The sequence below is a fragment of the Sminthopsis crassicaudata genome, chromosome 1, assembly GCF_048593235.1.
Source record: "Sminthopsis crassicaudata isolate SCR6 chromosome 1, ASM4859323v1, whole genome shotgun sequence".
Taxonomy (NCBI): Eukaryota; Metazoa; Chordata; class Mammalia; order Dasyuromorphia; family Dasyuridae; genus Sminthopsis; species Sminthopsis crassicaudata.
In genome coordinates this window covers 206,311,809-206,587,327 of record NC_133617.1, presented here as the reverse complement: position 1 = coordinate 206,587,327, position 275,519 = coordinate 206,311,809, and the positions used below count along the sequence as shown (strand labels likewise).

Sequence of the window (275,519 nt, the reverse complement as noted above, 5' to 3'; positions counted from 1 at the left end):
TATATATATATTTATTGATATATGTGTATATATACAGTGAATAGGACATTGGCCATGGATTAAGGAAAACCTGGATTAAAAATCTAACTTAGGCACTTCCTTACTAATTGTTTAATTAAAGCAAGTCACTTAAACTTCCCTATGTCTCAGTTTCTTCATCAGCAAGATATGGAATTGGACTTTATGGCCTCTATAATTCTTTCTAGGCTATAACCTATGATTCTATGATCCCTAAATCAAGGAGAAGGAAGATGGGACTATTAGCACAATGCCCAAAACCTAATAACCACTTGATAAATGTTAGTTGACTTTCTGATGGATCATGAAAGGAGATTGGGGAGAAAAGAAAATTGTAGACAAACTTTATCATGTCTGGTCCTGCTTTTTATATTCTGTTCCACCCAAAAATTTTACCATATTAATTTGGGAAATGGCATCAAAATACAGACTCTTCCAAAATGCCATGGAATTAAAAAGCTAATAGTACAAAATAAGATATTGTAATAATAATAATAACTCTACCACTTTGTATTTCTATAGCATAGCATTCTTTTCAAAAATAAATTTCTATTATGTCATTACTCACAATGATCCTATGAGGATTGGCCATTATGAGTATGGCAGAAAAAGTATTATTATTCCCATTATACAGACAAAGAAAACAAAGATAAAAAGAGATGCCTGTGAACCAGCAAAAATCATGACACACATTATTCCAAAAGTATACAGTATTAAAATAATTGCCTGGCTCTTTTGTTACTCTTCCCACCAGCCTCCTCTCTTGTTGGCAGAATAACTGAAAAAAAAAAAAAGAATATGAGGAGAAAAAAAAAGATTAATATTACTTATTGATACTCAGATTTATAATGCAAATAAAAATATTTATTGCACATCTGTTGTGCTTATTTCTAACTCAATATGAGAAGCAAATTCATAAAGTAAGAAACATTTCCATCAGTAACAATTAATTGATCTTTTCATTACTATATCTTCTTGGAATGAATTTTACTTCTGATTTATCCTTCTTAGAAGATGAAAAATAAGTTTTTCAACATAAATCATCTTCTCTGAATTCTCATAGCACTGTTATTCTCTCTAGATCATACCACTTAGCAATCAATTATGTTCTATATTGCTCAGTGTTATTTTTCTTACTTCATGAAGCACTCACATAAGTTTATAAGTTCTTTGAAGGTAGATATTATGTTTTATGTTTCCTCTGTATACCTCTCAAAACATAGTACAGAAAGCTGTTCAAATATATATTTGTGATCAGTTGATTAAAATCATTTTGTATAAAACATTCAGAACCATGAATTTAACATAAATAGAAAAAGGAAATAATAGTGAAGAGCTGAGAAATAGTGTAAGTTCCTAAGAAGACTGCACAAAGGTGATTGCAATAACAAGTTCTTATTTATTAAAAAAAAAAAAAAAAAAAAAAAAAAAAAGGCAGGGGAACAGCTAGATGACACAGTGGATAGAGCATTGAAATCAGAAAGACCTGAGGTCAAATCTGGTCTCAGACACTTAATACTTCCTAGTAGTGTGACCCTGGGCAAGACACTTAACCCCAATTACCTCAGGAAAAAAAAATAAAAACAGGCAAAGAAAAAGAACTCCAACCATAAAAAATTATCATGAGAATAGGGAAGATTGGGCTTTGTCTTCAGAGGAGGATACTGAAGTAAAAAATAAAAAAATAAAAAATCTCTCCTACTCCAGAGAGTAATGTTAAATGATAACCTGTCCAAAAAGAATTCAGGGAAGAATTCAAAAAGAAAAAAAGACTTTAAAATTCAAATAAGAGTGGCTGAGGGAAAACTTACACAAAAAATAAATAAGAGCAATTGAAGTTAAACAAGATTTGTCAAAAGAATCTTATGGAAGAAAATGATTCTTTGAAAACTAGAATTGGATAAAGGGAAGCCAGTAAAGATATGAGACCAAGAAATAAGAAAACAAAATATAAAGAATGAAAAAAACAATAGAAAAGAATGTAAGACATCTCATAAGAAAAACAACAAATTTGGAGAACAGGTCAAGAAGAGAAAACATAATAATTGGACTAACTGAAAAGCTATGATCAAAAACACCTTGATGCAATAATAGAAAAAATAATTAAAGATAATTGTCCTGAAGTATTAGGACAAGAAGGAAAAGTAGAAATAGAAAAAAAAATCCATAGATCACTGTCTGAAAGAGATCTTACAAGGAAACCCTATACAAACACCACTGCCAAACTCTAAAACCCCCAGATCAAGGAGAAAATTGTATAAGCAACAAGAAGAAAAAAAAATTCAAATATTGCAGAGCCCACAATTAGGATCACACAAGACCTAACAGAGGCTATGTTAAAAGAACACAGATCTTGGAACATTATATATCAAAGAGCAAAGGGAGTGGAGTTGTGGTAAAAAATAAGATAGGAAAAATAAAGGACTCAACAAGAATAAACTCCTTATGTTTTATACATAGAAATGTAAATCAAATGGAGAGTTCAGATAAGAACTATTTTCTTTTCCTTTGGTAATTGTTTAAAAAAAACTTTTTCTTTACTAAAAAACCCTACATGGATTTAGCCTGCTGTTAGCAACATTATAAAATGTCTGCCTCTTGATTTGAAAAATATCTAAGCCTACTAATTCTATTGAGACACCTTGCAATATGGACCATGACCCGCAAATTCTTTCAGGATACAAAACTTCCTCTTCCCAATTTGCTGGTGAAACTCCATCCAAAAAACCTTAAAAAGAATAAAAAGTGTCATAATAGACAATGATGTCACCTTCCTTCCCTTCTTCCCTCACTCCTTCCCATCTCCCTCTCTCTCCCCTTCTCTCTCCCATCTTCTCTACCTTTCTCAGTTCAGATAAGTGTGTTAAATAACATGTTCTGCCCCCCTCCTCCATCTATTCTTCTATTTTAATTTTTAAATGTGTTTTCTATTATTTTTTAAAATAATTTTTATTTTTTATTTACCAGATATATGCATGGGTAGAGAAGATGGGAGAGAGAGAAGGGTCTTGTCTGGATCAGACTTGAGGGAGATGGGAAGGAGTGAGGGAAGAAGGGAAGGAGGAAGAGGAAAAGAGAGAGAGAGAGAGAGAGAGAGAGAGAGAGAGAGAGAGAGAGAGAGAGAGAGAGAGAGAGAGAAAATTAGAGAAAGAGAAGCAGAGAGAGGGAGAGGGAAGCAGAGAGAGATTAAAAATAAAACCAAAGAATGTGGGATTAGGCAGAGTAGCAGGAGTGGAAGTTACAGAGATTAAATGTTGATTTATACACAAGCCTTCTGACTCCAAATTCTGTGCTCCTTTTATATTACTAAGTGAAAGGGATTTCCTTTCATGTGCCCCACAGCCATTTCAAAGGCTGTTTGGATTTTGACATTAGTGCCACTATAAATTTAATGATTTTCCTTTTCCTTCTCTAACTTGCTATTTCAACTCATTTTAGGAGTAATATGGTATCATGAATATTTCCACAAATTTCATGACCTAATAATGATGGTCTCATTCTAGATCTTTCTCTTACCCAACAGAAGTTTTCCAGTTTTTTTTCTTTTTATTGTTGTTTTGTTTCTTTCTTTCTACCTAATGGTATTTTCCCAATTGCATATAAGATAATTTTCAACATTCATTTTTGTAAGATTTTGAATTTTTCTTCTCCCTTTCTTTCTCCTTTTCCCAAGACAGCAAGCAATCTGATATAGATTATACATAAAATTATGTTAAATTTATTTCCACAGTAGTCATGTTATAAAAGAAGATCTAGGGGACAAAAAGGGAAAATCTATGAGAAAGAAAAAAATAATAAATTTTAAAAAGATGAAAATAGTACATTTTGATCCACATTCAATCTATCTAGTTCTTTCTCTAGATGTGAATGGAATTTTCTACCACAAGTCTATTGGAATACAGGTCATCATATAGCTGAGAAAAAAATTAAGTCTGTCATAGTTGATCATCACATAATGTTGCTGTTATAGTGTACTATGTTCTCCTGGTTCTATTCACTTCACTCATCATATAAGTCCAGGCTTTTTCCTTTTTTTATGATCTCTTTTGGATATAGATCTAATAGAGATGCTGCTGGATCAAAGGTTATGCAAGTTTATAGCCCTTTGGGCATAGTTCTAAATTGCTCTCCAGAATTGTATCATTTCATAACTTTATTAACAAGGTAGTATCCCAGTTTTCCCACATCCCCTCCAATATTTATCATTATCCTGTTATTTTCTCCAATGTGATGTTTTTAATTTGCATTTTTCTAATCAGTACTGATTTATAGCACTTTTCATATGACTAAAAATGGTTTTAATTTATTTGAAATCTTCCTGTTAATATGTTTTATTATAAATTTGACTTGGTTGTCTATATATTTTAGAAATCAAAACACTGGCTATAAAATTGCTTTCCATCTTTTTGCTTACCTTCTAATTTTTGTACACTGATTTTGTTTGTGCAAAATCTTTTAAATTTAATGTATTCGAGATTATGCATTTCATAATGTGCCCCATTCTTGTTTGGTCATAAATTCTTCCTTTCTCCAAAAATCTAACAGTTAATTAATTCTTACTCTCCTAATTTATTTACAGTATCAACCATAAAATCATGAATTCAACCATTTTTATCTTGGTATAAGGTGTAAAACGTTGGTCTGTGCCTAGTTTCTGCCATACTTTTTTTTTTTCCAGTTTCCCAGCAGTTTTTGTCAAATAGTGTATTCTACTACTACTATGTCTTATGTACCTAACCTATTCCACTGATTCACCTTAGTCTGTACCAAATAGTTTTTGCTGACTGCCACTTTTTATTATAGTTTTAGCTCTGGTATGGCTAGGCCACATTTCTTTTTATTTCATTAATTTCATTAATTATAGTTGTCTTAGTGGAGGAGTGAAGAAGACAGAAGAACCATGAGGCTGGTCAAAGATAGAGACTGCTTATTTCAAGTCTTCTCAACCCCTAAATACCTTAGTACGATTACATCACTACAGCACAATGAGCATGTGCAACTATAGAACTATTACATCACCATTATCACCACAGCACAAGGGCTAACTATAGTAGCATTATATCACCATAGCACACTGAGTAAGTGCTAACTATAAGCATCCTGCTATAGATATGTAAATGCTTCTCTTTACTATAAGTATCCCTTACAAGAAGAACACAGGTGGTCATACCGCCCCCCCCCCTTGACTTCTCAGGAAAGGTGAGAGCCCTTAGAGGAGATGGGGGAGCCAAACCAGACATTGTCAGCAAGTCCCAGCAGGTCCTCTCTGGGCTGAAGGGTCTTTTATCTTACCCAGAGTTCCCCCACTATTTGCAGCCCTCTACACTTATTTTGATTCTTTTTTTTTCTGATTCTTTTTTCTTTTTTTTTTGATTCTTTGTTCTCCTAGATGAATTTTTTTTCTAACTCTAAAAATAATTCTTGGTAGTTTTATCAGTATGGCACTAAGTAGTTTAATTTAGGTTGAATTGTTGTTTTTATTATATTAGCTCAGCCTACTCATGAAAAATTGATAGTTTTCCGTTGTTTCTATCTAAATTTATTTTGTGAATTATTTTTGTAATCACATTCACATAATTCCTGGGTTTGTCTTGGAAAGTATAATCCCAAATATTTTATATTGTCTATAGCCAAGCTTATAAAAAATTATTAAAAAACTTGTTTAAGACCCATATGGGGTCTCAAAACTGAATGTGAGAGTTACAAAAATATGATTTATTATCATTAAATGTTTAATTTGTATACCCATTTTATACATCTATATATCCAGTGTCACATAAAAATTTCTCAGGAGAAAAGATGTAATGAGTAGGAAAAATTTAAGAAGCCCTTTTATTTTGTTATTTTAATTTCTCATTATATTCCACTTTCTAATTAGGAACTTCGATATTTAGCTACCTGAACATAATCTACTATCATTTCAAACTTCCTTAATTATCATTCTCAACAAGCCCTCTAATTTCTCTACCCTGAAGTACTTCCTCAGCCCATTATTTGTACTCTGACTTCTCTCTTCAGTTTCAACCTATTCATTATTTCAAATCTAGACTGTCCTCAGCTCTTGAATATCTTGTCATCATTCATCTCTTTCCTATTATCAGCTCTGGATTACTCCCATCATTTAGCTACTTCACTCATACTCATAACTTACTAAATGAAGCTAGAAGTTACAAGACTGACAATACATTACAAAGATATGCTATTCAAGTTCAACTAAGCTTCACTTAGACCAATAGTCCTATTATTTTTTCCTAATTGATTCACTATTTTATTCCTTAAAGAATAACTTCATTTCTCTCCCCAAGTCTTCTATAATTAATTGACCCCAATGCTATACAGCAGAGGATCATGTGTATTACTCTCCTGAGAAAATTAAAATCATTCTACATGAGCTCTCCCTTTTTACTATCTCTATATTTCAAAATTCCTTGACACAATCTATCTTCTCATTACCAGAGTCTCTGAAAAATCAAAGATCATTCTTTTTACCACAATCATACCCTGTACATGTTTGCTTTATTCTATCCCCTACTACTTTGTTCATTTCCCCCTCTCAAGTCATCAATGTCATTTAATTGGATACATCTCTATTGCCTTTCAGACATAAACAAGTTTATTGTATCTTTAAGAAGCTTTCATGTTGTTAGATAAGACCTAGTGGTTTTCAGACTGTTATGACAATCTCCTTTTATAGGAGATTGTGGTTCATAAAATCTATATAGGGACATCATTGCTATAAAATCAGTCTATAGAAAAGTATTGATAGTAATATTTTAAGGTTAATACAGCTGTGTGTCCAGAAATAGTAACTTGCCAACTACCAGTTTGTCTTTTATTCACCCTGTGTGAACCTGTGCACCTCAAAAATTCACTGTGTCTTAAACCTTAACACGCAAATCATTCAATTTTAGGTAGTCACCAAGATCAGGGTTTAAGTATCCCAATCTCAGAAGGGTGCTTTGGAGTATATGTCCCCTCTCTGGGAGTCCATCTTTCCTCTCCAAAAGGACATCTTTCCTCCTTGTGAGCATACTACTCCTATGGGAAAATGCTCTCACTAATATTACCAATAATGTTTCAATTGCCAATTCTTATCTTTTCTCAATCTTCATCTTTCTTGGTCTATTTTCTGCATTTAATACTGCAGACTACCTTCTCCTTAATATACTCTCCCTTCTCTGGGTTTTCTTTATACCACTCTCTTCTACCTATTTTAGTACTCCTTATTCTGCTGACTCATAATCCATATTATGGCCACTAACTGCTAATGTTGTCCCAACATTCTGTTCTAGGCCATCTTTTCTTCTCTACCTACATTCCCTCTGCTCTACTTTTTTTTTTCTTACTCACTTTGAAATGCTGCGTTTCTTTTTCTTTACTTCTCTTTGTACATGTATACTTCACTGCCCTGTCCCTGCTCCCAGTAGAATATAAACTCCTCCAGGGCAAGCACTTACTAAACATTAATGAATGTTAAATAATTCATTTGGATGCCTATTCTATTCCATTAGTATTAATCAATTTGATAGAATCATATTAACAGTCTATATATAAGGCCTCAGAATTATGAACTCCAGATTCTACGATCATTTGCTTGATTATAGAAAACTAATTAAAGACCATTCATGTTTGTTTTTCCTTGTCATGGTGACCAGCGTGGCAGAAGTGACTCAATTATATGAGTATATTTTTGTTCCTCTGGACCAATTTCTTGTCCAAACAGGAGCAGATGACCATCTTATGACCACTGGAGTCACTGACTGATAGCTTATTTTTTCCTGCCTAACCTAAGGAGAAGCCTGTCCATCTTGAGTGGAGATATTCTTTACTACACCCAACTCATGACCCTACTGAAATATCATTTTGCTTATTTTAGCTTATGCATCATATATCAATCAATGGAATTAGTCTGTATATAGTATAGTTGTTCTTAAATATCTGAATATCTGGCTCTATAAAAATAAAGCCTTAGAAGGAGGAGACATCTCAGATCATGAAGAAGATCTGAGATCCATTTCATTAAAGAGAATCATGGACTCCGTAATAAAGTGCCATTAACTCAAAGTTCTGTCTCAGTCGCTTTTATTTTAGATGGGATAATTCTAATCCCCACATAAATCCTTGTTAAATTGGAAATTATAAAAATAAAACTGATACAGAATAATCACAGAAACAGTCAGCTATTCAACCTATCACTTTTAGGTAAAATTTAAATTACCATAATGAGTAGCAATCCCTATTATTAAATTTTTCTCAAGGATAGTCTTTCATGAATTGTGACAATGGTTCAAAATTTTTATTTTTTACACACAAATTCTCAAAACAGAAAATCTCAAAATACATGCCATTTCAGAAATACCTAAAGCTCTTTCTCTGAAAGACTTTGCCATCACAAGTTCAACCAATTCTTAGTCACTGATGTCTTGGGACTTGAGAACCAGGTACTCAGAGAAACTTTCCCCTCCCTCACCCCCATATATAAATTGGTTCCAATAAGTCAGATACACAGCTATATATTTCTATAAAGAAATCCAAACAATGTAGCTTTATTCTTCTAATAAATTCTCTGATCTTACTCTAGCCACAAATAAACCAACTCCTGAAAAGGCACAGAAGTGAGAAGAAAAATAAAAAAACAAACCACGAATTAAATTAAGTAGTATATCACATCCTAAAAGAAGAATGATTGCTACAATGTTGATCTTCAGAACTTTGTCCAAAGCCTCAATGCTAAATCATGCAGTTATAAGACCTGGTGATGTTTCTGACACATTGATTCAATAGTAGTGCTCTTTCTTCTTACAACCTTCCTAGCATTTTGTTCATCTCTATTCCTTATTCCATTTTACCTTATATTAAAGTAATTTGTGTCATTTTCTCTTAATAGAGACTAGAAGATCCTTAAAGGTTGGTATTTTATTCACATTTGCACATCTCTTGCCCCTTGGGGCCTAGTACATCGCTTTGCACATTGGAGATACTCAACAAATATTTGCTGGATAAATAAGAAAGATATAAATATTGCTTGAAATATCATCTTCTGTTTGGCATGAGGTAAAGCCGCTGATTGTTCAGATAAAATCAAATCACTGAAATCTTGGGAAAGATTTCCTTTCAGTCATTCATGTGGAGCTAGAGTTTATTTCCTATGATTTTTCTTTACTTCAGTAAATAAATTGAAAGTTAATATTTAAACCTAGAATAGAGCAAAACTGACATCCAGAAGTCAGGATCTGTATTTGTTTATTTGTACACATTATTTACATACATATATATGTTGATAAAGCTGAATCATTTTAAATATCTTTAAACAGCCAATATTTTTTTAAAACTATAAATTTTATTTTATTTAAAATTCATTATTGGTTGTTAGATATCTGTGACTGAAAAAAAAAAGAGATATCCTGGTCATGTTATTTGAATGTGAAAAACTAGATGAAAATTCCTAGTGTTATATTGTGCCACTGGAGTAGTCAGCAAGTTAAAGAAAAGTTTCTCAGATGGATCCTCTGTAGAAGAAAAAAATGAAAAAATATGAATGAATTGCAATTTAAGGGAGAGAAGACCCATATTTGTGAGAACATAGTTCTCTAAAAATAAGAAAATATTGGATATTTATGGATGCATTATTCAGTGTTATAATTTCATATATGTTATAATATTTGATATATAGAAAAATCAATTTTCAAAAATTTTAATGGACATAAACATTTTAATTTTTATGTAATATGGCATTGTATCTCCAATACAACATATATAACATTTAATAGTCTAATTCATACCTCCTTACCCCAATTCAAAATTTAAAATTCAATAAATGATAACTTTTTTTATAAAGAAATGGGTGCTTGTGGAGAGCCATATCTGAGAATTCTTGAGCTCAGATCAGATATAAGGAAGATGTTTCCACAGACATAAGTATTTGGACTCTCTCTCAGATATGTAGCAAATAATAATAATAACCAAAGTTCAGAACAGATGCGTACAATGTGACTGACAATACTGGGAAAGTACAGGAACCAGTCAAAATAATGATATGAAATGTTAAGATAATGTGCTATTCTTGCATTATTGCTTTTTCCATGTGAAAGAGTAAGTTTTCTCTGTATATAAGAATCTTAACTTGTTTGATTAAACTAGTCAAGTCTAACTTTGCACTTTGACTCACCTTGTCCAAGCTTTTTCTTTATTCTACTTGTTTTTTCTCACTGCCTCACCCTGTATCCTATGTCAATTGCTGGCAGTTGCTTTGAAACTTAAGTGGAAAAAAATATTCTAAAACTATCCAAAAATTTAGAAAATAAAAAAATAAAGTTAAAATTCCTCAACTAAAGGAGTATTCAAAAGCTTTAAATATGGTGTGTCACTGAGGCAACCCTAGGTTTTTAAGATCTTGCCAGAGTGAATTTCAAAAAATACAGAAGGAACACATATTCTACCTCTTTTCAGTGAATAATTTAAATTATGTTTTTTATTGCATTGATCAGAATTTAAAGTCTTTTCCATTTGTTATCTCCATAATATTAGTTTATTGCTTTAATGTTATCATTGTATGGGATATATAATTTAGTCGGGGAGGATTAAAACTTCTGACTTGAGAGCTTGTGGAGCCCTTTTCAGAGATGATCATTCAATTTTGGTGTCCCCCTGTCACCGAACTCTCACCTATAGTTCCAAGAAGCTGTCTCAAAAGATAAGGCTAAACAAGGTTAAAAGTAACCAACAGGCCTCAAAACTATGAATGAATTAAAGCAATATCTACACCAAGTATATGAAGATTTCCCCCAGAAGAATGGGCAGATAAGAACAATTTGTTCCAACAACCATAAAGGTGATTAAGTAGGAACTATATAATACTTAGAACTTGTTCAGAAATCAAAGATGCCAAGGTCATTCATTACTTCTTGGGTCATCTCCAGTTATGTTGACTTTCATCTTGCCACTGAATTTCAATAACCTTGAAAGAGAGAGTGAAGCTGACAAACTTTGCACAACTCTCCCTCACTTAAAGTCACTCACAAGTCAATACATGATCCATTAACCAGTATTTTGGTATGTGTTTTATTATTGTACTCTTTTACTATCTCAATATTCTATCTACTTTGAAGTTATGTGGTGATAGGTGACATATGTTTACTTTGTGGAGAATAGTAAATACTAAATATTTAATACTAATAATAAAATAGCAAATACTAAATACTTAATACTAAAATTAAATAGTAATTACCATTTCATTTATTAAGGAAAGATACATCAATTCCTATAATTTAGAGTTATTAATAAAAATATGGATTGGATTTTGTTTTAAAAGCATTTCAGCATTTAATGATATAACCATATTTTATTATTTGTATTTTTGCACAGTTTACTATATATACAATTTTCCTTATGTTGAATTCAGAATCACAAAGCAATAAAAAGTCTGTAAAGCCTGAGTAATATCAACCAACTTACTCTAAACTTTTAAGGTTTAAGTAAAAAAAAAGATACTAATTTTTTATGATAATACAAAATGTCAACATATTATACCTCCAGAAAAATTATTTACTTCTTCACCTTGTAAGAAAATAACTATATACTACTTAGAAGCAGTATGGCAGAGAGGATAAAGTACTGAACCTAAAGTCAAGAAGATCTTGGTTCAGATTTCAGCTCTTATATTCACTGTTGGTATGATTTTGAATAATTTATTTCATTCATCAATAAAAATAAGCACATTTTAAGTACCTACCTCATAGAATTTTTTTTAAAGAGCATATACTATAGATTATTAGAAGATAGTTGCTGAACCTGTGATTTAACTGATATTAAGAATTCCTCTGCAATTTAAAATCTTGCAAAACTGCTTAGAGTTTTGATCAGTCATGATATGCAGAAGTGGGATGTTAACCCAGCTTGTTCTATTTTTAGGGGCTTTCTGAAAGACTTTTTTGAGCATTTAAAGAGCTGATATAGGGAAGCGAGATTAGATTTGTTCTGTTTGGCTCCAGAGGGTCAAAATGGAAGTAATAGGTAGAAGTTAAAAAGGAAAAATACATTTCTGCTTCTGAGAAGTTTTCAAACTGAAGCTTGATGACCAATTTTGTTAGATATGTTATAATCAGGATTGCTTTCATATATACATTATAGTAAATAACAGTTGAGATCCTTCTCAGCTCTTAAATTCTATAATATTATGAATAAGGTACATAGTAAATCTATTTATTATAAGTTTGGAAAAGTGTAATGTTCTAGTGCCAAAATGTAGTGCTCCTAGTGGTTTTCTGGAGGTCTTGGGAACACCCTTCATTTCAATTCAGTAATCACTACAAGAATAGTCAGGTGTTAAAGTCCAAAAATCTTTTTTGTCTCCTTTGCCTGGTGCTCAGCTAGGTTTCTGGTGGCTCTCATAGGGGACTTGGTTTCAGTGGAGAAAATGCAGTAGGACAGGCCAGCCACCACAAGACTGATGAAGATGGAAATGAATCTCTCTCTCCTTGGCTCCAAAAGCTTGAGCTCCCTCCCCCAGTCCGTTTGTCCTCTCTCAATCTTAGTCCCTACTTATATGCTCCACACTGAGTATAAACCAAGCATTATATCACTAGGAAACCACTATTTGTTTTAAGATTAAATTACTCATACTGAATTTAGAGAACTATTAATCACCATGCTAAACTAGAAAACCATTGTCTCATAACAGAAAAACATTTATGTTGAATGGGTATTCTCTGCACTAGTAGAAAGTGAGTAACCCCTATTTTCTGAGCCATGTAATTCTTATTCATGTTCTTTCCTAATTCCCCCATAATAGTTCTACCCAATATGCTGGAGGCTTTTCCTGGTATCTTAGCCTCCGATACTAACAATAATTTAAAATTACAGCTTGTTATATACACTTATTATTAAGTGTATATAAGCATATATATATATATATGTATACACATATATATATATAAGTATATAAGTATATAAGAATTTAGTGATCTCCATTTTATAATTGAGGAAAGATATTACTTTCCCATATTCACATAACTAATTAGGTTCTAAACTAGGAACTGAACTCAGGTGTTCTGACTAAAAAATCTCAGTTTTTTTTCTATTGTTCTAAAGTATCTACCATCTGGTCTGTCTAGACTTTGTCATTTAGAAAAGTAGTATCTTCCAATTACTATGTCATATTGACAAGTCATTTGATATAATTTAAAAATCAAGTACAAAGTAAATGTAGGGAAGAATCACAGAATTTAATGCAAAAATTTTCTTCATCGCGCCTTTCTGTTAGGCTTATTTTGAAGCTCTCCAAGAAAGATTGGCAATAGCCAAGGGAAGTCAATACTAGGTCAGAGGAAAGCTAGTCTAATTAAAAACTAAACAAAGTCCAGACCTATTTCTTTAAGACCAATGTGCTTACTTGCTATACTCTAAATTACAGCCCCCAACAGGGAAATTACCTGTTTTTACCATTTGCCATCTTAGTGAGTAGGATAACTTGCCCAGTACAACAGGTAAAAGATACCATAAGTTATTTTTCTTGCCTTATCTAATGTCTGAGCCAACCAAATCATTAATGCCTTAGAAAGGATTGAATTAATCTGCACACATATTTCACTCACTAGTACAACAAACTCATATAGATATTAGATGCACATTAACCTTTGAGGAAGGGATATAGTATTACTGTGCATTAAAAGGAAAAGTGAAGAAAGAGGGAGAAATTTAGCAATAAATTGAATAGCAGCTTGAGAGATATTTTTCTTCAAAAAGGAAAGAACTAAGGAAACAAAATCTATATAACCTTATCAAAAATACATGAAAAGCATGAATATGGGCACCCAATGCAGAGAGTTGCATTTTTAAAAATTAATCATATAAGCTCTAAAAATGAAATACATTTTAAAAGACATTTATTATTCTTTGAAAGAAACAATAGAATAGCAAAAATAATTACTTGATTATAGCATCACGTTACCTCTCTTTTAGTTTATTCTTTTTCTATATCACTTTTACTTCCCATTACTTTCTCAAAGTTACTGTGAAAACTTCTCCTATGCAGTTGTAAAATGATTTGTTCAATGTCCTTCTCTATTTTGGCCATCTATAAAATACATCCAAAGTTCATGATTCCTTATACCATTTCTATATATCAATAAATCATAGCTACTGTTAATAAATGACAGCCCCTCAAAAATCCATTAAAAAACCTGAATTAAAAGTCTAATCATCAATTAAATGCATTTATTATCTAAGAAAAAAGGTTTGTAGGGAAAAGAAAATCCTACAAGGAAAAAAGGGAGGGAAAGAATGGTCTTCAGCTTCTCAAAAGGGAGAGAAAAGAGAAGAGATAATATAGTTTCTAGGAATTTTGGGGGTGGGGACTTAGGGTTAAGAGACAGGGTATCTGTAGAAACAATATGCCAGGCAATAAAATGTTTGGAAAGTCTTGAGCAAGATCTTGAGTCTGCAGCTTCTGCTCAAGTTTCCCTTAAACTGATCAAATCTGGCAGTGACAAGTACCTGCAAATCTGACTGGAGTTTACTTGCAAAAGATTACTGATGTGATAAGCAGCTTTGGGTTTTGGAAACCTTCTAATTGACTTGTGTAACTCCATTGTCCTGTTTCCTGATGAAGAAGGAAAGTTTTAACACATAGTTTAGTCATTACAGAGCCTATGTTAACATTACTTTGTGAATTCTTGTGTTTAAAGTATTTTTTATGTTCAATCTTAAGAAATGACTTCCGACAAATGTCTTCCTATATCTTCTGACAAATGTTGGCAAATAATATTTCAAATACTTGTTTATCATTGGAACTTAAGAAAGTTTCTTTTCCTCTAAAAGGTTTTCCTCATTCATAAAACATACATAAAATATAACAAAATAGTGGCAGGACAGTAACAGTTCTAAAACTTTCTTGATGTTTCAAGAAAGATGAGAAGACTAAAATAATAATAATACCTCTATTCAACTGGGAGCTTCATGATGACAATGTTCAAATCTTATCTAATATTGTAATTTTCCCAGAATCTAGTATAGTGCTTTGATCACAATGGATATTTAAAAGTTTGTTGAAGTATTATTTCAGTTTCAATAAATCAATAAGCATTAGGAAGTGCTTACCATGTGCCATGAACTGTGCTAGGTGATCTAGATATAAAAACAAAAATGAAATAATCTTCCCTGTCAAGAAGCTTATCTTTTATTGGGAAAAAAGCATGGGGATGTATAAGTAAACACAAAATATCTGAAAATAAATACAAAGAAATTTGAGTTTGGAGAGACATTAGTACTGTACTTTGAAGGAAACTAGAATTCTATAAATCTGAAGTGAAGAGATAATACATTTTAGATGTGAGAGGAAACCTAGACAAAGGCACAAAGATAGTAGATGAAATGTTATGTACAAAGAACAATATGTAAATCAATTTGGTAAAAATGTAATCTGTGAAGGGAAGCAATGTGTAGTAAAACTAAAAAAAAAGGTAGCATAGAATCAGTTTATGAAGAACTTTAAATGCCAACCAATTTTTTTATATTTTCTCCTTGATGTGTTAAGGAACTATGAAAACATTTTGTACAGGGAAGTTATAAAGTCAGATTGTGCTTCAGGAATATCACTGTGTGTAGCATGTATTGGAGTAGAGAGAAATTTGGCAGCGAGACTTATAAGATATCTGTTCAAAATTAAGAGATGATGAGAGTCATTCACTCCACTTCACTTAGACATAGAGCAATCATATACTTGATCTTATCATCATCCACATGTGTTGTACTTCCAAATTCATTCTGAAATTTTTTATCTGCTCATAGTTTTTTCTATCTTTCTTTCCGCCTGACTTCTCTCAAATCTCATGCTCATTTTTATCTATAGGACCCCTATCAATCAGTACTATTCCAGATTGATTTTTTTATTTTTTAGCTAAATAAAAGAGGCCATTCTTTTTCTCATTTCTTCCCCAGGTTTAATCACTGAATGGGCATCCAAAAAGGCCAACATCCCCCATTGCATCCAAGGTCATCTCTAGTCATCATTATCTATATTTTGCCACTGGAGCTAGATTTACCCAGAGGAGAGAGAAAGTTGAGTGATTTTCCTCCTTCATCTAAATTCAATTCACTTGAAAGTCATGACATCACCTTCCTAATGTCATTGTCCTCTTCGAGAATGAAGATTAAGAAAGGACTCCCAGGCCATTAGCTCTGCTCAGAATGTACTCTTCTCCCTTCTGAATATTGACCCTTTGCTAAACAATTCAACTCTACACTAGCACTTATTCTTAAATCTCTGGATCTATTGACCTATTGCCAATCACTTTTTGCCAAACCATGGCACTTCTACTACTGACATTAAACTATATATGTGCTACTGAACAAAACTGGAAGAAATCACCAAATTATGCTGACTGATATAACAAATTATGTTATTATGTTAGTCTATTCTCACTATAGCAAGGAAATTTTATCATTCCTGATTTATTCCCTTCCTCACACACCATATTAACTGTCCTAAACTTTTTTTTTTGTTTCCCATGTTATTCTTTCCCTAATTTTCTCTGTTGAGGACTTTACCTAATTTTTGTTGTTGTTGAGTTGTTTCAATTTTTTCTGACTCTCTTTAACCCAATTTGGGGTTTTCTTGGTAAAGATACTCGAGTGGTTTGACATTTCCTTCTTCAGTTTATTTTAAAGATGAGGTAACTGAAACAAACAGGGTTAAGTAATGTCCCCAGGATCACATATCTAGTAAATATCTGAAGCCAGATTTGAAATCAGATCCTCTTGATTTCAAAACTAGTGTCACCTCACTGCTCCTACCTCACCTTATACTTACCCAAAAATGCAAATAATAAATAATTCATTTATCAAGGGCTCCTTCTTTTCACTCCTTTTCTCACAACCTTCTATCATCATTCTCCTCTATCTTCTCCTTTACTTCAATCTCTCATGCTGAGGAACAAATTCTGCTATGGCTAACTCTTGATTTAATGTCCTCCTGTGTTCCCCAACATCATCCTCACACTCTCTAATCTTCATTTTTTCTTTCCCTGTTGCCTAAAAATATGTTCAAGTTTCCCCTATCCTTAAATAAATGCGGACTAGATACTAACATGGTGAGCAGCACCACATTTTTCTTTTTCTTTTTTTTTATTAATTTTTTCTGATTATACATGTATATTAACTTTTTAAGTACACATTTCTTTATGAATCATGTTGGGAGAGAAAATCAGAATAAAAGGGGAAATCATGAGAGGGAAAAAAAGCAGAAAAAAAAAAAAGATGAACATAGTATATGTTGATTTATTTTTAAACTCCATAGTTCCCTTTCTGGATGTAGATGCATTTTCTATCCAAAATTTTTTGTTATTGCTTTGGATTACTGAATTACTGGGAGCCAAGTCTTTCTTAGTTGGTCATTGCACAATCTTGCTTTACTGTCTACAATGGTTCTCCTGGTTCTCTTCATTTCACTCTTCATCAGTTTATGTAAAGTTTTCCCCTTTTTAAATCGGCTTGTTCACATGATATTCCATTACTTTCTTTACCCTAAGTTATTCAGCCATTCTCCAATTGATGGGCATCTTTTCATCTTTGCCACCACAAAAAGAGGTGTTATAAATATTTTGCACATGTGGGTCCTTTTTTCCTTCTTTATAATTTCCTTGGGATGCAGACTCTGTAATAGCACTGCTGGGTCAAAAGATATGCATAGTTTGATAGTCCTTTGGGCATAGTTCCATATTGCTCTCCAGAATGATTGGATCAGTTCACAACTCCACCAACAATGTTTTAGTCTAGTGTCACAGTTTTCCTAAATCCCCTCCAACATTCATCATTATGTTTTCTGTCATCTTAGGCAATCTGAGAGATGTACATAGTGGTACCTCAGAGTTCTCTTAATTTGCATTTCTCTGATCAATAGTTATTTAGAGCATTTTTATATCACTAGAAATAGTTTTAATCTTTTTTCCCCTGAGGCAATTGAAGTTAAATGGCTTGCCCAGGATCACACAGCTAGTTTTTAATTTCTTCATCTGAAAATTGTCTGTGCGTATCCTTTGACCATTTATCAAATGCAGAATGGCTTATATAAAATATTGTTTCTAATATACTCCAACAACACTCCTCTTCACATTATCTCTTAATTGCTAAATCTAATGGCATTATCTTAGCCATATCCTTCTAGAGATCCATCTATTTTCTGCATTTAACATTACCAACCACATTCTTTTACTTGTATGAAATCTAATTTTTAGTGTCTTTTTCTGGAATTTCATCCATATTGAAATCATGGATGTTTCTTAAGGCTCTGTTCCATGCCTAATTCTCTTTTCTGTAAATAGTTTCATTTCCATTGATTCAACTATCATCTCTATACACATGACTTTCAGATTCAAGTCTCATGTGTCTCCTAATCTACAGTACCCATTAGATATCGAAAATTAGATGGTCTGCATTTCAAACTCAACATGTTGAAAGGAGAATTTATTATTTTCTAATCTTGTAATATTTCTCTCTTGCATGTGTTCCCTTCTCTCCCATTTACATTATTATCACTCTTATATAGTCTATTTCCATAGCCTTCTAGATGATCCCCCTGCTTCAAGTCTACTTCAATCAATCCTCCTTGCAATTTCCAAAGTAATTTTTCTAAAGGGTAGGTTTGGCAATAATAACAACAATGATAATAGTAATAATAATAATGGCAATAATATTTATATAAAATTTGCTATCTGCCATGCACCATGCACCATGCTAAATTACCTCATTTGACCTTCACAATAACTCTGAAAGTTAGTTGCTATTATTATATTCATTTAATAGATGAAGGAACTGAGACAAACAATATAATTGATTTGAAAAATCACAGAAATAGTAAATACCTGTGGTCAAATTTTAGCTCAAATCTTCCCAATTGCAAGCGCAGCACTCTATCCACTGTGCCACCTCAAAGGCTTTGACATATTACTACTCATTGTTCAATGTTCCCCTTTTCTCTTAGAATGTGTTTATATAGCAGACAAAAAACTTTAGTCTTATCCTTTCTGATCTTCCTAGTCTTCTTCATTTCTCTTTTCCTTGCACTCCATAATCCAGCTCTACTGGCTTTCTTACTGTCCTTTACACATCACACTTCATCTCCATGGTTTTTTCCTCAACTATCCCTATACATGAAATGCTCTGACTCTTAGAATGCCCAACTTCACTTATGACTCAATTCAAACATCACTCCTCCAGAAGGCCTTTTCTGGGGCCTCAAGCTACTACTTCTATTCCCTCTAAACTGACCTTCTATCCTCTACGTTTACCATATTTATTCTGATATATATATATATATATATATATGTGTATATATACATATATATATATATGTATATATATACATATATTTATTTATTTATTTATAATCTCTCCTTACTTTCTTGAAAGCAAATAATATTTTTTGCTTTTTTTCTATCTCTAGTTCTTATTCAATGCCCTGCACATAGTAACATATAGTAACACATAGTAACAATAGCAATAATAATGAGAGCAATGGCTAAGAATAATAAGAAAATGCTAAGCACTTACAAATTATATCTCATCTGATCCTCACACCAATTCAGAGAGATAGCTACTATTTTTGTCCCAGTTGAGGAAACTGAGGTACAAAAGTGAAGCAATTTTTCCACATCATTCTACTAAGTAACAAAAGTTGGATTTTAACTCAAGCCTGCCTGACTATAGGCTCAATGCTCTATTCACTATACTACCTGGTTATCTCAAGTAGCAAGTACTTAATAAATACTCATTGATTGATTGAACTATGGCAGTGACCAATTTCCTAAGATGGGTAGAATGAATATTCTGGATGGATAAATAATACTATAGAAATAAAAGTTTTGAAGATAATGGAAGCAACAAAAAGAAAAAATGTTTCATGTTATTTCCTTGTGACTGACAAGTTACTAGCAAGAATCAAAGTATCATCAAATATGCTGCATTAATGTCAATTATTACCTCAGATGCTATTAACTCCTACATATAACATGCCTACTATTCATGATATGGCAAATTTTCAGATTTTTAGAATCATAACTAAAGTCATGTGAAATCAAATGGAAATAAGTCTATTGAGTCTAAGAAGATTTTAAAAAGCAAGAATATTCACTTCAAGAATAATATAAGTAAAGATAAAATGAAAGAAATAAAGCTTTTCATCCCCATCTGATAGTGGGTAGAAAAATGTTTTTATTCTTCCTGCTGTTGCCTATTCCTAGCAACTCTAGTTGTCATTTCCAAATAATGACAGAGAATTAATTGCCCCAGGTATCCATAATGATGCTCATAGTCATGAGTAACACATATGACATAATGATGTTAAGCTGAGCCCATGTAGAGAGTGAATGAATGAATTCAGGGAACCCAAAGCCACTGTTGCACTACACGTAGTTACTAATAGCAGAGCAACCACAAGCAGGGAAAGGACAAAAAATTTTAAAAGACCGCACTGAGGCACAGTTACAGAAAATACAAGACTAACTGTTGACTAGCTGGAAAACAACAAAGAATAGACAAACCTACAATACAAATCAGAACAAAGTTCTTTTCAATTATAAGCCTTGGCTTATCTTTTATAATTGAATATTGATATCTGCTATTATATCTACCTCATAGGATTGCTGTTTATAAACCTTAAAACATCACAAATTCTGTGATACACAAATACAGATTTATACTTATATAAATGAATATATGTACATATAGATATAAATTCCATATTCCTTTATTCTTAATAAGGGCCTGAATAAGAAATTAAGATTTCATATTAAGTTTATAAGCCCACTCAAATCTAACAGGCCTGAGCTTCTAAATTATAGGAACTTGACCGTTCCATGAACTCTGTATGTCCTTGGCAATAGATACCTGGAACTAGCCATTCTTGGAAATGCGTATGCTTAGGGCTGGATGGCTTCCTCCCTGTGCATATGCAATTGATAAGGAAACATGTCAAGCTTCAAGGGTTTGGAATGAGTCAACATGAATATATAGATAAGTTTTAGCCGGGAGCCTTTTTTTGTCTGAGAACATATAAAAAGCCTGTGTTCTAAACCATACTTGAGCTTTACCCACAGGAAGGACGCTTTGCCCGGGAAAATCTTTTCCCAATTCAAGCTGTTGAGGCTGCAACGGGGCTCCCAGCCACTTGAGTTTTGAGGTTCCCTTGAAGTGGTGATGTATTCTCTTCCTCTATTTGCTATAATTGTCATATTGTTAATTGTTCTTATTTCTATTTTTTTTATGCAAATCTAAACTATCTATACCTTGTCCTATTTGATTAAAACCTTACTTTCATTTTCAATTGAGTCTGAGAGCGTTATTTATAGGAGTGAATCCGAACATATAACTTTTCTTAATACAGGGCCAAATGACAATGACAATTATTTGGCTCTTTGGGCATGGAGCTAAGGTAGAAAAGAATGTAAAACACTTTGGAGAAGTAAATGCCATTTGCCATTTCTCAGAACAACAATTATTTGCAATCCTACTCCTTGAACTTTGGGATCAGTTCCTATAATTGAAAAGAACAACTTTGTTCTGATATCTTATATTCTAGGCTTGCTGTTCATTCTTATTTTTCAGGCAGTCAACAATTATTCTATATTTTCTATGACTGTGTCTCAATATGGTCTCTTAAAATTTCTTCTCCTGTGGTTACCTTACTATTGGTACAACAGTGATTTGGGTTCCCTGTGTTTATCCATTCACCCTCTATATGGACTTTAAAAGGAAACTGGCCTGGGCAAGATTTCAGATCAGCTTTCTATTCATGACATCCATGGGCCTTCTGTTATATTACATGATTCAATAACCCATCCATATGTAGTTTGTTTATATATAAACTAAATAATTAAGATTAAAATACTTACTTTGAAATTCTTAGTCTATTTATCACAGGCTAATAGCTATGAGTATATCCTCCATCCAAATCCTGTAACTCATGATAGCCATCCCCATTCAGTAACATCAGCATGGCATACATACCATCATCCACTTAATTATGAGACCTCACTGTGAACAGTTTCAAAATTTTAAGGCTTCAGGAAAATAAAAATTCGTCTTTACACTGTTTTGACCCTACCTGTTTTAGCAACATAATTATGGACTGGTGTCTTATAACCTGCTAGTTATTTGTAATCAAGGTTTAAAAAGTATCACTCCATCATGTTAGGCACCTTCCAGAACATGTCTTGGAAGAAGTATGAGGCAATGAGTTTTACTGACTGCACTGAAGAAAAATTAGCTTTTCCCTAAAGGTAACTAGAGAAAACAGATTATTTGGGTCTTCTCTGGTGGGCAGAACAGTATGCTGATGCAGTTCTCTCTTTATATCTCAGGGGGCCTGGGAGCCTCATCTCAAGCTACATCCCCAACAGAACATGGCATAGGTATTTATTTGTAACCTGAATTCAGACTTTTTGCAAAAAAAGTTTCTAACTTTTTTAAGGTAATTTTTAACATGTATTCTTAATGTGTAGAAAACAGTTTTGGTGTTTGTATTAATTTATTAAACTAAAAATTTTCTTGAAATCATTCCTTCCCTCCATCCCCTATTTGCAGTTATAGTATAATGTGAGTGTACAACATTATATATAATCTTAGACTTGGATGGAAAAAAACATTCTTATTTTTCCTTACATTTCTAAAGATACTCATACCATCATCTCTGGGGAAGGGGAAGGAATAGATATATGTAGTGAAATAAAAGTAATATATAAATAAAAAATCTCAATAAAAGATATTATGTCTATATATTTCCAAGATGCCATTAAATTCCTCTCACCTCTCTGTCAAACAAAGTCATCTCCGGCCACTCCATGGGATTTAACCCATAATATCAATCTTCATATATAATAATTCCCAAGAATTATTGGTATGGAAAGCTAGTAAGTCACATTCAAAAATCCTTTCTCCAAGTAATGTTCATAGTATCACCAAAAAGGTTTGAAAATACAAATTTTCCATAAGCTCAAAGTTTTAGCCTTGGTAACAATTAAAAACAATAGAGCAGCCAGGAAAATGCTAGTATCCTATGTCGGAATTAAACCTTAAGATTTCATTAACCTGGAAAAATGATCCTGTCACCTATCCCATTGCACTCAGAATTGATTTCATGTACCCTAATGATAGCAGACCAGGCTATTTTTCTAAAGAAATCATGGAAATAACTCTTGTAACAGGGAAATTTTGGGGTTAGGGTTAAGCAATAGCAGAATTTTGTTTCAAATTTTTATTCCTATTACCAAAAAACTTACTTTTTGTTGTTTTTAGATATGTTGTAACCTGGCTATGGAATCGTTCAGCCATCATTCAAAAAGTTAATATTTGAAAGGTGCTAATATGGGAAGTAAAAAAGTATGAGTTAGAAAACTTGTGCAATTCCAATTTCAAGTTTTGTGATTGGGCATGCAATGCAAGGTTAAATTTTATGCATTTGACTTCTGGCAGTTTTTTAAAGGAAAACTATCTCATGTAGTTTTTTTTTTTTTTTTCTCTCTCTCTCTTAAATCTTCCCTAATATTTAAACCACATTTCACTTACCTTTCCTTGTTCTATAATTTATGTAGATCGATTTCTCTGGAGACCTTTTCAATTTCTCCTTTTTGTATTGTTTCTCTTTTTCATTCTAAGCACCAGTATACTTTCTTGCTTTTAATTTCCTCTCTGAGGGGCCATTCCACCCACTTCAGTGCCCTAAATAAAAAGCTGAGATGTCCTTAAAGTTCAGAATTGCATCCTGGGTATAATTTCCCTTACAGCACAACTATGTAATCACATTTTTTTTTCTTTATAAAGACTGATCAGACTTTAGTCTGGCATGAAAAATCTGAAAACCATTTTCTTCCAATTCTCAAAATAGTTTGGGGGGGTTTTTGTTTGTTTTATTTTTTTGGTGGAAGACAGGTGAAGTCTAAAACCATGATGTCATCAATATGAGAAACGAGATAAAGAAACTTTCACCACTGGTGCAGATTTTCAATTTTAAGAGAGTTGTTTGAAATGCTGAAAATTTAATTGACTTGTCTGTGATCATACATCTGATATTTATTAGATAGGATGTGTGTATGTCTTCCTAATTTCAAGGCTGATCTTCTAATTACTATGTCAAGATTTCCTTGATATTTCCTTGATCTTCTTATGAATTCTCTACTGAGTTTTGGAGTGTATCATTTTATATGCTTCATTCTGAAGGTTGCATCACTGTTTTCCCAATATGCTCAAAACATTGTAGTCATCTTTGACTTTTTCTTCATTTCCTATACCTAGTCAGTCATCAAGCCATACTGTGTCTTGCACACTCTGTTCCCACTGTCTTTTCCTAATCCCAGTCTCCATTACCTCATCTGGATCAGTGGGACAACTTCCTACAGGGCTCCTTATGCTGCTCTTGCTAGTATAATCTTCAAGAAAAACTTTTTTCCTTATGTAATACTTCTGGTGAGGTGAATTTGGATATCCTCTGAATTCCACCTTTAAAGGTGAACAAGTGCAAGGAGATGTGAATCTTGTTTGGCTAAGAGATTTCCAAAAAGAAAGTGAAGAGAAAAAAGACAAGGGGAAAAAGTCAAAGTATTGACTTGAATAATGAACAAAACAAGAATATGAGAAAGTCAATACATCAACAAGTCTAATAATTCTCAGCATGTGAACCCCAAAGACTACGAGTCAACTTGTTGGATGAGATGGTTCTCACATTTCACTCCAGGTGAGAGTGCTATCAACTCTGGTGTTTTCAATCACTTAAACAAATCTAAGTAATGATTTCCCCATTTACTTTTTTTTTCTTATAATTACTTTTACCCTGCTTTGGTAAATGTTTGCTTACTATCTGTGACTGTCATTTTGTAAAATCAATATTTGGTAGGAAAATTAAAGTAGCTGAGATCAAACTATTACCATGCAACTCTGAGGTGAGACCATTCTCTTCCCTAGTAGCCTAGGAAATCATTCTGTGTTGAACTTCCTCAAAATTAATTTAATTACATAGGTTATAATAGATTCAATATTCCATATATATGTAAAATAGATTTAGTTTTAACTTACATGTCCCTCCTGAAGACAGAAGAGTGAATAAATAAGTGTTCATCCATCCATGGCTCTCCTAATCCTCACAAGGAAGAATTCTATACTTCCTGTGGTGTAGAGTGAAACAGTTCAATTCTAACAATGAATCCCAGTTAAACTAGTCCAGTGAAAGTCCTAGAAATATGTAAATAATTTTTTATTTCCTGCTTTATCAAGCTGAAATGGCCTGCTCAGATTTCAAGGATCTCCATAATTGGGCCTCTTCCTATCTTTAATTCATTCTTCACCATTACAAACATAATCTCTTCCTTGGTATGTTTGATCCCTTCATGATGATGTGATCATTCCCATAATGGTGGCTTTATTCATACTCTTCCAATGGCCAATCACTTCCTTTTTTACCTTCATGTGAACAAATTTTACTCTTCCTTTAAAGATACGAACAAGTCTTTAGTTCTCCATGAAACCATCCTTAGCAATCTAAAGCTTTATTAATATTTTTATTTCCTGAATTGTATTTGTATTTTCAGTGTTTGGCACATAAGAATTACTTAATAAGTGTTTGTTAATTATTGGCTAATTGAATTACCATGATATTTAGAATTTATACCACATGGTTTAATATTAAATTATTAATTAACTTTTTTATTAGTATCACTTTGTGTAGCTTGTTTATATCACCAATCACATTGTAAACTCCTTAAAGTTCAATATTACAACAACTCTTTTATTTACAGCATATAACACAATTCTGTACATATAATAGGGCCTAGATGAATAGATAGATAGAAAGATAAGCCATATGTCCCTCTTAAAGACAGAAGAGTGAATAAAAAAAGTGTTCATCCAGCCGTGGCTCTCCTAATCCTCACAGGGAAGAATTCTACACTTCCTGTAGTGTAACTGACTCAGCTCTGGGAGATCCTAGTCTCTATTGAGAGGGATCTAGGTTCTTTTATTTTTATAGTCACTGGATTATTAAACCCACACCTTAAAATCCTGGGAGTTTAGGCTCATGTATTAAGCTTACTTAGAAGGGAAGAATAAAAGTATATTTAAAATGAATTATTGATCAGGTTTGGGACATTTATATTATATACATAGTATACAAAAAAGGAATAATAAACATAAAACAAGTACAAATTTGGCAAGAAAAAAAATTTAAAAGTTTGAGTACAATCTGCTCAGAGACTGACAGGCTTACCAACAGGATGATTTCAGAGAAGCCTGGAGACTTACATGAACTGATGCTAAGTGAAATGAGCAGAACCAGGAGATGATAATACATGGCAACAACAAGACTATACGATGTTCAATTCTGATGGATGGAGCTCTCTTCCACAATGAGATGATGCAAACCAGTTCCAATTCTTCAATGAAGAAGAGAACCACCTACACCCAGAGAGAGGACTGAGGTAACTGAGTATGGAACAAAACATAGCATTTTCACACTTTCTGTTGATGTTTGCTTGCATTTTGTTTTCCTTCTCAGGTTTGTTTTATTTTTTTCTAGATTCTATTTTTCTTGTGAAGCAAGATAGGTGTATAAGTATGTATACATATATCAGATTTAACATATACTTTAACATGTTTAACATGTATTAGACTACTTGATATGTAGGGGGGTGGGGCGGAAGGAGGGAAAAATTTGGAACAGAAAGTTTTGCAAGGGTCAAAGTTGAAAAACTACCCATGTGTATGCTTTGTAAATAAAAAACTTTAATAAAAAATATTTTTTAAAATAGATTGACAGGCTTCATAAGACTATAAAAATGTTTGCAGTATCACTACTACTATTTTATATTTCTCCTTGGTATACTATCCAAACAACTCCTGGGACTTGTCTCCTGATAAAATAGTCAAACTTTGTCAATCATCTTGTCAATGAATGCCCTATTAAAAAAAAAAAAAAAAAACACTGAAATTGTTGCCCGGAGTTCCTTCCTCCCCTGCCAATATTCAGTTTAAATTCTATGGGGCCCCAAACTTGCAGATCTCCCAAATTCACTAGTTCATTTCTAAATCTGACAAGTCTAATTTGGGATTGGTATTACTCTTCTAAGGGGGGAAAAAAAACACAAAACAACTTAACTCAAAGCCTCCCTCAGGCTTCTGTAGAGAGAACATAAGTTTTAAATTACATATTCATAGCTGCATAAAGGCCTGGGTGGGTAAGAAAACAAGCAATCCCTCAACCCAATTATGTTATGATGAAGTTTGAAACAGTCTTGACAATTATCAGGAGAAAGAACTGATAATGATATTACTCCCTTTTAAAATTCCAGTGAGTCATCTGCTCTTCTAGCTCTAAAGCCAATAATTCTTTATAATGCCAAAATGCAAGCCTTTCAGCCTTGAGTCACACATGACCAGAAGCAAGATTCAAAGCTCACATGGTCAAATGCAATTCTGCCTATGCTCAATGGATATCCCATAAATGCTATTTTTTTCTTTTACACAACTGAAGCCAGTCTGTATACAGTTTTGATTCTGTTGCTTTCATTCATTGTTTCATTCATTCCTTGTGTGCTTCTTATTTATTATTTTATAGCACTATAACAATATGTCATAGTGCATAGAGCCATCTCTGGAAATGGAAAGACATAGTTTCAAATTCCACTAATAACAAATAATGATAATTTGATTATAAGCAAATCTTTTCATCTCCCACTGTTACAGGAGACTAAAACTATAAATTACAGAACAGATGATTAATAGAGGTGGTGAAAATTTGAAGTTCTCTATGCTAATGCAATCACAGATTTAGTTTTCAATATATTTACATATTATAAAGTATTTAAACATTCTCCAGTTGTTGAACATTAAAGCTCTTTTCTTCCTCTTCCTCTACCTTTTTCCCTCCTTTCTTCTCTCTCTCTCAATCTCTCCCTCTCCTTCTCCTTTTCACTCTCTCTCTCTCTCTCCCTTTTTCCCTCTCTTTTTCCACCTCTCTCCTCCATCTCTCCCTCTCTCTCTCTCTCTCTCTCTCTCTTTCTCACCTCACAGAGATTTCCAATTTAACAATAATTTGTTTGCATGGCAAGCCAAATGAACTAGGCAAAGAATTTCTGTAAAATGGATGTTGGTCAACATTTGTGTAATACCTCGTCTCACAAATCAAGGTGACTTTCATCTTTTTACCTTTAAACAAAATTTTACAAACATTGATTGACAAAAAATCCCTGATCATTTTACTTTATGACTGTTTACCACATTAACTGGGATCTTACTTGGTGTAAGTAGATTTTGATGAAGCCCGTATTTGCATAACAGGCACCACAAAAGCAAGCAAAATAATATAATCAACACAGGAAGTGATTTCATTAGTGGTTGGACAGATAACATCTTGCTATCAAGATAATTTCGTGTTATAAACCACTGTTACACAAAATAACACATCCCCAACTAAAAGGAACCACATATTTATGAAAGGGAAGTGGTTTTTAAAAGTTAAATTAAAGCAAAACCAAAAAAAAAAAAGTTAAATTTTCAAAACATACTTTTTTTTGGCATTACTTTTTTTTTTTCTTCTTTAAATTATTTATTTATTTATAAAGTATATGCATGGGTAATTTTTCCAGCATTAACCCTTGCAAAACTTTTTGTTCCAGATTTTCCCCACCTTCCCCTCATCCCCTCTCCTAACGAGCAGGTAGTCCAAAACATGTTACATATGTTGAAATACATGTTAAATCTAATATATGTTTACATATTATATAGTTCTCTTGCTGCACACACAAAAAAAAATCAGATCAAGAAGTAAGGAAAAGAAAAACTGAGAAAGAAAGCAAGGAAATAACAACAGAGAGAGTAAGAATGCTATGTTGTGTTCTACACTGTTCCCCATGGTTCTCTCTGAGTGTAGAGGGTTCTCTTCATCATTGCACAAATGGAACTGGTTTGAATCATCTCATTGTTGAAGAGAGCCAGTAGAAAGACTGCTGGACAGTGTTATTACTGGGCTTATATTTCAAAGAAATACTAAAGAAGGGAAAGGGACCTGTATGTGCCAAAATGTTTTGTGGCAGCTCTTTTTGTAGTGGCTAGAAACTGGAAAATGAATGGATGCCCATCAGTTGGAGAATAGCTGGGTAAATTGTGGTATATGAATGTTATGGAATATTACTGCTCTGTAAGAAATGACCAGCAGGATGATTTCAGAGAGGGCTGGAGAGACTTACATGAAGTGATGCTGAGTGAAATGAGCAAAACCAGTAGATCATTATACACTTCAACAATAATATTGTATGAAGATGTATTCTGATGGAAGTGGATTATCTTTGACAAAGAGAAGATCTAATTCAGTTCCAATCGATCAATGATGGACAGAATCAGCTACACCCAGAGAAGGAACGCTGGGAAATGAGTATAAAGGAACACTGGGAAATGAGTGTAAACTGTTTGCATTTTTGTTTTTCTTCTCAGGTTATTTTATCGTCTGAATCCAATTCTTCCTGTGCAACAAGATAACTGTTGTTCTGCACATATATATTGTATCTAGGATATACTATAACATATTTAACATGTATAAGACTGCCTGACATTTAGGGGTGGGAGTGGAGGAAGGGAAGGAAAAAATCAGAAGTGAGTGCAAGGGATAATGTTGTAAAAAAAAAAAAAAAAAATTACCCATGCATATGTACTGTCAATAAAAATTTATAATTATTTTAAAAAAAGAAAAAAAAAGAAAGACTGCTGGATCAAAGGGTATGCACTTTGATAACTTTTTGAGTGTAGTTCCAAACTGCTCTCCACAATGTTTGGATCTGTTCACAACTCTACCAAAAATGTATGTGTCCCAATTTTCCCACATCTCCTCTAATATTTTCCTGTCATCTTAGCTAATCTGATAGGTGTATAGTGGTATATCAGAGTGGTCTTAATTTGCATTTCTCTGATCAATAGTGATTTGGAGCACCTTTTCATATGACTACAAATAGTTTCAATTTCTTTGTCTGAAAATTGTTAATATCCTTTGATCATTTATCAACTGGAGAATGGCTTGAGCTATTATAAATGAGTCAATTCTCCATATATTCTAGAAATGAGGCCTTTATCAGATCCTTTGAATGTAAAAATGTTTTCCCAGTTTATTGCTTCCCTTCTAATCTTGTCTGCATTAGTTTTTTTTTGTCCAGAAACCTTTCAACTTAATATAATCAAATTATCTATTTTGTGATCAATAATGGTCTCTATTTCTTTTTTTGGTCACAAATTCCTTCCTCCTTCACAAATCTGAGAGGTAAACTATCCTATGTTCTTCTAATTTGTTTATAATATCATTCTTTATGTCTAGATCATGAAACCATTTTGACCTTATTTTGATATATAGTATTAGGTTTATGTCTAGTTTCTGCCATACTAGTTTCCAATTTTCCCAGCAGTTTTCGTCAAATAGTGAATTCTTATCCCAAAAGCTGGGGCCTTTAGGTTTGTCAAATACTAGATTGCTATAATCATTGACTATTTTGTTCTGTGAACCTAACCTATTTCTTAGCTAGCATCAAATAGTTTTGATGACCATTCTTAATATAGTTTTAGATCTGGTACAGCTAGGCCACTTTCATTTGCTTTTCTTTTCATTAATTCTTGACCTTTTATTCTTCCAGATGAATTTTGTTGTTATTTTTTCTAGGTCAGTAAAATAGTTTCTTGGGAATTTAACTGGTATAACACTAAATAAATAGATTAGTTTAGGGAGTATTGTCCTCTTTATTATATTCACTTGACCTATCCAAGAGCACTTGATATTTTTCCAGTTGGTTAGATCTGACTTTATTTGTGTGGAAAGTGTTTTGTAGTTTTGCTCATATAATTCCTGACTTCCCCTTGGCATATAGATTCCCAAATATTTTGTATTGTTGACAGTAATTTTAAATGAAATTTTTCTTTGTAGCTCTTGCTGTTGGATTGTGTTAGTAATATATAAAAATGCTGATGATTTATGTGCATTTATTTTGTATCCTGCAACTTTGCTAAAGTTGTGGATTATTTCTAATAGTTTTTTAGTTGATTCTCTAGGGTTCTTTATATATGCCATCATATCATCATATCTGAGTGATAATTTGATTTTCTCATTACCTACTCTAATTCCTTTAATCTCTCTCCTTTTTTCTCTTATTGCCAAAGCTAACATTTCTAATACAATATTGAATAGAAATGGTGATAGTGGGCAACTTTGTTTCACTCCTGATCTTACTAGAAATGGTTTCAGTTTATCCCCATTACATACAATACTTACTGATGGTTTTAAATAAATGCTATTGACTATTTTAAGGAAAAGTCCATTCATTCCTTTACTCTCTAGTGTTTTTTATTAGGAATGGATGTTGGATTTTATCAAATGCTTTTTCTATATCTATTGAGATAATTATATGATTTTCATTAATTTGGTTATTGATATAGTCAATTATGCTAACAGTTTTCCTAATATTGAACCAGCCCCGCATTTCTGGTCATGGTATATTATCCTGGGGATGATTTTCTATAATCTCTTTGCTAATATTTTATTTAAGAGTTTTGCATCAATACTCATTGGTCTAAAATTTTCATTCTCTGTTTTTGTCCTACCTGGTTTAGGTATCAGTACCATGATACTGTGTCATAAAAGGAATTTGGTAGGATTCCTTCATTCTCTAGTTTATTTTCAAATAGTCTATATAATATTGGAGTTACTTGTTCTTTAAATATTTGGTAGAATTCACATGTAAATCCATCTGGTCCTGGGGATTTTTTTTAGGAAGGTGATTAATAACTTGTTCCATTTTTTTTTTCTAAAATGGGACTATTTAAGTAATATATTTCCTCTTCTGTTAATCTGAGGAATCTATATTTTTGTAGGTATTCCTCCATTTCATTTAGATTGTCAAATTTATTGGCATAAAGTTGGGCAAAGTAACTCCTAATAATTGCTCTAACTTCCTCTTCATTGGTAGATAATTCTCCCTTTTCATTTTTGAAACTAACAAGTTGATTTTCCTCTTTCCTTTTTCCTATCAAATTAACTAAAGGTTTACCTATTTTATTGTTTTTTTCATAAAACAAACTCTTAGTTTTATTTATTAATTCAAATTTTTTTAGTTTCAATTTTATTGATCTCTCCTTTTTTTTTTTTTTAGAATTTCAAGTTTGGTATTTGATTGGGGAGGGAGGGAGTTAATTTGTTCTTTTTCTAGCTTTTTTAGTTTCAAGCCCAATTCATTGATCTTCTCTTTCTCTATTTTATTTAAGTAAGCATCTAAAGATATAAAATTTCCCCTTATTATCACCTTGGCTGCATCCCACACATTTTGGTATGTTGTCTCATTATTGTTATTGTCTTGGATGAAATTATTGATTATGTCTATGATTTGCTCTTTCACCCATTCATTCTTTAGGATAAGATTATTTAGTTTCCAATTACTTCTAGTTTATTTTCCCCTGGCTTTTTATTAAATGTCATTTTTATTGCACCATGATCTGGAAAAAAAAAAGTATTTACTATTTCTGCCTTTCTGCATTTAATTTTGAGGTCTTTATTTCCTAATATATGGTCAATTTTTGTATAGGTTCCATGAACTGCTGAGAAGAAAGTGTTCTCATTTCTGTTTCCATTTAATTTTCTCCAAAGATCTATCATATCTAGATTTTCTAGTATGCTATTTATCTCTTTAACTGCTTTCTTATTTATTTTGTTGTTTGATTTGTCTTAATGCACAATAAGTTTTCTGCCACAGTGCAGAAATGCCCTTGTTGAGCAAAGATCATTGATTTGTGATTGTGAGCATGAGTATGAGCAAGCTGCTGAATTGCTGGATTGATTCTCCTCCCATTGGTAGATACCATGCATATGCAATGCCCAAGAGCTGCTTCTCTGAATAGTGATTGAGGATTGCCTACTATCCACGCACTGATCAGACTTGCAAAAATATGTATCAACAAGACTATATAACATAATAATCTGGAGCTCTTTTCATATGCTATGAGTCTCCCGCCTCATTCATCTCACCTCTAAAATCAAAGGGCTCATATGCCATGAGCTCTTAAAAGCCTGTCCCAACATATGTTTAATATTGATTTTGCTTCATTATCTATGGTACCCTTTAACAAGATATAGTTTCCTTCCTTATCTCTTTTAATTAAATCAATTTTTGCTTTTGCTTGATCTGAGATCAGGATGGCTACCCCTGCTTTTTTTTACTTCACCTGAAGCATAATAGCTTCTGTTCCAGCCTTTTACTTTTACTCTGCATGTATTGCTCTGTTTTAAATGTGTTTGTTGTAAAGAACATATTGTAGGATTATGGCTTTTAATCCAGTCTGCTATCTGCTTATGTTTTATGGGAGAGTTCACCCCATTCACATTTACAGTTAAAATTATTAATTCTGTATTTCCTGCCATCTTGTTAACCCCATATTATACTTTTCTCTTTCCTTTTTCTTTTTCCCTTCTGTATTTTACTTATGAGCACTACTTGCCTCAAGCAGTCTTCCCCCTTTAGAGCCACTCGCCCTTTCTTTTACTTTTCCCCTACTATTTCTGTTTTCCTTTCTATTTAGCTTACCCCTTCCCTTTTTGCCTTTCCCCTCCCACTTTTCTTCTAAGTGAAACTAAACATAGCTAACATTCTTTTTGTTTTTTAGCCAAATCTGATGAGTAAAATTTACACAATATTTGTCACCTTTCCTTCTTTCCCTCAATTATGATAGGTTTTCTTTGTCTCTTCCTGAGATGTAATTTCCCTCATTTTACCTCCACTTTCCCCCTTTTTTTCTGTTACAATCCTCTTTCCACCTCTAGTTTTTTTTTTCATATTATAACAGTAAAATCAGATTATACATGTATTTTTTATGTGTACCAATAACAGAAATAGTTCTCAAGAAGTTTTTTTTTTTCTTTTTACCTTTTTATGCTTTTCTTGAGTTCTATATTTGGAGGTCAAATTTTTTGTTTAACTCTGGTCTTTTCATTAAAAATAAATGGAATTACCAGTTTCATGGAATGTCTATCTTCTACCCTGAAAGAAAATGCTCAATTTAGCAAGGTAATTTATTCTTGACTGCATTCCAAGTTCCTTCACCTTTCAGAATACCAGATTCCAGGCCCTTTGATCCTTTAAAATAGAAGCTGCTAGGGCCTAAATAATTGTTATTGTGGTTCCTGGGTATTTGAAGATGAGGGTAATATTCTCTTGGGGGAAAAAAAAAAAAAAAAAAAAAAGGTGTGTAATGAGGGATAGTCTGGTAGGAAAGCCCTAGTAGATTTTGGGGATGCTATTTATTGCCAAGTAATTTACATGTGAAATTTTAAATGAATAAATGTAAGGAACTACATGGCTGCCATGCAATGGATACATAGTAGGTACTTTGTAACTGTTCATGGATTTGTCTTGATTTGTAAACTGGTTCTTGCTGATAGTTTCTGATCTCCTAATCTCTTATTCATCTGAATTCAGTTCCTTCACTACTACTATTTACCCAGGTTGCCCTACTTTCTCTTGTCTCTTCATCAATAACCAAATGTTGGGGAAAAAAATAGCCGTGAATAAAAACTTGACAACAGTGGCACTCATTGGTATAGGGTATATATACTGTCATTCATCTCTGTCAGTGAACTGAGAATTTAGGGCAATGGGTGTAGATCAGAGTCCTGCCTTCATGAAATATATAGCTGTTGAATAATACAAAATAAAAATACACTATTGAGTAATACAAACATATATCCAATAAAGGTACAACTAACTAGTATATAATGTGAGTTCAGATTTTTAAGAGGTCAGTAGTAATTGTGGGAATGAAGAATGATTTCATGTATAATAAGGTCTGTCAGTTAAGGCTTTATTTCAAAGTATGAACTATCTATGAGGCACAGTGCTGAGTACTGGGGATACAAAAAAAGCCAAACAAAACCAAACTCCAATTCTTGATCTTTAGGAGCCCACAGTCAATAACATGCCAACAAATACAAAGCTACAAGATAGAGCCTAAATGGGAGATAATCTCAGGAAGAAGGTTCTTAGTTTGGATAGGAGAAGGGAGAAGCTGGGAAAGGCTCCTGCAAAGGTAGAACTTGAGCTGAGTCTGGAAGGGGCCAGAGAAGTTGAGAGTAGAAGTTTAAAAAAAAAGAACATTTTGGGAATGACAAACATGTCAAACATGACAACCTTTGAAAAGGCATAACATTAAAAATGAAAGCTGCAATTTAATTGGTGAGGAGTACAATTTACAGATGAAAAGTTGCACAAGTTATTGTGACTAATAAGTCACAGGACCTTAGTGTCAGTGAAAGCTTTGCCACTTCCAACAAGCATGACCTGTATAAATCATTTCATTTCTTCAGGCTTTGGTATTCTCATTAGAAAGAAGGAGGATTCCTTAAATTAGAGGATTCTTAATTCTCTTGTAGTTCTAAACATTAGAATCAATTCAAAAAAGAAAGGCAAATAAATGATGGCTGAGAGTAGTTAATCCAGCACAAGATACTTTTATTGTTGTCTTCAGCTTTCTTCAAAAGACATAAATTAATAACCTCTGAGACTCCTTATAGAAATATAACCCACTTTTTTATTCATCTACTACTTGCCCTTCATTCCATCTTCTTTTCATATTTTGTTAGAATCCAATTTCACAAGTCCACCAATAGGGTATTAGTGCTCCTCACTTTTCATAATCCTTCCAATATTTACTGTTTCCATATTTTTCACTTATTTTATTTAATTAATATCTGATTATCCTAATTAGATCTTATCTATCTTAATTTTCATATTATGTATATAATATTTGTAATTTTGTGCAAATTTGTATGCAATCATTTGTGTTTTACAACTTTTAAACAAAAATCTTGTATTTCCTCTGACCACTTATTTGTTGAAGAATGGTTCTTAGTGTTATATGGCTGTGTCAGTTCCCTATATATTTTGGATAGCAGATTTTTATTAGTAATATTTGATGCAAAATTTTTTTATGCTGTTTCTCTTCTAATTCTCTCTTCATTGATGTTATCAATGCAAGAGCTTTTAAATTTCATTTAAAATGATCTGATTTGTTTTTTTAACCTTCTTTATTCTTTTTTGGATTACAACTCCTTCAATTTAGCCTTCCTTTTGAAAAGTACCTTGTTCTTTTCTAATTTTTTAAGGGTGAGACTTAACTTTGATTACGTTTTATATTATCTCTTATCTTATTTTGGTGTATCATATAAGATGTTGGTCTAATTCTAATTGCCAAAGTGCTTTCCAGTCCTCCCAGTAGGTTTTCCCCCTGAAAATTTATGTTCTTGGCTTTTTTTAACATTAAATTACTGTTTTGCTTGTTTTTGTTACATGCTCATTTAGTTTGTCACTGTTTTTCTATTTTTTTTATCCAAATAATTTTGCTGTCTATTGCTTTATAACAATTGTAGTTTATAACTTTTTTGCAAGTGCTATAGACAAATATAATGAAAAGATATTGAAGAAGAGAAATCACTATCTCCTCTGCTGCTACTTACTAAAGATCATGTGACCTTTCTATCTGACTTGAATTGAAACCTTCCATTTGTATTGGCTCCTTTAACATATGAGATTCTACAGAATTTACTTTTCTATTTGTGTCCTACCACCCTTAGCCCATACTTTGCACATAATAAATGCTTAATACATGCTTTATTCATTAATTAATATAGTTTGAAGACAGGTAATTGCTTCTCTTTTTGTCTTTAGAAGTTTATACTTAATGACTTTCTATCCTTCAATTGAGTTGACTTCTTCAATCCTTGGTTGTTTTTTTTTAACTAGGCTTCCTCTAAACTCTATGAAAACTGACTATTTCCCAAACTCAGTATTCTATAATGGTAAGTGCCTTGCTGAATATTACTTGAATATTTCCTTTAAGGTTCAGTTTCCTTCCCTAGTTTCCTTCAATAATCATCTCATGTGTCATCATCTATGATTTGCTTTTTCTATGTCCTTTAGTTGTTAGTCCTTTGTCCCTTTGTAAATTATCATATACCCTACCAATTAAATGTAAATTTTTTGAGGACAAGAATAGATTTGTTTTTTGTCCTTGTCTCCCTGTGCCTTGTCAACTATAATAAAAGGGATATTATGATAAATATAAAAAGAGCTGAAAGCCATCTCTAAAATCTGCTATTTAAAAAAACTGAAAACAAAGACTGTTCCCATAGATTAGAAAATGTCTAACTAAATTGGTATATTTAAACATAATGAAATATTGTACCATAAGAGATAAGTAAGAATAATTTAGAGAAATGTGCATATAGGCTTATACATAAAACAAAACCAGGAGAGCAAATATACACCACAACAATAATTTAAATGAATACAACACTCAAAAATAGGAGGATTGAGGGCAGATGCCTTGGGTGGCCAATGTTGATTCTTGATAAATTACAATGTAATATATTAAATTTCCTTCCTTTCTGTTGAGAGATGGTGAGCTATAGTTGCATTCGGATATATTCAGTTGTGGTTGCTATATTGATCAGTTTTGCTCAATTTGATTTAATTTGTTATGGAGGAAGGTAATGCATGGTAATGGGTTATTGTAATGTAATAGTTGTAAAAATAAAACACAACACCAATTATCATCATTATCATTATTCACAATCTTAAAAAAAAAAAAAGAAAAGAAAATCTGTTCATTGAGCACCACATGGTTAATTATAATTCTTTAATCTATTTTTTGTTAGATTGAAATTTGTCAACTTAAGTTTCTGATTAAATTAAGAATTATTCCTCATATAAAAATTTCCATTTAAAATGAAACAAAAAGAAATCATCAAGCAGTCTATTTGGGGGAGTGATACTAAATCTCAAGGCCTAGAATGTGCACATGGCTATGCCAAGAGTCTGAGAATTCTTAGATTTGGCAGTCAAGCTCTTCAGCAACACTTAGTAAGATTCTATTACGGATTTTTCTCAACAGTAGTCAACATTTTTAAATGTTAATCCCCTGACCTTTCAGAAACCCACCTTAGTAGAGTGTACTGCTCACAGAATTTTAAAGATTTTTCTTAAAAGACCCATACAGTTTCAATTTCCTAAAAGATTATTTTTATATAAAAGAACTAAGAAGTTAAGAGTCAGAAGGGAAAAACAGGGAATTTTAGGGAAATATGTGTGTTTACGTGTGATTTAGAGGCTCCAAGAATTTATATTTTTAGAAATATATATATTCAGTTCTACTTTGCATACATATATAATACTATCAAATATGATCCTATTTTAATAATAATACTAGTACCTATCTTTGTATGTCAATTTGATATACAGTTAGTATTCCAGTTGGTAAAGTGCTTTCATTCCCATTATCTCATTTGAGCCTTATCACAACTCTATGAAGTAGACAAGGAAGGTATTGCCAAATCTATTTTTACCAAGTCTTTCTTAGTAACAGGGATGTAAATTGGGAAAGTATGACTCTTCAGATATCTTATTAGGATATTCTTGTTTTGGATCATAAATTGGGTAAATTTAATACAGGAAGGGGGTAGATTATAAAATGTAAAGATATTTCTTTTAATTGCTTTCTGATCCTACCCATGAGGAATAAATTACAAGAAAAAAATTTTATGTGTGGGGTTCCAAGTTTTATATTAGGTGAAAGATTTATGATTTTTTTAAACAGAAAAATAGATGGCCTAAATAGATGGAAATATATTTTCTTTCAAAATGAAAACTTTTATATACTCCAGCCATTTCACCTTGCCATACATATCAGTAAATTTGTAGTAATAAAAACAAAATGGTAAAGTAAGCTTTAAATGCAGTTTTAATGCCATCATTTTGAAGTGTCAGATCTAGAGGGACCTATGAGTCTCAGTGCCCAAGATCTCCTTATCCTGGGACAACCTACCACCACTTGATCTGCCCACTATAGAACACTCAATATGGAATATATAAGGCTGTCCTTCTCCCTTTGGTGAGTTTTTTTTTGAAGCCTATGTTTTATAGTAGATTACCTTCATTTTCTTCCTGAGCCTGTTTCTGACTCCCTCTTGATTTCAAAACTATATGTCTGTACTGGTTACCTGCACAGGTTTTGTGTATTGCCTTCTCCTATTTGAATGTAAGCAATTTGAGAGCAGGAGTTGTCTTTCTTTATGCCCATATTTATATCTGCATCATTAAGCATGATGCCTGATATATAATAAACATTTAGTAGATGCCTATTCATTTCCTTCCTTCCTTCAACTCTCTTTCCTTCTTTTCTTCCTTTTCCTAGAAACTCTTCTCCCTAGGTTTTCAAAACACTTCTCTTTTCTGATTTTCCTCCTCCATTTATGATTGCTTTTTCTCAACTTCAATTGCTGGATTTTTATCCAGATGGGTTAGGATAAGAAAGGACTATATCATGGGCTCTTCTTTCTTCATTTATACCATTTCACTTGAGGATCTCTTTATCTCCTATGGATTAGTTATCATTTCTATACTAAGGGCTCTCAAATCTAATTATTCAATTAGCCTCTCTTCTAATTTTGTCTCACATCTCCAAATGATTATGAAACATCTTAATTAAACTAGATGTTTAGTAGAGAGTTTTAAACTGAACATGTCCCAAATGAAAGTGATTGCCTTTCTTCTCCAATCTCTTTCCCCTAACAAACTTCCCTATTAATATTGAGGGTACTTTCAGGCTTACATCTTTGGTATTATCCACAACTGTTCACCATCTCTCACCTCCCTAATCAAACTGTTGCCAAAAACTATTGAATTCACCTTTGTAATATATCTCTTGAATGTGTCCCCTTCTTTCCTCTGCTATTGCTACCATCTAGTGTAGATCCTCAGCTCCTCATGACTGAATTATTGTGTAGTAATAGGCTGTTCCTTGGTCAGCCTGCCACAAGTTTCTCTCCAATCCAGTCCACCCTACACTCAAGTGCCAAATGATTTTCCTAAAATGTAGGTCTGACCATGTTAATTTTCCTATTCAATAAATGTCAGTGGTTTCTTATCTCCAGGATCAAACAAAATCCTCTGTTTATTCAAAACTTTCATAACCTGCTATTCACACACACACACACACACACACACACACACACACACCTTTCTAGTCTTTTGCATCTTATAATTCTCTATGTATTCTTTGACCCACTGGTCATCTTATTATTCCTTAAACAAGACACTTCACCTCAGACATTTTCACTGGATATCCTCCATATATAGAATGTTCTCCGTTCTTATCTCCATCTCCTGGCTTCCTTCAGATTCTAGATTTTAATCTGGGGTTTACTAAGCCTCAAATTTTTCTCAACCTGTCTTAATTCTAGTGTCTTCTATCCTTTAATTGTTTCCTATTTATTCTACATACAGCTTCTTTGTATATAATTATTTACAGGTTGTCTCCCCCATTTATATATTCCTTTCTCCTTTTGATCTGATTTTTCATGTGCAGGATGACAAATATGGAAATATGTTTAGAAGAATTGCACATGTTTAACTTATAATGAATTGCTTGCTCCCTTAGGGAGGGAAGAAGGCAAAAGAGGAGAAGAATTTGGAATTGTGAATTTCTTAAGGGCAGAAACCATCTTACAATGTCTGGTATGTAATGCTTTTTATACATGCATATTACCTAACTGACGCTCTCTATCCCTTCCTTCCTTCCTTCCTTCCTTCCTTCCTTCCTTTCTTTCTTCCTTCTTTTCTTCCTTTCTTCCAAAGCTGAGTTAACAACAACTGTCTTGTCTAGCATTGCCTTCTCTCTTTTTTTTTTTAATTCTCTAATTTAGTTTTATTCTTAATTCAATCGTTTAATCAATATTTATCAGCCACATTTGTAGGTATTTTTTGGGTAAAAGTACAAATCTAAGTCATGGACCCTAAATTTAAGAGGCTCACCGTCTTTTGGGGAAGATAAAACACATATGTGAGAAAATGTAATGAACATGAAAGGCAGCTTGGGATAGTGGTTAGATTGCTGGCCTTGGAATTAGGAATACTTTTGAATTTCATGTCAGATACTTATCAGCTTAGTGAACTTAGAAAAGTCTCTTAACTACTTTTGGTCTAGTTTCTTTTTCTGAAAAGGGGGGAATAATATCACCCTTGTTTTATGGATTTTTGTCGTTATTAAGTGAGAAAATATATATAAAGCATTTTGCAAATCTTAAAGTTATATATACTCATTATTATTTTTCTTATTTTAAGCAAAGGACCGCAAATAGTAATCTCCATTCTTCTATACATTTGAAGTATGATTTTTTTGTACCTTTTAATGCCCAGAGAAGTCCCAGATTTAATATTTGGCTTCAATGCATCTTGGGCTTCCATTCTGATTATGCAGCTTCTAGATCATATGATCAGCAAGATGGAAGATTGCATATTTTTTTCTTGATGCCCATAATCTCTCAGACCTCTTCTAAAACAGAAATTGTGCACAAAATACAAAGCAATTTCAGCTGTCTTGTTGGTATGAGAAACTAAGAAATTTAATGATAATAACCCAATGAAATAACAACAGATAAAGTTAATCCCTAATCCCTAACACATTCACTTATCTCTCCTCCCCAACCAGTCATAATACAATGTGGGAGAATTGCACAGGCAGAATTATAGATTTGCAATAAAATTCTATTTTTCCCCTTTTTCTTAAATCTAAAGCCAGAAAGCTATTCTCACTTACACAGCAATGTTGCAGCATTGTGCTATGGGAAGTCAGCATGTGGTCCTGAAGGAAACCCGACTTGCATCTAGCTGGGACCAGTTCTGATCTGCAGAAGAAACTTAGGGAAAAGAACAAGGCTGGTGAAATGTGAATTATACAGGTTGGGAGGAATTTGAGACAGCTTTGAGGCTGGGGTAACTGCCATCAGAGGGAAAGTAGTCAGAAATTGTGCAGATAGAATTTATTACCATGTAGATTAAAAAAATAAACATTGTTATATTGCATCAGATTTCACTAAAGAAACAAAAAAAAGAACAAATGACTGGAAATGCAAATCTATAGAAAAGAAAGACAAGATGGAAGAAAGAAAGTAAAAAGTAAATTAGAAGGAAATACCATCTTAACACCAGTGAAATATTGATCTTGAAGAAAAGATGTCTAGAAACTACACTTCTCAAAGAACAAGTAAAAAAACAAACAAAAAACCTTAATTCCACAATGAAAGAAATAATACAAGAAAATAATTTAGAACTTGTGAAAACAGAAAATAGTAACAATCAATGCTGTTTATTAAGACATAAAAGTGTTAAATGTAACTATTATAATAAGGAGTAAGATATTTTCTGCAAATGAAAAAAAGACCCTAAAACATAAACAAAAGGAATTTTGAATAATATGTGACTATTCTGAACTAATAAGAAAAAACAGGAAATGAAATAAAATGTTGTAAAAGGAAATTAAGATGAAATCTGAGGAGACAACTCTAGCAATTCTTCTCCTGTTAATGAAAAGAAAAAAAAAAAAAAAAAGATAAACTTTCAATTAAAAAAGAGAGTGGTATCTGAAGCATTCCTACAAAGAAAACCAGACTCAAACTTTTTTTTTTTTTTTTTTTTTTTTTGGTAACTATCCATATAAAAGAAATATAAGAAAAGTAAACCACTGAGCAATCATGGAAGGAACAGGTAATGGAATAAAATACTCCAGAAAAAAAAAAAAAGTGGGATAAAGAAAGTAGATATTTTTAGAGTTAACACCATTTTCACCCTCTTCCCTGAAACAAAACAAAACAAAAAGAGATAGAGAGAAAGAAATGAACACACACACACACACACACAGAAAGAGAGGAAGTGAGAAGGGAAGAAGGGAGGAAAGGAGGAAGGGAGAGAGAGAGGGTAGAAGAAGAGAGAAAGGGAAGGAAAGAAAAAGAGAAGGCATTAAGAGATTTCTTTTTAAAAAGAGACAAAGGCCAAAAATAGAAATCCCCTCTATTTGGGATTTCTGTTTGTCTTCCACTTTCATTAATTGACCTAAAACATCATGAACTAAACCTTACAGAACCTCACTTACATGTAAATCAAGGGTTTTTTTGTTTGTTTGTTGTTTATTTGTTTGTTTTCAACAAAATTGTTTGATGAGAAGGCACATAAAAGGGAGAGGGAAGAAGAAGATAGAGGGTAATATATAAAGTACCATAATCTAGTCAAAGGTTAACTAGGAAAAAGAAATAACTCTTGTAGACTCTCAAAAATAAGGGCCTAAATTCCAACAGACTTGTGATGGAAAAGTGCCACTTGAATCCAGAGAGAACTATTGAAACTGAATGTGAATCAAAGCACAGTATTTTCACCTTTTTGTGATTGTTGTTTGTTTGCTTGGATTCTTTTTTCTTTCTTGTGTTTTTTTTTCTCCTTTTGATCTGATTTTTCATGTGCAGGATGACAAATATGGAAATATGTTTAGAAGAATTGCACATGTTTAACTTATAAATGAATTGCTTGCTCTCTTAGGGAGGGAGGAAAGCAGAAGAGGAGAAGAATTTGGAATATAAGATTCCAGACATAGAAATGTTTAGAAGATAGATCTCATAGTAGGTACTTAGAAACTTTAATTCCATCAAGGATAAAGAAAGTGAAGAAAGAATAAACTAAATATGAGGAATATGAATCAAAGAGTAGAAGTCTAGGCTAGATATAAAGGAAGAGAAATAATAAAGAAAACCTTTCTAGAAAAAGGGACAAAAAATGAAAATTTAAAACTACTAAACAAAAGAGAAACAGGAAGGGGTGTTTTATTTGATTTCTTACCTGAGAAAAGAAAGGAAAAGAGAAAAAGGATTTGTTAAGTAAAACTTCAAAACTAGGAAAAGAGATAACAAATAAAAAAATGCCTTGAGAGCAAATGGAACAATTCTAATGGGAAGAAATATGCCTTAAAGTGGGTTAAACTTAAATAACTAAGAAGAAAAATGACTGCTTTTACAGATTGTTTTTTTAAAAGGGGAGGGGATCCATATTTGAAAGAAAACCAACATAGAGATAAGTGAAATAAAATATAAACTTAATTCTCACAAATTTAAAAGTGAATGGATTAAAAAATCCATTTTAATTGTGCCTTAATTAAGAATCACCAAATGATATAGGAACATTAGCAATTAAGGATACAAGATCACAGATGGAAGTGGCTCCCCATGCCTACCTATTTTACTCACAGAGGCAAGTCCTTGATCCTGATGGCTACAGCTTATATGAAAACAAAGGTCTTAAAAAGCAGAAAAGTTCTTACTTCTCCTTCCTTTCCCTCCTGCTTTATAATTTACTTTTGTAACTCCTCAATGTTTAAAAACTGCATTAAGCCTGAGATCACTTAGAAAACTATCCAAAAGGGAATCACATGAGCAATTGATCAGATTTGGTCACAGAAGCAACAGTGTAACTGTTTTGCCCCAAACAAAACTGTTATAGTTCCCTACCCTTTTTCCTTGCCATAAAGACTGGGAGAACTGAGTCAGAAAAAACCTTGAAGCTCTGGCCACTTTACATTCCATTGTCTTGCTGGGATAATTCCCCCTAGATTTGAGTATTGCCCCTTGCCTTGTTGTCTTTTGCCCCCTAATCCCTTGACCTTGTGATCCTTTCCTGCAATTATGGCTTGTCTACTCACCCAGTGTCCTCCCCCCACCCCGCCCCCTTATCTGCCTTTATTTCCCCTATAAGCTGTTTGCAAACGCTAGGGTTCCTGGCTTCAGTTGGGGCCAGAATGATTTTTGGACATAAATCCCATCCTGGTCAGCAAACCTAAACTCTCCACAATTAAAAGTTTAAAAACTAATCTGTCTTGCCTCAGTTTCTCTGGCATTACATAACAAGCATCTTTCAAGCCTTGCAATGTTCTAAGATGTTATATTTCTTTCTTATTATTTTTGTAAACTTCTTTGCTATGATAGTGTGAAGATTGGCCCATTGCTTAATTCTAGCTGATAGCAATGATTCCATGTCTAGCCAGTGATTGACTCACCTATATTTGGGAACTTCCTATGTATCCAATATCAATTTAACCAACTTAATTTAGCAATGGAATGCAAAGCTCACCTGATTTTAGCAAATTGTATCCAATCCAAGTGTACAAGGTTAGCAAACTTTTCCAATCACAATGCTTTTGTCATTCATTGATTAGGAGAAATCATCTGCTGATTGAGTGAACTTTTACCTTCTCCTTCCACTTAGTCCTGGTGATATGTGCCAGGCAACAAAAATCAAATAAAAAACCTGAGAGGCAAAGATTAGAGATCTTAATTAGCAAACAGATCTCAATATATGCCAGAATCATGTACAAAAATTTGGACTTAGGAACCACATGTCTATGAGGAATCAAATGCCCAACCCAAGATCATTGAGCACTTCCCTTCCAACCACAGTCTCTTCAGATATAATTACATTTCTATTCTATTGTCTTTATAATGCTTTCTCTGTGCAGTCAGTGTTGAGAAAATTTTCATTTCTTCTATTCTAGCTTCCCATTACATACATTACATTCCCATTCCCGTACATACATACTTTGCTCTTTAACATATAAGCTCTTTGATGGCAGACATTGCATCACATTCTAGTTTTTGTAGTCTCCTGAATATAATAAGCACTTAACAAATGTTTTATTATTCACTCAGTCACTCTTTATTCTAGTCAGCCAGGTGTTCATGGAATTTTAATTTTTTTATTCTTTATTTCCTCTTGCCTCTGAAAAATTTAAATCCAATCCTCCAAATCAAATACTACTCTTCTTTTAAAACTGAGTTCAAAAGTTATTTTTCCATTAATTCTTTTTCTTTTTTTTTTTTCCTTTGCTGAGGCAATTGGAGTTAAGTGACTTCTCCAGGGTCCGGGAAAGTGTTAAGTGTCTGAGACCAGATTTGAACTCCTGACTTCAGGGCTGGTGTTCTACCCATTATGCCAACCAGCTGCCCCTCCATAAATTCTTTTTAACTATATACCTTACTAATCTTTACCTCTCATGAATTTTTCTAGTACAAGATATTACTTCATTTTATCTCCTTTGCTTAGAATTTTCTTTTTGTTTCCAAACTTAGCTAGTCTTCCTAACTCAATTTGCAAATGTGAGAGGGAAGAAACCAAATCTCCTTCTTTATTGGTTATTTTCCATGAATCCAATTAGTATTGGGAAAACAATAGTCATTTAATAAATACCTATTGGTCAATTACACAAATCTCATAGCTGACAAGATCCTAGCCAATCATTTTAGATTAATCACTACAAAACATTGAAAAATTATGTTTTTATCATAACTGGAGGCTAAAAAAATAAAATAAAGATAGCTGGTAGATAGAGGATAATTGCTGGGAATGTAATCAAGATCTCTCCTCTGTATTTTTTCCAGTCAGTATCTCTACTCTGAATTTATCAAATGCAATTACATTTGTTGTAATCTATAGACTCAACTCCTAAGCAAATTTGAGTGATCCATAAAGTTCACCAGGTTCCTGAGGCTACCTAATAATTATATGAAGGAGATGATATTGCATCCATTGTTAATGGTAGAAAGCAGAACTCTCACTGCTAAATCTTTTATGAAGTTTTGCTGAGGGGTAAAATAAACAGAGACTGAAAAGACAACTGAATTTAGAATTAGAGGACTAGAGTTTAACTCTTGGTCCTGTTTTTATTATCTCTTTGATACTAAAGGAGTTACTCATAACTCTCTAGGTTCAGTTTCCTCAAATGAGGAGGTTTGGAGCTAATTAATATTTAAAGACCCTTCTAGGTCTGAGTCTGAATCTGTGATCCAATAAAACAAGGACTAAGACCTAAGTAAATCAAAGGAGCAAAATTATACAACACAGTACTATCCACAACAATCTGGTTAGTATTTATTAATATTTATTTACTTTGTGAGCTTGTTTTTTTTTTTTTTGTGAGAATTGGATAGAGGTTTAGATTCCACAGAATTATGAAAATTAAAGAAAACAAAGAAATGAAATTTCAATTAGAAAAATAAAATTGAAACCCAAGAAATGGAGGTTATGATGCAGAACAAGGAAATAAAAGAATGCAGTCGGAAATGAAAGTGAAAGAAAGATATAATTTGAGGTAGAGAAATACTTGAGGAGGGAGGGGTACAGATATTATCGACATGACCAGAGGAAAAGACTTAGACTCACTTGAGGAAATTAGCAGCCAAAAGGGAATCAGGAGAAGAATTGAACTATTTACAAATAAGGTGACAGCCAAGGAAGGAGTAATAATGTAATATGGGGTCAATATTCACATTCACAGGGTTGTGGGGGGAGGAAGCAATTGGGACACAGTTTATGTACTCATGATGTTGAGAATTCTGGTATTCAGCCTGTGGGGCATCAAGGGAGAAACTTGTCTTTCAGGTATAAATAAGGATAAGTATTGATTCTAAGCATTCCATTTCAATAGGGTATCCATACTTTTAACTTCACTCCTTCCAAATCTAGTGGAGTTATTTCATACATATATGACACTATACTAAGTTCTGAGATACAAAGCACCCTACATGGTGAGATATGTGTTCTGGCCATTTGCTTAGGCACATGTGACTAGAGGCTTCTGATTGATTATTTGGGTCCTGGGATAGGGAAGGGGGATGACAGTTGAAGAGTTGTAATAATCAATAAATATCCACTGGTCACACATTTTAAATATTTTTATTAAAGCTTTTGATTTTCAAAATATATACTAGATAATTTTTGACATTTACCCCTATGTGTTCTAATTTTTTCCTTCCCTTTTCCCACTCCTTCCCCAGTCAGCAAGTGATCAAATATATGTTAAATATGTGTGATTCCTTTACACATATTTCCACAAATAACATGCTGCACAGAAAAAATCACATCAAAAAGGAGAAAAAAAATGATAACAAAATGTAAGCAAACAACAACAAAGAGTGAAAATACTATGTTGTGATCTACACTCAGTTCCCACATTCCTCTCTCTGGGAGCAGATAACTTTCTTTATAAGACCACTGGAATTGCTTTGAATCATCTCATTGTTGGAAAGACCCATGTCCATGAGAATTGATCATTGTATAATTTTGCTATTTCCATGTACAATGATCATCTGGTTCTACTCATTTCACTTAGCATCAGTTCACGAGGGTTTCTCAAGGTCTCTCTGAAATCATCCTGATGATCATTTCTTACAGAACAATAACATTCTATAATATTCATGTTATATTATTATTATATTATTATTATTCATGTTATATTATTTTTCAGCCACTCTCCAATAGATGGGCTTAGTTTCCAGTTTCTTGCCATTACAAAAAGGGCTGCCACAAACATTTTTTGCACACACACACATATGCTTTAATAAAGAGCCAGAGCATATATCTCCCTGGAAAGAGCTTGAGGAAATGACCATTTTCAAGGAAAAGTTACATATAGATCAACCCCATCTCCCCACCTTCACCTTTCCCACTCCCCAAAGTATTTTCAGCTGAGTGTGATTATTGTGATGAAATAGACAAAAGTGGGCACAGTAGGTGGGAACAGGCAAAAAACTGTCAAACAATCTTGAAGAATAATTTTAAATGGTGTTAATGATCTAAATTGCTAAGAAATCAACAAATACATAAAGTGGCGTTTTAGGAGGTAATAAAAGTTGGTGTACACCTTTCTGAGCTGAGAAACTGGAAAGTTCTTAAGTTTAAAAAACTAAGTCACAAATAAGAGCCAGATATTGGTGAATATTCTATTTGCGTGTGTGTATATAGAGCATAGTATTAATTGTATGATAATTTTTATAGACACTCTTACAAACCTAGACAGTAATCACCTGCAATACTATTATCCTAGAACAAACAAGAGCAAAGATCTTTAAATCTGTTTCAAAATGATGATCATGCTGAAATCTCTTGATCTGCCAAGTGCTATTTTTCTAGAATAATTTTCTTAAATTCTGGAAATGATAAATTACAATTCTTTAGTTATAGTCCCTAAAGTCCTGCTCTGCCCTACAAAAAGCTTTAGATGCCTAGATTTTAATATTTTAATTTATCTTAAGTTAGGAGAGGGGAAGAAAAAAACCTCACCCTTTTATCTATATCAGAATGTAATTAGCACTGACAATAAACAGGAGAGTGAATGTAGGCTCTTAGGATCCAATCTTAGATTCTCGCCTGGGATGTTCCTTTTTGGGGGCTATCAGCTTTTTAAAAATAGAAGAGCATATTCTGCAAATTACACAGGCTGCACCTCCAGAAGTGTGGAAATAACAGAAGCCTCTTTTTATCACCCATGCTGTGTGAAAGCTGAGACTCAACAGATAACCTATGAAGCTTCTTTCCTTCCTCTTAGCTCTTGCTCAGGAGCTCTTTGGCAGAGGGAGGCATGCCATCCCAAGAACGTCAGGCTTCGGCAGAAATAAATTGGGAGTGCTTTTCTCCCAGGTCTAGTATTGTGGAAGGGAGAGGTAAGAACTGAAAGGTAATTCTTTAATAAACTGGCTTAATGAGAGATAGTGGAAATTCAGATTCTACTGGAACCATTGCAAACGAATAGCAAACTATGGGGAATTGAGTCTTAATTGTATTATTTTAAATATTTCATGTTCATTTCTCATTATGGTTGAAAATAAGAAGCAGGGCATGTTTGTTTACTGCCCAGTAGATAAAAATTTGAATCCATCCAAGAAACCAGTATGTAATGTTTAGGGTCTTACAGAAGACTGATGGGATCAGCATCTATTTTGCAGAACTCTCATTTGTTATGTGTTAGGATTACTAGGTGAGAACTCAGGTTGTCTGGACAGTGACAAGGTGAGAATTTAGGTTGTCTGGACAATTACAAGGTGAGAACTCAGGTTGACTTGATAGAAGGAGCAAGCTCATTGGCTGAAGTGGTTCTTCCCAGAAGCCCTTGCATTATCCCACGCCCATTCTCTGGGAGGATAAAAGAGACAACAGTGGGCCTGGAAAGTCAGAGTGCCTGGAGAAGGATAAGAGCTAGAGGAGATTCAGAGCCAGGATTCAAGGAGAAGACTCTGCACTACATCTGGCTTGACGCAGCTCTCTGCAGGAAGGGAAGTCACTTCTCTGGACAAGAGTTAACAGCAACTGCCTGGAGACAACAGTTCGTTACAGGAAGAAGAATCTGTCTGAGAGATTTGAGTAGACACAGCAGATCTCTTCCCAGAGAGCGATCCAGCAGCTTCTGGAGACGATAGCTCACTACAATTGAGCCTGGCTAGCTCAGTCGGTAGAGCATGAGAGACTCTTAATCTCAGGGTCGTGGGTTCGAGCCCCACGTTGGGCGCCAATTGTAGCAAGCTGTGGTCTCCAGAAGCTGCCGGATCACTCTCTGGGAAGAGATCTGCTGTGTCTACTCAAATCTCTCAGACAGATTCTTCTTCCTGTAACGAACCGTTGTCTCCAGGCAGTTGCTGTTAACTCTTGTCCAGAGAAGTGACTTCCCTTCCTGCAGAGAGCTGCGTCAAGCCAGATGTAGTGCAGAGTCTTCTCCTTGAATCTCCTCCAGCTCTTATCCTTCTCCAGGCAGACTGACTTTCCAGGCCCACTGTTGTTTTTTTTATCCTCCCAGAGAATGGGCGTGGGATAATGCAAGGGCTTCTGGGAAGAACCACTTCAGCCAATGAGCTTGCTCCTTCTATCAAGTCAACCTGAGTTCTCACCTTGTAATTGTCCAGACAACCTGAATTCTCACCTTGTCACTGTCCAGACAACCTGAGTTCTCACCTAGTAATCCTAACAGTTATGAATTAGAGATTTGAATGTGGTTAGGAATGGAGGAGGTCAGTGATGATCCTAGCAATTTTCTCTGTATTGTGAGATTTTGTTATTGGAGATCCAGTGTGTAGTAACTTCCTGTCAATTACTTAATCAAAAAGTGTTAAGTCCTATCATGTATACTAGGAACTGGGCATACAAAGCCATGCTTCCTTATAGAAAGATAGATGTATACATGTAAAACCAATAGAAAGCAGTTTTGAAGGGAGAATCTGGAGACATTGGGAAGACCAGAAAAGGACCCATGTAAGATTTGGCATATTAACTGAGCTTTGAAGGAAACTAGGAATTCTATGAAATAGAAGTGATAAGAGAATATTATTCCAAACATGAGGATGTCCTCTGCAAATATTATCAAATATCATTGTGAGGGACTTCAAGTAGTCCATTTGGTTAGACCCTTAGATTGGGAGCAACTTCAGGACAATTATTTTTTACTTTTGATTCTCCAGTACTTAGGTCAGTGCTTGGCATAGTGTGGGCACTTTAGTGTTAGTTGACTGGTAAAGAACATATAAATGGAATTAGCGTATAATAAGCCTTGAAAGGTAGCTTGGAGTCATATTATTTTGTTTGTTTTTTTTTTAACTAGATCTGTGATTTAATGAGTATAAGAAGCTGCAAGTGAGGAAACTCTCTCTTACCAATGTATATCAGTATCTCATTGTATTTCATCTCTTAGCTAGTAACATTACTTTGGAATTTCTCTGGTTGATTTCTCCACCATGATCCAGGAAGTTCATCATCAGGATAACTTCTCCATCCTGAAAGATCTCATCAGTCTAAATACTCTACCTCATCATTACTCTCTGCATCTTTGGGACCATGAATTCCAAACATCCATTTCAGGAAATACCCAGATACTAAAACAGCAATAGAAAAGATACTTATTTGTGGACACCAAGCCATCAAGGACTTGCAAGAATATGATACCCACCAAATAGTTAGCCCAACAAGATAGCTATCCAACTTTCTCCCAGACATTAGCTGAGGACAGTGGCTAAGGAGTAAGTCAAGTTTGTGTTAAGTGAAAACCTTACAATGAAGAATGACATGGGATTTCATCACTTGGAAATGGGAATCAATTTTTTAAAATGGGTTTGGAATTGAGCCTAGCTGTAACAAATCTCCAACTATCCTACAAAGTTGTAATCATTAAAAATTTTGAAACTGGATAAAAAATAGAGTGATCGGTGGAACAGATTTAAGAACATAATATAAAGAAATGAGCACAATAATCCATTGTTTGATAAGCCCAAAGATACTGTCTCTTTGAGTCAAAAAGTCAGTGTTTCATGTATTGTACCTAGACTATATTGTAACACATGTAAAATGTATGGGATTGCCTGTCGTCGGGGGGAGGGAAGAGAGAGAGGGGGGGTAAATTGGAAAAATGAATACAAGGGATAATATTATAAAATATATATATATATATATATAAAAAAAAAAAAAGTCAGTGTTTGATAAAAATTGCTGAAAATTGGAAAGTATCATGGCAGAAACTGAGTATAGACCACTATCTCACACCATATTCCAAGATTAGCTCAAAATGGACAAATGATTTATACATAATAATTGATAAAATAAATTAAGAAAACATGTAAGAAATTGCCTGTCAGATCTATTGATAGAAGAGTTCATGACCAGATGAGAGATAGAGAGGTTTACAGGAAATAAAAATGGATAATTTTGATTATGTGGAATTTAAAAGGTTTTACACACAAAAAAACCAATGCAGCTAAAAGAGCAAAAATCTTTGCAGCAAATGTCTCTAATAAAATTCTCATTTCTTAAACATCTAGAAAACTTAGCCTAATTTATAAAAATAAAAGCCATTCCCAATTGTTAAGTAATTAAACAATATGAACAATTCATTTTAAGACAATATGGAAATTATCAATAATCATATAAAAAATATTTAACATTGCCTGCCATCTAGGGGAGGGGCTGGAGGGAAAGAAGGGAAAAGTTGGAACAGAAGTGAGTGCAAATGATAGTGTGTTGTAAAAAATTACCCTTGCATATGTACTGTCAATAAAAAATTATTTTAAAAAATACTCAAAATCCTTAATAGAGGAATACAAATGAAAACAACTGATGAACCACTTCACAATTATCAGACTGGTTAAAATGACAGAAAAGATAAATGACAAATTCTGGAGGGCATGTGGACAAGACCCTAACACCCTATTGGTGAATCAGTGAATTAACCCAACTATTCTAAAAAGCAATTTGGAATTACTTTTAAAAAGCTATGGAATTGAATTCCCTTTGACTATACTGCCACTAGGTCTATATCCCAAAGTGACAAAAGAAAAAAAAGGAAAGGCTTCCTATATACAAAATATTTATAGTAGCTCTGTTTTTGTGGTGACAAAGAAATGAAAACTATGGGGATTCCCATTAAATGAACAAGTTATAATATATGAATGTGATAGGATACTATTGTGCTATAATAAATGATGAGTAGGATGATTATAGAAAAACCTCTGAAGATTTATTTGAGCTGATGCAAAAGGAAATGAACAGAATCAGGAGAATAATACACAGTGTTATTGTAAAGATAGTCTCGACAGTAAAAGACATAATAACTCTGATCATTCTAACTACTCCATAAAGTTCCAAAGGAATCATCATGAAAAATGCTATCTCCAGATAAAGATCTGATGAATAAAGTATAGATTGAAGAATATTTTGTATCTTTTCTTTTTCTTGGAGCATGACTGTTATGGGTCAGAACTCTGTACTTGAAACAAGGATTCTTATAAGGTGCTAACTCAGTGGAATTGATAAGACAATGGTTATCTAATTTAGCATGGTGATTAATAGTTCTCTAGTTCAGTACATGTACTTAGTACTTAGTTCTACAAGATTGATACCTATTCTACAAGATTCGTATCTATGAAAATGTAATTATAATACAGCATATAAGCTAGGACAAACTTCAGATTCATTCATTTTATCTCACACCACTGTGGTGGCAGGTCTGTTCTCCTATATTTTTCCACTGAGACCAAGGCCCGTCTGAGCCGGAGACAAACTCAGAAGGGCTCAGGGACAGACTCGGAGAAGACAGAAGGCTGGAGGCTGGAGCACAAGCTTTCAAACTGAGACAGACTTCAAGATAAAGACCATCGCAGTGGTCTGCCTGCCTTCCCCACAGAAACCAAGACACATTCCAGAGGACTGCCAGAAAGCTGGCCCAGGTCCCAGGCAAAGAAACTAGACTGTGAAGGAAATAATAACTTGGGCTTTATCCCTGGCTATTCTCATAGTGATTACTTAGCTGAAGTGAAGGCTGGTCCAGAGATCTCCAGAAACTAGAACACTATACATGACTAATATAAAAAATTTTTTTTTCTGTATAACCATGTTTATAACATATTTCTTTCCTTCCCAATGCATAAAGGGGAAATGGAGTAAGAGTGTGGGTAAGAGAGAATCAGGAACTGAAAAGAAACTAAAATGGAAAGGGATTGTAAGGAGAGAAAGGAATTTTTTTCCTCTAAACAATTCTATATTAAATCCATGTGAGCTTGTATTTGTCTTTATGAGTACTATGATTTTTTCTATAATATTTTTGTTGTAATTAGCATTCTTAGCATAATTCCTTTCATTTGTATACTAGATAGCTTTGAAGTAAACCTAATCCTGTTATTTTCTTCATTTAGGCTTCATTAGGCTCTCTAAGTCACCTGGGAAGAGCAAAATTTTTGATCCTCAAAGGGGATCGTCTAGGTATTGTCATAGGAAGACTTTGGGAACACATTAAATCCAGATTTATTACCTATTTTTCCTCAGTACACATCTTCTGATCTTCAACTTCATAGCAACCAATTTTTTTTTTTTTTTTAATTTTCCTAGCTATTCCCTGTAACTGGTCAGGTTGATTGGGCCTATCCCATTGAGGGGTGGGGAAGAATCCTGCCAAGACAGACCATGTAGAAATACTTTGAAGCTTGACTTCTCTCAAATACTAGTCACCTCCATAACAATCTTTCATCCTTCTTGAGCCTTGGGAGATGACATCATTCAGTCTGCTTTGAGATGAGGCTCTCCTAGGAGACCAGCACTCCAAAAGTTGGTGCCAAAAACTGCCACTGTCATGAGGGACAACACTCATCCTGAGCCAATGCAATTTAGAACAAGGGGTACAATTACCTATGGAAGTGGTCAGATGGTCTGCTGTTTTTTTGAGAATTACCTTTGTAGTGACTTTTTATTTCTTTATTGACTGCCATCTTTTTTTTTTTTTTTTTTTAATTGAATTGTTGGGTACTTTTATCGTTTATTTGAAGGGCAGAGCATGGAAAAGTTGTGCCAGAGAGTGCTCTTATAGTCCATCATCTTCCTTGGATATACTCTCCAAAATTTTTCAGAGATCATTATCACTAATTCATTAATAATTCTCTTTGCTCCTTATACATGACACATTTTATCTCCCATAATGATGCCTTTGCAGAATTCCTGGAATGCACTCCCCATCACATCTTAGAATTCCTAGTCTTCTTCTAAGCATATCTCAAACACCACTTCTTAAATAAAAACTTTCTTAATTCCCTAATTTCTAATACCCCTAATTGCTACTCAGAGATCTTGCTTTCTCTTCTAAATCTACATCTGCCAAAGTACATTGTATTGTTTTTATGTGTATATTATGTGTAAATGTGTTTGTATGTATTGTCTCTCCTGTTAGAAAACACCTTTTTAAAACTAAAGATTATTGTATTTTTGTGTTTATATTTCTTATACTTAAGAGTTCCTGGAATGTATGAGGTAGTTAACAAATGTGATTCTGGTGATTTGAATTTGAGAGCACTTAGGGGTATGAAAGATTTCAATTCCCTTTTAATTATTTTCATTCTTTCTTCACCAATCTGAAGTTTGCTCTCCTTTGGCAAATAAATCTTGAATTCAAAAATTCAAAAAGATCACTCCTCTTTTCTTTCCAGGATTAATCTAGATTCTATGTAAATTTCTAGAATGGCCTCTACTTTGTTATAAATTCTGTGCTCTTAAATTATTTGCAAACTAGACCATGTCTTCATTATTATAGTTAAACTCCCTCTAAAAGCAACACTAATAAACTCATGATTTTAGACTTAAACTAGACCCTCACTGTTGTTTAGTACAAGTGCTTCACATAATGCCTAGCAGACAGAAGGCACTGAATCAATGCTTAATGACTTGTTTGGCAATAGTTTTATTAATTTCTTATCATTATCCATCTCTGTTAATAAGATATATTAATCTTATTGCATTTACCAACGTTAGGATTCTTACAAGGTACTTATGCACTTAGTTCACACCTTTAAAGGAGTTCAAACCTTTAAGGAGTTTACACCTTTAAAGGAGCTCACTCATTGGTCCTTTAAGGAGCTCCCCCAAGCCCAGGGAGTACCCACAAGCCCATTCTCTGGGAGGATATAAAAGCCCACTCTCTGGGAGTCAATCTGGAGTGAGTCAAGGTAAGGATTTCCTGGGAGAACTTCAGGGAAGCTTGAGGAGATTCAGAGCCATGATTCATCAGATTCACAAGTCTAAAGGAAAAGCCTGCTCATGGACTTCCCGGAGATTCACAACTAGGATTGACTTCTGGGAAAGCCACAATTGCACACTTTTGGAGGCAGAGTCAAGATTTCATTCCCATGTCTACCATCATGCTAGCTGGAGGCTTTGGATCAGAGGGAGCTAGAGGCTGAAGCTGGCTGGAGACATTTGGACAAGAGCTTATTGGGGAAACAAGGAAAGAAATAGGCCTCTATTAAAGCTAGCCAGACCTCAGGAAAAGATTCAAGACTTTGAAGGACACAATAAAGGATTGGGACTTTAACTCCTGGCTTCATTTTGGGATTACTGAACTGAAAGGAAGGCTGCCTCCAGAAGCTCCCCAAGAAATCTGCCCCCAGAGAATGATTACGATTTTAGAGACAACAGAACATCACATACCAAGATAAATATTCCAAATCTTCAGAATTTTCAGGCCTCCAATCCCACAACTCACAAATAATCTTACTTCTGATTTAGAAAATAGACATCAACCAACATAAGTTCATTCAACTCTTGTCCTCAAGAATGAGCTATTTTTCTGTATTTCCACACTTTTTCTTTCTTCTCTCTGTTTTAGAGAAACAAGTCCTTAACCTTTTTACTTCATTCCCCTATTTGTGTCACTGGCCCTATTCCTTGAACATACTCAGTGATAATGCTCTCCTTGTTCTGGCATCTTCAAACCACTTCCTCTCCACCCTTTTCATCCTATCACATATAAATAGGAATAGATATAATGTTCTATAATACTCTTCCCATATTCTTGAGCACTCTCCTTAGCTAATTCTTTTTCTCCTTGATTTCACTATCAAACTTCTAGAAAGAGGGAAGTTTTTTACACACACACACACACACACACACACACACACACACACAACCTCTGTGCTCATAAGTTCTATGCTCTTTAACTCCTTGAACACTAGATTCCATTCCTATCACTACACTAAAACTGCTTAGACTATTTGTGGAATATTGCCTTGGACAGCTTCAGACAAACAAATTATCTTCTCCCCACAAACTAGTTAGCTACTTCTCTATCAATTGCATTTTCATTCTAGAAGTCATTCACTCTAGGATGAAACCTCAGTCCACTACTCCTTTCAATGACTGCTGTTATAATTCTAATTCAGATCCTCATCACCATATTTATGGATTATTCATTAGCTATATCAAACTACCAGAAACACTTTCTATGATTTTCTATTTCCAAGTCTTTTCCCAAAGAGTTTGCTGTACCTTTAATACCCTGAGCTCACACCAGGAGCTTTTCCTTTTGAATTTCTAACCATTCTTCAGAGTTCAACTCTAATGCTAATTTTTCCATAAAGCTTAAACTACCCAATCAGAAAATCTACTTCTTCATTGAACTCTCATATATTTTGTTTTTTTATCTCTCAAATCAAGTATATATGTTTGTTTGTATAGTATTTCTCTACCTTTATTGTTATACATATAACTACATATACATGTATGCACATATATCTAATTTCTACCACTAGATTATAGATCCTAATGGGTAGAAGCAACTAACTCTCACTACTTAGCATAAGGCCAGGCACAGGATCTAAAATGCCATAAATAAAATAGATATAAAATATTTAATTACTGTGAATTGACAGATAAAATGACTAATGGCCAAGTCAAGGAAAATAGATTACAAAATTATTTCATTTCTTATCATTTACAAGTGAGAAGTCTAACAAAAAACAAATATATTATTACTTTGATCAGTTTAGAATTTCCCCAATATTTTATTTTGATAAATAGATAATAAATATGATTTTAATATAGCAATTTTACATAAAAAAATAAAAAAATATTATAGGGTTTTTTTACATTTTTATTTTCTATCATCTTGTCAGGTGCTATTTGTGAGCCCACTGTATTATAATATAGTTCTGACAGTCATCAGTTCTGCTTTTTGGTTGACTTCAGTATCTTCCAAAAGGCTTTGTTTTGGGTAAAATGTGTACAGGAACCTGAAAGTGCACAGTATTTCTTTGAACCAAGCTTTTCTAATCATGTAAGTAATCAAATCAAAATGGAACAATGCAGGAAATTCACGTGCAGAGAAGGAGTTGCATTAGATTCTCCAGACATTTTAAATAATAGACATTCAATGAGTCTGCATCATGGTCTGAGATAGCTGTAAAAGACAAATGAGAAAAATAATCTGTTGAAATTAATAATATATATGAAACTTTTAAAAGTATAACAACATCTATTTGGAATTTAAAGTAAAATAACAATAAAGGAAATAAATGTTTTGACTATAAATACTGTAATCTGTATTTATACATATATTCTTTAATTTTATATATCTTAAAGGAAGACCTGTGAAGGTTTTGATACACTTTGCCTACTTAGGAAAATAGAATAAAACAACTAATTACCCCTTTTGAACAAATCACAAAATATAACCTCAAATGCATACATTTCCTCCAAGAACACTCTCTTCAACATTATGTATTGTATATCTTTAACCAATTCTAGAATGTATGCTCATTGTTTGAATGATGCTTTTGAGTTCAACAAAATAACAACAACAACAAAAAACAAATAAATGGGGTTCTAGAAAAGCTAAATTTAGGGTCCATGACTTAGCATAGAAAGTTGAACTAAAGATCTCAGAAAAATTACGATTCTAGAAAAAATTTTAAAAGGCTAAGTCATGGTTAGCCCATATCTCAGAGCATGATCACACTGACAAGATGACATAATAGATACAGGAATAATGGTCTCTTTTTGTCATACTATAATTTAATAAACTGATGTCAGATCAGAGTTTGCTATTCAAGGTCAATCTTAATTGGGAAGTAGTTCTTATCACACAAATATATCTCCTTAGCACATTTGCAAAAGAAAGAGAATAAGGAAAAATCGACAGAAGAATCATAGCCAAATTTTAAGAAATGATGACATTGTAAACATTTGCCAGCAGATTTTATTACTAAAGGCTTAATGTTTAAAAGGATGGACAACCAATAAATACCTATACATTTACAAAACATCGTTTTAGCAAACTGACATTTTGCTGTGCCCTGCACAAAGGCAAATTTACTCAGATGTCAGCATCAATGCTTACCATCTTTCAAACTATAGATAGAAATTTTTTAAGAGAGAAACTTACTTTTTTTTGCTGAAGCATAGGCTTTATCTACTTTTCTTATTATTGATGGAATTTTCAAAGTTGCTTTTGCCTGTAAAAAATACAGAGTACTCCAATAACTACATTTATTCCCATATTATAAGGTTCAAAGTATCAAGATATACTTTCTGTCAATAATGACATGTTATCAAATAAACAGATTATAATACTGCAATTAGAGATTTATGTACCATAATTACTATAGTGTCATATTCTCTTGTTCACTCTTTACTTTATCTCTCTACATTATCTCATTCCTACATTTCATAATAGTCATTTAATAAATACTAATTACCCTCTCTCTTCTTCCTCTGCTACTCTGCATTGGTTTCAGATGTTTCCAACCTATCATCATCATTATTTCATCAGAAAATCTTAAGAAGTTTTTCAACCAACTGTCTAGGTCTATTGCTATGTAATTTAAGCCACAGTAGGATTACACATAAATGCATGTAGAAATATAGGAATTTCTACATGCAAAAATTAGGATGGAGACAATGAAATGCAAAAACTTCAATACTATTTTATAAAACATAACAAAAATAAGTTGATAATAATTTCAGAATTCTTGTAGCAAAAATCACTGGGATGTTATACTATAATCATTCTGCTTCATAATCAATCCCTTTAAAAACTGCATTGTTAAGAGATGTGTGTCTCTCTCCTCTGTCTGTCTGTCTGTTTGTCTCTGTCTCTGTCTCTCTCTCTCTCTCACACACACACAGAGTGCAAAATTATCCCAATCCTGCATATTTCAGCATCTTATAGTAGACTAAGGAGAATATATGAAAATCTGCAAATAAAAAATTATGCAAGATGAAAATCTAAACCACAGGGTCTAAAGAGGTTGTGGCTGTGGCTTAAAAACATAGGTCAAGGCAAGGTAACAGAGATACAGGGTTGAAAGACAAACCAAACTATAATCTATCTTCTGTCACAGTGAAATAAGACAAAGATAAAATTAGTGCAAAATGAGACTAGATCTTGGACAACCCTTGGCTGAATCAATCAGTATAAAAGTGGACTACTTCCATATTCATTTGTGAGAAGAAAGTTTTACGTGATTCACAGACTTGAAAGGTCTGTGATCATACCATTTTACAGTTTGTGAAATATAAGGAGAGAAGAAAGGGTCTAGAAATAGATTTTTAAAAGTAGAACCCAAAGAATTGAAACTCCTATAGGTTAAAATTTGTGGGGCAAATTGAGTCAAGAATGATAAGATTCTTTCAATTGTTTATGACAAAAATTATTCTGATAAGGAAGAATTATTCAAGAGAATGATGTCCCTCTAAATGTAATCCAATAACCAACAAAACAAGTAGGAGATGCACATGAAGGAATATGACTGAGGAAGAATACAAATACCAAGAGGGAAAAGCTGAAAAATACAATGATCTAATGTTTTCTATGAAGACAGAAAGACAAAAAGCATTGACTATTTTGTTTAGTTTATTCAAAACAATACTTGGAGGAAGAAAAAGATCAAAAAGAGAAAAAGATTATGGCCTAGGCAGAACTAGTGGATAAGATAAGATGATAAAACACTGGTGAGAGATCTGAAATGCAAAATGAGCCGAAGTACTGAAGTCAAGCAAATGTGTCCCAACTTATGAAAATTAAAGGAGATAATTTCTTCAAATTATCAATTAGTGATTTCTATTTTGAATTCTAGCAAAAAAAAAAAAAAAGGCAGTATACTATTAAAGAATAATTTGAAAACATTTAAAAAGAAAAACAATGATTGTGAAGAACCAAAGTACATTCATTAAAAACAATCTTGCCAACTAATTTTATTTTTATTTCTGATTACATAGATTAACATAGACTGGTAAATCAGGGAATGACAAAGACAAAGCAAACATGAATTTCATGGAAGCATTTGGCAAAGCCTTTCTGGATACTTTTTTTGGAGATATTGAAGAAATGTGAGCATGAACTAGCCTTAAAGAGTGGTCATTAATTATAACAACCTAGATGAAAGACGCTACTAGAATGCCTCAAAGAGATATATATCTTTAACTATGTTTTCTTCAGTATCTTATGAATACTTTGAATGAAGTCATATATAGCATATTTATCAAACCAAAGGGTTAAAAAAAAATAACATGATGGAGGAATTCTGGGAAAATTGTGACATAAATGCATTGTTGGTGGAGTTGTGAATTGATCCAACCAGTTTGGAGAGCAGTTTAGAACTATGCCCAAAAGATTTTAAACTGTACATACCTCTTTGTCCCAGGAAAATCACTTTGTAGCCCAAAGAAATCAAAGAAAAAGTAAAAAGATCTATATGTACAAAAATATTTATAGCAGCTCTTTTTGTGATGACAAAGAACTGCAAATTGAGGGAATTACCTATTAATCAGGAAATGGCTAAACAAGTTGTGACAAATGATTTTGATGGAATACTATTTTGCTGTAAAAAATGACAAGCATGATGGTTTCAGAAAAACCTGGGAAGACTTATTTGAACTGCTGCACAGTAAAGTGAACAGAGCCAAGAGAATAGTGTACATAGTAGCAGCAATATAGTAAGGCTGCTCACTTGTAAATGGCTAATCTTTTCTGAGCAATATAATGATCCAAGACAATTCCAAAGGATTTATGATGAAAAATGCTATCCACCTCCATAAAACAATCTGATGGACTGAATGCAGATTGAAGCACACTTTTTAAACTTTATTTTTTCTTGGTTTTAAAAAATTTTTACATATGTCTTGTATAACTTCACATATATAATTTATATCAAATTGTTTGCTTTCTCAAAACTGAGGTTGAGAAAGGCAGGGATGGAGAGAAATTGGAATTAAAATTTTTTTACATATGATTTAGAAAATAAAATTTTAAAAATTAAGAGTTACATGAAACTTGGAGGAACAACTAACAAGATGAACAATGGAATAAGTATCCAAGAAAATAAAAATATATAGTTAGCAAATTGAGCTAAAAGTAATAAAGTAGCATTTAAAAAGAATGAATGTAAAGTCCGGTAGTTGGTTTTAAAAATCAATTACACTGCTACATGACAGAGAAGGAAGGGCTAGCCAATAAGTGATATTGGTTAGCTGGGACACAGAGTTCTAAAACTATAGATGGGAAGATCTGAGTTCAAATCTGGCCTCAGACATTAGCTATATAAACCTAAATAAGTCACTTAACCTGTTTGATTCAGTTTTAAGTGCAGTTTAAGGATAATTATAATATCTGCTTCATAGGATTGTGAAGATCCAGTGAGATGATATTTGCAAAACAAGGGTCTGGCACATAGTAGGGGCTATATAATATATGATAATAATATCTGATAATATGATAATATTATTATGTATATTATATAAATATGATATAAATCATATAAATATATGATACTAATTTGATAATAAATGATCAGAAGAAGACATGGTACTTCAGTTAAGGCTGAAAGTTCAATGAATTAAGGATGTGACAATGCACTCAAAAGATACTGTGATCCATCTCTTGGCTTCACTCAAGTACTGGCTAAAATCTCACCTTTTACAGGAAGCCTTTCCAAATTCCCCTTAAATCTAGGGTTTTACCTCTATTGGTATTTTCTAGATATAGCTTGTTTGTATATAGTTGTTTTTACTTGTTTGAGAAATCCTTACCTTTCTTTTTGTATCCCTAGCACTCAGCATGGTGCCCATATTAGACATATAAAATGCTAGGAATGGGAGATGGAATATATAGGCTAGATGAGATAATAATAGAATTTTATGGATAATAATATAACAACCTATATAAATGTTTGTTGACTACTGAAGTCCCTTCCAAATATAAGATTCAATAATTCTACAAAAACACAATAACTATCTGCCTAATTCCTTAAAATAGAATCTTTAACTTCCTTTAATAACTCCCAAATCATTACCATCCATATGATTCTGTAATTATCTTACATGGCCTTCATAAATACATTATGTCTCCCAATTTCAGGTACTTTAACTGGCTATCCTTCAATGAATGGAATACTTTCCTCATCTTCATCTTCTGCATTCCCTAGCTTCATTTTCATTCAAGAATCAGCTAAAATCTCACCTTCTTTAGGAAAGTACCTTCTAATAATTACTTTGTAGTTAACCAGTATATAGCTTACTTTGATTATATTTGTTTTCATGTTGTCTCTCCCATTAAATTATAGGTTCCTTGAGGGCAAGGATTATCTTTTTTGTCTCTTTTTGTATTCCTAGAGTTTAACACAGGGCCAGGCACATAGTTAGTGATTCATAAATGTTCACTGATTTACTACAATGAAAGATTAAATATAAAGGAAACAACTTACATTAGGTACCCAATACCTTAAAAATGGAATATAGGATTTAGTAATAAATTTGGATATGAAACTTAATATTTCCCTAAATTGGATCAACTTCTACTAATATGCTTTGTTTTATATTCTCAAAAAAACTTTTAGAAAACACACTAATGTGAAACTATTTGCAAATAGTTGTTACTTAAATGTTTGAATTGAATAGCATTGTAACAATATTGCCTATAATTTATACTTACTAAGTAAACAAACTAAAAAAAGCATTTTTCTAGAATAAAACACTTATCAAATTTTGTTGATTTCATTTGATGTGTCTGCAGTATATTAACTTTATGATCATACACAAATGATATGACTAACTTATTTCCAGGTCTTGTATGCACTTTAGGAGCCTTGACTTCCTTTTTTTTTTTTTTTTAATACCCTGGTTAAATGGTTAAAAGTCATCAAAAACTGACCTTATGATTATTGTAAATAAGAGCCCAAAGTGCAGCTGCTCCAATTCTCTGAACATTTCGATTGTCACTTTCCAGACAAGAAGACAGCAATGAAATAACTTTATCTAATGAGGAAATAAGATTTTGTTACTAAAAATACTTCATGTACATCCCATTTTATCTTTTCTGTGATTTTTGGATTATATTATGGTTAACACAAAAATAACAGTATTAAGACATATAATAATCTTTACATGGTCTATTGGAAGAAACTTCAAGAAAAAAGATCATTAAAAAGTACATGTTCTAGCCTGGAAAGACATACAGGAACTGATGCTAAGTGAAGTGAGTAGACCAAGAATGTACACAGTAACAAAAAAATTATGTGATGATCAATTGTGATGGATTTGGCTCTTTTAAACAATGAGATGATTCAAGGCAATTCCAACAGACTTTTGATGGAAAGTGCTATCCATATCTAGAGAGAGATTATGGAGACTGAATGTGGATCGAAGCACAGTATTTTCATTTTTTTCCTTTCTTATGTTTTTTCCTATTTAATCTGATTTTTTTTTTGTTTTTTTTTTGCATAGCATGAAAAATATGGAAATCTGTTTAGAAGAATTGCACATGTTTAACCTATATTGGATTGCCTGCTGTCTTGGTAAGGGAGAAAAGGGAGAGAAAGGGAGAAAACTCGAACACAAAGTTTTGCAAAAGTCAGTGTTGAAAACTGTCTTTGCTTGTATCTGGAAAAATAAAATATTATTTATGAAAAGATTCACATTCACATCAAGGTCTTTACAAGACCTCTTTGCTTTAGATTTCAGGACGCTTCAAAAGGGAGTCATCTATGTAAGAACAGTTAGAGACACTGACCACAGGTCTGTTTCCAAGATTCCTTCCAACCACCAGATTCCTGTTAACTCTGAAGTCTTTTACCCTGCATACATTCACTCTCAGCTTTGTTCTTATTTACATTCCATTTAATCATGTTTTTTCCAAACATTGGTCACACTTTTCTTTTTTTACACCTGGCTTAAAGAAATCTCAAATGATCTTCTTCTTCCCCTCCCATCCCATCCCCATCAAAATTGACTTTTTTTTACACTTCAGCATCTCCATCTTCACTAAGTTTCTTCCTTTTATTAATCCTACAAAAAAGGTTTAAAATGCTTTACATATATTTTTCCATTTGATAATTGCTCAATATAGGTACAATTGATTTAAAGAAAATCTATTGTACATAAATGAGCAGAGATGATAAGTTATCTGATAACCACTACTTCCAATGTATTTTACATTTCACTTTATGTGAATTCTAAGGAAAGTATATTCGTGAATTCTGAATTTTTTCAGATACTGTACTATATATATATATATATATATATATATATATATATAACTATATAACTATATAACTATATAACTATATATATATATATATATATAACTATATAACTATATAACTATATAACTATATATATATATATATATATATACTGATACTACACTGGTACTATAATGGATATCCACTTGAAAGATTAAGAAAATATCGATGAAGTGTTTGTTTTTTACATGAATTGAAAATAGTAAAAAATTTAAGTTTCATATATAACAGACTTAGAAAAAGTATGGCATAAACGTGACCCTAAAAGGTAATTTCATTAAAGCACTTCTACATGTTGTAGGGAAGGATATTATTGGAAATTATTCATATGCTAATAAAATAAATCTCTAAATATTTAAAAATAAGATAATGAAAACAGAAAAATTTAATTACTAGTTTTTTCAATTCTTTCCAAACTATTATTATATTCTTGAATTTTTTAAATTGTGGTAATTTTAAAGATTCTCCTTAGTATATGTTTCCAAAACAATTCACTTACAACAAAACTGAATTGATTTTTTTCTGGTTATATTTTCAATACTGAAGTCAAATTTCATCATAATCAATCTCAGATCATCTAATACAGGGTTCTCTAATCAGAAGATGAAGCTTTGCTCTACTGGAAGATATAGATTTGTTGGCAGATCTTCAAAGAAACTGTTTTAGTCAAATTCCATCTTTTAAAGTTAACTATAATTCCCAATGAAAAAATGTTATATTTTTGAAATGCTAGCTTCTCTGCCCCAACAAAATTGCCTCTATTTAGGAAAATAGGTGCAGGAGAACAGGTCTCACCAATATAACAGACTACTCTATGACAAGCAGCTTAAGTTTGAATAAGTTCATCACTGGAAAGTTGACCATCATGTCTTAATGGTATTTTTGTTTTTCTTTTATTTTTCTGACACAACTCATAACACTCTTCATTAAGGAGTGATCAGAAACTGTATTGATAGAAGTATGCAAACTGGGGGAATCATAAATTATTTTTATTGAAATATGATTAAAACCATCTCATACAGATGTGCACATTGTAAAACATGAAATATTATCTCAATGATGTTCTATATGCATATTACATGTTAACTTGTATTTTAATTCTCTTGTTTTCCTTGACTAGATTGTATAATTATGAGGACAAAAATTGTATTATATTTCATCTTTGTATCAAAGGTCATTAATATAGAGCATTGCAGACAACAATCTTTTATAATATTGGTTGAGTTTAATTAAAAAAAAGGGTGGAAAAAAATATTGTGAGACATACCTCGCCCATCCTCCCACATTTCATACTTGCCAAGGATAACATATTTCTCCACTTGTTTCAAAAAATAAGTTACAAAATTCTTTATAAATATCTGGTCAATAGGTAGATTATTTTAAATGATACCCAGATAACAATATTTAACAATACCCATTTGACATATACATACTTACTTGAATACTTACCATGAGCTAAGATCTTGGGTTTATTTGAAGGACTAAAGCAGATATTATGAAGAATAAGAAGAGGTAAATGGGGACTGCTTTTGTGTTTATATTTGCTCATTTCAACAAGTAAATCTGAACAGCCACTGAGTTTCAGAATCATTTGTTGCCCATCTTCATCAGAGGAAATATTCAAAAGGAACTTCAACCAAAGAATAACAAGATCAGGAAGATGCTTATTTTCTCCTTTCGGCAATGTCAGAGATAAAAAGTTCTGTAAGAACTTACTCTGGGGGGAGATAAAGAGAACATTATTTTCTTCTTGAGACTTAACATTTTCTTGATTATCTCACAAGTCCCTTGATGGTTAATTAGCTAGTCTTCTTATATTCTATTCTCCAATATTATTTTTCCCTTTCCACTAATATCCTCCAAGACACAAATCTGCAATATTTCCTAGTAGAAACTACAAAAGAAAATGGGAAAACAAACAAACAAACTTTTAAGATCTTACTTTTTACTAATTCTTTTTATAATAAGGGACGAGATGAACTTATTTAAGACTGATTTTTTCATTTGTGATGTGTGGTTTCAGGTCCCTTGATTGCTCTTCATTTATCTACTTTCTGTATATTTGGCTACTCACTAATAATCACACAATGGAAAGGATAGGAAAAGGAAATAAAATTTTTATCTAATATCTTGATTATTGGTTAGCTGTCCTGGTTTGGTCGGGGAGCAATCTGATGAATTTATCTATGAATGTACTGCAAAGGTAATGTGCAAATATTATATATCTATTCTATCTCTATTTCCTAGCTGAAATCAATCAGTCAATAAAATAAGCATTTGTAAAAAATCTATTATGTGCAAGGCACTAAAGATACCAATCAAAAGTGAAATAATCACTCAAGTAGTTTGCAATCTTGTGGGATTGGGGAACATATTCACATATTGTGAAGAGCTTTAAATGCAAAACAAGAATTTTTATTTTATCTTAAGGGGAATGAGAAGTCACTGAAATTATTTGAGCAGAGGAACAACAGAGTAACATATATGCTTTGAGAATATCAATTTGGCATGGTATGGAAGATGGATTAGAGAGGGGAATGAGTCACATATAATTTATAGCTGAATATAGTTTTTTTTTCATTATTCTTAGACTACTTAAATTATCTCTATTCAGGCTTCTTTATCTAAGAAAGAAAACTAGATAGCAATTCTTTTCTCTACTTTTCCATTAATGATAATAACAAGGTAAACTTAATACCGTGGAACTTCTTAGTATATAAATGAAAGAAAAGTACAAAAGTCTCCTGATACAATTTATGGATAGAAATAGACATTATAGAATACCCAAGAATCAATTTTCAAAATCAGGAATCTAACACAGCCTGAAATTGTATTTTTCTAAATAGTCAGTGCAAGTGGTCAATTCTTTGAATATAAACAGGGTCTAGGATGATACTGTACTAATTTACAGCCTGAAGAGTTTATATTTTCATGCATTATGCAATATTAAATTTGTTTGGTTATCAATTTATAAACTAAATGAAGCCAAAATAAAATGAAAACAGCATATTGGCAATATAGCTGCAGCTACTACATTAATAAGAGGGGGTGATAGGCTTTAAAAGAGGGTGTTGAGGATTCCTCTAATTTTAGAAAGCAGTTTGTTAATCTAAACTTGCTAACCACTTGGTGAGTTACCAGTTCTGGGATAGAATGGATTATTTTTATGATCCTAAAATATTATAAGAAACTTGCCTTGGAACTTCACTTTTGAAAGCACAAAATAATGACAGCTCACATCAAAAAAAAGTATGAAACTTTAAAGTTATGATTTCTGTAGTCCCAGTTCCCAATAATTTCTATATGCTAACTGGCTTTCAAGAAAGTATACCTTGTTCATTTTATGAATTTCTAAAAATAGAACCCCAAAATCATAATTTTGTGCCATATACTCAATCATTGGCTATTTTTGTTTATGAAGCTTAGTAGAGTTTTAAGTGCTTACCTTTTGAATAACTCCTTTACAATCATGAGATAAGGCCACATTTGCAAGGAGTGTAAAAGCCAACTGCTGAATTGTGGGATTCTCAGAAGTCAAATGGGAAACCCATTTTAAGATACAAAGCAACAAAGAGTTACTTGGTGTTCCTCTAAATGCAGGCTGACCAGGATATTGTACATAACTTGCCCCACAAAGAGAACTGCAACCTTAAAGAATGACAGTTTATTACAATTTATTCATAGTTTTACAATCTGGTTATAAACTACTATCCATTAGCCAAAAAACAATAAGCAGCAGATTACCACTATGTTTGTGTGCATTTTTCTGTTCTGGGTCTAATGGTTTATTACATTATCTTCATTAGTGGTTCTACCACATTCTAATCCACATATATTAAAAAGAAATTCCTTTCTCCTGCTGTCTCTCTCACACTTTTATCCAATTTACCTCTATTCTTTTCTGGGTTTATTTTGCCCTTACTATCCCTGAATCAAACATTATCCATTGATTCCAGCAGAACCTGATCTACAATGAGCAAATCTAATTAGAAGCTCTGCATCTTTTCTTCCCTAAGTTCTGCTTATATTTTCTTTTCAACTAAAATTTGACTTAATCCATAATATGCCTTCCTCATGAAATTTTCAGTGGAGACTATTTCCTTTATACCCATCCTGATATATTAGAAGGAATAGGTTTCTCTTTGTAGGTTCATATCACATATGTACTTAAGGGCATCTAGATGGCACAGTGAATGGAGTTCTGCATCTAAATGGGAGTTCAAATTGGCCTCAGAGATATATTAGCTGTGTGACCCTGGAGTTTGCTGAGTAAAAAGAACAAAAGTGACATGGTCAAACTTAATCTTTAGGAAACTACCTCAACAGCTGAGGATAAATTGACTTAGAATGCAGAGACTTGAGGCAGGAAATCCAATCAAAAGACAATGAATTAGCTCTAGTAAAAGATGATGAAACTTAAACTAGGTGGCAGTTGTTGAGTACAGAGAAATACACTATTTAGAAAGAGATTGGATTGTGGGGAGAATAACAACAGCAATGCTGCAAATCCAGGTGAGTAAAAGGGTCATTAATTTGAAAAGTGGAGGACATGATGGATCAGAGGAAGACAATGAATTCTGTTTTAGCCATGTTGGGTTTAAAATGCCCTAAGACATCAAGTTCCAAAAGGTTTTTGGCTATGTGGAATCAGAACTCTGTAAACTGACTAAGACTATATGTGGAGATTTGGGAATCATCTGAATAGAGATGAAAATTGAATTTATATGAGTTAATGAAATCAACAAGTGAAAGAATCAATAGTGGTGAAGTAGATACATAGGTCACTCACTTTTAATTGAGTATTTAATAAATACAAAGATTTTCCCCTGCTTTTAGTATCTTCTTTGGATGTGTTGTGAAATGATCCCTATCTTCATAGCTTTGTTTTCTCTAGCACAGAATTCCCTTTATATATATATTTTCTTAATTTCAGTTGCTTTCCCTACTATTTTTATTCTCTTTAGTGACAGTTTTATTTACTCTGTAGGCAAATCTGGGACTAAAGCCTAGGTATGGACTTTAATGTTTTCAATAGTTAAGAGAAAAAAGCTATAATTTTTTATGTGTTCTTTTCACTTTCATATTTTATAAGACTAGATGGAACAGTAGATAGATTAGTAGGTCTGGAATCAAGAAGACCTGAGTTCAAATATGACACTAGACATTTATTAGCTCTATGATCTTCACATTGCTGCTGTGAGAATGAAATGAGACAATATTTTTTAAAAGTATTTAGCATAGTACTGACACATAGTAGGAGTTCTATTAATGCTTATTTCCTTTCCCTTCCTCTTCCCTAAAAGCTGTTAGGGTAACTTTTTTTTTTTTTTTTTTTTTTTTTTTTTTTTAAATAAAAGTCTCTTACCAAGTTTTCTTGAAACTGATTTTATCTTCCATTATTTTCTTTAAGAAAATATTGCCCAGAATCTATCATCTTTCTCCATAAAACATCTATCAAATGAGTTCATATTCCAAATAATTATTGCTCTTATCTGTCATATCTCAGCATTGTACAAGTAAATAAAATATTTGCTGACTAAGGGACTTTGGGGGTTCTTTTTTGCCTCCTTGTTACTTCAATTGATTTACATCAGCCAAATTGCCTAAGGGAATGATCAGTCTGTATCTATGTCCCTTTTTTCTATCCATATACCATTTATTGTTATTAAAACTTGTTTACAAATATCAGGCGGGAGTCATTTTAATTATATACTATACCATTTTCTTTTTTTATATTATTTCTCCTAGTTTTGCACTAATATTGATTTTTCTCCAATAAGTCAGTGGTGTACCCATATCTCCCAGGGTTATAGTTAGGATAAAGTGAGATAATATTTGTAAAGAATTTTTCCATTCTTAAAGTATGATATAATTGTGAATGTTATTCATAACAATGAAATGTTATTATTAAAGTAGAATCTATATAATTTTGTGGTGTCATTTGGCACTACATAATGTTTTCTGATTCATTTGTCAAAGAAAATATCTAAGGCATGACATGTGTAGTCTTTGCCCTCTCATTTCTTATTTTTGATCCATACTTTCAAATACATGCATTGTAACTTTTACCTATTTCCACCTGTGCACTGAAATCAAGTATTAAAGTAAAAACTAACTTAATTTGGAGGGTCTTATCAAGTTCTTTGTAGAATTTCTCAATTCTCCATTCTCTATAACAGATGTTGGCACATGGAAATACAATTATTTTTACAGTCATCTTTTTGTTTATTCTTATCTTGAGCACTGCAATATGAGAAATCAACATGACCAAGAAAATGCCAGATATAACCCATGTAGACTCAGCAAAATGTCCGAGTCTGTCATATAATTCTTACAGAAAAAAATGAGAAGACATGGGTTAGACAACATCAAAAACTTGTTGATTGACCAGACTGTTAGCAGTCATTACTGATTTAATGACAACTTTATTATTATTTAACATTTTTTATCACTGACTTAGAAGAAAATATAGATGGCATCTGATTTAATTTGTACATAACACAAAGGGAGAAAGACATTAATAGTTAATAGTCAGGATTCAAGATGGCCTTAAAAAGCTAGAACTTTTTTTTTTTTTAAAAGAAAAAACTTAATAGGAATAAACATTTTATATTTCTTGAATGGGACATGATTCTTTCAGAAATGTGTTAAATTAGGTGGTCTCTGGTATTTTTTTTAACTCTTTTTTTGTGAAAAACAGATATGCTATAAACCCTTTTTTAAAGGTGTTATAGTGTAATGGGAAGAAAAAGTATTAAAATAAATAACTGACATGAAATGATATCAAAAATAGAAAGGAGAAATCATGACAAATTTGAATAGTTCCTTTGCTACCCAAACTACAGGAAGGAACTCAGCTGGGCAGAGATTAAGAAAGGCTTCATGAAAGAAATGGCTTCTGCCTCAAATGATGGGAATTCAAGATAGGGAAATGAGGGATAGAGTCCATTTCAGATACAGAGGCAGTATGACTGATCAATGATATAGGTACAGGAGAAGATAGAAAAAAAAAAAAAAAAAAAAAAAGGTAAAATTACACTAAAACTTAGAATACACAAAAATGAATATGACAAGAACAAGGATTTATTTTCAATAAAATAATGAGGAACTAGTTTAAATAACGAAATTATATTTTGTGACAGCAGTACATTTGGAAGAGTATTTAAGAAAAGATATGAAGAAAAAGTTGAAGAAAGGATAGACTGTAAGGGATAAGTAGGGGATAAGTATAACAGTTAACAGATTATTACAATATTCTGGGTGATGGACAATAAAAGCTTGAACTAAGGTGAATGTGGTGAGAATAGCAAAGAAAGGCCAGAAATAACAGATATAGCTGAGATAAAATTGATGGGAATAAGAGAAGACAAAAGACTAAAATGACTCCATGGTAATAAATTAGTGTGATTAAGAAGATAGTAATACCATCAATAGAAATAGAGAAGTTAAAATAAGTAGCAATTTGGGGATGAGAATTACAATTTTTAATTTAATATATTATTAGAACAATTCAGAGAAGCACTTCAATATTCAAAGTGCTGAATTTGGGTTAAATTATCTGTTTTTCCATTTACTCCTAGTGTGTTCTTGACAAGATACTTAATCATTCTGAGTTCTATTTATAATATTTATTCCTTCTGTTGTCAAATACAGATCCTCTCCTCTGATGAGACTGGTATCTACCCATATACATACTCATTCTAATTCCCTAGCTTTATTCACGTTTATTTCTATTGCTGGAATTTATCCCTTTCCTTCCTTCCATCTTAACCATTCTTCTTTTAATGCCCAGTTGAAGTCCCAACTCCTCCAAGAAAGCTTCTTTTACTAATCTAGTGTGCTGTGATTCCTCTCTTCTTGAACTTCTATCACACCTACAGTCACTCTCATACTTCAGTACTTGATTTTTCTCCAACTATTTTGTGTGTTAATTTTCTATCCTAAAGAGATGGCATGATGAGGGGAAGGAACCATGCATTCTTCTCCTCTGTTATCCTCACAGTACTCAGCACAGTCTTGAACCCACATAAAACACATAGGAAATGCCTTCTGATTTGATAGGTGGAGGAAAACATGATTGCTAATTTATAACTTTTACCATTGTACCTCAAAAAGCATGTCAGTAGGCACCAACACAAGAAGCCAGGTGAAAGCATTTGGGAACAAATTAGAGAGGATTCATGATACTTTGAAAAACATTGAACCCCTTGTTTCTTAAAACTGGAATCATTCATTCTCCTGTTGCTAAATGGTTAAAGAACATGAACAAGTAATTCTCAATAACAGAAATCAAAGCTATCAATAATATGAAAAAAAATTCTCTAAATCACTACTGATTATAATATAAATGCTAATTAAATATAAATATAATATAAATGCTAATTAAAATAACTGAGGTACCATCTCATGTCTCATATGTCTATGTATGTCTGTATATATTTATTATATATGTATATATATTCTATCCTTTTTCCCTCTGATTAGAAGATAGAACCATGAACTCCAAAACCTTCATTTAAGGAAGGAGTTAAACTCACACATCCCCTCATTTCTTACCTGGCTTCACTACTTTGCATTTTCCCCGCCATGTTCCCAACACCACCCTGAAATGAGTGTTTTCTTTTCTTCCTACTTTGCCTTTTAGCCTTTTTCTTACTGTGTTGTCTTCCTCCATCCAATTGTAAGATTCTTGAAGGTGAGGACTCTGTAATCTCTAACACTAAATAGAGTGACTGGCATATAGTGCGAGTTTAATAACTGTTTAAAGAATATATTTACCAGCTGGATAATTTGCAGTATAGACACAAAGCAACTGCAGAGCCACCTTCATCAGTGAATCATCCAACAGAAACCAAGGCCAAAAAGAATGTATTAGAGGAACAAGATGTGCTTGAAGTGCTGTTGCCTTTTGAAGAAAATAAAGAATGATTTGTGAGATAAATTAATATTATGTTATTAGGTTAATGACTAATTATTGATCCCTCTTTTCCCTTTGATTTTTGTTAAGATCCCACTTCTGAAAAGATCAGTCAGGCTCTGATGATTACCTCTGATGAAGGTAATCTTCTCCCAATCCTAAGACATCTACCTGTGCAGAGACAGGGGAGGTACCTTAATTTTTTGTTTATTCTGTAAACAAATGCCAGCTTCAGCCCAGGAACATATTGCCTGGTCCTAGATCCCCTCCTTTAGAGTTCAAGGCAATCTAGCCAATTAATGAGAAAACTCTAGAGAGGTCTAGATTGTAGGGGACCTAGAACCGATCTTCCCTGTGCGGAAGGGAGCCGCCCTAATGTCAGTCATCTCCAGGATGTGGTTCCGGGTGGACTAATAGAGCTACGTGTCAGTAGATGCGTGGAACTATGAGTTGCCTGGCCTTATAAGGAGAAAAACGGCTAGGCATTGCTAAAGGAGCTGGCTCCGCCCACGATGGGAGGAATCGGGGAGGGTCCAAGAAGATTCTGTATAAAGTAGGGAATAGCAACGGCTCGGGGAGACATTTTGGGGAGCAGACAATAAAGAACAGCTCTGCTACACATTGGCTCTCTGTTTGCTTATTCCCTGCTCCATCTCTGGAGCGGGGCCGGAGACGTCCGAAGGCTGGTGATAGCGTGAAGCACGCAGTAAGAAACTTTCAGTTTCCAGTGAAGCTGCAGGGAAGCAGACCCACAACACTAGATAGATAGAAATGGCTTGCCCTGCCCAATTTGCTGGAGGCTGCTAATATTCATGATCAAATATTTTTAAAAGAATAAAAATTTTACTTAGTGATGTTCTGATTTTCACACACAATTCATTTCACTACTATGCAAATATACTTAAGAAATCAATACATTTATGATAAAACTAATGATGTTACTGTCACACATTTAGTAGGTGCATAGTATAAACAAGTTGCAAATGAATAGTTTTAGAGAGTGACAACAGTGAAAATATTCCTCATCAGCTGACAAGTGGTTTTGAAAAGGATTAAGCAACAGACTAATACACAAGCACATTTTCTGGTAAAACTACAATATGGGACTAGATGTTGCAGTGGATAGAATGTAGGCCCTAAAGTCAGGAAGATCTTATTTCAACTCCGGCTTCAGATACTTAATACTTCTTAGCTGTGTGACCCTGAGCAAGTCACTTAACCACAACTGTCAGCAAAAAAAACAAAAACAAAAACAAAACTAATGAGATGCCTTACCTTTTCCAGTGTTAAGATTTTTCTAAAGTAAGACTGCTATTTAAGGTATTTTAAGTCTAAGATATATGATCAGAAATACAGATGAATATTTCTTGGTTCTTGGGAGTTTCAAGTGTTAGATTTTAATCTACTTCAGACTTATCATATATCCTTAAAGCAGCCATTATAGTTCAAGCAAACTTGAATGTTTGCTCTTCTATCCAAATTGAATATAATGTAATTATATCATGTACTACAATTCCAATGGTATTATCACATTTCCATGACAAAGTTTGAGGGTGATATATGCAAGAAATGTTTATGAAATTATCACTCAAATTACTGCTTTTAATATTCAAATTAGACGTCTTTTTGAAATACTCCATATAAAATCGATACTCAAATAGACATCAATGGCCCAAAACACTAAATCAATTTCATAATTATTTTCTTGTCAAAATAAAGGTATCACTACTTTATGTTACTTCATTTTACAGATATTGAAAATAGAGAAACTGAATCAAGTAGCTAAGGCATCAGAATTAAAATTCAAAAACTCTTGACTTTTACTACTTAAATTTAAAGAAATAATACTTCTCAAAAGGCTTTATATATGCTCTTATATGGTATTTGAGGGGAAGTTATGTGGCACTAGGTAGTACAGCTAAGCCTGGAGTTAGGAAGACCTGAGGTAAAATCTAGCCTTGGATACTTACTGCCTGTATGACTCTGGGCAAGTCAATTAACCCTGTTTGCCTCAGTTTCCTCATCCACAAAACGAGCTGGAGAAGGAAAAACCACGCCAGTATTTTTGCTAAGAAAACTCCAAAAGAGATCCCAAAAAATCAAACAACTGTTTTTGAACAAATTTTCTTTACCGACAAAAATGCAATTAAAATATGCTCTGATTTAAAAATCTCATATCTTGTTAATATTTAACCTTTCATTCTATCTTACTAATTGTAAAATTTAAATTCCCAGAAAAAAATCAGGTGTACACGAATAAGAAGTAGAAGTCTGCTTCAGCTGTATGATGCCAACATTTAAATGACAAACTTAAAGAAATGATATAGGCAAGAACAGTATATACAGTTTTGATGGATGAGAATATTTCTGATGAGGTGGATTCATTTATTAGTACTAGGTTTATAATTATTCAAATTTGCCATCTAAAACCAATAAAGTTCAAGGAACTTTTTTACTTACACCCTTTATAATAATTAAATTGCTTAGGATCATTCCTACTATCAGAAGTCTGATGGTAGCTTTACTTACTTTATATTCATTATTTTGAAAAAGGCAGTTTCTTAGCATTTGCATGGCAATGTGTAGTTCCTTCCTAAAACCATTTTCCTGTTTAAATAAAAACAAATGAAAAATACCATAAGAACAGAACATGCATATTTTTATGTAGAGAGCCCATTTTTGGTTCATATTATAAAATAAAAAAACTTCAGTCATGCCTGACCACCGTTATCTTTGAAGATGCTGACAAGCGAACTATCTTTGAAAGATGACCATATCTCAGCAAATTCATTCAACACAAAAAAAGCTATTTCTGTTCCATCAAGCACAGAGGAATTGAGACATATAATAGGCTCCATGTTTCATTTCAATAAAGTGATACAGGTACTGTATGGTTTTCAATCACATCAGTATTACCTAACATTCTCCATGATGAAGTAAGGAGTCTTACTTCAAAGAGGCACAAGAAAAGAGAGCAAGAAGGACTATCATAAATATGTGTTTCATTATTACAAATTACTTTTTAAACTAGTTTTAATCTCAATTTATAAAAAAATTAAAATATAACTGGCCTTAGTTTGAATGTAGCTTATTATTATGATGTACTATCTACTATATCACAGTATTAATAATCACTTGCAAAATATACCAGCTTTGTAGAGTAAAAGTTTGAAGAAACAGAATGTTTAGTTTCCCAAAATTCTGGAATATATTTTATTCTAGGAGATATAAAAATGTTTCACTTGTCTATGTGACTAATGAATTATTAATGAACTTATCATTTGTCAGAAATACTGCATCAGAAATATGACTAGTCTACTAGAGACATGGTAAAGAAGGGACAGTATGGAAAAGTTGTTACTCCAGTGATACTGTTTGGCTATAAATCATAGAATCCTCTATCTTTAAAGAATCCATGGCTTATCCAAAGGGCAAAAAAGAGGTTCTTTTTGGATGTACATAGGCTGAAAACAATGAAATATGGTGCAAGAGTGATATCAGACATATGACTCAGAAAGAAGATGGTTCAATCAGTTGGAAAAAGTAAGGAATTATTTGAACTGATTGACTCTTCTACTAGTGACAGTGTAAGTTTAAGTAATGTAGGGAATGGTTTCCAGAACAATAAAAGTCTTCTTTCACTTATAGCCATAGAGGATTTATCATTATAATATGATATACACAACAGTTGATATTCACCAGACCATATGTTCAGATGGGTTGCAATAACTGGAAGAAGTACTGATATCACAGAAATGCAGAATCCATCTTGAATAACAAATATGAAACTAGACATATTTAATAACTAATGTGCATACTGAAGATAATGGAATGCTGATACACACACACACATATATATGTATGTATATGTATATATGTGAATTTTATGTATTTGTTGGATTAAAAACTCAAGATTCATACCAATTTTTTGTGACTGATTAGATTGATAATTTGCACAGTACCACTCACAAGATGAAACATAAACGTCTTTAAACAACAGATATAATCTAAATTCCAATTAAGGGATTCTAAAATTATTATATTAAAATATAATCCCAAATCCTTAAGGCTTTGATAATATCATTTACAAATATGTAAGGCAATCTATTACTACATTTGTCTTATTTCATATATAACCAGCAAATTAATATTCAATTTATAAGCTTGTATTTTGTCCTTTCCTAGAAAAAGAAATTAATCACTATATTTGAAAATGGACTCCAACTAAACTCATTCTTTATTATAACAAACTTGTAAATTTTATAGTTACCTTTTTTTTTGGCCCCTTTTTCCTAGGCTTCAAGGAATCTAAGTTCAGTTGTGCATGAATGTGTTTCATCTGTTCTATGCAGCTGTCTATGAGGCCAGCTGAAAGGCAAAATCTCTAAGATTTTAGAACTAAATTTCCATGATAATAGTTAGAACTTTCATTTGACACTAAGAACACAGAAAAGAGTGTTTAGATTTTTCACCACAGGACTTATTATGATTATGAAGAAGAGAAATGGGAGAGAACTTATATGAAAAACCCACTTTTTTTAAAAATAAGGTACTTAATTAGATACCTCAAAAATATAAGTATTATGTGTTTCTAGGAGATCACAAATTAAAAGCTGAGAGGAACTTTAAAGGTCAACCAGTCTAATCCTATGATTTTATAGATAAGAAATAATAACTATAGCACTTGTATAATGTTTGAGAAGTATCTCACTTTATAGACACAATAACCCTGGGTGGCAGGACCACAGAGGTTGTGATATATCCAAGATTACAGCATTTTAAAAATGACAGAGCTAGGATTTAAACCCAAGTCCTCTTATTTCAAATCTAGCACTGTGTATATTATACCATTATGCCTCTATTATTTTACAACAATGTGTTTGTGTATCTGATTATAGCTAAAGTTAGCCCAAGTGTAGAGTGAGATGGATCCAATACTTTCATTACTGATGATAACATAAGAATTGAAAGTTCAGTCAAACAAGTGAAATATTTATGAAAATAGAAAAAGTTAGAAGAAAAGGTCATAAAACCTTTGTTTGATATTTATCATTAAGTGGCTAAATTGGCTGAATTATTTCATTTAAGCTCAATACAATCGTGAGTACATATTATAGATATTATCTTCACTTCAAAGAAATTTGTCTAGAATCAATCACACAATAAATCTCAGAGGTGGGATTTGAATTTAGAGTCCTTGATTTCCAAAGCCAGCCTTTTACTCACTGCATTATGGTTTTTCTCATAGTTTACTTAGGGGAGTTTAAAAAGAATGATTGTGTAGTGTAAACATCAGAAATGAATGAAATTTAGGCATAAAAAATGTTTGTCATAAAGTGGTTAAAAGATACTTAGAAGTTTAACTTTAGGAAAAAAGCTCTCAAATGTATTTCTTATCTGGTATTTGTGAAGCAAAACAAAAGAGGCAAACTGGTAGAACCTTTAAAATGAACCTGCAGAGGTCAATTAAAAAAAAAAAAAAGTCTAGTTAACTAATGGATATTATGTTCATCCTCTCTCCTTAAATGGGTTCTCTCCATAGTTTTTGCCATTTGTTTGTAGGAGTCAAATCTGAAGCTAATATTTACTCACACAGTTTTCTTTATTGCATATGTTTCACCTCAAAATTGGGACCCAAATTAATTTTCAAAAGGAAATATGTGCTGCTTTTCTTTGCAACATTCTTTCTCCAACAATAGTCAGCTTTGGTTTTTAGAAGTAACATAATGCTCTGAAGACTGACTAAAGAAACATGAATGAGGCCTGCTTAATGAAAAGACCATGTTTACTGACTAAAAGTACTCTTTTTAATATATCATTTTTAGATTTGGTATATATATATATACACACATACACACATACATATATATATATATATATATATATATCTGTTAAGATCCTTCTTTTAAAAAAAAAGGAAGTTAAAGATAATGATAAAATGTTTAATTATTCATTTTCCTCCATTTTCATATATTTCTCCCTCAGACTATATATTGTGTTGAAAGAATGATGAAAAAGAATCGACAGAAATGAAAATATACTAAGGGGAATTTTTTTTAACTAGTAGAGAGATGAACCTAATGACTTTGTAAAGTTGTTTCTCTTCATTTCTTTAATTTAAATCGTTTAAATCATTAAACAATACATAATACTAGGTTATCATACAGCAGATATTAAATGGAACATTAAATATTGGCGTTAGGTCATGTCAAAGTACATAAAGTTGTCAGAGAATCACTAATCAAAATTTTATAGACAAGAATTATCCCAGTAAATAATTTCCATTTATCTCTACATACATTGTTAAAGAGCAGAATTTTGGTATTTAGTAAATATTTGTTGAATTGAATTGAGAGATAGCTACAGATTTTTTGGCAGAAAGTCAAATGATTTGGGTTTATTTATCCTAAAGAAGAAAAGACAAAGAAATGATGACTCTTTGCTAGTGTATAAATGGTTACTGTTAGGGCAGCTAAGTGGCACAGTGGATAGAGTACCAGCCCTAGAAACTGAATTCAAATCTGATCTCATACTCTATACACTACTCCTGCCTGAACACCTAATTGTGTGAGTCTGAGCAAGGCACTTAACCCCAAATGCCTTGCCTTGTACCCCCAAAAAAGTTAGTATTCTAACCATGGTACTAATATGATATTTTCCAATTTTTATTTAAAGAAAAAAAAAAAACTAAAGAAAATAAATTTGATTAGGAAAAAATTGGAATAATCCTTAAAGCTTATCTAGTCAAACCTCTTCATTTTGTAGATGAGGTCCAGACACAGGTATGTCATAAATCCATATCCAGTGGCCTCAAAACTGAGTATTTTTCTAAAATATATTTCAGTGAGAATGAAAGACTACACATGGATAGCTTCAGTATACTGCTCACAATGAAATATTACAATATTAAAACAAAAATAAGAAGTTCTTGAGCACACTGAACTGGTCTTCTATTCAGGACCTGCATTAAGATATGGAAAAGAAGCACACAGGATGAGGAAGCAAGGAAGGCTTCCAAACTGCAATAAAGGGAGTTACCAAAAATCCACTAAAATAATTAAATACTAGAATTTTGCTTTCAGATATCTTTAAAAAAAGAACAGAAAACAATCTTGGAAGATTAACAGGCAATTCTACTTCAAGGTATAAGATAGACAACATGACATCAATATATCATTTTCCATAAATTTCTACACAATGAATGATGTTTCAGTGTCAAATAAACAATATAAGGAGAATTCTCTAAATACTAGTATAGTATAACTTAATGTCACTAATTACATAGGACAAAGCTCGTTTATTTCAGTCAGGCACTATGTTCTGATAAATATTTAGGAATGTATAGATGCTCATAATAAACACTTTAGAATTTATCTGAATTACAAATTTAAATTATATGTATTACTTTCAGTCTTCCAATTACACTAAGATATATATTCTCTCAAAATAACTCCCATAAAACTTTGATTTGCAGTTTTCATGTATTTTAAGCTTACCATTCCAGGCATATTTCTGAGCTCTTTTGCTGACAGCAATAAGTGACACCAAAACGCTTATGGAAAACCTTTTCAATACATCCTTGGAGGATTGTTTTTCATAGCTCTACAAAAAATAAAAAATAAATACATACTAATACAATATATAATACACCACATATACACAATTACCTGTCTTAGAAGGCTACAAATTCTGAAGAAAAATGATTTTTGCAATAGAGTTAAAACAATTGAAGTTTTAACATGGCAGTAAAATATCAACTAATTACTGAAATCAAATAGCATCATACTGATTGAATATAAAAGTAATCTCTATGGATGGCATTACATAAAGAATTTAGAAAGTTGAAAAACATAATACCTATATTCAAGAAGTTCTTCATCTAAAGGAGACAAGATAAATATTCAGAACTAATAAATAATACAGTACTCAAGTTACTCATGTTTCCCCACTGTGGAATTCCTTGTTGGCTGTGATTTATGTCCTAGATCTTACTCTTTCCTTTTTGGGATCAAAACTTACAAAATCTGTGTGAAATTCCCTCACAACTTTGGTAAGTGACTGACTAGTTAATTTGATGAATTAATTTTTGCTTAGGTATTAGTGGTAAATAATTGATTCAATATATTAACTCAGAGAAAATGATAATGAAGCCTTTCTAAGCCAGGCAGAACCAATTAGGGAGTTATTTTCATAGGGGGGATATTTTGGATGTGTCAAATCATATCACATATATTTCCACTTTCTCCACATGCATGATAAAAGGAAATAATATTTGTGAAAATGCTTTGAAATCAATAAAATTAATAAGATTATGAAACATATAAATTACGACTATGGAAAAATGACACTTCTTTAAATGTCTAGTTGGAAGAATTAAAAAAAAATTAATGAAGATAACACCTAAAATGAAACTTTAAAGGAATGAAAAAAAGTGTTAGAAATAGGAAAGAATTAGTTAAGAACCCAACTAGAATGAAAACTGCATAAAGGGGAATAACAGGGTAGGATGAACCAATTAATAGTCTTAAAAGTCTAGGGGTATAACTGATAGAGACTGAAGTCACTAATTTTAGGTCTTCAATTAGCTTTAATTCAAGGATTCTTTCAAAAATAACTATTATATGCAAGGTAATGTACCAAGTGTTAGAGATATGAAGAAAAAACTTAAATAGTGTTTTCCAAAAGAAACTTTCTCAAGTATAGGGACCATGTCTTACAGTTCTTTCCCAAATTACCTATGATAGTACTTTAGAATATTATAGTACATGTTCAAAGAGCACTTTTTGATTTGACTAACAATGATGGCTTTTGTTGTCTCAAAGAACGGAGGCTAAATAAATGCTTCAACAGTGGGAATTATATGGATGCCTTTGTTTTCTGTAATGTTACAGAAAAAGAGAAAAGTGACTTAAGTTTGTTGATGATAATAAGTAGAAAACAAAGAATAAGTAAGGTTATATATGCCATTGACTTAAATCTTCCAAATATGGTACAAGGAAATAAATACCTAAGAATCTATACTTAATTCCTAGGTTTGCCTCTTGGGACTGTAGGGTATAGTGGAATCAGGAGATAACATGGGTTGGATGATTAAATGAAGGATGGATTGGAGCTTAGAGAGACCTGAGGCAGGTAGTCCTATCAGCTGGGTGTTGTAAATAGTCCAATTGTGAATTGATAAGGTCTTAGATTAGGATGGTGGCAATATCAGATGAGAGAAGTAAGTATATTTGAGAGATATTGCAAAAGCAAAATCAATAATGATGGCAACAGACTCAATATGGGGAGTTTGAAATAGGTATAAGTGATCTGCTTAAGGTCATAAAAGTTCTAGTGTCAGATGAAAGATTTGGACACAAATCTTCCTAATCTGAATACCCTCAGATCTCTATCCAATACACAATGTGCGCTCTCTCTCTCTCTCTCTCTCTCTCTCTCTCTCTCTCTCTCTCTCTCTCTCTCTCTCTCTCTCTCTCTCCCCCCACACACACACACACATACACACCATAGAGTTATCTTTATTTTATCTCTAGATAAAATTAGATTTTATTTAGATAAATTTAGATTTTATCTTTATCTTTTAGATAGAATAGCAGATAGTGTTGGACTTGGATTTGAAAAAAATCTGAGTTTAAATTTTGCATCAGATGTAATAACTATGTGATCATGACACAATCTCTCTGTCTCACTTTCTCAAAAATGGTATAATAAAAATAGTACCTACCTCACTGGGTATTCCTCCAGTCTGCCTCAACTGCAAACAAAATTAGTCATACGCCTTAAAATTGCCATCACTCACCAATGTACCACTTTCATGTTCAAAAACTCTAAAATCTTTTCTGACCATAACCTATTGATGTTTCACCTCTCCCTCTGCATTTTCTTATAAGCCACCTCAAATTTCTTGATCTTTCAACTCTGTCTTGAGCCATCTCCCTTATACTAACCACTTTTCCTCCTCTCATCTTGATCCCTTGAACAAATTTACATTGACCTTTCTTGAGTTCCTGGCCTCATCCTTGGATCATTCCCTGTCATTGGCTGCCTTTTTTTCTTACACATGGTGTATCACTACCAAGATTCCTACACATGATGGAAAAAATCATGTATGTTCTGACTGGATCCACTACAATGATCTCTCATCATTACATCTTTATCAATCACTATACCACTCTCAAAGGCAACTCTTCCAACCTATGTCATCTCTCCTCAGACCTTCCATGATTCTTCCCTACCCCACCCCCATCTCTTAACTGAGAACCTGGCCTCATATTTTACAGGAAAAAAAATGAGGCTATTTGCCATGAGTTCCATCTTCCTCGTTTCTTATCACTCAGGACTCTTCCGCCATTATCTCTACTTTCTCTTGTGTTTAAATGATAAAAGATCTTTGTTTCTTACCAAGTCTAACCTTTCTACATGTTCAAGTGATCCAATTCCATCCTCTTTCCCCCAAGGGACTATCTCTTCCGTCATCTCTACTCTATTATTAACCTCCCTATCTACTAGCTTGTTCCCTTTTGCCTATAAACATGTCCATGTCTCCCCATTCTCAAAATTTTATTTTTTGACTCTTTTATCCCTATTAATCATCCTATATTTCTTCTGCCTTTTGTAGCTAAACTGTTTGAAAAGTCCATCTCTAATAATTACCTCCATTTCCTCTCTTCTCACTATCTTCTTAAGCCATCATAATCTAGCTTCTGACCTTTTTACTAGAGCCTTACTACTGCTATTACCAACTGATGAATATGTCTGCCTCAAATCTCTCCCCATTCCAATCTATCCTCTATTTGTCTCCAAAGTATGCTAATGGGTTACAAGAAAAGGCCAAAAAAAAAAAAAAAAAAAAAAATCCCTACTCTCAAGGAGTTCATAGTCTAATGGGGGAGAAAATATGCGAACAACTATATATAAACAAGATATGTAGAGGAGAAACTGGCATTGTGTCAAGAAGGAAAGCATTAATATGAAGTTGGGTGAGGAAAAATTTCATGAGCAAGTTAGAACTTTAGATGAGACCTGAAAGAAGAGAGTAGAAGGTAGAGATGTGGAAGAATTAAGTATAGAAAGAGGCCTTACTCAAAAAAGAGTAAGGAGGATCCAACAAAGGAGACAGAGATGTAGTGAAATAGGGAGAAAACAGGATAGGATAGTGTCACAAAATATAGAGAAGATAACATTAATTGAGAGGAGGATCATTAACATCAAAGCTTGTAGAAAAATCAAGAAGGATGAGAACTGAGAAAACATTCATTAGATTTGGCAATTAAGAGGTTGTTAGTAACTTTAGAAAGTGCAGTTTCAGTTGAGGGATGAAGTCATAAACCAGAACACAGACAGTTAAAAAGGATGTATAAGTATTGATGATGGTGGGATTTTTGTTTTTTTGTGAGGCAATGGGATTAAGTGATTTGACCAGGGTTACATAAGTAGTAAGTGTCAAGTAACTGAGGCCAAACCTGAACTCAGGTCCTCCTGACTGCAGGGCCAGTGCTCTATGCATTGTACCACCCAGCTGCCCCTATAGGAATTGATTGTAAATAATTTTCTCAAGTTTAGCCATAATTTGGAAAAGAGATTTGGGCTTATGGCAGGAATGGATAGATCAAGTGAGTTTTTTGAGGATGGGGAAGATATGGACATGTTTATAGATATATAACAGGGAAGCAATCAGCGGACAGGGTGATATTGAAGGAGAAATAATTCATTTGGATCCCTACTCTATTCCAATCAATATTAATCAATTTGATAGAATCATATCAAAGTTCTATATATAAAACCCCAGAGCTTTAAGCTGCAGATTATAAATTCACTTGTGTAACTAGACCCTCCACCCTTGTTTTGCCTTGTGATGGTGACCAAGTTCAGCAGGGCAAAGATGGAAAGTACCTCCACACCAATCACTTGTCCAATAAGAGCACATAATCTTATGACCACTTAGGTCATTGACTGTGATAGCTTGAACCATTTCCTCCTTCCAAAATTAAGGATAAGCCTATCCACCTTATGTGAAGATACTCCTTCACCTAATTTGTGACCCTGCTGACAAACTGATTATTTTAGCTTACGTATCGCATATCAACCAATGGATTTTTCTGTATAGCTGTTCTAGAATGACTAGACATTTAGCCCTGTAAAAATATGGTCTTGAAAGAGGAACCATCTCAGATCATGACAAAAATATCAATTTCACATGGATCTTTAATACCACGTCATTGGCTCTAACTTCTGCCTCAGTCTCTCTTATTGTAGATAGGACAATTTTAATCTTCACATTAGACTAGGGATGATAAAGAAAACAATTCACTAGAGGAAAAGATATATAAGAGGATGATTTATATATGTAGAGAATTTTTCCTTGACAAGGAAAAGAAATTCTTTCACGTGCACCTGGGGAGGAAGGAGGGAAATAATAATTAAAGATATCTGAACTGGAAGGAAGATTCTGGGAAGACATTGAAGTAGGCCAGACAATTTTAAGCTCTACAGATTTCCCCCACAGACAAAATTGCTTTACAGGATGAACATAGACCAGTAAAAATTACATAAAACTTGGGGCACAACAGGGGTCCTATTGGGACAAACCAAGAAGACCCAAAGAAAGATCCCATGACTAGGGTTTAAGGGATGTGAAATAAAACTTCTTCAGGCTAACTCCTCAAAAACAATAAAGGGATGAGGGAAGTCCTGAGGCTAGCTGAGTTCTGAGGTAGCTTCAGCCATAATCACAGAAACTTTCACCTCCTAAAAAGCAAGAGAACAGGGTCTGAGTCTTGGAAGAGTGAGGGAATCAAGGGAACTTGATTGGAACATCAGGCCCAGCTGTGTTGCTGACACTAACCCTGGGAGAGAAGGAACCAGAAAACTGCTTCTGAGTGAAGAAACAATGAGGCAGGGACACAGCTGGCTGCAGGCACTTGCAAGAAGGTAGAGTTCCAGGTCAGAGGGGAGAGCTAAAGTGAAGCACCATCTTCCCCCAACCCCAGGCTTAAAGATGCTTACACTAATAGTTCTCATAAAAAAAATAATAATAAAAATAAAAATAAATGAAGAGGTAAAGAAGAAAGAATCCAACTACAGAAACTTGTTAGTTTCTTATTCTTCAAGAAATAGGTAAGATCAGGATTCATCTTCAGAGGACAACGAAGTTTTTAAAAAATAGCCTCTTCTTGCTTAGAAAGAATTTAAAGAGAAATGCAAAACAAACCTGAAAAAAAATCAAATGAGAATTGAGGAAAACAAAAATAAGAACTACTGAAGACAAACAAGAAGATGAAGAAAAAAATAATCAATTATAAAAGGAGATACAAAGTCTTAAAGAAGAAAAGAATTCTTTGAAAAGTAGATTTGGCAAGGGGAAGCCAGTGAAATTTAAAAAGACCAAGAATTGACAAAAAATTTAAAGAATGAATACACAGAAGAGAATGTGAAACCTCTTATAAGAAAAATAATAAATATAGAGAATAGATGAATAAGAGAAAATATAAGAATAAGACAACTACCTGAAAGCTGTGACCAAAAACCAAAACAAAACCTTGACACAACAATGCAAAAAACAATAAAAAAAAAATTGTCCTGTAGTGATAGAACAAGAGGGGAAAGTAGAAATAGAAACAATCTACTGATCACCGCCTCAAAAAGATCCTGGGAAAGGGACAAAGAGAAGAGAAAAGGGTGGCACAGGATATGCTGAGGTACAGAAGAGTGCTTAGATTAATGGGAGTGGGATAAAGTATGTAGATTAATCAGAATGGGATAAAGAGGGAAGAAAATGGTAGAGGTGAAGATAAGGGAAGGATCCATGGGGGGAGGTTAAGAAAAGGCAAATTAAGATGTGGAATTAAAGTAGAAGATAGTAGGGATTAGTAGGGATAGAAGATTAGTAGGGATAGGAAATAATAGATATGCACAAGTACAATAAGGATAAGGAGTAAAATGTATTAGAAAAAAAAGTAGGACTAGTTATCATGGATCTCAGACAAAGTCAACTTAAAGATTAAAGCAAGAGAGAAATCTACATCACATGTCAACCATATTAATACTGTATGTATGTATATGTATGTGTATATATAGCTATATTTATATGTAGATGAATATACATAGATAGATAGAGAGACAGATACAGATTAACCATAGCCTGCTTGGAGGAGATGGGGGGATGAAAAGGGGAAAAAATGAATAAAGTAAAAAGTACACACACACAACCAAAAAATAACCTACAAGGAAGCAAAGATATGAGTCCTCCATGATGTTCTGCAGGGCACATGACATTTTTAAAAATTTTAAATTATAAATTAGTAATATTTATTAATATGTTAATAATAATAAATATTTTTAAAATAAGACATTTGAACTATTTGAGAAAAGTCAAGGGGCAAGACAGATCTCTGTGAATGGCTTAAATTTCTTAGAAATATGAGGCAAGGTTCTCAGCTTAAAGGATAAAAAGAGACATAGCTGTGAGAGATTTGATGTAGAATGAAAGGGAAAAACTGCTTTGGTGAGCAGGATAAATAACTGATTAGGTAGATATAAAGGGATTGTCTTGCTTCATTTAGAGGCCAATTGACATTACATAATGTAAACTTATGATAGTACCAATTAACACAGTTTCATCATTTTGCTCAGCTTTATTTATAGTAAGATGGTGGAAATAATCCAAGGCTTGTATTTAGAAGAGCAATCTACAGAGAAAAAAAGACAAGGGATTGAAGAGAAGAGTTTAGTGTAAAGATAAACTAGTTCACCAAAGAGAAGGAAGAGAATATAGCCAGTGCAGTAGTGAATGCCTGAGAAAGAATTGAAGGGTATTGGGACTGGAAGGTGGGGATGGGCTAGGATTCACAGTAAGGATAAAGAACAAGTTTGGAGTTACAAGGCAGAGGAGAATTGGAAAAACAACAGATTATGATCAGATAAAGGAATTTCATAGTTTGAAAACATCAATATAGAACATCTGTGGGTAATATTAAAGGCGTAACTATTTTTATGGTAGAGTAGAAGAGCAGATTATGGAAATGAGTAAGTTAAAGTTATTTGAGGTTTTATTTGAAAAAGTTTGTCCATCTATATGTGTATGTGTGTTTGTATGCAAATATTAAAATCTTCTAGTGTGAATGTAAGAGTTGGAGAAGAAAGATTGAGTTAGGCACTGAACTTATTGAGGAACTAAGGAAAATATCCTGGATGTCCATAGACACAATTACTAGAATCTTAAGTGAGTACTAAATATGGATTGAAGGAACTTCAGTGAAGGAGAAGTTAATTACTGAACAATAAGAGAACCTTCTGAAAACGGCAGTAGGAAGCAAGGAGTAATTCAATTCTAAGACTAGAATTCCATGACTAGAAAATCTGGGTGGATGAATTAAAAAGCACAACCAATGTTGGAAAGGGCAATTAGAAAAACTGTTTCATGAGGAAGATTCAATGAGTGCCAGAAAAGAAAAAGTTTTAAGATGAAATTCAGTCTGTTTCTCTATGAGAAGGCATTTCAGTGAGAAGAATAAAGGGTTTGGATAACTTTAGAAGATTGGTGACATTGGGTTAAATGGGATAGAAATAAAGAAGTTGTCAGTGGGAAGAGGGGTTGAATAGAGTTTGAATAGTAACTGGATACTTAAATTTCTCAGTTGAGATGTGTTTCACAGAGTAGGAATGTGTTAATCACTGAGTAATAAATCTGGGAAAATTATCAATGTGCATAGGAATTCATCCTTCAATAGGGAGGTCCCCAAGGCTTTTTTTTGGCTGGGGAAGAGCTTTGTGTGGAACAAGTCTGAGCACAGACAAGGTAAATCCTGGAGAAATATAAGCGGCTACAGATAGTACATGCCAGGAGATAGATGAAAGGAAGGCTAATTTTTCTTCAAAAAATTATCATTGCATAGATCACTCTCCTAGTTCTGTTCATTCACTCTGTATCAGTTCTCAGTAATCTTTTCAATTTCCTCTGAAATTATACATACATTCTTTATGCCACAATAGTATTCCATTACATATATTCATTATCCTTTCAAGTTCTCTAAAATCATATTTTGATAGTCTGATTGGTAAGACACTTATAAAATAAATTATATAGCCAATATTTTAATTTTTATTACATTGACTCAGCCTTCCATTAAGCTTTAATATTTCTCAAATTATTTAGGTCTGTCTCATTTTCTCCAAAAAGCATTTTATATTTGGATTCATATGGCTCCTGAATATGTTTTGGTAGGTATGCTACTAGTTACTTGGAGCATTTATATTGGATTATTCTTCTTTTGAAAAGAATTATGTCATATCCTCTGACAACTTCTATATTGGAGAATGGCTTAAATTTCTCTATTAATCATGTAATGCAAATATTATTTGCCACAGGAACTGGAAAATTGAGTATCTGATGCCTATCAGTTGGAGAATAGCTGAATAAGATATGGTATATGAATGTTATGGAATATTATTGTTCTATAAGAAATGATCAGCAGGATGATTTCAGAAAGGCCTAAAGAGACTTAAATGAACTGATGATGAGTAGAAACAAGAGAATATTATACACAGTAACAAGAAGATTATAAAATGATCTATTCTGATGGATGTGGTTCTTTTCAACAGCAAGGTGGTTTAAGCCAATGCCAATGGTCTTGTGATGGACAGAACCACCTATAGTACAGACGAGGACTGTAGGGACTGTGTGTGGATCACAGGACAGTATTTTCATTTTTTTGTTGTTGTTTGCATTTTGTTTTCTTTCTCATATTTCCCCTTTTTGATCTGATTTTTCTTGAGCAGTGTGATAATTGTGGAAATATTTATAGGAGAATTAATTGTACATATTTAACATATATTGAATTACTTGTCATCTAGGAAGGGAGTAAAAAATTTGGAACACAAGGTTTTGCAAGAGTGAATGTTGAAAACTATGCATACATATTGAAAATAAAAAGCTTTTAAAAATGATTATTTTCTACTCTACAATTCCTCTCATATATTCATTGATTTTATTCAAGCAGATTCATTTAAATTTTGTAGTAGAAATCACCTACTTTTTTTTTTTTTTGCATTCTTCCTTATCACTTATTTGATTAAGAATTCCCCTCCCTTTACTCATAGTTGAGAAAGATATCTGATCTCATTCACTTCTAATTTTTTTAAAATGTATGACTTTTTAGATTTAGGCAGTATATCCACTTTAATTTTATTGTAGTATATTGTATAAGATGTTGATCTAAATCTATTTCCTAACAAAAAATTTCCTGGCAGGTTTTTCTAAAAGAAAGTGCTTTTCCCTCTAATTTATGTTCTTATTTTATCAAATGCTCAATTACCCTTCTTATGTTTTTTTTTTCTTATTTATCTAGTATAATTAATAATTAATTAAGCCCATGAGAGCTCATGAGATCACTAAAACTAATTGAATATATAGAGAAAAGGGCCTATGAGAAATAGACCAATGAGGCAAGACATGCACAATTATTCTTCAAAGGAAACAGAGGGAGGAAGGGGCCTACAATAAAGTTGTGTCATGGAAACCTATAGAAGAAACAATAAGCAGTAAAAAGGGATGATTAGAAGTATCAAAAGCTGCAAAAAAAAAAAAAAAAAAAAAAAAAAAAAAAAAAGGAAGGAAGAAAGAAAGATGAAAACTGAAAAAAGACCATTAGATTTGGCACTTATGATTGTTAGTAATTTTAGAATATAGTTTCAGTGGAATGATGAAGTTGGAAGCCATATAGAAAGGAATTAAATGAGTAGGCTGAGCTATTATAACCCAGTAATCTTAAGCCTTCGGTCCCATAATACCACCCCATAGAGACAATTAGCATTACATATCACTTGCTTTTTTTATCTTATGGGGAGCAAACTCCTACCATCTGTTATTTTCTCCACACATGCATTATATAAACTCTGATTACTTAGGTATACGCAATCTCCAACATTCCTTCTTTCATTCTCATCTTATTCAACCTAACTCCACCTATGTGTCACTCCAATCCTGTCTACCTCTTCCACTATTCTCTCTGAAATTTCTATTTCATAATATACAAGTTTCCCTTTATTCTGAAGACACCCTAGAGACAGGAGATGGTATTATATGCAAAGATAATTAATCAAATAACTTAAACAAACACCAACTCAAACACCTCCCTGTGGAATCCAGTGGGGGCATATCAAGACTATCCAAAAGCCACTAGGGAAACAGGTCATCTTCCCTGCTTCCTGGCCCCCAAAGTCATCATCTAAAGGTAACAACTTTGGCAGAGAATGAAAATTCATCACCATGATAATTAAAGATAGGCAGGTAAATTCAAAAGATCCAGGAATAGCACTCCACTACAATTACCACCAAAATGGCCCTGCTTCACTTCTCATCGTACAGCTATAGCCTAGGAAAGCAATCCTGCAACAAATGTGACCTGGCAATTACCTCTGCATTGCCTCCCCCATCTCCTCAGCAGCCACAGCAACAGAACCCAGAAAATTAATAGCTTGTTACTAAAGTCTTTGGTACTACAGAATGGTTCTACTTAGGAAAAAGAGCATTACCATCTGCCTTGCTGTTATACCCTAAAGACCACTAGACTTTGCCATCTGACTTATAGTTGAAATCTATATGTATGTATTGCCTTATAACACTGTTTATTTCTAATAAAAACAATGATCACTCCTGTCATACATTTCAGTGATGCTGAATGCACTTCAAAAATTATATATGATGAATAAAATTTGACCTTAATGGTTTAAGGGTGCAAAGTGCACAGGTAAGATCAAAACAGCAAGCTGGTCTTAGGATCATTTATACACAGAAGTACCAAACCCATGTCTCTATGAACATGTACATATACATTTGTGAATTACATGCCAAGTTCAAAGATAAAAAAGTGATATTTCTGTATTTTTCTTATACTAACAACACTTAAAACATAAAGGCAGTAAAGATAACTGTTTCATGGAATAATTAAAAACAATTAAAATAGATACCTCAAGAATAACTTTAAAAAGTCGTTCTACAGATTCCTTATTTCCATCATCTGCATCAAGAAGTGAAGCCAATGTTGTACTATGGCTTGAATTTTGTTTCTCTGAAAGACATCTCTTCCCTTCTTCAGTCAGGAAAATGGAAAGGAATTGCATGCAGGCAGTATAGAGGTTAGGATATGTGGTAGAAAAACCCACACATTTGCAAACCGTAGCTAAAAGGTAAAGGAGTTAAGTTATAAATTATTGAAACAGTAAAATGAGCAAATTGATTAGGGAATTAAAAATAGTACAATGTAATATTTCTAAGGAGAGAAAAAATTTTTATAGTACATATGTTACATATCTAACTTTTAGTGATAGGAAAAATATTCATTATTAAATCAAATTTATAAAAATAAATAACAAAATCATCAAATCTTTAAAACCTATAGAATTCTCTTTAGGTGCCTATATATGTATTTATATTAAACAGTGCCTGGCAAATTAATAAACACATAATATAATGGATATTCAATTTTTAAAAAAAATTTACACAAATAGTTATATCTGCCTTGTTATTTATAATGAATTAGAATAAATAAAAACTAATCATACTAGTATTAATGATAATAGCTTACAAATTCTATTTAAAAATTTACAAAGTAGCTTTCTCATAAAAATCCTGTTAAGTAGCAGTGAAGAATTATGCCTATTATTTATTACTATCCCTATTTATTTAAGAAGTTAAGCAACTTGTCTAGATTCACACAGCTAAGTTAAAAATCAAAGGTCATCTGATTCTATATATTGTGATTTCTCAACTGTATCACACTGCTTCTAAAATATGTATTTCAGAAAATGGTTTGATATTTGCAAATCATTAATCTACAGGACTTGCCCAGCTTGCCTAATTCCATCACCCTCCAGATACTAACTACAGACTCTACAAATCCTAACTGCCCTTCCCTATTATATACTGCTCAAAGTATTCTCACTGGTTACCTCCAGATCTCCAGGGCTTGCTTTGCCCCTGCACATGGAACCTGACCCTCCATCTCCCATCTCTCCCTCTTTCTAGACACAAACAATTGCCTGACAAAATAGGACAAACACCTGTAAATGAAAGAACCTTTGTAGGCAATGAAAATCTATGAGAAAAAAGGACCCACAAAAGCAAAAATGTTTGAGTAATTGTTTTTGTGGTGGCAAAGAATTGGAAATTGGGGGATGCCCATCAAGTGGAGAATGGCTAAACAAATTGTGGCATATGAATGTAATGTAATACTATTCTTTATAAGAAATGATTAGATTTCAGAAAAAACATGGAAAGACTTACATAAACTGATGCTGAATGAAGTAAGCAAGATCAGGAGAAGACTGTATACCAGTAACAGCAACATTATATAATGATCAGCTATGATAGACTTAACTTCTCAGCAATACAGTGACCCAAAACAATTCCAATAGATTTGTGATTTTTAAAAATGCCATCCACATTCAGAAAAAGAATTATGAAGATTGAATTCTGGTCAAAGCATACTATTTTCACTTTTCTTTCACATGATATTTCCCTTTTGTTCTGATTTTTCTTTCACATGACCAATATGGTAATATGTAAAATGATTATATATGTGCATATCTATATATCTACATATGACCTATATCAGGATTCTTGCTATCTTGGAAAGGAAAAGAAGGGAAAAAATTTGGAACTTAAAATTTTACAACAATGAATACTGAAAACTATCTTTACATGTATTTGGAAAAAATAAAATAATATTAAAAATTTAAAAGAAAAGAAAATCTATGTGAACTCAGTCTTCAATGACCAACATACCTCTTTTCAGTTCATCCTATATATATATATATATATATATATATATATATATATATATATCTTATTTCTATGTGATTATTTACCCATTGCTTTTCCTATTAGACTGTGAGCTCTTTAAGAGGAGAGAAAGTTTTTTGCCTTTCTTTGTATTTCCAGTACTTAGTATAGTAACTAGCACATAAAAGGTACTTAATAAATGCTAGCTGACCTGACTTAAATATCTACAAGCTATATAATATCTATGTATACAAACTATGATTTAGAGAGGCAGAAAGGTGCCAGAGTAGACAATATGATGAGGTTGAGATCTGGAAGATCCAAGTTCAAATTTTGCTTCAGAACTAGCTGTCTAATTCTAGGTCAGTCATTTAATCTCCCTTAGTCACAGTTTCCTCACATGTAAAATGGGCATAATAATAATATCTTATAGGGCTGCTCTGAAGACCAAATGATATAACACATGCAAAGCATTTCATTCACTTTAAAATGCTAAAGAAATGCTATTATTGTTTTTATTATTGTTAATAAACACCAGTTAATATTATATACATCAAGGAAGATGAGAGATGGAACAGAGCATAGATCACTGGAATAGGAATAAAAAAGAATTGAGTTCAAACTTGATTGCACACAATTATTAACTATATGACCTTGGGCAAGTCAGTCTATCATTATCTGCCTCAGATTCTTCATTTTTAAATGGGATAACAATAGCACCTACTCTACTGAGTTGTTGTGAGAACCAAATGAAATAATATTTATAAAGCACTTTGTAAACCTTACAATACTATATTAAAGCTATTTATTATCATATTACTATTAAGGAATAGCAATCAGCATATACATGATTCTGTTTTTATTTGTAAGTGTATTATTAAAATTACTTATTTAAGAAGTTCTGCTACATTACCACCAATAACAATGGAAAGTTGGGGTTTCACAAATATATTGTAAATTTCATACAGTTTGCATATGACTATAGGCAACCATCTCAGCCAATATTTCATATGACATTGCTAATAAAGTCAAACATAAAGCTTTAAGCAAATCAATTCATTCTTTTTTAAAAAAAAAAGTATAGGTTACGATTTAGTCATTTATTTTTGAGCATTTCATATTCAAATATGTTTTATGCTCTGCCTAATTCAAAAAAGAACTTAGTATTATTATCTTATTTTAAAATAACTCATAAACTATTCAAACAATAAGCATTTATGAATTACTATGTGTGCTTAAGCACAGGAGATACAGAGACATAAATGAAAGTGTCTGTTTGTACTTTTATTGTCCATTCTAATCATCTGTTGAAGTAATTTCTCATTTACTCATCATATACAAAGTTCCATCTTTCACCTTTGTGCATTTGTATCAGTTGTCCTCCATGCCTGGAACATTTTTCCTGCTAACCTACTGACTTCAAGACTCAGTTCAAATTTTACTTTCTATAAGAGGTCTTTCTCCATCATCCAGCTGCTATTACCTCCCCCTTTCAAAACTACCTTCCATCTATTCTATATTTATTGTCTATGTATTGATACAAACACACACACACACACACGTTATCTTCCCCTTTAGAATGCAAGCTCCTGGGGCAGCTAGGTGGCACAGTGGATAGAGCACCAGCCTTGAATTCAGGAGGACCTGAGTTCAAATCTAGTCTCAGACACTTAACACTTCCTAGCTGTGTGACTCTGGGCAAGTCACTTAACCCCAGCCTCAGAAAAAAAAAAAAAAGAGAGAGAAAAAAAAAGAAGGCAAGCTTCTTGAGGGAGCTGATTTTTCTTTGGATTTCCCTTAGTCTCAGTTTCCTCATCTGCAAAATGGATATAATAATAACATCTACAGTCTGTAGCAAATAGTAAATATTTCATAAATGTCTGATTGACTGCTCAATATTTTTACATAGTAATTCTTTTCATTATGGTACAGAGGTTTCTTTAGGTTATATTCTATAAGAGAATTAGTATAAACAAAATTCTAATTAATGAATCTGCCTATTGTTCTAAATAGACTATTTAGATAAATACCTAAATGTAATTTTAAAAAACTCAAAGTCTACATCAATTACAATAAGTTATAAAATGTATTAAAGAAATTATTGTGATCTGGTCAGATGCCACACAGTAATTTAAAGTTCCACATTTTAACAGGAACATTGACAAAGTGGAGTACATCCATCATGTCATAATCTTGATGGTAAGGAGTCTTTGAAATTATGCCATCTAAACATCAGTTGAGAAATGTGAATATTGAGCCTAGAGAAAAGACCATATAATATTTATCTATAATAATAAGAAGAAGCATTGACATTTGTAGAGTGCTTTATGGTTCATGAAACACTTCACAAACATTATCTCAACTGATTTTCAACAGAATCTCATGAGGTAGAAAGTGTAGAAATTATTATCCTCCTTTGAAAAAAAGGCAAAAAGAGACAAACTGACTTGCCTAAGATCACTAAGTCCTATAATTGTTGCTCCAAATCCAAGGTCTTTTCATTAAACCATTTGATATTGTTGTTTAATTGTTAATCATGTTAGACTTCTTGTGATCTTATGGACCAAAGCATGCCAGATCTTCTGTCTTCCACTTTGTTCCAAAGTCTGTCTAGACTAATGTCTATTGTTTCCATGACACTCTCTTTATCTCATCCTCTACATTTGCCAAGAAGTAATAGGACTATGTGCCATCATCAGTAAATTATAAATATCTTTAAATATTTCAAGGATTATCATGTAGAACATGAGTTAAACTTATTCTATTTGTCTGATCCCCTTTAATGTCAGTGCCTTCCCTGTAAGATATTTCTGGTTAATCAAGTATAAATCTTGTTAGAATATAGTTGTTTGCAATTCCCCCTTTCAAAGGTAAGTTCCTTGAATCAGGGCCTGTTTTTGCTTTTCTTTGAATCCCAGAACTAAACACAATACTTGATATATGGTAAGACTTGAACTTGTCGCATAGGACAGAATTAAGAATAATGGGCAGGCATTATAGAAGAGAGATTTCTATTAAAAATAAAGAAACTTCCTAAGAATTAGAGCTGTCCAAAACTAAACTGTGTTATCTTAACACAAGAGTTTTTAACATTTTTTGCATCATGGATTCATTTGGCATTCTAGTGAAGATTTAGAAGCCTTTATCAATTTAATGTTTTTAAATGCATAACAAATAAAATCATAAAGGAAATCAACTTCCTGAAATAGAGTTATAAAAGGTTAGAAACCATAAGTTAGAAGGCACTAAATCTCTTTCCTCCCACTATCAATGAAAGTGTTTAAACAAAAATTAAATAACTATCTGTCCAAGAAGTTGTAGATGAGGATCACATTTTGAATAGAGGTTAGTAGGTTAGATAACCTATGCATTTTTTCCAGCACTTTAATTCTCTGATTTTGCTTTTATGTATAAATAAATTAAACTTAGGCGAAAGATAAATTAACTAGGAAACTAGTTATATATATATAGTATATATAGGCCAGTTATACAGATTAGTTTTAGTTATTAAAATTGATTCTGTATTAAATTGTATGTTTGGAAGATTTATAAATTTCCAAACATACAATTTTCTAACAGAAGCAACAGAGTAAGACACCTTTTAGTAGACCAATAGGCAATTTAGCAGCTCCTATTATCATCTACCTGAAATGACTAAAGAAAGAGAAGTTTGTTTTTCTTATATGAATAGAGGGAATACTGGTCTACATTAGAAGCTGCAACTTAATATCACTGTTGTTATAGGAAGCATACTAGATTTTTCTAATATATACAAGAAAGTTAAATATTTTCAAAGGCATAACTATCAAACAACAGGAATCCCATATGGAGGTTCAATTATAAATATATCAATAACAAGAATGTCGATAATTTTATTTCTTGTTCTCTTCCTTAATTCTGGCTCTAAGTAACACTACACTATAATCAGCAGATGTACAAAAGCTGTCTTGAGAACAACAAAATAACTGATTGAAATGCTAAAACAAATAATTAGTCAAAAGGATCACTTGTTATCAGAGAAATAAAAAAGCTGTTATTTTTTAAATGATTTAATATATTTTTCTTGAATAATCATTCCATTTTAATAATTTACATTAACATACTTATTGTATTAAAATCTACTCAAAAGTTAAAAGCAAATATTACTAATTAAAGATGAAAATTATAAAAGAGTCAAATTCAGTATTCATTTTACTTTGTCATCTAAGTACTTTTGCACTCAGGTATTATTTATTATAAGAGAATTCTAATAAAATTCCAGCAACATGGAACAGGAATACCTAAATTTGCCATTATTGATGTCTTACAAGTTCATGTGGTTATGTCTGTCTCATTAAGTTAGACTGCAAACCCCTCTAGAAAGGTATACTTTCTCAGCTATGTTTTTATACCTATAATTAAAGTTTAAAATGCATATTGTGAACTCAATATGTGTGCGTGTGTGTGATTGTGTATGTGTAAACTGTTTGATAGTGGATTACTTCCTCTCAAGTATTCAATAGAAAATATCCTTATCTATTGTTAGAAAAGTTCTAAATCATTTAAAAGTTGGAATTACCAATGATAACTGGCCAATCCTTTGTCAGAGCTTCTGTTACAGATGGAAGAGAGGATTGACTGGTTTTCCTCAGTAAAGTAGTCAGGAAGTTAAACATATTAGTCCATGACAGATAAAATGCAAGTCTTAATTCAGTATCTGTAAAATCAAATTCAAAAATTTCAATCAAGTTGTATTCTGAATATGCCACATGATCATAAAAACCTCATTAAACTTTAAATAAAAAGTTATGCACTTGTCAATTGGAGAAAAATGTAAATCAGTTCAATTTCAAAGACATTTCAATTAGCTTTTCCTTTGTATTTCTGCTTTGAAAAAGGAAAGCAAAAGAATACTTTTCAGGAATTTTGAAAACACTTTTGAAATACATTGTTGCTGTACATAAATTAGTGAAAATAAAGATCAGCCTGAAAATATAAATAAGACAAATATGCCTTAGCTATTAGAGAAAAAAAATTGCAATCGAGAATTTCCTCTGTACAATATATTACAAAGATCTACCTTAGTTCTTTATTGTGCTATTAATGTGCTAAAAAAATATAAATTATGAAAAATATAAAGACAGGCAGAAGATGAGAAATAAGGCTAACTCTGAAGAGACAAGTTTCCTTCCTTACCTCTCAGATAATTCTAATTCTGGAGTGTGGTGACAGTAATCTATACTTTCCATCAACAAACAGGGAAGCCCTTTTATTAAGTATTTAAGTATGCTAAGTAGCAACAATTATACCCCTGGCAAGAAGAGAGAAAATTATGACCTCTCACTGTCTTTCTCCAAGTATTTATTTTTAAATTTATTTTTGATATCACCCACATTTGGGATTTCACTGATAAAGGCAATTCCAGGCAAGAAAATTTTCACCCAATAATGATAGCTATTCTTCTATAATTTATGGTTTTCCAGAGTTTTCTGGGGGTACTGAAAGATTATGTGACTTGCTTAGGATAACAGAGCCAACATGGGTACTAGGTCTTTCAGATTAAGTTTTTTTCTATACTCTCAGACACTTTCCTCTCTTCCTAAAAGACTTAAAAAAAATTGAACATCATATAAATTCCAAAGAAACAGAGAGGGAATCAACACAAAGGTTTTATTTGTATAACATTACAATCAACTATCTTCACAAAATAAATATATTTCTGTTATTCAGCATGTTTAAATTTTTTAAATCATGGCTTCTCTAATCTCAAAGAACATAGATGTTGTTAATAAAGTCATGAACAATTTCAATTAGATCACTTGTCTCCAGCATATCAAAAGTTTCTTTGCCTGATGACTGTTCCAGGCTCTGGGAAAACATATCCCTATAAACTGTAGAAATCATGATATATTCTAGAAGTCAATAGTACTTGTTTGTTCCTATTGACACTATGTTTACTTACTTCCCTTCTTCAACTATATCATTGACTTCCTTTGAATTCTCAATTTCCTAGATCCCCTTAATTTCATCAAGATGACTAAGCAAGTTAGCAAGAAACAAATTAAATAAATAAATAGAGAACTATTAGTTAATTTTCCCTCTCAAGATGATTTCTCTTTCTAGAGTAAAAAACAAAAATATGGTGTTACCAAAGTCATCTTTAGGGCACATGGTAAGGACTGTGAAGATCTTTTCCAGCAGAGGTTTTAGTAGCTCATCCTGGTTTATAGGACTGGGATCTATTAGTAAACATGACATGAGAAGTCTAGACAGAGAACAGAAATACTCCAGTAGGAATGAAACCTGTTAAATGAAATAAGCAAGAAACGAAATCAATCATTGAATTTAATTGGAAAGGACATCAGAGATTTCCTACCTCAACTCTTTCTTTTTTATAGTTGAGTAAACTGAGACTAAGATTAGCTAAGTGACATTATATACTCAAAAAGTAAAAAACCCAGAATTCAAACCTAGGTCTTCTGATTAAAATACCAATGTTTCTACTCAAAGTAGTACATTTTAAAGCACATCTACATGAAAGGTATTGTGTTTCCCTCCCACTAAGTAAGACCATATCATCTCTTAGTAAAGTGAGATGCATGGAACTATCCTAAATTATAAAAATAAAGGAACCCAGGCAATCATTATCCTTGAATACATGAAAGGCAGATCTGATATATTGTTAGAATGACATCAATAGCAATATTAATATAATGGTTAATTTATTTGTGACAGAAAGTACTCAAATCTGTTTTCAATGCTATCATTTAATGAAAACATATATGTGTGTATATAGACCTTTCTGAGATATCAGCACTTTAACAAAAAAGGAACTCTAGGTTATAGGGCTAAATTCAAATCAACTAATATTATCAATTAATAAGTTTGCATTCTTCCAATATTATAAATTACATGAATGACATATTATGGCATTGTCACAATTTGGCCTACTCTTTGGTATTGCAATTCTTAAACTTAATAATTTGCTTTTCTTCCTCATGAGTTTATTTACATTAACATTCACATCTTCCATTTATATTTCATGAGATTCACATTTTGAAGATTCATTGTGCTATGCAAGCTATTATTCTGAAATTGGTATTAGGCTCAGAGTTATAGGGAACACAAGTTATGATACGTCCTAGTAAACTAGAAAGGCTTTGGGTACAGACTTAGCAGTGGACTAGATGTATAATGTCTTAGGATGAGTATAGTTAAGTTTGGACAGAGTCATTACCAGAGAAATGTCTATCAGATGTTGAACTTTTAAAGTTAGTCAAATATATAAAGATTACTACTACATTGTTGAGAGAAAGCCTTGCTATCTGTACTGTTAAAGATGAAATAAAAGATCCCTAAAATGTTGAAATAAAGTAATACTTATCCAAAAGTCAGATTTTTGATTACCTTAACCATCTACAACATAGATATGTAAATGAAAAAAGTATCTCAAGGATAATTATTTTTACCAAATTCAGAACTTTTTTTCTTTTCATTTTTTATTAAAGTTTTTTTTATTTATAAAACATATGCATGGGTAATTTTTCAACATAGATCCTTGCAAAACCTTCTATTCCAAATTTTCCCTTCCTCCCTCCAGCCCCCTCCCTTAGAGGGCAGTTAGTCTAATACCTATTACTCAGGAAAATTATTCTTAAGTTCTAGAACAAGAAGGCAAATCAGAAATAGAAAGTATTCACTAATCACCACCTGAAAGAGAACCCAGGAAGAAAACTTATAGGAAAAATACAGTCAAGTTTTAAAGCTCCCATGTTAAGCATAAAATACTGGAAACAATAAGAAAAAAAATTTAAATACTGCAGAGCTACAATAAGGATTACACAGGACCTAGCAGCTACCATGTCAAAGGAAATAATACTGTATTTCTTAAAGCAAAAGATCTGGGGTTAGATTCAAGGTGAATAACTTACCCATCAAAGTTAAGTATAATATTGAATGGGGGAAAAAATGAACATTTAAGAAACTGAAAGACTTACAGGTATTTATGACAAAACCAACAGAACTTAAGGGAAAATTCAACATATAACATCTAGGAGAAATGTATATATTAAGAACCAATAGATAAGGAAGGGCATTATATCCTGGTAAAGGGTAGCATCAATAATGAAGCAGTATCAATATTAAACATATATGCAACAAGTAGTGCACCATCTAAATTCTTAAAAGAGAAATTAAGAGAGCTGCAAGAAGAAATAGACAGCAAAACTATAATAGTGGGAGATCTCAACCTTGCACTCTCAGAATTAGATAAATCAAACCACAAAATAAGTAAGAAAGAAGTCAAAGAGGTAAATAGAATACTAGAAAAGTTTGATATGACAGATCTTTGGCGAAAGCTAAATGGAGACAGAAAGGAGTATACTTTCTTCTCAGCAGTTCATGGAACCTATACAAAAATTGATCATATACTAGGGCATAAAAACCTCAAAATCAAATGCAGTAAGGCAGAAATAGTAAATGCATCCTTTTCAGACCACAATGAAATCAAAATTACATTTGATAAAAAGCCAGGGGAAAATAGACCAAAAAATAAGTGGAAACTAAATAATCTTATACTAAAGAATGATTGGGTAAAACAGCAAATCATAGACATTAATAACTTCACCCAAGAAAATGACAATAATGAGACATCATACCAAAATGGGTGGGATACAGCCAAAGCAGTAATAAGGGGAAGTTTTATATCTCTACAGGCCTATTTGCATAAAATAGAGAAAGAGAGGGCCAACGAATTGGGCTTACAACTAAAATTGCTAGAAAAGGAACAAATTAAAAACCCCCAGACAAACACAAAACTTGAAATTCAAAAAATAAAAGGTGAGATTAATAAAATTGAAAGTAAAAAAACTATTGAATTAATTAATAAAACTAAGAGTTGGTTCTATGAAAAAACCAACAAAATAGACAAACACTTAGTAAACCTGATTTTAAAAAGGAAAGAGAAAAAGCAAATTGTTAGTCTCGAAAATGAAAAGGGTGAACTCACCACTAATGAAGAGGAAATTAGAACAATAGTTAGGAGCTACTTTGTTCAACTTTATGCCAATAAATTCGATAACTTAAATGAAATGGAAGAATACCTTCAAAAATATAGCTTGCCCAGATTAACAGAAGAAGAAGTAAGTAGTATAAATAGTTCCATCTCAGAAAAAGAAATAGAACAAGCTATTAACCAACTTCCTAAGAAAAAGTCCCCAGGACCAGATGGATTTACATGTGAATTCTACCAAACATTTAAAGAACAACTAACTCCAATGCTATGTAAACTATTTGAAAAAATAGGGATTGAAGGAGTCCTACCAAATTCCTTCTATGACACAGACATGGTACTGATACCTAAACCAGGTAGATCGAAAACTGAGAAAGAAAACTATAGACCAATTTCCTTAATGAATATTGATGCTAAAATCTTAAATAAGATATTAGCAAATAGACTTCAGAAAATCATCCCCAGGATAATACACTATGACCAAGTAGGACTTATACCAGGAATGCAGGGCTGGTTTAATATTAGGAAAACTATTAGTATAATTGGCCATATTAATAATCACATTAATAAAAACCATATGTTCATCTCAATAGATGCAGAAAAAGCATTTGATAAAATCCAACATCCATTCCTACTAAAAACGCTTGAGAGTATAGGAATAAATGGACTATTCCTTAAAATAATAAGGAACATATATTTAAAACCTTCAGTAAACATCATATGTAATGGCGATAAACTAGAACCTTTCCCTGTAAGATCAGGAGTGAAACAAGGTTGCCCACTATCACCATTACTATTCAATATAGTACTAGAAACTCTAGCCTCAGCAATAAGAGCCAAGAAAGAGATTCAAGGAATTAGAGTAGGAAATGAGGAAATCAAATTATCACTTTTCGCAGATGACATGATGGTATACTTAGAGAACCCCAAAGACTCTGCTAAAAAGCTATTAGAAATAATTCAGAATTTTAGCAAAGTTGCAGGATACAAAATAAATCCACATAAATCCTCAGCATTTTTATATATTACCAACACAATCCAACAGCAAGAGATACAAAGAGAAATTCCAATCAAAATAACGGTCGATTGTATAAAGTATTTGGGAATATATCTACCAAAGGAGAGTCAGGAATTATGAGCAAAATTACAAAACACTTGCCACAAAAATAAAGTCAGATTTAAATAATTGGAAAGACATTCAGTGCTCTTGGATAGGCCAAGCAAATATAATTAAGATGACAATACTCCCTAAACTAATCTACTTATTTAGTGCTATACCAATCAGACTTCCAAGAAATTATTTTAATAACCTGGAAAAAATAACAACAGAATTCATATGGAACAACAAAAGGTCGAGAATTTCAAGGGAAGTAATGAAAAAAAAATTAAGTGAAGGTGGTCTAGCTGTACCTGATCTAGAACTGTATTATAAAGCAACAGTCACCAAAACCATTTGGTATTGGCTAAAAAATAGACAAGTTGATCAGTGGCATAGATTAGGTTCACAGGACAAGATAGTGAATAAAAATAGCAATCTAGTGTTTGACAAACACAAAGATCCCAAATTTTGGGATAAGAATTCATTATTTGACAAAAACTGCTGGGAAAACTGGAAATTAGTATGGCAGAAACTAGGCATGTACCCACATTTAACACCACATATTAAGATTAGATCAAAATGGCTCCAAGATTTAGGCATAAAGAACAAAATCATAAATTGGAGGAACATGGGATGGTTTACCTCTCAGAGTTGTGGAGGAGGAAGGAGTTTGTGTCCAAGGGAGAACTAGAGACCATTATTGATCACAAAATAGAACATTTTGATTACACCAAATTAAAAAGTTTCTGCACAAACAAAACTAATGCAAACAAGATTAGAAGGGAAGTAACAAATTGGGAAAACATTTTTTACAGTTAAAGGTTCTGATAAAGGCCTCATCTCCAAAATATACAGAGAATTGAATTTAATTTATAAGAAATCAAGCCATTCTCCAATTGATAAATGGTCAAAGGATATGAACAGACAATTTTCCGATGATGAAATTAAAACTATTTCCACTCATATAAAAGAGTGTTCCAAATCACTATTGATCAGAGAAATGCAAATTAAGACAACTCTGAGATATCATTACACACCTGTCAGATTGGCTAAGATAACAGGAACAAATAACGATGAATGTTGGAGGGGCTGTGGGAAAACTGGGACACTGATGCATTGTTGGTGGAGTTGTGAAAGAATCCAACCATTCTGGAGAGCAATGTGGAATTATGCCCCAAAAGTTATCAAACTGTGCATACCCTTTGACCCAGCCATACTACTACTGGGCTTATATCCCAAGGAAATACTAAAAAAGGGAAAGGGACCTGTATGTGCCAAAATGTTTGTGGCAGCCCTTTTCATAGTGGCTAGAAGCTGGAAGATGAATGGATGTCCATCAATTGGAGAATGGTTAGATAAATTATGGTATATGAATGTTATGGAATATTATTGTTCTGTAAGAAATGACCAACAGGAGGAATACAGAGAGGCTTGGAGAGACTTACATCAACTGATGCTAAGTGAAACGAGCAGAACCAGAAGATCATTATACACTTCAACAATGATACTGTATGAGGATGTATTCTAATGGAAGTGGATATCTTCAACAGAGAGAAGAGCTAATCCAATTCCAATTGATCAATGATGGACAGAATCAGCTACATCCAGAAAAGGAACACTGGAAAATGAGTATAAACTGTTAATTTTACCTTCTGAATCCAATTTTTCTTGTGAAACAAGAGAACTGTACGGATCTGCACACACATATATTGTATCTAGGAAATACTTTAACATGTTTAACATGTATATGACTACCTGTCATCTAGGGGAGGGGGTGGAGGGAGGGATGGGAAAAGTTGTAACAGAAGTGAGTACAAGGAACAATGGTGTAAAAATTACCCATGATTTTGTTCTGTCAATAAAAAGCTATAATTAAAATAAAAAAAAAAATTTAAAAATAAAATAAAAAAAAGAACCAATTACAAGGGTCTCAATAAGGACAAATCATTTGCTTCTTATACATGAAAATTGTACCAGTTCTTTTATGACTATCATTTTATTTGGTTAGTTTGAAAAAAAAAATAATAAACTGTCCTGAGTATGATGAGGTGCTTCTAAAAAAACAAAATAAAATTGTGTAGATAGAGACAAAAAGGAGTAGTTATACAAATGAGGCAACAAAGGAAAAATGAATACAGAAGATGTTAGTAGAGAAGAGGCCAGATTGTGCTGAAACCTTACTCTCATAGGGAATGGGTTAAAGAGGGAACAACATATATATCCAGAAGGATGTAAAACTCTTCTAAATTCAAAAAGAAATGAAAGTGCAAGGGGATAGCAATAGGGAGGTGATAATGGTTTGATTTTTGAAGGGATGAGTAGATTAAGAAAAAAGAAGGCAAGGTAGTGAGTAAAAATAAAGCAGAAAAATGAAGAGGAATGTAGTAAATAGAGAGAGAAGGATAGTGAAGAAAAAACAAGGAGTATATTATATATTTTATATATAGAATGTGAATGGGATGAATTTGCCCATAAAATGGAAACTAAAAGCAGATTAAAAATTTGAATTCAACAATATGTTGTTTTGAGAGATACACACAAACATTAAAAAAAAGGTCAAAGTAGAATTTATCATAGGTTGTAATTATAATTTCAGAAAAGTTAAAACTAAAATAAATTTAATCAAGAGAAGAAAATAGGGAAACTATACTATGTGTCAGCCATACTATTCAATATGATGAGACCACTTAAAATAACTACACAATTAAAATATCTGAGAATATAACTGTCAAAACAAACAGCAAATATATGAACATAAAAATAAAATATTTTTATACAAATAATCTTAGATCTAAATAATTGAAGTTATATTGTTCATGAGTAGATAAAGCTCATGTTAAAAAAAAAAAAAAAAAGAATTTTACCTAACTAATCTATTTATATAATTCTATCCCAATTAAATTACTAGAAAATTACCTTACTGAGTTAGAAAAAAAATAATAACAAAGTTCATTTAGAAGAAGAGGTCAGGAATGTCAAAGAAACCAGGGGAAAGCAGATTCAGAATTATTAGACTTTAATAATGTTATAAGGCGAGAGCATTGTGGAAGTGTAAAATGGATAATATTGATTATTTTAAATAAGCAAAAAAAAGAAGGAACAGTAGAAAATTAGGGGAAAACTTTCATAGAAATCTCTCAAATAGAATATTGCTGTGGTATAGGAAATGATGAGCTGGTTAATTAAAAAAAAAAAACTTGGAAAGATTTGAACTTATCAAAAAAGATCTTATCCATTTTCAGAGAATCAAATGACAAATGGAAATAAGCAGAGTACAGTCTTACATATATTGTTTCAAGGAAATTGCAGTTAAGTGACTAGCACAGTATCATATAACTGGTGTTGGGTATCTATGACTGGATTTGAAAGTCCTCCTGACTCCAGGATTGGTATGCTATTCATTGCACCATCTACTTGCCCTAGTCTTACGTATATGAATGAGTGTATATGTATGTTTATAGATATTTATGTGTGTGTGTGTGTGTGTGTGTGTGTGTGTGTGTATGTATGTGTATTTAACAAAACACAAAGTACAGAACAGAGAACAACAGAAAATCTACCAGGAAACAAAGAGTTGGACAGCTTTGAAAATGTGTAGTATTTATTACATAGATTTTCTTCAAATGGAAATTTATTGCTTTACATTGAATCCTCTCTTATGTTCTGCTATGTACCATGTCAATTTTTTTCTTTTCTTATTTTATACTTAAATTTAAAATAAATTTCTTTCTTTCTTTCTTTCTTTATTTTATTTTATTTTTTGCTGAGGCAATTGGGGTTAAGTGACTTATCCAGGGTCATGCAGTTAGGAAATGTTAAGTGTCTGAGACCAGATCTGAACTCAGGTCCTCCTGAATTCAGGACTGGTGCTCTATCCACTGTGCCATCTAGCTGTCCCTAAATTTAAATATTTTTTAAAAAGCAAGAGTAATAATCTCAGGCAAACTTAAAATAGACTTAATCAAAAGAGAAAAATTAGGAAACTACTATACAATATATCAGATATTAATCAATATTGTTTGGATTATTTAAAATAACTATACCATATAAGGTTAGAATATTGTTGTGGGATATGAGCTGGTGGATTTAGAAAATATGGAAAGACTTGTACTTATAAAGAAAGGTGCGCTCCATCTTCAGAGAACAGAGGACAACATAAGCATAATGTATTAAATATATGCATGTGAATGTCTATATGTATATTATATGTATGTATGTATGTATGTATTGTATAAATGTACATATACACCATACATATTTATGCTTAATTGTAACCTACTTAGGGGGAGGGAGAGTTGAATAAAGGGAGAAAAAAATAAAGTTAAAAAGTAAATAGTAGAAAGCAAAAGAAAATCTACAACAAGCAAAGAAAAGATGGGCAACTGTGAACACAATGTATAGTATTCTGAATTGGAAATTTATTGTTTTATATCATGAATTCTCTTTTATGTTCTGCTGTGTACATGTTAATGTGATTTTTTTTCCTGTTCTTATTTTATATTTGTTTACTTTTTTTTTTTTAAAGAAACCATTGTTATCTATAAACAGTGATCAAATTATGTTCATAAAATAACTTGAAACAGCATAAGAACCTCTGGAAAATATCAGGATTTCATAAAATGTATATTCCATAATATATCTGAAATGATTAGTATATATAGTAGAATTTGGAAACAAATTTCAAAATGTGTTTAAGCTTCTATTTCCCAAGTTTTGATTTACAAACCCTTACTCAAGTGTAAATGGCCTTTTATTAAAATCCTAGATTAAAGAGGTGTGGAAAGGATCTTCTATTCCTAAAGATAAATCATGACAACTCTGATAAATATTTCTAAGCAGAAAAGATTTTGAGTGTTGGGCTGGTTTTGGATTTATATGGCCTCAATGAGAATTGTCTGGGAGAGAGGACTGCCAGGGATGGAGCCAAAATGGAGAAGTAAAGTAAGAAAGTTGTTCAAATTCTAGTTTCCCTCAAAAATCACATGACACCAAGCTTCTGAATAATCTGCCAGAATGAAACCACTTTCCACCTCAAGACAGACTAGAAAATGTTCAAGAAAGGTCAGTCTCATTGCAGTGAAAAGGCTTTTCAGCCAGCTCAGAAATACTCAGAAAGCTGGTGAAAGGGTCTTAACCACAGCAAATCAGCAACTAAGATGCTCAGATGCTCAGTCCTGACTAAGGAAAGGGCAGCACTCCAGTCCCAAATCAGAAGGTAAACTCTGGGAAACCAGGCTGTTTCTGGGAAAGACCAAGGAAAGGCTACCCCCACAAATACAAGGGGTCCATGTGTTCAAAGCCAAAGCTCAAAGCTGCACAGGAAGCATGGGACATCATCCCCCTTTACACTAGGAACAGAGCTTGACCATAAAAGTAGAAAAAGAAGAAATACCAAAAGAAAAGGAAAGAAAAAGAATAAGAAACAGAAAAGAACTTTGACCATAGAAACCTACTATAGTGATAGGGCAGATCAAAACACAAACTCAGAGTAGGACAGAATGTCCACAGAAGAAATCTCAAAGAATCAAATAGATTAATCTCAAGCTGAAAGAGGCTTCTTGGAAATGCTCATAAAATACTTCAAAAGGCAAAGGAGAGAGTTAGAAGAAAAAATGGGAAAAGAAATGAGAAGTATGCAAGAGAGTCAACAGCTTGGAAAAGGAAAGAAAAAAAAAATGACTTAAGAAAACAACTTCTTAAAAAATACAACTAGCCAAATGCAAAAAAAAAAAAAAAAATCTACTAAAGAAAACACTTTTATAAGCAGAATTAATCAAATGGGAAAAGAGATACAAAAGTTAACTGAAGAAAATCATTCATTAAAAACTAGAATGGAACAAATGGAAACTAATGACTCTTATGAAACAGCAAGACAAACAAACTAGAAAGAATGAAAAAATGGAAGAAATTGTGAAATAACTTCATTGGAAAAACAGCCAACCAGGGAAATAGATGCAAAAAAGAAAAATTTTTAAATATTGGTCTACTTTGAAGGCCATGACCAAAAAAAAAAAAAAATATATATATATATATATATATACACATATATATCCTAGATTAGATAAATGGATCCTAAATCAATTCTTCAAGAAATCATTAAGGAAAACTGCCTTGATATTCTAGAAGCAGAGGAGGAAATATTCATTGAAAGAATATATCCATCATCCTCAGAAAGAGATCCCTAAAAGAAAACCCCAATGAACAGTGTAGAGAAATTCCAGAACTACAATCTCAAGGAAAAAAATACTTCAAGCTACCAGACAAAAACAATTCAAATATCAAAGAACAACAATCAGGATTATGGAGGATCTGGCAGCTTCTATGCTAAAGGATCAGAGGGCCTGGAATGCTATATTCCTAGAAGGCAAAGGCCCTGGGATTACAACCATGAGTTAACTGCCTAGAGAAACTAAGCATCAACTTTCAGGAGAGGTGATGAAACCAGTAAAGTAAGGAACTTTTAATCATTTCTACTGAAAAAATCAGAACTAAACAGAAAATTTACTCTACAAAAACAGCATTCAAGAAAAGCACTGAAAGGTAAACAAGGTAAATATATATATTATTTAAAGACTAAACTATTTACATCCCTAAATGGGAAAATGTTATCAGTAGGGCAGACAGGCAGAGGGGTATCAAATGGACTCAGGGTGTCATTGTGAATGGACTATGATGTTATTATATTTAAAAAAAAAAAAAAAAGACATGAATGAGTGGGAAAGATGTGTACTGGAAAAAAGAGGAACAGGGAGGTATAATAGGATAAATTAGATCACATGAAGAGGTGCAAAAGAAGGAAGGGCAATGGGCATTGTCTGAAGTTTGATCTCATTATTTTGGGTTCTCAAAGCTATCTTAATTATTCTATATAGAAATTTATCCAACCTTATAAAGAAGTAGGAAGAGAAAAAGAAAAGAAAAGGGAGAAGCAGGATAGACGACAGGGCAGAAACACTAAGGGAAAAGGTAAGAGAAGGGAGGAAGGAGTAATAAAAGGTAAGGTAGGTTAAAAAAAAACACTACTAAGGACAGGAAGAAAAGTGTAAACAAAAATATATACAGGGGATAAAATAGGATGGAAGGAAATACAGAGCTGGTAATCATGACTGAATGTATATGAACTATCCCATAAAATGAAAGCAACAGCAGAGTAATTAAAAAAAACAGAATCCTACAATATGTTGTTTAAAAGAAACATATTTGACACACAGACACACACACATACAGAGTAAAATTAAAAGGCTGAAAGAGAATTTATTATACTTCAATTGAAGTTTAAAAAAGCAGGGCTAGCTATTCAGATCTCAGATGAAGCAAAAGTAAAAATAGATCTTATTAAAAAAAGATAAGGAAGGAAAGTACATCTTCATAAAAGGTATCTTTAACAATGAAGTAGTAACAATACTAAATTTATATGCACTAAATGATAGAGCAGCCAAATTCCTAGAGATTTTAAATTAGAGGAGGCAACAGACAATAAACTATAGTTTTTTGGGGAAACTCAACATTCCCCTCTCAGAATCAGACAACTCTAACCACAACATAAACAGGAGGTTTCAATAGAATCCTAGAAAAGCTAGATATGACAGACCTCTGGAAAAAATTGAACAGAAGGGAATACACCTTTTTCTCAGCAGTATATGGCACCTACACAAAAAGTGACCATATATTAGGGCATAAAAACCTCAAAAACAAATTTATAAAGACAGAAACAGTAAATGCTTCCTTTTCATACAATGCAAAAAAAATTATATTCAATGAAGAAGCAGGGAAAGATGGACTAAAAACCAACTGGAAATAAAATACTCTAATTCAAAAAAAAGATGTGGATCAAATAACAAATCACAAAAACAATCCATAATTTCATACAAAAGAATGACAATAGTGAGACAACATACCAAAACCTATGGGATGAAGCCAAAGTAGTTCTTAGGGGAAATTTCATATCTCTAAATAGCTACATGAATAAAACAGAGAAAGAAGAGATCAATGAACTGGGTATGCAACTTAAAAAGCTGGAAGAACAAATTAAAAACCCCCAATTAAATACCAAATTAGAAATTCTGAAACTCAAAGGACATTAATAAAATTGAAACTAAGAAAACTACTGAATTAATAAAGAAAATTAAAAGTTGGTTTTATGAAAAAACCCACCAAAATAGCTAAACCTTTGGTTAATTTGATTGGAAAAAGGAAAGGAAAAAAAAAAAATCACCAGCATCAAAAATGAAAAAGGTGAACTTACCACCAATGAAGAACAAATTAAAAGCAATGGCAAGGAGCTATTTTGCCCAACTGTATGGCAGCAAATCTGACAAATTGAAATAGATGAATATTTACAAAAATATATATTGCTCAGATTAACAGAAGAGGAAATAGATTACTTAAATAGTCCCATTTTAGAAAAAGAAATTGAATAGCTCATTAATTAAGTCCCTAAGAAAAATCTCTAAGGCCAGATGGATTTACAAGTAAATTCTACCAAACATTTAAAGAACAACTAATGCCAATACTATGCAAATTATTTGAAAAAACAAATAAAGGAAAAAGAAATTAAAGGAATTCGAATAGGCAATGAGGATATAAAACTATCACTCTTTGCAGCTGATCTGATGATATACTTAGAGAATCCTAGAAAACCATCCAAAAACCTACTGGAAACAATTAACACCTTTAGCAAAGTTGCAGAATATAAAATAAACCCACACAAATCATCAGTTTTTTCTATATATTACTAACAAAACTCATTAGCAAGAGATATAAGGAGAAATTCCTTTAAAAAATTGTAGACAAAATAAAATATTTGGGGTAGCAGCCAAAACAACCCAAGAACTATACAAACACACATAATAATTCTCACACAAATAAAAATCTAAACAATTAGAAAAATATCAATAGCTCACTGTTAGGCTGAGCTAATACAATAAAAATGACAATTCTACCAAAGTCATACCAATGAAAATGTCAAGAAAATTATTTTAGAGAACTAATAAAAATAATGACAAAATTCATCTAGAATAACAAAAGGTCAAAAATATCGAGGAGTGGCTTAATAGTACCAAACCTAAAACTGTATTATAAAGGAGGAGTCATCAAAACCATTTACCACTGGCTAATAAAGTGATGGATCAGTGGAATAGATTAGATACATATAACATAATAATTCAGGCCTACAGTAATCTAGGCCAAACTCCAGCTTCTGGAAAAAGAGCTCAAAGTTATTTAACAAAAATTGCTGACTAGAGAATGATATGTCAGAAACTTGGGCCACCATAACAAAATAAGATCAAAATGGGTAATTGATTTAGGTAAAAAGAATAATACCATAAACAAATTAGGAGAGCATGAGATAATTTATCTAGAAGATCTTGGTGAAGGGAGGAATTTTTGACCAAAGAAAAACTAGAAAGCATTATGAATGGCAAAATGAACAACTTGGATTGCATTAAAGTTTTTACACAAACAAAACCAACAGAAATAAGATTAAAAGTGAAATACAAAGCTGAGGAAAAGTCTTTAAAGTCAGTATTTCTTTTAAAGAATTATCAAATTTGTAGAAAAAATGCTCGAAATCACTATTGATTAGAGAAATGCAAATTAAAACAACTCCAAGGTACATCCAACACTTCTCATGTTGGCTAAAATGACAGGAAAAATAATGACAAATGTTGAAGGAGATGTGGGAAAAATGGGACACTAAAGCATTGCTGGTGGAGTTGTGAACTGATCCACCCATTTTGGAGAGCAATCTGGAACTAAACCCAAAGGACTATAAAATTGTACGTACCCTTCGACTCAGAAGTACCCACTGGGTCTGTGTCCTAAGGAAATCATAAAGGAGGAAAAAGGACCCACATGTGCAAAAATGTTTGTAGCAGCTCTTTTTGTGGTAGCAAAAAAATGGAAAATGAGTATTTGCCCATCAATTGGGGAATAGTTGAATAAGTTGTGGTATATGCAGATAATGGAATATTATTGTTCTATAAAAAATGACAAGAAAGCTGATTTGAGAAAGGCCTGGAAAGATTTACATGAACTGAAACAAGCAGAACAAGAAATACACTAAACACAATGACAGCATATGCAATGACCAACTATGAAAGACTTGGTTCTTCTCAGTGATTCAGTGATCTAAAGCAATCCCAATAGACTTTGGACAAAAAATGCCATCTGCACCCAGAAAAAGAACTATGAAGATTGAATGTAAATCAACATATGCTAAGTTCACTTCTTTTTTCTGTTTTTTTTTCTCCCATGGTTTTTCCCTTTTGCTCTGATTTTTCTCTCCCAACATGATTCATAAAGCAATGTGTATTAAAAATTTTTTTTAAATAAAATCATATTACTCAAAAACAAATTACAAAAGGGTCATTAACTGGCTGTTTTATCAGATTATAATTGTTTTTAGCAATTCATAAAAATTCATAAAAATTATTTGTGACTATATGAAGAACTTGTGACCTGCATCAGCAAAAAAAAAAAATATATATATATATATCTATTTATCTATCTATCCACACACTTATACACATAAGAAATCTTTTGAAGTATTAAGAATAGCAAATACAAAGATGATAGTAATTAGTTTCTGAATTTCATTTAACTTTGCCATCATTTTAATATGACCAAAAAAAATATACAAAATTCAATGAACCAAAATTTTAATTGTACTTCATTTACATGAAAATATAAAAAACCCTGCAGAACTGACACAGTCCAAATGACTTATTTTTAAATGAGGAAACAGAATTCTAAAAAGGTTAGGGGACTTTGCCTAACATTATATATGGATAGGTGGAACTGGACTAGAATCTAGGTCTTTTTATTAGTTGTTCTTGATCAGGTGTGACACATGATAGCCTGGTTGTTCAGGATCAATATTAGAACAAAATGAGACTATCTATTATAGACCTATAACTTTTAACCAAATAAAGTTTGCTCAAAAATGACATATAAAGGATACTCAGAAAAGATTTAGTATTGGTTCTGTCCCAAAATTATACTGACTTATGCCACAATGTAAAGTCCATCAAGTCCAAAGAACCCTGTCTTCGTTTTTATATTTTAGGACACTGGGAAATAAGGACAATGGTCTGATCTTTAGTAGCTTGACCAATAAATACATTACCTTCTTTTTTTGTTTGTTTTTTGTTTTTGTTGAGGCTATTGGGGTTAAGTGACTTATCCAAAGTCACATAGGAAGTGTTAAGTGTCAGGTCCTTCTGACTTCAGGGCTGGTGCTCTATCCACTGAGCTACCTAGCTGCTCCTTCATTATCTTCTTAAATAGAAATTATCCTAGGCAGCAGAGTCTTTTTAATCTTAGGTCATGTATATTTAATTATTAGCTGTCAAAAAAAACTATGGCCAAGTATTCCAACCAGATTAGTAGTAGACACTACACTATTCCATCACTATTTTCATTATAATAACCATGATGTTTTACATTTAAGCTAAAACTCTAAGTCTAAAATTCCAAAAAGATTTTACATAATTTTACAAAATTTACTATAAGAAGCACTATTACACTCCAAACTACACTACAATGTTAGCATTTTCTTAATAGTGATATTTAATTTTTATTTGTGGTACTTAATTTCAAAAAATAAAGTAATCATAAAACAACTAACCTGAGCTTTAGCATGTTCAATTGTACTTGAGTAAGACAAAGGGATGCTGAGCTCTTGAATGCATTTCTCCAACAAAGTAACATTCAAAGCACTAAATGTAATAGAAAAAAAGAAGCATTTTACTTGGTACAATTTTTGCAAAATAACAACAATTCACAATTTAAAAGTATAAAGAAATAAAGGAAGAACAAAAATAATATTAAATAGTTCAAGAAAAAACAGAAACTTACAAAATGGAAAAAAATTAGCACCTATATAGTTTCAAAAGGGATTATACAAATACTATGGAAAGAAACCATGAGATAAATATATAAGGCAAAGCATCCCAATGAGTCCTATATCCCTTAAGAAAACATTAAAGACAGGTAGAAGTCTAGCCCCCATATACAATGGAAAAGAAAGAGACAATCTAGTGATTGCTAAAGTAAGAATCATACATTAGATAAATCAATTACTCAATCAGCATTTACTGCTATCTGACAGGCACCATAAAAGAAGTTGAGAACACAAAAAGAAATGTGACACATCATAAATTGGGGGAGGGGGAAGATTAGAAGAGAAGAGATTTTTATTCAATAATAAACAAAAGAGGCTACAAACAAAATATTCAGTAGTAAGAAGGCAGTGAAAATAGGAGAAATCAGGATGTGTTCAGGATCCTTTTAAAGGATGTGGCACAAGCTGTGCTTCAAAGGCAACAAGAAGTTCCAAGAGGCAGACATAAGGGACATAAGGGAATAAGAGGAAGCTGGAGTAGTACTAGAGGTAGTTTTCTTTTCTTTTTTTTCAAGTTTCCATTTCCCCTTAGCTTAAGAAGGCCAAGGTCTCTCATTTCACCCAGGACCAAATCCAGTCCTTTTGATCTATATTTTGCCACTGAACCCAGATGGTTCTGGAAGAGAAAGTGAGGCAGGCAACCTTGCATAATCCTCCCTCACTTAAACCCAATTCAGTTGAATGTCAGGTCATCCCCTCCCTGATGACATGGTCCTCTCAAGAATGAAGGACAAATAAATAGGTACTTAACGGCCTATTTTAAGTTGTTGACTTGACTAAAGCTTATGAATTATTTAACTGAAAGCTCTCTAAAAACTTCAAATGGATTCTGAATAGAAGCATGAGTAAGGCAAAAATTAATCTAGTTCCTTTGTACCAGCAAACTCTATTCTTTAAGCTTATAATTTTAATTGCATACCCACAGAAAGCCTTTAGGATGTTGGTTTTACTGAATGCAGTTATAGTGTTCTTTGGAACAACTATCAGTAGGTTGTCCAAAAGGCTGCACATTGCTGAAAGAAGAGGAGGAGTTACAATGTACTGTTTTGACAAAGGAGCAGAAAAGGGAGAATCTCGATGACTTGAAGGTGATGTTGTGGTGTCACTTTGACCTATCACAAAAAAGAAAAAAACAAACAGAAAAATGAGTTTATTTAATTTCATTTTTGATCATTTAAAATATATCTTATTTTTAGAGGGTATTAGGTAGCAGTGAATAGAATACTGCATTTGAACGCCCCCAAATTAAAATCATACTATGCATGTGTGTATATGTGACCCTGGGCAAGTCACTTAACTTTTCTCTATTTCAGTTTCCTCATCTATAAAATGAAGATAATAAGAACACCAATCTCACAGAGTTGTTGTAATAAGACACTGAGATAATATTTGAAAAGCACTCTGCAAACAAAGAGCTATGTAATGCTACTTACTATTAGAAGCAGTATTGATCATTTTTATAACATGTAACTAATTATAATGTTTCATAGTATAATTTACTTATAAAGTACAAGAGTAACAAACTACCTATTCACATTTTCAAAAATATGGAAACTGAATTTATTTATCCAACTTAGCAATATGAAGCCATGTTGGAGGTGAAAAATGTGGTCTATATAATCAATTACTTGCATTTTGAAGAAGACTCTTTCCCACAATAATCTTATAAGCTGGGAAAATTTTAATGTTTTGAATATTTTTTAAAGAAAAAATACAATTCAAAAATTTTAATGAATCAGAAAATTTTACTCCCAAAAGAATCCTAACTTTAAAGTTGAGAAGCAAGGAATCAAATCCTGCCTGCAATTTATTACCTATGTGACAATGTGTAAATAATTTAATTTCTTTGGGCTCTGTTTTCCTCATTATAAACTGCAGGGATTGTATTGTATAGTTACTAAGGTCTCTTGTAGCTCTGAATAGATTATATATTTATATATAATTTACACATATACACAATTACACATGTATGATTTTATATATGATATATATATATATGTATATATATATATACACACACACACACACATATATATATATATATATGTTTACCACTTTAGTGGTCTGGAATTAACCCTAATTATTTATGAGGGTCTCAATTTGATAAGAAACTGATATACTTTCTTGTGTATTAACATACTATAAGCTTAAAAATTGTTTTTATGTAGGAGTTAGCTGGAAGCTATTTGTATCTATATATATTTTAGTCTGCTTTTCAGTTTCTAAATTGGTATAAAGGATTCTAGCCAGCATGCAAAATAAAACAATGATTTGTAGTTTAAAAATAAAAACATTAACTGAACAAGAAAAAAAAAAATCATTAGATAACTTTTGCCAAATATCATGAAAAAAAATCATTAAGGGGGCAGCTAGGTGGCTCAGTGGATAGAGTACCAGCCTTGCATTCAGGAGGACCCGAGTTCAAATCTGGTCTCAGACACTTAACACTTCCTAGCTGTGTGACCCTGGGCTAGTCACTTAACCCCAGCCTCAGAGAAAAAAAAAAATCATTAATTAGATATCTTTTACCAAATCTCATATATAAAAAAACATTTCATCTTGTCTAACTGCTGAACTCTTCAAGTACCACAAACAAAAGAACCATTATGTGAAACAATGATGCTATATAAGCTGCTATATTCCAGCAATTCCTGTGTTAATTCTACTTCTTTACATATATGGCTTTTTTTGCATATTATTTTCTGTAAAACTCAAGTAATTATATATTTTTATATTCTTCCTTTTTTGAATCAATTTTTAAATATTTATTTAAGACTAAATACAAAATAAGGAAAAAATCAAAACAGAAAAAGACAGAAAGAAAAATAAGAATGTGGACATGCATCTAAAACAATATTAATATTGCTGACATATATGGTACATTTCTCTCCTGTATGAATCTTTAAGTTTGACATTGTCTGAGATCAATGATTACTAATCCTACTTTTTTTCCTAATACATTTTACTCCTGATTCTTGTAGTGTTTGTGCCTATCTCTTATTTCTATCCCTGCTAATTCTTCTATTTTAATTCTGCTCCTTAACTTACTTGCTATTAATCTTTCTCCATTCTTGTATCCTTCCTTTATCATCTTCCACATCACTTTCTCTCCCTCTTTATCCACATAACCTATCCCACTACCATTAATCTAAGCACCCTTCTGTACCCCACTTTATCCTTTTGTTACCATTTCCCTCTTGATACCTTTCCCATTAATCTACATACTTTGTTCCCCTGTCAGGAATCTACACATTCTTCTATACCCTACCTTATACTATTTTCTTCCCTCTTATTTTTTTATAGATTTTGCAGGGTGTTCCCTATGGGGTGTGTGTGTGTGTGTGTGTGTGTGTGTGTGTATGTGTATTTATATACACACTCAGATGTAGTGTTCCCTATTTAACCCATCCCCAATGTGAGGTTTTCAAAACTACCAGGACTCTTTCTAATGCTCTGTCAGTTCTTCCACTGTACTACATTCAATCTATTTTTACTTTTTTCTGAGACAGCTTTTTAGAATCATAACATTCTCAGCTCTGACCCAAGTTTTCTTTTGAACTATCCAATTACTGATGTCAATCTTAAATGTATGGTATATATTTATAAATAGTTTGTCCTTGTTGAGTTCCTTGAAATAAATCTTTGATACTGGTTCTTTATATGTTAAATTTTCTATTGAGGTCAGGTTTGGTTGTCTTGAAAATCTATATAAGTTCACTGAATTTCCATTTTTTTTTTTCCATTTAATATTGTGGTTCGTTTTGCTGGATATATTTTTAGCCATAGGTCTAGTATATATTATATATTTGCTGGTATATATAATTCCTTTATTGCAGCTGCTGAAAAAACATGCATAATTCTGTTGTTCCAACATACTTGAATAGGTGTTTTTTGTTGCTGTTTCTTCTAGAATTTTCTCTTTAAGATGGGAATTTCCTAGTTTAGCAACAATATTCTTTGAGGTACTTTCTCCTGGTGTTTTATCACCCCAGGACAATTTTCTTTGATTGGGGCCCTGCCTCTCCCTCCAGCCCTCTCTGGCCTCAGATCCTCTGGCTCAGCCACCCTGGCTTCTCTGGCTCCCAGCCCCGCCCAGGTCCTGGTGCCTGCCGCCCTCCTGTGCCTCTGGGTCCTAGTGAGGGGCCTTGATATTTTGGTTCCCGAATTGGGACAGGCAAGCCTTCTGTTTCTGTTCAAGGAAAATGTTTAGAGAGCATTGTCAAAGTCATGAAAAGCCTAAGATTGATTATAGTTTTGGAGGAGATTACTGAACTTTTAAAAACTGTGCAGGTCATATGTCCTTATTTTTCTCTGGAAAAAGAAGTGGATCTAGATGAATGGGAATTAGTAGGAGAACAACTAGGAGAACACTACGATTCCAAACCAAACAATTTCCAAAGATACACTTCATACCTACAATTTAATCCAAGTGGCTTTAAAAATTGTTATTCTAAAGAAAAATAAGAAGGAGCAAAATGGGGAGGTGTCAACTAAACTAAGTGAAAAGGATGAATCAGATAACAATGAAGTTAAATACAATTCTTAGCAACAGGAGCATTTCCCATCTCCTCCCTCAATTAACCCTTCAGGGGTGGAGCAAGAAGGAGGAGGGGAAGAGGCAGAAACACAAACAGAATCACCTGTGAAGCAGCCTATGACAAGATTAGAAAAAGCATTGGTTAAAGCTAAGAGAGAAAGACAGGATATAAGTTATTTTACACATGCATATCCTGTGATTGAAAAGATTGACTCTTTAGGTCAAAAAAGGAGACGATATACACCTTTAGATTTGAGTAAAATTAAATATTTGAAAAAAGGTTGTACCCTTTATGGGGTTACATCAGCTTATGTTAAAATGTTACTAGATGGTTTGTCTTATGAAATCCTAACCCCGAATGATTGGAAATCCATAACAAGGACATGTCTAGAATCTAGACAAAACTTATTATGGCTTGGGGAGTTTCATGAATTATGTAATATCCAAATCAGATGCAATATGTAAACAGGAGTTACCACACAATTCACTTTTGAGGAATTAGCTGGTAAAGGTCAGTATGGAGAGAATTCAGAACAGATTAAATATACCATGACAGTGTATGAGCAAATTGCTAAAGCTGCAATAAAAGCTTGGGGTTCCCTCCCCAGACAGAAAGATCAGGGGGAATCTTTCACAAAAATAAAGCAAGGTCCCAATGAACCCTTTGCGGATTTTGTGGGATGTTTGCAAACTGCTGTCAAAAGAACTATTGGAGAAAATGAAGCTATAGAAATAATGACCAGACAACTGGCTAAGGAAAATGCCAATGAAATTTGCAAAAGAATTATATGGAGATTAGACAAAGATGCTCCTTTAGAGGAGATCATAAGACGATGTGCTACAGTAGGAACAAATACTTTTTACACCCAGACTATGATAAACATGGAAAGACAGGGTCCCTCTTGGCAAAGGACTTCTAGAGAAATTCATCGATGTTTCCAATGTGGAAAAGTTGGGCATCTAAGAGCTCAATGTAGATATGGAGATAGAGTGAGAAGACAGGACTTTACAACAATGAATAAAATTAGATAAAAAATTATTTTTTTAAAAAGAATTCCAGGCAATAAGAAGGAATGAAAAAAGAAGTCTGTTATTTCAGTAGTCCAGAAACCTTAGAACATAGAATTTCAGAAAAGGGATGGAGATTAGAAATATGGAATCTTAAAAATCTTAGTTCAGAGGCCCTGAACTAAGGGGTACCAAATAGAATAAAGTTAATCCTTCTTCCTAAGCAACTAGGTATCACAATAATATCTGAGTTCAAATCAGCATCTGACACTACCAGTTATGTAACCCATTATAAATCTTTTGGTCTTCTGTCTTTTATCCAAGTGGTAGTAGATACTTTTCAGGATTGACTTTTGCAGTGCCAACATCAAAAGAGACAGCCCAAGTGGTCACTGAATTCCTTATCCAAGCATTTGCAATTATGAGTGTGCCACAAGAAATAAAAACAGATAATGAACCTGCATATTCTTCTAAACATTTTGCACACTTTTGTGCACAGCATAAGATTTTACACACCATTGGCATACCTTTTAATCCACAAGGTCAGGCAGTAGTAGAGAGAAGAAACAGAGACATTAAGACACTCCTCCAAAAACAAAAGAAAGGGGGAGCCACAGGTAACCCTAGAGAACTTCTAAATTTAGTTCTTTATACCATTAATTTTCTAATTTTTGACAAAAATGTACTGGCTCTGGCAATGTCCAGTGCGAGCAGCTCCACTATCCTTAGATAATCGCCAGGTGATGTGGAGAGACCCAGAAAGTGGTGAATGGAAGGAACCAGATAGGTTAACTGCCTGGGGGAGAGGGTTTGCTTGTATTTCTTCAGCCAGAGAAGGAATCAAATGGGTGCCAACGAGTCGTATTCGCCTTGTCCATCAGAGAGAGTCAGAAAAAGAGAAAGACCTCAAAACAAAGGAGAAAATCTAAGAAACATTTGACACTGAAAGAGCATGGCTAATAAGAAGACTGTTAAAGAATTTTAAAACCAGCAGGAATCATTGGATTTCCTAACACAAGATGAGACTATTGGAGGACTTCAAAACTTGCAGGAATTATTTGATTTTTGGCACATAAACTAATGGACAATGGACTTATGGACATGTATAAATTCTCAATTTATGATTATTTGATCATGTTATTTGTTATATACTTCTAGGATGTGTTATGTTACTATGTTACTATGTGTTTATGTAATTTATGTAATTATGTGTAATACCTCCCATATTGATGGATTTATGTTTCAAGGTCATGACCATCCTATGTTCTAAATCAAAAGAAAGGGGGAGATGTTAGGTTCTTACTAAGTGCTAATGAGATAATGAGATGTTAGGTTCTTATTAAGTGCTAAGTTGGTACTTAACAATTCTCTAGTTCACACCTTTTGGTTCTGGCCTTTAAGGGGAGTTTACCCCTTTGAACTTCTGGGGAGGAGTTTACATGTTTGAGAGGAGTCTAGGTCAGAGTTGGGGCGGCTCTCTACAGGAAGAAGAGTCTGGCTGGGAGATTGAGTCGAGATAGCAGATCTCCTCCCAGAGAGCGATCGGCAGCTTCTGGAGACAACAGAACATTACAACTTCTTGCATTATTATGTCAAGGTTCTTTTTTGGTCACAAATTTCATGTAGTCCAATTATTTTTATGGTTTTTCTTCTTAATCTCTTCTCCAGATTTGTTGTTTTTCTTATATTTCACATTCTCTCCTATTTTTTCATTATGTATTTTTTGTTATTTCTTCTTATTTTATAGATTCACTGGCTTCCGTTTGCCCAATTCTAGTTTTCTTTCCCCCTTTTTGCATTTATTTGTTTATCTCCTCTCCAAGTACATGTAAAACAATTTTTTTTACATTTATTTTTAAATTTTGAGTTCCAGACATTCCCTTTTCCTCTTAACACTCCTTCCATGAAAGTGATGTTGCAAAAGAAAACATAAATCTCCCCCCCAAAAAAATCCTTTAAAAAAAAGAAAGTCTAAAAAAAAAATATGCTTCAGTTTGCATTCAAACATTATCAATTCTTTCTCTAGGTATGAGTAACATTTTTTAACAGAAGCCCTTCAGAAAATGATGATGAATGTTGGAGAGGATGTGGGAAAACTGGGATACTGATGCATTGTTGGTGGAGTTGTGAAAGAATCCAACCATTCTGGAGAGCAATCTGGAATTATGCCCAAAAAGTTATCAAACTGTGCATACCCTTTGATCCAGCAGTGTTACTACTGGGCTTATATCCCAAAGAAATACTAAAGAAGGGAAAGGGACCTGTATGTGCCAAAATGTTTGTGGCAGCTCTTTTTGTAGTGACTAGAAACTGGAAAATGAATGGATGCCCATCAATTGGAGAATGGTTGGGTAAATTATGGTATATGAATATTATGGAATATTATTGTTCTGTAAGAAATGACCAGCAGGATGAATACAAAGAGGTTTGGAGAGACTTGCATGAACTGATGCTGAGTGAAATGAGCAGAACCAGGAGATCATTATACACAACAATACTGTATGAGGATGTATTCTGATAGAAGTGGATATCTTCAACAAAGAGAAGATCTAATTCAGATCCAATTGATCAATGATGTACAGAATCAGCTACACCCAGAGAAGGAACACTGGGAAATGAGTGTAAACTGTTTGCATTTTTGTTTTTCTTCCGAGGCTATTTTTACCTTTTGAATCCAATTCTTCCTATGCCACAAAAAAAAAAAAAAAAAAAAAAAAATTCAGTTCTGCACACATATATTGTATCTAGGATATACTATAACATATTTAACATGTATGGGACAGCCTGCCATCTAGGAGAGGGGGTGAAGGGAAGGAGGGGAAAATTCAGAACAGAAGTGAGTACAAGGGATATTATTATAAAAAATTATCCATGCATATGCACTGTCAAAAAAAATGTTATAATTATAAAATTTAAAAAAAAAAAAGCCCTTCAGAGTAGTTTTGTACCATTGTATTGCTGGGAATAGCAAAGTCATCCACAGATCCACAACTTTAATATTACTATGTACATAGTACATTTTATTTTGCATGAACTCATGGAGGACTTTCCAGGCTTTTCTGATAGCATCCTGTTTGTTATATCTTATAGAATAATAATAATCTTTCATAATCCTATACTACAATTTACTCAGCTATCCCCCAACTGATAGATATTTCCTCAATCTACAATTCTTTGCCCTGAGAAGAGCTGCTATAAATATTGTATACGTGTTTTTTTTTTTCCTTTAAAAAAAAATTCTGTTGCAATTTATGCCAAGTAGTGACATAATTAGGCTAAAGGATATGCATGATTTTGGGCATAGTCCATGTCTTTTGATCCTTTATCAACTGGAGAATGTATCTTATTTTTTATAAATTTGACTCAGTTCCCTATATTTTTGAAAAATGAGACCTTCAGAGAAACTGCTTCAAAATTCTTTTTATAATTACTATAGCTAATTGCTCCCCCATTTACTGTATTCTCTCTCTATTCACCTTGACCTTCCTCAAAAGGGTTTTTTGTTTCTGACTATTCCCTCTCCAATATGCCCTCTCTGCTCTCACTATCCCTGCTTCTCCTTTTCACTTCCTCTCCTACTTTTCTACAGGGTAAGGTATATTTTCTAGGTTGGAGGATGTAATGTCCCAAATTTCAGGGTTTTGTGCAACTGTTTTCAGAGATCCTTCTACGGAACTGTACTATAAGCCAGCACTGTTACTCTGATCTGAGAATGAGAAAAGCAACAGAATGCTGAGACAGTACAAAGGAAGAGGATTCTCTAATCTTCCTCAGACCAGCTGTACAGTTTCCCCAACCTGTGGGCTGAGATCTCTGGAGGCCTCTGCTATCGCTACCATGGTTTATGCTGCTACCACTGCTGTTCATTCAATGGCTACCAAACCCTGATCTCTCACACTCTAGTATACCAAACTTTTCTGCTAAATGACCTTGGTCTTTGTGGGCTGAGAGGTCTGGAGGTCACTGCTACTGCCACCAAATTAGAGGGCCTACCGTTTGTTCCTGGTTTCCTGGACCCAGCGAGCCTGGCTTGTGCAGCATTGAGATTGTGCTCCCGACTCTCCCCCATGCAATAGCCCCCTCCTGCTAAATTTCCAAACCACCTTTGACTGGAAAACTGTTCCACTCTTGTCTTTTTGTGGATTCTTGAATTGGAATCTTTGTTTAGAGTCGTCATTTAAAAGTATTTGGAGGGTTCTCAGGTAAGTCCTTCCTTTCACTCTGCCAACATGGCTCTGCTGATCCCATAATAATTTTCAAAATATGTATTTTCTTCTTTAATACTCTGTATTTCCCAGAGAGGCTTGGAAAGACTTGCATGAACTGATGCTGAGTGAAATGAGCAGAACCAGGAGATCATTATATATTTCAACAACAATACTGTATGAGGATGTATTCTGATGGAAGTGGATATCTTCGACAAAGAGAAGATCTAATTCAGTTCCAACTGATCAATGATGGACAGAATCAGCTACACCCAAAGAAAGAACACAGGGAAATGAGTGTAAACTGCTTGCATTTTTTTTTTGCTTTTCTTCCCAGGTTATTTTTTACCTTCTGAATCCAATTCTTCTTGTGCAACAAGAGAACTATACGGTTCTGCACACATATAATGTATCTAGAATATACTATAACATATTTAACATGTATAAGACTACCTGCCATCTAGGAGAGGAAGTGGAGGGAGGGAAGAGAAAAGTCGGAACAGAAGTGAGTGCAAGGGATAATGTAAAAAAATTACCCATGCATATATTCTGTCAATAAAAAATTATAGTTAAAAAAAGACTCTATATTTTCTTTTCTAGTTGATTTTCTTTTCACAATCTTGTTTTTTCTTTGATGATTCTCTCCTCTGATCTGAAACCTAAAGCCAAAAGCCCACCCTGCCTGCAAGTGCCCATAGCCAGCGGCATCCATGTCCCGTTCACTGGTTGTGCTGGTTCCTTCTCACGCAGGACCTAAGATCATATGTCAGCAGCACAGCTGGGTTATCAGCAGAGATTCCTTCAGTCTTCCTGGATCATATTTTTATAAAAGCTCCTGTGGTTGTTGCTGAAGTTACCTTAGTGCTCCCTATTTGTCTTTGTGGAGCTAGCCTGAAGATATTTATACTTTATATCAGATAGACCCCTTTGGTCCTTTGTTCTTCTTAAGTTATTCCACGAGGACTATTGTTCAGATCCCAAGTCTTATTTGTTTTTCACTTGTCTATGTTCATCCTGAAGGGCAATTTTATTCTGTACATGGGGAAAATCTGAAGAGATTAGAATTTCCTGACCTACTCCTTCATCTTCCCAGAGTTCCTACCTGAGTAATTATATTTCAATAATTTTATTAATAATTATATTTATTTTATCAACACAATTCAAAATTGGAAATTAATGATTAAGTTGAAGTCAAGAATCTAGTAAGAATTCATGAAGAATTAAAAATAAATTATAATTTTTTAAATTATTCTCATATTAGGTTGTCCTTCTAGACAGGTTTTTTTTTCTGTTTTCTGTCTCTTTTTTTTTTTGTTTCAAAATACATTTTACATTAATATAATATTCTTCTCTAAAATGTAATCTTCTCTTGTTGAGATTTCCTTGGGGTTTCTGGAGGCAGCCTAAGTTTCAGTTCAATAATTACCTCAAATGCAGCCAGGTATTAAAGTCCAAATCCTTTACTGTCTCCTTCAAAGTCTTATCTCCTTCACTTGGGACTCGGCTAGTTTTTCTGGAGGCCTATCTCTCTCCTTGATTCCAACAGCTTCTGCTCCCACCTGCCTTCTCTGGCTTCTGAATCTCTCCCATTGAATCCTGGTTGAGGTTGAGGTGTGAATTTTGTAGAATTATAGTAAGTACCAAGTACATGTACTGAACTAGAGAACTGTTGAATACCATGCTAAATAATCATTGTCTCTATCAATTCCACTCTCTTAGCACCTTGTTTCAAGTTCTAACCCGTAACACATTAATGAAAATTTTTCAAATCAGAAATTTATTGCTTTTGGTTAACACACAATATAAAAACAAAGAATAGATATGTTGGGACAATAAAAATACATTAGAAAATATATTTCAAACAAAATTCCATTAGAGGATATTTCCAAGACTTAAAAAAATATTCCTGAGTGTGAGTACTCCCTCTATCACTGCAAATTATCAAACCTCTACACCTTAATATCAAAGAATATCAGAGCTAGAAAACACATTAGAATTTTCCTTTTCAGAACTCCTTCTACCCGGAATCCCTTCCTTCAAGACTAACAAAAAGGAAAACTTACTACCTTTTTGAGTAACTTTAACTTCAGGAAGTTTTTTCTTATATTGACTCTAAATTTGCCCCTTTTCAACTTGTACTACTTGCAATTATGCCCTTTGGAGTGAAACAGAATAAGACAATTTCCATATACCTTGCCTTTCAAATATTTGAGGACAGCTACCACATTCACTGATTCATTCCCACTGTCTTTTCCTGGATAAACATTCTCAGTACCTTCAACTGATACTCATAAAACATAATCTGGAAGTTATTTTATATATCCTAGTAAAAATGTAGAACCTAAAAATGTGGGGAAGTTAGCACAATGCTCCAGATGTGAATATAATTCTTTTAATGTAGCAAAAAAAAACAACAAAAAACCAAAAAACCTTCTATTTTTGTTTGTCATAGTGATGGGGGGAACCCTGAAGCTGTCCTCTGACTTTGGGGGGAAGGCTTGAGAAACTCTCCGGGGAGAGGCCTGCTTCAGGGAATTAAGATAAAGTGGTTTCATTCTGTTATCTTGGTGGGACTAGTTGAGTCCAGGACCACTCCCTACTTAGCTCAAACTTAAGTTATCTCATTTAGCTGGAGCTGAAGATTGGTTCAGGACCACTCCCAGTAAATGGTCCCATTCTACTATAAATCTAGACCTGGGGACAGTAACCTCATTCAATTTGAAGATTTCTTCAACTCAAACAGTCCCAAACTCCCAGCCAAGATAAAATAGATTTCTGCTTTCTCAATTCTTTGCAGAGGCCCAAAGCAGGAATATGCCAGGTCAAGGGATCTCCTGAGAGACTCACTGAGAAGACCCCCTTTTCTCAGCATTAACCCCTCTTTATCTCTCTGCTAGGATTTCCCTACTAGACCTTTACTTTTCTGTCAGGATCTTGCCACTGAGGAAGTTGGCCTCCTAGCAAAGGCTGACTTCTTAATGCCAATAAACTTCTTTTTTGCCAGTCTAACTTTTCAGGTTTGTAAATTCTTTTACCAAGAACCTGCGCCAACCAGAAGGGGTTCTCACAAATTTTTGTCCTGTGCTGAACCTCATTATTTGATTCCTGCCAAATAATTGAAGGGATCCAAACCTACTATATTGTTGATTCACATCAGCAGGTCAATAAACATTCATTAAGCTCGTATTAACATGTCAATCACTGATTTGAGAAACAAAAGACAACTTTAACTTGGAACAAAGCTTTTTAAACTATATGGGATCATATAGTTGTGAAGTTATAATTTATTATTAGTAAATGCTTAATTTGCCTATCTCTTTTATATCTTATATATCCAGTGTCACATTAAAATGTCTTTGGTGAAAAGAGGTCACAAGTGGAAAAAGTTTAAGAAGCATTGTCCTAGGTGAACATAGTATTACATAGAAGTAGATGTTCACTAAAATCCTAAGGTCTTTTCAGGATAGACTGTGATATAGTCCTACCTTTCTCATTTTGCACCAATGAAGTTAAAATTTTGAATCTGAGTAAAACTATGTTTGTATGAGTTTTAATATAAACATAGTTTTACTCAGATTCAAAATTTTAACTTCAATAGTACCATAGTTTTAATACAAAACTCATTAAATTTGGTCTAATGATCTAGCACACAAGGGTGTCAAACTTATAGCTCTCATAGTACAGCCTGAACCAGAGTAAGATATAATTTGGAAATGTTTAACAAAATAAATAAAAATAAAATACAACATAGAAAAGTTTAATTTGTGGTTTTCTAGGTCATCACTGGTTTATCCTGATAAGATTTCTTTGGCATTTCTCTATCCTTATCCTTAAGCATGGAGGCTATCTTAACTATGTTTGTGCCATTTATAAATCTAACAATCCAATTCTGTGATACACACACACACACATATATGTTAAATGTCAAAAAGCAAATCACAGATCCCTCTATTAAATATGTGATTCTAAAATGACATCCTACCATTTTTTGGATCTGGTCATTCAATCAGTTTTGAAAGCACTTAACTAATCAGTCAAATCACTCATCTTTTCCAAGAACAACTATGAGAGAATGTGTCAAATGTTTTATTAAAATCTCACATATAAAATTTCAATATAACAAGTAAACAGTTCCATGAGTTAAGGCAAAAAAATTGTTCATCACATTTTAGTTGGTTCTCAGTTATTGGACAGAGTCCAATGAACTATAATCAAAACCTTTCATTTTGGGAGGAACTACCAGAGATTGTGATTCACTAGCATATTCTCTAAAAACTAAGGTCAGTTATTCTGAAACTATATAGAAACTTTAAGAGTTGATACCTCAGGAAAAAATACCAAAAATTATCCCTACATAGTGCTACTTACTCAGCAGTAACAAAATGAATTGAGAATGTTTAACAAATAGCTGAAAGGTAGGAATGTAGATCCTTTCTATCATCTTGATGCTTCACCATGATTCATTTCTTCATTATGAAGTTTCTCTATGTTCATAGAACTCACAATATTGGAAATATAAGTAGGTAGTTCCTAGATTCTTAGAACCAGTCATGTGGGAATCTAGAAGACCAAAACTAAAACCTAGCCTCAGATACTTGCAAGCTTTGTTACCCTGGGTAAGTCACTTAAGTTCTGTTTGTTTCAAATCATATTCCCCATCTCCCAGGGTTTATTATGAAATAAATATTTGCCAAGGACTTGGCACAATGCCATGTAGGTGCTTAAGAAATGTTTGATTCCCTACTCCTCCCCTTTCTTTACTCCTCTTTGATTAGATGGTTTTTCCCAGAATATCCATTTAAAAAGATCACCCAGGCTGCTAAGTCTCATTCATCATCAAGTCATGGACCTCAAGCCTTGGTTTCTTCCCCTTCTTTTCAGACTCCATTGGAATGTAAACTCCTTGAGGCAAGGGGACTCACCTTCTACTAGTTAGTATTTGTATTCCCAGTGTTTAGCACAATAAGCACTTAATAAATGCGATTTAAATGTGCTATGTTCAATGAGGAGATCTAAAAGAAGACTTTTTGAGGAAAAGCAAGAATGAATAATAGAAATGTAAATATTTTGATAAAGAAAGGTAAATTCTAGACTATGTATAAAGGCTCTTTTATACCTTTTTTATAAGAGAGGAAAGAAAAAGTGTACCTACTTTGTTCCTCAAATTGACCAAAAGTATTCTAGAAGAATATCAGAATGAATGACTTCCAAAATTGATACAATACATTAGTGAACTAATATGTTCTGGTAAAAGAAGAGGATCAAAATATTAATTATCAGTATCCTGATATAAAAAGTTTTTTCTAGTAATAAAGTATTTCTGTTACTAAAAAATATTTTGGGAATTAGAGTCTTAAAGGTGAATTATTTTTCAAAATATTTATTATTATTATTATTATTATTATTACATTCCTTGTCTGAAATTAACATTGAAATATTTGTCTTGTTTAATCCGTAATTTTAAAAAATTAGCCATTTAAATCTATACCCAAGAATGTTACCTTGAGCCATAAGACGATCTTTCAATTCAGGAATGTCTGGGGCTATCATATGTGGTGGAACATCAGCACTTTCCAATGAAGATGGCACTAGTGGAACCTAAAAACCCATAAAGAAAATATAATTTATTCTTCTTCAATCCCAGGATAGGGATAATAAAACATTCACTTGATACTTCTTCTTTATAAGAAATTTTCAAATACTTGAAAACATTATTATGTCCTTCTTAGTCTTCTATTCATTCTTTAAGCTAAATATCGCTGGTTTTTTCAATGGATCTTTGTTTGCATATTGTTTCATCTTGTGGTACTTGTCATTCTTTTCAACTTGTCTTTTTTGAAGGGTCTAGTACATGATTCAGGCAGAACAGAGCAGAACTAATAGTTCATGCCTACATCTTCCTGAATTTATGATATTGATATTTAAAACCCTAGTACAAAATTTTAAATTTAGTCTTAATTGATTTTGTCTCATCTTATAATCTTAATCTATCAAGATCTTTTTTAGTTCTAGATTCTGTCTTGCAGTGTTTGAATTATAATTTCATGATAAATATCAAATATAAATTTGAGAGAGATATGTGCCTTTATCTAAGTCATTAATAAAAATGACCAAAGGCCAAAGAAAAATCCGTCTGAAACTTCTATAAAGATCTTCCTTCTAATTTGATTTTGACCCTTTAATGATTTTTCTTTACTTTTGATCATTCAATCAAATCCAAATTCAACTAATAATACTGTTCTATCTCTTAATCAAAATAGAAAAGGAACTCTTTTGTTAAATACTTTGCTACAATCTAAGTACACTAATGTCTATATTATCCTCCTGATCTACCAACCTAGTTATACAATCAAAGAAATAAAAGAGATTAGTCTGGTATTCTGTTATTAATAAAGTCATTCTGACTTTTAGTAATCATGATTTGTCCCTTTTAGCCTTCACATACTATTATCTTTTGTTCACTTACTGAAAAAGTGAATGACAAATGTTTTTTATCCCAAGTGACCAATCAACTAAATATTCTACACTGAAGGCTGTAACAGATCCCCTGCATTCATAACCATGGTTTATGAAACATTGTTATTAGAATATAGTTTCCAATCCCAAGGGAGGAAAGGCTCCTGAGAAAAAAAGATTAAATTGCAATCCCACTATTCTTAATTGCATTATCTAATTTTAAATCTAACATTAATTATTATACAATAATTAATAATAAAATTATCATGATCCCAAAGTATTAGGGGTTCTTTCTGGGAAAAGGCCAGAGTGCAGGTCAAGAGAGCAATGACCACCCCTTTCCCCAGATCACAATACCTTGGAAAAACTAAAAACTTCCAAATCCTCAGAACTAACTCTGAAAACCAGCATCAAAAAGCTTGAAGCTTGAGAATGTCCATCCTCCTACTACACCATTCCAGGACCATAGCCCAGAATTTACATAAAATTTCAGAACAAGAAATAAGGAGAAAAATAACCAAAAAACACAAAAAATCTAACCATAGAAAATGACTATGGTGATTGGTAAAATCAAGACTAATTCAAAGAAGAAAATGAAGTCAAAGTGCTTAAAAGTAAAGCCTCAAAGAAAAAAATGAGAATTAAATGTGAACCCAATAAGAATTCTTAGAAGAGAAAAAAAAAACAAAAAAAAAAAAACTATTTTTTAAATCTAAGAAGAAAGGTAAAGAAAAAATAAGGTAAATAAATGAAAGCAAAATGAGAAAAGTATGAAAAGACAACTAACAGCTTGATAAAAGAGGCACACGCTCAAAAAAGAAAATAGCATCTTAAAACACAAAAATAGTAAAATGGAAAAAGAAATACAAAATTTCACTAATGAAAATTATTCCTTAAAAAGAATTGGCCAAATGGACCCACACTTAACACCGCATATCAAGGTAAGATCAAAATGGGTCCATGATTCAGGCATAAAGAACGAGATCATAAATAAATAAGAGGAACAGAGAATAGTCTACCTCTCAGACTTGTGGAGAAGGAAGGAATTTGTGACCAAAGAAGAACTAGAGATCATTATTGATCACAAAATAGAAAATTTTGATTACATCAAATTAAAAAGCTTTTGTACAAACAAAACTAATGCAAACAAGAAGGGAAGTAACAAAGTGGGAAAACATCTTTACAGTTAAAGGTTCTGATAAAGGCCTCATTTCCAAAATATACAGAGAACTGACTCTAATTTATAAGAAATCAAGCCATTCTCCAATTGATAAATGGTCAAAAGATATGAACAGACAATTTTCAGATGATGAAATTGAAAGTATTTTCCCTCATATGAAAGTATTCCAAATCACTACTGATCAGAGAAATGCAAATTAAGACAACTCTGAGATACCACTACAAACCTGTCAGATTGGCTAAGATGACAGGAACAAATAACGATGAATGTTGGAGGGGCTGTGGGAAAATTGGGATACTGATGCATTGTTGGTGGAATTGTGAAAGAATCCAACCATTCTGGAGAACAATCTGGAATTATTGCTTTTAGTGTACCAGCTGAATATAACCTTTGTTTATTCCCAAGCTATCAAAAGGGCTATACTATATTGCTTTCAGCTATGCTTCAATATATTTCTGAAATATCTTTTCCATAAGCCTCTTATCTATTAACTACACTAAGCTAGTTTCTTATGCTAAATATGGAAAATATTATTTTTAATAGTGTTAGGGACCAGAAATCATTAACATAAGTGCAATGCACTATATTGTACATCTCCCAAATACTACTACATCCAGAACCAGGAGATCATTATACACTTCAATAACAATATTGTATGAGGATGTATTCTGATGGAAATGGATATTTTCAACAAAGAGAAGATCTAATTCAGTTCCAACTGATCAATGATGGACAAAATCAGCTACACCCAGAGAAGGAATGCTGGGGAAATGAGTGTAAACTGCTTGAATTTTTGTTTTTCTTCCCAGGTTATTTTTACCTTCTGAATCCAATTCTTCCTGTGCAATGAGAAATTCAGTTCTGCACACATATATTGTATCTAGGATATACTATAATATATTTAACATGTATGGAACTGTCTGCCATCTAGGGGAGGAGGTGGAGGGAAGGAGGGGAAAATTCAGAACACGAGTGCAAGGGATAATTTTGTAAAAAGTTACCCATGCATATGTACTGTCAAAAAAAAAAAAGTTATAATTATAAAATTAAATTAAAAAAATACAATTTTTTTAAAAAAGAATTTGCCAAATGGGAAAAAAGGTTCATAAGTAACTGAAGATATAATTCCTTAAAAATTAATATAAAGTAAGTAGAATCCAATAGCTCAAAACATCAAGAAATAACAGAACAAGAAGAACAAGACATCAAGAAAGAACAGAAGTAAAAGAATAAAAAATTAAAAGAAAATGTGAAACATCTCACTGGAAAAATAACTGACCTCAAAAATAGATCAAGGAGAGATAACTGAAAAATTATTGGACTTCCTGAAAATTAATATCAAAGAAAGCAGCTAGATATTATTTTTCAATAAATTATCAAAGAAAGTTGCTTTTAGCAGACTTTAGAGAAAGAATGTGGGGATGAGAGAGAAACAGAGACATAGAGAGAGAGAGCAACAGAAGAAAATAGGATAGAAGGAAACAGTAATCAGAAGTTTGAATGTGAATGAGGTAAGCCATTTTCAGGAAATCCTGAAAACAGAATAAAAAAAAAAAACCAAAATGAAATAGAAACCACAATTCCACAATATTTTGTTTACAAGAAACACACCTGAAAAAGAAACACACACAGAGTTAAAATAAAGGTCTGGAGAATCTATCATGCTTTAGCTGAACTAAAAAAAAAAAAAAAAAAACCAACAAAAAAAAAAGACAAATGTAGCTAAAATAGAACTGATTAAAGGTAATAAATAGTAAAATTATTCCTTGCTGAAAAGTACCACAAACAATGAACTAATATTAATAGAAAACATATCCACCAATGGAACAGCATCCAAATTCTTAAAGGAAAAGTTAATTATAGGAGGAAATAGGAAAACCAATCCAATAAGGCACCTGAACTCTCTTCCCTTAGAGCAAAATCTAATCATAACATTTGAAAGGTCAAGGAAATGAAAAGAATCTTAGAAAAGTTAAAAAATGAAAGAGAATGGAAAGGAATATACCTTTTTTTTTTCAACTGTATATAACACTTTCACAAAACTTGATCATGTATAAGGCATAAACCCTTACTACCAAATGCAAAAAATAATAATAATAACTACATACTTTTAAAGACCATATGCAATAAAAATTATGATTAATAAGTGGTCATGGAGCTAAACCTAAAGAATGAGTGCAACAAAAAAGAAATCATAGGAACAATCATTAAACAGAATGACAACAATGACCAACATTTCAAAATGTAGCCAAAGCAGTACTTAGGGGAAAATTTATATCTCTAAATGCATATAAAAGCAAACAACAGAGTAGATGAATGAATTGGGCATTCAATTTAAATAAAAGGACAAATTATAAAAAAAAATCCTCTAACATCAAATTGAAAATCCTGAAAATAAAAGGAGAGTTTAATAAAATTGGAACTGAAAAAACAAACAAACAAAAACCAAATATTCAACTAATAAATAAAACTAGGGGCAAGTTTTATGAAAAAGTCAATAAAATAGATAAATCATTTGTTAATTTTGTTTTTTAAAAAAGAAAGAAAACAATTACTAGTATCAAAAATGAAAAGGGTAAATAGATAACCAATCAAGATGAATTCAAAGCAATTATTAAATTATTTTTGCCAATAAAACTGATAATCTTAAGCAAAATGGATGAATATTTACAAAAATATAAACTGTCCAGATTAAAAACAATTTAGAAAAAGAAATTGAGGGGCAGCTAGTAGGCGCAGTGGATAGAGCACTGGCCCTGAATTCAGAAGGACTTTTAAGTTCAAATCTATCCTCAGACACTTAATACTTACTACTTGACCCTGGGCAAAAGAAAGAAGGAGAGAAAGAGAAAGAGAAAGAAAGAGAAATTGAACAAACCATCAATGAGCTCCCTAAAAAACATTCTCCAAGACAAGATGGATTTACCAAACATTTAAGGAATCATTCATCCTAAATGCTATATAAACTATTTGAAAATATAGGCAAAAAAGTACTACCAAATGCCTTTTATGACACAAATGTAGTTTTGATACTTAAATCAGAAAGAGCAAAAGCAGAGAAAGAAAATTACAAACCAATTTCCTTAATTAACATTGATGCACAAATTTTGAATAAAACATTAACAAGGAAATTAAAGCAATATATCACAAAGATTATACACTACAATCAGGTAAAATTTATACCAAGAATGAAAGGCTGGTTAAACATTAGGAAAATTATCAACACAGACTTACATTAATTACAAAAAAAGTCATTTGATGATATTAATCGATGCAGAAAAAGCCTTTGACAAAACACAATAGCCATTCCTATTAAAAAAACCAGAATACCAGAAAGTGCAAGAATCAGTGGAACCTTTTTTAAAAAGATAAGTGATAAACTATCTGTGTAATTAGGCAGTGGACTGAGCTTGGAATCAGGAAGACTTAACTTCATTAATTTAGTGCCTTAAATACTTAATAGCTGTGTGACGCTGGGCATGTCATTTAACCCTTTTTGCAATATCCTCATCTGTAAAAATGAGAAAGAAATGACAAACAATTCCTCTGCCTTTGAAAAGAAAATCCTAAAATGGTTCACAAAGATTTAGACATGACTGAAACAACTGAACAAAATATCTATCTAAAACCAAAGGCAATCATTATTCTGCAACAAAAATAAACTTGAAAACTTCTCCAGAGTGAAGTGAGGACATCAATACGCATTACTATTATTCAGTATTTTACTAAAAATGGTAGCTATAAAAATATGACAAGAAAAAAGCAACTGGAGAAATTAAAATAGGCATTGAAGAAAAAATGCAACAAAATTAGAGGGAAAAAAAGAAAACTGTGAAGAAATTTTTACAGCAAGATTCTCTGATAAAGGTTCATTTCTCAAATATAAAGGAAACTGAGCCAAATTTATAAAAATATGAGCTATTCCACAGTTGATAAAGAATATGGGTGGATTTCCAAAGAAAAAAATCAAAGCTATCATTAGTCACATAAAAAAATCTTTTAAATCACATTGATTGTAGAGAGATGCAAATTAAAGTAACCCTAAGATATGACCTCACACCTATCAGATTAGCTAACATGACAAAAAAGGAAAATGACAAATACTGGAGGGGATGTAGAAAAACTCAAACATTAATGTACTGTTGGTAAAGCTGTGAACTAGCCTACTCTTTCTGGAGAACAATTTAGAAGTATGTCCAAAGGCTTGTAAAAGTACTACAAACCTAGTAGCCCTATTTGGCAATACCGTGGTTGTATAATGCCAAATATCACTACTAGGTTTGTAGTCCAAAGAGGTCAAAGGAAAAGGAAAAGGACCTACTTGCACAAAAATATTGATAGCAGTTCTTTTTGTGATGATAAAGATTTTAAAGTTGAGGGAATGTCTATAAATTGGAAAATGGCTGAAGAAGTTGTGCTTTTTGATTGTGATGGAATACTATTTATTGTACTATGAGAAATGACAAACAGGACAGTTTCAGGAAAACCTGGGAAGATTTAAATTGGCTTTGCAAATTGACATGAGCAGAATTAGAAGGATATTGTACACAGTAATAGCAATATTTTAATGATGATGAACTATAAAAAATTTAGCTACTCTGACAAATAACACTGATCTAAGATAATTCCAAAGACCACATTATGAAAAATGCTATCTACCACCAGAAAGACAATTGATAAACTTTCTAAATGGAGGCTGAAATGAACTTTACTTTTTTTTGATTTGTTTGCATTATCTTTTTATAAAATGATTTATATAGAAATTTATTTTGCATGACTCCATATGTACAACTGATTATCTAATTATCTGCTTTCTCAAGGAGGGAAGAAAGGTGAAAGAGAGGGAGAGAATTTGGAAGTGAACATTTTGTTTTTAAAAAAAATTTTTTTAAATTACATTTAATTGGGAATTATTTAATGAAGTAAATAAAAATTGAAAAAAAAGATTCCACGAAGGGAATGACGACAGTGATTAGTGAACCAGGTTACTGCAGAGTATCAAAAGAATGTAGGTTGTTTAAAGGGAGGATTGAAGTCTTTCTTTTTACTCTTGAGGCAATTGGGATTAAGTGACTTGCCCAGGGTCATACAGGAAGGAGGAAGTGTTGAATATCTGAGGTCAAATTTGAACTCAAATCTTCCTGACTTTAGGGTTGATGATTTATCTACTACACCACCTAACTGCTCCAGGGAAGACTGAATTCTAAAGAAAAGTTTAAGACAGGTTTTAAAATTGACCTTGTGGGGGCAGTTAGGTGGTGCAGTGGATAGAGCACTAGCCTTGAATTCAGGAGGACCCGAGTTCAAATTTGATCTCAGACACTTAACACTTCCTAGCTGTGTGACTCTGGGCAAGTCACTTAACCCCAGCCTCAAAAAAGAAATGAAATAAAGAAATAAATAGATGTAAAAAATAAATTTTGTCTGAATAAAGACATTATACTACTGAGAATTAGCTTAAAGGAGGGCTATAGGAGGTAATAAATTAGTTTGTGCTTTCAAGACAGTATCTTGAAAAGGAAGTAATCCTTATAAATGGGAAAGAACTATATCTTGAAATTTTCAGAACTTTTATTTTCATATGATCAATTTCTAATTGAAATGTTAATTAAATAGATTTAAGTAAATAAAAATGGGAGAGAAGAGAGAAATAAATTATCTTTTGCCATCCATTTATGTGAAGTACAATTTGGGTTCAGAGCAGCCACTCTATTTCTGCTTTTAGTGTACTAGCTGAATATGATCCTTGTTTATTCCCAAGTTATCAAAAAGGCTTTCAGCTATGCTTCAATATATTTCTGAACTATCTTTTCCATAAGCCTCTCATTTATTAACTATACTAAACCAGTTTCTTATGGAAAATATTATTTTAATAGTGTTAGGGACCAGAAATCATTAACATAAGTGCAGTGCACTATACTGTACATCTCCCAAATACTACTACATCCTGCCAAAAGAAAGGACTGGAATGAGCTTAGCTTATTCTAAGTTCTATTACTGTATTAAAAGTACAAATCATTTTTCAATGCAGAAACCTAATTTAAAATCTTTTTAAAAGTGAACAAAGTTGCATAAAGAATTTCTCTCTATGGAAGAAAAGACTAAGTTTGATCTCCCCAGTTTGAGATAACCTAAGATGATAAGCTTAGCTTCTCTTATCTACACATATTTCATTTGAGTAAGTCAGAAGGGGGAGGAGGGAGGGAAGAGGAAGCATCAATTTATTTTCACTGAAAATATTCTTTTCCTGAATACTGGATCATATCTACTTCTGGGCAGGACCATAGTTTAAACTACCAATACACCTCAAACTTTATGCTCAATTTCATACCAAATTTTTCTATAGCTCATAATTTTTGAACTACCTATGATCAAAATCCTTCTAAAGAAGGAAATAGCTATTCTACTTTTCTAATTCATTAAGACATTCTTCATAAATTAATTCAGGCAAAAAAAGTTTTTTTTTTTTCATCTAGTAGCCAATTTAATCTGAATTTAGCTAGGAATTACAAATGGAACTTTAGTGGAAGATGAACAAAATAGTTAAGTTTCTTTTCAAATGCTAATACTGAGGGGCATTCTTTATTAGAATGAACTCAGAAAAAAAAAAGTTTACTCTTCCTGCACCCAGAAAATCTTCCTACTGACATGCAAAAACATATCTATTGCTCATCTCTCCTGAATTCAAACACAATCATGGTGAAATTCTAAGGAAATCTGAAATCCACTAATTGAAAAACACTTTAGCCACCACAAACAGATTTTAGAACTACAACAGAAATATAATTCAAGTCACACTCAAAATAAAAATAGGAGTCACTAAATCACACATAAGGCTTCCTGACAACCACATGTTAACTTAGAAAAACACATATTAACATTATCTGTATTTTATTGTATTTCTATTTATTTTGCTAAATATTCCCCAATTATATTTTAATCTGGTTCAGACCACACTATAGTCCGGTAACATATTTGACACTTCTGATGTGGAAAAAAGACTGGAAAAGAGAGAGACTTAAGGCAATTAAACATTAGAAGACTACCATTAGGCCAGGTATGAGAGAAGGAGAACCTGAATTGAAGTATTTATGATGCAAAAGAGAAGAGGATAAATGTAAAAAATAATATAAAAGTAGAACTGGAAAGACTGATACTGATAATACATATAAATGGTTCAGTCCCTTTTGAATTATTATGAATTTTGTTGAGGAATAGGATTCTGGAGTTTACTTCAGTTAACACAAATATGACATCAGTATCAAAGAAAGTAAAACCTTGTTGAATAGCATCTGCAAAAATGAGAATCTGTAAAACTTTGTCACCAAGAAAATATTTCTTCAGTTCTCAAAATATGCTTCTTGTAATAAATAACTAATCATTTAAATGACAACAAATAACAATGAAGCAATTTGATATTTTTTAAAAGGTATTTTCAAATCCTTAATATCTAGTAAGTAGAAGGCAAAAGTGACATCTGAAGTGAATAAGATTTTAATAGATGAATATAGAGTAGAAGGGCCTTTCATACAGAAAGAACAATGTTCTTCTTAGAAGTTAGATAGTGGACACAAATTTTGTATAATGGGCATAAATGTTTACATGCATTTGCTTGGCTTACCTATTATCCTCTCACTCAAAGAAAAAAGATCTATGGAATGGTTGGGTATGATAAGAGTAATGAGCCAATAACAATAACAAAAATCAATAAAACTTTTTTATTACTTTTCTTTTGGTGGTGGTGTTTTTTTTTTTTAAATGGCAGAAAACAGCTTTCAATCATTAAAGCTTAAGATAGAGGAGAGAAAAATCAAGCTATATAGATTTTTAGAAAGCTTTTTTGAAAGCATTCAGAGAAAGATTGGAGGGTACCAGGGATTAAAAACTCTACAGAGAAACTCAACCTAAGAGAGATGGGAAGCTTTCAAACATGAAATAATGAATAAAATAAACAAAAAGAAATATTTCCAAGGAAAGGAAGAAATTTTCTGAAGTCAACAGATATGGGCACAAAATTCTTCAATCAACATGCTGTAAAAAGAAATAGAGAAGAGATATATAACTAAGAATAGCTACAAAAGCATGGTTTTAAGAGTATTTAAGATTAGAATGGGTTGTAACTAAAAATAAAAACTACGCTTTAAAAAGTCAGTTACTTTTTGTTGTTGTTTCTTTTAACTTATAATAAAAGAAGAATCAATCAATAAGAATTTATTAAGTACTTACTTTATTTTAGGGACTGTGCTAGTAGCTGGACATAAAAAGACAAAAAAGAAACAATCCTCAATTTAAGGAATTTACATTCTTAGGTGCATAAAAAGGCACAGGGCAGTTATGGAAGGTTTAGAGTTGATACTGGAGGCTGGTAGAATCAGGAAAAGCAGAAGTTGGTGCTCAAGCTAAGTCTTACAGGAATCCAGGCATTCCAAAAGGAGAAGGTGAGGAAGGTAAGCATTGCAAGGCAACAATCATTGCAAAGTCATAATAATCAAATGGGTGAGGAACACAAGAAGATTGGTATGATCAGACCAATGGGTAGACAAAAGAGTCATATAGTAAGGCTGGAAAAATAGTATCAGCTTATGTTGTAAAGAGTTTTAGATAGAAAATCAAAGAAGGATTAAGTCGACTGTTTGAAGTAAATGGAACAATGATACAGGTGGCAGAGAGAAGATATGACAAAAATTCAATATCTTTCTTTTCCTTTTGTTTTCTCTGAAAGGTAGATGGATTATAAATGGCAGAATAAAGATGAATAATAAAGACTTAATACCTAACATCAGAAGGGATATAGAAGAGAATACTTAAGTATTCTTGCTAAGATCAAGTCTCTAAATCCAGATAAAAAATCATTCTGGGTTACTGAAAAAGTTGGTAGACATGAGTCATTATGATTTTTATCACCTCATCCTTTTAACAAATAGATTTTACTGCCATCTTTTATTTTACATCATCTACATTTTTCAAAGAATACATCTGCTCCTTTTCTCTAAATTCCATCCTACTGTATAACAAAGTATAAAAGGGGGATAATGGGGATAATTAAACAAAAATAACCAACACATCAAAAAAGTCCAGCATTTTGGGCAATGTTCCATAATCATATTTCTCCACTTCTGCAAATAAGCATATTATCACTTCACTTTTTAGAGAATTGAACAGGCATTTCAAAACTTAAGAAGTTCACATTTCTTTCACAAAAGGGAAGAGAAGAGAGTCTACAATTGACATATCAGTGAGCTTGATATATTATTGGGTTTTATACACAAAAGTCACAAAAGCTAAAAACATGGGTTTTCCTTTTTGGACTACTAACAGTCTGTACATGCTAGTCTGCCTGCCATTAAGTCTCTCCCACTGCAGTTCATGTTCTACTCAGCTATCTAAGGGATTTTCTTAACATGCAGGTTCAACAATGTAATACCCTTCCCCTATTCCATAAATTATGGTGGCATTCTATTACCTCTAAGGTTAAATATAAAATTCTGTTCCCCTATCCCCCATACAGAGAGATCCTTCTGTCCCATCCCCACATATTTAAACCAATGATACTGGCTTCCTTGCTATTCCTTGAACAAGACATCTTCTACTTTCCAACACTGATAAACTCTAGGAAAGCTGGTGAGAGGCTCTTAATCACAGCAAATCAGCAACTTAGATCCATAATCCTGGCTTAGTAGAGCAACACAGCAGTGGGGGGGAGGGGGGAGATAGCTTCCAGTACCAGCTCAGAAGGGAACTCTGAGAAAACAGGCTATTTCCTGAAAAGAGCCATCATAATTTATGGAATAGGGGAAGGGTATTATGGTGAGAGGGCAGACTAAAACACCAACTCTGATGAGGACAAAATATCCACAGAAGAAATCTCAAAGGAAGGAAAAAAATTGTCTGAAGAAAAACTTCTTTAAAAAGTAGAATTAGCCAAATGGAAAAAGAGATACAAAAACTAATATCACACATTAAAAACTAGAATGGAACAAATAGAAGCTAATGACTCTGTGAGATAGTAAGAATCAGTCCAACAAACTAAAAAGAGTGAAAAAAATGGAAGAAAATGTGAAATACTTCATTGGAAAAATAGCTGACTTGGAAAATAGATCCAGAAGAGATTATGTAAAAATTATTGTTCTATCTAAAGATCATAATCAAAAATAAAGCCTGGATAGCATTCTTTAAGAGACCATTAAGGAAAACTGCCCTAATATTTTAGAAACAGAGAGGGAAATATTCATTGAAAGAATCCATCGATCATCTTTAGAAAGAGATCCCAAAGGAAAGCCCTAAGGAATATTGTTGCAAAACTCCAGAAGTACAAGCTCACGGAAAAAATACTGCAAGCTGCCAGACAAAAACAAATCAAATATCAAAGAGTAACAGTCAAGATTACCCAGCAGCTAGCAGCCTCTACAATAAAGGATCAGAGGGCCTGGAATACTGTATTCCAGAAATTAAAGGGACCTAAGATCACAACCATTAATTAGCTACCCAGAAAGACTCAGCATCAACTTTCAGGAAAGGTGATGAAACTTCAGCTAAATAGGAGACTCTCAATCATTTCTATTGAAAAAACAGAACTGAACAGAAAATTTAATCTATAAACACAGAACTTAAGAGAAGCACGGAAAGGTAAACAGGGTAAACAGCATCATGATACACTAGAATTTAAAGAGTACTTGAAGATACATTCTTCAAGAATGACTAGTAAGACATGCATCAAAACAGAATTTAAACTCATAAGCTAGAAGCACTTAGACATAGAAAGGAACTTAACACACATTTGGTCCAACTCGAAAATTTTACAAATGAGAAAAAGTGAATATCAGAAAAAACACATGAATGACTTGCCCAGGGTCACAAAGAATTAATTAATAAGCAAGACTAAAAGGCAGATCTCTTAACATCTAGAATTGCATTACATTAATGTTCCTTACTTGAATATTTCAAAACTATACCACTATGAGATATGAAAAGGAGATGAGGATAACCAAAAGAGAGAATTTTTCATTTTCTTTTTCTACTAAATAACAAGTCAACTCTAGATGAATAAGATTCCTAAAAAGCCAGAATTACTTTATAAAGAATAGGTTTATAAAGAACAGACTAACCTTAAAGTTTAATTATACTGGTAGATCAAAGCAATTCTATAGTACAATTTGCCTAACTTTAGCAAAACATTTTTTGCAAGTTTTCCTTGTTATTTTGGTGGGCATTATGCAATAATCTGGCTAATAATACAATAAATGGATTCAGAATTAATTGAATTACTAGACCCAAAGAAGTGACATTAATGATTTGATGTCACCTTGAAAGATTAATTAGTATGATTGTGGGATCTGCTTTGGCCTTATGATACTAAATATTTTTATCAATGACCTGGATAAAGTTATATTTTATGAATCTGAAGATAGCTCAAAACTAGGAAGGATTACAAGAATCAGCATTCAAAAAATCTTGAGAGGCTATACTGTAAGAAATTTAATCTAAAAATAAGAAATAGGGGCTGTAGCTATGATTTCACTGATATGGCAAAGAATAAGCACTTATCATGTACCAACAATGTGCTAATGATAACACTTAGTGTTTTATAATTATTATCTCATTTGATCCTCACAATAACCTTGAGAGACAGATATTATTACTCCCATTTTACAATCGAGGAAACTGAGGCAAGGTTAAATGTTTTGTACACCATTAGACAGCTAATAAGTGTCTGAGATCATCTGGAATGCTCTACCATAGATTAGGCAGTCCATGTGAACATAAGAGTATGCATAGATTCTTTGAGTTTGCACATTTCACAAGCTTTCTATGATACAGAAAACTCCCTCTACAAATATGGATTAGTACCTTCTCTGCCTCAGAAAGTCGCCTAAAACACTGAGAGATTAAGTGGCTTGTACAGGGTTACAAAACTAATATATGTCAGAGGTGTGATTTTAATCCAGATTCAAGTCTTCTTAAATTCAAGGCTAACTTTCTATCTATACATCAAAGGATTTTTCATATGTTCTAACAGTACATAATTTAATAGAGATCAACATGAAGCCTTATATTTAGATTCAAAGTCATGCTTCTGGCATGTACTAGCTGTATTACCATGATGGGTTATTAACTTCTCAGTCCCTTAGGGTAACTCTTTAAGACAATAAATTACAGATGAGTTGCTGATCAGAATCAAGACAGTTTCCATAACAGGAGTTCTCACGGTGATAAAATTATAAGTCTGGATCACCTACTACAGGTTTATTGTAGTACAGTACTACAAGCAATTTTTATTTACAGAGAAAAAAACCCTAATGTAACATATTAAAGTCATTCAAAAATGACAAAAATACTTCCACACCAGATTGCTTGAAATTTTCTAAAATAACTATAACAATTTCATTAGAAATTAAAGTTTATATTTGTTCTGATTATGTCATACAAGAACTAATGCTGTAATTATGCCCTGAAATGCTTTTCCTATAAAGAAGCACAATAGCAACATTCTCTGGGAAAGTGGTGAAAGTGTGACATCTAGTGGATTGAGGATAACTTATTTTTCTGAGTAAAGATTCGCATCTTTTAAAAATTCTAACTAAAATGATTAACTTTTAATGAATTGTAATAAATACTTTCTAAAATGAAACTTTACCTTTGAAAAGAAATACTAAAAATCCCCTAAGATTACAAACATCAATCAAGAAATTGCTACTAGAAAGTAAATTGTTCCTTACCTATATAGTGAAATGTATAAATATCATGTTAATCTCCATTTTGATTTATTTCTGATATATGTGATTTTCAGCAGATAAATGGACTAAAATGCCATATATCAGCATTCCTATAAATAACTGAAAAAAGTGATTACCATATTCTTCTAAAATCTGATAACATGACAACTGAACAAAGTTTCCTCTAATGCTGGTTAGTCTACTCTTAAAAAAAAAAAATCAGTGTAGAAATACATTTGGAAGGAAGGCACATATTTAGCCTATATCAGATTGCTCACTGTCTTGGGGAGGAGGGAGTGAAGAGAGAGGAAAAAAAGGTTTGGAATACAAAAGTTTTACAGAAACAGATCATGAAGGATGTTTCTGCATGTTTTTGTAAAGATGAAATACAAAGAATAATTCTAAAAATAAGTATAAACATGAATGTAAGATCTTTAAATGACAAATTTTCTATTTTGTGCTAACCAATACAATATGCAATATCATGCATAATGATCATGTGTAAAATATTCCTAAAAGAAAAAAAGCTCAAGGAACAAACTAATTATATATTACCTGGAGGAGAAAATTTTTAAGATCAAATTTCTGCTTAAAATAATTGTGTATGTGTGTGTGTAAATCAGTTAATGTCCAAAGGGCTATAAAATTGTGCATACCCTTTGATCTAGCAGTGTCACTAATGAGTCTGTATCACAAAGACCATAAAAGATAAAAGGATCCATGTGTACAAAAATGCTTGTGGTAGGCTCTTTTTGTAGTGGCAAGGAATTGGAAATTGAATGAATACTCATCTATTGGGGAATGGCTGAATAAGCCATATATGAATACAAACTAATATTATTGTTCTATAAGAAATGATGAGCAGGCTTATTTCAGAAAAGCCTGAAAAGACTTATATGAGTTTTTGTTGAATGATGTTAAGCAGAACCAGGAAAACACTGTACAAGCAACAGCAAGATTAAGTGAAAATCAACTATGATAGATGACATGATGGTATACTTAGAGAACCCCAAAGACTCTGCTAAAAAGCTATTAGAAATAATTCAGAATTTTAGCAAAGTCGCAGGATACAAAATAAATCCACATAAATCCTCAGGATTTTTATACATTACCAACACAATCCAACAGCAAGAGATACAAAGAGAAATTCCATTCAAAATAACAGTCGATAGTATCAAATATTTGGGAATATATCTACCAAAGGAGAGTCAGGAATTATATGAGCAAAATTACAAAACACTTGCCACAAAAATAAAGTCAGATTTAAATAATTGGAAAGACATTCAATGTTCTTGGATAGGCCGAGCGAATATAATAAAGATGACAATACTCCCCAAACTAATCTATTTATTTAGTGCTATACCAATCAGACTCCCAAGAAACTATTTTAATGACCTAGAAAAAATAACAACAAAATTCATATGGAAGAATAAAAGGTCGAGAATTGCAAGGGAACTAATGAAAAAAAAGTCAGAGGAAGGTGGTCTAAGTGTACCTGATTTAAAGCTATATTATAAAGCAACAGTCACCAAAACCATTTGGTATTGGCTAAGAAATAGACTAGTTGATCAGTGGCATAGGTTAGGTTCACAGGACAAGAGAGTGAATAAAAATAGCAATCTAATCTTTGACAAACCCAAAGATCCCAAATTTTGGGATAAGAATTCATTATTTGACAAAAACTGCTGGGAAAACTGGAAATTAATATGGCAGAAACTAGGCATGGACCCACATTTAACACCACATACTAAGATAAGATCAAAATGGGTCCAAGATTTAGGCATAAAGAACGAAATCATAAATAAATTGGAGGAACATGGGATGGTTTACCTCTCGGACTTGTGGAGGAGGAAGGAGTTTGTGTCCAAGGGAGAACTAGAGACCATTATTGATCACAAAATAGAACATTTTGATTACACCAAATTAAAAAGTTTCTGCACAAACAAAACTAATGCAAACAAGATTAGAAGGGAAGTAACAAATTGGGAAAAAATTTTTACAGTTAAAGGTTCTGATAAAGGCCTCATCTCCAAAATATACAGAGAATTGACTTTAATTTATAAGAAATCAAGCCATTCTCCAATAGATAAATGGTCAAAGGATATGAACAGACAATTTTCAGATGATGAAATTAAAACTATTTCCACTCATATGAAAGAGTGTTCCAAATCACTATTGATCAGAGAAATGCAAATTAAGACAACTCTGAGGTATCATTACACACCTGTCAGATTGGCTAAGATGACAGGAACAAATAACGATGAATGTTGGAGGGGCTGTGGGAAAACTGGGACACTGATGCATTGTTAGTGGAGTTGTGAAAGAATCCAACCATTCTGGAGAGCAATGTGGAATTATGCCCAAAAAGTTATCAAAATGTGCATACCCTTTGACCCAGCCATACTACTACTGGGCTTATACCCCAAGGAACTACTAGAGAAGGGAAAGGGTCCTGTATGTGCCAAAATGTTTGTGGCAGCCCTTTTCATAGTGGCTAGAAGCTGGAAGATGAATGGATGTCCATCAATTGGAGAATGGTTGGGTAAACTATGGTATATGAATGTTATGGAATATTATTGTTCTATAAGAAATGACCAACAGGAGAAATACAGAGAGGCTTGGAGAGACTTACATCAACTGATGCTGAGTGAAACGAGCAGAACCAGAAGATCATTATACACTTCAACAATGATACTGTACGAGGATGTATGCTGATGGAAGTGGATTTCTTCAACATAGAGAAGAGATAATCCAATTCCAATTGATTAATGATGGACAAAACCATCTACATCCAGAAAAGGAACACTGGGAAATGAATGTAAACTGTTATTTTTACCTTCTGAATTCAATTCTTCCTGTGCAACAAAAAATTCGGTTCTACACACATATATTGTATCTAAATTATACTGTAATATATTTAACATATATAAGACTGCTTGCCATCTGGGGGAGGGGGTTGGGGGGGGAAGGGAAAAAATCTGAATAGAAGTAAGTGCAAGGGATAATGTTGTAAAAAATTACCCATGCATATGTACTGTCAAAAAATGTTATAATTATAAAATAAAATAAAAAATTAAAAAAAAAAATTAAAAAAAAATTAAAAAAAAAAATCCAAAAAAAAAAAAAAAAAAAAGAGATTTGTTTAAAGAAGTAATGTGACCTAAGTCCCTTTGGGTTACTTGGGTATCTGTTTTTCCCAAACTATGTGCTGTAAATTTACTTGAAATTTAACTCAATTCAGTAAACATTTATTAAATCCCTTTCTGCTATGAAAAAAAAAAAAAAAAAAAGAAAGAAAATCAACTATGATAGACTTAGATCTTCTTAGCAATGCAGTGATCTAAGATAATTCCAATGGACTTGGGATGGAAAATGCCATCTTCAGCTAAAGAGAGAACTATAGAGACTGAATGTAGATCAAAACATAGTTTTTTCACTTTTTTTGTTTGCTTGCTTATTCTTTCTCATGGATTTTCCCCTTTTGGTCTGTTTTTCTTGTACAACATAACAATATGAAAAAATGTTTAAAAGTATTGTACATGTATGACCTATATCATATTGCTGGCTATCTTGGGGAGGGAGAAAGTAGGATGGGTAGAAAGAAAAAAATTCAGAACATGAAATCTTATAAAAGGGAATGCTGAAAACTATCTTTATACGTACTTAGAAAAAAAAAGTATGGAGAAAAAAAGAATAAATTAGTTAAATATGTTATCATCAACATGCTCGCCTCTAATTACAAATATTATTTATGGTCTGTACAACTCATTTACTGTCTTAATCATTTACTTTCTATTTTTATTTGATTACATCAATCAATCATTCATCTATTATTTCCCAACTACATTTTTAAAATTTTACTACCATCTGGCTTCCCTTACTTCCTTCAAGTCTCAAATAAAATTCTATCTTCTTGAAGAAGCCTTTCTCAATCCCTCTTGATTCTAATGCCATCCTTCTAAGATTAGCCCAAATATATACCGAATCTTATTTATACATGGTTGTTTGCATATTTTATTTGCATGTTGTTCCTTCCATTAGACTTGGAGCTCTTTGAGTGAAAGGATTGTTTTTGGTTTTCTTCTTTCACATATAGTGCCAATACTTTATCTTTCCAGTATAATGCTGACAAAGTTACTGCTACAATGTGGAGTATCTGATACTTTTTAATAATATGTGTTGAAATGAATATTTTTATCTTGAAGTTAATTTTTTAAAAGTCTAGCAAATAATGTGATAGGTCAGTATTCCCCAACCCCCAATTTCAAAGTTAATTTAGGAAAGGAATATAAAAATTCATATTGATAGTACAGATCATAGAACTATAAAGAGTTGAAAAAGACCTTAGAGATAATTTTTACAGATCAACTGCCTTCCTGATTTTTATAGATAACTGAGGCCCATGATTATACTATTAAGGAAAAAAAACAACAACAAAAACACCACCTCTGGAAGTCAGAATACTTCAGTTCAAATTCCTCCCATGAAATTTGCTTATATATGTGACCTTGAGGAATTCAAAATCTCCATGGATCTCAAATTTCTCCTCTAGAAAATGAAGGAGCTGATCTACATGACTTTAGAGGTCCCTTCCAGTACAGAAATGTTATTCATCAATAAGCACCCTACGTCACAGAGCAAGACAAAGCTGGGACTCAAAGCTGGGTCTCTACCTTTCTGGTATAGAAATCTTTTTTTTTTTTTTTTTAAACATGCAGGTCATTTTGATTTTTTCCTAAAAATGATTTCAATAGAATAAATCCAGTTTTCAATGGATCTACCTGCATCAAAATGCCTTTACAATTTGAGATGTGCTGAATTCCAGAGATTGAACTTCTCAGTTATATTGTAGGGATCATTGGTTTCTCTAACATATAAAAAGACTGATGTGGGACTTCAAAAACTTGTGGGGATCATTGGATTCCCTAACACGTGAAGCAATGGACAATAGATTGGTTTTGGACTATCTCTTGGTTGCTGAAAAAGGCGTATGTGTGACTGATGTTTACATACCCTCCTTCTAGGACTTCTGGAAATCTTTTACAAAACTATGTTGATTTATATTGTTTGTTATATCACTACTTGCATGTACAATTCATGTTTGTTACACCACATCAAGCCTGCACTGACTGTGGGGAGAGTCATCACTAATAGCCTCTGCGTTATTGCTATGTGCTTGTGTAATAACTTCCATGCTGATGGGTTGTGCATACTTGTCTCTAATAAGGCCCTTCAACCCAGAAACCCACTAGCAATCCCCACTTCCCTTTGGTGCTTTCCATCTCCCTTCCTGAGATGTCGGGGAGGGCATGATTATCTCCTTTTTAGTGCTTTCATCTCCCCTCCTGAGAAGTCGGGGGGGGGCATGATCACTTCCTTTTTGGGGTTCTCACCTCCCTGAAAAGTCAGGGATGGCGTGACCACCTGTGGTCTAAAACAAAAGAAAGCAGGAGATGTAAAGGGCCAAAACTGAGCAAATGCACTTGGATAATGGAGCACGTGAGACTAATTGCCAATTGGACGGTTCTCTATTAAATTGTTTGAAGGTTGACCCTCCCCAGCTATTCTGTGCTGACTTGATTGGTGGGACAAAGAGGATGAAGTGATGTGTGGGGGGAGTAGGAGGAGGAAGAGGAAATTAAGACGCTCTCTCTTGTGGCGTTTGAGGGAGGAAGGTGTGTGTGGAGATTGCTAGATCTAATCCCCTGACCTTGACTGTAAAAAATCAAGAATAAAGACGTTTAGTGATCCTGACTCCGGCTGATTTCTGGGAAGACAGAGTTCCAGCATTATATAATAAGAAAGTGTGTGTGTGTGTGTGTGTGTGTGTGTGTGTGTGTGTGTGTGTGTGTGTGTTTCAAAAGCAGTTGCTTTTGTCTCTTTTTTTCCTTTCTTATAACTATTTTGACATTTCTTAAATGCCTTGACAGAGGGAATCAAATTTGGAATTTGTGACTAAAATTAGACATTTCTGCTTGCGATTTCCCTTGAATATGAAAATTTAGAGTCATCTACAATTTCTCTATATGTTAAAAGGGGGGGGGGCATTTATGAGTTCTTTAGAACTTACCACTGTTTCTACTGTTGAAGGAGAACTTGGACCTTGGCTGTGGTTGGCTGGACTGCGCTGACCCCTTCCCAAATGGACTAAGTCATCAAAATCTGTAGTAAATATAAAATTATTATTAGTTCTATCCATATTCTTATGATATCTTGAAAATACAAAAGTTATGTGGAATTTTTTGAAGATACTAGAAAATGTTTTCCTATCGTTTTCAACTGATTTGTTTAAATTCAAGACTCATTGTATCCCTAGAAAAATCAAAGTAGTCAAAATTGGTTCTAGGATCTGAGAATAAAACGCATTTAGGAAGGGACAATATTTCTTCTCTCACCTCTTAACTTTCCTTATGGAAAAAATAATGTTTACATGTGAATAACAACAATAAAAATGCAATCAAATTTATGGGAACAAAGAACTAATCAGGATAGTTATGTTAACTAATATATCAAGAGGAAAGCATTAACTAATTTTGTTTACTTCAAGGTAGCCGGCAACAAATTATTGAATTAAATATGACACATACAAGGATGATTCATTCATTTTAAGTTTATTATTCATCTGTATTGTTTATGTGATGAACAAAAAGTACCTATAGATCATAAAAGCTATGAGTAAGAAAGCATCATTTTATATATATAAATATATATATATATGTGTGTATGCATATACATGTGTGCACATATATATAAAATATGCTTACATCAAAAGCACATATATATGTGTCTTCAAAATTAAAGACTGATGTAGCTTCTAAATTAATCTGAGAAATTTATTCAACTCTCAGATGTCTTGTTTTTGCTTTTAAATTATGAAAGAAATTTAGTAAAATGGCAAGAAAGTAGGAAATGATGATTAACTCTACTAAATTACAGATTAAGTTATACTTTACCTCAAAAATGATGCCAATTCACCATCAAACACAAAATAACAAATTCCACAGAAATCATACCATGTATTTTAAGTGAATATGAAAACTAATGGCATAGAGCAGACTAATTAATAGAAAAGCTTCCTAATCTTCTTTGTAAAAGATTACTTTCTATAACAGAATACAATTAAATTAATCTTTCATTTCAATATCAACTTTTCTTCTTTCTTCCGACCCCGTTTTCTGATAAAGTCCTAAGAAAAGAAACTTCTTTCATTTAATATCATGATAAAAATTAAAAGACAAGAAATCAAAGGATCTTGTTTCTGATCTAGCTCCACTATTTACTACCTGGATGACTTAAGTAAGTCACTTGATCTCTGAGTCTGAACTTCTTCATATATAAAGTGCCTGAAAATCAAATGAGATAGTACAAAGAAAAACATTTTGTAAACTGCAAAGTATAACATATCATTCAAACGATGTTTAAATTGTTTTTCTGAAGCAATATTGATAGTTATTATAGTTGTAAAACCTTTTTTTACATCTTTTTATGTTTCATCAAAATAACATGCAATGTTATATTTAGCTTCAGTGGTCAATCTCTTGTGCTAGGCTCTATGCTATGTGCATCAATTTTCTCAGGATGTAAGCTAGCAATATGATCTTTCTTTGAATAGTTTTTATATAGAAACACATTAAAAATGTTATGCACATAAAAAAGCAATTACTATTAACAGTATGGAATAACACATACAAGTAGCACTGAGATTCTGCATTATAAACTGCTGGAATGAATACAACAAATAGGGAAAAAAAAAAAAAACAGAATCACCAAAATTAAGAGGTAGAATGTACTTCAGAGGCCAAATCTTATTTGTATATGACAAAGAATGTCCTTTACTGTTCCCTCAAAGAGGTCATTGATCTTCTGGTAAAAGACTTAGCATAAAGGGGAAGCATCTACTTCCCAAGATAGCATCATTACACTTTTGTAAAGCTCTAATTGTTAAACAAATTTTCTCAGCATCAAAACAAAACTTCCCCCTGCAAATAGTATCATTAATACTAATATGACCAGAGGTCAAGTGGAACAAGCCTTTTCACTTTTTGTCATGATATGATACTCTTTCAAAAATTCCAAAGTAGCTTCCAAATATATGATGCTTTACAATAAATATATCAAGTTCCTTCAACTCATGGCAATCTTAAGGTTCTTCATTATCATAATATTCTGAATAGTCTCTAACTTATCAATGTCCTTCCAAAAGATAGCATTCAAAGATGATCATAACACTTCAGATATGGTTGAACAAGAGCAATATGTAACAACTATCACTCACCTTGACATTATGCCTCTCTTATGAGGCTTCATTAGCATTTTTTAGATTTCAATCTGCATTGTGGCTTATGTGAAATTTGAAGTTCAATAGAATATACAAATTCCTTAAATATAAATTTATCTAAAAATGTCTCCATAATCTCTTACCTGTAAAATTCATTTTAAATCAAGTTTAAGAGTTTATTTGTCTTTATAAAATGCCAAAATTGAGCCCAACATTGAATATCCAATACCTCAGCTATTTCTTACTACATAGTACATTCTATAAATTTAATAAACATGTTAACCTATTAACCTATGCTTTTATACAAATCAATGAATATAAACCAACATAAAACCAAACAGATCCTTAGGAAACTTCACTAGATACCTTCTTCTACATTGACATCAATCTACTAAAAACAAATATTAATTCTTCTAATTGTGCTTTTGTCTAATCTGTCCATCAAGAAAGAATGAGAAACATTTTAAAATGCATAAATAAAATTTAGGCAAACTGTATTATAATAACATTCCCTTAATTCATCAGTCTAGTAACAATGTCAAAAGTTAATCTCTGTGTGATCGTTATCTGTGAAAAACCACGGATTCCTTGAAGCCAAATAATTTAGATTCAAATACTAATTTTGCTGCTTTTTACATATGTAATGAAAGAAGCATTTATATAACCTAGAGAATTTTCTATCCCTTCTGGACTATTTTCCCTTCTAGAATCTTAATCCACACAATCCCTATTTTTTCCTGTCTTTGAATCTTCAGAAATTTGATCTCCCAATTAGACTATGATCAGCCTATTCTCAATCACAAATTCTAAAGTAATTTCTTTCTTCCCCTAAAATTCACAACCTTTCCACAACAACAATTTGTTGCTTATGTCAGAATTAAAGCATGAATAGTTTCCTTCATTTCATTTTTTAGAGAATAAAGTTATTAAGAGAAGCCAAAAAGTTATTAGTTCCTTTCTTTCCGGCAGAGTAAGAGAACTCCAATAGAAAACATTATTATATTATGCCTCTATGTCAGGTACATGATCTCTTTTACAATCTCCTAATCTATTCCTTTTTGTTCACATAGCTTGTAGTACATTCTGTATGTCTCTGGGAAGGCAGTAGATTTCTCTATTATTTTTTAAATTTTTTTATTTCTCTATTATAAATGACAGTTATATAAATATCTTTTCTTATTACTCCTCAGCAGGGAGTCAACAATGGGAGTTACCTCTTTCCTTTGACCTTGCTGGATTTGTATCCTTTTTGGTGTCAACTGTGGAATTATATAACTCCTTTCGGCACAAGCTACTTTAATCCAGAAAACGTCCATCTTTCTTCTCTTTTTATTATAAGTATTATATCTACTTCTTTACTACAAATGCTCAATCATCCTCCCCTTTCTCTCATATCTTATTCTTCTACCCTTTAACTTCTTAATCTGTGTGCCTTAAAGCTCTATTAAAGACTGTCTTCTTGAACTGGAGATCATTATTGATAACAAAATAGATAATTTTGATTATATTAAGTTAAAAATTTTGTGCAAACAAAACTAATGCAGACAAGATTAAAAGGAAAGCAATAAACTGGGGAAAACATTTTTGCATTCAAGATTTCTGATAAAGGACTCATTTCTAAAATATAAAGAGAATTGACTCAACTATTTTCAGATGAAGAAATTGAAACCACTTCCAGTCATATGAAAAGGTGCTCTAAATCATTATTGATCAGAGAAATGCAAATTAAGACAATTCTGACATGCCAGTATACATCTCTCAGATTGGCTAAGATGATAGGAAAAGATAATGACTAATGTTGGAGGGATTGTGGGAAAACTGGGTCATTAATACATTGTTGGTGGAACTGTGAATAGATCCAACCATTCTGGAGAGCAATATGGAACTATGCCCAAAGAGTTATCAATATGTATATATCCTTTGATCCAGCAATGTTTTTATTGAGCTTATATCCCAAAGAAATCTTAAAGGAAGGAAAGGGACCCACATGTGCCAAAATGCTTGTGGCAGTCCTTTTTGTAGTGGCAAGAAACTGGAAAGTGAGTGGATGCTCATCAAATGGAGATTGGCTAAATAAATGAGTGTTATGGAATATTATTGTTCTATATGAAACAATCAGTAGGATGATATCAGAGAAGCCTGGAGAGACTTGCATGAATTGATGTTAAGTGAAATGAGCAGAATCAGGAGATCACTGTATATGGCAACAGCAATATTATACAATGATCAATTCTGATGTATGTGGCTCTTTTCAACAATGAGATAAATTCAGACCAGTTCCAATAGTTTTGTGATCAAAAGAGCTATCTACACCCAGAGAGGACTGTGGGAACTGAGTGTTCACAACATAGCATTCTCACTTTTTTTGTTGTTGTGTGCTTGCATTTTATTTTCTTTTCTGGTTTGATTTGATTTTTTTCTGTACAGCAAGATAATTGTATAAATATGTATGCATATATGGGATTTAATATATATTTCTATCATGCTTAGCATATATTGGACTACTTGCCATCTAGGGGAAGGGGGTGGGAGAAGAGAAGGAAAAACTTGAACCCAAGGTTTTGCAAGGGCTAATATTGCAGAATTATCTATGCATATGTTTTGAAACATAAAAAACTTTAACAAAAAAACAATTCTTCTCTCTATAGATACCTTCTCTCTCAGTAATCTTTTCATTTCCTATGGATTTGATTAGCAAATCTAGAAGACTGCAGATCTATACATCCAATCCTAGTGTCTCTCCAAATGAACATTGTCAAGTGCTTACATTTCAAGTGATTATCACCAAAGCATCTCAAATACAAGATGTCCAAAAGAAAATTCATTCTTTTCTCTTGAACCCTCTTTCTAGTTTCCTCGTTTCACATTCAGCATCCTTCCAATCACTCAGGCTCACCAACTTCAAAGTAATTCTTGACTATATCCCTTCTTCCATTCCACTATGTACAACTAATTGCTAAGTCTTGTCAGTTCTACCTTCACATCTTTCAAATCTGTCCTTATTTCTCCATGCCATATGCAATATTTATCTAGCACAAGTAGTTTATCTAGTCTCCTTCTTCCTCTAAATAGGGTAAATGCTCCTTAAGTCTAAAGATAGTACTTAACGCTTCAGAGAATCTGAAAAGGCAGAAAAAAAAATTCTGATCTATACTATTCATTCGTTTAACAGTACAGATCAGAATTTTTTTCTACCTTTTCAGATTCTCTTTCTTCTTTGGTTTAATTTCAAACTTTTTTTTTAAAAAGTAATACTTTATTTTTTTCATGATAATCTACATTGATTAGAAATCTCTGAGTTCTCATCATTTCTGTGATGGCAACTAGCCTATATTCTGGGCCTATAAAGAAAATACTTGGCTTCAATAAATAGACATTGTGTACATTAACTTTTATATTTGTTAGAAGCAAAATCCTCTGCCCTCCATTGTTATTTTGGTAGATTTGTGGGCAAGACATGTACTGAAATGCTGTGAACAAACTCAAACAACTAGAATAATAGTTACTCAGAGCTGAATGTATTAACTGAGTGGAAGTTAGAATTCTAACTTTTCTAAGTAAGGTTAAGTACTTAAGAGTTACAATATCTTTTGTACTGAATCAGTTTCCTTAGAAGAGAACAAAAATAAATTAAAATGTCTCAAAATAAACTTTATAGCTCTACCATTCAAAAAAAGCTATATGAATACATAAAACAGAAAAGCTGTTCACTACAGAAACCTGTAAAATCTATTAGCAGAAAAATGGTTTTGCAGCATTAAAATTTTGACTTAAAGACCTAGAGAATTCATTTCGCTATAAGATAGCAATTTCTATTCTTGAAGCTTGTTTCTAGCGTATTAATCATTTATGTTTTTCTTAAAGTATGTAAAGTAAAAAATACCTTATAATAATACTCAGCTATTCCTTAGAACTCTCTTTTTTCTATTATTTATGAGATGTACTTTAAAATTTGTACTTGTAGGCACACTCCATACTATTCAAAAAATGATACATTTCTAAGTTCTTTACTCCAACAGTTATAATTTTTCAGAAATGTCTGAGGTATTATTTATTTCCTTGTTCAAAAAAATATGCAACAAATACATTCGTTCTTTGTTGTAAATCTAAAGATAGCTTTCAGATTTGGAAGATGAATTTTATTCAATAGTTGAAAACAAGATTCAAAAAGAAGTTTATATGTTAATTAAAAGCACTCTTGAACTGGATGGAAATCATTCTTATGAAAGGTGAGAAATATATTTACATTAGCTTCTGGCAAAAAGATGCATGGACATACCTTCTGACATGACAATATTATGGCTAAGATTGCTCTAGTTCTTAAATTTTCAATATGCTTAAGTATAATAATAACTAAATGCTTTTAGGATATATAGTTAAAAACAATAACCCCAAAGAAGATGAGTTATTAGCTTAATATTATCCCATTAAAATTGGATAAAAGATTCTTACCATTTATATTCTTTCTTGCTGTGATGTTGTTAGCTGCATAATAATTCAAGTCAAACATATATCGCCCAAAGTAACAATGTTTCACCATCCAATTCATATTTTCATAAAAATTGCTGTGATATAAAAGGGCTTGGAGGGCAGGTTTACCTATCAGAGATAGGCCATACTCCACATCATGTACAGAGGGACCCTAAGGGAATATATCAGAATATGTTTTTTCTTACCTGCATTATATTCTATCATATAACAAGTCTGAATGCATACTTCAATCAGTATTTAAAAGTATTTAATTGATCTTAATTAGGCTTTGTATATTTAAAAATATTATCAGTAAAGGCACTTTATTAAATTTTATGGTCCAGAATCTGAGCCTAAATCACTCAATTGGCTATTTATAACAGGGTCAGAATTTTTGGTGTGGTTGGCAGAAATTGTTTATAATTGTTTACAATGTCATCATGATTAATTTTTTTAAAGTGATTATAATATCTTTATTGGGAAAAGGGAGGTGAGGAAAAAAGTGAGCCTTAAGATGACTAGATAGCCAGATGCATGACCATGGTATATTCTCTGGCTAGTAGAGGTATATAAGTTCTTTCAATAAGTTATAGGCATCTTTGATTAATCCCCTTCCACAAGATGATATGAAAAATGGATATGAAAGAAGTTTAAAAAGGAAAGTAGAAATATAGCAAAATATCCCTTGGCTCTTATTAATGGTTTTTAAAAAGCTAACATGAGGAAAATCAAGGTAAATTATCCTTCCATATTCAGCAATCTGAACCAGTAGTGAAGAAGCTTTTGGTCTTTAAGGATCTTGCCTCAAAAAGTAGAGAAAAAACAGACTTAATAACTGTGTGTAGGGAAAAGAATGATTAAAGAAGCAACAGCAGGTGGCACACTAAAAAAGTACCAGACTTGAGTTCAAATCTGACCTTAGATACCAACTAATTTTATAACCCTAGACAAGACTTAAACCTAGCTTCCTCAGTTTCCTCATCTATAAAATGAGACAGAGAAGAAAATGGCAAATTGCTTCAGTATTTTTTTCATAAAAACCTTAAATGTGATCACAAGAGTCAGATATAATTGAAAAACAACTCAACAATAATGTAAAACATACTAGATGTTCCAAAAGCCTTAGTGCAGTTTTTGGCTTTAAAATCTTAAAACTGTCTTAAGTTTCAAAAGCTTAAAACTGTTCTAAGACCTTTGGGGTACTCTCTATATTTTGTATGCCACCTATAAGCTATACTCCCCCTACTACCATCTGGTTTGTATAAAATTCGATTGTAATTTTTGTCATTTTTTTTCTTTAAAAAAAAAAAAAAAAAAAAAGAGTATGATCTAGCCAAATTAAGTATAATCTTGACTTTTTTAAAAAAAGGGGGACATTTAAACTAAAAGACTTTCAGATATTTGTGACAAAAAACAGAACTTAAGAGAAAATATGACATATAACATCCAAAAGAAAATATAGTAAACATTAAGGATCAATTACAAGGCACTCAATAAGGTCAAATCATTTAATTTTTATATATGAAAATATTACAAGTTTTTTTTTTAATGACTATCAGTCTTTATTTTGGCAGCTCATAGCAAGCTGAATATGATGGAGTCATTCTAAAGAAAGAATATATATTCACATAGATATGTATGTGTATGTATATATATATATGTGTGTGTTTAAAAAGGAATATAGTTTATAATAAATTTAAATGGAGTAATAAATATGGACATATGAATAATGTAATATATAATAACATACATTATTATTATATATTACATTATACAATATACAATAAAATGTGATAAATTTAAAAGGAATACAGTTTATATTCAAATCAATATGGTATATATTTATTTCCTAAAATAGTTTTATTAATTATGACATGGCTGAAATGACATTTGTACTTAGGTAAAGCTAGGTGGCACAGTGGACAGAATGCCAGGTCTTGGAGTAGGAAAGACCTGAGTTCAAATCTTGTTTCAGACTCTTCCTAGCTGTGTAACCCTATGTTAACCCTGTTTGATTCAATTTCCTCATGTGTAAAATGAACTGGAAAAGAAAATGGCAAACCATTCCAGTATGTTTGCCAAGAAAACCCTAAAAAAAAAATCACGAAGAGTCACAACTAGAAAGTATGAACCAACAAAGTATATTTGCTGAATTAATCACAATAAGTCTTGTCTTTGTACATTCTCACAACCCATCATCCATGGTGGTAATGTTCACTTTCTTATCTTCCTTCAAGATTCAGCTGAAGTTCTATATTTTCAGTGAATATTTCCTTGATCACCCTATTACTTCTCTCAATTCTCCCTGTACTATCAGTTAATTATGATCATATTATATCCCCAAGTAGAAGGTAAGCTTGCTGGAATTGTTTCATTTGTGTTTGTGTCCCCAGTAGTTGGCAAAAAAATGAACAGAAAAAGATGAAGCTAAGACTGAGATGTCTTTGAAGAATAATTACCTTTTTGATAAAAGAACAGCAATATAGTTTGCTTTCTGCCAATAAGGTTAAAGAGGGCATGATCTTTACATTATTTTTGTTTTTTTAATCAGTAAAATTACCTAGCAGTGTTAAGCACTACATTAAGCTGAATTAAAATCTAGACCATAAACTAACCAATTTAATGAGGACCCAATATCAAACTATTCTACTCATAAAAAGGAGTACAAACAAGTTTATTAGTAATATACATTTCACTAAAAGCAAAATTATTTTTGAATTTTTTATTTTGTTTGCTAGGTATTTTAAAGAGAAGAGATATTTTTAAAATCTTGTTTATCAAAGAACTAGAATATTATCTGCAGTAGCTGAAATAATTAGTTCATTATTACCATATCTAAATCTGTTTTGTTGAAAGTCTTCATAATAACAAATATCTTAAATTTATTTTACAATTAAACAAATACTACTAAAAACTTTTCACCTGTCAGAATCACATTAATATAATTTTAATAATTACTTACATGCCAAGAATAATCGTCGTTGTTATCTGTAGGCAATGGAATCACTAATAGGTTCTGAAGAATAAATGCAGCCTAAAAAAATGAAGAGGGCATCAATACTGCTATCTTGCTGTTATATCAAAAGTTACCAATGTAAATTAATTTAGTAACCTAGTATATCTTAGATCAGTTGCAAAAGAAGTTTACGACTATGGCTTATGGTCATCATGAACACTGATAACCATATCAATTTTATAGATAAGATGGTGACCTTAAAAAAAAAAAAAAAAAGAACACAATTACTGTGCTCAATGAATTTCCTTTTAATATCTAGTGTTTTCAAGACAATAAATGAAAAATATGAATTATCTCTATTAAGAATCATTTATATCAATTTTCTAAAATCAAAAAAGCATGCATGAAAATGTCTGCTCAATAAATACTTTACTTCAAATATGGAACATGAAATAAAAAATCATTATAATGCATATTACAACTTACTGAAAATTTAAAATTAAAATAGCATTTTATCACTTTCCATTAGCTGATATAAATTAATTTTAATATTTATCACAGAAAAAGAATAATTAAGACTAACTTTGAAATTAAAAAAAAAAAAGATATAAAGGTAAAACCTAATAAAAATTTCTATAACATCAATCTCCAAATACAGAAACTGGTTATTATTATCACAAGTATCTTTAAACACATTGAATTTATTTTCAAATGAATGCGTGCATTCACCACTCTAAAAAATAATGTATATTTTATATAGATAGGCAGGTAGATAGGTAAGTAGATAAGTAGGAAGGAAGGAAGGAAGGAAGGAAGGAAGGAAGGAAGGAAGGAAGGAAGGAAGGAAGGAAGGAAGGAAGGAAGGAAGGAAGGAAAAAGAGGAAGAAAGAAAAAGAGAAGGAAGGAAGAGAGTGGGTCAAGAACGGACAAAATTTTTTAAAAATTAACCAGATCTACAAGAGGAATGGAATCTTCTCTTAAATGGAATTTAGTGAAATATGTCTGGTTTCAGGGGAACCTAGATTTAGAATCAGAAGAAATAGCTTTGAATATGAGCTGATACTTCCTACATGGGGAAGTAACTTGTGGTAGTGGAAAGATTTTTGCTCGATTTGGGATCAGGCGTCTTAGATTCAAATACCAGCTCCTATGTGAGCTTGAACAAGCCAATTAAATAACTTTTCAGAGCTTAAGTGTTGTCAACTATGTAATAAGATGGTCAATCATCTCTAAGGTCTCAGTTTTAGATGCTTTGAGGATTCAGTGATCCCAATTATATTTATGCCTATATCCAATCAGTCAATTAATTAGTACTTATTAAGTTCATACTGAATGCCAAGCAGAAGCAACTAGGCATTTAGGTGACTTCTGTCTCTGAAGTCAAGAAGACTTGAGTTCAAATCCAGCCTGAAATATTGATTAGCTCTGTGACCCTAAACATGTCACTTAACGTGTTCGCCTTAATCCACTGGAGAAGAAAATGGAAAACTACTCCAGTAATTTTACCAAGAAAACTTTGTACTCTGCTCTGAAGAATTAGATCATTGATAAACAAAAAAAAAAAAGTCTCAAAGACACCAAAATACTTGTAGCAATATTTTTCTTGTAGCAAAATACTAGAAACCTAGCAGATTTGATTTTGTTGATTTTCTTTTCATCTTCTCCTGCTTTTTAAACATTTTTAAGTTAAAAAGGATGACTCTCTGAGAGGAAAAGGCAGAGTAAGTAATATAGGCAAAAATGTAGAAAATGTAAAAATAAAATCCCAATAAAGTCCTTTTTACAAAAAATTATATGCCTTTTTCAATGAATATAAAATCTTCAAAGAAATATGATTAATAAAAATGCTAAATGTTATCCTCCCAAAATTGAGATGGATGTTTTAGAAACTAATTAATATAAATACTGAATATATATCAACTTAATCTTCTGTAGTCTCTTGCTTCAGTCATATCCAATTTTTCTTTGTGATCCCACAACAACCTACCGCCCTCTATACTTCACAATGTCTCAAAATCTGTCCAAGTTTGTTGTACAGCCAAAGTGTTTAAGCTTCAGCTTCAATTATTTGACCTTCCAATGTATATTCTGAACTGGATCTTTCTGTCCAAAAACTCTCAAAAGCCTTCACTAGCACTACACTTCATGTTTACTTTGTGTAGTTCACTTTTCTTTACAATCCAACTCTTATAGCCATACATTACTATTGGAAAAACCAAAGCTTTGACTATAGGAACCTTTGTCATCAAGATGATGTCTCTATTTTTTAGTATGCTGTCCAGATTTACTATAGTTTCCCTTCTAAGAGATATCTTGAAAACAAACAAGATGGTCTAGTGATCCCATCTCTTTTAGAACTTGCTACATTTTGCTGTGATCTCTATAATCAAAAGCTTTAGTACAGTCAACAAAGCAGATGTAGATGTTTTTTGAGAACTCTCTTGCTTTCTCCACAATCCAGTGAATTTTGGAAATTAAGTCTCTACATTCTCCGACTGAAAATCACTATGCTCTTCTGGTTCATGTATTGCTGAAGCCTCACTTAAAGAATCTTTTTTTTTTTTTTAATTTTTATTCATTTTTCTAAATTATCCCCTCCCTCCCTCCACTCCCTCCCCCCGATGGCAGGTAATCCCATATATTTTACATGTGTTACAATATAACCTAGATACAATATATGTGTGTAAATACCATTTTCTTGTTGCACATTAATTATTAGCTTCCGAAGGTATAAGTAACCTGGGTAGATAGACAGTAGTGCTAACAATTTACATTCGCTTCCCAGTGTTCCTTCTCTGGGTGTAGTTATTTCTGTCCATCATTGATCAACTGGAAGTGAGTTGGATCTTCTTTATGTTGAAGATTTCCATTTCCATCAGAATACATCCTCATACAGTATTGTTGTTGAAGTGTATAGTGATCTTCTGGTTCTGCTCATTTCACTCAGCAACAGTTGATTTAAGTCTCTCCAAGCCTCTCTGTATTCCTCCTGCTGGTCATTTCTTACAGAGCAATAATATTCCATAACCTTCATATACCACAATTTACCCAACCATTCTCCAATTGACGGACATCCATTCAACTTCCAGTTTCTAGCTACAACAAAAAGAGCTGCCACAAACATTTTGGCACATACAGGTCCCTTTCCACTCTTTAGTATTTCACTTAAAGAATCTTAAGAATAAATTTGATGCATTCAGTAATTTAAACATTCCTTGGCATTGCCTTTTTTTAGGCCTGGAACATACCTTGATCTTTTTCAATTTAGTGCCCATTATTGTATTTTCCAAATTTGCTGGGATATTGAGTATAGCATTTTAATGAATTATCTTTTAGGGTTTATAACAGCTCACCTGGAATTCCATCACTTCCCCTAGCCTTATTGTTAGTAAAGCTTCCTATTTGACTTCATTCTCTAAGATTCCTGGTTCTAGATCAGTAACTACAGTACTATGGTTATCGATAATATTAAGAATTTTCTTGTATTTTTCTTTGGTGTATTCTTGCCACCTCATTTTAATTTCTCCTCTTTCTGTTAGGCTCTATGATTTGTTTTTAAAAGTGTCCATTTTTGCATGAAAATTTCTCTTAAAAAGATTTGCCTTTACCTTTCTATTACTTTCTGTTTCTTTTCACTAAACATTTAAGAAAACCTTTCTTCTTTCTATTCTCTGGAATTTTGCATTCACTTAGATGTGTGTGTGTGTGTGTGTGTGTGTGTGTGTGTATCTTTCCCATTATCCTTTAACTTTCACTTCCCTTCTATACTCAGTTATTTGTAAAGCCCCATCAAATAACCATTTTGCTTTCTTGCTCTTTTTTTTTTTCTTTGGAATGGTTTTTGTGGGTGCCTCCTGAACAATATTACGAAGTTCTGTCCCTAGTTCTTCAGGTATTCTATCTACCAGATCTAATCGCTTAAATCTATTCATCACTTTCACTTCATATTCATAAGAGATGCTGTTTAGATCATATCTCTATGGTCTGATGGTTTTCCCTATTATCTTCAATTTAAGTCTGAATTTTGCAACAAGAAGTTCATGATCTGAGTCACAGTTAGCTCCAAATCTTGTTTTAATGGACTGTATAGAGTTAATCTAACTTGGGTTGCAAAGTATGTGATCAGTCTTTCATTAACCATATGGTGATGTCTATGTGCTAATATGCCTTTTGGGTTGTTGAAAATAAAGTTTCCTATTACCAGAGAGCTATCTTGACATTAGTCTCACCTATGTTTCATTTTGTTCTCCAAGTCTTGTTATTCCAATTATCTACTGATTTAGCATTTTAATCACCTATGATGAATGTGATCTTTTTGAGGGACAAAGATGCTACATGTCTTCATTGAACGATCAATTTTGGTCTTTTTGGTATTAGTGGCTAGAGTACAAACCTGTATTACTGTGATGTAGAACACTTTGTCTTGGAATCAAAGAGATAACATTCTGTCATTTTTTAGATTATACCTCAGTACTACATTTTTCATCCTTTATTAACTATGAGGGTTACTCCATTTCTTTTAAGGGATTTTTACCCACAGTAGTATATGTAATAGTCACCTGCATTAAATTCACCCACTCCCATCATCCATTTGAATACACTGATATCTAACATGTCAATATTTAATTTTTCTTCTCCAATTTGACCACATTTATCAGAAGAGATAACATCAGAAGATAAGCCCCTCTGGTCAGAAGGTGTGCTACTGGAAAAGAGTGGAGACTAACTACAATTTTCTTGTTGCACGTTAAGTATTGGATTCCGAAGGTATAAGTAACCTGGGTAGATAGACAGTAGTGCTAACAGTTTACATTCACTTCCCAGTGTTCCTTCTCTGGGTGTAGTTGTTTCTGTCCATCATTGATCAACTGGAAGTGAGTTGGATCTTCTTTATGTTGAAGATATCCACTTCCATCAGAATATATCTTCATACAGTACTGTTGTTGAAGTGTATAGTGATCTTCTAATATTAATATTTCAATGTAAGATCTATGTCATCTCCTTATCCCTTAGCATATGACATAGACACAACTGTTCAGTAATTTAAACATTCCTTCATATTGTATTTCTTTAAGCCTAGAAACATACACTGATCTTTTCCCAGTGGTCACTCTTGTATTTTCTAAATTTGCTGGCATAGTAAATGTAGCACTTTAATGCATTATCTTTTAGGGTTTAAAATAGCTCAGCCAGAATTCCATCACTTCCTCTAACCTAATCTCTTTGTCCATGGAGATTTCTTGACAAAGATATTGGAGTGATTTGCCATTTTCTTCTCCAATGGATCTCCTTTTGTCAGAATTCTCACTCTGACTTGCCTACTTTGGGTAACCCTGCATAGCATAGGCCACAGTTTAATTTATCTGCACAAGCTTCTCCATCACAATAAGGCAGTGATCCATCAGGTATCAGTAGTCTCTAATGCACATTAAATAGCAGTTATTATAGCATCAGAAAATGTTACATCTATTGTGAACTATATAATGTACAAAGCACCAAGAATTATACCATCTATGAACAAATTTTAACTATTTCAAAAAGAAAGTCAAAAATTTCCATTTTTGTGAGTTGTTTATGAGATTAAAGTATTGAATTAATACACTTGCAAATGAATAAAATAGGTGACATACCTCTCTGCGAACCATACTACATTCTGAATGATCAAGAAGAATGTTCACCACCATGGCCCAAAGTCCACCAGAAATGTTTTGACAACTTTCGGCTAAGGCAATACATCCATCTTTATCAGAAGTTAGACTTGCTCCAATTGCCAGGGAAGTGAACCTCACCTAGTTAATAAAATAAAAATAGGTTAAACCAAATGATCACTTTTTTACTAATTTCTACAAGTTTTAGGATATTTCAAATAGAACTTAAGTTGGTTCAAGTATTCTAACATAATTAAAAGCTGCTCTTTAGGACCCTTTTAATCACCACCCCTTTAAGGAATTTTTCATCCTGCAAGACCATATCAGTCTTGATATTCATACCTCATCAGTATCATCTGCTCTTGGAACCCCTCTAAGTGGAGGACAAAGTGAAGAGTTTCTTTAAAAGCCTCCATTTAAGATAGGTGCATAGACTCAAACATGTAGTTCCCATATGGATGTACTCTTTAGTACTTCTCTATAATGTCTTCAGGCAAATTATTCCTTCCCTTTCAGCTTCTTTTTGTGTTGTCTTCCTGAATTTGACTGTAAGCTTCTTCTTCTTCTTCTTCTTCTTTTTTTTTTTTAAAACTATATCTCCAAAACTTAGCACAGTGCTTGGAAGATAGCAAGTACTTAATAAATGCTTACTAACTAACTGAAAATAAAGCATGTAAATAAAAATCACTGTTTAGATAGATAGATAGATAGATAGATAGATAGATAGATAGATAGATAGATACAGATATAGATATAGATATATAGATATATATGAATACATAATTCTAAATGATTGCTAGGGTACTGGCTACATAGACAAAAATAAATAAAAATAACTTTCACAAACTGACTGATGATTTATATTTTTACAAGAATCATAAAGGAGTCAGTCTACTACTGCTTTTTAAGGTATCCATAGGGACAGTGAGCAATACGTATTCTTAACCTACTTAGTGAGAATGAATTGAACAGTCTTTCTATCACATAAGTACATATTATACTGAATAGCACCTAAGAGAATGAAACAAGGAAGAAAATAGAAAAGAAATTCATGCTACAAGTTACAATTTTAAGGGTACTCTGGCATTTTTAAGAATGCTTCAACATCCTTGAAAATAATTAACACAACTCATAATTATTTATAAGTCCCAAACTATGTGATTATATAAAGAAAGATCATTTGACAAAAGTCCAACACTAATCTACACCAGAAACTCTATGAAGCATGGCCAAAAATCTTTTTAAAAAATATGCATATCTAAAATCAAAAAGTAGCATCATTAGAAATGGATAAATATTAGAACTTTGCCAAGAAATAAAGGGATAAAAGCAAGGTTGCTTTTTTTTTTTCATCACTATTATATGACATTGTTTTAGAAATGCTATTAATATCAGTAAACCAACCAAAATAAATTAAAATCACAAATATAAGGAGACAAAACTTTCCTATTTGGACATAAGGATTTATAAAAATGACCCTAGTGAGATTTATATTGATCTTTATCATTTTTTATTGATCATATTTACAATTAATTGATTTTGTCCAGTAATTTCTTAAGTCACGGTTCTTTGTCTCTATTCAGTTGGTCTGTATGGGAATAAGCTTAAAAATCCAGTTCTTCTGCTAATCATTTCTTGCCTCAAGGTATTCATTCAATTGATCATAAAGGATGTGGGTGAAATCAATGGAGCTGAGTCTAATATCTTTACAGCAAGTTATCCTTCAAGGATATCTGGTCTACTATCCAAAAATATCTGGTACATGATCTCTAATCATTGCTAATATACTAAAATAATGAGCACATCTTAGTCTCATGAAATAAGAGAATGTGGGGATAGGTTCATTGCTAGGCCTATTATCAAACTTCCAACCAATCATGTCATATCCTGTGCTTCATTTTTGTAACCAATTGTACCCAGTCCCATATCTTCAACCCTGTTCTGATATTTGTTCTGTCCTCTCTAAAACCTGTAGAAGGGGAACTATCCTTCTGTTCATAGTCTTTGGAATAAATGGAAGAAAGCCACTAACCCATTTTTTGAGAAGCATTAGGATTCCTATTAATAAATGTTATCTTGCTAAAAGAATTGCTTCAGTTTCCCCTTTATTAAATTTTTTTTGGTTTTGTTTTGTTTTTTTCTGAGGCAGTTGGGGTTAAATTACTTGCCCAAGGTCACACAGCTAGGAAGTGTTCAGTGTCTAAGGCCAGATTTGAACTCAGGTCTTCCTAACTTCAAGGATGGTGCTCTATCCACTGCACGACCTACTTTCATTATGAAACTTTCAAATGAAACTTTCATTAAGTTTCAATCAGGACATTAGTAAATGAACAAAGAAACAAACAAAAATAACTAAAAGATTCAATAAAATAAAAGACATAAAAGCAACCTAAAAGCAACCCCCCAAAACAGTATTTCTTTATAGTAATAATAAAAACAAAGAAGGAACAATACAAATAGTATAGAAAAAGAATAGAATAATAGAAAGGAAAATTCAAAATTATTACAAAATGCATTCAATATTTGGGATCTAATCATACCACAATATTTTTAAGGCTCATATAATTATAATTTGGAAAACTGAAATAATTCAAAGTTGTTGCTTATAGTTAGGCTATGCCAATATAACAAAATGACATAACTATATAAATAGTTTAAAGATGCACTGCAATACTTAAAAAACTACCAATTATGAAATTAATTTCAAGCAGGAAGTGGTTACTTGAATTTCAAGGAAAATAAGAAAACAAATAGTACTTAATGATCTCAAATTGTTATATAAAGCAATAATCATCAAAAAACTATTAGGTAATAGTTAAAACATAGAAAAGTAGAAGAATGAAATATAACAGATAACCATTAACTACTTGAGTGAAAGACTACCTATTTGACAAAAAGTACTAGGGAAAAATGGATTTAGACCAGCATCTTATACCTTATGCCACAATCATTCCAAATGGATTTATGACCCAAATATAAACATTCATATCACTTAAAAATATGTAGGAAATTGGATGGAGATACCTTTTAGAGCTATGGGGGCTGGGTGGAATTCTTAAGCAAAGACTATAAGTTACAAAAGATAAAACAGAAAATATTATATAAAACTGAAAAATGAATCCTAGTTTCCAATGGATGAAGGTATAAGTTTTTATACTGAAATAATGTTAAAAGTGATAAATTAATTCTATATCATAAAATATTTTAAGTGATAAACAGCATATCCCCAAATAAAATTGAAAGAAAATTTGCATTATTAAAAACAGAACTCAAGATGTTTTTTTAACAAAAATTTACAAGTACAATTTTAGGTGCTTTGATTTTTAAATTTAGATATCTTTTCTTCTAAAATTGAAAAATAATTTTCTTATTCCTTTACTTTTATATCACATGAAAATATGATTATGCATCCCTCTCATTTTCCCCAACAAATCAGCTGTCCCTTGTGACAAGATTTTTTTTAAATAATAATAATAAAATTCAGTAAAAGTAGCTGACTCATCAAATGTATTAAACAGTATATGCAACATTCCACTAGCTCAACTCTTTTCAAGAGCCAAGGTTTATACATTTTGGGATTTTGTGATTTCACAGATGCTGTTTAACTGTTTCTTTTCATTTACAATGTTGTCATTGTGCATGCTGTTTTCCTTGCTTAGCATCTCTACATCAAACCATATGTTTTCTTATGTTTCTTTGATTTCCTTTCATAAGGTGCAATAATATTCCTTCACATATATTTACTATAATTTGCTTATCAATTCTCTCTTTAGTCAGCATTTTTTACTGTGAATAATTTTTATGGAATAATTTTATGAAGTAATATTTATAGAAACTTTCTATCTTTTACCTTCTTAAGGTCAAAGTAGAACAGATATCTCTGGAACAAACTGATATTTTAGTCACTTTTTTCTCACAATTTCCAGATGTTTTTCAGAAAGGCTGGAATAATTCACAACTTCATCAACAGGGGATTGGTATGCCAGTCTTCCTATAACCCCTCCAACACAGACTAGGACTCCTACACAAACCAGAGCAGCAGGAACAGACATCCTAGGAAGGAGAAGGCAGTAGGAAGAAATATTCTAGGAAAAGAACTAGGAGGGAAAATAGTCTCACAGAATAGTAAAGCTGAGAAACAACAGTCCTGAAAGCAGTAGTAGGAATAGAAACAGTAACTTCAGTATAAGCATGCGTCTCCATATAGAGAAAAGGTTTATTATAACTAAGGAATGTTATAAAAAAGATTACATGTTGGGGTTTCCGTCTCTTTAGTTTAATATATGTATATGTATATGTATAGATATGTATGTAAGTGTGTGTATAAATATATAATGTATGTGTACATATGTGCATAAGTATATATATATATTTATATTAAAATAAAGCCATTGATATGTTTCTGCATTTGAAATATTTTTATTTTATACCTTCTCACATAATTAACAATAACATAAAAGCTGAGATCCCAATTATATACTGACCTCTGGATCCCTATCAACCCACAATGGAATCAACCAAGCCAGTCCCTGTTGATTAAGATTGTTACTGTCATAAGGCAAGGACCACATTGAAATCCAATCCTACATTAAAGAAATAAAAATTAATTTTAATAAATTAATTTTAAAAGTATCAAACATTGAAGTAAATAGAACATAGAATAATTCTACTTTTAAAAATAACAAAAAGGCAATAAAAAATCTAGCACTGCTTTTTAAAAAGTTATTTAAATGAAACATTTCTAAAAATCAGGCACTGAAATTTGTAATTAAAATTATAAGTGTATTTTTCCAAATATGATTACTTAAAATTGAGTTATTCTATTGAATGCAGTCATTACTTTTAAAAAATGTAATTTAAGAAACCCATATTAATTTAAGCATCTCAAAATTCTAAATAATATCTTAACTGATAATCACTTTGATTTACAAAAGGGAAGAGATATATTTTCATCTAAGATCCCACTTCCAGAACTTTTAACATCATTTTGTTTTTTAAACAAACTATATAGATGGCAAGTCAAGGGCAGTTTTAAGGTCTCTCACCAAGATTTTGGCCTGATTCATCATCTCATGGGACAAATGTAATAAGCAAAGAACTGTGCTCTTTGTGACACCCTTTCCCATGAAAGACATAGCAGTTCCTCCTCGCTCCACATAGAAGGAAGAAATAACCTAAAAATCAAATACAAAACAAATGCAAAGTAGCTTTACTAAGAGTAGCATAAAAGAAGAAAAGAAAATTCAACTGTCAATGAATTAATCCTGACCACATAAAAAGATATCCTTCTTTTGAAATGTATTTTTCCTTTAGAATTTGGATAAAAGATATATGGCATCCTCCTCTAACAGAATCTTAGTAAAATTAGTGATGTGATTTAAAATATGCTGCTTAACTTTCATACCCACAACTTGATTCTTATTTGAGTTAAAATAATGTAACATCAATTAGTTATTTAAATAAATGGATATTTAATTGAATATCTAATTAAATGTCATTTGGATATTAGAAAAAATAAATGACATATGGTTGAAAGAATATTGGACTTAAGTCAGGAGACAAAGTTTCAAATGTTGGCTTTTCCATTTACTAGCCTTATGATGTTGAATAAGTGACTTCATCTCCCTGGCAGTCTCCTCACCTGATTAAATCATACTTGACTTACCCACATCATAATGTTGTTGTAAGGAAAGTGTTTTGCCAAATGTAAAGTAACACATAACATGAACTATCATTATAATTTTAGCAAGGTGAAGAGGTCCAAAGAGTACTGGATTGGAAATCAAGAAATATGTTTAAAGGCAAGCTAGAAAAATCCTAGTTCTTTGACCCTGGGTATATCATGGAAACAAAGATTTTAGTCTTTGAAGAGATATTGGAGATTATCTAATAATATTAACTAGTGCTTACAGCTTTAAGGATTTCAAAGCATTTATAAATGAGGAAACTGAGATACAGCATAACACAGTCCCAGATAACACAACCAGTATGTGTACTGAGGTTGAATTTGAACTCAGTATCCTCTGTGCCACCAGCACTATGTAGTGCAACATTTTTATTTTCCTGATGAGTCACTAAGGACTGGACAAGTTAAAGTAAAATGTTAAAGATTACAAAGGGAACAAGGCTGCTGGTAAGCCAAATAAAGAATATTAAATCTAACTGTCCACAATGATGTGTCAATACTTATAACTATGTGTGACCTTTGGAAAAACATTTAACCTATAACAAGATTAGTCTCCCCATCTCTAAAATCAGGATAATATTTATAGTATATAACTTAAATGAACCTGTAAACCCTGTATAAACTTTAAAGTGCAATATAAATAGAAATGTGAATTTTCTTGTTTTGAAAATATATATAAGATCTTTTGACTATAACTAATCCCACTAGATTCCACAGAACTCTGTCACAATCTACTTTTCATTTGGAATGCTATGCTGAATATCCTATAATCACAGCATATCACATTTAAGACTCTAAGTAATAAGATTACATTTTTTTCCTTTATTCAGAGTACTTACCAACTTGGTATCTCCATTTCTGTTAGAAATTATCTCAATGAATTTGGAATATATCTTAAGAAATACATTTGAACCTGAAAATGAACCCCAAAGTGACTTGGAAATCCTTCTGTTTACTTTTAATGTTCTTCCTTAAGTATTTCTAACTATTCAATAAAAACTTAAGTCTATTATAGTCAAGCTGTTTTAGGGACTATTTTTGTTGATTAGCACAAGGTAACTAAGGGTTGGTTTGTTTGTCAGATACTAAAAAAAAGTCTGAAAAAAATAGAACATTTTTGATGTATTAAAGAAGTAACAAAAACATTATTAAGTTTAAGAGCAAAATATAGCAGGCTGGACTTTAAATGAAAACTTATATAACAACAAAATACAAACTTGAAACCAAGGCAATGATCAAATTCTTCTTTCTCCTTCACTTTAAATCATATTCTGTTATGTTAAGCTAAAGGCTGAATATTTATTCAATTATCAATATTTATACTATTACTTATTTAAAAGGGAACTAATTGTTCATTAAACATAATGTTAAAAATTAGTAAAAGACCCCTAAATTTAAGTTGTTTTTTTTTTAATAGGGAAGATTTAGACTATTTCTATATGCATTGATTAAATTGGGTTATGATTATTATTGATGTTTGTTCTTATTCTCATCTGCAGCTAATTAATGTACAATCCTAAATGAGAAAACTAAATTCAAAATCTTAATTCCAACATGTTTAAGAAATATTAGAAAAACTATCTCACATATGTAGTGATTGTTTTGTCTTGTTTTGGCTAGACAATTGAGTTTAAGTGACTGGTCCTGAGTCACACAGCAAGTAAGTGTTATGTGTCCCAGGCTATATTTGAACTCAGGTTTTCCTGACTCCAAAATTAGAATCTATTCACTACACTGCCTAGCTTCCCCATAAATGTGGCTAAGTGAATGTTTTCAAAAATTAATTAACCTGCAACAAACATCAAAAATAGATTTAATGATACCAAATAATAATTACAATAGCAATAGAAAGTTATTTACCTCAAGAAGGCCAGACAAGTATTTTGTACAAACTGAGAATGGCTCAGTTACAGTGGAATGAGAACTCCACCCTGGGACTGCTGTGATATGAACCATTACTTGTAATGTTCTCTCCAGGGAGGGTAGTCCATAAAAATGAGGTGCATCTGTTACTCTCAGGCATTGTAGCAGTTTCAGAGCCAGCTGTGTCTTGAAAACGTAAATAAGTTCTAAAGACTTCCTATGTATACAAGAGGGGGAAAAAAATAACTATAGCACAGATGTAAGTCAATTTAATGGGCCATTTTATTAGATTATGGAATGACTTGTTACTTATTATCATGCAAGTATAAAAGAGATGTCAAAAATATTCCTTTCATAAAGTAAATATCCTTACATAAAATAGTAAACTATAATTAGAGGATATTAAACATACCTTAAAAAATTATGTTGGAAAAAATAGTAATCCGTGTAACTACTAAATAAAGTAAAGATGAACCAGTAATTATGCCTTGGACTTTAAAAACTAGAAGATTAAAAAGAGCCCTCCCAAAATCATATTATTTATTTTAAAAATTATCTCTATTTAGTTTAAATATATAGGGATTTACATATAGATATTTAATTGCACATATGGTGATGTCCTCCTAGAAATACAAAATTTTAAATAATGCTTTGGTAAAAGTTAATACCATTATGAGCAACCTACGAGTACAAAATAAAATTGCTGGAGTTGTAAACTACTAAGAATTTGGCAGAGTAAGTAAAAAGTAACCAAGAATGGAACTCTTCCTCAACTATCCTAAATATCAAGAACAATTAAATTCAATAGTTCAGAAAGAAGAAAATGAAGGAAATACTAATTACCATTAACTAAATACCTATTTCATCAGTCTACCAGTTCTATTTTCACCCCCTCTTCTAAAGCCTATGACTGCACCAGATAATACTTAATTTTAGACATGAAAATTTTGAATTAACTTGGAATTGCTGAGGATGTCATCCTCAAGTCTTCACACTCTCTTATCCTCTTCTTCCCATATTTAGTCAATATCTGTTGATTTCACATTCACAACATCTCTCTAATATATTCTCTTCTTTTCTATAATTCTGCCACCATCCATGCAGATCCTCAACTCCTCCTGCTTAAATTATTGCAATAGCCTACTTAGTTCTTCTTTTAAGTCTGTCCTCACTCTAGTCCATCTTCTATTCAGCCATAAAAGTGACTTTCCTAAAGCTCAGACCTGTCCACATCACCCAACATACACATACACACACTCTCTCTGTCTCTGTCTCCCCCCCGACCTTGCTCCCTCCCTCCTTTTTCTCTGTCTCTCAACTCCAGTGTCTCCCCATCACCCTCATCACTTCTAGGATAAATTACATAATTATATTTTATCAATTTGGCATTCAAAACCCTTCATAACCTATCCCCCCTCCTCCACTTTTCTAGTCCTTTTATACCTTCCCTTCTCTTCTCATCCTCTCAATCCCCAAAATTCTTCAATACAGTAATACTGGCTTACTGGCCATTCTTCACAGAAGACATTATCTTTCATTTTCAGGCATTTTCACTGGCTATGCCCAAGCCTAGAATACTCTTCTTCCATATTTCATTCTCCTGGATACTCTGACTTCTTTCAAGTTCCAACTTAAATCCCACCTTCCACAGGTAACCTGACACTTAATTTTAATATCTTCACTCTGTTGCTTATTTTTGATTAATCCTGTCTGTGTATGACTTGTTTGTAAATTGTTTCTCCCATTGGGTTGTGAATTCCTTAAAGGAAATATTTGTCTTATCTTTTTATGTATCCCCATTGCTTAGCACAGTACCAGGCACAAAACAGATGCTTTATTACTGACTTTGGGGAAATCTCTTTACTTGTCTGAGTTTCTGTTCCTCAATCTGTCAAATAAAGGAATTGGAATATTTGCCTCTACTCTTGTTAGAACTAAATTTATGTTACTATGATTATATGATAACCCGCTGTTTATATCAGGAAAGGATAAAAGAAAAAAATCCAAGAAAAAATTTATACCTTCAAAAGAGATTTATTAAAGAAATAGAAAAATTGGAAATTAAGGGGATGTCCACCAACTGGAGGATGGATGAATAGGTTGTGATATGTAATTGTGTTAGAATACTATTGTGCTATAAGAAATGATGAGCAGGATGTTCTCAGAAAAACCTGAAAAGAATTCCATAAGCAATGAAAAGAAAAATATACTATATACAAAGTAACAACAATATTATAAGAAGAGCAACTGTGAAATGACATAACTATTCTCAGCAATATAATGATCCAAGACCATTCCAAAAGACTTTTGATGAAAAATGCTATCCATACCGAATGAAAGAACTGATGGTATCTAAATTGAAGCATACTTTTTTTTTTTTACTTTATTTTTCTTGAAGGGTTTTTTTTGTCTATGTTTTCTTTCACAACATAACTATAATAGAAATGTTTTGCATGACTACATGTATATAACATATCAAATTGCTTGCATTTGCAATGGGGATGGGGGTGATAAGAAGGGATATGAGGAAGAAGAAAGGGAAAGAATCTGGAATTCAAAGTTTTTAAAATTAATGTTAAAAATTGTTTTTACATGTAACCGGGAAAAATAAAATACTAAATTAAAACCCAACAAAACGTTGTATACATCTTCCAAATCTGCCTAATTCTTCTGAATCCCTTTCTTCCATTCAGTAGTTGTAGGAATCATCTAACCATTAATGGATGATTTTTCATCTGATTGTATCTAAGAATTTACATCACTATTCATAGGAGTGCAAAATTCTGCAACTTGCAAAAATGAAATCTACTCAATAAAGAACCTCATATTATCAAATAAGTCCAAAGTTCAAGTATCCTTCTGTATCATATTTATTCACTTTCAAGACATAGGTAAGAACTCTCTCATCATCTTGGACAAGAGGCTTGGCCTTTGAGGCAGGAGGATGTGTTTAGCAGGAGTTAAGGAACTACTATAGGTTTCTTGAAATGGCAAGGTATGTGTCCTCTTGCTAGATCTCCTCCTAGGATGACACAGCATTAACTACAGAAACCTCTCTTCTGAGGGCTCCGCCTATGTAGTTCTGAGTGAACTGGGCACAGGCATTCCCAGAAGAGAGGCAGCATAAACAGACAGCCCTGAGCAGAGCTTACTCTTTTTCTTGCGCTCTTGCTCTCTTGCTTCTTGCTATCCCCACTGAGAGGATGACTGAATAAAGACAGAATGATTGCACTTCCTGGTTGATCTGTCTCTGTGTGATCCGGGGTTGGACCCCAAAGGTAGGTGAGCTGGCCTAGACTTGGCCACCAAAGGATGGGCAGATAGAGTAGCCTGAAGGGATGCTACAAGTAGCACTCAAACAGGGACCACGCAGCTAGGACCTCATCTTGTAGCAGGTTTACAGGGTGAGAAGGGAGACAGAACTCTGCTCAAGTTAGTGAAACATTTGGTATGGGATAAACTACAGTGAGGGTCCCAGACCAGGAGGTACTAGAGAAAGAAGTTAGAAAAGTAAAGCAAGCAGGATTGGAAATTGATTTTAAAAAGTGGGAGGTAGTAGGTAATCAGATGGCTTCCATGGGAAATGCTGGGAGCCATCCCAGAATGGCATCACATCATTTATCAAGTGATCTAAAGCACTTTAAGAGATACAAGTTGCAGTCCATTAAAAGTACATAATAAAGTGCAAATGAGGGTCAAAAAACAAATTAGGATGGTAAACCAGCATTCACCAGGCAGCAGTTAGGCTAGAGAAAGAATCAGGAAGTAAACAATAAATCAAAGGAGTAGATGTAATGAAAAAAGAAGAGGTAGTGAGGAAGAAGCAGGAAGTGGATAAAACAGAACAGGAGGAGACAGGGATAAAATGAGGAATGAGGAAGTAAACAGAGGGATATATGACATTGAGAATAAAGATGGTGATAAAACAAGGGAGGAGAAAATGAACAGTGGGAAGGTCACCTCTGTCTCTAAAGCATGGCCTTCTCTTCCATTCCCTGCCCTTTCTGAGGATATATGTCTCCTATCCACTCTCTCTGTGCCCCCTTTTAGAGGCTTTGGAGATTCCCAAACAAGTTTAGGACAAATAATACAGAAAGCTAGAAGACATGAAAGAAATGAGGATCAAATGTAATATGATGCAGCAGCATATGTAGCTGAGTCCCAGTGTGCCCAAGGAGAATTTAGCAAAATTCAAGTTTCTGAAAAGCAAAGGCCCTCAATGACTAAAATTAAACAGGGCCCAGATGAACCTTTTCCTGATTTTGTGGCCCGTTTACAGGAGGCTGTTGAGAGCTCAGTGGGCAGAGAAGAAGCCTCCAAATTCCTTATACAGAAATTGGCATGGAAGAATGCTAATACTAACTGCAAAAGGCCATGCTTACTTTAGATGGGGAGGCTGGCCTGGAAGAGATGAGAAAGAGATGTGAGAATGTTAGCTCCAGTGCCTTTCAAATGGATGCCCTTGCAGCTGCTATATCTAAAGGGGTTGCAGAAGAAGACCTGCCCTGGCAGTTTGCAGACAAACAGGGAATATTCCAACCCCTGGTGGTCACAGGTCTATGGGACAGGGACATACTAAAGGCTTGTTGGGCCTCAGTTTATATACCACCTCCAGAGGATTTTTAATTGGGGTCACTGGGCATCACCTTTCATATCATGCCCACACCATTAACATGGAAACCTAACACCCGGGTTTGGGTACCCCAATGGCCGTTCTCAGTAGACAAAGCCCAAGCCTTATGGGAAATTGTGGAACAACAATTAAAGGCCAGACATAGAGAACCGAAGTCCATCCTTATGGAATAGTCCTGTATTTATCATAAAGAAAAAATCTAGGAAATTCAGAATGCCAGTGGATCTTAGAGCCATTAATGCTACTATTGAAACTATGGGAGCCCTACAGCCTGGCATGCCATCTACTAATCTAGTGCCCATTGGCTGGCTAGTTACAGTAATAGACATACAAGACTGTTTCTTCTTCATCCTTCTGGCCCCAGAGGATAAGAAAAGATTTGCTTTTACCATTCCTTCTATAAACGATGCAGGGTCTGATCTGTGCTACCAATGGAAAGTTCTCCCTCAAGATGTGTTTTAGCCCCATCTTGTGTCAGATGTACATAGTGCAAGTGCTAGAGCCAATTAGGAAAGTGTGGCTTCATGCCACAATACTGCATTATATAGATGATATACTGTTATCAACAAGCAGTGGGAAAGATCTCTGCCCTCCTTAAAGACACCATAGGCATTCTCACTCAACATGGACTAGCGGTAGCTCCAGAAACAATTCAATATAACTATCCCATTATTTACCTGGGGTTCCACATGGGGATTTCTACAATTACTAATCAGATACCTAACTTAAAATTAGATAAGGTGAATACTCTAAACTTATTTCAGAAACTAGTTGGACAAATTCAATGGTTAAGGGCTCATGCCCCATTCCAATTTCTTTGATGCAACCTTTATATGACATCTTGAAAGGGGAGTCTGATCTTAGTAAATGGACCTCCTCTGTCAAGGATGCTCTTGCTTCTAAATCTGGAACAGTGAGAGAAACTACCTCCTGTAGAGGTCTCTTTAGCAGACAAAAAGTCCTTTCGTGTTATTATATCAAGGTAGTAAAATTTTAGAATATGTGTAGGTGACAAGACCACAGATGATATTATCAAACCATATTGAAATGCTGGGAGAACTTGCCCTTGAGGCAGTAAAAAGAGCTTCTCATCTAATAGGGAAAAGACCTTTACTATATTTACCCTTTGAACTGAGAACTAGAGAAGTCATGATGCAAACTTATTGGTGTATTGTGCTCAATGGACTATGCTCAATGGACTACACTAAGCTCCCATTCTACATGCTTTACTCCTTCCCTTGCTGTCCCACATTATGGTACAGCCCTCTCATAAGACAATTGTTAATGAGCCTATTCAAGGTCCAAACATCTTTACTGATGCCACTAAGAACCGCAACGCCTCAATTTATCATGAGTGCTCAAAAGAGATTCTGGTGTTAGAGACTCCTTATGAATCCACCCAAAAATGAGTTTTTTGCTATTCCCCAGGCCTGTAAAAGATACCCTCAACCCATTAACATCATATCAGATAGTATATATGCTGTCCAAATGCTCAGAGACATTGAGGATGCTGTCCTACAACCTCAGAATTCTTTAATTGATAACCTTCTTGCTGAATTGTAGCTGATTTTACAAACTAGGAAATATTCCATTTACATCCTGCATGTATACTCTCACCAGTGCTGTACAGGAGGCATATTTCCTGTCAATGAAATGGCAGACCATACTTTACAATGCCCCCTTTCTTACAGTCACCACACCCCCTGCACATGCCCATGAATTTTTCCACTTACCCTCTAATTCTCTACATCACCTTTATGGCCTCATCTGGAAACAAAACTGACAGATAGTGAAGCAGTGTGTTCCATTTCTCCCTCCTCCACCTAGTAAAGAAGTTAATCCCAGGGATATATTCCCCAACAATTTATGGCAAATGGATGTGACACAAATGGGCCGTGTGGCCATCCACATATGTATTGATACCTTTTCTAAATTCCTTTGGGCCACAGTGGCCTACCATAAGAACACTCCTTCAATCATTAAACATTTGTATAGTTGCTTCTCTTCTCACAGAGTTCCTAATCCCATAAAGACCGACAATGGTCCAGCTTATACCTCTAAGCAGAAGGCCACCGTCCTTTCCACGTTTGCCATTAAACATGTTACAAGTATTCCCTAGAATCCCCAGGGTCAGGCCCTAGTGGAACGGGCTTATCACACATTGAAGGCCACCCTTGTTAAACAAAGGGGGAGGGAGGAGACAGAATCCCCAATGGGGATACACAAGCAGATAAGGCCTTATATATTTACAATATTTTGTTCCTGGACAGGGATACTGGCCACTCCAAGAATGATACATTTGACACAATCTTACTGATAGGACAGAAAACTAGGCCCCATGAAAACAGTGCTTTGAGCACCGGAGAACATTCAAAAGGTCCTTTGGAAGGACAAGGAAAGACAAGGAAGGACATTGGCAAGGTCCATCCTTAGTACTTTGGAGAGGACTGGGATATTTATGTCTTGCAGATCCTGATGGGGAAGGCTGCTGCATTTCAGAAAGAAGAACAAGCAAAGTTGCCCCTATTAAAATAGGGGCTGAAGAAGAAGAGGAGAGGACCCAGGAAACACCGGAAACAGCACCATAGCAGGGAGATGACTACCTTTGCTGGACTGGCTTAGTGATTGGATCCAACATACTTCCTTTCTCATCCCCTTCTATTGTATCAGATGGGCTCTATGTAGCCATTTTTGTATTGTTGCTTCTTTTGCTTTTGCCTACTTTGCTAGGATGCTTTATACGTATTCTTAAAAAATTCTATAGAGGTGCTTAGGGAAGAGCTTCTCATTTGTCAATATGAGAACATTCAGTCTTATTAATAAAAAAGGGGGTAGTTGTTAGGGGGCAATGAAGTACTGCTCTCTTTGAGATATGCCACAGAGCCTGTACGCCATGTCAGCTTGTAGGGCAACTGCAAGACATAAAAAGGGACCTGGCCTCTGAGACAGGAAGTTGTGTTTGGCAGGAATTCAGGAACTGCTATAGGTTTCTTGAGATGGCAAGGGGCATGTCCTCTTGCTAGATCTCCTCTTGGGACATAGCACTAACTTCAGAAGCCTCCCTTCTGAGGGCTCTCCCCATGCAGTTCTGAGTGGTCTAGGCATGGGCAATCCTACAAGAGAGGCAGCATAAATAAACAGTCTTAAGCAGAACTCGCTCTCTTATGCTCTTGTTCTCTTGCTCCCTGCTACCCCCACTGAGAGGATGACTGAATAAAGAATGTTTGCACCTCCTGGTCAGCCTGTCTTTGTCATCAAGGTTGGAGCCTGAAAGCAGATGAGCTGGCCTAGTTGTGACCACTGAGGGGTGGGAAGTTAGAGCAGCCTTAAGGGACACTACATTCTTTATAAAAATAAAATCCTTTGGCTTCTTTACATTTAACTTCTTTAGCTAATCCACATGGTAGACTGCTGAAGCAAATTGCCTATTTGTGAAGCAGATGTCAACCTAATGAGATCTATAAATATTTTAACTGTTCATAAGCCTACAATTATCTATACCTTCTACTTCCACAGAAACTAGGTTTTTTAAATCTTCTGTGAAGTAAAGATTTAATTTATTTAACATTCAAGACACAAGAAAACAGATGAAATGCAATTTATTAAATAAGGTCTATTCATCTCATTTTACCTTGTCATTGATCACTGCATATTACTTCTATTCTTCTCAAGTGGCTATAACTCTCACAAAAACCACCATACTGTATACATTACCATTTCTTCCTTCCTATAGAAAACAAAATCCCCCAACAGTTCTTAAGAGCTAAATTTGGGAAAGAAAACAAGGGTTCTAATTGTTGTTTAAACATTTGATAATGCTAACTAACACTATACTCCTGCTTGAATAAACAAAACAGAAGTTCATGACAGGAAATATATAGGTTCATTCCTTTTACTATAACCATATAACTATTCATGGTGATTATTCAACTGTGAAGCCAAGTGATTAGTTGTCGTCCTTTGTTCTCAAAGAGGATCAAAATGGAATTATTATGTTAGGGTCAAGTTATAGTATATTTGCGTAAGGCTGATCAGACCAATATGAGCTTGGGAGGCTCTATCACAGCTCAGTCACAAATAGTACATATGAATTTTTGGGATGAAGATGTCTCTAAAAATATGGAAAAAATGGTATGAATGGTATGAAACTTAGTTTGTGGTCTCACTCTCTCTTCCAGAGTCATCAGATTCCAGTAATAAAACAAAAGTCAAGTTGACTAGTAAGATGTAGTAGATGACCTTGGCATCTTCAATATCTAACCAAACTACATCCGCCACAGAATCTGCTTCAGCTGCCTTCATGGCCATTGGAACAAATTGTTCTCATGTGTCCATTCTGCCAGGGAAAGTCTTCATGTGTCTGGGGAAAATACCACCTAACTCACCAAACATTTTGAGTCCCTTCAGTGACTCTTAACCTGGTTTAGCTCATGTATGGAAATGATGAAGCCACAAATAGAGATTTCAGCATTTTAGGAAAATCTAAAACAATCTCTTAAAATAAGGATTTTGGACTGATAATTTGGAAGGTTTCATCTAGCCCTAAGTTTATATTACAAATTATTTTCATGCCATCTCTTTGCCATATATGACCAAAATAACCATACCAATGCAATAGGATATTAGACCACAAACTTACTTTTCCTCAAATTGAAAATTTATAATTCCTTAAGCAAAAAACCTTATTGCTAAAGCTCTAAAAATATGAATGTATCTTTATATATAGCACCTACCTGTCTGTTACATCCATGAATATGAGTAGCAAGTTATTAAAGAAAGTCATCAGTTCTTTTCGTAATCGTTGTCTGACAGTGGTCTGGGTGTCAGCTGTTTCTTCTTGCTCTTGTGTTTCTGATGGCCCAAGGAGCTCTAAGAGTGGATTTGGATTCTAAAATTCAAATTTTGAAAAAGACATGTAAAATGATAATTATGTACTCAATAAGTTATTTTTCATGTTTGTAAAAATTTAAAAATTGTTCAAAAAATGTTTCAAAATTTGAATAAGACATATAAAATGATAATTATGTACTCAATAAGTTATTTTTCATGTTTGTAAAATTAAGTTATGCACAAAGACTTTTACTGCAAAATAGCTTCAAGTTTTATGACAAAAGTGTTTTTAGTTTAAATGCTGCTTAAAATTTCCCTTTTCTACGAAACTAATGCTAAATACTAAAACTGTCTAAACAATTTAATAGATTTACCAATATTCTGGTATTTTAAGTACCATTAATTATATTATTATTATATAAACAAGATATTAAACATGCTATGAGACTTCAATATGTTATATTATAACCTGAATAAATGAATAAAGAGACAAACCACATTTTTAAAAATTGGTCTTAATAGAGAGATAGACAGAAATATGCATGTAGCTATTCTGTTTTTTTTCAGTCATGTCAAACACCTCATGGCCACATTTAGGATTTTCTTGGCAAAAGTACTGGAATAATATTTTCTTCTCCAGCTCATTTTACAGATAAGGAAAGTACGGTAAATGGAGCTAAATGACTTGCCTAGGGCCATATAGCTAGCAAGTGTCATAGACCCATATTTGAACTTATAAAACTGAATCTTCTTGACTTTAAACCTGGCATTCTAACTACTGTACCACCTACCCACCTCTGTACATTGTTAAAAGGTATTATGTAGCAATATGTTAGGAATGTGGAATAGTGACAAACATTGGTGTCAGTGTTATAAGATCTTAGTTTACTCCCAGTCCTACTGGGACAACTCCAGCCAAATGAGTTACCCTCTTTGGGCCCCAGTTTCATTTATTAAAAAAAAAAAAGGGGGGGGATGGTGTGGGATTTGGACCAGATGAACTCTAAGGTTACCTTCACCTCTAAAATTTTTTAAATTTTTTGAATAAATGAAACCATTTTTGTAATGAGATAACATTCTTGAGGTTTCCTTTAAGAAAAAAGTGGGAATGGAAGAAGGAAAAGTTCTAGCTTATTTCTACTATTTCTGCTAAATGTACTATGATTTCTTTGGTATAGGAAATTCCCGATGAACAACTGCATCTGTTCTGAAATTTACAGTCTGGAGCTCAGAGAAGTTAGTGACTTGTTCAAGATCACACATCATGTATCAAAAGTAGGACATAAAACTAATCTTTCTGACTTCTGTATCTACTTAGTATTAATATTTATATAATTTTTGATGATAAAAAGGCCAGATTCCTAAAAGAGATAGAAAAATATAGAACAATTCAGAATTATGATCAAGGATTATAAAACTATGCATACCCTTTGACCTATCAAAATCACTACCGGGTCTGTATTAACTAGATTACAAAAGATAAATTCATTAAGTAAAATTCCATAAATTCATTTTCCAGTAATAGCAGTAATTTTTAGAGATTACATCAAACCTAAAAAAAAATAAAAAAAAATTATCTCATATATAAAATCTTACCTGTTTAAGGACTATTTCCAGAATCCAATCTAGAAATTCAATAACTGGAGAATTCCTATGTTCCCTCAGTAACTTATTTATAAAACACATGATATCAGCCAGAAGCTTCTCATCTTCAGGACAAGCAGGAAGTACTTGTAGAAACCTGTAATGCAAACCATAACATAGGTTTCATTTGCTTTCTCTTTAAATATTACAAAAAGCACCAAATCTATGAAAAACAAAAATGGCATTCTATGGTACAAAATATTAAAGTAACTGAATTATAAATGATTAGCTATTTTCGTGCATAAAATATATCAGAATTGTGATACATTTTAAATGGAAAATGATGAAAGATATTCTAAAATCAAAATAGAGAATTTTAAAATTGGGAAATACTAAATAAATACAAAGAAGTAAAATAAATATCTAAAATTTATTATATAAAAATTCCAATAAATATAGGAATAAAGCAAAAATTTCCCTTTTCCTTGTCACTATCTGATAGAGTTTTAGATGTCAAAAATGGCAATAAAACAAGAGAAATTTAAGCACCCACAGAAACAGGGATATTTGGTAAAGGATAAGACCAACTTACCTGTTGACGTCTTACCTTGATATAGCTAACCAATGTTTCATATATTTGTTTGTAAATTCTGATAGCCCTTTATGTAATAATTCAATTTTTCCTTATGCTTTATAACCACGAATTGTGACCTTTATTTTCTCTGTGACCTCCATTCCCTTCATCATTCAGTTTTTTCCCTGGCTACTAACCCTAAACTATTTACATGCTTCCTCTTTCATTATTTAAGTCCTTCATAAAGCCAACACAACTCCATGCTAAAAATCAATTTCCCTTTTTAACTATCTTCAATCATGGCTTGCCAAAACCAAATCCTGGATTATTCTCACTATTTGCTACATTTCCTTCTATTCACTGCTGAAGTAAACTGGAGGAAATCACAAAACTATTACAAATTTAAGTTATCTAATCTCAACAAATCCTTACTACAACAAAGTAAACATTCAATTCCTCTCCTAAACATTTGCTATGCCACTCTCCATTGAAGCTATTCCAAATATTCTTTTCTCTACTAAAGCCACCCAAAGCATTTCTTTTTCCCTTCCTTTCTAAACTGATCACATCACCTTATAATTCACTAAAAAAAATTAAGACCACTCATCAATAGCTCCCCTTTCTCTCTCATCTTACACCATTCAGTTATCTTGCACTATTAGCTGCACTCCTGTCTCTTGATAAGAGTCAACCCATGTTGCCAAGGCAAAGTCCTCTTTATGAGGCCCTGATATCATGGCCTCCCCTTTTATTCTCCCTATTTCAATTTTAAACAATAGCTATACTGCTTATAAGTATGTAATACATATGCAAATCTCCTTCGCCCTTTAGAAAAACAAAAAGTCTTTGATCCTATCTCCCCTGTCATCTATACTACATATTGTTTTTCATATTGTTTTTCCCCTTTCATGCTTAAATTCCTCCGGTGCTTCCACTTGTGGAAGGGGACGAGGCTTAGTTTTATGAAGAGAGCCTCTATTGAGATAGAGGCTCATTGGTCAGAAAGTTGAAAAAATGTTCACTGGTTTATTGATCATGTATTGTAGATGATAGAGAATATTATTATTATAGAGGTCGTGGCTTGTGTGAGGAAGTATTTTAGGGCAGCTTCTGTATCTCTTATCACGGTCTTTTTAAAGCTTCTGCAGGCTGGCTTCCAACCTCATCATACAATAGCAACTAAAGTTATCAAGTCTTTATCTTGAGCCTACTTTTCTTTTTCTTTTTCTATCTATACTATTGGACTTGGATGTTTATATCAATTCCCATGAGTCCAGATATGATCCCTATGCATATAATTTCCAGATTTATATAGTCTTCCTTAATCTCTCTCCTGAGCTATAATTATACACTACCAATGGCCTCTTGGGCACCTTGATCTAGATGTCTTATAAGGATCTCAAATATAATATGCCAAAATAGAACTCTATTTTTTCACCAAAATTCTCTCATCTTCCCAGATTTTAGATCCTCTAAATCCAAATGCATTTTTCTTAATTTTTAATTTAACATGGAAAAATTTTAAAAACATCATATGTGCTTACAGAGCAGATAAGGAATGAAAGCTTCTTAGTAGACTTTTTATATTAAAAAATTAAAAATTTTATGGTTTACCCTTTATATCAGAGGGGATCTAATTCCAATTCTAATCATTTCATAGAATTAAGACTAATAAAAAAAGTAATTTTTTTATGAATAATTTTGTGAACAGGCCTTTTAACATAATATATACCTTGTATTACTCATCCTATTAATATGACATAGAAGATAGTGAAATTTATTCCATGCATCACATATTGATAACAAATAAAATACTATTATTAGATGTTAGATCTAAGAAGAAGAAATGAACAAAATTATCAGAAACTAATAGTTTCTATAAAAGTTCAAAAATATCACAAATTACAAAATTTCCAAAATGAAAGGGATCATAGTAGTTATCTAATCTAACTTAATTGAAACAAAATACCTATAAAGTTAAGTTATTAAATTAAATTATTTATTAGATTATACAGCTTTTCTTTGAAAACCAATACTGAAGAAAAGTTAACTAATTCAGCTCATTCCTATTTAACTGTAATACTAATCGTCCTTTCATCACACCTAAACTTGCTTCTTTGTTCCTACTTTGGCCTCTATTGTGCCAAGTCAAAGAAATCTAATCCATATTCTACATGATAATCCTAAAAAACACTTGAAGGAACTTATAACAATACCCTACTTAAATCTTTCCTTCTCAAGAGTAAATATGCCCAATATGCTCCAATAATATTTATAAGGTTCAAATTCATGAACTTGAGATCTTTCAACACCTTAGGATACTTTCCTGATTACTGAAATCATTCTTTAAATAAAATACACAGAAATAAATTCAATACAATGATCAAGGCAGAGTGCAATGAAAATATAAGCATTTTTGTAAAGTCCTGTTGTCTCCAGAGATAGCCGATCGCTCTCTGGGAGGAGATCTGCTGTCTCAACTCAATGCCTCTACCGGCTGCCAACTCTGACCTAGAGCAGAGACTCTTTCCCTTGCTCAATGTTGCTTCTTTTATCCTCCCAGAGAATGGGCGTGGAATAACTCAGGGGCTTCTGGGGAAAAGTACTTCAACCAATGAACTTGCTCCTCCTAAGCATGTAAGCTCCTCCCTAGAAGTTCAAAGGGGTAAAACTCCCCCCAAAAGCCAGAACAAGAGATTTATTAAGTACCAACTTAGCACCTAGTAAGAACCTAATATCTCATTATCTCAGCACTTAGTAAGAACCTAACATCTCCCCCTTTCTTTTGATTTAGAACATAGGGTGGTCATGACCTTGAAACATAAATCCATCAATATGGGAGGCATTACACATAATTATATAGATTACATAAACACAGAGTAACACAGTAACATAGTAACATAATACATGCTAGAATTATGTAACAAATAACATGATCAAATAATCATAAATTGAGAATTTATTAATGTCCATAAGTCCATTGTCCATTAGTCTCATCTTGTGTTAGGAAATCCAATGATTCCTGCTGGTTTTAAAGTTCTTTAATAGTCTTCTTATTAGCCATGGTCTTTCAGAGTCAGATGTTTCTTAGATTTTCTCCTTTGTTTTGAGGTCTTTCTCTTTTTCTGTCTCTCTCTGATGGACAAGGCGAATACGACTCATTGGCACCCATCTTATTCCTTTTACATCTGAAGAAATACAAGCAAACCCTCTCCCCCAGGCAGTTAACCTATCTGGTCCCTTCCATTCACCACTTTCTGGGTCTCTCCACATCACCTGGCACTTATCTAAGGACAGTGGAGCTGCTCGCACTGGACACTGCCCTTCTGGTGGGTTATAAAACCTGTCTGCCGGAGCCAGTGCATCTTTGTCAAAAATTAGAAAATTAATGGTATAGAGAACTAAATTTAGAAGTTCTCTAGGGTTACCTGTGGCTCCCCCTTTTTTTTATTTTTGGAGGAGTATCTTAATGTCTCTGTTTCCTCTCTCTACTATTGTCTGACCTTGCAGATTAAAAGGTATTCCAGAGGTGTGTAAAATACTGCGCACAAAAGTGCGCAAAATGTTTAGAACTATATGCAGGTCCATTATCTGTTTTTATTTCTTGTGGCACACCCATAATTGCAAATGCTTGGATAAGGAATTCAGTGACCAGACGGGCTGTCTCTTTTGCTATTGGCACTGCAAAAGTGAATCCTGAAAAGTATCTACTACCACATGGATGAAAGACAGACGACCAAAAGATTTATAGTGGGTCATATCCATTTGCCAGATTTCATTGGGTCTCAAACCACAAGGATTCTTCCCTGGAGGGAGTGTAGGAGGGTAGAAAGGAAGGCAAGTTGTACAGCTTTTTATTATGCTCCTAGCTTCCTCTCTTGTTATTCCAAATTGTAAGTAAAGCTCGAGTAGCCTGATAATATTTAGAATGAGATTCTTGTGCTTCCTGAAATAAAGGAGTATTGGCTGACATAGTTAAAAGGCTATTTGCCTTTGAATTTCCATCAAAAACCGGATCTGGAAGTCCACTATGTGAGTGGACATGCAAGATATAAATCTTGCCTGGATGCTTTCTTACGTGCTCTTGAAGTTCCTTAAAGAGTGATAAATATTAGAGGCTGCAAATTTTATTTGGGCTGTGGCAATTCTTTGTACTACACCTACTGAATAGGCTGAATCAGTAATTATATTTACGTCTCCTGGGTAATAAGTAAGAGCTAGCATGATAGCAAATAATTCATTCTGCTAAGTGGACTGAAAAGGAGTCCTGACTACTTTCTTTATGGTTAACTCATGACAGTATACAGCACAAATATTTTCTTTGGAGGCATCTGTAAAGATTGTTGGTCCTTTAAGAGGAACCTTAGAAACCTTTTCTTCAAAAATCCATCGCCAATTATGTAGTAGCCAGGTTATCTTTAATGGAGACCCATGTGCAAAATTTGGAGCTGTGGCCAATAAAATTTGCCATTCTGGGATGGTCTCACAGCATACATTAATTTGTGCGTTAGTATAGAATGTGTATATTTTTTCAGGACTTATCCCAGATAATTGTATTACTCTCTTAATAGCCTTTAATAAAATTCTAGCCACAAGCACTGGGTAAGGAGTAAGGCTTTGTTCTGGTTGTGCTGGGAAGTTCACCCACTCAATCATACTGTCTCCTTGATGAAGGACTGCTGTGGGTGCCTCTTTTGTAGCAAAAATTGATATTTCCAAGGGTTTTTAAGTGACTCTTTCAACCACATTGGATAAAGCCAGTTCAACTTCTCTCAAAGCCTCTTGTGCTTCTTTTGTAAGCTGGCGTGGTGAATTTAAAGCACTGCCTCCCCTTAAAATGTCATATAGAGGTTGCAGTTGATTGGTAGTTGGCCTAACACAGGACGCATCCATTGGATATCTCCTATTAATTTTTGGAAATCATTTAAGGTGTTCAACTTCTCTGTTCTTAAAGAAAGCTTTTGTACTGTGAGTGTCTTAGGATATACTTCATATCCTAAATATTGAAAAGGAGCATTTCTTTGAATTTTTTCTGTAGCTATATGCAGTTTGTAGTACTTTAGTGTTTCCATGGTCTTTTGTAGACATGCTTCTAACATCTGTTCCTCAAACGCACATCCCAAAATATCATCCATATAATGTAACGATATTACTTTTGGAAAGGCTTTTCTTACTGGAGCAAGAGCAGCAGCAACATACATTTGGCACATAATAGGGCTGTTTTTCATTCCCTGTGGCAAAACTGTCCATTCATATCTTTTATAAGCCTCAGCCAAATTAACACTAGGCACTGAAAAAGCAAATCTTTTCGTATCCTCCTTATCTAGAGGGATAGAATAGAAACAATCCTTAATGTCTATAACCCAAAGAGGCCATTCTCTTGGCAACTGAGTAGGAGATGGAAGTCCAGGTTGAAGAGTTCCCATAGTTTCCATCTGTTCATTTACTCTTCTTAGATCAGTTAACATCCTCCATTTTCAAGATTTCTTTTTCACCACAAATACTGGGGAATTCACTATGTCTAATAAGGCCTGAATTTTATCACTTCTTAAGGGCCACTGTTCTACCCACACTGGTGAATCAGTCTTCCACTGAATAGGAACCGGTGAAAGTGCAGGTAGGCCTTCAACAGCAGCCCTGCCTAAAAAAGCCGAAGTGCTTATTTGTAATCCTATCTGCTGTAAAATGTCTCTTCCCCACAGATTGATGGGGACTTTTTTCAACCACAAAAGGAGTAAAAACTCCTGTTTCCCCTTCAAATATCCATCTCAAAGGCCTAGCACTAACTTCTGCTGCTATTGATCCTCCTACCCCAGATATGTAGGTGTCTGCTTTAATCTTTGGCCAGTGAATGGGCCAATTGGTACCTCTAAGAACTGTACGATCTGCACCTGTGTCTACCAATTATTCAAATGGTATTCCATTTATATAAATAGTAAGCATAGGTCAGTCAGCTGTCACAGCTGCTGTCCAATATATTCCTGGATTTTGTTCATTGGAGTCAGAATCTAGGCTACTATCACCAGGTTGCTTATTAGGGGTACAAAACAATAAGCCTGATGCACTACTTCTCCTGGTCAATAAATCACATGTTGTCTACCTGTTAGTGACACATTAGCTACACGTTCTCTAGTTTCCCACATCAGTGTATGGATGGATACTGTTTTGTAAGCACTCTCAAAAGGTGAAATGGTCAAGCCTACTGTGCCTGGAGGCAAAGGATCCATAGGCTAAACAGGAACAGATTTCACTTCTCCAGGGTACATTGCTTCTCCTTGAGAGGGAACCACAGCACACCACTGACCAACATGGAACTTGTAATCCACTAAAACTATTAAATTTCTTCCAGATGAATTATTAACCAAACCTCCCAAAATTTGTCATAATAGTAAGAGCTACCTTTTATATAGCACTAAGATTGCAAAGTATTTTACAACAACCTCATAAAATAGTAACAATCCTCTGAAGTAGTTCCTATTATTATCCCCCATTTTACAGATGAAGAAACTTTTATCTTACTCCAAATGCACATATGATACAATGTGGTTGCAAATAGTTTTCATAATAAATTTTTAAAAATTTTATATGGTATTTGGGGACCTAAATTCAAATCCTATTCTTATACTTAATATTGGTCAAGTCATTTAATATCCATGTGATGTGGATTATAGCCCCTTTAAGATTCCTTTCTGATTCCCAGTCCCCATGGCTGACCTTTGATTCACAAATCCTGGTGGAAAGTACCCTTTTGGATTCCAATGGGAGATATCCAGGCTCTCCCAGCCCCCATCGGATCTGAGCCCAACTTGGGCTGTCCCAGCCCCCATTCTAATGATCTGCTCAGGTTTCCCAACCCCCACCGAGCAAATTCTAGCCCTAGATGAAATCCATCGAGGAACCAACCTGGGTCTGCATCCATAGGCCCCTTTAGCCAAATCTCTCCTTATAAAAGAGCCAAGCTAGAATTATTTCTTTGCAGAGGGTCGAAACATGCTAGAACCATGCTTTGCACCACAGACTCTCTGTCCACCAGAACTTCTGGTGTATTCCTCTCTTTACCTAACACCTTTTACTAACCAGACTTTAACCTTACTTCCAAACCCCACAATAAACCTCTTTTATCAATCTAGGTTGTCGGGCCTAGAACTCATTTAACTCTGTATCCTTGCACTGAATCAAAAGGGGTTGCAGGGAAACTCCATTTGACCCTGTACCCCAAACCTGCCACTAGACCTCAATTAACCCTAATTTCATTTAGTTACACCTTATCTAGATCTCATGACATGGACCTCAGTTTCTCAGCTGAGAAAAGCTACTTGTTCAAGGTCACAAAGTTATTAAGTGTTTTAAATAGTCCTGAATCCAAGTACTATTCTCTATCCCTTCATCAGAAGTCTTTGAAATCAGCTGTCCCAAAATCTAGGGTACATGTCCAATTATTTCTAGCTTTCTTCAATATCAAAGGCTCATTTCTCCACAAAGTTCCCTTTTCATCCAAGGCAATCCCAATAGACTTTGGATAAAAAATGCCATCTGTATATTGAAAAAGAACTACGGAGATTGAATGTAAATCAACACATGCCTATCTTCACTTCTTTTTTCTGTTTTTTTTTTTCTATTCTCTCCCAACATGATTCATAAAGCAATAAATAATAAATTAATGGATACAGATAGATAGGTAGCTCATAGATGACAGACAGATAGATAGATAGATAGATAGATAGATAGATAGATAGATAGATAGATAGATATAGAGAAAGGAGGACTATGGCAAGATAAAAAAAGTTCCCTTTCCTATATTAGCAGCCAGTTTCATCCTAGTTGTAGAAAATTAGATTTATCTTAATTGGTTCCTGATCACAGTCTGAAGAATGAAATTTTTATTAAAGCAAGTCAAGAAAATATTTGTTCTGTTCTGGGCAAAGAGAACACTAGCAGACATCTAAATAATTGAAGTCTTTCATCTCTCTTATATGTGGCTCAGTACCTGGATTATGATCTGTTTCCCAGACTCATTTATTTCCTTTTGTTGTCTAGATAGTATACAGTGGTATCTAATAACAAGACCACCTCCATTTCTAACTCCACTGACCACATCTAAATGCTTTCTACAAAGCTTGCCTTCTCTGGTTGCCAGATTATCTCATGAGTATATCTTCAAGTCAGACACAACTGAAGACACCTAAACAATGAAAAATTTTAACATGTAACCTCCTCCTCCTCCTCTTTATCTATAGCCTCTGAATTTGGAATTCCATAGCTATATTCAAGTCGAGTCCCAGTGATTTCTATGGGGTCAAACAGCCAACCAATTTAAGTTAGTTTACCACTGCTTAACATAAACTTTCACCTTGATTTATTTTTTGCTATTTTTAAAATAATAATGAAAAAGATTCTTGTTATGAGATATACAGTGAAATAACAAAATATTTTCTTCAAAGATTCACTGCTAAACGTGAAAATAATTTGCTGTGCTTTTATAACTAGAAGTCTTGACATTAACTGACCTGTTTAGTTCTTGGTGCCAAGCAGAAGTCTTTAAGACAGAACCACAAGGGCCATCAACACCCTTAAAAGAAAGTCTGTCATTTAAAAGGTATAAACTCATTCTAGTGACAGCAGCTTTGACTCCCTCATGGCCTTCAGCTTGAATAATAGAAGAGCGACAATCTTCCAATCCACTATATGTGTGTGTAATCTTTAGAGTAAGAATGTCCTCCATAGATAATTTAAGTGAGTTTAAAATTCTGAAAAAAGAAAATCCATACAGAAAATTAACTGACCATTTATTTCCCCCCAACATTAAGAAAAAAAATTCAAATTTTATGTGTGTAACATCTGTAATCATGAGCCTTAGTTAATTTTCTTCATTTAAAAGTCTAGCGCCTAAGGAAAGGCAAAATAGTAGCTGTGTACAAAATTTAGGGCTATACATTAGCACTTGTGTATCATACACCTTATCCTTTCTCATAATAGCATGATAAAGTGATATTCCTTTGACTGAATAATGCTTTAAAAATAAACATCTATTTACTTTTATTAAGGCGATCTAGACATTTACCAACACCACTCAATTTTAGATAATCTGTGTATTTATATTTTTTTAATTTAAATTTGTTAGCATTTCAGGAAGGCCAACAACACATAAAAATCAAGTTTTAAAATAAAGAGGAATATCTAATACCTGGAAACCAAGTGAAAATTAGGAACTTCTATTGAAAATACTCAACCCTGAATAACTGAATAGTTAAAAAAAAATCTAGAAGGAAAAAGATAATCATAACTCACTAAAATATGAATTGTTTTTTAAACAAATGATAATAGCTTACTCCTGGGTTTCACTTTCAGAGTTTATCTCTTTCAGCAGGTTATCAATTCCATGGCACCGAGACAAATTCCAAGCTATTCGCAACATATCTGTCACAGGCTTCAAAGACAAGCAATCAGTAGATAATGGCAAAACCACATAGTGAGGGCTGACAGCATGGTGACCAGGGAGATGAACTGGAAGATGATACCTAAAGAAAATAGATATGCAAAATTTAATCCACTTTCCATCACTTTCTTCATGCCCCTACTCAAATATTTTTAAAAACTGACATACCACAAAAAGGGAGAATAACTTCAATTCAACTCCAAAACATTCCTCAGTACCAAGTTAATCAAAAATACATTTTTTAAAAGAGTCTCCAAAATCTTAACATTTGAACCCAACTCAAAATATATGATCCAATGAATTACTGCTACTGAAAAAATACAAACCTTATTAACTACTTCCCAAGCCACATTTCAAGGAAAAACAAAGAACAAGACTATTCTTTACACATTTTCTGACTTTCAGGGTAATTATACACATATTAAACCTTATAATACAAATGTCAAAGTAAAAGAATAATTAATTTTACTATTTTAAAGATGATTCTTTTTCAGAGACATGTTAAACTAAATAGCCTCTGAGATTCTAGATTTGGTAATATATCTAAAAATGGGGAGGAGTCTTAAGTGATTTCTACATTATGAAGAGGCTCTACAATTCCATCAATCAAGGTATCTCCCCTATAAAAAAAAATATATATATATAACCATCTCAGAAGGCAGTGGTGTGTCTGAGACTTAGGGAAGTCCAAAGGAGTTGCCACAGCTAAAAAGGAACATAAGCAATTTTTCCAAGATCACAAAGAGAGAAAATAGAAGACATAGGAATGGAACACAGGTTTTCCTAACTCAATTCCATGCTATATATAGTACAGCAAATTATTATTATATGATTCTTATAGCCATGCAATAATTCAAGCACAGAATGAACCTAACTTTTTGAAATCTGGACAAGCCATTTATTTACAACACAGTTCAATCAATTATTCAGAGGCTAATAATTTTGAAAACTTATTATTTTGTTTAGAAATTGCCCAAGTCTACTCTTCTATCTCACTCTATTACTTTTTTTTTTTTTTTACTATGTCATTCTCCATTAGCATTTCTATCAGAAGATAAGCAATCAGTTTTGCTACTTCTCTTAATTTTTCACAGCATTGAGAATAAAAACTGGATTGGATGAAATTTTGAAATCATCTGTGAATTTAAATTTATATATGCTTTTGTTGCCCCTGAAAAGCTGAAAGAATTTATATTTCAACTTGAGATTAAGAAATAGTGTTGAAGGTATATTTAAATCTCTCTTTTTTTTTTTTAAACAACAAAAATTTAATAAATAACATTTGTATGAAAAAAGAACCCTAACAAGTGTACAATCTCTTTTTAAAAAATATTAACATGACTAAAAGAATTTCCTAAATTAGATAAACATACAACTGAGGTGGATTTTCTCTTGGCAGTGCATGATTACGTTGATAATCTTTTTACTGTATTTCATGAGTTCTGATGAAATTCTAGTTCTCTGGAAGCATCAAAAAGAGATGAAGCAGATGGTGCTACAGCACTGTGCCTTCTTGAAATGCTTCTATCCACTTTTGAGCTGAATGAGCATCATCTGCTTTGAACATGTAAAACAGGACGTTTTTATGCAGTAGTTGGAACACTCTGGACTGTGAATTTTCATCTTGAACTTCAGTAACAGTGAATCCCAATAATGGCTGACTTTCCAAGGCTGCAACATCCTCACTTGCAGCATATGTGTAGAGCACTTTATTTTTTATCACAAACCAAAAATGTATCCATGGTTTCTTACTGCCACAAAGGCAGCGGCAGGCTCTGGGGGCTCTCCCAACGTTCCCCGCTGTGCCAGCCACCTGGCCAGCCTAGGGGCAAGGAGCATGCGAGGGCCCCCAAGCCGAGCTCCCCAGGAAGGTTCTGAAAGCCAGACGAGCTCTCAGGGAAGGTTCCCAGGTATATTTAAATCTCAAGAACTTCCTATTTGAGAAAAATTGAAACAAAGTCATCTCACAGAAATGAAGTTGAGGCATATATCTTGAATCCCATAAATTCAAAACAGATATACAGCATGAGTATGCTGGGGAAATTCTCAGCCTTAGTTCCTGAAAAGCCCAAGGGAGAACTCATCAAGTAGATCTATGGACTTGAGTAGCAAAAGTGAAAAAAAAAAAGTTATTAGCATGTTAATATGTTTTCTTGCTAACAACACCTTCAACTTCCCAGCATTCAGATTTGTTTCTTTTAAGTGTTCAGACCTTCTTAGAGTCCCCATCCAACCAGGAGCATGCTGCAGCAACTTAAGATATACAAGTAACAATTTTCATTTAAATTCAATTCTCTGGAATTCCTTTCCTTATTGCTAGCCACTTTTCCATCCATTGTCACTTACTCTGGTTTCTTAACTTGCCAATAAATGCTATCTTACTCCATTAGAATATAAGCTCCTTGGAAGCAGGTATTATCTTGCTTGCTTGTATTTATATCCCCAAAGATTAACCCACATTGCTCAACATCTAATAAGAGTTTAGTAAAGGTTTTATCTAAAATCCATCTCTATGTACATTTGTATATATGGGAATCATCAGTAAAAACTTTCACAACCACCAGTAAAAATCTTCACAGTCTATCTTTCCAAACTTACTATGTATTACTTCTCTTCATACACTCTTCAGTCTAGTCAAACGGCCTTCTTCTATAAACCAAGTATAACATTCCAAATTCAGTACCTTTGCACCTGTGGTCTCCCTTGCAAGGAATACACTCTTTTCCCACTTTGCTTCTTAGGATTGCTACCTTCCTTCAAACCAAATACCCTGTTTGCATAAAGTCTCTTCTGATGTTCCAAGCTGCTAGTACCTTATCAGCACTAATATTACCTTTTATCTGAACAAATATTTTTAAATTACCTTTTATATTTTATTTATATTCCATGGAACATGATAGCCACAACAACCACTTCTTGGTATCAACCCCCCTCTGCCTTCCAACTAGTATGCTATCTTTCCCTCATTACATTGATAGTTCTCTTAAGAAAATGACTACCTTCCTTCCTTCCTTCCTTCCTTCCTTCCTTCCTTCCTTCCTTCCTTTCTTTCCTTCCTTCCTTTCTTTTTTTTAGATTTTAACTCTTCTACTTTTATTTTTTTATTAATTTTATAATTATAACATTTTTTGACAGTTCACATGCATGGGTAATTTTTACAACATTATCCTTTGCACTCACTGCTGTTCCAAACTTTCCCCTCCTTCCCTCCACCCCCCTCCCTAGATGGCAGGCAGTCTCATGCATGTTAAATATGTTATAGTGTATCCTAGATACAATATCTGTGTGCAGAACTGATTTTTTTGTTGCACAGTAAGAATTGGATTCAGAAGGTAAAAATAACCTGGGAAGATAAACAAAAATGCAAACAGTTTTACACTCATTTCCCAGTGTTCCTTCTCTGGGTGTAACTGATTCTGATCATCACTGATCAATTGGAACTGAATTAGATCTTCTCTTTGTTGAAAATATCCAATTCCATCAGAATATACCCTCATACAATATTGTTGTTGAAGGGTATATTGATCTCGGGTTCTGCTCATTTCACTCAGCGTCAGTTCATGTAAATCTCTCCAAGTCTCTCAGTATTCATCCTGCTGGAAATGACTACCTTTCTTTTTCTTATTTGTATTGCTAGCATTTTGCACAGTACCTGGCACAAGCAAGCTCTTTAACAAATGTTTATTGAATTGAATTAGCTACTTTGCAAATACCTACATATGTACATGCTGTCTCCCAGTATAGAATATCAACCAAAAAAACTTCTGTTCTGATTTCTTTTATGTGTAGAACAATGACTGGCACACAGTATTTAATAAATACATATTGATTCTTTGACATACTACTTAAATAGGAATTCACTCTAAAATATCTACTTCTTACTTCTTGGAACCTGGAACTCCTGCTGAAAAGTTCTTTCTGAAGTCTCTATTTTGTGGAGAGATCCAAGTTGGACTTCCTTTGTCTTCCAGACCCATTATTAGCTTCAAGACTTCAACATCATGCTATTACTCCTAGAATTTCCTTTAATGCCTAGGACTTCTTCAACCTGGAACACCCCTGTAGCCTTTTCAACCTAAAAATCTCCCTTAAAAGCACACCCCTTCTCCCATTGATGAATTCCTTCTGGAGCTTTCATTTTGTGGAATAACCCAGGTTAATCTATCCCTTTCCAGTTCCTGGCTTCAGAACCGTACCTGGACCCCCTCTCACACTTGTTTTTCTATTCCTTTTGTGTATTTGTTTTCCTCCAATAAAATATAAACTCTTTAAGGGACTCTCTTTTTTGCTTGTGTTTGTATCTCCAGATACAAATATAAACCTAAATCTGCCGTTCTACAATTTTCAATCAATACTCCAAATTTTGTTGCTCTGTAGCCAAATCTAATTTTTATTCTACAGAATAACTTTTCAAATACTCAAATAAAGCTATCATGTCTAAGAAATTTCTTCTCTAAGCTATTAAATATCCTTAGTTTCTTCAACAAATTCTCACATGCTATGAATGTCATTCTTTATACTATCCTGATTAACCCCTTGAGCAGGTATCCCAAGTTATGGATATACAAACAAAGCCAACCCCTTTATCTCAAGTCAAAAATCAGTTGACTTGGTATTTTACACCAGAGAACACTCACAAGAGAACTATTACATGTAGCTTCTTTTCCCCCTTTGATCATTATTTCTTTATTGAAAGTACTCATAAATCCACATCATTATTCCTTAGGGTTAAAAAGGAGCTGCTTTCTCCATTTTCCCTCTCCATGGAAAAGTTCTCTTAATCTCTAACTTTAGGTGTTCAGTGGTCCTCCTTTCCTTCTTCCTCCATGATTTATCCTCTGGAATAGATTTATGATTTTTTTCTTACCTCTTCAAACCTTTTTCCTCAAAGAATGTATTTCATCCCTTCAGGAAACATTTCATTCTCCCTAGATGTTATTTTGCACTAGCAAAATCCAAATCATTGTGTAATCTTTCTCCCCCCCCCCCCCCAGGCTGGGGTTAAGTGACTTGCCCAGGGTCACACAGCTAGGAAGTGTTAAGGGTCTGAAACCAGATTTGAATTTAGGTCCTCCTGAATTCAAGGCTGGTGCTCTATCCACTGCGCCACCTAGCTGCCCCCATCACTGTGTAATCTTTATAAGTCATTACAAAATTCCCTCGTCTCCCAAAGAACTAGATGGTAAAGGAATGTCCATCACTTGGGGAATGGATGAACAAATTAGAGTTTATGGATATGATGAAATACCATATGCTTCTGGAAATAATGCAAAGATTTATTTCAGAGGGGGAAAAAAGCTAGTTTGATGTAGATTAAAAAAAAAAAAAAACTAGTGAAGTCAACAGTACAATTCATACAATAATAGTATTGTAAAGACAAAAAAAAAAAAAAAATTGAAACTTTGATCAATGCAGTGACCAATCATGATTATGGAGAACCAAGATGAAAAACCTTCCCACTTCCAGAGAGAGGTAATGATGTGAATAATCTCGCTAAAGTAAAAATCAATATAACTTGCAATTAAGTGGATGTGGCTAAGAAGGCAGGGAGAAAAGTCAGAGATGACTTTACAAACCTGCCTACATGGAAGACTGTCAATATTTTTTTCCTATAACCAATTCCCAGACTTTGAATGTTGTCCTCCAATTTAGAAAGAAAACTGGCAATAGGAAGGGAATCCAGGGAGGATGACAAGAATCGTGAAGGGTCTAATGATCATATGATATTAAGATTACCTGAAGGAAATGGATATGTCTAGCCAAGAAAAGAGAAGAAATGATAGCTGTCTCCGAGTATTTGAAGAACTGTCTGTCTTACAGAAGAGAGTTTAGCCTTGCTCTTCTTCATTCTAAAGAACAGATACAGAAGCAACGGTTGTGTGTCCTTTGTTTTCAAAGAGGGCCATGACATCAGAGAGGTGATGCCCTGTTTGCAAGTGGATTTAAGGGAGGGTGGTTATGCAAAGTCATCAGTTTCACTTTCTCCTCCAGTGTCATCTGGGTCTAGTAGCAAGTAGCAAGATATAGATCAGGTCAATTGGAGATGACCCTAGATAGCTAAGGCTAGGTAAGAAATGAGGCAAATTTTACTTATTTTACTTAGTCAAAAAAAAAAAAAAAAAAAGTAAAAATCAATATGGGAGAGGTATGGACAAAAGCTGTAGGGGTAGATTTTGACTCAATATTACAGTTAAAACTATCCAAAAGTATAATGGACTGCCTCAAAAGGTACTGGACTCTCCCTCCTTAGAAGTATTCAAGTGAAGACTAAAGGTCCACTGCTTAGTAATGTTGCAATTTGGGTTCTGCTTCAGGTATTGATAGAACTAGATAGCCACTACGCTACCTTTTATCTCTGAGATTCTGTGATTCTTTGAAGTTCTTTCCCCTCTTCACGACCTATATTTAATGCTGTTTCCTCCATAAAAGTTGTTTTATGCTGAAAGTGATTTCTCCCACACCAAATTTCTCAGCAAAGTAAAGAATTGTAAAGAAAACATTCTTATTCTATTTTATCCTAATAACATCATGTTGTACCCTAATAAAAAATAAAAAAAAGTAAAAGTCCTTACCGCCTAATCACTGACACTGGCAAGATAAAGACTGGAGCCAGAGCTGATTTACTGGATACATTATCAGACCTGTTTCATAATGAAGAAATTAAAAGTAAAAGAAAAGCTAAATACATTGTTTAATAACATTTTTCCAATGCTTCATTAGCACAAGTTATATAATCTCAAGAAAAACTACTTGAATATTTTATGATTTGGAGAAAGAGAACCCAATACAACAGGGCTTAGAATTATATAAAGTAAGTCATAAAGGGTCAAATTTTGTTTCCCTAAAAATAAATGCAGGCAGTAAAAGCCTGTTAAAACATGGTAAAAAATCAATACCAGCTGACCACATTTAGTATACTACTAGAATTATAACCTTACTATCAGATTAAACATCTTTTGAAACATTTAAACATGAACAATTAAATTTTAAAAATCACACATAAAAGAATACCCAACCACAAGTGGAATGAATAACTGCATCAATTTTCTTTTTTGTAAATAAAAAGTAACATTAGTACTGCTATTATTGTTAAAATTATCTCATTTGAGCAGTCCTTTTCTATTTGTTACAACTCTAAAAAGCAGGCAAGATATGTTTCCCTGATACATGAGTAAACAAAGGTTCATAAATGTTAAGTGACTTGCCCAGGTCACATTCTAGTAAAGAAAAAAGTTAGATCAAGGGCTTGTCTTCTTACGCTAATAATGACTGCTCTTTTTATGATGCCACACTTCCTTTTCATAATCCCTGTATTCCCAGCTAAATAATACTGCTTGTATTGTCCACCACCATTATCACCAAAATTTTCACATTGTGAAGGATGACTTAAATCTAGACCAATGATGCATACATAAGCTTTGAGAAATTTAGTAAGATGTGCTAATAGTTATGTGTCTTTTGACTAAGGACCACACTAGCTAAGGACAGAGAGGTTCATCATTAAGTAGGCTGCAGGGTGATGCATTTTTGATGATGATAATAAAAAAAGGGACAAGATCTGTGTCAGTGAAGGATGTATTTGTACTAGTGAGATCACCAGGTCAGGCTAAATCTTGTCTTGTCTATAAAATGTAAACTATATGTGAAAAGACCATCTTAAGAATTGACCATATTTTTAAAAAATTATGTTCAATAGCAAGAGAACAGTCTTTCTGACAATAAATGCTCATTGGTATTGGCTAAGAATGAATTCTTTCAAGTTATCCAAAACTAATTAATTGCTCCTCAGAAATAGTAATATAAGTACTAACATATTTCCCAAAATGATCATAATAATGATCTGAGCAAGGATTTCTAATAGAAACAGCACACTAAATAGCAACAGTCAACAAATATTTATTGAGGATCTGCCATGTTCAAGACCATGTTCACTGTGGTCTAAACAAAGTGAGTAGACATGAGAGTTTAATTTTGCTAATTAATCATTATTCTAAGACTTAATAGCCTCAAGCAAAATTTACTTTACTCATAAAACCACATTTAGAAGGAGAGGAAAAAGAGCAGAATCAGTTTTGAAATTGTTAGTGATTTATTTTAAATAATCTCAGGAGAAAATATTTTTTAAATGAGAGAGCTAATTTATGGGTGATAATGGCTAATATGCAATATCAAACAAATGAAAAGACCAAACTAAACTTCAAATAAACAAAAAATATTATTTACAAAATTCAAATTGATTACTGATTTACACCTAATGACAAGAGGTGATAGGCAGATATGAGCCTGAACTTGTTGAAATATAAATTTTCCTTGCCTTCTAGTCGATTTTAAAGTATAATACAAGGAGTCAAAAAACCCTGCATTTTAGTTTCTTAACACTTATATTAATTAAATGTATGACTTTGGACAATTTAATCATTTTTAATAAATTTTAATCATTTAATTCTGGACTTCTGTCTCTTCATCTATTAAATAAAAGTTTTAGACTAAATAATCTGTAAAGTTTCTTCTAAATTTTACATTCTATAATGTAATTTCAAGACTGAATCATACAAAGCATAAGTCAGCATAGTAATTTTAACAATTTTGCTGATACGCATATAGAGAAGTGAAACAGAATTTAAAAAAAAAAAAAGACACAGGTGATATACTCTCAAAATAATTTTAAAAATTATAATGTCCTATGCCAAACATTCAATTGAGAAGACATTTGTTTTCATCTGCAAAGTATGCTTCTTGGTAGTAATGTCTCCCTACTCAAAAAGTGATTTATTCTCTAGTCAGAGGAAATTACTACTGCTTAAATGGTTATATTCTATTTCCTCCTCAGTGTTGATGAGAAAATAAATTTATCTATCCTTATAAGTTCCCAGCAGATAGAAACTTTCTAGCAAAAAGCTACATTATCCAAAAAGCTATATTAGAATGAATTATACATTGCTCTTTATGAAAAATCTTATTATAGTAAGTATTAAATAATAGTAACCCATTCCCCATTCTCTGGGGTTTGGTTCTCTTAACATATGATAAATTAAAATGTTATGTTTGTAGGTACTGTTGTTGTTCAGTCACTTTAGTAGTGTCTGACTTTTTGTGACCTCATTGGATTTTCTTGACAAAGGTAGAAAAAGTGCTTTGCCATTTCTTTCTCCAATCATTTTCCAGACAAGAAAAATGAGGCAAATCATGTTAAAGGACCCGCCATGGGTCACATTGCAATTAAGTTTCTGAGGTCACATTCGAACTCAGGAAAACAAATCTTCTTAACTCCAGGACTGGCACTATACACTGTACCACTTCTATATAGTAACATACTTACATATTAAATCTGGGAACTTATGGATACTAATTCAAAAGATCTGACTAATAATGAGAATTTCAAGAACTATAGCAAATTAATAGAGGAGAAAATTAAGGAAAAGTAGAGCCTTTCAGAACCTCTCGTGTGAAAAAAAAAATCACAAATGACTAAGGTGACTATAAGAACTAATCTTATAATCATGAACTGCTCAGATTACAAATATTGACATTCTTTTATAATAAGGTTACAGAAGAAATCATAGGTAAATAGTTGGTGTTTTATAGCATACCATATATCCATTCTTGATACTTCATCAAACAAAAGAAGACAGAATAATGCTGCTACTTCAGTCACAATGGCAGAATCTTTCTGGAATATCAAGGCAACTGAAGAGCCAAGATGCAAAAATGATCTATTAGTTATTTTTTAGCTATAATAGAAAGCTTTACAAATGCATACAGATCTTTAAATCTGAAAAGAAGGTACATACTACAAGTTATATAACTGATCAATTTTTGAAGTTTAGGAAATATGAAAATGAAAAAAAATTATATAATTATGAACATATTTAAATGTCTAAACTTTGATCTGATCAACTAAACTAGCCTATTGGCTCATTACACATGTTTCATTTTATCTCCTGTTTCTCTGACTTTGTAAGGATACTCCCTCTGTCCTAGAATATTCTCTTTCCTCATCTGCAATCCTTGGAATTCCTGATTCCTTGCAAGGCTCAATTGAAGGACCAAATTCAACAAACAAAAGAACTTTCTTCTCTCTAGAGCATTCCTTAATACCAAACCCCCCAAAAAAGTAGTATTTGCTTTTTTTGTGGTATTTTCTTAACTACATATATGCCATAGCTGTTTCATTTTTATATTTATATTCTCAAGGCCTCATGTAGCATCTGGCATATAAGTTCTCATTAAATGCTTGTCAAATGAATCCTAAGGGTACAGAAACAGTTTGAAAGATGAAAGGAATTCAGTCCAACCCTCTTACTTTATAGAGAAGAAAACTACGTCCTTGAAAAGTCAAGTGATTTGTTCAAGCATTGAGATATCAGATAAGTGTCATAGTGTCGCCTCTGAAAGAATTTGGGCTCAGACAGTCTATAATCCAAGCAAAGGCATTTTAATGAGGTTTACATACTCAGTGCATAGGCCAAGTTCCCTGAGGGAGTCAGCAGCCCAACAAAGCAAAACAAGGATTTTTATACAGTAAACGATGCTGATCATATCACAAAATTTGTCAATTCTGAGGTTATAAGAATTTGCTAACATGGGGAGATCTTAAAGCCTTAATGGAACTGCAATGTGATTACCCAGAATGCATACAGAAAAGCCCACTCAGTACAGTATTAATTTAATATTATAGCTACTATAAGTTTACTTAAGGCAGAGGTGTGGAACATCTGGCCATCAACCTATGAAATCATTTGATCTGGACCTGCCAAGGCAACCACAGGAGACAGTGAACTGAAAGCTAGTACAACAATCTCCCATTACTTGAATTTTTAAGTCAATAATGTTGTGTAGCTCACAATGTTATAAATATCCAAATGGCCCTTGACAGAAAAAAGATCCCTCATTTATGATCTAAGAACAGTAAACAAGGAGAACTTATACAAGTGCCATGTCAGGAAAAAGATTTATTGAAGTTTGTGATCCAATGACTTGTACTGTGTGTTAATGAGGCTATTCTCTTATTGGCTGGTTTCTGTATCATATTCTGTGGTGGCCATAGTGTGGTAAACTGGAAATAGGATTACAGAATAGGCTGGCCTGATGTTCTAGTGAGAGCCATGATTAATGGTTTCTGTGGTGTTTGAGACTAGGGGTACTTTTGAACTGGGGTGGGCTGAGGGGCAACAATTAGAATCCCATCACAAGGTCATAGTAAAAGTAAGTGACAAAGCAAAACTAGGTAAATTTCAGTTATTAATGACATGATTACTCATCCATCATCAGGATTTTGACAAAAGCATTTTTCTCTCTCTGAAATTTTCATTTCACTGAATATAAATATTCTACATACACATGCATACACACATGTACACACACTCTACAGATATTGACGAAAGTGTGTTCTGGCTACCATATCTATAGAAGGTAGCTTTATAGCTTCACCTATCACTGTATAGCTATGCCTGCTATTCTTATTTGCTATTTTAAATGGAAATGAAGAAGTAGAATTCTAACAGGCAGTAACCCCAACCTAATTGGTATTGATAGCTAAGTTTGTTGATCAGTAGTGTCTAACTTTTTGTGGCCCTATTTGGGATTTTCTTGGCATAGTTACTAAAGTGGCTTGCCATTTCCTCATACAGTTTATTTTATAGATTAACAAACTATGGCAAAGAGGGTTAAATGACTTACCCAATCAATTACTAAGTGTCTGAAGCCAGATTTTATCTTAAAAAGATTAATCTTCCTTACATGAGGTCCAGCAATCTACCCACCACACCATCTAACTACCCTACACTGATAATTAGGCAGAGGCAATGAAACAATACAGTAAATAGGTGTCACTCATATAGGCTCAACAATTGGAATTATGTTGTAGAGAAGAGGCTTCAAGATCAGAAAAATATTAATCAGTATCTCCATACTGAGAGAAAAAAATCTACCCTATTTGAAATCATAAGGCCCAGATTGAAAATCTTTTTCTTTTCTTTTCTTGAGGCTGGGGTTAAGTGACTTGCCCAGGGTCACACAGCTAGTTAGTGTTAAGTGTCTGAGACCAGATTTGAACTCTGGTCCTCCTGAATTCAAGGCTGGTGCTCTATCTACTGCGCCACTTAGCTGCCCCCCAGATTGAAAATCTTAATTCTATTACTTACTACCCTTATAATTTTTCTCATCTATAAAAATTAAGAGGGTTGGATTAAATATCCTTGAAGGATTTTTCCAATTCTAAATCTATGATCCTATTATTTATATCTCAAAGTCCAAAAAAAAAAAAAAAATTCTAGACCTCAAAAAGTCTTTAGAGTTACTTAAACTTCCAGTTTTCCTATTTACTTAGTTGACTGAACCCAGTCTTACACTAGAAATGATTCTAGCAAAAAATAAGAAATGTTCAACAGGAAAATTTTAGGCCACACAAAAAGCAACTGAGATCAATCCAAATAAGCAAAGGTTCACAAACCTAGGGATTAAAAGAAATTAAATGTGACATAAAGGAAATCAATTATGAATGAGCTAAGAATAAGAAAAATTCCAAGATCTATATAATAGTACCACTATAATATTTTAGGCTATCATCATTAGATAGTAATGTAATTTTAATCCACAAAATCTAATGTACTCATCATTGTGTAAAGGACTACTGAAAATGTCAGTTTAGTCTCAATTTTCATGAGCCTATATATATATTTTTACCTATTTGTAAGAATGATTTACTTGTACCAAAAGCATTTAGAAAAGCCTGAGTTTTTTCTTCCTAAATATAGAAAACAATAGACCTAGAGTTTAACAATAAGATCTGAAAACACCTGTTTGGATTGAATTGTATTTTATCCTTATCAAATACCTAGAAACTGATAAGCCTAAGAACATTACAGTTTGTAATATGAACACCTCTTGTTTAGATGAGGATCAAACAAAATATATTGATCTAATCCAGTAGGAAAAAAAAGAATACTATAAAAGGCTTATGAGGTGAGTAAATTGCCAGCTAAAGATATCAAACTAACTATTCAAAGCCGACTATATAGATTTCATCCTTATGATAAATGATAAAAGCAGAAGCTACAGGACTTGCCAAGCATTTCAATACAGATTAATTAATCTCCTCTTATAATTCTGAAAGACAATTTTACATGTGGTGATATGTGATACTAATGCTTGTCTAATGAGATAATAAGCCACCAGAGGATACAGGATCTGGTGACAGAAACAAAGCAAACAATGAATAAGGGGTTACAGGAGAGACTGCAGTAACAGCAGCTGCAGTGGTGATTTTTCTATATGCATGGGCTCTCCTTAAATGTCAAAACACCAGATGGTGCACGTATAAGAGGTTCAGAGTATCCTCATGGGTTACAGCTTTTAACAGATCAAAGGTCAACACACTAAAAGTACTCAATAATGGGATTAGAAGAGAAAAAATCATGAAGGACAATATGTCATTTCTCATTTCTAAAATGTATTGACGTCTCTTAAAGCTTTTTAGAAAATCAAGCATTATATATCATCAGAAGTTTAAAATTGCCCTAGCAGAATCAGATTTTAACAATTTTTAAAATACATACACACATGCAAATATATATAGTCATAATTCACATATGTATATTAATCAATAAGTGTTTATGTGTATTATGTATACATGCATAAATATGTAGATATGTATAAAAAGGAAAATAGTTGTTAAACTCAAAATAAATAAATCTCTCTAACAATCAACATTACATTATTGATAAGTTATTAATCACCTCTGAATAACAGGAACAAGACAGAAGACTCCTCTGAAAGAGACAGGCGTTTAGCTGAATCAGCAGTCAGAAATTTTCTTAATATTGTAAGGCATGATAATATCATACATTCCATCTCCTAGTCAAAAAATTTAAAAAGAATAATTTTATCTTCATATATTGTAGTAATAGTAAATAAAGTATTTCAGTATAGGGGCTTTTTCATCAAAACTAAGAGTAAGAGAAATGTAAATTATTTTTTAACTGAGGACAACGTAATCATTTAGTTATTTCTATGCAGGTTTGCTCTCAGATTCAAAGCTAAACGAGGAAAAACATTTAGTTGAATTAGTAAATTTAATTAATAAAATAAATATTAGCTTTAAGAAATACTATTTTGCTGTGTTTTTTATGGCTTAGGGTTTGGGGAAAAGGAGGAATAAAGTTTAGAGGGAAACTTACCTCACCATCTTTTCTTACACATTTATTTAAAACAGAAAATATATTATCAATTAAATCCATTTTATTCACCACATTATGCATTTTGATATCTACAAAAAAAGGAAAATTATAAAAATTCAGCAAGCTATTAAAAATTACAGAAAGTCCAAAATACTACTTTATTCAGAATTTATTAAATCATAAACTCCTCATTTAATTTTAATTTAAAGCTCTAAAGGTTTATTATAGCATTTTTCCCAGGAATAAAAGTTGGGGCAGCAAGATGGCACAATGAATAAAGCACTGGCCCTGAAGTCAGGAGAACCTGAGTTCAAATTCTGCTTTTAACACTTACCAGCTATGTGACTCTAAGCAAGTCACTCAACCCTAATTGCCTTAAAAAAAAAAAAATAAATTAAAAAGGCAGGAAGATTTGGCCTTGCCAGTCATGGGGAAAAAAAAAAAAAAATGTGAAACGTAAGGCTAGTGAATAATATGAAACATTTCTAGCTACTTAAAAATTAAGGTAAAATGTTAATATCTAACCTAAAAATAACTTTCATATAGAAATGCTGAGTTCTTATTTAAAGTTTCAAATGTTTCTATCATTTAACTATGCTTTTCATAGAAAAGAAATATTTGTCATTTTTCTAAAATATGATTTCGTTGTCTATTTTTCCATATTTCTCATATATTTCTTCATAAATGTCATCTATATACTGAGATATTATTTCACTGCTCTCCATACTCTTGCTATTCCTAAAAATATTTTATTTCAAATGAAGTGTCATCAGCTCATCATTTTCAGTTACTACTTAAGATGCAATTGGTAATAAGGTTTAATGTCACAAAGATACTCAAAATGTATCCTTTTATAATGCTGCAGACAGAGGCCAGTCTCAGTCAATATTTCACAAAACGACAGCAGTCGTTGCTACTAATTCCTGGCTTCTTTGGGATTACAAAATTGACTAAAAGTTGCCACAAGCCATAAAGTATAACTAAGATATTCTGGGTTCTAACCCAGAAATTAACTCAGGCTCCAGAGTTGGGAGTTCTTTTCTTTTCCTGTCATTTTTTTTTTTGACAGTCTAATGAAGCCTAAGAATCCCACCTTAGAAGAATGTTTTTCAATGGAAAAATACTTAGGAATAAAGGAAATTAATTATACTGAAGTACAGCTTTCAAAATATTAAAAAATTTTGCCAAAAAAACCAAGTTCACATTCTCTAGGTGAAGCACACTTATATGAAGTATAAATTAGTGCCATAATTTCAATTTACTTCTTTAACATGCTTAAGGCTTATACAGGAATTCAGATTTTTGGAAAAATTTCAAAAAATATATATTCAGAGGCAATGATTTGTCCACTATCAAGCCATAGAGAAAAAAACAGAAAAGAAAAATTAGGAATTAGGTAACAATCATGAATAAGCAAAAATTTATATTCTGAATACTATACTCTGAATATTGAGTACTTAAATGAAACATTAACAAGTATTGGACTAGGGAAATAGTGTGGGATAGTGGAAAGAGCACTGGCTCTGAAGCTGGAAAACCTGGGTTCAAATCTGCCCTCTGATGCTTACAACTTGTGTGACCTTAGTCAAGTAATTTAATATCCTTGGGATTCAATTTCCTTATCTGTAAAGGGTTGGACTAGATGGCTTTTGAGGTCCCTCCCAACTCTGGATCTACAATACAAATGAAAAGATCAAGTTTCAGAATTTCATAGTTATCTTTAGTTGCAGGAAGCAATTTATGTCTGGAATTAGAATCTTTCTTGGAAACACTATAAATGATGATATATTTATCATCTGAATCTACTTTGGAATAGATGATTTGCTGGCAAAATGAAAATGATATGTATCAAATAAGTTGACACAGTATCCAAATGACATTACAATTTTAGGGAAAAAAAGATTCATTAAAAGATTTTTAGAAGTAGAAAAAATTCTACTCCAAACAACAGCAATATAAAACTAACTCACCAGAGTTTCATGATCATTTTCCCCAAGATTTAGTTACCTTGAAAAATTATAGCTAATTGTTCTAATGCTGACTTTCTCAAAGGCAGGTCAACAACATCTGAAGTAAAGACTTCATACAATTTTTCAACAGCTTCCACCTAAGAAAAAAACTTATTAACATTTTTATGCACACTGAACATTCTAAAATACAACTTTAGTAATTGTTCTGCAAGCAAAAATTTTTCACAATTTACTTTCCTTTTGAGTCATTCAACTTCATATTTTTTATATGTCATACTTTTTTTTTTTCCACCAAAAACTACACTATTAGATATAGAAATGATACAGCAATGTAGGCTCTCCAGTTTTGATTTCTCCACCACAAGATAGAAGGAGACTAGCTAAGCCAAGGAAGAGACCACAGACTTCCTATTCTCATACGTTTTCCCTAGAAGATTGAATTCAGTTTACTTAAATAGTAGCCTTAGTATGATGATAATAATAACATCATATTTTTCCAAGTTTTTGTAGAAAGCATGAGTTTTAAGTATTAGAAGGACATAAGATGCTTGAAGGACTTACGAACAGGAAAAAAAAAAGGGGGGGGTGGGAAACAACCTGCGAATTTGTAAAATTTTATCTACCCTCCTTATCCTAAAATGAAAGCAGCATATAAAAGCTGAATTTACAGATATTTCTTTATGCACCTTTGAATGAAGAAAACTCTAGAAAAGTATAATTTATTAGAATTTTTCTTTAATTGATTTTAATGAATTTTTTAAACAGCCTACTTCCTTATAAAGTTTAATTCACATATGTGTACATATACACAAAATGTCTACATTTTATGAAAAGATATCTATGAATATATAGGGGGAAAAAGAGAGAGAGAGAAGATAAAGGGAGGAAACGAGAAAGAGAAAGAGGGGGGCAGCTAGGTGGCACAGTGGATAGAGCACCAGCCCTGAATTCAGGAGGACCCAAGTTCAAATCTGGTCTCAGACACTTAACACCTCCTAGCTGTGTGACCTTGGGCAAGTCACTTAACCCCAGCCTCAAAAAAAAAAAAAAGAGAGAAAGAGGGAGAGAAGGGGAGAGAGAGACAGGCAGACAGAAAGGCAAGGGAGGAAAGGAGAGAGAGAGAGAGAGAAAAGAGAGGGAGGAGAGAGACAGAGAGGGGGGCAAAGGAGAGAGAAGAAAGAGGTAGGGAAGTAGAGAGAAAGATAAAGAGGGAGGAAGAGAAGGGGAGAGAGAGAGAAAAGAAAGGGAGGGAGGAAAAGAGAGAGTGGAAGGAAAGGAGAGAGAGAGAAAGGGGGGGAGGGAGAGGGAAAAAAGAGAGAAAGAGAGAGAGAGAAATTCATTCCTAATCTCTCACTTGAGCTCGAGGATTCTGTCACTCACTGACTACTTGGACATTTCAAACTGGATGTCCTAAAGGCATCATCTCAAATTCAGCCTGTGCAAAACAGAATTCATATTATGTTTCCCTCCATTCTTTCAAACTTCTTTATAATTATCATTTTCATCCTGTCAAACACAACTTGTTCTCGTTAGAATGATTCTCTATCCAAAATAACTAGCTGACAAAAATAAGAAATTATTTGGAGTTAAAATGAAACCAAATATATACAGGCAATTTTAAAGGACATTCAGACAGACAACCTGCTGCTAATATTTCTTAATTAGGGCAAATAAGCAACTAGAATAAGGATCAGAATTCCCTCAGATTCTCTAGATTATAAGCTCCACATTTTATTCATCTTAGTGTCCCTAGCACACTGTCCACTGGTCTGATTTAGTGGTCTATAACCTATCTGCCAATAATTTATACAAAGTATAAAGCACTGTACATATACAGTACATTTATACAAATCCCTGTGCTTTAAGGTATAGAATTCCAAGATTAATTTGGGCATAAAAAAGTGAAGACCCATATAAAGGCAAGACAAAGTATGATCTGATTAGACTACAATTTAAAATACGTCCTGCATAACTTTCTTCCAACATATATAAACAAAAGCTAATACCATAACACAAAAAGATGCTATCAAAATGATATTTAATTCACCTTAATAATAGGGTGTTTCGTGTCATCCAATTTGAGATCAATAGGTTTTTCCACAATAAATAAGTTGTTGACTTTAGAGAGAAGATTAGCATCTATGAAAGGACGTTTTGTGCTTCTCCCTTCTTCATTTAGCAGTAGAAATGCTAAGAGCTTCAATGCTTTGTCCCGTACCCTAAGGACAAGATATTATTATAAAATATTATTATAAACATATGTTTTCTACCCCAAATTAGATATTAAACATACAATATCACAAAGGATTATAACATGCATAAAGATGCCTATGTTCCAGATTATAACATGCAGTTAGAAAGCATTCTGTATATATATTTTGAACAGGGACTATTAAATTACAACTGTGTCAGGTTTGTGGTTTCTATGACCCTTCTTATTATACATATGAGGATATATTTGCTTCTCAGAACTATAATTACAAATGCCATCCTTCCCCAGGTGAATGTAAATGAATTGTTATCACTTGTTAGGAAATATGTAGGTGCATACAAACATTATGCATAGCTATATTAAAAATTAAGGCCTTACTTTCTCCTTCTGTTAGGATCTTTGTATACTGGAAATTTATTGTTCTCTTCAACAAAGAATCGAAGTTAGCATTCTTATATAAAATGACAAGAAGAAAAAGCCTTAAACACTCCTATAGTAAAGCCTTTAATCTTCTCTAGACAGACCAATCTAAGGACATCTTTTCCCAAGTGGCCCAGACAAATTAAAATTGGCTGTCTACCAATGCAGACTTCCTGATTTCTTTTTCATTTCACTCCTAAATCTAACTAAGCTTTAGCCCTTTTTCTTCAACTCTACAGATTAGCTCCAAATGTGGCTTAAATGGGTCAATCATACCTGAGGTCATAAAAAAGCTCTACTACATTCATCTTATTGACCAATTTGAGTAAATGAGGAAACTTTCCACTTTCTAATCCCACAATCTCAAATCCTTCAAGTAATTAGTGTTCAAAGATCTCAAACTATAGTTCTAAAAATAGCAGTAATAGCAATAATAGATAGCACTTAGCTCCCTACTATCCTAGAACCTTCCACAAAGAGAAAAGTATCTCTACTGCACATCAGAGAATATATTATTCCCACACAAAAATGGAATGCTGTTAAGCATTCTCGAAGGGGCTGCTCCTCCATCACCCTAAATTGGATACATATGTGGATGAATGTGGCACACCCTTTTGTTTTCACTTGGTTCTAATAAATCTCTCGTTCCCCCCAAAAGCAATTGGGGTTAAGTGACTTGCCTAGGGTCACACAGCTAGGAAGTGTTAAGCGTCTGAAGCTATATTTGAACTCAGGTCCTCCTGGCTGCTGCTCTATCCACTATGCCACCAAGCTACCCCTTAATAAATATTCTTTAATAAATAAAAACAGTCCCGAAGTTTTATGCATAGGACTTTTTCTATTCCTGTGCAGATGCCATGTTACCACATATTCACTCCTTTGGAAAGGTATTTACTACTAAATGAAGGAATTAAGATGGACAGAAAAAACTGATCAAATTCTTGAAACTTACACAAAGAACTCTCATTGCAATTGCTGTAGTAAATAGCCTTAATTTTTTTTAGGTACCACACATAGACAATTGAACTGAAATCAAAAATTCTGATCAAACTCAAATGTCTGGAAAACTATGCAGTACTTTTAAAAATCACAATCAGTTTCCTGACACATACAAAAAAGGGATTTTTGAACTGTTTTTCTGGTGATATTATATGGCTAAAAATTATAGAAATTTTATACAGACACTTAACACTTCCTAAGCTATAGGATCTTAAGCAAGTCACCTAACCCCTACTGCCTCAGCAAGAAAAAAAAAAAAAAAAAAAAAGAAGAAGAAGAAGAAATGGCAGAGATAGATATTTGGGAAATGAATGATTATTAAAAGAGACTGGATAGAGCAAGAGATGAGAGAAGACAATACTAACAACAGCTAGGAAATAAATATATTTGGAAAAAATATATATTTAAAAGAAATAAAATTAACCTAAACTTTATTTATATAACCTGAACTGAATTTTGTGCTATTTCTTTGTGATCACTGCTTCCTTTCCAGACTTTTACTAATTGGAATTTTGCCTAGAATCAAAATTACTCTTAATGGATAAAATCTTCAAACTTCATTTTCTTCCCTTGTCTGAAAACTAGGATTATCTTTTCCTATGTTCTAATCATGCAGTGCCTCTCCTAATCTTCATAATCTTTTAAAGATCATTTATAGCAGATTGGCAATCAATCTGCCAATTCTTTCAATACACAAATATGTGGTTTATCTGGAGAAGCAACTTGAAGTTACCAAGGGCCTCTGTATGTACTATGCCATCTAGACACTTTGACTCCATATTCTGTCCACATCTTAAAAATCAAAATTTAATAACAGTTTATTTTCAAAATACATGCAAAAATAGTTTTCAACATTCAACCTTGCAAAACCTTATGTTTTCTCTTTCCTTTTCTTCTACCCCACTCTCTTGGGAGAGTCCAATTACTTGGACAGCAAGTAATCCAATATAGGTTAAACATGTGCAATTCTTCCAAACAGATATTTTAAAAATACAAATTTGTTGATGAGTGACTTATACATCACTATTAGTATTTTCAAACAATTTACCTTTTTCCTCTTAAGAATAATAAGAATTGCTTCTCTTTGTGTCTCCAGAATTTCTTGTTTTCAGAATTGCCCATTCTTTTGAGGCTGACTTCATGAAAGAAACATAGTTCTTGTGATCCTACCTAACCTTCCTCAGAATACTTTGAAATCTGTTTTCCTAAAATTCAAGGTCCATATCAGACTATTTCCATCTTTTCCTTTCTTTCTCACAAACTCCAAGATGGCATGGTCATTTCCCTCAACAGTCCCATAATTTCTAACTTTTTGATTAAAACCAGATGCAGAATACAATTTCTTCCACATTTTTGAAGGCTGAAACTACTATTTTTGTTAGAGTACTAACAACAGCACACAACTTCTAGCAGTAATCCTGAGTCCTCTTTCTTTAAAATGCTATTGTTCTAACAGTCTGTCTGTCAATGATTCTAAAGTCTTCTGGCCTTAGAACAGTTCTACAAACATTGCTGACTGTTTCAGATAAATAATCTGCTGGTCAGTGATAACCAAGTTCCTGAGACAATAGTGAATAGACCACTCCTCAAATCTACCTATAAACCATAAAATTAGCAAATAGTAACATGAAGCTCTGGTTTCTCTAACTTTGTACTCTAAATTTATCTTCTTTCTCCTGGTTTTTTGCTAAAATGCTTTTGGAACTTAGCTCACTTAAACTGATGCTATTACAATTACAATCAACTTTGCCCCTTGACTTGAAGAAGAGTTCAAGTCTCACAACTCTTGGAGATTCTTTTTGAATCTCAACACTAGCAGGTGTACAGATAATTGATTCCATTGTGTGTGGATGTGTACACACACAACACACACACACACACAATCTAGTACTACAACATGCCTCTGATCCAGTTCTATTCCTGGCCTCCCCATCTACCTTATTTTTTTGACCAGACAGTCTAAAATATATTCCTACAATAATATCATTATTGTCAGCATCAGTACACAATCAAATTTTCAATGCTCTTCTTAAACTAGGATACTCAGAATTAAACATTCTAGTCCAGATGTTCCATGACTATAATATTTTTTTTCAAATATGGTTCTCTGTGATCAACAGGCTCTGTAGCCTCATATTTAAGCTATCCTTTCTAGGTTCCCAAAATCTGAAATTTGATAGTATCTGTTAATTCATCCCAAGTCACTGATAAAAATGTAGTAATAATCTTACATTAATCCTGTAAATAGGAAATAAATTGGACATAGAACTAAGTAGGAGGGGAAACCAAGTTAGATTCTATCAAGGAATCCACATAATTCTTCTAATGATCCCAAAATAGTCATTGCTACAAAAGTTTATCTCTTCATCACCAATATGTGAACAAACACCCTTGGAAGAATAAATGTAAGAAGTGACCCAAAGGTTAATGGTAAAGTAAAGATGGTTGTAATATAATACCAGTAATGGCTTGCTCACACAACAATAATCTAAAATAAACATTCAAGGTTATGAAAAACTAGATGAATCACATAATCAAGATGAGAAATAACATAGGGATGAAGTATAGCAATGGTAACTCCAAGATACTAAAAAGATGATAGGCCTTTAATGGAATGCTTTCAAAGTATCTATCGCAAATAAAAATAACACACACACACACAGACATAAAATTCTGAAAACATTAAAGCTTTGCATAAATGCAATTTCTTATTATTGTCAGATGTTCTGTTCTCATTAATGTTTCCAGTGTTCATCAACAGAACCATTTGTTTCTAAAATATTTTTAAAGGTATAGATGTAACTAAAGATAACAGGGAAATATATGGGAAACATGACCCACAAAATCATTAAAAGAATGTCATCTTATTATCAAAATTCTTCTTTAGATATAATGAAGCAAACTTCTTTAATTTTTTTTGGCTCTTAATTTAGTTAGGAAAATAGTTATAAACTATATCTTAAACTGATAAAGTCAGTCTCATTCCATGAGGAGATTAACTAGATTTTGTTAGAAAAGTACATTTTCCATATTTAAACAGCTTTACTTACGATTGCTTTTTCAATAGCAAGAGTCGAAATACAGACTTTAATCTATAAGTTTCTGGGAGAACTCCACCTCCTCCCCCAGGATTTGTTTCACTCAGAATGAGGATGCAGTTTCCCAAGGTGTCTTCTGTGTCTGCATAAGCCTAAGAGAAATTTAAAATAATATGAATTTTTATGGTTTAAAAAGTCATAAAACCAAATTCTCCAAAAAACTTATTTAAAAATTTAATTGCATTAGTGTACATTGAAAATAAGAATCAATTTGCTTTTTAAATAGTTTCTAAATCTGTACAGAATACTGTGGTAAAAAAAAAAAAAAAAAAAAAATGTAGACTTTTCATTTTCCCCTAACACCTCACAAGATCTAGAGGTCCTCACTAAATTTATATTTAAAATATGTGAAATATACAAAATACACAAAAGCTAATTTTTTTTAAAGCAGATTGTAGTAAACGGCTCATTTTGGGGGGAAGTATCAATATATCTAAGTCTATTAGGTTATTAGAAAATCATGAAAAAGGAACTTAAATATGTGAATACTAGTCATAGTTCATACTATATTTGCTGATGAAGCAATCATTCCTTCTGCCACAAGTTTATCTGAATAACATAGAAAAAGTATGTCTTGATAACACATGCAGAATTATATGTGGCCACTTGAAACAAAATCTTTTCAGCAAATTCTTTTTCAGTATATTAGGGTGGAAAACTAATGTACTTCTCAAGATATATTCATTATCTATTTGGATCCAATATTGCTTTTAAACTAACATTTCTGCCTGCCCTTTACCATTATCCAAAGCACAGAACTTTACAAAGATAAAAGAAAAAAAAAAAAAACAGAAATAAAGAAGAAAAGATGATATAGGCATTATCTGAAGTAAATCCAAGTTCTGGATTGAGAAAATAGGCACAAAAAAAAAATAAAAACATAATCACTGTCTTTAGACATTTCAAGGTATTCATTTGGAAGGAGGATTCGATTTACTTAGATTAGTCCCATATAGTCTAAAAGGAAGTTATAGAACATTTTGTTCGGCAAAAAGAATAAAAAAAAAAAAAAAAAAAAAAAACTGCAAAAATGAAATAAAATGGACTGTCATTGAGATAGAGAATGATTTAGGTACAGAATGAAATATGGCTTTCCTCTGAAGTGTGATGAAAGAGAGTTTGTGGTCTTAGTTACAGAGAATGTTCATTGAAGCTGGTTGATCAATTTAGTTTAGGAGTTATGTGTTAGAGTATGACTGATCCCAATCTTAGCAAATTGCCAAGCAAGTCAAACCACCACTATCATCTCACCCCAGACTCCAATGGGCATAATTCAGGGCTTTGAATTGTAGAGTCTTAAGAATAATGTGTACCACAAAGCATCCAGCCTAGTTCCCTCAGCCATCAGTAAAGTGAGAATAAAGTGCAAGAAAGTGATGCAGAGGAACAAGTCAAGAGTGGCTTTAAAAATAAAAAAAAAAAAAGACTTTATGTTTGCCAAGATGGCGGAGAAGAAACACACGACTCAGTGAACGTCCTCACTCCCTCGCAACCAATTAGATAAATTAAGTCTCAAAATAAGCCCAGGACTGACAGATACCACAAGGACTGGAAGCACGACTTACCAGCTGAAGAGAATCTGGAGTTTCAACAGAGAAGGTCAGTTCCCAGGGGAGGAAGAAGAGAGACCAGCACAGACGGTGGGGTAGTGGCACACTGCGCCCATTGCGCTGGGAAGGGCTCTGGGATCAGAGAAGCCACTGAGGTAAAAGGAATCTGGCACAGGCCATTAGCTCTTCTCTGCTAATTATTTAGCAGTTCAGAAGAGAAAGCCAAAATATTTTAAAACTCAGATTAGATTTCCCCCCCCCCCCCCCCATCCTGGAGGTGACTCAGCAGATCTCGGCACCAGGGGGCGTGGCCTCAGCTACCACCTGAGAATAGTTAAGAGATTGACAAGTGGGTGGATACGGCCCAAGGCAACACACACTGCCTAGTTTAGCTGGAGGGAGTGGAACTCAGCTCCAGGAAGTCCCAGAGAAGCGGAACCTTTGAACTAGGGACTGCGGTTTCTGGCAGACACTTCCAGTTTGAGCACAGGGGCTTTTCACGTCACCTGCTGCAGACATCCACTCCCCACCGGGACACATAGACTAGGCTTTGTGCTGCCTTTACTGTTCAGTCTCAAATCTCAGGGAAGCCTCTAAAACACAGCGCCCTTGGGGCACAGCAGTGCTAGTCACCTCTGAGGCACTTCCAGGGAGGGGGTGGGGAACTCTCTCCCAGAGCTCTATCTTAGCTCAGGCGCAGGGGCCGCTGCATCCATCCAGTCTGGGAGGAAGCTGGTAAAGAAGTAAATAAATAATTTCCTACCCCAGGGACAGACCCCAAAAGATTTTTTTAAGTATGAGCAAAAAAGCCAAAAAAACTATAGATTCCTTCTACACAGAGAAAGAGCGGGTATCCAACCCCGAGGAAGTTAACAGCAGAGAGACAGCAGATAACAACCCAAAGGGGAACGATTCCTGCCCCCCATCACATAACTCTCTCCCAGAAGAAACTCTTAAAAAATTGAGGGAGATTGAAGAAAAATGGGGAAAGGAAAGGGAAGCTATGATAGAGAATAACAACGTCCTGAAATTGGAGTTGGAAAAAATAAAGAATTCACAGGAGATGCAGGGAAACAAAATTTATGAATTAGAAAAGGTTAAAAAAACACAGGAAAGTAGGATTTCTGAATTGGAAAAGATAAAAAAGTCTCAAGAAAATAGAATTTCTGAATTCGAAAAAGAAAATAATTCTCAAAAAAAAAAACCAATTAGGGAAATGGAAAAAAATTCATTAGAGCAAAATAATTCATTTAAAAACGAAATTGGGCATTTACAAAAAGAACTAAAAACTGTGAAAGAAGACTTTATGTTTGATCCTAAAAGTCAAATGCTCCTAGAGAGGTCCACTGGAGTTTACTGAATGGAGTAGAAGAGAATAGTAACAATATCAGACTTGTACTTTAAGATGATTACTTTGAAACCTAAGAGGGGGGCAGCTAGGTGGCGCAGTGGATAGAGCACCAGCCCAGAATTCAGAAGGACACGAGTTCAAATTTGGTCTCAGATACTTAACACTTCCTAGCTGTGTAACTCTGGGCAAGTCACTTAACCCCAGCCTAAAAAAAAAAAAAAAAAAAAAAAAAAAAAAAGAAAAGAAAAGAAAAAGAAACCTAAGAGGAAGATGAACTGGATGAAGAAACTTTTGTCAGAGAAACCTACCAGAACACTACTGCAACAGTATAGGTATGGGATGAAGAGGGACTTCACCAAAGAGGTAGTAGTGTCAGAAGAGTGAAGGGGCCATAGGAAAGACATGATATGAAGGTAAAATTCACACTCCTTGGCAATAAAATGGACATAGGAAGAAAGAATGAGGAGTCAAGGCTGACAGCTAGATTATGAGCTCGAGTGACTGGGAGGAAGTTGTGGTACCCTCAACATTTAGGAAGAGAAGAAAATTTGGAAGAAAACACAAGTTCAGCTTTGGACATGTTGAGTTTAAGATGTCCAGTTTGAGAAGTCCAAAAGGCAGCTGGAGATGCAAGACAACAGGTGTTCCCCAAGACTCTGCACTAGGCCTTCTTCTATTCTTCTATGCGGTTTTAAAGATTCTCTACTTATTCATTCCTAAACTCTTTCTTGGACTCCAATCTCACATCTGCAACTGCTTATTGGATATCTTCAACTACATGTCCCACAAATATGTTCAAAATTATTTTTTCCCCAAAATCCTCCCTCCCCTTTTTCCAACTTCCTTGCTTTCCAGGGCATCATCATATTTCAAATCAACCAAGCTTATAACTATTAGCTTTGATTTCTTACTCTCATATTCAATCTGTTGCCAACTCCTGTCATTTTTGCCATCACAATATCTTTTGTATACACACCCTTCTCACCTGAGAAACTAACACCACCTTGATAAAGATTCTCATCACTTCCTGCTTAGATTAATGTAATAAGCTTGATTTCCTTACTTTGAGTCTCTCCCCACTCCAATACATTTTCTATTCAACTTTCACATTAATCGTCCTAAAGTGATCTGATCATTACACAAACGCATACACACACACACATACACACACACACACACACACCATTTTTAAAACTCCAGTGGTTCTTCGTCACCTCTAGGAACAAATGTAAAATTCTCTGTTTAACATTCAAAACCCTTCACAACCTGGCCCCTTCTGCTTTTCTAGTTTCCTCACACTTACCTCCCTCACACATATTCCCTGATTCAGTGACACTGGCCTTCTACCTATTTCTGAAACATCACACTCCATTTTCCAGTCCAATGCCTTTCCAGGAGCTTGTTCTGCCTATAATGCCTATAATGCTATTCCCTTTCTTTAAGACTCAACCCAGCTCATATACTGTAGTTCTTCTCAATCCTTCCACTGCTAATGCTTTCTCTTTAAAATTAACTTTCATCTATTTTGTATATATTTTGTGTAGTACATAATTATTTACTTGTTGATTCCCTTGTTAAAATAATAGCTTTTTGAAGGCACAAATAATGTTTTACATTTCTTTATATCCCCAGTGCTTAACAGTGTCTGGCACATAGTAGGTGCTTGATAAGGAAAGGGGAAGGAATTAAGTATTTGCATAGTACTATCTGAAGCCCACCACACTATGTATTGTATCACTAAATTTCTCTAAAAAATATTCTAATAGGAAGGGCAAAATGGTGGAGCAAAGTCAGGGATTCACTTGAACTTTTCCAAATTCCCTTCCTAACAACATTAAAATAATGCCTTAAAATTTATTTGGAACAGCAGAACTAACAAAAGAACAGAGTAAAAAAAAAAAACTTTCCAGCTCAAGACAAGTTAGAAGATCAGAAGGAAAGATCTATCTCACACTGAGAATAGAGCATAATCAAAAGAGCAGGTCATGCTTTGGCAAACATGCAGGAAACCTTGAGGGCAACTAAATCAGCAGCTATGGCTTCTAGAGTTCTAAACCCAGAGATAACTAGTCAGAAGGAGTTTAATGGAACCTTTTACTGGATCCTGGTAGAGGATTCTGTTGTACTGTCTATATGCTCAGTCCCAGTACAAGGAGAAGTACTAGCTGGAGTGGCAACCCTGGTCATAATTCCAGGATAGAAAAGAGTGTTTGTGGTCACTCACAAATAAGAGCACAGGCCAAAAGATGTGGCCACACACTTCTCCTTAAATCATACCACCTTGAAGAACTAAAAAACTTACAGATTACCAGAATTATCTCTGAAAACAGCAGCACAAAAATCATGAAGTTTGGGACAGTGCCCCCCACCCCCTAATCCTTAGAGGAGAGTCTAACTTTAATATCAAGTTAAAAGTCAAGAAATAGGCTGGAAATAAAAAAAGAATCTGACTGCAGAAAATTATTATGGCAACATGAAGATCAAAACACAAACTCAAAAGACAACAATATTAAAAGCCGCAAAGAAAAATGTATATTAGTCTCAGCTTCTCTAACCATCCCCCTCTTCCCATCCCTTCATCAAAAAAAGTAATTCCTGAAAGATCTCAAAATTAGTAGTGTTTGAGGGAAAAACTAGAGCAGGGGCAGAAGGGAATGTGAGTGATGCAATAAAATTATTTTTAAAAGAATCAACAACTTAGTAAGGAGGCACAAAAAAAAAAAAAACCTGAAGAAAATAATACTTTTCTAAAAATAGGTCAAATGTACACTTAATAATACTATATAAGGATCAATTCTGATGGAAGTGGCTATCTTCTACAATTCGAGGATCCAAATCAGTTCTAATTGATCAGTAATGAACAGAATCAGCTACACCCAGCAAAAGAACACTGGGAAATGAGTGTGGACCACAACATAGCACTTATACTCTTTCTGTTGTTTGCTTGAAATTTTTTTTTTCTTCCCAGGTTAGTTTTACCTTCTTTCTAAATCCGATTTTTCTTGTGTAGCAAGACAACTGTATAAATATGTATACATATATTGTACTTAACACTTACCTTAACATATTTAACATATATGGGACTACCTATCATCCAGGGGAGGGGCTGGAGGGAAGAAGGGGAAAAGTTGGAACCCAAGTTTTTGCAAGGGTCAATGTTGAAAATTTACCCATGCATATGTTTTGTCAATAAAAAGCTATTCTTAAAAAATAGGTCAAATGGTATAAGAACAAAAATCTACTGAAGAAAAACTGCATCTTAAAACCAAAATTGCCCAAATGGAAAAAGAGGTACAAAAATTCACCAAGGAAAATAAATCATTAAAAATTAGAATTGAGCAAGTAGAAGCTAATGACTACATAGGACATCAAAAATCAATCAAAAAAAAAAAAAATCCAAATAATGAAAAAAGTAAAAGAAGATGAAAATATCTCATTGGAAAAGCAACTGTCTTGGAAAATAGATTTATAAATTACTGAACTACCTGAAAGTCATGATTAAAAAGAAAAAAAAAAAAAAAAACATCATATATCAAGATGTTATCAAACAAAACTACTCTAATATCCTAGAACCAGAGAATAAAATAAAAATTGAATGAATCAACCAATTACCTCCTCAAAGAGTTCCCAAAATGAAAACTCCTGGATATATTACAACCAAATTCAAGAGCTTCCAGGTGAAGGAGAAAATACTGCAAGCAGCCAGAAAGAAACAATTCAAATATCATGGAGCCACAATCAAAATAATACAAGATTTAGCAGCTTCTACATCAAATTGGAAGTGTTAGAAGATAATTTTCTAAAGGGCAAAGGAGCTAGAATTACAGCCAAGAATCCTCCATCCATCAAAACTGGTATAATCTTTCAGGGGAAAAAATAAGAATATTAATGAAACAGGACTTTCAAGCATTCCTGATGAAAAGACCAGACCTAAATAGGAAAAAAAAAATTGATTTTCAACTACAAGACTCAAGAAAAGCATAAAAAATAACAGAAGAGAGAAATCATAAGGGATTCAATCAGGTTAAACTGTTTACATTTTTATATGGGAAAATTATACATCCAATTCCTAAGAACTTTTCGTTATTAGGTCAATTAAAAGGAATATACATAGAAGACACAATTTTAAGTTGATTATGATGGGATGATTTAAAAAAATAAATAAATAAATAAGGGGGAAGTAGTTACAGAAAGCTTTCAATGCCAAAAAAATTTTATATTTGATGCTGGAGGTGACAGGGAACCACTGGAGTTTACTGAACTGGTGAGTAACAAAAATTAGGCAAACATTTTGGGAAAATCACTTTGGTGTCTTAATAGAAGATGAGATGGAATGAGGAAAGACTAGTGGCAGGTAGACTCACCATCAGGCTATTACATAAGTGTTAAGTGTGAGATGAGAAGGATTTATACTAGGGTTGTGACAGTATGTTACTACGTGAATGACAAATCACTAGCAGTATGAAAAGTTTTGGGGTTTTTGGTAATTTTTTTTTTATATCATGTATCAAGTATCTTTACTATTTATTTAGTATTTAACAGATATTCTAAATTTGTTGAATGGTTTAGATTAGAAATCCCACCTCAGAAACTTACTAGCTATGTAACCCAGTACAAATCACCTTATTTTTTTTAGCCTTAAGTTTCCTCATCTGTAAAAGAATGAATTTTGGATTCAATAAATCTCTAAGGTCCTTCAAAGCTCTAAGTCTATGAGTTTAGAATTTTATTAATTGTTTAATTGATGTTAAAATTTTAAATGACTCTGAGCTACTTGGGTAGATTAATTGATATTAAAATCTCAAATATTACCAAGCTTACTCTTTCACCTACAGCCTGAATACACAAATTGTGTACAAATTAGCTATTTTTTTAAAGCTTCTGCTAGATACAAGATTTATTGGCACATTTCCTATTCTTAGACACTCTGACTTTTGGCCTTTTCAAAATTTCTATTAAAATGTGATATTTTTCCTGCATGAATGCTTTAAGAATCAATTATACTCTGTCCAAGATAAATAATGCCTTAAAAACAGAAAAGCACAAAGTACCTGTAGAATTGGAACAACAGGACAAAGAGATTCAATAAACCTGTTCCAGGTTACTGTTGTCATAATCAATTGTCCCTGAAGCAAATACATCAGAATATTCTTGACAACAGAGTTCACCTGCTCAAAACAAAAATGAAATAATTTAATGAAATATGAGATGGAATACTGACAAGATGATGTAGGTATACTCACATTAGACCAATAAAGAAAATTCAAATGTGTAAGAACATGTCTAAAAATATTTCAATTTCAATAAATATGATATATTCTTGCATAGCATTATTAATTAAATATCTTTCCTTAACCAATTCTATTCTTGAGCTTGAAAGTCTGAGGTTTTTCTTTCCCCTTTATATGAAGGAATCCATTATCCTTAATAATCTGGTATACCTATATTTTTTCTCTTCTGAATAAAAATGAAAAAAATACAACTGACCTGAATTCTCACAAGTTTTTTTTTATGTTACAGTTGTCACATGCTCCAAATATTTCTCACCACCACATTTACTGAGCCTATTCAAAAGGCAGTTTCTTTTGAGCTTAAAATAAAATACTCAGCTATTATTAGAAACTACAGCTTTTTCCTTCAATTCAAAAACTGCAGAATAAAAGAATTCTTTTCAGCTTAGTGTTAATACATACCTCATCTTTGGATTCTTGAAGACCAAATGTACACATTTCATATAGCACTTTTGGATGAAGTAGAAAATTAACTTCATCACAGAATGAATGCCCTGAGACTGCCATAGTCTTGATACCTAAACAATGCTTTAAGAGAATTGTTAAATTATTAAAAGGGTAAGATTAACAACATTGAACTACAAGCGAATTTCCCACTTTCTTCTATTTATATTTAAGAAGTCCAGCACTTTTTGTTTGTTTAACAAGAAATTTAATTGAAAACTTTTTGCAAAATAATTTGAAAGTTTAATATAATGGGAACAGGCCATAGAAAACTGTTCCAAAGACACAAATTCATTGCTCACAAAGTTATAATTTTTATTACTTTGTAAACATAAAAAAATAGGAACTGTAATGAGAATTACTGAGAATATTTTGTTTAAGAAATGAGATAAAAGCAAAAATAAATAAAACACATTCATTTCATAATACAAAGTATACTGCTAATTTAAAGGCATAGTGCATAGTGGCTCAAATAGAAACCGGAGCCTCTATATCATACTTGTACTTGATCCAATATACAGTATAAATATTTTTTAAAATGTAATGTTATCTATTTTTTATTGTATTTTTATCAGGAGTTTTTCTGAAATGGACAGTATAAAATGCAGTTGAACAATGAACTGAGTTCAGAATTGAACAAAAGAAGAGCCAGATCAATTTCTTTTCTACAAAGCTCTTTTAAATTATCCCACACTTCCTAGAAAAACAAAGGCCCATCATTTTAACACCAGTATTTTATCATAACTGTTAAATGGCAATAAGTTAGAGAATAAGATTGCCTCCAAAAACATTAAGTAAATTATGAGCATCAGGGACAATAGGGAAAAGAATGTTGGCCATTAAAAACCTACAAAATCTATGAGGAATTTAAAAAAAAAAAAAAAAAAAAGATAAAAGATGTTATTGAGGAACTATATGATAAGAAGAAAAGACAGACTGGTCACATGACCAAGAGCTGATCACTTGACAAGGGTGAATAGCCAAGAGTGTTTCACTGATATCCTAGAAATATCAAGAGAAAGCATGAAGAATCTCCAACATTTTGTATGGAGCCTTGAGAAGAACATATAGGAGTACAAAAACAAGAGTTGGAAAGGACAGACAATAATGTATGGGTTACAACCTGCACTGTTGCAAGGAATTTCAAATAAATGATATAAATCAATTTGAGCATTAGGTATTAAATATTATTAGTAATCTGTGTATAGTAAAATATATTCTCTAATACACAAAATATTATTAAAAATCACTTTAGGGATCTATTACGTATCAGACACTGGAGACACAAAGACAAAATGAATTAGTCTCCATCTTCAAAGAGCTTATATCCTACTGGAGATGTAACATGTACAACACAAGTATATACAAAATAAATACAAGGCAATTTCAGCAGGGGAAGATACTAACAGATAAATCAGGAAGGGCTTCATATATGATGTAGCATTTTAATTGAATTTTGAAGGAAATTAAAAATTCTAAGTAGTGGAGGTACAGAAAAAGACCTCCAAGCATGAGGTCCAATAGTCTGTACAACGTCTCATACAAATGAGATAGAAGTCTTGTGTAGGAATGTCAAGGTCCATGTAACTTCACCCTGAAGTGTATCAAAGGGATTAACATGTGATTAGCTCAAAAAGGTAGGTTAAAGTCAGTTTTTGTAATGCTAGTCTGGCCTCTGTTTTAAGTGTTACAGAAGAAAAAAGTCATAATCACAAGATCTCCATATTGTAAGGGATCTGAGAGATTATTTACAACTTGTACTTGAGTGAAAATTCCTCTACAACATAATCTAAAAAGGCTCATTCAGCAAGAAAGTACCAATTATCTTCCAGGGTAACCCATTCAAATTTCAGATAATTTTGTTCAGGAGTTTTTTTTTCCTTATGTCAGATCTAAATCTGCCTTTTTACATCTTCTATCCATTGCTTCTGATTATTCCTTCTGGGGATAGCAAAGCAAATCTAAAGTCTATTCTACTTGGCATTCTTTCATATATTGAACACAGCCATGGGGTGTCTCTTCCTCCAAAGCCTCTATTCTCCACATCCATCATATGATATTATATCAAGGTTTTTAACCATCCTTATTATCCTTCTCTGGAGTCTTTCTATTTTACTAATGTCTTTACTAAAATGTTTTTCCCAAAACTGAATTCAGTTGTGACCTGACTAACGATATAATGGAAGCTGTCACCTTCATAATTCTGGACATTATGATCCATGAATACAGCCTAAAAATGAATTGGTTTTCTTCACTGACTTCACAGTATTGAGAAATCCAGATGAATTATTATCTAGTCATACCTCTTATTGAAGTCTATTTCTAAGCATAAGAGTCTACATTTATTCCTATTAAAATTCATTTTATTAAATTCAGTCCAACATTCTTGCTTGTCAAGATCTTTTTGAATTCTGACTATCATCCAATATGTGAGCTATCTCTCCCATTTTTCTATCATATGCAAATCTAATAAGCATGTCATCAATTCCCTTAACCAAATAACTAATAAAAATGTTAAATATCTCAGGGCCAAGAACAGATTCTTAGTATATTCTCTCAGAAACTTACTTATTAAATCACTTACTTTCTCCAGACTTTATTTTTCTCCTATGTAATATCATGGTAATAGATGATCTCTAAGCTTTCTTTTAGTTTTAACATTCAGTTCTATAAATCTTAATCTCAAAATTTTTATTTTACCTCCAGGAATAAACCAAAAAATGAAGTCAGTTCTTTAAAAGCTACTAAAATGAAAAGTTGGTCAAGAGTAAATGACAGGGGGCAGCTAGGTGGCGCAGTGGATAGAGCACCAGCCCTGAATTCAGGAGGACCCGAGTTCAAATCTGATCTCAGACACTTAACACTTCCTAGCTGTGTGACCCTGGGCAAGTCACTTAACCCCAGCCTTAGGGGAAAAAAAAAAGAGTAAATGACAAATTTTAAAAATGTTTGCATGTAGTAATCTTTTTTAGCCATGTATTTAACAGGTAGCACCTGGAGTCCAAAGGCAATTACAGTTAAACTAGCTTAATTCAATTTAATTCCACAGACATTTATTAAGTATCTATTGTGTACAAAGAATTGCATTGAAGATATAAAGAAAAAAAAAAATGGTCCCAGCCCTAAAGAAGCTTACAGTATATGGCACATACAGAGATAAGTAAATACCAAAGAAATCTGATATAGTGGATGGGAAAGTAAGGGACACAAGTCAATAAGGCTTTCCAAAAGAGGTGACACTCAAGTTAAGTTTTAAATAAAGATAAGGATTCTGAAAGAGATGAGAAAGCAGGAAATTTCAGAAATGAAGTTAGCCTGCAAAATATAGAAGCAGAACCAGTAATGCAGCCATCTAGGGTGTGGAGTGCATTCAGTGAAAGAATATGAAATAAGATTGCCTTAATGAAATGATGGATTAAGGCCAATCCTAACATTTGACAATACATAATTATTTTCTTTATTTAAAAAACAAAAGATTAAAAAGTGAAGTCGAGGAGCGAAAAATATAAAACTCAAGTCAATGGTAAATCAGTTTTGTAGAATTCAACTTTTTCTAAGTAATAGTAATGGTTACTAATTTAATGATAGAGCAAATATTTTACATAATAGAAACTTTAATAAAGTGGTTTAACCACTAAATATAAAATTACATTAATAAAATTCTTATATGTTAACTGAATTAGTTCTTAAAAATTCAAGAAAATTTAAGAAATTTATTAAACCAATTTCATAAAATCTAGAGAAAACAAAATCAAATTAAAATCTCCCTGCTCACATGAATTCCACTACAGTTCAGGCATTCAATATCAATTACTCTCCTTGACTATTACAATGGACCCCTGTTTCCAGTGTCTCTCCTCTCCAATACATCCCATATCACACCTTGGATTCTTAATTGCCTAGCACAGCTCTTCTAAAATATAAATTGATTAACTTGGCATTTAAAATCCTGAAAAATCTGACTCCAAAGCAGTATTTCAAATGAAAATTTCAACTGCTTTCCTTCATATAGTCTACATTCTAGACAAAATGGCCAATTAAACAGTCCTTGAATTCAGTATTCCTTCTACTAGACTAGTATGCTATCTCAAGTGCAAAAAGTTTTTCTTACATTCGTCTGGTCTTAAGAAGAAAACTTGGGTTTTTAATACTTAATACTACTTAAGCTTTTTGAGTCTTTATTTTCTTATCTGTAAAATGGGAATAATAATATTTAAAGTATCTACCTCTCAAGAATCTCATTAGGCCCAAATGAGACAAAGTTTAGAAATTACTTACAAACCTTAAAGTATTATGCTAATGTCAGCTATAACTATTAGAATCCTTTAAAAAGAAAAAAAAAAAAAAAAGTTCCTGGTGAGGCAGGTGGTCCACACAGTGAATAGAGAATCAACCCTGAAGTCAGGAGGACCTGAGTTCAAATTTGACCTCAGACATGTAACACATCCTAGCTGTGAGACCCTGTATAAGTCACTTAACCCCAATTACCTACCCAAAAAATTAAAATAAAAAAATAGAATGCTTAACATTTTTCTAGACTTCCCTAAGGTATATCTTCTTAAACAATCCATTTCCCTATCCTTCTAGTTGTCCCACCTAACTCACTGTCTATACTTTACTTATATGCATGTTATATGCCCCTGTAAAATATAATCCCTAAATCTCAAGGCATAGTACAATGCTTCCCACATATTACACACACTTAATAAATATTTAATTCAACTGCAATTAATAAGCTGTGTTTAAAAAAAAAAACAAAATTTTTATTTTAAAGAATAAAATTTCATTCCAACCTGAACAATTTCCAGGCAGCAGCGATAACTTTCAGCTTTCACAGGCAGTAAAGGATATGACAATAGATGTAGGAATACCTTTTGAATTTCTTCTTGTAATAATGGGCTAGTCTGTTCAGATTTCCATCTGGAAGTATGAGTTGGAATAAACTAATTAGTAGTAGACACAAAATACTGAGATGGATTTATTACCAAAAAAAAAAAAATCTCTTTAAGTCTAAGTTACATCTATGGAAATGAGCAATGCCTGCTAGAATCACAAGAAAGGCAAGAATCTTGGAGAAAAAAGAAAAAATAACTAATAAAATATATGCAGAAGAGCAGGGGGAAAAAAAGGTAGACACATACATATGTGTCTTATACATACATATGTGTTTTACCAACCATAAATATTATTAAACCAGATTGTATTAGATGAGTGACCAAGAGGGAAGAATTCTGTAATTTAATCCGTTCAACCCATTCAATGGACCCTTAAGTATTTACTGAACACCTAAACATGATTCCAGAAAAAGCAATCACTTGTTCTTAAAGGGATTCTAGGTCACAAAATCCATTGACTTCTTGAGTAATTCACTCATACCTAATTGTATCTCTACATGTCTAAAATAAACCTTCTGCTAAATTAACTCCTGCTTTATCTGCAGTGGAAATAGAAAATAGTAACCACTGCTCATTTAGCACCTTCTAGCTTTTATTTTCTAGGACAGATGGATCTTGTTTGTTTTTAGGCTTTCATCATATAGAATGCTTCTAATTCCTTAATTACTTTCATTATTATTTGTGGGATCTTCTCCAAGTCCTCCATATTCTTTAATTCTTTAGTCTTCTATTCTTTAATTAGTTTAATTTAAATCTTTAATTCTATAGTCTTCCTGTCTAAAACAAGTTATGGCTATAATAAAGATTCCATACCCTGGTATTCAATCCATGAAAATTTATTTTGGATTTATGATAAGTAATATGATAAGTAATGATAAGTAATAAGTAATTAAACCTAAAAAATATTGTATTTTCTTTTATTCTTAGCTTAACATAGCTGAAAAATAAACAAAATAAAAGCCACAGAAGTGACTTTATGGATTTTCCATTTTGCCAATTAATGGAAATAACCTGACTCCTGAAAAAAAAAAAATACACTCCTAATAAAACAATTAGCTATTATCTTTGACAACTGCACATAAAGATGCTCAAGATTCTTAATATGAATCCTTAATAATGACTTGTTATAGAATTAATGAATTTAGAGGGTATAGAACAAAATACATGGTGTTGAATGTAGTTATACTAATTTTTTCTTTCTTTTTAATTCTTTGTTGTAATTAAGAGATCCAAAGAAGAAAGTAGAGACAAATTGGAAAATGAGTGTTGTTAAAAAAAAAAAAAAAAATCTTTTTAAAGTAAGGAACTAACACTTTTAAGTTATAGAGCAGGTGCCAATGGTTTCCTCATTGGGAGTTTCCTATCCCAAAACATTCTAGTTCAGTCAAAAAAAAAAAAAAAAAAAAAAAAAAAAAAAAAAAAAAAATATATATATATATATATATATATATACGCACACATATATACACACATACACACACACACACACGTATAAATATAATCCACTATTATTTCAGAAGTACATTATGGAAAAGTTAAATCAGGGATTAGGCTGATAATTTCTAAAAAATTAATGGAGTTCATTAAGGAAAACTCTCTGGGAGAGATGACTTTGTGCTAGCTATAAGGAAAAGGAGTTACTTTTTAAAAACTCTATCTTGAAAATTTTTTTAATTGCAGACATCATAAGGGTTATGCTGTAATCCCATCATTTTTATATATCTAATTTGGTCACCTGAAAGAAGTCCTATTATTGTCCTATACTTGGACTTATCCCCACATTTAACTTGAATTCCCTGCAATGAGAAACTACTTTCTCTATCAGCTCCATATTTCCCATTTTTGCTTGGACAGAAAGAAGGATCTTCATCTATAGTCAAATCTAATTTCTAGCATTGCCAGAACTCCAATCAAATAAGAATCCCACTATAAAAAGTCAGTCAAATCCAGGCCTTCAAGACTGTTCACTATAAATCTCAGTCTGCTGGTAGAGCAAATAAAGGCCTTTTAAGAGCACAGATTATTTTGTTTTGTATTTCTCTTTTTTAGTAAACACTTAATGGAAAAATGGACTTAAATTCAACTGAACCATGTTTTTAGGCACATATCAAAACAAATGAGTAGAAATTTAATTATAATAGTATGGGTTCATACCTATAGTTATGAACATTTAAAATTTTTCTTCCGTAGATTACATAGGAATTTATAGAGCAAAATCATTTAAAAGAAATATTACAAAAAGAAAAAATTCTTAAGATTAGAAAATACTGCCATCCTGACCCCCCCATAACCTATAAGAAATATCAAATGCTAAACAAATAATCTCATCATATATAATATAACCACTGTAAGAAGAGAATTATTACATGTTTGAACACAGACAGATGATCTTCTTTATTAGCGGGAAGTTCTGATGATAAGAAAGGCTAAATATAGCTTGGTTTGCCATCTCCACTAACTCAACAAGATCCTTTTCTCCCTGGAAAAGATATAGAATGCAATAGGAAAATGTCAGATTCATGTATTATATAATCCTAGCAGCCAAATAGTTTCTAATAATTAGAACATTCTTAGACCCTGAGGCCATTACTCATTCTGCTAAGTATACTTTTGCATAAAAACACTAAGCATTTCAGCTCTATGGAACTGGAATAAGAAAAAAAAAATTTTCTAACTCATTATACAAACAGCATATACTCACACTACCTAGATACTGTGATAACGAAGTTTAGAAATGCAATAGTTACAAGAATCTGTGTTTAATTCTTTTAACTATTTTAAGTCTTGTACTCTTGGCTAGATTACAAACTCTTCAAAAATAATGAAGATATCTTCACAGGGAAGTGGTGGGAAAATGGTAATCATCCAATAAATAAATACCTGATGGTGATTAACTGACCTATTCACTCATTAAATAAACATGTATTAAGAATCTATTACATAAGGCACTATGCTATAAAAGAATTATCAATAAATCAATAAACATTTATAGTTTCCACTATGGCAGACAGAGTGCGAGGTACTATGGTCACAAATAAAAGAATGCAAAACGACCCCTAACTTCAAAGATCTGAAACTATGAAAATATCCAAAGCAGAAACACTTATACTTAGTCCTGGTTAAAAGATTATCCTCTTTACTCATAAAGTAAACAAACTACATTGGGAGGGGAGACAAACTAGTACAAGTACAATTCAAGTACCACATCCTAAGTGATCTTTAGTATCTTAGTACTTAGTAGGTTTTCAGGTCAAAAGTCAAATGAAATTAGTCTTTCCAGTGACTAAATAAATTAATTTTATGTTATTATCTTAGCAATTAAGAGGCACATCAATTCTTCCTGATCATTAAGGTGTACAATCAGCAATCACATAGTAATATATATTAAGCTAAAAAATATTTGTCAATAAGCACTAAAATATCATTTCATTTAGTAAGTTTTGCTATTTATTTCAGATATTGAAACTTTACTTTTTTGATTTTATCCTATTCATGCTATCAGTAATTTTTACTTTATACCTATAACTGGGGCAAGGTTTTTGTCCTTTCTGGTTAAATATAGCAACTTAAATTGTGTAAAGAATTTGTCAAAACAGGTTTTACATTAGATATAAAAGTTTTCTACCTCTTTCACCATATCAATCATGAAGTTATAGCAGCAGTCAAGTGAATAAACTATCTTTGCAGTTCCTTTATAAATAGTGTAGTTTTCAGAATTCAGCTGTTCCAAATAGGCAACAACAGCCTCATGAATATTTGGATATTGCAAGGACAAAGGAATTTCCAGCGAAATATGAAACAATGCGGTCATCAAGCTTTCTGGCAAAAATTGACTTGCCTGTAATGGAATTTAAAAGAATAATTTTAATGCAAACACACATATGCAAATATACATACATGAGCTTATCAGCACAATGTTTAACATGAAGAGGGGAAAAAAAAGCAATGCTAATTTTTACTTCAGAAGAGCTTAAGTTTTAAAATGTCCCCATATTCAATGTGGAGAAGGAATCTATAGTACCAAAATTCATGATCAATATAAAGAATTAACATGCTATTAAATATATAACTATAATAGGAAGGACTGGGGCAGCTAGGTGGAGCAGTGGATAGAGCACCAGCCTTCAATTCAGGAGGATCGGAATTCAAATATGATCTCAGACACTTAACACTTCCTAGCTGTGTGACCCTGGGCAAGTCACTTAACCCCAGCTTCAAAAAAAAAAAAAAAAAGATAATAAGAAGGACATTGTTAAACTGTCCAGAAGAAGCATGAGGATGTGGAAGAGCCTCAAATTCATACCAAATGGGATTGTTTGAAGGAAGTTATAGGTTTTTAATCTGGAGAAGAAAAAAAAAAAAAAAAGATAATAAAAACAACAACAAAAAAAAAGACAGCAGCTGCCTTAAAATATTTGAAAGGTTACAAAGTTAAAGAATAATGAGGCTTTACCTGACACTAGAGTAGAACTAGGAACAATAACTGGAAGTTGAAAAGAAGCAAATTTAAGCTTTATATAAGGAAAAACTTCCAAAGTAGAAGACCATGACCTTCAATAGAGGTATTTAAGTAAATTCCTGATGATCTCTTATTTAGTAAGCTGCAGAGAAGATTCTTTTTCAGGTTCAGTTTAGAATACATGACCAGTAAGGGCCTTTCCAACTCTGATTCCATATTTTATATTTTTTAAAATCACTTCTAGTTTCCTGGTAAATTTTCAATAATCAATTAGGAAAGGAAAGACAATTTAAACTTTCAAAACAAAAGATGAAGTACAAAGCTCATTATTGCAGCTAAACTTTTGCCTTTAATGAGGGAATATTTCACTGTTCTTTATTTAGGGAAATCACATAATGTGAAATATTTTTTTACTGTGTGAAAAATCAATTTAAAAACCTAAACTAGTTGAAAATGTAAAGGCTTTTAATGAAAGGAAATATGAGAAATATCCATTTTAAAAAGCACCAAGAATGAAATTTTCAAACTAAAACGATAAATGAGAAACTTTTAGGAAGAGCGCATACACGGGAGCCTTTTAAAAGCATCAAAAAAAAAAAACAAAACAAAACAAAACATTTTTCAGTATCAGCAAATAGGACTTTTATGGTCAAAATGAGATTTCTGTAGGAAGAAGGATAATCTCATTTGTCCTCTTTGATACCTATAACTATACAATGGCTATACCAGATTCAGAGAATCACATAATTGAGGCTAAAGTCATGGGTTCATGGTTCTGGACAAGTTAGCTTTCTTCTGTTCCATGACAATAGACTGCATTCCAAACCCTAGTCAAAAATATTTGGGGAGGGGGAGGGGTTTAAAAGAAGAAATAATGCTCTCTTTTGTTTTCCACACTCTGTTTAGAACACAATTGAATGAGCAAGCAACAGACAGAGGGCAGCATAACCTCATATAACACAAATCTAAGGGTAAAATTTAAGTGTAGTAAAGTTATAGTTTTTACCTATGTTTTCTTTAAAATTTCTATTATTTTGGATAAAGGAATAAGGATAATAAGATATTACAAATAGCAAGAAGGACAATTCAATAACTACTCACTTCATCTAACACTGATGTTTTCTAGGCAACCATTTGCTAACTTATTCACAAGGATTCACAAGGATACAAATAAAGATAAAAAGTTTGGCTAGTAAAAATATAACTGCCTTGGAATTTATAGCCTTTGGAATTTCTCTGTAATACTGCAGTAATCCCTGTAGGGACTTCCAAAACTCAGAATCAAACCAATTTATGAGTACTATATTGCAACTACTTTATGATTTAATGCTGGAGGTCTTCTAGTCTGATTCTCCCATTTTAGAACTGAGGAAACCAAGGTCAAAATAGTTTAAATAAAATTTTAAATAACTTTTCTAAGATCATACAGTTATAAGTAAGAGAGGCAGGAATGTAACCCAGATCCTTTGACTACAGAACCAGTCCTCTTTCCACTACATAAAGTAAATTTAAGACAATCATTTTAAATGTAATTTACCTGGAATTATGGAAAAATTTTACACTAAAATTTTGCAATTGTTTATACAATGTATTCATATAAATTCTGTGCATCTGACTGAACTAAAGCAAAATACTTTTTCTTTTCCTGAAAAAAGGTATTTTTCATTCAAAACCTTGACATTATCTAATAAGTTACAAGTGAAAAAAAAAAAGTTTCTTTCGTACCTTTTCTACAGGAAGAAGTGTTTGCAACAATCTAACAGTAAAAAGTGAGATGCTGACAAAAGACATTTTATGGTGCACTAACATCACTGTATCTGACCCTTCGGAATTGACACTGTTTTTGTGGTAGAAGATAGTTTCTCCAAGTGAATCCATAACTACAAACAGCTTTAGCTTCTGAAAACAGAATAAATACACAAAAAGTGTAAATAACAGTTGCAAGGAAAAATACAGAGTTATTTTTTGAGTAATGAATAAAAAACAAAGTATCAAAAGTTATTCCTCTGTGAAAGAGCTACCAAAACCTCATACCAAAAAATTGTTCTGGAAAGCCTAAAGAGATCTTAACTTCATATAAGATTTCAAACCCCGCTATAATTAGATTGTTAGCACTATCATCAAAAATATATAAATCTCTGGCTAATCTCTTATAGTATCTTATATATTTCTTGCAGATGTTAATCAATAAGTATAAATATATCTTACATTTATTAATAACTATTTACTGAATCTGCTATGTGTCCAGTAACTATAGACGACTAAGGGCATATAAAAGTATGCTTATAATATTAAATACCCATTAGAACCAGATACCAAAAACAATCAAAGAATAATTGTGTCAAACTGTGAAAACTTGATAAAATTTTAAATTCCTCCATGAATGAGTTAGAAAATTTCCCAAGTGAAAACAAAAATATAGTACCTGAAAAAGTCAAGTTCCTTACAGAAAAAAAAATTACTTCATTAATCTCGATGCAATACTACCCCTTTTAGTTTTCTTTTACAAATGAATCAAAAGCACACTAAAGACTTATTAGTAAAGCTGTGAATCAATACAACCATCTTGGAAAGCAATTTTGAATTATGCAAATAAAGTGAGTAAAATGTCCATATTCTCTGACATAGGGATTCAATTACTAGGTTTATACATCAATAAAGGCATGGAGGAGAAGAAAATCCCCATATATACCAATATATTGCAGAAACACAGACAGTTAAATAGTCAGACAAACAGATAGATAAAAAGAAATAGATATAGATAGATATCTAAGGAGTTGTTGGGATAGTAAAGAATTGCAAACAAAAGAAATGACTATTGACTAATTATTGGTAAACAAATTGTTTACCAAACATGGACAAACATAATAGAATATCACCAGTCTGCAAGAACTGACAAATATGATAAATATCAAGAAGCAAGGAAATAATTACAATAACTGATGCATAATGAAATAAGCAGAGCCAAGAAAAAAATATATAAGCACAATGTAAATGGGAAATCAAAAGTGAATATTGCGAAATTACAAAGAACAAGAATACAAGGAAAGGATAAGAGAATATGTCCCCACTCCATCCCTTTGAAAAGGGAGAAAGCACATGAGTATGCTACATTAAACATATTTTTCAGACTTTTTCAATGTATTGATCAATTTTGCTTTCTTTTTCTGTGTTTAAAAAAATATTTGGGGGGGGGGGGAGGCAAGATGGCGGAGAGTTCACAAGCTTCTTTCTAATCTTCTCCCTAGACCCTCAACTAATTACCAAATTCAGCCTCTGAATTAGTTCTAAACCAGCAGAATTTGTGAATATTGGGAGTGCAGCAAATTAACAGCAGAAGATTGTCAGAAAAGGTCTGTTTTAGTCAGGCACAGAGGGAGGCCAGGTGCACAGTGCAGCTATTCAGGAAAGAGGGCATGGGGGTGGGGGGGGGAGGCAGTTCTCCATGGGCCATGCAGATTCTATATGGGGGAGAATCTACAGAGGGGATTCTACCACAATGCTGGCTACTCTGCCCTGGTAGCAAGGCAGTAGATCAGCAGAAAAGTTATAAAACATTCAACACAAGCACAAAAGGTAAAGAGTGAACCCCGCAACCCTGGAGTCTCACGGGACCTGGCCACATCCACCTAGCACTGAGTGACTCAGAGCAATCCAGCACTGCTACTGCCGCTTCTGATGCATGTAGAAAAAGCTTGGAAAACCTCCCCTGCCCTAAAAGGAAATCTTACCTTTAAAAAAAAAAAATTGAGTAAAAAGACAAAGAGAACTCTAACTATAGATAGTTTTTATGGTGAAAAAGAACAGATTTCAAATCTTGAGGAGACTAAAAGCAGATTGTCTCCAGATGAAGCCTCAAAGGATGATATAACCTGGTCCCCATCACACAAGGCTCTCCTAAAAGAAATTTAAAAGGATTTCAAAAGAGAGCTAGAAGAAAAATGGGGAAAGGAAAGGAAAACTCTGCAAGAGCATTTGGAAAAAGCATATAACTCATTAAAAGATATATTTGATAAAGAGGGAAAAAGAAAACAACTCCCTGAAAAACAGAATTTGTGAAATGGAAAAGGTAAATAACACCAGGAAAACAAAATTTGTGAAGTGGAAAAAGAAAATAATTCCTTAAAAAATAGCAGTTGTGAAATGGGAAAAAAAGTCCCATAGAACAAAACAATTCATTTAAAAACTCAACTGGACAAATACAAAAAGAAGCAAAAAAAGTAAATGAAGAATATAATTCACTAAAAATCAGAATTGAACAAATGGAAATGAATGATTCGATGAGACACCACGAATCAGTCAAGCAAAAATAAAAACATGATAAAATAGAAAATAATGTAAAATACCTACTTGGGAAAAACTGATCTGAAAAATAGATCTAGGACAGACAATCTAAAGATTATTGGACTCCCTAAAAAAAATATGATGAAAAAAAGAGCCTAGACCCTTTTTCAGGAAATCATCAAAGAGAATTTCCTTGATGTCATAGAATCAGAAAGTACAATAGCCACTGAAAGAATTCACCAAACACCCTAAAAATAGCCAAGGAATATTGTGGCTAAATTTCAGAACCATTACACCAAGGAAAAAATATTACAAGCAGCCAGAAAAAACAATTCAAATACCGAGGGGCCACAATAAGGACCATCCAGAGTGTAGCAGCTTCCACCTTAAAGGATCAAAGAGCCCTGAATCTGATTTTCCAAAAGGCAAAAGAACTTGGAATGCAGCCAAGAATAAACTACATTGCTAAACTGAGCATTTTCTTCCAGGAAAGAAAATGGGCATTTAATAAAACAGGTGAATTCCATTTATTTCTGATGAAAAGACCAGAGCTAAACAAAAAAATTGACCTCCAAGTACAAGACTCAAGAGAAACATAAAAAGGTAAAAAGAACTCTTGAGAACTGTATTTCTGTTATGGGTATAATTTAGTGCAAATTATAATTTGATTTTACTATTATAATATAAAAAAGGAACTAGAGGTGGAAAGGGGATTGTACCAGAAAAAGGGAAAAGTGGCAGTAAAATGAGGGAAATTACATCTCACGAAGAGACAAAGGAGACCTATTACATTTGATGAAAAGAATGGGGGAGGATGAACATTGTATGAATCTTACTCTCATCAGATTTGGCTCAAAGAGAAAATATTAGATATATTTGGTTAATAGAAAAACTTCTCTCACCTTATTGAAAAGAGGGAAGGGAAAGGCAAAAAGGGAAAGGGTAAGCTAAATAGAAGGGAAAACAAATAGCAGAGGAAAGGTATAAGAAAGGGGGAAAGACTCTAAAGGAGGAGAGATTCTAAAGAGGGAGAGCAGCTTGAAACAAATGGTGCTCATAAGTTAAATACTGGGAAGAAGGGAAAAAGGAAAAAAGAAAGAGAAAAATATAATCTACCAATAATAAGATGGCAGGAAATGCAGAATTAGTAGTTTTAACCATAAATGTGAATGGGGTGAAGTTGTTTGCTTGCATTTTTATTTTCCTTCTCAGGTTTCTTTTTTTTTTTTTCCCCTAGATCCGATTTTTCTTGTGCAGCAAGATAACTGTGTATATATATATATATATATATATATATATACACACACACACACACATACATACATTGGATTTAACATATATATTTTATATGTATTAGAACACCTGCCATCTAGGGGAAGAGGTGGGGGAAAAAATGGGAAAATTTGGAACAGAAGGTTTTATAAGGCTCAGTGTTGAAAAATTACTCATGCATGTTTTGTAAATAAAAAGCTATAATTAAAAAAATATATGCACACACACACACACACACACACACATACACACACACACACACACATATATATATATTTGTTATATTAGATAACCCTCTAGAGGGGGAACAGACACTGGGGAAAATTCTGATGACATAAAAAGGAGAAATCAATAAAAATTTATTTTAAAAAGAGGTGGGGATCCAGAGTGGCAATACCAAGTGAGGCAGTAGCAGCTATCTTTCTTGGACAGGCAGACTGACAAAGGTCCTAGCTACACAGGCACTAAGAAAAGTATTGAAAGAGAAATCAAATAATGCAGAATTTTACTACCAAAAGTTTTGATAGTAAAAAAATAAGTTAATGATTTGAAATCTTAAATGAAGCTAAGATTTTTTTTTTTTTTAGGCTTACCTGAAAAGAGCTTATGCTTACCTTCTTCAGTGGAATTAGTATGATAGATGGATGCCATTAAAAAAAAACAAAAAAAACCCAACTCTAGAGATTTTCACAGATGACAACAAATGACAAAGACAATAATTTTAGTATTTATTATAAAAGGTATAAAGAAACTCAAAATAAAGTAGTATCAGAACTTGGAATGACTACAAAAGAGCAAACTTAGAAATCAAAAATTAAGTAGATTGATACCAAACTTAATGCCTAATAATCAAAATACTTATGATCAAGAATGTTCAGAAGAATAACAAAAATATAGAGTTTTTAGGGGGAAAAATTGTTTGTAACAGTGAGACATTGATCTTGACAGGACTACAGTTTAAAGATTATACTTCTTAAAGAAATTGAACAAGCTATTAATTAACTCTTTAAGTAAAAAATCTCTAGGGCCAGATGGATTTATAAGTGAATTCTCCCAAACTTTTAAAGAAAAATCAAATCCACTACTACATAAATTATTCAGAAAAATTAGAGAAAACTCATTTTATGACACACATATGGTGCTGCTACCTAAACCAAGAAATGCCAAAATAGAGAAAGAAAATTATAGACCAATTCCCCTAATGAATATTGATGCAAATTCTTAAATAAAATATTAGCAAGATTATACTTCTTCATTCTATAATACATTAGCAGATAATATTTTTTTTAATTTTCAGCAGAGACTTGTAGGGCTAGTAGGGCAAAAATAATTATTCAAACCCACAAAATTCATATGAAATTCATGTATCAAGGAATTGGGATAAATTGAGATCAAAGAACAAACAACTAAAAGTTAAAAAAATTTTTTTAATGCTATTTGTTATAAAAAATGGCTCTCTGTAAAGAGAAAAAAGGAGGATTCTAGGGATAACTGATTATGTAAGAAACAAAAGACATTAATAAAAAAATTTTTAATGAAATGAAGAAAGGGATAGTTTCAGACAAACTGAGGAACACTTGTATGAATTGATGTAAAGTGAATAAGATCAGGAACCTAATTTATACAACAACAATAATATCATAATGATAAATAACTTTTGAAAGATTTACTTTCAATACAATTGATGAGGGTTGAAAGATTCCTTTCTAATTGCCCAACCCATGGCTGATCTTGATTCACAAATCCTGGTCAAAGGCCCCCTTTGAATATCCGGGCCCAGCCCCCTACTATCAGCTCAGCTTCCCCCAGCCCTTACCTGATCTGAGCTAACTTGGGTTTTTCCAACCCCCAGGAACAGTTTCTTCCTTATCTAAAAAACACATTGAATTCTATTCAATGCTGACCCTGGCTGAAAAGCAGCCAGGAGCTTGAGACTCCACCCACCTTCAAGATTATAAAAAGGGAGCTCTGGGCCTAGCCTTCCAGCCATGTAAAGGTTCTGGTCCGCCTGGCAACCACCTCCGCCCCTGGCATCTTTCTACCTTTACCCTTACTTCCAAACCTCAAATAAACCTTTTAAACAATCTAGGTTTTTGGGCCTGTAAATTCCTTTACAGGGGATTCTTGCACCATCATTGGACTATCCTTGCACCGATCCAAAAGGGGTTCCCCCTTTCCTTAACTCTCATCACATTCACAGAAGAAAAAAAATCTAAGCAAACTAATAGTGTTGCCAGTATTTAAGGCATGTCAATTAACCATACCAAATACGTCAATTCATGTTTCCCTAATTCATGTTAATTAAAGAATTTAGAAAATTCTACTGGCCTCTAAAGTATTGCTTATTAAAAGAAAAATTTTCAGTTCTTAGAATACATAATTCTGAGAAAATCTTTTGTACTATTTCCACTTATTCCAAGTAGTTTTATTTGACTTAATAATTCTAATCCAGGAGCTAGAACTTCAAGCAACAGATTTAACCTTTAAAGTAAAAATAATGCGCTATAATAAAAAAGAGCAGCATCCAGAAGTAAAAAGTGAACCATTAATTTGCAGATTAAAGTCTTGCAACAAAAAACTTTTAAGTTAATTTTAGTCACAAGTGATAATATATTCTTTACACTTCAAAGAAAAAATTCATTAAATGAAAAAATTTAATATAAGAAAACCTTCAAAGAATATTATACCAGTGTGCCTTTGATCCAACAACTTCAAAAGTATTATACAAAAACTGCACTGCAGCAAATGCTCTTAATTGCCCCAACTTTATAGATGAAGAAATAAGGTACTTAGGCCTTAAAATATTACATTAATTATGAAAAACTATAAGAGGGCTTTAAATGCCAGGATCAGAAGTATTTTATTATATTGGTAATATGAAGTCACAGAGAGATATTGAGCAAAGGAATGACAAGATCATAATGGGATTCATATGGGGAAAATTGTTGGTATATATGTTGGCAGATTTGTAAAGGACAGACTGAAGTCAGGTTATAGGCAGGAGGAACAGTTACAAAAGTTAATGTAACAGTATAGAAAAAAAATGCTAAGTGCTTGAACTAACAGTTCTGCAAATAGATATTAAAGAGACATCTAAGATATCAGAGAGAAAAAAATTAATAGGCTATGAAGAAGTGAGAGATAGGTAAGAATAAATCAATTAACAAGCATGTATTAAATTCCGTTTGGTTCTAAGTCCCATGCTAGCTACTAGGGACATAAAGACAAAAAGAGAAAAATTCTAGCTCTCATAGAACCTTAGGAGTTGTATAAAAATAGGCACACTAATATATTATTGGCAAAACTATAATGTGGTACTACAATTTTGAAAAGCAATTAGGAATTATGCAATAAAGTGATTAAAATTTTTGTGCCCTTTGCATCCTAGGCTCTAATACTAGGCTTATAATATCAAAAAAGTCATCAATAAGAAAGAAGTCCCCATATACTCCAAAATATTTTTTGCAACATTTTTTGTGCTATACTATGTAATGAATAAAGAAAATGTTGGAAAGATCCCTATGAATCTTAGATGCAGAGTGAAATAAACAGAGTCAAGAAAACAATATGCATAGTAGCTATAACAATGGAAATGTAAATGGAAAGAAAAATTACACACCAAAAGAATCTAAAGTAAATTAACATGAAGAACAAAGAAACTCAAATGAAGAGATATAGGAAGACATCCCTAATCTATCCTTTTATTGAAATGGGAAGTCCACAGGTATTGTTGGAGGTGGTAGTCCCCCTTTGATATTCCTTGTTTGATCTCCAACTTCCTTTGGGCTAGTTTGGGTTTTCAGCCCCCATTCTAATGATCTGAAATTCCTTTTTGGGGAGAGACAGAAGGAGATAACAACAGAGAATTCCTGTCTCATTTACAACAACAGAGAATTCCTCTCTTATTTACAAATATCTCCGGAACCTCTTGGATAACATCTCTGTGCAAAAGTTGTTTTGATGACTCTATGTATAAAAGGAAGGTTGAAAAATGGAATCTTCACACTTGGTGTATACCAGCCTAGTGCCCGCCAACTGGTGTCCCCTTGCAGGCACGTTGGTCTTCCTGAAGGCCAAATGCCTGTCTATCCCTTAACTATCAATAAAGACTTTGTTTCCATACAGCATTGAGTAGCAAATTCATTTGCTACCAAACCCGCCTCGGTTGCTTTGGGGAAAGACAGAGGTTAATCAGACTGAGGAGAAAAGGAACTGACCCATCTCGGTTTAGAACCTCAGTTTACTCCTCATCAGTATCACACCTTGCATAGGTTTTTGGATTTATTCAATGTATTGATCAGTTGTGCTGACTTTTTTTTCTCTTTAAAAAAATACTAGGTCATATGAGATGGCTCTCAGAAAGAGAAAGGGGAAAGAACCATGGGTTCACATGCTTTGGTGATGTTAAAAACAGAGAATATCAACTAAAGCTTACTTAAAAAATAATAATATGTAGACAGAAGTTTTAGTGGATTATGGATTTTAAAAATCAGATCAAAAACGGTTGAAGAATAGACATTGAGAAAGCAGCCCTAGTAAACATAATGATGTAGCAGGCTCAGGATTAGAGAAAGAGATTTCTTTTAGGAGATAATAAAGTCCATCCACATTTATAAGCAGAATTTATTGTTTAGTTCAAAAGAATTATTCATGGTATCGCTGCAATGTCCACTCATTTAATCACAAGACTACAAAAATTTTATATAACTGTTTAAACAGTTATAACTGTTTATATAACTTTGAAAACTTTTATTGTCAAATAGAGATCCAAAGGTTCAAAACAAAATGTATGGTGAGTATAAGTAGATTTCAATATACTTCCAACAATGACAAGCATACAAAAAAATGACACAAAACTTGCTACAGAGATATATGACAAGGAAACAAGGCAGTATAAGCAAAGGATATCAGATGCATAATTCTTGTGTTTGCATCATTATCCAAAGAACATTAAAAGACACAGTAAAAAGCCTTTGTCTTATTATGATCTTCTAAAAAGTGTATAAGAAAGAACAAAGACTTAAGATCATGGAATGAAAGGCATCAGTGAGTTAAGATCTGGATCAATTAAAAAATACATACACTAAAAAGATCATGAATCCTTAATAGAATTACTAAATCTTACCAAATCTAAAGCAAAAAGGCTGTTGTCATCCCAGATATCTTCAGATAATGAATTTCTAATAAGTATCACAACTTCTGCAAGCAATTCCAGAACTTGTACTATTATTTGTATATTATCTGCAGATGTAAATAGGAAGAAAAAAGTTAATTTTTAAAAATATTCCATAAATCCATTTCGTTAAATTTCAGTGAAAACCTTTTTTAGCCAGCAAGAGATATAACTAAAAACACTAAAGACCTAGTTTCAATCTAGCAATGCTAGAAAATTCATGTTGTTGTTTGTCCTTCATTTTCAAAGAGGACCCTAAGTTGTGCGAAGTTTCAAACTCACTCTTTTTTCCAGAGTCATCTCAATGGCAAGACAAAAGTAAGATGACCAGTGATGTCACCATATATTGGTAACAGCATATGACCTTGCTGTTTTCAATAATCAATCTAAGTATTGGCAGAATTTGCTTCAGTACCTTCATGGCCAGTGGAACAAATTATTCTCCACCCATTCTGCCAGGAGAAACCTTGATATGCTTGGAGAAAAACCCTCTCCCTAACTCACTGCCAGGTTTGAGGACCATCAATTATCCTCAACCTGGTTTAGCCCATCTGCCACTGCAAATATTACAGTTTCTTGGAGTCACAGATGGGAGTTGGGTGAAAGACACCAAAAATAAACCCTTAAAAGGTTGCCCTCAACCTTTAGTTTAATCATGTAGTCTATTGTAAACACAAGTTTCTTTCCTTGGAATCTATAATACTCACAAATACAATTGTCCCTATGAAAAAGAGACAACACTCTCTTCAACACTGAGATGATTCAAACGTGTTCCACTTGTGCAGTGATGAAGAGAGCCATCTACACTCAGAGAACCGTGGGAAGGAACATAGTATGGAACACAACATAGCATTCTCACTCTCACTGTTATTTGCTTACATTGTGTTTTCTTTCTCAGTTTTTCTTTTTCTTCTTTTTCATACACATATTGGATCTAACATGTATTCCAACAATTTACCATGTATTGGACTACCTGCCAGATAGGGGAGGGGGGAGGGAGAAGAAGGGGAAAATTTTCAACAAAAGGTTATGCAAGGGTCAATGTTGGAAAAATTACCCATACATATGCTTTATAAGTAAAAAGCTTTAATAAAAAAAAAAAAAAGAGAGAGAGACAAGGAATAAAAATTATAGAAAGTCAACTCAGATAGAAAGAGGGACTCTTCATATTGATTTAACTACAGGATGAGGTCTATAATTGAATTTTGATTAAATCTGTTCTCAGCATTAATACTTTCAAAGATTAAAAAATAAAGGCATACTTTAACTGAAAAGTCTTGATGTTTATAAGAGGGATTGAGTTTATTCTACATTTCAATTTAATTGCACCTCCTTCCATGAATCCTTCCTAAACTACTCCTGCTGAAAACTATCTCTTCCTGCTAAAGCACATGTTGCCTGCTATCGTTCAAACTAGTCCATGATCATTAACTGTCATTTCTATTTCTATCTTGGTTTAATAGCTTAAGTTTTTGGAATTAAAAAAAAAAAAAAAAAAAAAGAAAATGGAGATATTACTGATTAATAACACTAAGATTTTGGTTCTGATCCTGTAAACTTAAGTTTTAAAGCACAAATAATCAAATGTGGATAAATATATATATTCAAGTCAGGTGCCATAACAAAGTACAATTATAGTCCTTCAGAACAATATGTCCCAAAAAGTGAAAATATCCTAAATGTTTCACACTAACTCACATAAATTAATTCGGATTTCAGGACAACCCATTTTTATTTCCAGGTCTGAAAAAGCACAAGAAGCCTTCAACTGAGGAAACTGATAGAATGGTCTCTGGACTTAGATCTATTACCAAGGAAGGATTGGTATGCTAGATGTGAGCACCTATTCTAAGGAAGGAATATAATTTCATGCCAGTCCCAGAACTCCTCATAAATTATCCTCAACTTATACCAAAGGCAAAATAATATAGGGGGAAAGTAATAGAATGTGAGGGGGGAAAGAATTACAAAGCTTAGAAACTAAGTATGTAATATTGGATGTATCACTTAATTCATCATACTCTGTTTTTCATCTGTAAAATGGCAAAAGTAGATAATCTTTCAAAATATCTTCTGGGTATAAAATTCCACTTTAATAAAGGAGTTCCAAATATATACTTATATATTCATATTCCAAATATGTCCTATAGTCTACTAAATGCAAAGAGGAGATTTTTAGGTAATAAAAGTAAAACAAACTAATATATAAAAGGCCTCTGTAACTTCAAAAGAAGACTTATAATGAAGCATTTTATAAATCATTTTTACTAAACAACATTCACAAATTACACAAGATCCTAACAAAAAAAAAAAAAAAAAAAAAGAGCAAGAGACTTTTTAGAATATTAGCTAACCAAGAAATACCAAGACAATTAATTAATTTGGCTTTTTGCTTTGAATTAAAAGTCAAAAGCAAAACTATAACATATAAAACTATTTTAAAACTATAAAACTACAAAAATAAGAATTAAGATCAAGAAAAATATTATACACTAATAACTAATGCTTATGATGTCAAAATTAAAAATCTTCATTAAATATATTCTTAACATTAATATAATCATCCCTAGTAGTAGAGTATTAATAATTAGTCAAAATAGTAGTATATTGGACAAAAAAAAAAAAACACCCCCTTTTTTTTTTTTTAAAACTAAGGAAGGGTAGTTTTCTAAGAGAAAAAAGTAATGTAAAGGTCTGGAGGATCAACAAACTATAATTCCCTAAAACATAGCCTCTTTTCCCACTTCTGGAAAGCATTCCTTAAAGACCTGTATACATGTGAAATATCTGAAATTCTCCAAATATGAACTTTTAAAAACATAAACTCATTTATTTTGTATTTATGTCTTGATAGGTTTGTTAGCCAGAGAAGATAATGACTTTTTTTTAAGAAAAGTAATGCTATTTTCCAAGCTTTTTTCCTTACTACTTAATGACTAAGAGTTGACTAATCAGGATATTATGATTATTAAATATAACTACATAAGAATTAGATAATTTTAATTTATTAATTAATATTAACATTGCTAATAATAATACTATTAATATAAACAAGCAAAAAAAATACAGAGAACTTCTATTAAAAATGGTCAAAACTTATTTCCAATATGTGATTAAATGGGAAAAAAGAAATATTAATAACTAAATGGATCTTTTCCCCTAAAATATGCTTTCAAGTTGATTTCAATATGATACCTTCCCATTAAATATTAATCATGGCAAGAAGAAAAAAAAATTTTTTAATTATTCATATAGGATATTTTTATGTAAAAGTATGGTAAATGACAACCAAGAATATTTGAAGTAAAAAACTCTCCAAAAAATTCCTGAAAGACCAAATATTTTTTGTTTATCTTTTCAATCTTCTCTGATTTATTCAGGCTACACTGTTTTCAGTGATTCTGTTTAAAATATGCATTAAAAAATATGAATGTATCATACAGTCTTTAAGACAGAATAAAAGGGAGCAAAGTAGAGTTAAAAAGCTCTGCCTTCAAGTCAAGAAAGATCCAAGTTTGGACTTTTTCTGATTCTATTTTCTTACCTGAAGCATATTAAGAGTTACACCACATATCTCACAATGAAGTTGTGAAGAAACTCCCTCAAAAACTCGATAGCACTAAATTTACATGAGCTACTACTACTACTAGTGTCTATGAACTTTCTTTGTCTAGAAGAGCCTGGTGACATGGCATTCTTTATAGCTACCTGTATTTTTACTCAACCTCTATTTTCTATTTTCTGACACCCATCCAAGGAAAACACATAATCTCAGAGAGTCTGAATGCTCTTTTGTGGTTGCTTTAACAAGGAAAGAAAAGATGTAAAACTCCTAGAAAACAACACAAATCTTAATATAAAATGACCCCAAGAAGTAAATGTTCAAACCAACTCACTTGTTTTTAAGAGGGGGACTGCTGATTCCAAAACAGAGATGCAGAACTGGGGAAGACTAAGTTGCTTGAATTGTAGCTCCAATGTATCCTCAATTTCTAGTTCTCGCAGATCACTCAGTACCATATCCAAAGGCGAATGGATGGAAGGTCTAGGAACTGAACTACTTTCACTGTAGAGCCAACAATAAAAACCAAAAATGAACTTCAGCAATTCAGCTGGTAAATATTCATTATGTGCCTACTATGAGGCACTATCCTAGGCACTAAGAATTAAATGATAAAATAAGATAGAGTTGTTGCAATTCAATAGAAGGGGATAAAAAGCAAATAGCTAAAAGGAAGAAAATGATCAAGGATCAACATGAAGGGGAGACTGAGGATAATTAAAAGTTGGAGGAAAGAGATATTCCTTGCAATTAGTAGGCAATTGTTAGGGTTAAGAGAATCAGCAAGGTATTTGAATTTAACTTTGAAGAAAGATTCGGTTTTCATCATGTGATTCTGTGAGGGAACTTATTTTATTCATGGATGACACCATGGATACAGAAGAAGGTAAAATAAGAAAGAACAAGAACAACCTAGCATAGCTAGAATAAAACACAAGAAGGATTATGTGAAGGTTAAAAAAATTAAAATGAAGCTAGATTACTAGGGCCTTGAATGTCAAGAAAAATATTTACACCCAGTTTGGAAAGCTGGGGAAATCACCAAAAGTTTTTGAATAGAAGTGACATGATCAAAGTGATACATCAGAAAAACAACCTAGAAAGCAATGAAGAATGGACGGAAAGAAGACAAATGAGGATTAGAAAAACAGTAAAAAGTTTATTATAATGAACTAGGCAAGAGGTGATAAATCCTAAACTAAGGAGGCAAAGAAGGGGTAAAAATGAGGAAACAGATGGGAAATACTGTGAAAGCTCCTCTTTGTAAAGTGATAAGGGTCTACTACAGGAGACTATTGTATATACTATCAGATACTGTAACTGGGTCTATTATTTGCTTAACTATTTTTCTTCGTCACAGTTTGGAAGGGGTACACCAAAGAGGATATGTTCTGTAAAGAACCATGATGTAAAACTGAAAGTTTTTTTTCAAGTAGAAGGAAAGAAATAGATAGAGGGGGAAACCTGGTGACATTAAAAACACAAAAGATATGAATAAGAATCCATTTTTTTTAATGCCCTGAAAGTAGAATTGACAGAACTTGGTAATCAACTGCAGGTGCAGAGGGAAGAAGAAAGAAGGCAAAAGTTATACATCTGGGTAACTAAGACATCAGTGATATAATAGTTTCTGTGTTCATGCTCAGTTTTAAGTATGTTCAGTTTGAAGTGCCAGTCCGACACCTGGATTGCTATATATGTCAGGCAAATGGAAATATGAAACCACATCTATGAGGAGAATTTGGAGATAGAAATATATACTTATTCCTCAGAAGAAATTTACTATATATTTATAATTTTGCTTAAAGGAAGCTTCATATTGCCCACATTCAGATTATTTTTGTTGCCAAAATTCTAAGCAAAATAAGTTACAGATTCCTAAACAAATACATATAATTAAATTCTACAAAAATGGTTCAAAACTCTAACCAAGAAAATAAATAAGTAAATAAATAAATCATATATATTTTGCTCTTCCAGATTTGGAACCATGTTACACATTTCTGAAGCAATGCTAGAAACTCTAAAATTGATCACATGACTCAATTCTATAGAAAAATAAACCAAGAGATCTACAGTATAATTGTGCAATTAAATTAGAAATTTCAGAAGTGATGACATAGGGTAACTACAACTAGATGGTATAGTGGATAGGGTACCAGCCTGGAGTCAGAAGAAACTGAGTTGAAATATAGCCTTAGTCACTTACTAATTATGTGACTCTGGCAAAGACACTGAACCTTAATTACCTCCAAAACAAAACAAAACAAAACAAAAAAAGGATAAGTTATATAATCTAATAGTCTTTCAGTGATTCTTACAGTTTCCAATATTGCTTTATTTTCTCTCATGACTTTTTTTTTTCAACTACAACTTCTCCAATTCTAACTGGAAAAGAATGATCACAAAGAAAAAGAGCAGAGACAATATAATTAATATATTTAACACAAAATGAATTTTATTAAACCTTACAAAGTGCCATCATTGCAAAGAAATCAACAAGGTCTGCTCATTAGATACTTAATAGAATAGGCCTTCTTCACAACAGAAAGAAGCCTTAAGATACCAACAGTTTTCCTGGGAGGAGGGAAAATATCAATAAACATTTAGCATGAAGAATTCAAAACAAGGAACTCACATATACCACCATCACCCCACAAAAGCTACATAGATGTTAGGAGAATAAAAAAGAGGGAAAAAATACCTAATTGAAATTTTCTGTTTCACAGTAAAAAAAAAATTCACATCCTTGGTTGACGATCACAATCACCATCTGACACACTGTAATGACTACATAAAGATATGATATAATTTATATAGAAAGTGTAAGAACTGAATCTGTTTCCTTGGTATGGGGAACTCCCAAATGAGAAAATTCCTCCTACTAATGGAAATCAATGCCTTCTCATAATTTATAGATATATAAAGCTACCTAGAATATAAAAGGTTAAGTGATTTGTCGGTATGTATCAGAGGAGGGCCTTAAATTCAGATCTTTGTGTCTCTTAGCCTGCTCTCTATCCACTATGCTATGCTGCCTCTCATGTATATAAATTAACATAAAATGTTTTCAAAATGCTTCTGGATTGAGGATAAGGCATATATCAGCACCACTGCATATCTACACTAAATTTATTTTTAAACAAATTCAACAAAAGGAAAATATTAAATTAAAAAATAATTCAAGCTAATCAACTTTTAAAATATTATTTTTGATTTATGATAGAATTCATAAAGGATATTTATGAATATTTCTTCAATGCATTAAAATATTGGCATTTACAAAACTAAGACACTTTTCACAAACCTATCTAATATTGAAAGTTAGTTTTACATGTGTATACTGCTTCAAAGAGAAAATGACAGAAATTCTTCTTTCCTAACACATAAACAGAAACACAGAGGCAATGAGAAATAGTAGTCAGAGGGGCAGCCCTGAAGTCAGGAGGACCTGAGTTCAAATCTGATCTCAGACACTTAACACTTTCTAGCTATGTGACCCTGGGGAAGTCACTTAACCCCAATTGCCTCAGCAAAAAAAAAAAAAGAAAAAAGAAAAAAAAAGAAATAGTAGTCAGAATATTCCTCCTATAATTAAGAAATCTAAAATCTAATAGTGATCAGAATATTGCTCCTGTAATTAGGAAATCTAAAATTCAAATCCAATCTCAGATAATTCTCAATTACATGATCATCAGTAAATTACTTAGCCCCTATGTGCTTCAGCTTACTTCCTAGAACTTATCAAAGGGTTCAAAAGGATTGGAATCAGTTTTTGTAAAGGAAGTTCCCATTTCAGAAACTTCCTACACTAAAATGAAAGTTTCTTGAAAGCAAGGATTGTTCTTTTCATCTTTTTATACTGGTTTCCCTAGTGACTAGCAGTGCCTATTACATGGCAAGTGCTTCATAAAAATGTACTGATTGGCTGATAAAAATCACAGATTCTTTATATAAGCCCATTATGATAATAACAAGACCAAAAAAAACCAAGAGATATTCTAATTATTAAGATAATCTCACTAATCTAACCACTTTCATTAAGGTCACCTGGAAGATACCGTATCCCAATCTTGGCCATCTCCTCTGGGTCGTAAGCCTATATGTCCAACCACTGAAGGGCGAGGGCTACTGCTTTCTGGAGAAGTATTCTGGGAATGCTGAGCAGCTCTTGCTTCACGACTATAGTTCAAGGAAGAATTCTGGGAAAATATGTCTGATAAAATAAAATAAGAAAATTATCAGTAATGTATAAATTAGCCATACACATTGGAAAAATTTATATATAATTTTTCCAAAGACTTGCAATTTATTATTTTTTTTTCTGTGCTTCCTGTATACAGAGTTAATGGCTAAGGTAACAGGATGTGGTACAAAGAGCAATGGACTTAGAACATGTAAAAATCTGTATTCAAATGCCAGCCCCAAGACTTACTAGTTGCATGATTATAGGCAAGTTATTCGACTTCTAAACCTCAACTTCTTCATCTATAAAAAAGTCTATGCTATTTAGAGCACCAAGCTCAAAAGACTGTTGAGAGGAAAAAATAGGTAACGCATATGAAGCATTTTGTAAATATGAAATAAAGCACTATGCAAATGTCAGCTATCACATAAAGATTTGGAAGCTGGAAAGAACCTAAGATAGAAACTGATGCCTAGCAGAGTTAAAATGCTAATGTCACAAATACAAGTATTAATAGGGTACAGATAAAAGCCCTAGTCCCATGATTGTAAAACTGCTATCTCATGATAGCTCTATTAATTTGACATAGAATTAGAGTTATGCCCAGCAGAGAAACAATTTTCAAATTGAATATCTTAAAAATGAGTATTTGAAACTCTATAGTCAATATAATTCATTAACTACATAGGCTACTATAATAGTGGTGCAAAAAATATATTCAGAGTTATCTGCTGACTAGGTCAAAACTATAAATACTTTCTTAATGAGATACATGTTACTCAAAAATTTCTAGTTATCAAGAAGTCATAACTGTCAGTGATATTAATAGTAAATTTCAGGACTACAAATCAAGAACTAAATCTTCTGAGTTGTCTGAAAAAGCAACTTCTGGTGACTTTTCCATTTAGTGAATTCTTCTGATTATTTAGAGAAATGACAGAGCAACTGTGGTTGCCTAAATTTCTAAGTACAAAGGCATCACTCAGAATTCTCAGTGAAAAATCAAATTATATGTGAAGTGTCATGACAAAGTGCCATCAATTTATTATCATATTCTGCTTTCAACTAATGTTTCAAAATTTCTATAATCCAGAAATCAAAAGTCATAAATACTATTTTGATATCCTATTGGCAGTTATTCTATTTAATCACTTGATGGTGCTTATTTTTGAGCAAATGAGTATGGATAGATTTTAATCCTTGGCAAATTTTTTTTCAAATATAAGCAAATATGCATTTCTTCCCTAAAGTTATATTCACATTTTCTTAATCAAAATGTTCCCTTATATAAAGTATGCACACAATTAATTATGAAGCAATACTATGCTAAAACATACACGAGCAATATTATAAATCAGTAAAATACCCCACAACTCAATTCTTCCCAAGAATCTTAAAAATAATTTAATACAATACTGTCTTCTCACAGAAGAGTTAAAGAAAGACCAAAGTGGTGACAAAATGTTTACTCTAAGAAGTAACAAAATATGTAGGCTCTATGAAAATAATTGATATTTCTTCAGTAATCATGAATTTCTATAGTAATGCTCTATAATAGATTTCTACACGTGGTAGTTTCTATTTCTACCCTGCTTTATCCTACTAAGATTCTCTACCTTCTTTTGAAGGATCACTTCAATGTTTCTACTGTTACTCAAGTAATAAACTGCTTTTCCCAATTGCTATAATCTTAACAACCAGTAAGATCTTTCTATCAATATCTCCTGTCTCAAATCAAGTTGAACTTATTAAACTGACTGAAAATACAGTTGACAGGATTTTTTCCTTCCCACTTCATATTTTCTGGTATATGCAGTAAACTTTTAGGCAAGGCCAAGGTGATACTACTCCTAGGAATTTTGTTGTTTAAAAAACCTCCAAGTTTGTTCTTCAAATTCTTAGATAATGTGTCTAAAATTAATGAAAGTTTCTCAAAATATATATCAACATGAATTATACATAATTTTTTTACTTATTGAAATCAATATTTTTCCTATGATAACATCTTTGAAATCGTAATGGAAAGTCACTGAGAAAAATGTTACTATAAAATTATTCAATATGCTCTCAAAAGCAATCAATTCATCATTCATCAGGAAAAGAAATCTTACAGGCAAATACTCTTAATATTTTTATTTTTAAAAAAAAGCAACAATAAAACTTCTTTTAAAGGATACTAAACCAGATGACCCCTAATATCCTTCTAAAACCTTTTTTAAAACCCTAAAATTCTATAACATAAATCCAGTTAAAACCACAAACTTCTTACTTCTAAGTCAGATGTATTAATTTTTTCCTGCACTACTAAACACTCAACATACTATTAAAAAAACAACTAAATAAAAGGTTGGTGAGCAAGGAAATTAAAATGAGAGTATTATTCCTTTCTCACCAATAATATTAAGCCATTGTTTCATCAGCGTATAAAACAGATGAAAATATAAGAAATAAAAAGGTAATAACAGTAACTAGAAATAAAATTAAGGCCACAAGCTTCCAAGAACATCTTGGTTACATTATCATTATCATCAGTATGAGATTGGAAAAATGTAAATACTTGGGAGAAAAAGAAATGTGGAATAGTTCTATTATTTATATATAATCTCTGCTTTTTAAATATATGAATATATGTGGAGAAGAAAATGGGTTTTGTACTGTTAAATTTGACAAACTCTATTCTATAGCATTATACACTGTGAATTTTTTCCATTGTAGTTGCACACATAGCCAGAATCTTAAAATAAATAAATAAATAAATGAAAAGACCTTGCTTAAAAGAGAAAAATCCTGGATCTCTGTGGAAATTAAGTCTGTTTCTCAAATACATGCACAATTGTTGCAGACATGACATTGCTTTTAATGCTAAGCGTGGCTGCTCATCTCTTCCAAATGCCAGATTCAACAGGGATAATAGATTCTGAAAGAAATAACAATAAAAATTATTATGAGAACATAGCTGGATTTTCTGCAAAGTTACAGAAGCTAAATGTATGTAGTTTTTCTTATGTTGAGTGAAGCTCTTTTATGAAGAAGAATAAATAAATTTATAAATATTATACAGGAACATGAACCAAAAGGTCAAAATTTATTTAGGACAGAAATATTATTCTAATAATAAATAAATTACAGCCTTCAAAGTGCTACCCTCACATCATCTCTGTAAGACATGTAATACAAGTGTTTGTATCCCCTATTTGAAAAATGAGAAAGTTAAAACTTACAAACATTAAATGACTTGCATAAAGTAACTCATATAGCCATCAGCAGAGGTGGCACTTGAACCTGTCTTCTGAATTCAAGTTCTATACTGTTTCCACTGCACTAGACTACAGAAGTGAATCAAAAATAAGAAAAGAATTGAAAAAAAGAAAATCAAAGTTTGCTAATAGTGAGAACTATGTGGGGGAAAAAAAAAAAAAAGGATTAAAAGAAGGAAAAAATCGAAGATTGCCCAACACAGAATATTTTGATTAGACTTATAAAGTCTTCATCTTCTAAGGAATTAATAAGCCTTTCCTCCATCTTTAATTCTACATTATTTAATTGTCCTGGCTTTCATATATTAAAAGAGTTCACCATCAAAACATTTTTCATCGTTCTTCAATTACCAATAGTAAAAAACTGAACATGAATTTCATTTCATTTCAATCCCAGAGAATATACTATATAAGATCTTTCAATAAGCTGGTCATGTAGTATTAACTGATGAGTCTCAAACTGAATGCTATAGCATTTCTGGATGCACATGAAAATGTGTCATGGGTTGTACAGACCATTATTTCTTGCCCAATGTCCTTTACCCTTAAAGATATGGTGGAAGCAATTTAAAGAGGCAATTCAAAAAGCATTCACTAAGGTCCTACTACATTCAAGGAGTAGTTAGGTAGCACAGTGAATAGAGCACTGGGCTTGGAAACTGAAGACTCATCTTCATTGAAATTCAGCCTCTGACACTTAACTAGCTATATGATCCTGGGCAAACCACTTAACTCTCTTAACTTCACTTTCTCACTTGCAAAATGAGTTGGAGAAGGAAATGGCATACTACCCCAGTATCAATGCTAAGAAAAAACTCAAATAGAGTCATGAAGAGTCCAACAAGACTGAAACGATTTACAACATACATGGGACTAAGCTAACTAGGGTTTCAAACATGAAAATTAAAAAATGATTCTGGCCCACAAGGAGCTTATATTACAAAAAACAACAGGAAAATATATAAATAAACACAAGGGATATGAGGACAGTACACTAAATCCTAGGAGGATCAAGAAATACTTTCCATGGGAGGTATAAGACCTGAATGCTAAGAATTTGGAGAGGAGGAAATACATGACAGCAATGGAATTAATTTTATCTCCAGATTATACAAAAGTCAAGATATAAAATCAAGTTCAAAGAATATAAAGTCTAATTTGGCTAGAAGCTAGACTATGTCAAGAGGGACCATTTGAGTTAAATTTAGGAGAGTTAGGCTGAAATTAGATTGTGAAGGGCAACAAAAGGATTGTGCATTTCAATCTAGAGGTCACTGAACTGCACTGAATAGAGGAATAACATGGTCAGAAGTGAGCTTTAAGGATACTATTTGGTCAGGTATATACAAGACCATTTGAAGAAACAAAAGGCTGAAAGCAAAAAAGTTATTACAATAGTCCAGATAAGAAGGGAGCACCTAAACAAAAATGGTGCACATATGAAAACAGAAAAAGGAATAGGCAGCAGAAAGAAATATTGCAGAGATAGACTACTGCCCAAGATTCCTTCTGTTCTATCCATACACGGTAAATTTAAGGAGTCCAAATCATTTTTCACATGGTAACTATGAACCGAGCTCCCACATAGAAGGCTGCCACTAACCACTTTTTTTCAATGAATATCCTTGGAATATGTAACAATCTGTACTTTATTTTAAAATATAAAAGTTTACTAACATTATTATCACTATTATAAAATTCTCTTCAGAGATTCTCATTTTGCTTTTGTCTTATTGATAATTGCTCATTAATTTAAAATACAAATTTTACCAAATATTTTAGCAATTATAAAGATGTTACCAAATACTCTTACCTGAAGGATCTTAGGCCGATGAAGGAAAATCTCAGGAGGAAAATCTTGCATGATAACATCTTCCAACAGTTCACATGTATTCCAGACTAAAGTGAAGTTACTACTTCTTAAAGAACTAAAATAAATCAAGGCATTATTTAGAAAAACAATCTGCTTCTATATTAAATATCAAATACTTTTCACAGCTCTATTAAAAACTATATTTCAACCACACATTTCATTATAGGAAATTTCATTACCAGAGGTAGAAATATTTTAAGAGATAAAAGAAAAAACATGTTCAGTGAGACTGAGTCTTTCCAGTCCATAATTCAGTTAGATTCCCCTTCTTCTTAGCCTTACAGAGGCACTCTTGACACCTTGTAAGAAGGTTAAGATAGAATGTATAAGGTTTTAGCTGATATTAAAAAAGTTGTAGTAGCAATCATAATCTCAGACAAAGTTATGGTTAACTTGGAGGGCGCAGAAAAGGAAAGGATCCTAACTGAGATACAAATATTCACTTTTTTTAGTTTTATATTTAAAAACATTAATATTAAAAGTATTATTTTCAGATCACAGTGCTAAGTATCTGCCTTCAAGGAGCTTATGTTCTAATAAGAAAAACAATATGGGCATACAGATGTATGGCTAATTTTCAAAACTAATTAGGAGAGAAGCTATAATTTATCTATCAGATCTTTGGAGAAGGGAGGAATTTATAACCAAAGAAGAACATCATGAACAAAAAGAACATTATGAAAGGTAAAATGGACAATTCTGATTACATTAAATTAAAAAGTTTCTGCACAAACAAAACCAACAGAAACAAGATTATTAGAGAAGTACAAAGCTGGGGGAAAATCTTTACAGCCAGTATTTCTAATAAAGATTTCATTTCTAAAATATGTAAAGAACTGTGTACAATTTATAAGAATATAAGTCATTCCCCAATTGATAAATGGTCAAAGGATATGAATAGATAATTTTCAGATGACAAAATTAAAGCCATCTACAGTCACATGAAAAAATGCTCTAAATTACTACTGATTAGAGCAATGGTTATTAAAACAGCTGAGGTACCACCTCACACCTCTCAGTGATTAAAATGATGGGAAACAATAATGATAAATGTTGAAAAGGTGTGAGAAAAACTGCGACACTAATGCATTGTTGGTGGAGTTTTGAAATGATCCATTCTCCAGAACCATTCTAGAAAGCAATATGAAAATATGCACAAAGGCCTATCAAACTGTGCATACACTTTGACCTAGCAGTGTCACTACTGAGGAAATCATAAAGGAGAGGAAAGGACCTACATACACAAAAATTGTTTGCAGTAGCTCTTTCTGTAGTATCAAAGAATTGGAAAAGGAATGGCTGCCCATCACTTAGGGAATGGCTGAACAAGTTGTGATATATAAAGGTAATGGAACATTAATCTTCTATAATAATCAACAAGCTGATTTTAGAAAGACCTAGAAAGATTTACATGAATTGATGCTGAGTGAAACAAGCAAAAGCAGGAATACATTGTACATAAGAACAGCAAGAAAGTGTGATGATCAACTAAGAAAGATTTGGCTCTTCTCAGTGGTTCAGTGATCTAAAACAGTCCCAATAGACTTTGGACAGAAAATGCCATCGGCATCCAGAAAAAGAACTAAGGAGACCTAATATAAATCAACACTTGCTATGTTCATTTCTTTTTTCTATTTTTTTATCTCTTCTATGGTTTTTCCATTTTGATCTAAATTTTCTCTCCCAACATGATTCATGTGTATTAAAGCAATGTATATTAAAAATAAATAAATTTCTTAGAAAAAAACTAAAATAATGGTTCTTCTAGGATTTTTCATATAAATTTTCATCCCATAGATGTTACTAGTAATATGAGTTATTAAGCTAAATTGTTTTCTCAGTCTTTTTTAAATTATGTAACATATATATATATATATATATATATATATATATATATATATGTATATGTATACACACACACACATAAACATATACAGATTATTTTTAACTAATGGACTTATACAAGCATTTTCAAATCAATATAATAAAAAGGTGATGCACACAAAACTACAAATCTATCACATATACAACTTGCTATTCATTTTAAATATAATAAAATTATCATGTTTAAAAAAAAAAAACAGACATGCAAGTGATACATAAATGAATGAAGAGTACTGAATGTCTAGCTAAATTTATGTTTTCTCCAAGATATATCTACAAGAGATTTCTTCACAGGATGTTTTTTGGTTGTTTTATGGATGATGGAGTAAAGACAAAAGAGACCAGCTGGCAAAAAAAAACAACTGAGATGATTACTGATCGTTCAGATTAAATTAAAATCATCTACAATATAGTCCTTACAACATTTTTTTGGATATAGTTTAATAATAACAAGATCAAAATTATAAGTTTCAACTCTGCATTGGTCAATCAACTTTGATCTCTTTCACAATCACAAAGTAGAGATGTACTCTAAACTAATCATCTGATACATACAATTTATTACAAGGGACATCTTTTGGATGTGAGACTATATCACTACTACTATCAATACAATTCAGAGGTAAGTTTTCTTGATAGTGGGTTAGTGGATGCAATTGTAGAAATAAAAAAATACAATTTTTTTTTTTTAAATCACCAACAAATGAAATTCTATTACAAAACCTATTTAATCAAACTTTTTTGCCATTGAATAGCTCCTTGAGGTTTATTTCAAGCAAGTCAGTATTAGTTTTATTTAGTCTAGAGTTAATGACCACTTCATTTTGGAAAATGAAATAAATTTTGAAAATGTTTAAAAAAAAATTTACATAACTAATTAGTCCTGGAAAATATAATAGCCTTTGACTTCTGAGGCAACAGGTATTATTCCTAATCAGGTAACATATATTACATAAGGAACTTTTGACATACAGATCCTTATGATAAAAATTTGGTGAATATAAGCTGACTTCAATATATTCACTTCACTGAGTTTAGACACAGTTTAAAAATTAATAAGATGTATATACACATATATAGGATATATATATATATATATATCAGATACTGAACAGAACCATCTATAATAAAAATAATTTAAATGTTTCAGCTACTATACCTTTCATTAGAACAAAGAACATGTCTATCTGTTGCAGTGAGTGGCAGCCAAGGAAATGTGGAAAACTTCAAACATTTCACAGTGTGATTTACTGTTAATAAAACAGCAAAATGTAATTATTAGCACAGAATCACATAATTGGGGCATTGGAAATATTCTCAGAGGCTCTCAATTTCAATCCATATTCAATAGGATTCCTCATAATATAAACAAAAAAGTTGGTATCTAGCCTCTACTCAAAGGAAAACTACATCTACAGTATTCTCCTGTTCTGTAGGCTTAGTAAATCTATCAAAAAAAGAAAAAAAAAAAAAAAAAAAAAAACAACAAGATTAGCCTTACAAGGCCTGTTTTAATGAAGTCACAGTGGTTATTTGTCAACACTGTTTCCTTTTCTAGATGTTCACAATAGAGCTATTTTTACAAACATCAAACTTCAGAATAATTTTCCCTCTTTCATTAATAACAAAATGACAAGTAAAACAAGATTTCCACCAAGAGTTCTATCTTACATCAAAGATATGGCAAAATACCTACAAGTGCAGTCATAAGACTTAATAACAGGATAATGTGATGGCAAGGGCCCCCAGAATGACATTTTCCACAGCTTATTTTTCAGTTCTGTATTATCATCTTCAAAGGGATCTTTTTCCCATCAAATATGTGTTTACATACTATTAAATAGTATGTAAATACAGAAGTTAATTCAGGGAGAAATATTTACCATGCATGAACTAAGATGAATAATCATATTAGTTCCCATTGAAATTTTCATTTTGTCACCAAATCTCCATTGCTTAGCTGAGAAATAATTTAACTGGTATTGCTGTTGAGTCATTTCAGTCTTGTCTGACTCTCAGTTACCCCATTTGGAGTTTTCTTGACAAAGATGCTATAATGGTTTTCCATTTCCTTCTTCAACTCAGATAAGGAAATGAGGCTGAGGGCTAAGTGACTTGCCTACCAGAATTATACAGCTTCTAAGTGCCTAAAGCTATATTTGAACTAGGGCCCTCCAGACTTCCAAGGCTGATACTTCATCCCCATGTCACCTAGCTACTTCTTAACTGGTAAGAGACTAAATTCTGTAGGAAAAGAGAGGCCAGTTTGACTACATTGCAGAATAAGGAAAAAAGAGTAATTATCAAGCAAAGATAACTTTAGATATTAACAGTAATAGACATATCATTAAAAACTAAAGTTAAATACCAATGAGAAAAACTATTTTTCAAATTTTCACAATAATATATGCTAAAGATTAAAAGTTAAAGGGAAAAAATTTAGACAAGATGAAAATTATGGCAACATATTTGGAATTAGAGCTCACATAATGTTACTTTTGAGTAAGTTCATAGCAATTAGCAGGAAGTTTAACAATACCAAAGATAAATAAAAGCTACAGAATTCACAAATGGTATTTTTCAAATGGATCTTTATCACTCCAAAAGTTAAAGTAGAAGCACTGAAATACAGTTTCTCCCTATTTCCTTTCAAGTGTCAAAGGCCATTGTGCAAATAAAAGACAATGGTTGGGCAAAAATTTCAACAAGTTAAGAGAACAATTATATAGAGAAAAATACTCTTAGTACAAAAATAAAAAAAGTTTATTTCAGAAGTACAATCAGAGAATAAGATACTTTGATTATTATTTCTTTTTTAAGTAAGGTGAAAAAAGTGGGAATTTCAGCTTGCATTCTGAGCTCATAAGGCTTTTATTAGATAAAACTATAAAGCATTAAACTAAAGAACTCTTTTAAGACAGCATTTGAACAATGTCTGGCTTTTTTTCATTCTTCAGGCACTCTGGAAGGAAGAGGGAGAAGAGATGTTGGGAAATGTAGATGATGTAAAAACAAGAGATATCAGTAAAGAGTTAAGTCTTTTCTTCAACTCAGCTTTGAAATAAAATTCAGAAATCAAAAGGTCTCTAATAATTCATGAGTTCTGCTCAAAAATGAATCTTTATCCCTTTGACAATCGCACCACCTTCAATTGTTCCCTACATCAGTATATCATTCAGTTCAGTGACTCAATATTAAAGCTCTGCCTGCCTTATTCTGTGAACTAATGATATGAAACATGACTATTCACAACAATTGCTGAGAATCTATTCTGTTGTCTCAAAAATAAAGCTAAAGGAAAACCTAATAAAAAGTTTAGACAGATGAAACATACTCAAATTTTTTAAAACACACTATATTACATACAAATACATAAATCCATTTAATTAAAAAAATTAAAAATCTTATCTATACCTCTAGAAATTCATAACTTTCCCCCAGTTATTATCTACCCTCATTTAGCTTTCATTCTATTTTCTCTAATGGAAAAGCATGTTTTTGAGTTCCGAGGCAGCCCTAGAAAAGTTTTCATATTGGATTTGCTCTTAAAATTCAAGTCCATTGATTTTCTAGCTGGTAGAGTTAGTTGCCTCAAATGAAAGATGAGTCCTCTCCATACCCTAAATTTTACATTAGATACTGCAACATTATAACAATAATAAATTCTGACCAAAGAGGATACTTAAGTTTAACAGAGAATACAGAAATGATCATCATAAATATACATACTCAGTGATTGTGAATAGTCTTCCATCTGTTGGAGATTATTTATGTCCTGAGGAAAATATCCAGGTCTAATTTCATTTTCTTCTGGTAAAGCTGAAGAAGGGGAGGGAAGTTATTAAAATTGTATTGCTTTGTTCTCTCTTATTTGCTCCATGAAAATAAAAATAATTTTTAATTTCTATCTTAGATTTTGCAAGCTTTTTAACAGTTAAAAAAAAATGTCTGGAAGGGCATTTTTTAGTGTTGTTTTTTCTAAAACAAGTCTAGTATTACCTAGAGGAAAAGTTACTTAATGCTACATTAGATAAGTATACTTTTTAAAATTCCATCAATTTCAACTTAAATAATTCTTCTTCCAAATAATCAGCCCATCACTTTCCTATTAGACAAGCTCAATTATTTTAACTCAAATGAAAATATTTAAACCTTTGGATCAACATAATGGACTGGCTGAAGGTTTTGTTTCCAGAATATTTATTTCAACTTCTTACTCAAGATTTATCCAAACAATCAGAAGAGATTTATTGGTAAGGGCTAGGCACTTTAGTAGGCACTGGGAATATAAACACACAAAAAATGAAACAATCTCTGTTCACAAGAGGCTTATATTCTAAAGAGGAAAACAACATATACAAAATATATACATGATAAATATAAAATTAGTACATAAGTAATTAGGAAAGAAGATCATTCACTAGAAGTAAGGATATCAAAAAAGACTTCATACACAAATTGATAGTTAAAGGGAAAAAAAGGATTATATAAAATAGAATTGAGGAAGGAGTGAATTCCAGGAATGGAGAATGGCTAATATTAAGGCATGAAACAGAAGATCAAGTGTTGTGGTCAAGAGAGGCCAGTTTGGGTGCATCACAAAGTACAAGAGATGTAGTTATGTTCTTTGAGGCTTAAACAATAGGATGGGGACAGAATGTGAAAAGTTTTTTTTTAAACTATCTAGATGAGTTAATATTTTATCTTAGAAATGAAACATGAAAGTAGAAATAACAGGAAATCACTAGAATTGAATTAATAAAATAGTACATGGTCAGATCAATACTTTGGCAGTTGTGGAAGATAAATTAGAATGGGAGAGATTGAGGCTGAGAGATCAATTAGGAAGTCATTGCAATAGTTTAAAAATGGGCAATGAATGTGTAAATATAGAGAAGGGGATTTTATATTTTGGAGGTATAAATGGCAAGATACCTGATTAGATATATAGAGTGAGAGAATAATGAGAAATCAAGGATAGTTCCATTGTTAGGAACCTGGAAAACTAAAAGAATGATGGTGGCTTTGACAGCAATAAAAAAGTTTAGAAAAGAAGTATGGTTTGGGGGACAGTGTTTCACATATGAGTGTAAGATATCTCTAGGATTTCCAATTTGAAATGTTTAATAGGTAGTTGGTAATGCAGGATAGAAACTCAGAGGAAAGATTAGGGATAGAGAGATGAACCTGGAAATCATAGGTATAAAGAAGATCAGTAAACTCAAGGAAACTAATAAAATAACCAAGACAAAGTAAGAGAGGCAAAAAGAGGGCCCAGTACCTATGCCTTCGCACAACTTTGGAATATTTTATTCTTCAATAGAACTTTTACTAGTAAACCAAAAAAGTTAGTAAAAATTTAAAAGAATCCACAGTTACTAACAATAAGGTAATTCAATATTATGTATCTAGTAATTTGGCTACAGAAGAGGTTAAAACTAATGAATGAAAATAAGTTTCTGATTATTCGTAATGTTAATTGTCCATGCTTTCTCTGGCATAACTGAAAGTACACTTTCTGGTATCTAGAAGAATATTATTATATTCAATTTCTGAAAGAAAAAAAAACACCTAGAGAATAATAAAAGTTGCAAATTAGTAAAAATTTGGTTAGTGAAAAGTTTAAAGTTAATAAAAGTTAAATTGGAAGGGCCCAAAACTTGTCACCTAACCTAGCCCTTAAATGAAGTCTGAATTCTTTCTACAATATTCCTAGCAAGTAATTATCCAGCCTCTGTTTACATATCTTCCTTGGTGAGGAACTCAGTATCTTGTAAAATAACGTATTCCACTTTTGCAATGATCTAATTTTTAGGAAGTTTGTTCTTATATTTATCTGAAATCTGCTTCCTTACAACTTCCACCAACTGCTCCTTGTTCTGTTCTACAAAATCAAAAAGAACACATTTTTCTAAGTGAAAATATTTCAAATGTTTGAAAAACATAGTTGTATGCTTCCAAGGCTTTGTTTCTAGCCTAAACATCCTTTCAAATCATCTTACTATTATGGTTCATAAGTAGTTCACTTTGACACTTCTCCCTTGAAGTACCCCAATAGAAAATAAATACTTCAAAGTGCTACTTTATATATGAATCCATGTTTTACAGAAGTACAATATAGGAAACTAAAAATTTATGCTCAAGTAAACTGTACATTTTAGAATTATAAAGTCTTTATTTTCTCAATTTGATTCAAGTTTTAAATGAAATAAGCCAATAGATACTTAAATTTTAATATGTTGACAATTTTTTTTCTTTTCACTTTGACTTAATAGACTTTCTTGTATCTTCTTGTTGCTATACAGAAATGAATTCAAAGTTATTTCAAATCACATGTCCCTAAATTCAATCAAGAATTTAAGTACTGACTGTACTCGGCATTGTAAAAAGTACAAATTGAAGATTAAAAATGGTCTCTGTCCTCAGAATATGATAATCATGTACAATTAAACACCAAATCTGACTAAAATCAAATAGCTTAAGACTTAAAGGAAAAACTCTATGTGGACGAACTATATTTTAATTGTAGAACAAACTCTGCCTCACAGTTTGAGTTTGAGTCACATTTGTTAAATGTCTCAAAAAAAGAAAGAAAGAAAGAAAGAAAGAAAGAAAGAAAGAAAGAAAGAAAGAAAGAAAGAAAGAAAGAACCTATCCTTATAAATGTCAAGAAAGAAAGCATTCAAAGGAATAGCTATAAACAATTGTTCCAAATTCCTATTCCAATATGGCGCTAACTTATAAATCCAACCTTTAGATAGCAATTGTTGTCCAAAAACAGCAACAATTAAAGTTTTCAGTATCAAGAGTAACACACAAAAACACACAAGGGTACTTCATCAAGATCAGTATAAAGTCTATTTTTTTTTAAATGCATCAACAGTTAGCTTTAGGAAAATAAGAATTTTTTAAAGAATATATTGTATCAATTTTAGGTTACCAGTTTTGGGTCCACATACAAATGGCTTGGTTTGGAAAAATGTAGAATGATGATATGGAGAAGAATCATCTGAAGGAAGAATAAATAGGCCATCCATAATACCATCAATCTCAGCCTGCAAATCTGGATCCACATTAGGACGAAGCATAGAGAAGAACTCATATGCACCAATATCAAACAAATGTTGGACTGCTGATGGATGCTAAAATGAAAAGACAATCTTTTGAGAATATCCATAAAAAAACAACTACAATTTATGCAGGCAAAGATAAAACACTGGACATCATCCCCACCTCCTCCTCAAAGAAATCTTGGACTCCAGCCCAGGAATAACCTTGGGTTCTTCTGTTAAGCCATCACATTACTTCTCACTCATCAGCTCCATGACCTCTTTCAGACCTCCTACATCAACAGGAATTGCACTACTGCCTCACTCCTGGGATAATTTAATTCCCAGACTTCTCTTCTATGGACAATAATAGACTATTTGAAACCATTCTTCATTTTAACATACTTTCAACCCATGACTCCCTCCTCATCTAGTAATTCTGTATTCCCAGTTATTGTTGGAACCTGTTCTTGATCCCCCTCTGACTGCAACCCTATTCCCATTCCCCTTACTACAATCCTAATAATAGTCCACTCTAAAGCTTTCCACACCTTCCACTCTGCTCTCAGGAATACTTGTTTCTTAGGTAACAAATTAACTTTTATCTTAAAATGTTTCCTTTTTCATTCTCTCCATCTACTTGTCAGAAACCTGGCTCCCTCCTAATAACACAGCTTTCTTGGCCACATTTCCTAGCACTATTTACAATCTCCTATTTCAATAAATGCTTAATTTCATTCAAAGCACAGCAAGAGTTCATTTATTATAAAAGATTTATCTTTTTTACCCTCAAGTATCAACAAATTGCCCCTTCTGAAATTACTGTTTAATATTGCATATTTTTCTATGCATACTTCTATATCTTCTAGTAAAATGTAAGCTTCTTGCAATCATGGGCTGTTTTATTTTTCCCTTTAAATCTCCAACACAGAGCCTTGAAAATAGCAAATACTTAATATATTTAGTGAATTGAACTGAACTCTTATTCGACTGACTAATTTTCCCTTAATTTTCACTATTCAAAAATATATACCACTAGTAACAAAGGAAAACATATACTCTATTGTAAGCAGTATCACTTTTATATGTTTCTTCATCAAATAATTACTTCAAGGGGTAGAAACAGTTCTACCACTGATGCAAATCACAAGCCTCTATAACTCAGTGACTGCTCCTCATGGGTTGCTCTAGTCAAAATAGAAAAATCACCACTCAGTGGTCAACCTTCTACTGACATGCCTCTGCAAATTTATTTAAGCCAATCCTCCAAAAACTGAGATTTATCTACATAAGCAACTTATCCACATCCTACACTATCCCACGTCCAACTCTACACAAAAAAATCTTAAGTTTGTAAGAATTATATCATTTTTCATCTTTATAGCACCAACTGATTCTAATGACATCATACAACAAGGATACCCTTTTATTTTTTCATCTTTTGATGCTCAATTTAATTCAAAGCTTCATCATGACCCAGAAGCTACTTGGTTTTAGAATAATAGGCCAAAGGAACACAAGCACTAGAGCTTATGCCACTTTGAAACACTTCAAATATGCCTGGTGAGAATCCACATTTTATTCTATGTTGTGGTAGTTGGTCATGTCTGACTCTTCACCCCCATTTAGAGTTTTCTTGGCAAAGATAATGAAGTAGTTTGATATACCCTTCTCCAGCTTATTTTACAGATGAGGAAAATAAGGCAGAGTTAAGTAGCTTGCCCAGGGTCACATAGGTAGGATATGAAGCAGAATTTGAATGTGGGTCTTTGTAACTCTAGGTCCAATACTCTATTCACTTCACCATTAGCTGCCCTATTCTATCCTAAATTCTCAGAAATTCACTCTCAGGAGGGCTACAAATGATAATTTTTTCTCCAATTTTCTCCAAAATTTTCTCCAATAAAGTTCTCCAATTTTTTTGTCAATTCATCTACTAAGTCACTGAATGATTGTAATGTTCTCCACATAATTGGAGAACAGCAGCAAATATACTTGACTGGGCACTGCACTTGGGGTCAAGAAGCCTTCAATTCAAATCCTGCCTCAGGCCTGACTAGGCATATGACCCTGGATAAGTTGCTTATATTCTCTGGACATGTTTCTTCATCTGTAAAATAAGGGATTGGCCTCCATGATTTCCAAGGTCCCTTCTGACTCTGACTCCCCAAACCAAAGATAATATAAACAAAGATGAGTTGTTGGGACTTTAAAGACGCTGAATATTCTGAGCGCCAGTTTGCCATCTGGATGGCCCAGAGCCTCACAAGTTGTAAGGGGTTAAGGTCCTGCACTCTTTCTACACTGTACCAAAATCCCTGAAGAAAACGTCCCCAAAGCTCAAGGTATTATCTTGCATTGCATTTATAACACCCTACACACACGTGTGCTGCTGCTGAATTAAATTATTGGATGAAATTCTTTAATATTTCAGGGCTCTCTTACCTTAACCAAATTGCTGAGTAAGTTCAGAACCTCTTCTTTCATGGGAACAGTAGGAAAATTGAACCATTCCAGTAAATAAATAAAAAGAAGTTTCTCTTGTACGAGTTCAACACAAGAAATCAGATTGTGTTCCACCTTGCAGAGAATACTCTTGAGCGCCCTCTCCCTTATCTCTGCCAGTGGATGACCTGTCAAGAAATGACAATACAAACCTCATTCAGGAACCAAATACAGGCAATCCCCAAAAGCCTTAGTGCAGTTTTAGCATCGAGGTGCTAAGGCGGGTCAGTGCTCCAGATGGCACTGGGGGAGGGGCAGGAAGGAGGGAGGGGCGGGAGGCTGGCACAATTGGTCTTTTAGGAAGTCGATCACAAGTAACAGCTCGGTTTCTGAGGGCTGGGAACGGAGGTTTATGACAAAGCCGTTTCTGTGAGACTCAGGTGCGCCGGGGCCGGCGGGACTAGGGGACTCCGGCCTCGGGAAGGAAGGAAAGAAGAAAAGGGAAAGAAGGCAAGGTGGAGAGGGCCGAGAAGGGCCAGGACACGGCCAGAGAATGCCGGGGGAGCGACGGCAGGTTACCCAGTTTCCTGATCAGCCCCAACAAAGCCATTCCGTGCCCCCTGAAACTCGCAGTCACAGCTTCGGGCAGCTCAGCATTCAACCTCCGCGCCACACGGCGTGTCCGGCCACAATTGTTGTCCCCGCGGAAACCGCGCCGCCCCCGTGACGGAACGAGCTCGGAGAAAAGGAACGAGCACCGAAGACCCCAGGCAAGGCTCTGGAAGGACGCCTGACGTCGTTACAGAGAAGCGAACAATGTTGTACTGGGGAAGGAAGGATAAGAAAGTACAGGAGGAAGGAACCCCTTTCAGCCGCAATGCACTTCGGGAGTTGTAGGCTTTCTGGGAACACGTCTCTTTGCGTCCTAATTGGCCGAGAAACTAAGCAACATAGAGTTCAGGATTCGTCCCCTTCTCCAGGAGACTAGAAGTGTCTTGGGCGGAGCTTCACGGAAAAGCGGGCTCTTCGGCGGGGGTGGGAGATAGGGGCGGAGCTTGAAGTCCCGCCTGCTGTGGCTCCGCCCTTTGTTGCTCTCGCTGTTGAACTTGAGGGAGAAACAGAAGGCCCTTCCTGAGTTCGGCCAGAAGTCCAGCATGGAATGCACTTGTTTTTTAAAGTTTAGAGTAATACCAAGGTTAAGTATAGCTTTTGAATGCCATTGGCTACGTGAAACGATTAAAGGAGAACTCTCTTACCATAGAAAATTTAGAAGGAAACAAAACCTTAGCAGCAAAAAAAAAAAAAAAAAAAAAAAATTATATATATATATATATATATATATGTGCAAAATGTTAATGAAATCTTACCTAGAAAGAAAAAAATAAAGAAAAATACATAATGATTTGAATATGGCTAAAAAAAAAACTGCCACAGTATAAATACTATATCGTAAATGCTCAATACTGTACAAGATGAGTTAAGTAAAAAAAAAAAAATTCGAGGGGAGCACACGATAAATTATTACTAAGAATTCCTGTCAACTGTGATTGATAAAGAAATTGCAATGAAATACTTTAATTTCATTTGTTCCTTTCTAAGATGCTTAAACTAGTTAATATGTAATCATTAAAAAGTTTCCTCAAAACTTTATTCAGTTGTATAATGTGAAAGAAATGCTACTTAAAATAGGCAAAATGGTAAATGGTTACTGGTTAGAAGTATTAACACTTGAAGTGGAAGAGATCTTAGAGGAAACCAAATCCTTATTTTATATATGAAGAGCTTGAACCTAATATAGTAAAATACTTAAATACTTAATATACTAAATACTTAAATACTTAAAATACTTAAAGAACTAGTGTTCTCTTCACTATAGCATGAGTAGCTTTTGCTATTTAAATGCAGCCCAACCAATTCCAATAGACTTGTGATGGAAAGAACCATCTGCATCCAGAAAGGGGAATGTGGGGAATTGAATGTGGACCACAACATAGTACTTTCACCTTTTTTTGTTGTTGTTTGCTTGCTTTTTTTTTCTCATTTCTTTCCCTTTTTGATCTGATTTTTCATGTGCAGCATGATAAATGTGGAAATCATGTAGCATATGATTGACATATGTTGGATTACTTGCTGTCCAGGGAAGGGAAGAGGGGGAAAGGAGGGGGAAAAATTGGAACACAAACTTGTGCTCGAGTTAATGTTGAAAACTATCTTTGCATAGATAGTGAAAATAAAAAGCTTTTATTAAATACTGCCCAAACTCCCAAAGTCTCTAGAAATACCTTATGCACTTAGACAGAGTTTTTCACCAAGGCAAGAAAGGAAAGCCTAAACATAGAAAAAAAACATTTTGTAGAAAGACAGAAAGATAGAAAGCTCAATAATAAAATTTTGA

The 275,519-nt window shown here is 32.9% G+C and overlaps 1 protein-coding gene across 3 annotated transcripts; it reads right to left on the bottom strand.

Moving 5' to 3' along the window:
• Positions 1 to 55,560: 55,560 nt before the first annotated feature.
• On the bottom strand, positions 55,561 to 274,087 carry RTTN (rotatin). 3 transcript variants are annotated; one of them, XM_074274108.1, is made up of 49 exons: positions 273,704 to 274,087; positions 273,125 to 273,312; positions 270,571 to 270,772; positions 267,360 to 267,449; positions 264,790 to 264,880; positions 261,687 to 261,801; positions 259,383 to 259,533; positions 256,481 to 256,646; positions 252,765 to 252,934; positions 248,821 to 248,936; positions 239,865 to 240,038; positions 237,306 to 237,518; positions 236,047 to 236,159; positions 233,579 to 233,705; positions 228,744 to 228,869; positions 228,102 to 228,218; positions 220,102 to 220,241; positions 215,468 to 215,639; positions 213,458 to 213,557; positions 211,451 to 211,539; positions 211,010 to 211,127; positions 206,864 to 206,960; positions 203,846 to 203,914; positions 197,167 to 197,355; positions 196,345 to 196,584; positions 187,276 to 187,420; positions 185,583 to 185,737; positions 176,214 to 176,433; positions 173,713 to 173,841; positions 173,152 to 173,250; positions 168,650 to 168,808; positions 163,026 to 163,097; positions 160,046 to 160,235; positions 153,386 to 153,477; positions 132,468 to 132,564; positions 118,136 to 118,328; positions 116,941 to 117,031; positions 101,352 to 101,505; positions 99,782 to 99,919; positions 93,411 to 93,622; positions 81,941 to 82,046; positions 78,715 to 78,812; positions 76,974 to 77,051; positions 74,306 to 74,432; positions 68,973 to 69,175; positions 66,977 to 67,244; positions 64,159 to 64,262; positions 59,395 to 59,464; positions 55,561 to 58,410 (listed from the first exon to the last, which is right to left on the bottom strand). In XM_074274108.1, exons 1-49 carry the CDS (start codon positions 273,732 to 273,734, stop codon positions 58,325 to 58,327), a joined length of 6,690 nt encoding a protein of 2,229 aa, XP_074130209.1. In that variant the 5' UTR covers positions 273,735 to 274,087; the 3' UTR covers positions 55,561 to 58,324. The 3 variants fall into 3 exon arrangements, with proteins under 3 accessions (XP_074130209.1, XP_074130216.1, XP_074130225.1); XM_074274115.1 differs by lacking the exons at positions 228,102 to 228,218; positions 228,744 to 228,869; XM_074274124.1 differs by lacking the exons at positions 252,765 to 252,934; positions 256,481 to 256,646; positions 259,383 to 259,533; ... (4 more) ...; positions 273,125 to 273,312; positions 273,704 to 274,087 and adding an exon at positions 249,748 to 249,758.
• Positions 274,088 to 275,519: the final 1,432 nt, after the last annotated feature.

Bases quoted from the DNA above. Each gene is read 5' to 3' on its own strand.
- RTTN (XM_074274108.1), bottom strand. From the start codon at position 273,734: ATGGCTTTGTTGGGGCTGATCAGGAAACTGG. The intron at 168,809-173,151 runs GTCAGTATATAA...TTTATTAACTAG, and splicing joins GGGTTGATAGGGATCCAGAG to GTGAGGTTCACTTCCCTGGC. The intron at 99,920-101,351 runs GTAACACCATAT...TTGATTTTACAG, and splicing joins GTGCCCTAAAGATGACTTTG to ATACTGAATTAAGACTTGCA.